At 37.2% G+C, this 288,358-nt stretch overlaps 4 protein-coding genes across 6 annotated transcripts in view; 2 read left to right on the forward strand and 2 right to left on the reverse strand.

The window, feature by feature from the left end:
- Window positions 1-392: 392 nt before the first annotated feature.
- On the reverse strand, window positions 393-178,771 carry tnr (tenascin R (restrictin, janusin)). Of its 2 annotated transcripts, XM_039654779.2 has the most exons (24): window positions 178,438-178,771; window positions 134,854-134,886; window positions 104,675-104,727; window positions 84,418-84,961; window positions 80,840-81,313; window positions 76,484-76,747; window positions 74,770-74,885; window positions 72,437-72,587; window positions 68,699-68,968; window positions 68,324-68,509; window positions 67,460-67,549; window positions 66,971-67,234; window positions 64,779-65,045; window positions 61,174-61,293; window positions 60,951-61,094; window positions 55,382-55,501; window positions 54,343-54,486; window positions 19,792-19,922; window positions 18,224-18,356; window positions 17,416-17,567; window positions 12,554-12,650; window positions 8,787-8,948; window positions 8,476-8,639; window positions 393-5,711 (listed from the first exon to the last, which is right to left on the reverse strand). In XM_039654779.2, the coding sequence occupies exons 4-24, from the start codon at window positions 84,902-84,904 to the stop codon at window positions 5,595-5,597; spliced, it is 4,053 nt and encodes a 1,350-aa protein (XP_039510713.2). In that variant the 5' UTR covers window positions 84,905-84,961; window positions 104,675-104,727; window positions 134,854-134,886; window positions 178,438-178,771; the 3' UTR covers window positions 393-5,594. The 2 variants fall into 2 exon arrangements, with proteins under 2 accessions (XP_039510713.2, XP_039510714.2); XM_039654780.2 differs by lacking the exon at window positions 64,779-65,045.
- A 3,107-nt stretch (window positions 178,772-181,878) lies between these two features.
- LOC148981451 (uncharacterized) lies at window positions 181,879-191,377 on the forward strand. 2 transcript variants are annotated; one of them, XM_089131196.1, is made up of 8 exons: window positions 181,879-182,214; window positions 183,926-183,977; window positions 184,258-184,306; window positions 186,815-186,966; window positions 187,069-188,138; window positions 188,251-188,406; window positions 190,012-190,104; window positions 190,633-191,377. In XM_089131196.1, exons 5-8 carry the CDS (start codon window positions 187,083-187,085, stop codon window positions 190,948-190,950), a joined length of 1,623 nt encoding a protein of 540 aa, XP_088987322.1. In that variant the 5' UTR covers window positions 181,879-182,214; window positions 183,926-183,977; window positions 184,258-184,306; window positions 186,815-186,966; window positions 187,069-187,082; the 3' UTR covers window positions 190,951-191,377. The 2 variants fall into 2 exon arrangements, with proteins under 2 accessions (XP_088987322.1, XP_088987323.1); XM_089131197.1 differs by lacking the exon at window positions 181,879-182,214 and having other exon boundaries at window positions 183,852-183,977.
- Window positions 191,378-245,031: 53,654 nt separating this feature from the next.
- cop1 (COP1 E3 ubiquitin ligase) lies at window positions 245,032-256,942 on the reverse strand. The gene is made up of 20 exons (XM_039654746.2): window positions 256,349-256,942; window positions 255,478-255,537; window positions 255,285-255,382; window positions 255,057-255,121; window positions 254,809-254,928; window positions 253,781-253,849; window positions 253,623-253,682; window positions 252,203-252,294; window positions 252,014-252,071; window positions 251,804-251,918; window positions 251,582-251,717; window positions 250,272-250,415; window positions 250,063-250,171; window positions 248,989-249,070; window positions 248,772-248,888; window positions 248,566-248,683; window positions 248,170-248,294; window positions 247,780-247,940; window positions 245,527-245,571; window positions 245,032-245,315 (listed from the first exon to the last, which is right to left on the reverse strand). The coding sequence occupies exons 1-20, from the start codon at window positions 256,633-256,635 to the stop codon at window positions 245,298-245,300; spliced, it is 2,079 nt and encodes a 692-aa protein (XP_039510680.2). The 5' UTR covers window positions 256,636-256,942; the 3' UTR covers window positions 245,032-245,297.
- An 8,580-nt stretch (window positions 256,943-265,522) lies between these two features.
- pappa2 (pappalysin 2) overlaps window positions 265,523-288,358 on the forward strand; it is a 52,995-nt gene continuing 30,159 nt past the window's right edge. The window contains exons 1-6 of the mRNA XM_039654605.2: window positions 265,523-267,272; window positions 271,148-272,207; window positions 280,684-280,832; window positions 285,721-286,014; window positions 286,732-286,924; window positions 287,426-287,547. Coding sequence (XP_039510539.2) covers window positions 266,432-267,272; window positions 271,148-272,207; window positions 280,684-280,832; window positions 285,721-286,014; window positions 286,732-286,924; window positions 287,426-287,547 — 2,659 coding nt within the window. The 5' untranslated portion in view covers window positions 265,523-266,431. The remainder of the gene's footprint in view (window positions 267,273-271,147; window positions 272,208-280,683; window positions 280,833-285,720; window positions 286,015-286,731; window positions 286,925-287,425; window positions 287,548-288,358) is intronic.

Below are 288,358 nucleotides of genomic sequence, written 5' to 3' on the forward strand. Positions count from 1 at the left end.
AACTTTTTAGATGGAATTGTTGCATTACTTTGTGTGTTTTTGCTCGACCAATGATAATTCCAAAGGAAGTTAAAGCAGAAACAGTTTTGCGTTTCCGAGCAACACAGTCCATGAATCACTGTTTTGAACGAATCGTTTGAGCGAATGATCCAATGACTCAAGAAAAAATACTGAAAAATCCCCACCACAAATGCAAAGACATTTTATCTGACGCGCAAACACAGACGAGAGGAACAATACAAACAGTGTAATGTGAAGTGCGGATGGTAAGCAGAATGAGTATGCTTTTTTTATTTTTGTTTTAATTGGATACACAACCAGCAATGGTGCTTTAAAAAACAAACGAAAAAAAAAAAAAAAAAAAAAAACCCGAAATCACTTCACAATCAAACTCAGATTTTGTATTTTGTATATTTTATTAATGTGTAGAAAATGTATTAAAAAAGGAACTATACAGCACATTTTAAGTTAAACTAGAGCTAATTCGATCTGTTACAGTAATATCCAAGGTTATCTGACAATGTGGTTAGCAAGTTAGGGAGAAATGTCTCAAACATTTTTTTTTTTTTTGCACACATTACCTGCTTCATTAGTGTTCATGCTAAACACATTTTCATTTAGGTACAAAATGTAGGGGATTTTTACAATATCCTAAAATTCAAAATTAAATAAAAGTACATGAGAGTGGTAAAATGACCAGGTTGCCTGTATAACACAGAGTTAGAGTTCCGAGTGTTGTATGAAACATGTTTTTAAGAGTTTTCGATGGTGAATGTTGAGCCATAAGTGGTTCGGTGGATAGGAGGCATGTCAGAATGGAGGGGGACTTGAAGTGTCTCCACCATATGCTGAGTCAATGAATAATGAAGGGAAATCTGCCCCTGTCTCTCTTGAGAAGCGGTCAATCACAAGCTGAAGTCTCTATTCCTCTTTCAAAAATAACTAGAAGGGCTGCTTCGTGGGAACCACAAACAATTAGTTTGCAGCAGAAAACGATTAGAAAACACAAGAAGGTACGCATATTTTCCTGCCATGTTCTCCACAGAACAGTAAATGGAGAAAATGATGCCTTCTGGTGCATGCAAAAAGTCTTTTTCAGTTTTAAATGCAATTAGCTTGAGCTTATTAAGAATTTACTTGTTTTCTATTTCCCATCCCAGCTGTTGCTACACTCTCTAATCTTACCCCTCAAAAAGATAAGAAAAAAATAGAAGCATAGGAAAAGGGTAGAAACTCTTTGAAAACATCAGTGTTGTCTCTCAGAAGAGGCTCATTAGGAGATCTGTGAATATGGGAAACAGGTGTTGTTAGAGAAGCAGAGCGCTGGAAAGAGAATTATCTATGCAGAGCATGCAGATCTATCAAAACAGAAGAATCGCAATTTTAAATAAGACTTAAAAACATGTATTCTAAAGAAATTTTAGTGTTTGGGACCAGGCACTGCAATATTTCAACGCATTCTCATCCTAGGGCGTCATCTAACTGACGCTTTTGACCATGCGTCAACATTCGACACACATTGCATCCTCTAGCGTCAATATGAGACGCTTCCGTTATGGGTATAGGTTTAGGTCTGGGGCTGGGTTAGGATTAGACCACTAGGAGGCGCTTTCTGGCCCATATATATCTGCGTCTCATAGGCTGCATTTACACTGCAGGTCTTGATGCCCAAATCCGATTTTCTGACTATATCCGATTTTTTTGACCTGCTTGCATCATCTTTTAAAAGTGACCCATATCCGATTTTTGCATTTACACGAAACTACCAAATGCAGACGTTCTTACCCGGGAAATGAAGCACGAAATTCAATGGATGCAGATGCGAATAAAATTATACAGTCTTTTTCTTTCCACAATATTTGAAAAGTCATCAAAACGTCTCGTACGGCGGAGAAAAAAAGAGGAGAGGCACTGTAGCCACGAGTACTTAAAACGATGTCTCATATCTCGTGAAATGTCTTCATATACGGATTTATTTCTGTAACAACCCTGCATTTTTATCTGTAATCACTCAAAACACATGAAACCTCCACATTGCTCCACTGTGTATCCTTTCTTCCATTGCTCACTTTTTAATGACGTACGACTCGCATTTGGGAATATCCGATTTGTCTGCTTACATGGCACACGCAAATGCACGTATCAGATTCATATCCGATTTATTACCACATATGAATGAGGCCTGAATCCGATCTGAGAAAATCGGAATCCATGTGTTTTTTTCCTGCCTACACGTTTACCGGTCATTTACGATTTGTGCCACATGAGAGGAAAAAATTGGATTTGGGTCACTTGAACCATGCAGTCGAGGCCATATTGACGCTAAAGGGATGAGACCGGGATGAGACCGGGCTGAATATTTTCTGTGATATTTTCATTTGATGTTATTGGCACCCACAGGTATTCTTTAAAAAAAAAAAAAAAAAAAAGCAAAGAAGTTTGGAACAGCATGAGAGCTTGTCAATTATTTTCAGTTTTTGGTTTTGCAGTTGAAATGTAGAATAAAATGTGTTTCTTTAAAATGTTTTAATTGAATTCCAGCATCTCTGTATTATGCTACAGTTGTTTCAGTACTTTCAAAAAGTGAATAAATAGAAAACAATGCATCACAACTTCAGTGAGTTCATTAGACATTAATTAGACACCCTCTGGTTCAGAAATGAGAGAGAGATGTGCTACTAAAAAAAGAAATATCACTAGCTGCATGAGGTCAGTGTTACATTGTATGAGGAAAGGTTTAAAAAAATATCTCATGGTTGCAATCCTTCACAAACCTTTCAGTCACTCTACAAACTACAGAATGAAACAATATATTTTTGTCAGCTACAAAACTTTAAAGAAGAAAGACTATGTTCTAAGTTGCACTAGGAGTTGCATTGCTTTTATGACCTATTGTGTATATGCCAAGCCTTAAAAGCTCAAGCCTGACTGCTTGTCAGCAGGTGTCTGCCCAACTCCATTTCAGAATGACTCTGAATGAAAGGAACAGAAACATCTATGAAAAGAACCCTTTAGATGGTCTTCTCTCTACAGTGTTAAACATAGACAGCATTTCTCCTGCACTCAACTATGAATTGTTATTAACTTTTTTTTAACACAATTATTCTACAGGAACAAAACATTTGAACCACTATAAAGCAGTGGCTCTCATCTCCAGTCCTCGCGACCCACTGCTCTACATACCCTTATTTAACACGCCTGATTCAGATCCTCAGCTCGTTAGGATAACGAGCTGAGGATCTGAATCAGGTGTATTAAATAAGGGAGACATATGCTGCGTCCCAATTCGCCTACTTATACTACGCCCTAAAAGTATGTACTCTTTTTGTGAAGAAAAAGTACATACTTTTGAGTGTGTAGCAAAAGAGTAGGCAAGCTTTGGGACATACTATCACGTCATCTTTAACCGACGGCTCTGCGTGCATCCTGTCACCATAAACTGCCCTGTCAATCATCTTGTCACAGTTAAAATCCTCCATTCAATCTAATTTGATTTCCTACCGTATCGGAGCACGTTGATCTGCCAGTCGTGGGTCTTTCATGCGGATACTTTCCTCGTAATTGCAATTTGAATATAATGATGCATTTAAAACGTAATGGCTAAATGCATCCTTACAAAAGTTCACAATGCTGCTGCAGATGCAATATAATGTGGATAACATTGAATAAATTAATTTTCGTTAGGTTAGATAGTGTAATCACTCAAACCTCTTTTTCTAAACCTCTCAACGTATCCGCGGGACTCGCACGTCCTCCGTGTCTGTAGTACCTTAACACTTTTCACTGGTGTTTGTAGTTCTAACCGAATCCTCGTCCAACGCGCAATGGGTTGTGGGCAATACCAGCCGTTAGAGTGTGCATCGATCTACACTTCGGATTCTGACCGGAAAAAGTAGACCATCAGGGTATCTTTGAAACACTCATTTCAACATACTACGGTTTGGGACGCACTAATTCTATTTTCGAATACTATTTAGGACGGATAGTATGCGAATTGGGACGCAGCAATACACAATGGGCTCTATGCATGGCGATATTTCCGGTGAAGGTTTAATGCTATGTTTACACGGAAACGATTCTGAAGAGAAAACGCAAAAGTGGCGTTGCGTCATCTTTTTTTATTCTGCGTTTAGACGAGCGTTTTGTGTGGGAAATCCGTGTGCAAATGGAGACGCAAAAGTGTTTGAAATTCAATGTAGTATGCACTTCGGGCGGCTAGGAGTGCATACTACAACAACACCAAGTCCACGCGCCTGTGTACAACTTTCACCGTCAAGCAGACTTTTGCGTTTTTACCGTTTACACGGGAATGCGGCGGTGGAGCGTTTTTAAGATTTCCACTCTGGAGGGTGGTTTCACTTTTTTGGTTTCACCCTCGCCGTGTAAACGAAAGGCACATCCGATAAAATATTTTTACGTTTTCACCCGCGAGCCTTCTCGTGTAAACAGGGCCTGAGGATGCTCGATAACTACCGCCGATCGTAGAATCCAATGCAAAACCGATAATTTATATTGAATTTTATACTCCATGGTTATACTAAAGAAACATAGTCACAAAAACAGATAAAACAGACACCCCTCGTTGTGTTTATGCTTCTTTTTAAAATTATATTAAATAAACATAACTATATATAAAATTGCATCTAAACGTATGTACGTTTCCTTTCAAAGACGGGAGGAGAGTAAATTTTGAAGACTCTGCCATAATCCCGTTTTCCTCGGTGTTCCTCTGCTTTAAACTCCACAGCCGGAAATGAACGATCATCCTTGCGTCAAATGCGGAACATATGCGTGCATATAGCCCATATGCAGAGCAGTGGGTTGCGAGGATTGGAGTTGAGAACCCCTGCTCTAAAGCATGGAGTGTGAGATGGAGCTATGCAAAAATTCTCCATATGTACAAATCAGCGCTCTCAGGCCAGCTTATGTTCTTTTAGACAGATCTAAATAAAACACTGATGTGGGATGATGTGATATTACTACTAAAAAATGTACAATTTAAAATAAATTAAAATATGGGACAAATTATTTGATTTTTGTTTCAGATTAGTCTGAATTGACCTCAGATACTGAATAGTTCTTTGGTTTCTGAGGTTTCAATGATGATATAATTTTGTGATCAACAGTGCCATGGCCAATAAGTTTAAATATGAGATGAAATTAGGCTTCAGGGTGCAGTAAATGCAAAATCTAACACTGTGATGGGTCACATGAACATGAAAATCATTCATTTACTCTTTAAAGGTATTTCTCATCATTTATAAAAATAGAAGCATCTCATTTTTAGGGGCATTCATTTTCCCCCAAAATCTTTTATCTCAAAGGGAGAAATGATCTCTTTTCTTCATTTAGAGGGGTTCTTTCCTTAGGCCTCACACTGTAAACGTGCTGAACAATACCGAAACTTAGTCTTCATTCTCCCACAACTGAACTAATTGCATTACACATAAGAAAGTCACTGAACCTCAAGGTTTACAGTTTACAACCAACATTCGTCAAGGGGGTTTTGTCATTCAAAGATTTAAATAAGTTACATCGCTCCTCGTGTCCTCTTCGCCCCGTTTAAAAATAGAAACAGCTAGTAGGACGGTGGATTAATGGGTGGACCTCCTCCGCTTGCCACTGATGCTGCGGTAGTTGAAAGGTCTCATCTTCATCTCAACAAAAGGGATGGAAAATTCATGGCCTTTCCAGTGATACCAGTTTATACCCTGCGGAAGTCAAACACATAATGTTAATACACAAACAGTCATATTAACTAAAGCCATCTCATTAGAATTTGTACTGTGGATATTTATACATAAAATGTCGTTCTAGTACAGATACACTGTCAAAATTAAACGTAAAATATCAACTTACATTGCATTTTAAACTCTTTAATTTTATGTACTTATAACTTAAGAAGTGTTTAAATATTATGAAATTCAAAGAATATTACAGGATGCACTGATATTAAAATCCAAGGAAGCCAATAACCGTTTTCATGTTATATCCAATAACTCATAAAAAAAAAAAAAAAAAAATTCAACACATCACAGTCTGATAATAGATATTGGTTTTGAGATTTTTTTTAAAGATAAACTTGAGTGTTAGATCTAAATTTAACAATATTGGAAATCAGCATAACATTTTAAAACAGGCTAACAGCTGTAAAATATATCTAATATCCAGTAACCGATATTCAATATTGTGAAACCATACTGAATTCATAGGTTCATTTTATGGAATTTATGGAATTCCATAAAATGAATTATGCAATGAACCAGTTAACCATTTTGCCAGTTTCAAAGATCTGAACAATTTGTTTTGTAGGTAAGTTATACATAAGAATTTTTTTTTAAATATCAGTAAGTTGATAATGTACATTTCAGTATCAATCCAAAAGCACTAAAACATATGTTTACAAATAATGAACAAAAAATGTACAAGCAATTTTTTTCTAGGTAAAAAATATTATGTGCCTACTGTAGAAAAGGTATTTTCAACGTTATTACTACTGAAATACCTCACAAAGTCAAGAACACCTCTCAAAAGAATATGTTTTATATTATAGGCCTTTATTAGTTTTCAGAGTGTTAACCTCTGCTTTTATGAAAAAATTTCCCAGATACCAATGGGAAATATGACCTTATCGGTTATAAGCTACACCAACACGCTAACGCTTGTGAGAAAGCTGAAATGAAAGCAGACAGCAAGACAAAAGGACATTACACAACACAGTTAAGCAAGGACGGATTTACAATATTTTTACACATTGGCCTGTGAATCTCACTTATCAAGCTTTATTCACTTTCAGTTTGCTTTGAAATGCTCTTGCATGTTTCCTGTCTTTAGCGCTTGCCCTTGCAAACGAAACCACAAAGAATGAGTCACAGCTAAAAAAGGCCCTGTAGGTGTAAGATTAAATAGCTGAATTAAGATGTAATCAAAGTACTAAATTTCTGTGAGTGTTTGCATGTGTAGGCAGTTTGTGTCTACTTGTTACTCCATAGGTGGCGGAAACAATGCATGTATTAAGATATAAAGGTGCGATAACATTAGCGAAATGGAAAAAAGGCCCATTGTCTGTTGGCCCATAGTGTAGTGATGTATGAAGCACAGCTCACACATAAGTCACTTTCAAACCAAGCAGCTTTCTGTTGGTCAACACAGCAAATCCAGATATATTTTGTCCTCACTCGAAATTGCCTATGCTGATTTTACGCAGCCGCCATTTTGAAATTGAAAGCGAGAATCAAGTGGGAAGAATGCCTTGGACTACCAACATGAAGCTGCTGCCGCGATTTAAACTATTGGATGTTTTTTAAACTATTGGACATTTTTACGTTATATATATATATATATATATATATATATATATATATATATATATTCATTTTACTGTATACAGTCTAAAGTATGAAAGAAATGTATGTACATTTTTAGAATAACAAATTTCTACATTAAAGGGTTAGTTCACCCAAAAATGAAAATTCTGTCAGTATTTACCCACCCTCATGTTGTTCCAACCCCGTAAGACCTTCGTTCATCTTCGGAACACAAATTAACATATTTAAGATATTAAGATCGCTCCTGCATACAGTCCATAGGCTTCTTGAGGGACTGGCTCTTGCTGTCCTCGAAAAGTCATTAAAGACATCGTTAAAATAGTCCAAGTGACTACAGGGGCTCAATCTTAAGTTTATCAAACGACGAGAACACTTTTGTGCGCAAAAAAACAACAAAAATAACGACCTTATTTCAACTATTCGTTTATTTCTCCCTCTGCGCGAGTCAGGTTACTAGTTTAATAGCGTAAGCTTCTGTTATTGTACGTCACACGCATCACACACACATGACCAGCGTCGGCCAATAGTGAGCCTACGTGTGACGTAGCTCTACGCAATCACACTACGTTAACTGACTTACAGGCTCATGGAGAAGGAAGTGAATGGTTGAAATAAAGTCGTTATTTTTGTTGTTTTTTTGCGCACAAAAGTGTTCTCGTCGTTTGACAAACTTAAGATTGAGCCCCTGTAGTCACTTGGACTATTTTAACGATGTCTTTAATGACTTTTCGGGGACAGCAAGAGCCAGTCCCTCAAGAAGTCTATGGACTGTATGCAGGAGCGATCTTAATATCTTAAATATCTTAATTTGTGTTCCGAAGATGAACGAAGGTCTTACGGGGTTGGAACAACATGAGGGTGAGTAAATACTGACAGAATTTTCATTTTTGGGTGAACTAACCCTTTAAACACAACAATATGCCATTGCATTCGCGACTCTCCTATGATTAAAGGCGACATTTTCGGTTTTCTTCCCATTGGAGCCAATTCAAAATGGCGGCTGCGTGAAATCAGTGCATTGAGTTGATTTCTATATAAATGACTGGATTTTGCCTGAGATGATTCGCAGAACAATGGTAAATGTGACTGCACCTTTAGGCTGATTATGTGGATATACCAGACATTTCAGTCCAGTGCTTAGGACTACCTGGCTATGTCTGGACTCTCCGTATTTTCCGTTAAGGTTGGCCCGATGACAGTTTTTGTACCACCACGCTCCCTTGTAGGACAGTGCACAGTTGGTGACAGCGATGTCATTGTCCTTGTCCTTGGTAGAGAAAGGTCTGCTCTGGTGGTAGCTCAGAGAGTCACCTGGGGTAAAAAGAGACCATAATTATAATTGATTGGCTTAAATATCCAAAACCACCCTAGAGAGATCATCTTTGGGTTGTTTTAATGGATAAAAAAAAAATAATTGAAAGAATTTCAAATGAATGCCCAAATGTCCTCCGGCCACACCTGCAGTGCCATTGTACTCTCCTATCCTCAGTTTGTAGAGACTCTTGGAATCTCCAATGGAAAACCTGTCATAGTTGGCATATACAGACTCCTGGCCGTCTTTCATGTCAATGCGGAGCTCGTAACGACCTTGAGCTGCAATCTTCTGAATGCTGTCCAACCCTGCATGGAGAAATGGACGGAAAAAAAAAAGTTCTGAGGAACACACCTAGAACTCTATCTTCCATCTATCCCATCTCTGTGTTTCAGCCCCTTAACATGTGGAAATGTTGTCTTCAAATATGGTCCACACAGATAAGAGCCCATAATTTAATATAAAAGCAGTGCTTGTTTGGTGGTCCATCTCACTCTCTCTGACTCTTATATGTTCTGAAGATAAGGAGCAAAAGACTGCAGATAAACAGTCTGTTTATTGAAGATAATCACATTTTCTGACTGTGCAGTGGAGAAATGTCCTGTCTGGCTAAAGACACAATCACTTTTTGATAGCGTAGATGTCTCCTGATAATAGAGCTCCATCTATTTTGTGAGTGTCTACAAGGATGTGCTGAACTGTAACTAAGTCCTTAAACTCACCTCAGGATTTAAAGCCATAGAATGAACCTAGGGAGCAGAAGGCTGATAAACTGTAAGGGGAAACGAACTGAATCACTTGGCATGGTCAAAAAGTATCTTTAAGGGCAGCCATCTTGTAATGAGATTAGTAAAAAATGTGGTGGGGGGGGGGAACTTTATTAAATAGCAGCATGAACACCATTTTTTTTTTACTGACCTAATCAGTATAATCTCAGCAAGAGACTGTGTTTTTACTTGATTAAAATCAGCCAGGCATCACATGGCATGATATCTAGAATATTACAGACTCACTTTACGTTTAATCACCACTTTTAACAGCACACTGCACATTTTATTATTTTTGATTACTATTATTTATTTATATTATTATTATACATATTATTTTATTATATTATTTATACCTCACTAACTTTTTATTAGACGTTTACTTAAAACAGGAAAATGTATTTGCCGAAGGTGTAGTCAACATAATAATAATAAAAAAGAAATAATCATTATAATTAATAAAGTTTATTTATTTATTTATGTTTACTGGAAAACAAGACGCTGTATTAGTGAGTAAAAAAAAAAACAGTTGGCTGACTGTTTAATGAGGTAAATACTGTCTGTACACCAATTATCATAGCATTATTTCAAGCAGAAACTGAAAATGCATAACATCATTCCAGTGTCCTGAAAAAAAAAAATGTGTTGCAAAGAAAATAACCTTTTTTCTCAGTTCAAGAAGACTGCAAATGTCTTGGAATAATGGCAAACAGCGCAGTCTATTACTTTTCTGAATTACTTTGTGCCTTCTTCCATAGCACCATATCTCTAAAGTACTGTCCTATCGGCATAGTTGAATTCCAGCCCCATTTCTTAAACACACCATTCAGGAGTAACTAACTGTCATGACCACGTGAGGAAGTACAAGGAGAGTCCAGGGACCATGGAGAAATAACAAGTACCACAGGAAAACATTCTTGACAGGGTTCTGTCACTTCTGTCTGGATTATATTTCTGTTGGTGACAGACCTCTGACATTCCTGGTTCGTCCTGTGTTTATAGTCTGGTTTATTGTGAGCACAAGGCTTCTTGTATTCCTGTGCCATGTGCTCTCTTGTCAATTGTTAGCCTCTCCCATCTCGTTACCTGATAATTGTTTATTCCTCTCCACCTGTTGTTCCTCTCCTTCCTTGTTTGTTCCATATTTAGGCTATGTTTACACGGAAACGATTCCGAAGAGAAAACGCAAAAGTGGCGTTGCGTTATCACTTTTTATTCTGCGTTTAGGTTGGGAAATTCAATGTAGTATGCACTCCAGGCGGCTAGGTGGCGATGTGAAGCACTGCCAGACAACAACAACACAAAGTCCGCGCGCCTGCGTACTACCTTCACTGTCTAGCAGACTTTTGCATTTTTACCCTTTACACGGTTTAAATTTCCACTCTGGAGGGTGGTTTCACTTTTTTGCATTTTTAAGCCCCCAAAACGGCGTCGCCGTGTAAACGAAAGGCACATCCGATAAAATATTTTTACGCTTTTTTTTTCTCGTGTAAACATGGCCTTAGTCTCCCTATGTTTGCAGTCCTGTGCTGGTTCGTAATCTATGTTTCCCTTGTGTTTTCAGTGGTTTCGGTTTGTAGTTCATTTTGTTTGTTTAATAAATATCCTTCCTGCACTTGGATCCTTGCTTTCTGTTTTACCCATTCTGTGACACTTCTTATTTGAATGCATGAATGAAGCAGGGCAGCAAAGTTTATCTGCCAAGTTGTGTGGTTGATGAACATAGTGTTTGTAGTCCAGTGTAGTTGTACATGCAAAAAAAAAAAAAAAAAAAAAAAAAAAAAGGTGTAGTACATGACAAGTCTTTCATCATTACAAAAACAGCTTCACATTAAATAACAGCTGGGCTGAAAAGCAAGAAACTCAACACAATAATACATAAATAGCTATAGCTGATACCACAGACAACCTACAGTTAAAACCATGTTTCCACCAGACCATGCAGAGTGTCTTACTGTTGAAAAACTAACTATATATATATACAGTATATACAGTATATCACGTAAGTGCTCATCAATGACGCACTACACAGAATAGACTGTTTTCAGCTTGGTGTCTGTGGTTATACAGCGGTATACAATTTCTACTGGTCATAGAATATACCGCCTAGCCCTGCTAATTATTACCTTGGTATGAAAGCTTACTTGAAAGCTTACTTACATGATGGCAATGTCTACCCCAGCATAACAGCCACAAAGTGATTCCATTGTGTTAAATGTCTATTGTGTATATAAATGTAGAATGTGAAGACGCCGCCGCTCTTCAATCATACCAAGAAATGCAGCACTGCTGCAAACATTGTTTACTTTCTGCTCATGAGCTGAAATCTTTCAAATGTGCTCCTTCCACACTAAACATAGTTATACATATTATCCAAGCCTAAATGTCTGCACAGGCATTTGTAATGTTTACTTTTTATCTGTAATTGAGACAATGCTCTGAAATTCATGCTGTGCACAAATGCTGAATTTTAATGAATATAATTATAGCTTTCTAATAAGATTTATGCATAAGGGATAAAAAGGAAAATGGGCTCTATTGTTTTCATTCAAATTGGATTTTGATGAAAATAATTACCGGATCATTTAAACAGAATCTGAAAGCTGCAGAGTCACCAGTAACAGACTGAGGGGCCCTGAAGCACAGAGCCGATACAAATACTAGATACTGAATGCACGAGGACAACATGGAGAATTTCAAAGGATGGTGATTTGATGCAGTCTCTCACAGAGCTTTTGTGTAATTTTCATCTTTATTCAGAGCATCACTACACTGTCTCTCATTTGCAAGTGTGCTCCGTATAATGCAAGTAAATAGGAAAGACATACAGTGTCCCTGGAGCAAGTTAGGGTTAAGTACTAAGGTAAAGCTAGATGGTTTCCCAACATACCTTTAATTAATTTAAATGAAGAAACCATCTGATACCTAGTCAAGAGCACTCTTCACTGAGTTACATTTAAAGGGATTAATGCTTAAATAAAACTCATACATTTGCCAGAAAGTGCTGACCAAATTTAGATCTGCCTGAAGAGTTTAATGGGGCCTAAAACGGCCATATTTTTAATGAGTCATTACGTAGCAGCTATTTTTTCCAGACAGCTCTAACCGCTCTGTCTATTATTCAAGTGTATTTCACGTCTTCTCACCGAGCCAGAATTCATCCTCCAGGTTGCCAAAGCCGGTCTTGTAGTCACTCCATTTTCTGGAGAAATCAGTCAAACCGTTCTGACGTCGCTGGAACACCTAAAACACAATAAGCAGAGGTACAGCAGTCGCACAACACTCTATGCCAATTAAATATAATGCGTTTAGGGCAATATGGAGCACATGAATTGCAATTTATCCCAACAGTCACTTTACTTTGGGATGATGACATCTGCAATAGAAGCAGCTGTGTGACCATGCTGAAAAGACCAGAATGTGCAATAAGCAGCATATGTCGTATTTTGAACACTGGTCTCGGGTGTGGGATACAGACAAGACTCAAAATTTACACTTGTATTGCACCAAAGGCAATTATATAGTTATTTGCCAATTGGCCGCTAACTTTATGGTTCTAGTCGAATTGTAAAATCGACAGTCTGGCCTTTGCTGATGCAAGTGGTGCATGTATGTCTAATAAAGAAACACCCAATTTGTTTCCTCAGTAGAGAAATGCATTATCAGGAATATGTTTTCTCCAGACCTCTATGTGCTTTTAAAGAGTGGCAGACTTTGGGTTTAAGTTTTTGTGTGAAAATAATAATAATAATAATAATAATAATAATATGATCTTTATATGATAATAAAACTTAATATAAAATAATACACTACATAACTATATTTTAAAATAATAATAAATAATTTTAAAATAAAAAAGAAACGGCTAATTAATAAGTCATAGTACCAAAAATATATATTTTTAATATAATGAAAAACTTCATGTTTTATATATACACTGAACAAAATTCTAAACGCAGCACTTCTGTTTTTGCCCCAATTTTTCATGAGCTGAACTCAAAGATATAAGACTTTTTCTATTACTTTTTTCTCACTATTTCTCTCAAATATTGTTCACAAATCTGTCTAAGGCTATGTTTGTACAGAAACGATCTGAACAGAAAACGCAAAAGTGGTGTTGCGTTATCCAGAGGTGTAGCAAGCTTTTGAAAAGTGTGGGTGATGGATGTGTCATTTAAATTTGGACATGTTACGTAGACCCCTGTCCCTCTAGGGGGGTTCGGGGGCATGCTCCCCCGCAAGAAAATTTGGTACATTTTAAGGTTAAATGCATCAATCTGGAGCACATTGAGAGCTCAAAATTAAGAACTTCAACTGGATTCGACCCAGGCCTGTGCAAATTGAACAATGAAAAAGCATTGACTTGTAGCTTACCTAAAGAGGGCTCAAACATCTTTATAGTTATGATATAGAGTCTGTCATTATATTCTATATTACGCTATCAAAATTACAATACTTTTGTCCTAATTTCTTCACTTGTAAGAAATAAATCCTTGAGCTTTTATTTAGGAGAAAACACAGAACACCATGCTGATCGTGTGAGCAAAGAGCGTGTTTTTTTTTTTTTTTTTTCAAATCACGCAGCATTACAAACAGAATGCCTAACGCAAGTCTTGTACTGTTTATCCAAAAATACGAAATATAATAATGAAAACACTGGACATGTCAATAAAACATAAACATAACATCTTCCCAAACACATATCAAGCTTATTTAAAAACCTCGAAAGCATAAACACTCATTCAAAGTACCTGGAAAAGGGAGATGTAAACAACCATAAGTTCCCGCCTCCTCAGCACGAGCTGACCAATACATCTAACACATCAAGAGAGGCGGGACTTAAGGCAGAACAGCCAATCATCAGCCGGACACACTCAAAGCCGGTATCATGTTTGAGAGGAGACAGCCACAGCGAGCGCACACACACACACACACACACACACACACTGAACGCCAGAGAAACGGAGGAGCGACTGTAGGAAGGCGTTTGTGTAAAACTGCGGAAAAACGGCAGAAAAACTGCGGGTGTTGAACACTCTCACCGGGAAAAGTGTGGGTGTTAAAACACCCACATCCCCCACGGTTGCGACGCCCCTGGCGTTCTCACTTTTTATTCTGCGTTTAGACAAGCATTATGGGTAGGAAATCCGCTTGCATATGGTGATGAAAAAATGTGTGAAATTTGATGTAGTATGCACTCCAGGCGGCTTGGTGGCGATGTAAAGCACTGCCACACAACAACACCAAGTCTGTGCACCTGCGTACAACCTTCACTGTCTAGCAGACTTTGGCGTTTTTACCCTTTACACAAGAACGCGGCGGTGGAGCCTTTTTAAGATTTCCACTCTGGAGCGTGGTTTCACTTTTTTGCATTTTTAAGCTCCAAAAATGCCGTCACCGTGTAAACGAAAGGCACATCCGATAAAGTATTTGTACGTTTTCTCTAAATCTGTGTTAGTGAGCACTTCTCCTTCCGCCGAAATAATCCATCCACCTCACAGCTGTGGCACATCAAGATGCTGGACAGGTGTGCCTTAGGCTGGCCACAATAAAAGGCTACTCTATAATGTAAAGTTTTATCACACAGCACAATGCCAGAGATGTCTCAAGTTTTGAGGGAGTGACTGGAGGAATGTCCACCAGAGCTGTTGCCCGTGAATTGAAAGTGCATTTCTCTACCATAAGCCGTCTCCAAATTCGTTTCAGAGAATTTGGCAGTACATCTAACCGGCCTCACAACTGCAGACCACGTGTAACCACACCAGCCCAGGACCTCCACATCCAGCATCTTCACCTCTAAGATCGTCTAAGACCAGCCACCCGGACAGCTGCTGCAACAATCGGTTTGCATAACCAAACAATTTCTGCACAAACTGTCAGAAACCGTCTCAGGGAAGCTCATCTGCACGCTCATCGTCCTCATCGGGGTCTCGACCCGACTGCAGTTTGTCGTCATAACCGACTTGGGTGGGCAAATTCTCACATTCGATGGCGTCTGGGACATAGCTGTCAACATTGAACATTGAAAATAAGGGAGTTTTCCCGGAATCCTTCCCCAAAATAAGGGATTTTTTTTTACACGATTCTTACCCACAAACTTTAAAAATAAAGCACTAATCCTTAAAAGTCTAAAGAGTTAATAACTAGCCTAGAAACTAGTATCATTTAAAGAAAAAAAATCTACATTTGGATTAGCGGTGTGTTGCTCTTGCCTTTACGACAACAATTTCAACTGTTATCACATCTTCCAAAACCCACAAAATAGGGAAGTGGGCTGTCTGTTTATTTCAATTACATTTACGCATTTTATGTAGTTTTAAAGAGCCTATATTTAGCCTGGTGGTGGACCGTCACTCAGAAGACGTACACACTCTGTTGTTATTGTAGCCTATCCCATCTTTATATCCTCCTGAGGCCCAGAACGTTTTTTCCCAAAAGTTTTTTCTTCTTCTTTGTGTAATCATTGTTAAGAGCATAAGAAACAAATGAAAAAGATATTTTGAGATATTTTATTCATATGTTATATGAAATTAAATTATATATAGGCAAAACTAATATAAATCGAGCAATATATAAGCAATATAATAATAAGCAATATAAATCGATTATTATAATTATTATTTGTTTAAATTACATTGATATCTGAATTTATGTAAAAACCTTGACTTTCAAACATCAAAATGTAAAATGTAGGCTATTCGAGTACAAAATGACATATAAACATCGTTTCCTATTTTTTATTTATTTTTTTTGCCTGGAAACGCTTTCAACACGCTTGCGTGTCGCGTGAAAAAATAGGCGTCAGTTCTATTTCTAGCATGCACGCGTTTTCTGGAGTGTGCAAGCTCTAATCTGTTAACATGGGAGCCGAAATAAAAACGGACACGCCACACAGCCAGTGTGTCTCCGGCCAGTGCGCGCGGCGCCGCATCCGAGAATAAACGACTTCAAGCCGAATCAGTCCGAGCTCGTACGTCTCACACAATCAGAGTAAAAATACGGGATATTTTACGGGAAAATACTGGTGGCGGTGGGGTTATGGTATGGGCAGGCGTATGTTATGGACAACAAACTCAGGTGCATTTTATTGATGGCATTTTGAATGCACAGAGATACCGTGACGAGATCCTGAGGCCCACGACAATCACCTCATGTTGCAGCATGATAATACATGGCCCCATGTTGCAAGGATCTGTACACAATTCCTGGAAACTGAACACATCCCAGTTTTTGGATGGCCAGCATACTCACTGGACATGTCACGCATTGAGCATGTTTGGAATGCTCTGGATCGGTTCCAGGTCCTGCCAATATCGAGCAACTTCGCACAGCCATTGAAGAGAAGTGGACCAACATTCTACAGGCCACAATCACAAATCAATCATCACACCTGTGCAATAATCATGCTGTCTAATCAGGATCTTGATATGCCAACACCTGTGAGGTGGATGGATTTTCTCGGCAAAGAAGTGCTCACTAACAAAGATTTAGACAGATTTGTGATCAATATTTGAGAGAAATAGGCCTTTTGTGTACATAGAAAAAGTCTTAGATCTTTGAGTTTGGGGCAAAACGGGGGCAAAAACAAAAGTGTTGCGTTTATAATTTTGTTCAGTGTACATGTGTGTGTGTATGGCCAGTAATACATTTTTCCAGGCAAAACATTTGCTCAATTTAACTGCCAGAAAGATATTTTGGACTCTGGATATATATGTACTGGTGTTGACACCAAGTTCTCAACTAGGTTAACCATTAAGATTTGGTTGGTAAGCCTAAAACAGCATGTTTCATCTAGCTACTGTAAGTTTGACTTTGAACAGTACGGCTACACTGGATAGTCCAGTACAAACCAGTCTGAAAAACAAAAAATGCTGGTCTCAGCTGGTCTTTTCAACAGGGGCCAATCCTGTAATATGGCACTGTGGGATTTCGTGTAAATCATACATTGTGCCAAACATATAGACAATACAGACAGGGTTCAGATGTCATAGTCAGATCTCTCACTCACTATCCAGCCGCCTCCGTCGGTGTTCATGTCGCAGTAAACCTGCACACCTTGGCTGAGGTCTCTGTTGACGTAGATGGTGTAGATTCCGCTCAGGTTCTCTCCGTTCAGGAGGTGTTGCGCACAGTTCTGTGGCGTGGGAAACAATCGGTTTCCTGAGGAGGAAAAGGTTTGCGAAACATCAGAGCAAAAGAAAGCGAAGGGTCACTAGGAGGTTAGTGAGTGGTGATTTGCATCACCGCCACGACAATGAAGTGTAAATTTGTTGATTTCAGCTTGAGACGTTACCCAGATAGCAAACTGACATTGAATCAACGTGGAAATATGACATCGAAACAACGTTGATCTGACATTGTTTTGCTCATCGAATTAACGTTGAACTAACGTCAGACACGTCATTCTTTCAAAACTAACGGAAAATCAACTTGAAATCAACGCGTTGTTTCAACGTTATGAAAGCAAACCAATTTTCGATTTTCATTTAGCTTTGAAGAATGCCGCGTCTGACGTTGGTTCAACGTTAATTCGATGAGCAAAATCAACGTTGTTTCAATGTCATGAGAGACGTCGTTTCCACGTTGATTCAATGTCAGTTTGCTGTCTGGGTATGAAATGCTATCTTTGGAAGTCGGGGGATTGTAAAGTCACAGAAACACAACTCAATAAATGAGGGTGAAGCAAGATGTGAACAGATGCACTGAATGTGTCACTACTGATTTGTACTTGATGACGTTGATGGAGCAATCGTGTGCATTTGTACCTAAAGAGGTGAACGAACCCGAAGTTTACAGGAGATGTGGAAGATTTGCACCTGTTGTGAAAGAAGTGGAAACAATGGCGCTGGTTTCTAATCCTCTGGCGGCTTGCAGTCTCACAGTGTATTCGGTGGTCTCTGCCAGCCCCTCGAGACGAATCCATGTGTCTTCGGCATCTAAGATCAGCTCCTAAAACACAATCAAACACAGTCTACTGATCCGCAGGCACGCAGAGGCACTTGTACATTACCTCTGTTCAAACACTGTAGACCAAAAATAAACAAAGAACTGCTAGGTGGCTGAATAGTTTTGTGGAAAACATGCCTAGAGATTACAAAGAACAGAAGCTCTTAGCATTGTGGGAAGGCAAGATGTTCCTCATAAACAAACAGAAGACAGATCACAATCACTTTAAGAACTGTCTGACAAATTGTTGTGATCTGAAGCTGCTTACTGTTGGGTGCTTTTAATACAATGCTTTTCCTCCCAGTGTTTTCTTCCATATGATTGGCAGCTCTAAAGCCCTTTATGGGGGAGGAAGAGGCTTATCAGGCACTGGTGCTGCTGGGGAGAAACCGAGTTTCTATTTTGGTTTTTAGCTCATGACAGTTCACTTCCCCTCTTTTTTTTTTTTTTTAAATTCACTTTTATCAAACTAATGTGCCACTTATTTTTTGTGACTTTTCAGAACTTTTACTCAGAGGATTTACAGAGGACCTGGATGGACATGCCACATTCCTTTGAAACAACATTTGATTCCATATTTATCCTTTTCCTTTTGATCAATGTGTATTGTGAATTATGCAGCACAGCAGTGTTTTAATGAAGTTGCATTAATGTTTGTCAGTATATTGAGCAGGTAAGTGTATTAGGGAATTCTCATTTACTGTATTCTCATTCTGATTCCTTCATTGTATTATTATTTTTTGGCAATTCCCATTTTGTCTGTTATTATGTCAACCTGGCTCTAATGGAAATATACATTTTGTATGTCTAAGATGCACCAGCAGGGTTTAAAACCTCTATGCACCACTGACACCCACTGGACGGATATGAACACTAACAGTTGGCTACTAGGTCAGAGTGTTCTGTTGCAATGATTGTCTGCGCGTCTGTGTATAACAACATAAATCTAAAGATTATAATCCGTCATTGCATTTTCTAGTCAGGCTGTTAAAAAAACATTATAGGACAGTGATCATGCATTAAAAGTAATGCAATTATTTGAAACAGATACTGTATCTACTTTCTCATTTGAGAGAAATTGTTTCAGGGAAGTCTTTAATAGACTTTGAAATGACTTTGTTAAATGATTTAATTAAATTGAGCTTTTCCGAGGCAGATTTAAAAGATGTAACGACCCCCTAGATGGTTGATCTCTGCAGAATTTAGCTTATGTTAGATTGTTAAGTTTTTATAAGATCAAGCTCTACATCAACTATAGTTCAAATCTGAAAAGCACAGAAATGTGAACAGCAAAATATCAAAACCACCAATACAATGTCCACACTAAAATTCATGCATTTTTTTTTTTTTACTATTTTTGTTTTCTAAATTTGTGTTAAAAATTGCATTACTGTATATCTGCATTTGTCACTCAAGCTAAAGTCCACATTATGCTTGCCTTTCGACTGCCGTCTGCTGCTTTGTAGGTCAGCATGTAGTTATCGATGTCCGCGATGGGCGGTCGCCAGGATATGAGGGCGCTTCGATGGTTAATCTCACTAGCTGTCAGGTTCTGGGGTGCATCCATGGCTGTTTAAACAGAGATCAAAGAGCAAAAGCAATTTATAGACAAAACACGTATGTTTAGAGTAAGGTCTCATTGCCAAATTTGACAAGCAACATTACACTGGCATCTACTGGACACTTTGATTGTAAAACCCAGTAACTATTTGGTCAGATAATATTTACTTGTATGGACTATGTTTGAATGCCTCAAATCTATGTTTTTGTTTCTGTTTAAGCTGTTTTTACGTTTTTCTTGGGGTTGACAATGTAATAAATTATGGCATACATTAGTTTCCATTTCCTAATATGCTGATTTGCTACTCAAACCTTTCTTATAATTATCAATGTTTGAAAACTTTTGTGCTACTTAACATTTTTGTGGAAACCATAGTATATGTTTTTTTCAGGATTCTCTGATGAATATGAAGTTCTACTTGAAATAGATATCTTTTGTAATATTATAACTGTCTTTGTTGTCACTTTTGACCAGCGTTGTTGTTATTTTTGTTTCCAAAAATCCTTACCTACCTCAATATATATATATATATATATATATATTTGTCATAATTTCATGCAGCCCCCAATAGTATTTAGTCACATGGCATTGGCAGTGATTGGCTCAAAACAACATTGCTTCAGAAATCATGAGTAAACACAACAGATTTCATTTCACAGAGGTCTAACGCCCTGATGAATGGGAATTCTAATGGTTTTTCTACAGGTATTTTAGACATGCTTGGTTTAAAACAATAAGCTAGACTAACAGCATGTTTAAAATGACCATCCCCCACCTGATATTCAGCTGATTTTTCACTATCAGATGCTTTGTCTATGTATCAGTGTGTATGTTTGGAGCTGTGTCAGCACACCCGCTGGAGGCATGTAAGATGCTCGCTTGCCTGAGGACAAAATAAATCACATGGTTGCGTGTGTAGTATAGGTTTCAGGCACACTGACAGATCCACTTCAGAGGCAAGACAATTAGTGTGTGTTCACCGGCATCCTGTCTCTCAATGTGCTCTCTTATCAGTCAACATGCCACTCTCCCTCCAGCAGAGCACAGGCACACAAGCTGAACACATAATCACACTTTCCATTCATACTAGTAATACTGATGCTTCTTTTTCATCAAAAAGCCTTCTGCTGTCTAAGTGCAAAAAAATAAATAAAAATTAAAGCTGCAAGCAGCATTTAGCGGGGTTCAAGCAGTTTAGGCCTTTAAGGCCTTTAAGCACAAAAGCATCAAAAGACATTAAGTTTTAAGTTTTAATAATGGCAATTTACTATAGGGTATACATTGTTTTTAATATTTTTAACAATTATAGCGCCACCTATAGTCCGATCTCCATGAAACTTTGCATGCTTGTTGAATACGTTATGACACATATGCTCATCAATTTTTGTGAAGTTCTGACTTTTCCTTTAGGATTTTTCAGGCTTTTGGGTGCATTTTGTCATGCCCCCTTTTTTAAATGACCCTGTTATAGCAAAACAAATGACAAAGTTCAACTTTTTTTGATAATTATTGATCTAGAGAGTCCAAAGAATTGTCCCAGACTGGTCTGGTTCCGATCGGGCAAAAAACCAGGGACTAGTTCGCAAAAGTACGTTTTTAACATATTCGTGAATTTTTAACGAACGATTTGATTGACAGCAATGGTTCTTGAGGCAAAGTTGTTCAGCATGAGGAGATCTATCAATTGATATACATATTGTGGGGGTGTGTGCAACACCACGTGATAACAGAGCCATAAAACTCGTTAGCGCCAACTAGTGGCCGATTTTTTTCAAAATTCTTACAGACCTCTAGGGCCATGAGTCGAACATGCCCATCGAGTTTCGTTCCGATGGGCCTCCGTTAACCTTGTCTCACAGGTGCTCAAACTTCATTGGCCGATGGCGGCCATGTTTTTTTACATACGCCAATGTCCTCATAGATATACATGGGGCCTTGGTCCAAGACACTGCATACCAATTTTCAAGTCAATCGGACTAACGGTCATGTGGTCATAGCCCTTTTTATGTTTTTTTCATGTTATAGCGCCACCTAGTGTTCAATCGTCGCTATTTTTTTACTGTCACCTCAAATTGAACTCGTACACATGTGTACCGAGTTTGGTGAAGATATCTCATTTACTTCTTGAGTTATAGCCAATTTAGTAAAATAGGCTCCTCCCACAACGTTTATTTTGCTTCCCCTAGCGACCGGAAATAGAAATTTCAACATTTTTTTGATAATTATTGATCTTCAGACTCCAGAGAACATTTCTGCACTGATTTGGTTCCGATCGGGCAAAAAACCAGGGACTAGTTCGCAAAAGTAGTTTTTCGACAAAATTCAAAATGGCGGAAAAATTTCCATACCGGAAATGAAATCGGAGATATACGTTTTTTTCGTCAGGTGACCAGCTTTCCAATGATATAAGACACTTGAGTGTACGACTTACGGTCTAGGAGTTATGAGCCGTTTCGCGCAATTGGTCGCTATAGCGCCACCTATGGGCCAATCGGGCTCATAATTTGATAACCTCTCCTCGATTTTTGTACTACCATCTGACAAAGTTTCAGAGCTCCAGCACTTACGGTTTGGGCTGCACGATGCGTTTTAGGGGAGAATAATAATAATAATAATAATAATTAAAGCTGCAAGCAGCATTTAGCGGGGTTCAAGCAGTTTAGGCCGTTAAGGCCTTTAAGCACAAAAGCATCAAAAGACATTAAGGTTTAAGTTTCAATAATGGCAATTTACCATAGGGAATACATTGTTTTTAACATTTTTAATAGTTATAGCGCCACCTATGGTCCGATCTCCATGAAACTTTGCATGCTTGTTGAATAAGTTATGACACATGTGCTCATCAATTTTTGTGAAGTTCTGACTTTTCCTTTAGGATTTATAGGCTTTTGGGTACATTTTGTCATGCCCCCTTTTATAAATGACCATGTTATAGCAAAACAATTGACAAAGTTCAACTTTTTTTGATAATTATTGATCTAGAGAGTCCAAAGAATTGTCCCAGACTGGTCTGGTTCCGATCGGGCAAAAAACCAGGGACTAGTTCGCAAAAGTACGTTTTTAACATATTCGTGAATTTTTAACGAACGATTTGATTGACAGCAATGGTTCTTGAGGCAAAGTTGTTCAGCATGAGGAGATCTATCAATTGATATACATATTGTGGGGGTGTGTGCAACACCACGTGATAACAGAGCCATAAAACTCGTTAGCGCCAACTAGTGGCCGATTTTTTTCAAAATTCTTACAGACCTCTAGGGCCATGAGTCGAACATGCCCATCGAGTTTCGTTCCGATGGGCCTCCGTTAACCTTGTCTCACAGGTGCTCAAACTTCATTGGCCGATGGCGGCCATGTTTTTTTACATACGCCAATGTCCTCATAGATATACATGGGGCCTTGGTCCAAGACACTGCATACCAATTTTCAAGTCAATCGGACTAACGGTCATGTGGTCATAGCCCTTTTTATGTTTTTTTCATGTTATAGCGCCACCTAGTGTTCAATCGTCGCTATTTTTTTACTGTCACCTCAAATTGAACTCGTACACATGTGTACCGAGTTTGGTGAAGATATCTCATTTACTTCTTGAGTTATAGCCAATTTAGTAAAAGTAGGCTCCTCCCACAACGTTTATTTTGCTTCCCCTAGCGACCGGAAATAGAAATTTCAACATTTTTTTGATAATTATTGATCTTCAGACTCCAGAGAACATTTCTGCACTGGTTTGGTTCCAATCGGGCAAAAAACCAGGGACTAGTTCGCAAAAGTAGTTTTTCGACAAAATTCAAAATGGCGGAAAAATTTCCATACCGGAAATGAAATCGGAGATATACGTTTTTTTCGTCAGGTGACCAGCTTTCCAATGATATAAGACACTTGAGTGTACGACTTACGGTCTAGGAGTTATGAGCCGTTTCGCGCAATTGGTCGCTATAGCGCCACCTATGGGCCAATCGGGCTCATAATTTGATAACCTCTCCTCGATTTTTGTACTACCATCTGACAAAGTTTCAGAGCTCCAGCCCTTACGGTTTGGGCTGCACGATGCGTTTTAGGGGAGAATAATAATAATAATAATAATAATTAAAGCTGCAAGCAGCATTTAGCGGGGTTCAAGCAGTTTAGGCCTTTAAGGCCTTTAAGCACAAAAGCATCAAAAGACATTAAGTTTTAAGTTTTAATAATGGCAATTTACTATAGGGTATACATTGTTTTTAATATTTTTAACAATTATAGCGCCACCTATAGTCCGATCTCCATGAAACTTTGCATGCTTGTTGAATACGTTATGACACATATGCTCATCAATTTTTGTGAAGTTCTGACTTTTCCTTTAGGATTTTTCAGGCTTTTGGGTGCATTTTGTCATGCCCCCTTTTTTAAATGACCCTGTTATAGCAAAACAAATGACAAAGTTCAACTTTTTTTGATAATTATTGATCTAGAGAGTCCAAAGAATTGTCCCAGACTGGTCTGGTTCCGATCGGGCAAAAAACCAGGGACTAGTTCGCAAAAGTACGTTTTTAACATATTCGTGAATTTTTAACGAACGATTTGATTGACAGCAATGGTTCTTGAGGCAAAGTTGTTCAGCATGAGGAGATCTATCAATTGATATACATATTGTGGGGGTGTGTGCAACACCACGTGATAACAGAGCCATAAAACTCGTTAGCGCCAACTAGTGGCCGATTTTTTTCAAAATTCTTACAGACCTCTAGGGCCATGAGTCGAACATGCCCATCGAGTTTCGTTCCGATGGGCCTCCGTTAACCTTGTCTCACAGGTGCTCAAACTTCATTGGCCGATGGCGGCCATGTTTTTTTACATACGCCAATGTCCTCATAGATATACATGGGGCCTTGGTCCAAGACACTGCATACCAATTTTCAAGTCAATCGGACTAACGGTCATGTGGTCATAGCCCTTTTTATGTTTTTTTCATGTTATAGCGCCACCTAGTGTTCAATCGTCGCTATTTTTTTACTGTGACCTCAAATTGAACTCTTACAGATGTGTACCGAGTTTGGTGAAGATATCTCATTTACTTCTTGAGTTATAGCCAATTTAGTAAAATAGGCTCCTCCCACAACATTTATTTTGCGCCCCCTAGCGACCGCAAAGAGACTTTTTCAACATTTTTTTGATAATTATTGATCTTCAGACTCCAGAGAACATTTCTGCACTGGTTTGGTTCCGATCGGGCAAAAAACCAGGGACTAGTTCGCAAAAGTAGTTTTTCGACAAAATTCAAAATGGCGGAAAAATTTCCATACCGGAAATGAAATCGGAGATATACGTTTTTTTCGTCAGGTGACCAGCTTTCCAATGATATAAGACACTTGAGTGTACGACTTACGGTCTAGGAGTTATGAGCCGTTTCGCGCAATTGGTCGCTATAGCGCCACCTATGGGCCAATCGGGCTCATAATTTGATAACCTCTCCTCGATTTTTGTACTACCATCTGACAAAGTTTCAGAGCTCCAGCACTTACGGTTTGGGCTGCACGATGCGTTTTAGGGGAGAATAATAATAATAATAATAATAATTAAAGCTGCAAGCAGCATTTAGCGGGGTTCAAGCAGTTTAGGCCTTTAAGGCCTTTAAGCACAAAAGCATCAAAAGACATTAAGTTTTAAGTTTTAATAATGGCAATTTACTATAGGGTATACATTGTTTTTAATATTTTTAACAATTATAGCGCCACCTATAGTCCGATCTCCATGAAACTTTGCATGCTTGTTGAATACGTTATGACACATATGCTCATCAATTTTTGTGAAGTTCTGACTTTTCCTTTAGGATTTTTCAGGCTTTTGGGTGCATTTTGTCATGCCCCCTTTTTTAAATGACCCTGTTATAGCAAAACAAATGACAAAGTTCAACTTTTTTTGATAATTATTGATCTAGAGAGTCCAAAGAATTGTCCCAGACTGGTCTGGTTCCGATCGGGCAAAAAACCAGGGACTAGTTCGCAAAAGTACGTTTTTAACATATTCGTGAATTTTTAACGAACGATTTGATTGACAGCAATGGTTCTTGAGGCAAAGTTGTTCAGCATGAGGAGATCTATCAATTGATATACATATTGTGGGGGTGTGTGCAACACCACGTGATAACAGAGCCATAAAACTCGTTAGCGCCAACTAGTGGCCGATTTTTTTCAAAATTCTTACAGACCTCTAGGGCCATGAGTCGAACATGCCCATCGAGTTTCGTTCCGATGGGCCTCCGTTAACCTTGTCTCACAGGTGCTCAAACTTCATTGGCCGATGGCGGCCATGTTTTTTTACATACGCCAATGTCCTCATAGACATACATGGGGCCTTGGTCCAAGACACTGCATACCAATTTTCAAGTCAATCGGACTAACGGTCATGTGGTCATAGCCCTTTTTATGTTTTTTTCATGTTATAGCGCCACCTAGTGTTCAATCGTCGCTATTTTTTTACTGTCACCTCAAATTGAACTCGTACACATGTGTACCGAGTTTGGTGAAGATATCTCATTTACTTCTTGAGTTATAGCCAATTTAGTAAAATAGGCTCCTCCCACAACGTTTATTTTGCTTCCCCTGGCGACCGGAAATAGAAATTTCAACATTTTTTTGATAATTATTGATCTTCAGACTCCAGAGAACATTTCTGCACTGGTTTGGTTCCGATCGGGCAAAAAACCAGGGACTAGTTCGCAAAAGTAGTTTTTCGACAAAATTCAAAATGGCGGAAAAATTTCCATACCGGAAATGAAATCGGAGATATACGTTTTTTTCGTCAGGTGACCAGCTTTCCAATGATATAAGACACTTGAGTGTACGACTTACGGTCTAGGAGTTATGAGCCGTTTCGCGCAATTGGTCGCTATAGCGCCACCTATGGGCCAATCGGGCTCATAATTTGATAACCTCTCCTCGATTTTTGTACTACCATCTGACAAAGTTTCAGAGCTCCAGCACTTACGGTTTGGGCTGCACGATGCGTTTTAGGGGAGAATAATAATAATAATTAAAGCTGCAAGCAGCATTTAGCGGGGTTCAAGCAGTTTAGGCCTTTAAGGCCTTTAAGCACAAAAGCATCAAAAGACATTAAGTTTTAAGTTTCAATAATGGCAATTTACCATAGGGTATACATTGTTGTTAACATTTTTAACAATTATAGCGCCACCTATTGTCCGATCTCCATGAAACTTTGCATGCTTGCTGAATAAGTTATGACACAAGCGCGTACCAATTTTTGTGAAGTTCTGACTTTTCCTTTAGGATTTATAGGCTTTTGGGTGCATTTTGTCATGCCCCCTTTTGTAAATGACCCTGTTATAGCAAAACAAATGACAAATCTCAATTTTTTTTTGATAATTATTGATCTAGAGAGTCCAAAAAATTGTCCTAGACTGGTCTGGTTCCGATCGGGCAAAAAACCAGGGACTAGTTCGCAAAATTAGGTTTTAACATATTTGTGAATATTTAACGAACAATTTGATTGACAGCAATGGTTCTAGAGGCAAAGTTGTTCATCATGAGGAGATCTATCAAATGAAATTGCATTTCGTGGGGATGTGCGCAACACCTCGTGATTACAGAGCCATAAAACTCGTTAGCGCCAACTAATGGCCGATTTCTTTCAAAATTGTTACAGACCTTTAGGGCCATGAGTTGAACATGCCCATCGAGTTTCGTTGCGATCGGCCTTCGATAACCTTGTTTCATAGGTGCTCAAATTTTTTACAGCCAATACTGGCAATTTACCATAGGAAACATATGGTTTTAAAGCTTTTTAACAGTTATAGCGCCACCTATCGTCCGATCTCCATGAAACTTTGCATGCTTCTTCGGCATGTTATGACACACATGCTCATCAATTTCTGTGAAGTTCTGAGTTTTCATTTAGGATTTATAGGCTTTTGGGTGCATTTTCTCACGCCCTTTTTCTAAATGACCATTTAACACCATGCGCAAATTTAAAAAGTTCAAAATTTTTTTGATAATTATTGATCTAGAGAGTCCAAAGAATTGTCCCAGACTGGTCTGGTTCCGATCGGGCAAAAAACCAGGGACTAGTTTGCAAAAGTAGGTTTTTAACATATTCGTGAATATTTAATGAACGATTTGATTGACAGCAATGGTTCTAGAGGCAAAGTTGTTCATCATGAGGAGATCTATCGAATGATATGCATTTCGTGGGGATGTGCGCAACAACACTTGATTACAGAGCCATAAAACTCGTTAGCGCCAACTAGTGGCCGATTTTTTTCAAAATTCTTACAGACCTCTAGGGCCATGAGTCGAACATGCCCATCGAGTTTCATTCCGATCGGCCTCCGTTAACCCTGTCTCATAGGTGCTCAAACTTCATTGGCCGATGGCGGCCATGTTTTTTGAGATACGCCAATGTCCTCAGACACATACATGGGGCCTTGGTCCAAGACACTGCATAACAATTTTCAAGTCAATTGGGGTAAAGGTCATGTGGTCATAACCTTTTTTATGTTTTTTTAATGTTATAGCGCCACCATGTGGCCAATCAACGCCGTTTTTTTACTGTGACCTTAAAATCTCCTCCTACACAAGTGTTTTGAGTTTGGTGAAGATATCTCATTTACTTCTCGAGTTATAGCCATTTTTGTAAAATAGGCTCCTCCCACAACGATCAATTTGCGCCCCCTAGCGACCCTGAATACAAATTTCAACATGTTTTCGATAATTATTGATATTCAGACTCCATAGAACATGTATGCACTGGTTTGGTTCCGATCGGGTAAAAAACCAGGGACTAGTTCGCAAAAGTAGTTTTTCGACAAAATTCAAAATGGCGGAAAAATTTGCATACCGGAAATGAAATCGGAGATATACGTTTTTTTCGTCAGGTGACCAGCTTTCCAACGATATAAGACACTTGAGTGTACGACTTACGGTCTAGGAGTTATGAGCAGTTTCGCGCAATTGGTCGCTATAGCGCCACCTATGGGCCAATCGGGCTCATAATTTGATAACCTCTCCTCGATTTTTGTACTACCATTTGACAAAGTTTCAGAGCTGCAGCACTTACGGTTTGGTCTGCACGATGCGTTTTACGGCAGAATAATAATAATAATTAAAGCTGCAAGCAGCATTTAGCGGGGTTCAAGCAGTTCAGGCCTTTAAGGCCTTTAAGCACAAAAGCATCGAAAGACATTAAGTTTTAAGTTTCAATAATGGCAATTTACCATAGGGTATACATTGTTGTTAACAATTTTAACAATTATAGCGCCACCTATTGTCCGATCTCCATGAAACTTTGCATGCTTGCTGAATAAGTTATGACACAAGTGCGTACCAATTTTTGTGAAGTTCTGACTTTTCCTTTAGGATTTATAGGCTTTTGGGTGCATTTTGTCATGCCCCCTTTTGTAAATGACCCTGTAATAGCAAAACAAATGACAAATCTCAATTTTTTTTTGATAATTATTGATCTAGAGAGTCCAAAAAATTGTCCTAGACTGGTCTGGTTCCGATCGGGCAAAAAACCAGGGACTAGTTCGCAAAATTAGGTTTTAACATATTTGTGAATATTTAACGAACAATTTGATTGACAGCAATGGTTCTAAAGGCAAAGTTGTTCATCATGAGGAGATCTATCAAATGAAATTGCATTTCGTGGGGATGTGCGCAAGACCTCGTGATTACAGAGCCATAAAACTCGTTAGCGCCAACTAATGGCCGATTTCTTTCAAAATTGTTACAGACCTTTAGGGCCATGAGTTGAACATGCCCATCGAGCTTCGTTGCGATCGGCCTTCGATAACCTTGTTTCATAGGTGCTCAAATTTTTTACAGCCAATACTGGCAATTTACCATAGGAAACATATGGTTTTAAAGCTTTTTAACAGTTATAGCGCCACCTATAGTCCGATCTCAATGAAACTTTGCATGCTTCTTCGGCATGTTATGACACATAAGCTCATCAATTTCTGTGAAGTTCTGAGTTTTCATTTAGGATTTATAGGCTTTTGGGTGCATTTTCTCACGCCCCTTTTCTAAATGACCATTTAACACCATGCGCAAATTTAAAAAGTTCAACATTTTTTTGATAATTATTGATCTAGAGAGTCCAAAGAATTATCCTAGACTGGTCTGGTTCCGATCGGGCAAAAAACCAGGGACTAGTTCGCAAAAGTAGGTTTTTAACATATTCGTGAATATTTAATAAACGATTTGATTGACAGCAATGGTTCTAGAGGCAAAGTTGTTCAACATGAGGAGATCTATCGAATGATATGCATTTCGTGGGGATGTGCGCAACAACACGTGATTACAGAGCCATAAAACTCGTTAGCGCCAACTAGTGGCCGATTTTTTTCAAAATTCTTACAGACCTCTAGGGCCATGAGTCGAACATGCCCATCGAGTTTCGTTCCGATCGGCCTCCGTTAACCCTGTCTCATAGGTGCTCAAACTTCATTGGCCGATGGCGACCATGTTTTTTGAGATACGCCAATGTCCTCAGACACATACATGGGGCCTTGGTCCAAGACACTGCATAACAATTTTCAAGTCAATTGGGGTAAAGGTCATGTGGTCATAGCCCTTTTTATGTTTTTTTAATGTTATAGCGCCACCATGTGGCCAATCAACGCCGTTTTTTTACTGTGACCTTAAAATGTCCTCCTACACAAGTGTTTTGAGTTTGGTGAAGATATCTCATTTACTTCTCGAGTTATAGCCATTTTTGTAAAATAGGCTCCTCCCTCAACGATCAATTTGCGCCCCCTAGCGACCCTGAATAAAAATTTCAACATTTTGTTGATAAATATTGATATTCAGACTCCATAGAACATGTATGCACTGGTTTGGTTCCGATCGGGTAAAAAACCAGGGACTAGTTCGTAAAAGTAGTTTTTCGACAAAATTCAAAATGGCGGAAAAATTTGCATACCGGAAATGAAATCGGAGATATACGTTTTTTTCGTCAGGTGACCAGCTTTCCAACGATATGAGACACTTGAGTGTACGACTTACGGTCTAGGAGTTATGAGCAGTTTCGCGCAATTGGTCGCTATAGCGCCACCTATGGGCCAATCGGGGTCATAATTTGATAACCTCTCCTCGATTTTTGTACTACCATCTGACAAAGTTTCAGAGCTGCAGCACTTACGGTTTGGTCTGCACGATGCGTTTTACGGCAGAATAATAATAATAATAAAAATCCTACCAATTACAATAGGGTTTCAGCACTTCGTGCTTGAACCCCTAATAAAAATCAATACAATTACAATAGGGTTTCAGCACTTCGTGCTTGAACCCCTAAAAATCAATACAATTACAATAGGGTTTCAGCACTTCGTGCTTGAACCCCTAATTAAAGCTGCAAGCAGCATTTAGCGGGGTTCAAGCAGTTTAGGCCTTTAAGGCCTTTAAGCACAAAAGCATCAAAAGACATTAAGTTTTAAGTTTCAATAATGGCAATTTACTATAGGGTATACATTGTTTTTAACATTTTTAACAATTATAGCGCCATCTATAGTCCGATCTCCATGAAACTTTGCATGCTTGTTGAATACGTTATGACACATGTGCTCATCAATTTTTGTGAAGTTCTGACTTTTTCTTTAGGATTTATAGGCTTTTGGGTGCATTTTGTCATGCCCCCTTTTTTAAATGACCCTGTTATAGCAAAACAAATGATAAAGTTCAACTTTTTTGGATAATTATTGATCTAGAGAGTCCAAAGAATTGTCCCAGACTGGTCTGGTTCCGATCGGGCAAAAAACCAGGGACTAGTTCGCAAAAGTAGGTTTTTAACATATTCGTGAATATTTAACGAACGATTTGATTGACAGCAATGGTTCTTGAGGCAAAGTTGTTCAGCATGAGGAGATCTATCAACTGATATACATATTGTGGGGGTGTGTGCAACACCACGTGATAACAGAGCCATAAAACTCGTTAGCGCCAACTAGTGGCCGATTTCTTTTAAAATTCTTACAGACCTCTAGGGCCATGAGTCGAACATGCCCATCGAGTTTCGTTCCGATGGGCCTCCGTTAACCTTGTCTCACAGGTGCTCAAACTTCATTGGCCGATGGCGGCCATGTTTTTTTACATACGCCAATGTCCTCATAGATATACATGGGGCCTTGGTCCAAGACACTGCATACCAATTTTCAAGTCAATCGGACTAACGGTCATGTGGTCATAGCCCTTTTTATGTTTTTTTCATGTTATAGCGCCACCTAGTGTTCAATCGTCGCTATTTTTTTACTGTGACCTCAAATTGAACTCGTACACATGTGTACCGAGTTTGGTGAAGATATCTCATTTACTTCTTGAGTTATAGCCAATTTAGTAAAATAGGCTCCTCCCACAACGTTTATTTTGCTTCCCCTAGCGACCGGAAATAGAAATTTCAACATTTTTTTGATAATTATTGATCTTCAGACTCCAGAGAACATTTCTGCACTGGTTTGGTTCCGATCGGGCAAAAAACCAGGGACTAGTTCGCTAAAGTAGTTTTTCGACAAAATTCAAAATGGCGGAAAAATTTCCATACCGGAAATGAAATCGGAGATATACGTTTTTTTCGTCAGGTGACCAGCTTTCCAATGATATAAGACACTTGAGTGTACGACTTACGGTCTAGGAGTTATGAGCCGTTTCGCGCAATTGGTCGCTATAGCGCCACCTATGGGCCAATCGGGCTCATAATTTGATAACCTCTCCTCGATTTTTGTACTACCATCTGACAAAGTTTCAGAGCTCTAGCCCTTACGGTTTGGGCTGCACGATGCGTTTTAGGGGAGAATAATAATAATAATAATTAAAGCTGCAAGCAGCATTTAGCGGGGTTCAAGCAGTTTAGGCCGTTAAGGCCTTTAAGCACAAAAGCATCAAAAGACATTAAGGTTTAAGTTTCAATAATGGCAATTTACCATAGGGAATACATTGTTAAACATTTTTAACAGTTATAGCGCCACCTATAGTCCGATCTCCATGAAACTTTGCATGCTTGTTGAATAAGCTATGACACATGTGCTCATCAATTTTTGTGAAGTTCTGACTTTTCCTTTAGGATTTATAGGCTTTTGGGTGCATTTTGTCATGTCCCTTTTTGTAAATGACCCTGTTATAGCAAAACAAAAGACAAAGTTCAACTTTTTTTTGATAATTATTGATCTAGAGAGTCCAGAGAATTATCCTAGACTGGTCTGGTTCTGATCGAGCAAAAAACCAGGGAGTAGTTTGCAAAAGTAGGTTTTTGACATATTTGTGAATATTTAACGAACGATTTGATTGACAGCAATGGTTCTTGAGGCAAAGTTGTTCATCATGAGGAGATCTATCAAATGATATGCATTTTGTGGGGATATGCGCAACACCACGTGATTACAGAGCCATAAAACTCGTTAGCGCCAACTAGTGGCCGATTTCTTTCAAAATTCTTACAGACCTCTAGGGCCATGAGTCGAACATTCCCAACGAGTTTCGTTCCGATCGGCCTTCGTTAACCTTGTTTCATAGATGCTCAAACTTCATTGGCCGATGGCGGCCATGTTTTTTGAGATACACCAATGTCCTCATACACATACATGGGGCCTTGGACCAAGACACTGCATACCAATTTTCACGTGAATCGGACTGACGGTCAGGTGTTTATCTGTTTTTTTCATTTTATAGCGCCACCTAGTGTTCAATCGTCGCGATTTTTTTACTTTCACCTCAAATTGAACTCTTACACATGTGTACCGAGTTTGGTGAAGATATCTTATTTACTTCTCGAGCTATAGCCATTTTAGTAAAATAGGCTCCTCCCACAACGTTTATTTTGCTTCCCCTAGCGACCGGAACGAGAAATTTCAACATTTTTTTGATAATTATTGATCTTCAGACTCCAGAGAACATTTCTGCACTGGTTTGGTTCCGATCGGGCAAAAATCCAGGGACTAGTTTGCAAAAGTAGTTTTTCGACAAAATTCAAAATGGCGGAAAATCTATCATGGCGGAAATGAAATCGGAGATATACGTTTTTTTCGTCAGGTGACCAGCTTTCCAACGATATAAGACACTTGAGTGTACGACTTACGGTCTAGGAGTTATGAGCAGTTTCGCGCAATTGGTCGCTATAGCGCCACCTATGGGCCAATCGGGCTCATAATTTGATAACCTCTCCTCGATTTTTGTACTACCATCTGACAAAGTTTCAGAGCTCCAGCACTTACGGTTTGGTCTGCACGATGCGTTTTACGGCAGAATAATAATAATAATAATAATAATAAAAATCAATACAATTACAATAGGGTTTCAGCACTTCGTGCTTGAACCCCTAATAAAAATCCTACCAATTACAATAGGGTTTCAGCACTTCGTGCTTGAACCCCTAATAATAATAAAAATCAATACAATTACAATAGGGTTTCAGCACTTCGTGCTTGAACCCCTAAAAATCAATACAATTACAATAGGGTTTCAGCACTTCGTGCTTGAACCCCTAAAAATCAGTACAAAAACAATAGGGTTTCAGCACTTCGTGCTTGAACCCCTAATAATAATAATAATAAAAATCAGTACAAAAACAATAGGGTTTCAGCACTTCGTGCTTGAACCCCTAATAATGGCAATTTACTATAGGGTATACATTGTTTTTAACATTTTTAACAATTATAGCGCCACCTATAGTCCGATCTCCATGAAACTTTGCATGCTTGTTGAATACGTTATGACACATGTGCTCATCAATTTTTGTGAAGTTCTGACTTTTCCTTTAGGATTTATAGGCTTTTGGGTGCATTTTGTCATGCCCCCTTTTTTAAATGACCCTGTTATAGCAAAACAAATGACAAAGTTCAACTTTTTTGGATAATTATTGATCTAGAGAGTCCAAAGAATTGTCCCAGACTGGTCTGGTTCCGATCGGGCAAAAAACCAGGGACTAGTTCGCAAAAGTAGGTTTTTAACATATTCGTGAATATTTAACGAACGATTTGATTGACAGCAATGGTTCTTGAAGCAAAGTTGTTCAGCATGAGGAGATCTATCAACTGATATACATATTGTGGGGGTGTGTGCAACACCACGTGATAACAGAGCCATAAAACTCGTTAGCGCCAACTAGTGGCCGATTTCTTTCAAAATTCTTACAGACCTCTAGGGCCATGAGTCAAACATGCCCAACGAGTTTCGTTCCGATCGGCCTTCGTTAACCTTGTTTCACAGGTGCTCAAACTTCATTGGCCGATGGCGGCCATATTTTTTTACATACGCCAATGTCCTCATAGATATACATGGGGCCTTGGTCCAAGACACTGCATACCAATTTTCAAGTCAATCGGACTAACGGTCATGTGGTCATAGCCCTTTTTATGTTTTTTTCATGTTATAGCGCCACCTAGTGTTCAATCGTCGCTATTTTTTTACTGTGACCTCAAATTGAACTCGTACACATGTGTACCGAGTTTGGTGAAGATATCTCATTTACTTCTTGAGTTATAGCCAATTTAGTAAAATAGGCTCCTCCCACAACGTTTATTTTGCTTCCCCTAGCGACCGGAAATAGAAATTTCAACATTTTTTTGATAATTATTGATCTTCAGACTCCAGAGAACATTTCTGCACTGGTTTGGTTCCGATCGGGCAAAAAACCAGGGACTAGTTCGCAAAAGTAGTTTTTCGACAAAATTCAAAATAGCGGAAAAATTTGCATACCGGAAATGAAATCGAAGATATACGTTTTTTTCGTCAGGTGACCAGCTTTCCAATGATATAAGACACTTGAGTGTACGACTTACGGTCTAGGAGTTATGAGCCGTTTCGCGCAATTGGTCGCTATAGCGCCACCTATGGGCCAATCGGGCTCATAATTTGATAACCTCTCCTCGATTTTTGTACTACCATCTGACAAAGTTTCAGAGCTCTAGCCCTTACGGTTTGGGCTGCACGATGCGTTTTAGGGGAGAATAATAATAATAATTAAAGCTGCAAGCAGCATTTAGCGGGGTTCAAGCAGTTTAGGCCTTTAAGGCCTTTAAGCACAAAAGCATCAAAAGACATTAAGGTTTAAGTTTCAATAATGGCAATTTACCATAGGGAATACATTGTTTTTAACATTTTTAACAGTTATAGCGCCACCTATAGGCCGATCTCCATGAAACTTTGCATGCTTGTTGAATAAGTTATGACACATGTGCTCATCAATTTTTGTGAAGTTCTGACTTTTCCTTTAGGATTTATAGGCTTTTGGGTGCATTTTGTCATGCCCCCTTTTATTAATGACCCTGTTATAGCAAAACAAATGACAAAGTTCAACTTTTTTTGATAATTATTGATCTAGAGTGTCCAAAGAATTGTCCTAGACTGGTCTGGTTCCGATCCGGCAAAAAACCAGGGACTAGTTTGCAAAAGTACGTTTTTAACATATTCGTGAAAATTTAACGAACGATTTGATTGACAGCAATGGTTCTTGAGGCAAAGTTGTTCAGCGTGAGGAGATCTATCAATTGATATACATATTGTGGGGGTGTGTGCAACACCACGTGATAACAGAGCCATAAAACTCGTTAGCGCCAACTAGTGGCCGATTTCTTTCAAAATTCTTACAGACCTCTAGGGCCATGAGTCAAACATGCCCAACGAGTTTCGTTACGATCGGCCTTCGTTAACCTTGTTTCATAGATGCTCAAACTTCATTGGCCGATGGCGGCCATGTTTTTTTAGATACGCCAATGTCCTCATAGATATACATGGGGCCTTGGTCCAAGACACTGCATACCAATTTTCAAGTCAATCGGACTAACGGTCATGTGGTCATAGCCTTTTTTATGTTTTTTTCATATTATAGCACCACCTAGTGTTCAATCGTCGCTATTTTTTTACTGTGACCTCAAATTGAACTCTTACACATGTGTACCGAGTTTGGTGAAGATATCTCATTTACTTCTCGAGTTATAGCCATTTTAGTAAAATAGGCTCCTCCCACAACGTTTATTTTGCTTTCCCTAGCGACCGGAACGAGAAATTTCAACATTTTTTTGATAATTATTGATCTTCAGACTCCAGAGAACATTTCTGCACTGGTTTGGTTCCGATCGGGTAAAAAACCAGGGACTAGTTTGCAAAAGTAGTTTTTCAACAAAATTCAAAATGGCGGAAAAATTTGCATACTGGAAATGAAATCGGAGATATACGTTTTTTTCGTCAGGTGAATAGCTTTCCAATGATATAAGACACTTGAGTGCACGACTTACGGTCTAGGAGTTATGAGCAGTTTCGCGCAATTGGTTGTTATAGCGCCACCTATGGGCCAATCGGGCTCATAATTTGATAACCTCTCCTCGATTTTTGTACTACCATCTGACAAAGTTTCAGAGCTCTAGCCCTTACGGTTTGGGCTGCACGATGCGTTTTAGGGGAGAATAATAATAATAATAAAAATCAGTACAAAAACAATAGGGTTTCAGCACTTCGTGCTTGAACCCCTAATAAAAATCAGTACAAAAACAATAGGGTTTCAGCACTTCGTGCTTGAACCCCTAATAAAAATCAATACAATTACAATAGGGTTTCAGCACTTCGTGCTTGAACCCCTAATAATGGCAATTTACTATAGGGTATACATTGTTTTTAATATTTTTAACAATTATAGCGCCACCTATAGTCCGATCTCCATGAAACTTTGCATGCTTGTTGAATACGTTATGACACATATGCTCATCAATTTTTGTGAAGTTCTGACTTTTCCTTTAGGATTTATAGGCTTTTGGGTGCATTTTGTCATGCCCCCTTTTTTAAATGACCCTGTTATAACAAAACAAATGACAAAGTTCAACTTTTTTTGATAATTATTGATCTAGAGAGTCCAAAGAATTGTCCCAGACTGGTCTGGTTCCGATCGGGCAAAAAACCAGGGACTAGTTCGCAAAAGTACGTTTTTAACATATTCGTGAATATTTAACGAACGATTTGATTGACAGCAATGGTTCTTGAGGCAAAGTTGTTCAGCATGAGGAGATCTATCAATTGATATACATATTGTGGGGGTGTGTGCAACACCACGTGATAACAGAGCCATAAAACTCGTTAGCGCCAACTAGTGGCCGATTTTTTTCAAAATTCTTACAGACCTCTAGGGCCATGAGTCGAACATGCCCATCGAGTTTCGTTCCGATGGGCCTCCGTTAACCTTGTCTCACAGGTGCTCAAACTTCATTGGCCGATGGCGGCCATGTTTTTTTACATACGCCAATGTCCTCATAGATATACATGGGGCCTTGGTCCAAGACACTGCATACCAATTTTCAAGTCAATCGGACTAACGGTCATGTGGTCATAGCCCTTTTTATGTTTTTTTCATGTTATAGCGCCACCTAGTGTTCAATCGTCGCTATTTTTTTACTGTGACCTCAAATTGAACTCGTACACATGTGTACCGAGTTTGGTGAAGATATCTCATTTACTTCTTGAGTTATAGCCAATTTAGTAAAATAGGCTCCTCCCACAACGTTTATTTTGCTTCCCCTAGCGACCGGAAATAGAAATTTCAACATTTTTTTGATAATTATTGATCTTCAGACTCCAGAGAACATTCCTGCACTGGTTTGGTTCCGATCGGGCAAAAAACCAGGGACTAGTTCGCAAAAGTAGTTTTTCGACAAAATTCAAAATGGCGGAAAAATTTCCATACCGGAAATGAAATCGGAGATATACGTTTTTTTCGTCAGGTGACCAGCTTTCTAATGATATAAGACACTTGAGTGTACGACTTACGGTCTAGGAGTTATGAGCCGTTTCGCGCAATTGGTCGCTATAGCGCCACCTATGGGCCAATCGGGCTCATAATTTGATAACCTCTCCTCGATTTTTGTACTACCATCTGACAAAGTTTCAGAGCTCTAGCACTTACGGTTTGGGCTGCACGATGCGTTTTAGGGGAGAATAATAATAATAATAAAAATCAATACAATTACAATAGGGTTTCAGCACTTCGTGCTTGAACCCCTAATTAAAGCTGCAAGCAGCATTTAGCGGGGTTCAAGCAGTTTAGGCCGTTAAGGCCTTTAAGCACAAAAGCATCAAAAGACATTAAGGTTTAAGTTTCAATAATGGCAATTTACCATAGGGAATACATTGTTTGTAACATTTTTAACAGTTATAGCGCCACCTATAGTCCGATCTCCATGAAACTTTGCATGCTTGTTGAATAAGTTATGACACATGTGCTCATCAATTTTTGTGAAGTTCTGACTTTTCCTTTAGGATTTATAGGCTTTTGGGTGCATTTTGTCATACCCCCTTTTATTAATGACCCTGTTATAGCAAAACAAATGACACAGTTCAACTTTTTTTTGATAATTATTGATCTAGAGTGTCCAAAGAATTGTCCTAGACTGGTCTGGTTCCGATCCGGCAAAAAACCAGGGACTAGTTCGCAAAAGTACGTTTTTAACATATTCGTGAATATTTAACGAACGATTTGATTGACAGCAATTGTTCTTGAGGCAAAGTTGTTCAGCGTGAGGAGATCTATCAATTGATATACATATTGTGGGGGTGTGTGCAACACCACGTGATAACAGAGCCATAAAACTCGTTAGCGCCAACTAGTGGCCGATTTCTTTCAAAATTCTTACAGACCTCTAGGGCCATGAGTCAAACATGCCCAACGAGTTTCGTTCTGATCGGCCTTCGTTAACCTTGTTTCATAGATGCACAAACTTCATTGGCCGATGGCGGCCATGTTTTTTTAGATACGCCAATGTCCTCATAGATATACATGGGGCCTTGGTCCAAGACACTGCATACCAATTTTCAAGTCAATCGGACAAACGGTCATGTGGTCATAGCCCTTTTTATGTTTTTTTCATATTATAGCGCCACCTAGTGTTCAATCGTCGCTATTTTTTTACTGTGACCTCAAATTGAACTCGTACACATGTGTACCGAGTTTGGTGAAGATATCTCATTTACTTCTTGAGTTATAGCCAATTTAGTAAAATAGGCTCCTCCCACAACGTTTATTTTGCTTCCCCTAGCGACCGGAAATAGAAATTTCAACATTTTTTTGATAATTATTGATCTTCAGACTCCAGAGAACATTTCTGCACTGGTTTGGTTCCGATCGGGCAAAAAACCAGGGACTAGTTCGCAAAAGTAGTTTTTCAACAAAATTCAAAATGGCGGAAAAATTTCCATACCGGAAATGAAATCGGAGATATACGTTTTTTTCGTCAGGTGACCAGCTTTCCAATGATATAAGACACTTGAGTGTACGACTTACGGTCTAGGAGTTATGAGCCGTTTCGCGCAATTGGTCGCTATAGCGCCACCTATGGGCCAATCGGGCTCATAATTTGATAACCTCTCCTCGATTTTTGTACTACCATCTGACAAAGTTTCAGAGCTCTAGCCCTTACGGTTTGGGCTGCACGATGCGTTTTAGGGGAGAATAATAATAATAATAATAATTAAAGCTGCAAGCAGCATTTTGCGGGGTTCAAGCAGTTTAGGCCTTTAAGGCCTTTAAGCACAAAAGCATCAAAAGACATTAAGTTTTATGTAGCAAGCATTATTTACCATGATAAACCATATTTCAATGTGATTTTTCATGGTTTACCATGTTCTAGTTTGATTTACCATGAATCTAACATGATTTTCCATAGTTCACCTTGATATACCATGTTATAGGATGGTTTACCACAATATAGCAAGTGAAAAGACAATTAATAAGAAAAGTGGCCAGCAGAGGGCAGTAGAAGACCACTTATTGGCACACTTCCATTTTGAAATGCTTTGTTTCTCCACTATTCTGCACTAAAGCAAACCATTTTTTTCATGTTAACTTCATAAAGCATGCTTACACACAAACGCACGCACACGCACACACACACACACAAACACACACACATTTATAGTGTGTACAGTATATGTATAGTTTGACTGCAAAACATTAACAAAAAGAAATTTGTTAAATAAATTAACTATGCAAAATATAGTGTGTACTAGGGGTGGAGCCGAATACGGTATTCGGAAAGGCACAAATAATGTGTTTTTTACGAATACTTATTCCGAACAAATAGTTAAAAAATATTTGTGTTCGGGAACAAGAAATACTGTATGTCAAAAAGCTGCGTTCCTCACGAGACCGCAGTGCGCGAGTTGAGTGAGCGACGTTCAGGAAGAGGTGACTGACACAGGCTGCTCCACACAGCAACAGAGAGGGCTCGGCTGAGCGAAAAAACACTTAACTGCATCACTATTTTTGTTGAATAGATGTTTGTTCCTTAACTAGGTTCCAGAGGCAGTTTATAACTTTCGGGAAGCGGAGTTTGATCGGGAGTATATTCCATTATTGACGTCTGCAGACGAGTGCTCTCCTGTTCGCTCTGTTTACGTAGCTCTGTTAGCTTGGTAACGGTAATTATTTGTTTCTTATATGGCTTGGTTGAATTCTAATGTAGAGTGCGGTCTGTTATTATAACAGGCCGCTGCTTATAAGTATAACACACCGTTGCCATGAAAAACAGAGCGTTGCCATGGATTCTAAACGTAGAGACAGAACGGACTATTTTTCTTTTTTATCGGCAATCGTTTTTTAAATCAATAAACTCCTGTTTATATCTATATTTTGAGTCAAATTATTGATTTACTTGGTAGGTAGCAATGTAATAAGCAGGGTAATGTAGAGCGAGGCGGTTGTTATAGCGAATACAAACCAGCAGGCTTTGCGTAATCCCTAACTTATTCTGCGTCCTTCACCGTGGTGTTGGGGTTCATAATGTTCACAATTGTATTTTATTAGTTGTTGGTTTAACCATGGTTCATGAGGTAATGGCTGACTGTTATTTTCTTCTCAATTACTTTTCTTGTTACATGTTCATTGCTGGATTTATAGAAAAACACCAACCAATATTACATAATGGATATAATTAAATAATTCATAATAGTAATTGAAAAGATTTCCTTTCTAATCTCTTTCAACTCCATTTCGCTTTTTCAATGAGACTCTGCCACTTCACCATGCACGACTCACCTGTTGCCTATAAATTGATTGTGAACCCTTTGGCTCATTCTTTGCACTCTTTCCTGGCATTTTGATGCATAACTGTGTGTGTCTTCATGAATTACGTGAGTCCATCTATTAATTTGATTGTGTTTACATTGTTTATGCCTTTTTATGATTTAATGTCACTGTCAGCCTGTGCGCTGCTAATTGATTAATTTGTTTGCCAGACATGTGCCCTGAGCCATGTTGAAAGATTGTTTGTTTCAATGATTTTTTTACAGCCTGTTTTATTGTGATTAGTACTCATATCTTTGTTCATTTATATCATTGTTCCTTTTGTGTTGATTGATCACTGTCACCAATTGTATTATTTCTTTATCTCCTTATGCAACAACACACAAACAATGCATTGATCCAAAGTCAACAGGCACCTAAGACGAACTCTTATATTGCGCTGCATTACTGTGTTGTTGACTATTACTGACGGTAAGGTTGTACTGTTGACCCTCGCGCAGCCTCTCGAGCAGAAATCTACACAAATGAGCGCAGAACACACTCAGACCCCATTTACACCTGGTATTAAAATGCGATCTGTATCCAGATAAGTTATCCGGATAATAAAAAAACGCATGTTAATGCAAGGTGTAAATGCGTTGTGATCGCGATTGGATCTGCCTGACCACATCTGCAGGTAGTCTGGCTCGCATTGTGTCCGGATCTTTACTAGGTGTAAACGCAATCTGGTTGTTGAAACCACATATGTATATTTTACTCCTCCCAAAAAGGCAAAAAAATAAACGAGTAAGCTTGTTATATAGGCTATATGTCATGTTATAGTGAAGATATGACGGCGCTACTGCGACACGGATCACCCATCACCGCAGCTGAGCGTCTATTCATCGAGCCAACGTGCAAACATCGCAAATAAAAGTGAAAGTAAGTCACAGAGGCTTAACACACAATCATCTTCAAGTAAAGAAACGAAATTATCTTACCAGCGGTGTTGCCACTCTTTTATTGATGTCTTTGATTTGGAAATTAGCTGATGATCAACGAAATGCAGCTCATATCTGTTGCTTTTGGTGTCGTTCAATCCATTAAATCTGCATACGCGGGAGTTTAAGATCGGATTTATATCCGTTTTGCAAAAACACATTTATGTGGCCAGGTGTAAATGGAATCGCTACTTATTATCCGGATAACTTGTCTGGATACAGATCGCATTTTAATACCAGGTGTAAATGGGGTCTCTTATTTTTCCTGAACACCATCACGATTGAAAATGTGACATTGATTTCCTACAACAGTTCAATAAACAGTAAAAAATTAAATCACTTACATTTTAGATGCTATATTGGCTGTTTTTGTTGTGTTTCAGCAGCGAAAATAGTTCCAAACAATAATCACAACAGACCCACGGCACATGTCACAGGAACACTCGACGTGTTTTCATTACTGAATCATTCAGCATTTTGAACGAATCGATTGAGTCAAAGATTCAAAGACACATTCAAAAACATCGGTCTCATTCTTGAATGATCAGCCGTTTGAACGAATCGTTTGAATGAATGAATTGAATGACTCACTCATTAAGACGGTCGCCTGCCACCACCTACTGGCGGTTTAGTGTTAAATGTTTAAAAGTAGTATCATTCTTTCCCAGTTTCTTATGTAAATTTAAATAAATGTCATAACATTATTTTATGCAATTGTGATTTTTCAGTGTAAATGATTTAATTTGATCAGACCCTAGAGTAACAGCCCATAGTGTCTTATTATTCAAAATAATACACCTGAATTTATAGTTTACCCACCTCTTTTTTTACCACTACACCTCTGACCATAGTGTACATTAATTGACCACGTTCTAGCATGATTTATCATTATTTACAGTGATTGGGGCTTGGATGATTGGATTTTAATGTGATTCTAGGAATATAGTATAGCTATTTACCACGTTAATAGCAATTATGTGAAGATTCAGAACAACTGAAGTGATAAACTTTGACAAAAAAAATGATTGTGTTTAATATTTGACTAAATGTGATTGCAAATGTTAAAATAGTTAATTAATAAAGTCATAATATTAATTATAGTTGAGTAGTGAGACAATTACTATTTTGAACAGCAGAGGGCAGTAAAACACCACTTATTGGCTTAATAGACCATCATATTGATATCATTTCACCTTTTTAACTGTTATTTAGGCATATTCTGTCAGATCTGTCTGAAAATGTTCATGATTATTTAATGTCACATGTTCTGACTTGTTTATTGAAGAGATCAACGCTTTCAGGGACACTGAAAGTGTAGTAATAGATGGCTTCAACACACTAAATGTTGAAGCCATCCTATTATAGTCATCCACATGACGTAGTTCAACTTTTTCTTTTAATTATTTATCTAGAGAGTCCAGAGAATTGTACTGCACTGGTTTTAACATTATGATATGATCAGAGATGGAAAACACCATTTACAGTCAATAATGGCAAATTACCATTGGAAATACATGGTTTTAAAGCTTTTTAACAGTTATAGCGCCACCTATGGTCCGATCTCCATGAAACTGTGCATGCTTCTTCAACATGTTATGACACATATGCTCATCAATTTTTGTAAAGTTCTGAGTTTTCCTTTAGGATTTACAGGCTTTTGGGGGCTTTTTGTCACGCCCTTTTGTAAATGACCCTGTTATAGCAAGACAAATTACAAAGTTGAACTTTTTTTGGATAATTATTGATCAAGAGAGTCCAAAGAATTATCCTAGACTAGTCTGGTTCCGATCGGGCAAAAAACCAGGGACTAGTTCGCAAAAGTAGGTTTTTAACATATTCGTGAATATTTAACGAACGAATTGATTGACAGCAATGGTTCTTGAGGCAAAGTTGTTCATCATGAGGAGATCTATCAATTGATATACATTTTGTGGGGGTGTGTGCAACACCACGTGATTACAGAGCAATAAAACTCGTTAGCGCCAACTAGTGACCGATTTCTTTCAAAATTCTTACAGACCTCTAGGGCCATGAGTCGAACATTCCCAACGAGTTTCGTACCGATCGGCCTTCGTTAACCTTGTTTCATAGATGCTCAAACTTCATTGGCCGATGGCGGCCATGTTTTTTGAGATACACCAATGTCCTTATAGACTTACATGAGGCCTTGGACCAAGACACTGCATACCAATTTTCAAGTCAATCGGACTGACGGTCAGGTGTTTATCTGTTTTTTTCATTTTATAGCGCCACCTAGTGTTCAATCGTCGCGATTTTTTTACTGTCACCTCAAATTGAACTCTTACACATGTGTACCGAGTTTGGTGAAGATATCTCATTTACTTCTCGAGCTATAGCCATTTTAGTAAAATAGGCTCCTCCCACAACGTTTATTTTGCTTCCCCTAGCGACCGGAACGAGAAATTTCAACATTTTTTTGATAATTATTGATCTTCACACTCCAGAGAACATTTCTGCACTGGTTTGGTTCCGATCGGGCAAAAATCCAGGGACTAGTTCGCAAAAGTAGTTTTTCAACAAAATTCAAAATAGCGGAAAAATTTGCATACCGGAAATGAAATCGGAGATATACGTTTTTTTCGTCAGGTGACCAGCTTTCCAATGATATAAGACACTTGAGTGTACGACTTACGGTCTAGGAGTTATGAGCAGTTTCGCGCAATTGGTCGCTATAGCGCCACCTATGGGCCAATCGGGCTCATAATTTGATAACCTCTCCTCGATTTTTGTACTACCATCTGACAAAGTTTCAGAGCTGCAGCCCTTACGGTTTGGTCTGCACTATGCGTTTTAGGGGAGAATAATAATAATAATAATAATAATAATAATAAAAATCAATACAAAAACAATAGGGTTTCAGCACTTCGTGCTTGAACCCCTAATAATTAAAGCTGCAAGCAGCATTTAGCGGGGTTCAAGCAGTTTAGGCCTTTAAGGCCTTTAAGCACAAAAGCATCAAAAGACATTAAGTTTTAAATTTCAATAATGGCAATTTACCATAGGGTATACATTGTTGTTAACATTTTTAATAATTATAGCGCCACCTATTGTCCGATCTCCATGAAACTTTGCATGCTTGCTGAATAAGTTATGACACAAGTGCGTACCAATTTTTGTGAAGTTCTGACTTTTCCTGTAGGATTTATAGGCTTTTGGGTGCATTTTGTCATGCCTCCTTTTGTAAATGACCCTGTTATAGCAAAACAAATGACAAATCTCAATTTTTTTTTGATAATTATTGATCTAGAGAGTCCAAAAAATTGTCCTAGACTGGTCTGGTTCCGATCGGGCAAAAAACCAGGGACTAGTTCGCAAAATTAGGTTTTAACATATTTGTGAATATTTAACAAACAATTTGATTGACAGCAATGGTTCTAGAGGCAAAGTTGTTCATCATGAGGAGATCTATCAAATGAAATTGCATTTCGTGGGAATGTGCGCAACACCTCGTGATTACAGAGCCATAAAACTCGTTAGCGCCAACTAATGGCCGATTTCTTTCAAAATTGTTACAGACCTTTAGGGCCATGAGTTGAACATGCCCATCGAGTTTCGTTGCGATCGGCTTTCGATAACCTTGTTTCATTGGTGCTCAAATTTTTTACAGCCAATGTCTGGCAATTTACCTTAGGAAACATATGGTTTTAAAGCTTTTTAACAGTTATAGCGCCACCTATAGTCCGATCTCAATGAAACTTTGCATGCTTCTTCGGCATGTTATGACACATATGCTCATCAATTTCTGTGAAGTTCTGAGTTTTCATTTAGGATTTATAGGCTTTTGGGTGCATTTTCTCACGCCCCTTTTCTAAATGACCATTTAACACCATGCGCAAATTTAAAAAGTTCAACATTTTTTTGATAATTATTGATCTAGAGAGTCCAAAGAATTATCCTAGACTGGTCTGGTTCCGATCGGGCAAAAAACCAGGGACTAGTTCGCAAAAGTAGGTTTTTAACATATTCGTGAATATTTAATGAACGATTTGATTGACAGCAATGGTTCTAGAGGCAAAGTTGTTCATCATGAGGAGATCTATCGAATGATATGCATTTCGTGGGGATGTGTGCAACACCACGCGATTACAGAGCCATAAAACTCGTTAGCGCCAACTAGTGGCCGATTTTTTTCAAAATTCTTACAGACCTCTAGGGCCATGAGTCGAACATGCCCATCGAGTTTCGTTCCGATCGACCTCCGTTAACCCTGTCTCATAGGTGCTCAAACTTCATTGGCCGATGGCGGCCATGTTTTTTGAGATACGCCAATGTCCTCAGACACATACATGGGGCCTTGGTTCAAGACACTGCATAACAATTTTCAAGTCAATTGGGGTAAAGGTCATGTGGTCATAGCCCTTTTTATGTTTTTTTAATGTTATAGCGCCACCATGAGGCCAATCAACGCCGTTTTTTTACTGTGACCTTAAAATGTCCTCCTACACAAGTGTTTTGAGTTTGGTGAAGATATCTCATTTACTTCTCGAGTTATAGCCATTTTTGTAAAATAGGCTCCTCCCACAACGATCAATTTGCGCCCCCTAGCGACCCTGAATACAAATTTCAACATGTTTTCGATAATTATTGATATTCAGACTCCATAGAACATGTATGCACTGGTTTGGTTCCGATCGGGTAAAAAACCAGGGACTAGTTCGTAAAAGTAGTTTTTCGACAAAATTCAAAATGGCGGAAAAATATGCATACCGGAAATGAAATCGGAGATATACGTTTTTTTCGTCAGGTGACCAGCTTTCCAATGATATAAGACACTTGAGTGTACGACTTACGGTCTAGGAGTTATGAGCAGTTTCGCGCAATTGGTCGCTATAGCGCCACCTATGGGCCAATCGGGCTCATAATTTGATAACCTCTCCTCGATTTTTGTACTACCATCTGACAAAGTTTCAGAGCTGCAGCACTTACGGTTTGGTCTGCACGATGCGTTTTATGGCAGAATAATAATAATAATAAAAATCCTACCAATTACAATAGGGTTTCAGCACTTCGTGCTTGAACCCCTAATTAAAGCTGCAAGCAGCATTTAGCGGGGTTCAAGCAGTTTAGGCCTTTAAGGCCTTTAAGCACAAAAGCATCAAAAGACATTAAGTTTTAAGTTTCAATAATGGCAATTTACCATAGGGTATACATTGTTTTTAACATTTTTAACAATTATAGCGCCACCTATAGTCCGATCTACATGAACCTTTGCAAGCTTGTTGAATAAGCTATGACACATGTGCTCATCAATTTTTGTGAAGTTCTGACTTTTCTTTAAGGATTTATAGGCTTTTTGGTACATTTTGTCATGTCCCCTTTTGTAAATGACCCTGTTATAGCAAAACAAAAGACAAAGTTCAACTTTTTTTTGATAATTATTGATCTAGAGAGTCCAAATAATTTTCCTAGACTGGTCTGGTTCCGATCGGGCAAAAAACCAGGGACTAGTTCGCAAAAATAGGTTTTTAACATATTCGTGAATATTTAACGAACGATTTGATTGACAGCAATGGTTCTAGAGGCAAAGTTGTTCATCATGAGGAGATCTATCAAATGATATGCATTTTGTGGGGATATGCGCAACACCACGTGATTACAGAGCCATAAAACTCGTTAGCGCCAACTAGTGGCCGATTTCTTTCAAAATTTTTACAGACCTCTAGGGCCATGAGTCGAACATTCCCAACGAGTTTCGTTTCGATCGGCCTTCGTTAACCTTGTTTCATAGATGCTCAAACTTCATTGGCCGATGGCGGCCATGTTTTTTGAGATACACCAATGTCCTTATAGACTTACATGAAGCCTTGGACCAAGACACTGCATACCAATTTTCAAGTCAATCGGACTGACGGTCAGGTGTTTATCTGTTTTTTTCATTTTATAGCGCCACCTAGTGTTCAATCGTCGCGATTTTTTTACTGTCACCTCAAATTGAACTCTTACACATGTGTCCCGAGTTTGGTGAAGATATCTCATTTACTTCTCGAGCTATAGCCATTTTAGTAAAATAGGCTCCTCCCACAACGTTTATTTTGCTTCCCCTAGCGACCGGAACGAGAAATTTCAACATTTTTTTGATAATTATTGATCTTCAGACTCCAGAGAACATTTCTGCACTGGTTTGGTTCCGATCGGGCAAAAATCCAGGGACTAGTTCGCAAAAGTAGTTTTTCGACAAAATTCAAAATGGCGGAAAATCTATCATGACGGAAATGAAATCGGAGATATACGTTTTTTTCGTCAGGTGACCAGCTTTCCAACGATATAAGACACTTGAGTGTACGACTTACGGTCTAGGAGTTATAAGCAGTTTCGCGCAATTGGTCGCTATAGCGCCACCTATGGGCCAATCGGGCTCATAATTTGATAACCTCTCCTCGATTTTTGTACTACCATCTGACAAAGTTTCAGAGCTGCAGCACTTACGGTTTGGTCTGCACGATGCGTTTTACGGCAGAATAATAATAATAATAATAATAATAATTAAAGCTGCAAGCAGCATTTAGCGGGGTTCAAGCAGCTTAGGCCTTTAAGGCCTTTAAGCACAAAAGCATCAAAAGACATTAAGTTTTAAGTTTCAATAATGGCAATTTACTATAGGGTATACATTGTTTTTAACATTTTTAACAGTTATAGCGCCACCTATAGTCCGATCTCCATGAAACTTTGCATGCTTGTTGAATAAGTTATGACACATGTGCTCATCAATTTTTGTGAAGTTCTGACTTTTCCTTTAGGATTTATAGGCTTTTGGGTGCATTTTGTCATGCCCCCTTTTGTAAATGACCCTGTTATAGCAAAACAAATAACAAAGTTCAACATTTTTTTGATAATTATTGATCTAGAGAGTCCAAAGAATTGTCCTAGACTGGTCTGGTTCTGATCGGGCAAAAAACCAGGGACTAGTTTGCAAAAATAGGTTTTTAACATATTCGTGAATATTTAACGAACAATTTGATTGACAGCAATGGTTCTGGAGGCAAAGTTGTTTGTCATGAGGAGATCTATCAAATGCAATTGCATTTCGTGGGGATGTGAGCAACACCACATGATTACAGAGCCAAAAATCTCGTTAGCGCCAACTAGTGGCCGATTTCTTTCAAAATTCTTACAGACCTCTAGGGCCATGAGTCAAACATGCCCATCGAGTTTCGTTCCGATCAGCCTCCGTTAACCTTGTCTCATAGGTGCTCAAACTTCATTGGCCGATGGCGGCCATGTTTTTCGAGATACTCCAATGTCCTCATACACATACATGGGCCCTTGAACCAAGACACTGCATACCAATTTTCAAGTCAATTGGACGAATGGTCACATGGCTATAGCCCTTTTTATGTTTTTTTCGTGTTATTGCGCCACCTAGTGTTCAATCGTCGCGATTTTTTTACTGTTACCTCAAATTGAACTCCTAAACATGTGTACTGAGTTTGGTGAAGATATCTCATTTACTTCTCGAGTTATAGCCATATTAGTAAAATAGGCTCCTCCCACAACGTTTATTTTGCGCCCCCTAGCGACCCTGAATAAAAATTTCAACATTTTGTTGATAATTATTGATCTTCAGACTCCATAGAACATGTATGCACTTGTTTGGTTCCGATCGGGTAAAAAACCAGGGACTAGTTTGCAAAAGTAGTTTTTCGACAAAATTCAAAATGGCGGAAAAATTTGCATACCGGAAATGAAATCGGAGATATACGTTTTTTTCGTCAGGTGAATAGCTTTCCAATGATATAAGACACTTGAGTGTACGACTTACGGTCTAGGAGTTATGAGCAGTTTCGCGCAATTGGTTGTTATAGCGCCACCTATGGGCCAATCGGGCTCATAATTTGATAACCTCTCCTCGATTTTTGTACTACTGTCTGACAAAGTTTCAGAGCTCTAGCCCTTACGGTTTGGTCTGCACGATGCGTTTTACGGCAGAATAATAATAATAATAATAATAATAAAAATCAATACAATTACAATAGGGTTTCAGCACTTCGTGCTTGAACCCCTAATAAAAATCAATACAATTACAATAGGGTTTCAGCACTTCGTGCTTGAACCCCTAAAAATCAATACAATTACAATAGGGTTTCAGCACTTCGTGCTTGAACCCCTAATAATGTATTATTGTTTTTCAGGGCGTTAAAAAGTACAGCTCTCATTCTCCAATCCTACCATTCTCTGGAACTAAAGACATGAAATGTCAAAACTTGGTTTCACTTTATTTTAAGGTGACGTAGTTACATTATTCTAACTCAAGTACCGAGTAATATTAATTAATCACATGTACGTACTATAGTTTTATTGTTAGGTGTTACTACTATAGTAAGTACTATAGTACTACTACACCACCTTAAAATAAAATGTTACCAAACATTTTAATAAGAAACTATCAGAGAGTTACGGAGGCATGGAAAGTCATATCAGAACATAATACCAATTATTTAAATATATCAAAAGTAATTTTGGTTTTACACACAAACATATGCATGCCGTGAGAGCGAGTATTTTATATATCAAACACCTTGAGCTTTTTTGTTTACTGAACTGTTTTATTTATTTTTTTCTTCCGTTTTTCTTGATGGCTGAATAATTAATAAAATATGACAAATTCAACATGGAATATTTTTTTGGAAAATGTACAAGCTTACTTGCAATGTTACATTTCTGTCAAGATTTTTTGTTAGATAGAATCTAACAAAAATAGAAAGTCAACTGTCTCTACTGTCCCTTTGAGATGATACTATATATCAAAGTGACAGTAAAGACAGTTAACATTCTATGTAATAAAATGTAATAACTGTTTTCATAGGTAATAAGAAACGTTTCTTGAGCACTGAATCAGCATATTAGAATGATTTCTGAAGGATCATATGACACTGAAGACTGGAGTAATGGCTACTGAAAATTACAGGAAATAAATTACATTTGAAAATATACAATAAAATAAAATAAAATATTACTGCAATTTTGGTCAAATAAATGCAGCCTTTCAGTAGTCCATTACTGTCAATCCTCCGAGTTACGGATCGATCTTCAGAAATTAATATGACAATACAGAACTGTGGGCAATTGCTGCTGGGACACAGGCCGGGGTCTGATCAACTCTGGCCAGGTCGCCTGGGCGATGTTGTCTGATGTTGAAAGACCCGAAACACCCAATGACCCCAGGATACATCACTGAGGATGTGTCCCAGTGCGTCTGCGTGATGTATCCTTTACACTGTTTTACTGTAATTTTGGTCAAATAAATGCAGCCTTAATGAGCCTAAGATACTTATTTAAAAAATAAATAAATAAATAAAAATTCTAACCAAACAAAAATTTGAACAGCATTCTATTCTTGATTTCCCATTACTAACAAATTGCACCTATGGCGATTGAAATGCTACTGAAATGGAGGAATGGAGAGATATGCTTGTGTGTATATCTGAGGAACACATTCATATTCCTGTCCTCACCTTAATCTCTTTAACAATGAATTTAGAACTGTAATTTAAATCAAAATGACAGACAGCACTAATCCTGAAATGGGCATGAAATGTGTTAGTTGTTGTCATCTTAATTATCCCCTTAAGCTTCCTCATAAATGCCAAAATGATGCATCTATGACGCTTCACCTCCCTCTGGGTGGGAGCAGGCAGATTCTTAAATACCGCAGGATGGTAATTTCAGCAAAGTTTTTTCAGGCAGTGCAGGCAATGAAACATTGTTACATTTTTATCAGAGCATGGCAGGATCTAAATTCACTGTTATTAGAGCAGAAATGTTTCTGAATTAAATTGTCATTAAGTATTGGAGGCAAATGAACACACACCACAAACCTCATCAAGCGATTTTGTGTCAAGATTCTGCACGTCACTGAGCTGGCACTGGGGTTGCAAAGCCAATGGCCTGTGACACTTTTATGTGCAAATTAATTTCCTCTAAACAATCCAAACTAATGAAGTATTCTGGGAGGGCCGCTTGATTAAAGTTGAGGTCTAATGCATCTGAAAGTGGCTCGGCCCAACCACCCACTTTAATAGATGAGCTGAAAGTTTCAATGCAGAATAAAACAGCTTGAAATGAAATCACGGCTTGTTCTAGTTCAGTCTTCTGTGTGGGAAAGACAGCTCGCCTCTCTCCGCGAACAACCTCACTGTGAGGAAAGACAGGTAGTGATGCTGATCTCCTCTCTGTTCTCACATGGGAATTGGAGCTTTGCTGACTTCAGTATTTTGTTACACAAACTACAAAGATAACCCAAAAATAACGGCCTTGTTTCTGTTTCACATCTCTGCTTAACTAAAAGAGGATGATAGTATAATTAGAGAAGTGTTTAATCTTTCAGCTGTCTATTGGATGTTTAAACATGAGTGCTGTTTTACTTAGTGTCTTCACAGCAGTGATTTGACTGCAGGTAATGCGTGACCATAGGTTAAATATCAGCACTATTGGGATGCTGGTTGTCCAATCAAATTAGAGTACACTGGGACAGTGTATTAAAAGCTGTAGATAATACTGAAATGAAGTCAGCAACTTTAACTTCCATTAAACCAGTGTTTCTCAATCCTGCTCATCTCAGCACAATTTGGATGTCTGATTCAACTCATCAGCTCATTAGTACAGTGCTCCATGACCTCAAGACACTGTAAGGGTACATCAGGTTACAGAGACACCTCAAATGTGGGCCATCAGCAGCAGGATTGAGAAACATGGCACTAAAAATTTCTTAAAATTATCAATGCTACTTAATATTTTTGTGGAAACTGTAATACATTTTTTTTCAGGATTCTTTGATGAATAGCATTTATTTGATATATATATATATATATATATATATATATATATGGTTGATTATGATTTCATGGTTTGATTTATAATTTCACGATTTCATGATTTCATGGTATGGTTTGAGCATAAACAACATCTGCAAAGTTACAACAGTCAAAGTTCAAAGCAAAGGGAGATATTTTCTTTTAAAGAAATTGCTTTTTAAGGACTACAACAAACGGCTGGAAGGGACTACACAAGCTTCCTCCCGGGTTCGTGACATCACAAACCCTACAATTGACATAATTCCCACCCCCAGGAACATGATTTATAGATTTATATATCATGACAGAATATGCTAATCAATGACTAGAAGATAACTACACATAAGATCAAACAACCATTCAACCATCCATGTCTTGAATCTATCCATCTTTGTCAGTCTCTGGTTTGAAATTTTCGGTGCATGTGTGCATGAGGTAATCGGAGATGCTAACACATGAGCTCTAGAACCTCCGTCCTCTGTGCCGAGAGCAGCAGCTCATTTACATTTAAAGGGACTGACACAAGAACGGTGCGTTTTTGCTCACTCTTTAAAAAGGGACAATTTTAACATTGTTAACATAAAAATATCTGTGTGGTCTCAACCTCCTCTTGTCTTTAATTAGAACAATGGGCACAAAGATGTTGCACTTACGTGTGACAAAGTTGGTGATGACAGTGCCACTGGTGAGAGGACCTTTGGTGGCATAAAGGGCCAGTGAGTAGGTGGTGCTGGGAATGAGCTGACTCAGCTGGTGCTCCTGCTTGCTACCCTCCACTAAAAAGGTGTCTGCCGTAACTGGAAAGATAAGTTCCATTAGTGCAGATGCAAGTGAAAAACTTTTTGTTCACAAATATTCTCAAATTTAAATAATTTGAAAAAAGTTCAAATGCATTATAACTGAAATTCAAATATTAACTTAAAATTGAAAAAGCAAACATTACATGTGTGGCGACAACAGTTTTATCATACAAAAATACTCAATATTACAATACCAACCTGACTATATTAAAATGACCATGAACTGCATTGGCTCACCAATATACAATTTTATTAACATTAATAATGACAATTTTGTTTTCTTAATGTACTTTTTGGATGGTTTCATGCTCTCTAAAGACAACAAATCACTGTAAAAATAATCTGTGGTCAGCACAAACCATGTTCATCCTCGATGTAGGTGAGACCATATTTAACATAGTCTTGATTGTATTTTTCATTTGTTTATTTATTTATTTACCTGTCATAAATTTGCTGATGATTTTTTTAAAGGATGACAAGGAACCTGTCCATGTTGGCATCTACCTATTTTGGCGTCTACTAAGTTAAAGATTGATTGTATGATGTCAAAAAACAAAAGATATGGGAAGCTTTTTCTTCGCCCCTTTTAAAAGTTGATAAGCTAATTTATTTAGCCATCCTAACTACCCATAATTATATGGTTAATAGCATTTTATTTTTGCCATTGAGTGAGACCCATTTGCATAAGCGCATTGTTTTGTTTTGATTTTTTTTTTTTTGGCTGTCGCTTGCAGACCTGAAATGGCAAAGCAGTGTATATTTGTCCATGAGAAAATAAGTTACAATTCGTTTAGTGTTTATGGCTACTGCTTTTGGGATGTGATTTAAAGAGTAAATTATGCTGATGAAAGTTTTACAGAGATGTGTTTCTCTTCATAAGGCCTCCACATACCTTGGTTACGGGTGAGGGTGAGCACGTAGTTATCAACACTGGAAACAGGGGCGTTCCAACGCAACAGAGCCCCCTGAGGTGTGACATTCAATGCAGTGAGCTCCATAGGCATGTCCATAGCTGTGTGGAACAGAAGATTACGTGCAGGTTACAGACAGACAGTCTTAGATAAGCTCAGCCAAGGTAATTGGCAGCCGTCGCATCTTCACCTTTTTTTCCCTGTGCAAACGATATTCAGTGGCAATTTAAAATTAGAGCACCTCAGCAGCTTGGAACTAATTTGTTGTGATTATCTGGCTGAAGAAGATCACAATTTCTTTAATTAGCCAACATCGAGGGGGAAATTAGACAGTCAAATGTGTGCAGAGCTCATTCTCAATAGCATTTCCATATAAGTTAGTAATGAGAAATATTGTTCTCCGTAATCCACTATCCATGCTGTGACTTTCACAGATGGCCTTTCTTTTTTTCAGACAGAAAAAATCTCTCTCTCCTATTTGCACAGTGGCGTATGTCCTCTAAGATGAGGTCAGTGGACTGTAATCGCACATTACCATCTTCCCATCCTGTCCCTCACAGTTTTTTGTTCTGCCAGCCTCTCTTGCAATAACCATATCACTTCTACAGCTGTAGAGATGACTGACCCTCCCATTAGATTCTGTTGATTCTGTTCCAAGAAATTGTAGGCCCTCTCACAACCTTCCAGAGAAGCTGATCTCAGTTACCTGACAGCAGTTCAGAGGCAAAATCCCCCATTTCCTCATCGCACCTTCCCCTCACTCTGCTTTACCGTGTCTTGACATGCCCCTGCGCTAACAGACTAGGAGGAGAATATTAGTTTTCCCTTATGTAATGAAAGTGAACTTGATGATCCCCGGTCATTAGGCAGAGCTCTGAACCAGAACATATCCATGAACCAGATCCATCATGTTATATCAACCCCCTTGTCATTTTTAACATTACAGCTGAAATAAGCCAGACTTTTCTCTATATCCAATTATTATTATACAGCTCTATGGAATACTTGATTCTGATTAGTTAATCGCACCATCCAGCGGTATGTCATTCCCTGATAACAACCGCTGCAAACAGATAACAGGCTGTAGTCAACAGCGCTATATGCATGCTGGGAATGGTTTTACTTTGTGGAAGTTATGCGTTTGGTGAGCTAATAAAATATTAAAACTCAGTCGAATCAATATTTTGTGTAGTTATTTAATTATGTCTTCCAGTATCGTGGACTCGCTCTCTCTCATTTCATATAAAAGCAGCTTTTATAATTATTTATGTGGCGAAATGCTGTGTAATAAATGGTATGACTGTATCGTATTCCTTTAATGTCTGTCTAGTTTGAACTTGCCGCACTAGCTCTCTCTGTAGAAGTTTTGCGTTTAAAGACCTAATAAAATGATTTGACTCAGATAAATATTTTGTGTCAAATTATTTACTTATTTCGCAAGTAGCCGTGTAGTAAGCACCCTTCAGGCTGATAAAAGACCCCTCCGCTTCGCATCAGGGTCCTCATCACCCTGTCAGGGTTATTCTGAGTTATAAAATGGTTGGTTGAAATCCTTGATTCTGATTGGTCAATAGCTGTGCTTTATTCATGATAAACCATGGCTATGACCGCTTCACCCAACGGTTCTATTTATCATTCGTAGTCGACGATCGACTTAATGGGGATCGCGTCAGAGAGCCTATGTTTTTCGACTACTTTTGAACAAGCCAATGTAATTGACGTGCGTGATTCGCATCACACACACACACACACACACACACTCTGCCCCCGCATGTGGGCATAAATACGGAAGTGGATGCACGCACTAGTTGCCTTTCGCTTTGGAGCCGTTTATATTGATGTCTCTGAAGGGTGCTGTTGATTTCAACGAGCGAGTGTGTTTCCACAGTGCAGTGTAGTGGTGGTCGCGAGCTTTGAGCTCTCACCTGCTGTTTTAACAGCAAGCTCATTTTTGTGTTTGTGTTGACAACTGGTTGAGGATGAAAAAGTGAGTGCTTCACTGTTTTTCAGTTCACTGAATTCAGTGTTGACGCGGTCATTCCTGTGTGCTCCTGTTGAGCAACACGGGTGCGTTTGCATCTTTTTTAAGATGCTATTCCATCCGTGCGTTTCTGGGTCCGGTAGAGCTCGGTCCCCCTCAGTGAGCCTCCTAAAAAGAGTCTGCGATTCATTGTCACCTGGCCCTGCACAAGGTCAGTGATTTCATCACTCTCTTATGTTGAGCAGAAATGCTCCTGAAACTCAGTGATTTTCACATGTAGTGTTGAGCAGTGCTCCTGTCTTTTGTGCGCCTGTCGCTTGCACCTACTGTGCCAGGTCAGGAGTGGAGCAGGTCTTGATAGTTGCCCCTTTTTGGCCCAACCAGACCTTGCTCCCCTTGACAGCCTTATTGACTCCCCCTGAACACATTTTCAGGGACGGGGTACAATGGCACCCGCGTTCTGACCCCGGGCCGGTCCTACACTGGATGCAGAGATTCAGGTGGCTATCACAGGTAGTTACCATCACTTCTGCGAGCACCCCCTAAGGAAAGAAGGTAGTGTGCTTACGCATTAGAAGTGGAACCTATTTGTTGAGTGAGTCTTCTCTCCGTGAGTAGATCCTGAAAGCTTTCGGTCATTTCATTGCTCTCTTTCCTGCAGGTTGGGTGGAGTAGGCTATTCCTCCACACTCAAAATGATGTTGACGCTGTCTTGGCGCACATTGTCTTGGACCTTATCTCTGGTGCAACTGCAATGCAGAGACCGCCCAAGATGAGGCAGGCCTAGCCCAGGCTTTCTCTGTCTGTTAGCTTCCAAGTGGTTAGACGTGTACAGAACGCAAGCCATCAGACCAGCTCTTATCTGTTAGAATCAGCAGAGAGGGAAGGCTGTTTCCAAGCAAAGTTGGCCAACTGATGGTGGCTGCCTTTAATTCGGTGAAAAATTCCGAGATGCTCATGTCCTCTTAGGTGTTGAGCTCCTCTATAATAAATTTGTGCTCCGCCTGGGCATTGACAGAGTGCTTTGCTGACAGATTTCTAGAGTTGTGGCTGGGTGACACCTAGTTTAAACCGCTGCTTCCGTGGGCTCCTTTCTCCTGAAGCCAGTTTGGCTTGTTGGCTTTCCCCTAATGGACTGGATATTTGCGCCTTCTACTCTAGTTGAGTTCCCTTAAACTGAACCCTTCTGAGTTCCTCCATACCCCCGACATCGGATGTGCGGAACGTCTGCTGTTAGGCCTACCACCCGTAAGCAAGTGTAGAACTTTTGTTAGGTTGGGTCCACATGTTGCGGTCCCTACGGTGATCCCATATGTGTTCTCTTCTATGATACGGCTCCCTGCAGTAAACCTGTGTCTTCCCTCAGCATAATCTGCTCTGCTGTTACTGTCCGGTGAGTCCCCCCTCCCCCCATCTCGGAGCCACCTCAGTGACATTCCATATGTCCCACTGCCAGGTCATCCGCCCAGTTCATATGTGTATTCTCCACGTTACCTCACTCCGGGTTGGATGTGGCTTCCGCAGCGTTCTTTCCTTCCAATGTTCGGGGAATGCTTTCCCAGTGGTCCTGTAGGAACAGCAGTGACTTCTCTGGCCTAAGCCCTGTCCTTCCCTGCCTTAAATTGCAGGGGCATCAGGAGGCTTTTGTCTAGGCATTGGAAGCTGGCAGATTTAGTGGCGTTTTCAAAGGTTATCCCCATTCATATGGGGATATCCCCCCTACATTCGACGTTATCGACAGAAAGGGAAAGTTCTAGTTGCATATGGAACCCATCGTTCCCTGAAAGTGGGCTGCATACTGGTTCCCAACGGGTTGTTATGTAAGCAACAAGATTTGAACAACAACAAGAAGGTACAAGATTCACTTTGCGTCGTGCCTAACAACGCCCTTCAGCCGTTACTTATTCACGATACAGCACAGCATCTCGTACCGTATTGCTTGCAATAACAACCAGCTTGGTGTACTTTATCCCTTACATAATAAGCTGTTTCCAAAGGATGCATTTTTAAAAAGAAGATCCACTTGTCACTTTGTATTGTTACTGCACTGGCGAGATATGTCAACACGGGCAGCTTAAGCTTGTTTGCATGTCATATTTGTATTAGCTTTGAACAAAACTGTCAGACTTTTAGTTGCAATAGGGAGTGTAGCTGTGTTTTGATGTAGGCACTCCTACCTAGTTATTATTAAGCAAGTCAGCAGTCTTTAAGCAAAGGTCAGCATCTGTTTGTTCTATAGTACTACATCCAATGATATGACTAATTAGTTAACTTCCTAGGCTTGAGACAGACTAATTAATTCATTTCAGGGAAATAATGCACAGCTGGGACAAAGGCCTTTCCTGGAGATTCGTCTATTGAGACACAAAGTTACAAAGCAAAACACCGAGAAAAGGTTCACTTGGCTTTCATACATTAACTGTGCATATGTATTAATTTGGGTGAAACATGGAAAGTTGAAATATTTAATTATATAAGATATAGTTTTATTTATATTTTCTTTTTACATTTACATTTATTCATTTAGCTGACACTTTTATCCAAAGCGACTTACAACTGCTATATATGTCAGAGGTTGCACGCCTCTGGAGCAACCAGGGGTTAAGTGTCTTGCTCAGGGACACATTGGTGTTACACAGTGGATTGGAACCTGGGTTTTTAAAGGGATTTCTTAAAAAAAAAAAAAAACGTACTTTTACTTTTGAACAGTAGTGTGTGTGTGTATATATATATATATATATATATATATTATATATATGAAGAGTTCAGATGCAAAAGCCTCTAAATGCCATTTGAAATTTTCTTCTTTAATGATGATTTTTATCAAACTTGTATGTTTAAGTTCAGTAATTTCACTTAAATAACAATTAATAGGTAATTATCATTGTCATATAAGTGAAATTACTGAACTTAAATATACAAGTTTGATAAAAATCATCATTAAAGAAGAAAATTTCAAATGGCATTTAGAGGCTTTTGCATCTGAACTCTTCATATATATATATATATATATATATAAACGCACACACACACTTACATTTTACACTACTTAGAGTAATCCTCATTAGAATTATCAAGACTACAGGGAAAAGATGTATGCACAACATATTGTGCATCTAATGGATATTTTCTGCAAAATAAAGATCTTTACATGTAAGTAAGAACACTTCAATTATGAGTGAATTAGACACAATCCATTCATAGTTCAAGCTTCCTATCACCGCTGTGTGGTGCTATTCAAGTACGATGGCAGGTGAGCATCCCTGCTGATCACTGATTCCATTAGTAAAATTTCATTTCACTTCTGCAAGATGGCTGGCAGCCTCCCAGAGGACGGGCGGAACGTACAGGGTGAAAGATGGCACTCATCACATGGTAAATGATGTGCATCATTCCTCAGTCTGTCATCCATGTTTCTATCAAATCAAAGTTCTGTGACGAACGAGGCTATGAGAGCACATCCTTCACAAAATACCAAAAGACATTTCCTACGGTAAATTACAATATGTCTGGAGAATGTGCAGTGGCATATGATTAGTCTCTGAGTAACTGACTGAAAGCAGACATACCTGTGAACACAGTAGTGGTGATGACCTTGCTCTCTTGACTTCCTCTCACTGCGTTCAGCTTGATCTCGTACTCCATCGCTGGGTGGAGACTGGTTAGGGTGTAGTTGGTGACATCATTGTCAATCACCACATTGTCCATTCTACCTGTGAGGCGATTACAAACAGTAATGCTGGCTTATTTGTCTTTGTTCAACATGCTTTAAATATACTGCAGAGGAATTACCTTTTGGTGATTGGTAAGACATTTTGTAGTAATCAAAGGGTGCGAGTGGTTGAATCCATGATATGGTTACAGATTCCTCGGTGACGTACAGCACAGTTATGTCTCTGGGAGGATCCATTCCTGCATCGTGGGGGACAAGATGACAATAAGTAAGAAGTAAAATATATTTGATTTAGATAGGGGTCAGTTTTTTTTTTTCTGAAAGAAATTAATTCTTTAATTCAGAAATTATGCATTAAATTGATCATCAGTGACAGTAAAGACATTTATAATGTTACAAAAGATTTATAATGCAAATAAATTAAAAAATCCTGAAGAAAAAAATGACCACAGTTTCCACAAAATATTATAGCAGAACAAAATCAGCATATAATGATTTAGCGTTGCCATCACAGGAATATATTGTGTTTAAAAATGCATTAAAATAGAAAATGGTTATTTTAAACTTTAATAATAATAATTCACAATGTTACTTTTTTTTTTACTGTATTTTGGATCAAATAAATGCAGCCTTGTCGAGCATAAGAGACTATTTAAAAATCTCCCCAACCCCAAATTTTTGAACAGTAGTTTAAGTGTACAGATTGTACACACATAAAATCAGCCCTTTATAACGTTACGCTAATTGTAGAAATGCACTATTCACGGTTAGACATGATTACTTTATTCAGGGATGGAAATTTTCCAATAACAGGAAACTACCAAGACAAAATTAGCAGTATTCATTTGGTCATATGATAAGGCGTCTGCACCTATAAGGTGCTGCATGTAAAATAAATATGATATAAATATATTACATTATACAATTGATATATTCTTCTTCTTATTATTATTATTATAGTCTCCATTTATTCTCCATCTATTTGCATGCTTCATTTGTTATTCATTTCATTTCAATAGTCATTGTAATTCTTTTCTCATGTCATTTATTTCCTATTTATGTTTGCCAACAGGCCCTAAAGAGGAGGAGGAGTTTGAGTATGCTGGACAAACGACACTCTTCACAAGGACATTTACATTGTTATAGTCTGCCGCTGTCCAGCAGGGACTCTTTCATGATTTGTTTATCCGTCCCAATAGCTCTAAGCATTGCAAAAAGCAAAGGTTAAACAGCCTCTGAAAAAAACATCAACACAGACCAACAGTGGTTCTGGAGCTTTCTGACAATTGAAAGGGAAATAAACAGATTTACTCCTGCAATTATTGAAGCGGCAGCCCTTAAAACGAGTGGAAAGCCATTCACACCTCCCCATATTCATTAGACTAATGCATTCAATTCATAAAATAGGTGGCAATTCATAAACAGGTTGTCAACCTCATTTAAATGCTTTCAGGGTAAAATATTCCTCAGTAAATAAGTCGTGATTATTCATGTATGCATATCTTAATTTATTTCCCACTCTCAGCAGAGCAGTCAATAAATATATTTTCATACTTTGAATAAAGGGCACAAAGAACGACTTTTTTTCAGCCCATCCCATCTCCATTTAATCCGTTTTTTATTGTTAAAAATATGGTGACCTTCTTCACTTAATGTTAATGTAGAGAATGTTAATGAGTGAAAATACGGTTTCTAAATAAAGCAGGAAAGCATGTTGAAAATCTACTAAACACATTTCTAAGCAAACAGGCTTTAAAACACACTAGACTAGACGACAAAATGTGACAGTTAAAGTGCTCACGTACAAACCATGTTATTATAATAATAATATAATGTGAAGTAAAAGTTGAAACTTTTCCTTTTTTTTTTAAACTAATCAAGCTGCTGTGCAGGTGTTCCTCTGCAGAGCTAATTTCTATGTTTAAAAAATAGCTCCGAGACAATATCTCCTTTGGCAACTGCAAATATCAGTTCACTGACAGAAAAGCTGAATAATTCTTGACACATTCAGAGAGAGGTAATTAGTGGTGGATTACACACTGTTGAATTAATTAAGACACAAAATGGTGAAAAATCTGCTGTGCAGCTGTGAGCAAGTAATGGGGAAATCCAGCAGGTAGAGATGGGATTTTCATCTGCACATGCTCACAAATGACCATCTCTAGTGAAATTAATAAAACCAGAACAAAATGTTAAAACCTTAGTGTCCCCTAATAAAAACAAGCACGGTGAATCTAGTGTGAACATGCAAATGTTAAACTTTTCGTAATCAATTTCCACAAAGTAAAGCCAATGATCTCAAAACAATTAACACAACCATTCAAATAGACTCATCATTTAGTAAAATGCTTCATGATGAAGCACATAATTGTCTCTACCATTGTGAAGTACAATTTTCATTTTACAGATTGTTCATTCTCTTGAAATTTCTGTAAATTTACATATTCATCATCCCTCTAATCTAGACAGAGGAGTTTATTCACATCAAACAACACAATCAAGTGATGAATTTAAGGAGAGAACAATGTGAATGACAAATCCATAAAAGGCACAAATGTAGGCCTCTTTTATTGCTCTTTCTTACGACTTTCTTGCGTTGTGGTTGAACACTTTATATATCTAGGAAGAGAAGAACTCAACAACTGGATTCAGAAATGGAAAATATGGTAATAGGCCACCATCCATAATAGGTTTTCGCTGATGATGACTCTTATATAAATAGCAAAGTCATGATAGTTGACAATTTCATAAATTGAACGTCCTGTATTGTGTGCATTACAAACAATAAAGTTCTATTTGACAGCATACCATCATGTGCTTTTTAGTTGTCTGGAAGCATGGATCAAATAAATTTGAAATGTTTTATGAAAATGGTGCCATGTACCATTTTAATGTGGTGCATGTACCACTTTAGTGTACCATTTTAACAGGGTTAACATTCTTATTTGCATAATTGCAGTGTCAATGTCGTTGGACAAACGCAGCAGCAATCCGTTTACATAAAGTCTATTGCAGATCCTCATTTAAGACTGCACTCTCAAGTTTTTCCTGAACAGACTTTTCCGACTATAAAGGTAAAAACGATACAGCCTCTTCTTCGCTCAAACTGTTGTGGTTTCATTGCCATTTGCCGCCTCAAACATTTATGCAACGTTTCCCTGACTGTCCAAAGCATGTGAATATAAGGTCCACTATTGGATGTCTATTTCTAAGCATCTAACATCTAACATTCAACATTCTAACACTGTATTGTTTCACACAAGTGTGTAACGTTCCTCCAGTAAGAAGCAGGGTTTAGAACGACAAAATCTGGGGTTTAGCACAGTGTGAAAAGCCCTTCTGTTTAGGAAAAATGCACATAACATTAAATAAAAACACTTAAAGGGTTAGTTCACCCAAAAAAAAATAAGTTTTGACAGTAATTACTCACCCTCATGTTGTTCCAACCCCGTTTATCTTCGAAAACACAAATTAAGATATTTTTAATTGAAGATATCTCACTCCTCCATATGGCTGAAGTGACTACAGTGACTACAGTGGCTCAACCAAAAGTTTATCGAGCGATGAGAATACTTTTTGTGCACAACCCCCCCCAAAATAACAAACAACATGAGGGTGAGTAATTACTGACAGGATTTTCATTCTTGGGTATATATAAATAACCCCTTAACTCCCACAGACATATTGTATAAATAATATCCTTGAACATCATTAGTATTAATACCTGTTGTAATTGAGCCTATAACTGGCTTTGAGGTCACATTGCCGTGCATTGTAACCAAGGTAACAGTGTACCGCCTGGAGGGAAGAAGACCAGTGAGGGTGATTCTGGTTTTGGACCCGTCTAGAGCTATTTCAGAATCATCACTGGAGTCCTGGGCACTGTAGTTCAAGATGAATGCGTCAGCAGGCGGTGCCGGCGCACTCCACGCCACAGTCAATGAATCAGATGTGACTTCAGAGAAGAAGAGCTGCGTGATAGGGCGGAACCCTGAAATTGAATGACAACAACGATGTTACGAAATGGTTGCTCCTGTGATTAAAGATCTCTTAAATGATTGGCACATCCTCACAGGAAGGAGGAATGAAGAGTACAAGAACGAAAAACAATGAGGTGCTTGGATGGACTTTGCAGAAGAGATGCAGCCAGACAATAGATATCAAGCAAAGGATGGAATCTGAATGAAGAAAAAAAGTGGAAAATGCTGATGAAATATGACGCAATCTTGATGCTGTAGATATAAATGTGTTGATGCACCAGGCCAAAGCAAGTGAGTGACTGATAACAGCAAAGACAAAATGCGTAAGGAAGATAAAGTATGAAGAGTTATTTCTTTGGAAGATGTGAGAAAAAAAAAAAACAAATCCAATAAAAGATTCTTTAATCCACATTTTATGATAGAAATGTCAGAGCTGTTAATTTAATGCAATAATTTAGTGCATTAATTGCGTAAATAACAATGGAATCAAAAATAAGCAATTAACAACGCCCTGACACTGACCACTGGACCAATTGAAACTTAAAGTACCACTTTCATACCGCTACTACAACCAACACACCTCACCAAACCGCACTACCGAGAGCAGACAGAGCAATTCACGTAGGATGCACTCATGGATTCAAAAACAGATGAACAGAGTGCAGAATGAAACCAGAAAAAGAATGAAAGAGAAAGCACGGTTCTCAAAACTCAATTTCAAAGTTGAGCGTGACATGTCGTCATAATATTGCATTCAAGATGTGATGAAACAGCCAAAGACTCCAACTTACATGTCTACATAGAACAATAATAATAATACTTGTTTATATATATATATATATATATATATATATGAAGAGTTCAGATGCAAAAGCCTCTAAATGCCATTTGAAATTTTCTTCTTTAATGATGATTTTTATCAAACTTGTATATTTAAGTTCAGTGATTTCACTTAAATGGCTATGATAATTACCTATTAATTGTTATTTAAGTGAAATTCCTAAACTTAAATATACACGTTTGATAAAAATCATCATTAAAGAAGACAATTTCAAATGGCATTTAGAGGCTTTTGCATCTGAACTCTTCATATATATATATATATATATATATATATATATATACACACAAACATATAATTAAATAATACAAATCGATTTTGATGGAATACAAAAACATTGTCCAGTGTAAAAAGCTTAACATCAGAGGTGTTGACAAAATTAATAAAATAGATTGCGGTACATTGTGATAGTAATATGAACATATAAATGACTAGTAAATAAATCATTTACTTGTCTGCCACAACAATGTCTTTGAATAATTTTCTCATAACGTTACAATATATTCAATTTGTTGTTTGCGGTGTCTTTTGCTTATTTTAATTGATTGACATCCCTAATTAAAACCAAATAAAGCAACATTTTTATTTAATTCTTTTTTTTATTAGAGCTATCAACAAATCACATTAATCTTATTAGTAGATATCAAGCAAATGATGAAAACTTGATGAATAAAAGTGGAAAATGATAATGAAATATGATAAAATCTTGATGCTGTAGATATTTAATGCGCCAGGCAAGTGAATGATAACAACAGACAAAATTTCATATGAGCAAAATGATTCAAATGTTCAATTGACTGATAACCCCTGAAGTAAAGGACATATGTACGGCTGAATTTTGATGAAGTAAGGTTTGAATTGACAAGAAATGAACCTGCTGTGGAACAAAATCAAAATCATCTTCTTTGCACATTGTTGACGCTGAAGCAAAAGTCTTACTTCCACATCATGCTGTACTCCTCATGCAATTATCAAAGAGATTAACGAGAGACTTCTGCCCAAAACTGATAGGACATGTCATGAGGCAGTGGTGAGGCAATGCTTTAGACACTAAACAGTGATTCCTGTACTCGAGTTCCCAAAATATCAAATTACCTGTGAAGGCATCAATAGTAGCTGCAGTGCTCTGCTGCCTGCCTCTCTGTGCTGCGACTGTAATGGTGTACTCCGTGCCCGGCTCTAGACCCGTCAGTGTGGTGGTGGTGACGTCCTTGGGCACCGTTAGCTCAGTTGTGACTCCAGTGGAGGATGTGTAGGTCACCCTATAGTGATCAATAGGCCCCTGCACTGTGCCCCAGAACAGCTTGATGGTGTCATCTGTAGAGGCTGTGACTGTCAAATCCAGGGGAACATCCAGACCTAAAGGTAAAGAGTATACTGTGGCTGTTTCAAGGTTTGTAATGGGAATACTACACTGTTTGGCTCAGTAAACATTTTTTTATGCCATCACAAACATCATATATCTGTTCTACTGGCAAAAACAGATTTGCACGGTCAGCAGCAGAAATACAAACTCCATACTATTGGAAATAAATTTATTTCGCTGTGATCTGGCAACGGCAGACCCATAATCTTCTCGCTTACCCGTTCTGGCATTCATCGTTGCCGGGGTACTTTGGTTGGCCCCTACAACAGCTGAAATACCTATGCCATACTCTGTGCCAGGCAGTAAATCTGAAGGGGAACGAAAGGGAAAGAGAGAGAGCTAAAAAAAGATCAATACATTTGGCAAATGAGCAATTTATTTTCTTGTCACTACATAAGTATAAAAATAGATTTGTGGGCGCTCAGAATTAACTCATAATGAAAAGAAAAACATCAGGAGCAACAGAATACCTGGATGTGACTTGTACTATCTTTGAGAAACAAACGGATAATTTATTTTCAACACTTATTGTCGGAAATGTTGCTCACTTGAATAAAAAAGCTGTTAAAGAGAGACAAAAAATCAGTGTGGCAGTAAATTTAAAAGAGGATCCACTTTAAAGTTTTCCATAAAGTCCATGCATATCCAAATGTAAACAAAAGTGTACTATAACTGTTTTTGTGTGCAAATGTTTAAGAACACTAAAAAATATCCAAAATTTTAATAATAAAATAGCGAGTTAATAAAATAAATGCCTTATGATTTACTCAAAAAAACAGTGACAATGCAATGGACAAACAATATATATTTAAAATGTTATGATTAATGCAAATGTGGGATGACAAGCTGTTTCATAATAATTTTCTATATGATCTACATGCAGGAGCATTGGCCATGAGACCAACGGCCTTGATGGTTTAATTGAAAATGTTTGATTTTTTATTTTATTTTAAAATCTATTTACATTTAAGAGAAACACTTTTATTATAAATAAAGCCATTACATTTTTTGTTGTCCATATTGTCCATATCCTATATATTCCAGTACTAGGGAAATAAAGGAAAAGGTTTGGTTTGAGCTACCATTGAGAGTAGTTTTGGTGGTGGCGCCATCGTTGCGCGGGACAATGACTTTGTCATACTGATCGCCAGCCAGTGTGCTGTAGACCACACTGTAGCCTTCAACATCTGCCTCACTATTGTCCCATTCCAGCTCCAGGCTAGTGGAAGTTTTTGACAGCACTCTCAGGTTCTTTGGTGCATCGATTTCTGAGAAAAATGATACAATCGATAATGAACTAGAGAGCTAGAAATGGATGTCATGCATTGTTGTCATGTTGCATTTTTGTAATCAAATATAAATGTTTACTTCTGTGAAACAGACCTACTTCACTTAAAGATCTTTATTCTTTAAACGCTGATGAAAGATTATTTACAGTCAGAACTGCTTTCTTTCACCTGTCGTAAACTCTGTGGAAATGGCTCCACTCTCACTGCCATTCCGGACTCCACAAACTGATACTTCATATGTGGATCCAGGCCTCAGTACTTGGAGGGAGTATTGGCTCAAAGTAGGCTGCAGACGAAAGGTGGTCTTTGGCCCGTCCACCCCTACCAGACCGTACCGCAATATAATCTGCTCCACTTTAGCCTTGGGTGGGCTCCACTCCACAAAGGCAACCGTGTCTGAGATGTCTCGAACAATAAGCTGTGTTGGCCCATCGATTACTAAAGAAAAAAATAAAAAAATAAGACACCATCAATGAAATGAGAAAAGAGTGGTCAGGGCTTCTCAATATGCTTCAAGCGTTTTCAACCTAAGAGTCAGTGGACACCAGAGTGCCTGTAAAGCACGGGAAAGGGGTTCTTGGAGAAACATACCGAATCGTCATTTTAAACAGTTTTAATTCAAAAATAACTAATGATCTAAAAACATGAAAGTGAAATAATAATAAAAAACTAGCAAAGGATAAAAGGTTTAAAACTCTATAATATAAAGTCCAATAATACAGAAAAACATTATAAAATTGTGTAAAGTTTTTTTTGGCTTATGAGCCATGGGAGTTTATTTAATGGTTTTAATATACCGGTACTTTCTGTAAAAAAACATGAAAGATGAATGATGGATATAAAAACATCCTTGTTTTGTACTATCAAATAGAAATGAAAATAAAAATGAGCTAATATGCTAATTTTCTTAATGCTTATGTTTTTCACACAAAGAATCCCTGAGCTATTGAACTAACATGGCTTATTGGATGTATTCAAAACGTCCACAAAAATATTTGTATTGCTTTATTTATTTATTTATCACATCATAAGAATATTACCAAAGTAATGGAGCAACATAAAAGTAGTGGCAAAACTTATTTAAAAACGAGGATGCACAGTGTTGTAGGAATGTGCAGAACCTGATAACACTGAATTCGCAAGTTAAGCTTGAAGTGACTTTAAATATACTGAACTAAGACATCTTAAAGGTGTAATTTATGTGGCACAAAAAGTACCAAATGAAATTGCGAAAAGTTTTGCCCTTTCCTCATCTATACTGTAAGTTGCTCATCAAAAATATAGGCTAATCTTGCAAAAAAAAAAAATACTACTTTGTCAGAAAACATGGTAACATTGGAACACATGGCTGTCAATGGAGAAATATGCTTTTTATGGTTTTATTATAGCTAACTAGCCCATGCTAAGCAGCCAAACAGGTAGTCCCGAGCCACTGGTCAAGTAAAAAGGTTCCATGTTTGACCACTCAACAATGTTTGAAAACTGCTAGCCAGAGTGTATACAATGAAGTCATAATATTAAACTGGAAAAGTACTTTAATATTGAGAATTACACACTTCACTTTGAACTTATCCATGTTTTCAAGGACAGTTAATGAGAAGTATTCACCATATACTGACAGCAGGCAAACACACACTCAAGTGACTGAATCAAGTGGCCATGCTGAGCCTCCAACAGGCTCTTTTAATAAGACGCTAACTGGTTGTGTGAATAATTAACCTGCTTCTTTATAAAGGGCAACATGACCATCTGCCTCAGAAACAAGTATTGTGAAGGAAGTTGAACACCTCTGGTACTTTTGACCTCATCTCTAACCTTCGCCCTCATTCTGCTGTGATATTTACCGCCATGATTAATTCGTCTTCCAAACAGATTGAAATGGACAAATACTCTAAATGTTATTAAATGTAGAATAAGTCCAAAACATACAGTATATTGTGCATGAGACCATTGTAACCCTCTACAGTATATTACAATAACAAAATGTGACCGTTAATCAAACACTAGGGTTCAGGAGGAACCCCAAGCAAATGGGGAAATGATGTCAGGTTCATGCATGGGTATATTTACTTTAAGTTCTTTGCACAGCCTATTCATTCCACAAGGGTGATGTCTTGGTTTTATTCAAGGCACACCAGCATAGTCTCATTTTTAAATCTAGTCACACCAGAGACTGTTTATTTTTTTTTCCTTAAAATGTTTTATTTTAGCACTTAAGCATAATTACTGTGAAGCAGCATTGCAAACTCACGAGGAACCATGCATGCGGTAAGCGAAAACTCGTCTTCCTAGGCTTTCTCTGGGGATAGATAAATCTTTGCACACATAAATAATTAAATGGCATCAAATTTGTCTTTCTTTATCCAATAAGGTATCCGCAGTGGACACGTGAAATATTAATGGACTTGCATGCATAATTAATGTCTCTTTAATTATGCTCAATGGTGAAATGAATGCTGTTTTCACAGCAGACATGCAATTTCAATTGCCCATGAAAAGTTCAATTGAATCTAAACCTCCTGTCTGTTAGAGACAGAAGAAGAATTCTTGGGTGAAGTTTACATTAAGTGCATAATTGCTGGCAGACTCACCAATTCATCATGGTGACATTTTCCATTAGCTGAAGCAAAGACACCTCCTTGCAGTTTTGCCTTTCCGGCCCAGTCTAGTCCCTCTCGCACACCTTTTGAAATGTGTTTACACACCTTCCTTTGTGAGTGCACTATATCACTATATGTTTTTCTGCATGTCTTGTCAGAAATATATTTTCAATAGTGTTTCGTTCTGACAACACTGTGAGCAGAGTAGCAGTAAAATGACTGTGTTCATAGTATAGTTTGAAGGTGATGCCTCTGTTCAGCCTCACTGCTGCACTACACCGATTTCAGCACCAAGGACAGGGGGGGGAAACAACAGGACACGGCAGATGGGTGGAGGAAATCACTGCTCAAGCCACTTCCAACTTGTCAACTCCAGCTACAAAAGAAACACTAGTGACTCAGCTGGCTGAGTAACCTGAAGGGAAAAGCACTTCACGTTGTTCTCTCTTTCATCTTCTCTGCGGACAGAATGCAATGGTAAACTGAACTCCCCCGGCATTGAGCATCCAACCGAGGAGCATTTGTTTGCTTTGCAAACTTTTGTCTCCATTAATGATGTAGCATCCTGTTCTAAAATTCCACATGGAGAGCATCTATGCTGTCTATCACAAAACTTGCTTGCTTGACGAGCATAATTAATTTAGACAACTAGGGATGGCCAAAGTATCAGTCGATACTAAATATGCCATTTTATCAATAATAATATAATATAATGTAACATAATATAATATAACACAATACAATACAGTATCTATTCCAAAAAGCATGCCCATTTTAACAAGTGAACAATACGTGTCCAGTGTTGATTCCTCAATGCCATGTTGGAACATGGTGGAACATTTCACAAATGAAGACAGGCCTCATTCTTATATAATTCATTACCATAATAATTAGTTTTATCACTGTGGAGCCATGCAAATGTTCGTCCTTGGGGACAATTATTACTGTATAAAGTCCTCAAGTCACACGATGAAATCTTACACAGAACTTGCTACATTTTTTGCAATATAATGTCATTATAGAGTGAAAAGGGAAAATGTATATATTTGGAGGCACCAACACTAGGTAGGTCATTAAAAATCAAAGATACATTCAAGAAAACCTGAAAGTTATTGGAGAATGAAACAGTGAGCCGTGGGTGTTTCTATAGATTGGCTGGTAGAGCATGGTGCTAACAATGCCAAGGTCATAGATGTGACTCCCTGAGAACACAAAGAACTAAGCATATTACCCGAATACACCGTAAATTGCTTGGAATAAAATTCTGGCGAATGCATAAATGTAGTACAATGAGTGAGAGGCGTACGTGTGGTAACGGTTGCAGTAACAGGCAGGCTCCTGCCTTGATCTTTCAAGGCCACCAGGTTGACAGTATATTCTTCCCCAGGCCTCAGCCCTGTTTGGTGGAACGATGTGATGGTACTAGGTAGTTGTGCTGTCATCCCTCCATCATTGTCCTTTGGCATGCAAAAGACAAACACATACAGAAACATCACAATTCACAATTCTGGCATCAGAGTGCAGGCAGGCATGCAGGAACAAACAGTACACGGCTTGAATCAACAGAGATTGTTTTCACAAGGCAGTCGGCTGTGTAAAAAGAAAACCTGCTGGAATTTCTGTGCAGATACGTTTCACCAGATGTTTGATGCATTGAATCAAGTCTCGTTTTTTTTCCCCCAACTTGCTTAGCAAAAAAATTTGAGAGCTGCACTGCACCCTACAAGACATCAGCTTATGAAATCGGGCAATATCAAAATGCTTAAGGGTTTCAGAAGATGTTCCTGTTCTAAATGTATGTTCTTTGCCATTGACCCTGTGAACGCACACTTGTCTCTGCCCTCGCATCCATTACAATATTGTGGAAAATCAGAATGGCTCTTACGCATTGTTGGATTAAATCCGCAGAGGATATGACTTCCACTTCTAATATGATTTCCCCAGTGGTGTGCTGGAGTTGGCACGGTACTCATAGCAAACCCTCTCACTAATGGAAGATTGAAGTGCACCATGATCAACCCCCACCCCCCCAAAAAAATAAATAAAATAAATAAAAAATAAATAAATAAATATAGCTTCTTTGTATTCACTTCCTATTCTCCTGAAATAGGCTTTTGACTTTCCAAGGTATTTTCTTTTTTCATTCCAAAAATGATGGATTTATGTGACTCATGAACTACCCGGAGCTCACTTTGCCAGGGCATAGGCTATGGCTTTAGCTGAAAGCAAAGGCTATATTCATACTGCAAAGCCTCCTTTGAGTCTTAAAGCTTAGTTCTGATTTATTGCTCAGATCCAATTTCTTTGTGTGGCTGTTCACATCATTTTTTTTAAATGTGGCAAATATCCGAGTGTCTGTCTGTCTGTCTGTTCTATCTATCTATCTATCTATCTATCTATCTATCTATCTATCTATCTATCTATCTATCTATCTATCTATCTATCTATCTATCTATCTATCTATCTATCTATCTATCTATCTATCTATCTATCTATCTATCTATCTATCTATCTATCTATCTATCTATCTATCTATCTATAGATCTATCTATCTATCTATAGATCTATCTATAGATCTATCTATAGATCTATCTATCTATCTATCTATCTATCTATCTATCTATCTATCTATCTATCTATCTATCTATCTATCTATCTATCTATCTATCTATCTATCTATCTATCTATCCATCCATCCATCCATCCATCCATCCATCCATCCATCCATCCATCCATCCATCCATCCATCCATCCATCCATCCATCCATCCATCCATCCATCCATCCATCCATCCATCCATCCATCCACCCACCCACCCACCCATCCACGACAGAAAACTGCACTCTTCAAATGCTCATTAAGATGTGTGACTATTATTTGACTGAGCTTTCAGAAATGTCTGCAGATAGATTTGCCAAACCATCTGCTGGCTGAAGGAAGTTGTTTGTTTGATCCATTTAAGTAAACCATTACACTCAAGCACACCTTTGATATGTCAGATCTTTTTGTCGGAGGGGAGCATGATGTTTACAGATTCAATGGCTCCTCTTAATAGTAACACTACAACTAAACAAAATGCCTCAGGGGCTCTATTGCATATTTGTTATTATACATAGGGAGAGATGTTTCACCTCGATGTGAAATGACAGGTATGTTGCATTGGAAACATGCTGTTTTGCATACGTCGATGTCTCCCACTGCTATTTCATAATGAGACACCAAGCACAAGCTCCACATTTTGTTGGCATCTTCCTGTGAGGGTGCAGTATGTTTTGTCCTTTCTCCAGATGGAACATTTGAAAGGGGATTAGTGAGAACATCTCTGCCTGGATGTATTGTTCTTTCTGCCATGATGCAAAATAATTCTCATTCAAACAGGGACAGATTGACATTTATCAAGCTGAGAGGCACCTGTCAGAAAACGAATAATCTTCGACTTAAAAAGAAGCATTCATTTATCAGCTGTGCACAGATGTTGGTCAAAACCTTACACTACAGTTGATTTGTTTACTGTTGTTGAAATACAATGCTGTGGAAGTCCACAAATACTACAAGACTCTGAAACCTCTGTATTGTTACGCCAAGAGCTACAGCAGGGGCAGAATCAAATGATGTGTGACCTTCAAAGGAAAGGCTTACCTTGGGAATGAAGCTTATTTCCCAACCATCAAACAAGTAGTCTAAGGGTTGCCACTGAACCGCCACGGATGTCTCCATGATGGATCTGAAGAGTAAACCGTCTGGATTCGAGAGATCTAAAAGGTACAGATTGATGCATTATTGGCCTCCGTCCTGTGTGTGTTCAATAAATCAACATTTTCCCAGCCAAGACAGATCTTTACTCTCAGCTTTTAGCTCTGTAAAAAGAGGGGAGGTTAACATTGCAAACATATTCAGGATTTATTTGATTTTTTTTTCCTCAGTTATTTTCAATATGCAGTGTGTTTTCAATCAGTTTACATTTATTTTATAACACATGGAGCCGGGAAACCCAAAGAATAGAATAGAAGAAGGAAATAGCACTGAAGTCATTTCACAGTACACAAAAGTGAACCTTCAGCCTTTTCAGTGTCAATAATCATAAGAGCCTCAAGAGGATTTGAAAATAACTGAATGGAAACAGTAATAAAACACTATCTCTGCTGGGAGCGTTCTGCTTATTCCACGTGTATGATGACATACAAAGGTTCGTAAGTAAGTGATAATGTACAGTCATACAAACTGCATTACCTTTCAAAAGTTTGGTGTCAGTAATATAGTTTTTTTTAAAATAAGAAATAAATACTGCTATTCAGCAAGGATGGATTTAATTGATCGTTTGTGTCAGTAAAAACATTTAAAATGTTACAAAAGAATTGCATTCAAATATATGCTGTTTATCTACTTTCTATTCGTCAAAGAACACTGAAAAAATGTATCCACAACATATCAACTTTGAAAACAATAAGAAATTTTCTTGACCATCAAATCAGAATTTTAGAATAATTTCGGGTGGACCATGTGACAGAAATAAATTGTAAAATAAATGAAACTAGAAAAGTTTAAATTTGAAAAGTTAAACTAGTTATTTTAAATTGTACCTACTGTTCAACTGTTGTATCAAATTTTCTCTTATTCATTCCTTTCTTGTAAAGTTTCCCAGGATAAACATATTTTATATAATTCAGTTGCAGAAAATGTGCAATAATGTTCATCATTAGTCTCATCTTTGTTAGATTACAGAAATTATAGTTCCACTAGTTGAATGCCTCAGATGTATAAGCATGCCTCAGATCATTATGTCGGCCAGATGCCACATGCAAATTGCAGTTTCTTTCAAATTCATTAAGTTCTAAGTATCTTTATTATAATCCCTGAATTACTTGCAAAAATGTATGAAACAGAAGGCCAATCAGTGGTGCTTTGTGATTGTCTGCAGAACGCCCCAAATGGCTTTTCACAAATAATGGAATATTTGTTATGATGTGTTCTATTCTAAGCTAAGGCATTTTGCTCAAGGCTGACAGACAGTGTATACGAAAGGCCCTCTTGCATTTTGCCAATCTGGCACTGCTACTCACCAGGTGGTGGGTGTCTAATCATATCCCGTTGGCAAAGACGGCCAGTTGTTCCACTGAAGAAGTAACATGAGGTATGTGTGTGTGCAAATGAGATTGTGAAAGAGTCTGTAATCTCACATCCAGGTCTATTAAACCTGGGTCATGCTTGGGTAACAATGATGCACTTACAATGAAAATGTCGCACTCAAGATATATGAAAGAACCTCAGACATTTCCATCGAAAAAAAGCCTTATCTGACCAGAAACACTGATGTTTTTGAATAAAAGAGCTCTCAGGAGAGAAGTGCACTCACAGGTGGAGGCTAAAGTGTTCATAGGGGCACTGATGATGTTGTCGATCACTGCGTAAACGTTGATGTTGTATTCCAGACCCGGCTCCAACCCTTTGATGGTGGTGTTGGTAACGTTTCCAGGGACTCTGATCTCTAGTTGGACTCCACCAGGGGTTGTGGGGGCATAAGTGATGAGATAGTCTGTCAGGAACACAGGGCCCTCCCACTGCAGATCAATGGTGTTCTCTGACACTCCCTGAACTTGCAGTTTCATAGGAGGTGACACTGTGTAGAAAAGGGGAGAGGATATCACATGAATATGAATCATTCTCATCAAAAAGCAATCATTCTTAGGAGTCGGAGTTATGGAAATTTCTTTAAAGTGATCTGAGGCAAATCACACAGGAAGCATTTACCACAGCTAGCATTAGCATTGTTATGGTGTGGTGTTGCAAGGCAGCAGATTTGCATGCTTGTTCAAGCCACATCCCGTATTATCTGACATCTATGTCCTGTTATGTTGTAAACTTGAAAAAGTAAGAAAATGTAGCAAAGAGTTTGGAGGATCCCACTTAGGCTACCCCTGAGACTAAGAAGAAACCAGGGTCTCCAGAACACATGAGACTTCCTCCTGATCTGGGCTCATTGGAGTAGCTATAAGTGGCCCCTACGGAATTACTAAGGACTTGAAGAAGCAATTCAGCTTCTTCCACACGAACAGGACAGACTGGTGTTCCTTCTGTTCTCCCTCAAAACAGAGAAAAAAGTCCCAAGGTGCATACTTAGCAAAATTTATCACTCTGGCATCTGTGCTTTTCACCCATATCGAGCTGCCAAGCTCCCCTCTTTATTTTTAAGGAGAAACAAGAATCCAGGGAATGAAGCAGATACAGTCTAAGACAAAAAAGGGAGCAATTGTCGGTCCAACTGGAAGTCTCAGCACCTACAAAATTGTAATCGTAAAATGTAATTATTTGAATGCACGGCATCATAAATTCAAGCAGTTACTTATTTCACAATCCACTCCAAATTAATTTATTCTCAGTTTGGTAGGTGCATTAGCATTGCCAGCCTGCTTGTCTAAGATTATCAATTGTCATGTACTGAAGCATCAATGTGTCAGATAACTTCTCTTTGGCAAAGTGTGTAGTGCAAATTGCTATTACTTTGATCACTTTTGATTGAATTATAGTTGAAAGACATGGTAAAAGTGGGTGTAGTGCTGTGTTAAAGTTTGCAATTTACTTCCTTGAATAGAAAATATCTGAAGAGTTCAGATGCAAAAGCCTCTAAATGCCATTTGAAATTTTCTTCTTTAATGATGATTTTTTTTTTATCAAACTTGTATATTTAAGTTCAGTAATTTCACTTAAATAACAATTAATAGGTAATTATCATTGCCATTTAAGTGAAATCACTGAACTTAAATATACAAGCTTGATAAAAATGATCATTCTAGAAGAAAATTTCAAATGGCACTTAGAGGCTTTTGCATCTGAACTCTTCATCTGTAAATTAAAAAAAAAAAATCATTGTCAAAGGAAGACATTTAAAAACTTATTTAATTTTGAGCTATTTGACATTTTCAAAAAAGGAACTACTCATCACATCCCATTTCCCTGATTACTTCTTTTTTCCTCTTTGCTACCTGTTTGCAAAATACTTTTTGCTTACGGTTTCATCTGCCTAATGAAATGGGAAAATTGGATAGAGTAACTGAAATAAAAAAAAAACAATATCCTAATTCATTCCCTTGATAATATGAAGACCTAAGAGAGCAGAGAATCTCCAGAAGCTGTGTGGAGGGTAATAATTGAGCAGCCACTCGCAGTATTCCACCATCTCTCGTGCACAACACCCCACTATTTTCTCCTAATTGCAATGAAATAAGCAATTTTGCCTCCACTCAGTCTTGCAGAAAATGAGAGGGAGAGAACTGGGTTCTTAATATGATTTGCCCTTCCCTCTCCCACTCGTGAGATGACAGCTATATTCAGCGATGTGGGGTTTCGACAGCCTTTTCCACCAACTAGCTGTGAACCTCAGTAAGTGTGATGGAGAAATTGCTTTGGCCAGGTTAATATGACACATCTTCTGCAGTGAATGTGACTTTTGACAAATGAATGGTGTTACGCTGTGAGTTGTCACCAATTTTACAGCCATGACTGGAAGAGCAGGGGGTCTACCATGTGGTTTAGCATCTGCCTTGTGTGTGCCAGACCGGTAACTAGGGAATGGTTCTTCCCAGAGAGGATTTTTGTATTGATATTCGAAAGACAATATACGCATTTAGACTTCAGTTAAAGGGTTAGTTCACCTGAAAATGATGTCATTAATGACTTAATGACACCAGCGTCATTGAACGCAGATTGACAACAGAACCGGAAGAGAATACAATGCCGAATAAAGTCATAGTTTTTGTTCAAACCCACTGATGTCACATGAACTACTTTGATGATGTCTTTATTTCCTTTCTGGACAAGGACAGTATACCGCAAATACATTTTCAATGGAAGGCCAGAAAGCTCTTGGACTAAATCTAAAATATCTTAAACTGTGTTCTAGGGGTGTAACGGTATTCGAACCGAACCGAAAAAACGCGATACAGAACTCACAATTCGAATCGCAATAAATAGCATCTGAATTTAGGTTAAAAGTCTAGGCTACAACCTTTCATGTCATAGTAATGTGCAGCTCCATATATAGTTTACAGCATTAGCAGATTTTTTTTTAATCCTTGTGAAACGTTTAATTGTAGTTGAATTAATTTAAAGACAAATTTTCCATTAAACCACTGTTTAAAAAACAAACAAAAAAACTATTTTAGCTTTCCAAACCGAACCAAACCGAGACGTCAAAACCGTGGGAAAACCGAACCGTCAGTTTTGTGTATCGTTACACCCTTACTGTGTTCCGAAGATGAGCGGAGGTCTTACAGGCTTTGAACGACAAGAGGGTAAGTTATTATTGGCATAATTTTTGGGTGAACTAACCCTTTAATAAAGTGGCTTGTTTATCTGCAATTGGCTTAAAGGGAAAGAATAGACACGATCAAAATACTTTTTTGTATTTTCTCAAACAAGTTTTTGCTATGGCTTAATTTCTTCTCTGATGGATTTTAAATGCTCAAAGAACACCAAGTGAGTCAGGCATTAAATATTCACTTGCAATAAATAAGACAGAAAGTGTGAATTGTCCAGCGCAAAGTCGTTTCCTTGGGGAATGTTTAACTACTCTGCTGTACTGTGTCAGTACATAAAGCTTTGGTAAGTGTTTGTAATGTTAAAATGATTAATTTTGTTTTCAATTTAACAGAACACCACATGTAATTGCTGCAAATTAAGGTATGAATAACCATATAAATTACAGTAAAAGATCGGATTTATTGTTTCCTTAAAGAATTTATTTATTTTTTAATAGGTAATAGGGTAATAGGGTCTTCTTAACCCTTTATATGTCAGGTCAGAGCTCACTCTTCCACCGGGACTCGTTGAGAAAGTTCGCTTTCTACATGAACTAGTTCAAAGTTCAGTTCACAAACTAGTTCAGTACATAGTTCATACTTCACAATTTTGAACTAAGTTCACGGTTCCAAAAAACGAACTAGATCATAGTTCTTTTTTTTTTTTCCATTTGTTACTTATGTTTTTAAATTATGGCTACAACCCATATACAACCACTACAGCAATTATTTTACCGGTGGGCAAAGTTTGCACATAAATGTACGATTTTACCCATCTTCACCGAACTTGTCTTAAAACTGATCATACGATGCGACGCCTCCTCGATGCGTTGTCAAGCTCATGCTACTTCTTGCCTTGATGCGTGTGGAGGCGGTGCGACACTGGTGTATGGTGTTGCCAGATTGGGAGTTTTTTTCACTACATATTAAGGCCTGTTTACGTGTGTTTTAGCCGAGTTTTCGCCTGTACGGCTCTATAGAAATCTGGCACCCTATTGAAAGAAGTTAAACTGAAAGAGCGTGCGTTCACAGACACCAGAATGAACGCGTTCAAAGTAACGTTCATCAGGCAGTAATACAGTACGTTCAGTTCACGTTCGCTCACTTTTTTGTGCACTTTGATGCACTTTTTTGGGCTTCAAAATCTATGGTACCATTTACTCCCATTACAAAGCATAGAAGAGCCAGAGCTATTTTTTAATATAACTCCGAAAATGTGTTCGGGCTGGAAGAAGAAAGTCATATACACCTAGGATGGCTTGAGGGTGAGTAAATTATGGGATGATTTTCATTTTTGGGTGAGCTAACTTTTTAAGGCAGACTGGGTATACAGACATGTCAAGTAATGAAATATATGTAAATCATTAAATAACAATATATTTTACTGTACTCAACCATACACATTGAATACTGACCTGAAGCGCAGTCATCCCCTGTATATCCCTCTTGACAGGCACAGAAACCATCCTTACACACCCCTTTCTGGCTGCAGTTATTAGCACAGAAGATGAGAGAGCAGTCTTCCCCCAGGAAGCCGGGTCGGCACTGACAGGTTCCGTTCACACAGCTTCCTTGATCTGAGCAGTCATTCAGACATCTGCCCTGCGAGCAGTCCTCGCCAGCATAGGCTTCCTCGCAAACACACTCACCATCAATGCACAACCCCCTGTCAGAGCAATCACCTGGGCATCGTGGCTCCGAGCAGTTCTCACCGCCAAAGTTAGGGTCACATGCACACTCGCCTTCGATGCAAATGCCCTGGCCAGAACAGTCATCTGGGCAGCGTGGTTCAGTGCAGTTCTTGCCAATCCACCCTTCTTCACAAACACACCCACAAATCTCCATGCTGAAGGTGCCATGGCCACACTGAGGGACGAAGTCCAAGCGACCTAAGAGAGAACAAATATGTTGACGTTAAAGAAACAGTTCACCCAAAAGTGAAAGCCATCATTTTACTCACGCTAACATCATTGAGAAATTTGACTAATGGTGACTGTTAAAGTGCCCCAATTATGGTATTTTAAAGGTTCCTAATTTTGTTTTGGAGGTCATCTACAATAGGGTTTACATACATTCGATGTCAAAAAACACCTTAATTTTCTCATAATATAAATTGCATATCAGCATATATCTCAGAGTCTGAAAACGGTTCGATCGAATATTCACTCTCTCTAAACCCCTCCTTTCAACAAGCCTACTCTGCTCTGATTGGTCAGATGGACCAGTCTATTTTGATCGGTGTACCACTTATAGTGTGTATCGGAAACGAAACACCGATTGCCGTATCTGAATTTCAGCTCCAGAGGCTTCTTCAGCGCTCAATACACAGTAATATGAACAGTGACCTTACCGTTGATTTTACGGTATCAATTCCAGAGCAAGTCCTCGTCCTTTTAAGTGCATGCAAAGTGGATTCGCAGTGCTGAAAACAGCATCTTCTTGACATGTCGACAACACAAACCAAACGCTTCCAGGACTCAGCTACGACTAGAGTCTCTGAGGGTGGGTCAAATTAGATGTTGTTTGCAGGCACCCAATGAAGACCATAGGCTGGCATTATGCTATTTTGTTACATAGCTAACAGGAAATGAGACTGGAATTGCTGACGACTTGTTTCAGAATCGATACTTTCTTTTAGGAGATAAATTTAATTGTTGTGCATTTTGATCTTTAAAACTTTACACTCACAAATTATACACTGCATGAAAGGTAATATTCCAAAAAGCATAATAGAGGCACTTTAACACCGTGACTGAATAAGTAAATTTGTGATTTAAATAAATAACTAGTAACCAATAGCATCCTGACTAGATACCTCTCCTTAAAGTGCGCTTTCTTTTTTTTTGGACTTTGTTTAAAGAACTGGACCTGTTTGGTTCATGAATTAATCATTCAGATGGGTTTAGTGACCTGGGTCAACTGATTCCTAAAACTCTATGATTTTAAGTGTATAACGACTCAAATTACATTATCATTATGGGTGCCAAAACAAGTTAGACCATTTTAAAATAATTTTGTTGTGCTTTTTTGGTCCACATTCATCTAACTTTTAATTATCCTGAACACTCCTGTAAACATGTCCTTCAAAAATGAATGCATTTTCCTCAAAAGAAACCAAATTAAAGATGTTTGGAACAACATGAGTTGGGTAAATAATTCAGAAGAATTCAAGAATGCACACTGGGAAAGCTTTAATTTTCATCAGGTTGGAGTAAAATGAAACTGAAGCAGAGAAAATAAATAATAATTTTAAGGCAATATCTCGCAATCTTATTTGTTTCAGCACATGCCTGGTTTGATTCAGCAAGCAGAGGACTTATCAAAGGCTTGAGGGGAAGACCTATCCAGCAGCAGTGCTGTAATTAATCTAGTTCACAATCTAACCTCATTTGTATAGCTTAATATGACGTCCCCTTTACTACTGCAGTGTTTCAGCTGTTTTTAGCTGCCCTGAAGGGGCTCCACAGCCAAGGTTTGCAGGTGTGAATCCACTCGAGTGCCCCTTTGAGACATTAAACAAGCACAACACTACTATCGTCCACAGTTCTGTTGTCCCTATGGGTCATTGCACAATACAGCCTTTACTTCACTTAGCACTGCAGTCACATCATAACCGACAGAAAGACCAGGATGAGCCTTTGTTTTCGTCCACCAGTGAGTCAAAGCCATTGCAACTGATTCAAGATTCAAGAAGTTTTAATAATCGGTTGTTAAAGACACTGTCTGTTAATAATAAATCCATGATCTTTGATTACGTTTTTTTTTTTTAGCTTAGATCAAGTATATTTATCACTGTGTTTACAATATATGAAGAGTTCAGATGCAAAAGCCTCTAAATTCCTTTTGAAATTTTCTTCTTTAATGATGATTTTTATCAAACTTGTATATTTAAGTTCAGTAATTCCACTTAAATGGCAATGAAGATTACCTATTAATTGTCATTTAAGTGAAATGATTGAACTTAAATATACAAGCTTGATAAAAATGACCATTCTAGAAGAAAATTTCAAATGGCACTTAGAGGCTTTTGCATCTGAACTCTTCATATACATGCTACTTACATAATAAGTGTATTTAGCTACAGCAGGACATTAACTTTTAGATTTGTTGATTTGCATGTTATATTTTGGAGCTGTGATTTTCTCTTTTTCTTGTCAAAACTGCTAATTCTCTATATACCAATTTTGCATGCATGTAATCCAAAGGCCTCTGATAAATTAAATTAATACACAACCATTGAAAAATTTGGGGTTGATAAGGGATGTTTTTTAATGTTTTTGAATAAAGTCTTTGAATAAAGTTATTTGATAAAAGTACAGTAAAAACAGTAATATTGTGAAATATCATTCCCATTAAATATATATATATATATATATATATATATATATATATATATATATATATATATATATATATATATAAAATAGAAGGCAGAATTTTTTTTGCAATATATAATATATTTCAGCAATATAGAATTCTATAGAAATGTGGTGGTCTGTTATGAATAGTTAAAAATAACAGCATTTATTGTAATATTATAAATGTTTTTACTCACTTTTGATCAATTTAATATGCCATTGCTGAATAAAAGTATTATTTCTAAAAAAAAAAACTGTCCCCAAACTTTAATGGTAGTATATAACTTTAGTTTACCTTGAAATTTTTTATTAAAGGAGAAAAAAATATGAGTATGAACTGTATTAGCTTCAGAAAAGCATGCATTGTTGATACAATCTATATGAATACAATAAATGGCATAAGCCCCAATTTTATCTGATCTAGTCTTTAACCTAAAAGGAGTTTGAAATCCCTGATTTAAACATTTAAGCTTAAACATTTTGAAGTAATCTTTACTTAGTTCAATCATAAACAACATTTTATCTGTTAGAAAATACCATAACAGAATGCATGCTTGAATGAGCAAATCCAGCCAGGTCACAGATTTTTTTTTTTTTAATACTGCAGTATGTACACCTCAGAATCTTAAACTTACCCATAACAGAGCTTTCTCCGCAGCAGCTGGAGCTACACTGTGCTCGAAGCAGGGACACCTCCCTCTCCAGCATCTCTATGCGGTTAGCCAGCTGTTCCATGGTGGAAGCCGCAGGACAAGCACAGGCCTGCTTTGGGATATTGATGCGATGGGTGAAGGTCACCTGGCTGTCCGAGTCCACTGTCTCTTCTGTGTACTCTGTCGGCATCTTGTCACTACCAGTTGTACCTTTGTTTATCTCTGGGCCTGGTACAGTGTTTAGGTCCACTGAACAAAGTGACTCTAGAGGTACATTGATGTTGTATACATGATTGAAGATCATGGGCTGGGTCTGGTTGCCAGTGGGACCCTCACCTTCTGGAACCTGCCGCCTCACCCTTGTGGTCCTAACTAGTTTGCTGGTGGGGTTAGGAACAGCTAGAATCCCGAAGAACAGTAGAGCCAGGCTCATTATTGAACCTTGTATTGCCATGGTGCACCCCCACATCTCAACTCAGGCACAAGGGCGAGATCATCAACTCCACAAATAGACCTCTGATTGGCACTGTGGACAAGAAGAGACCATTTTTTAGCTCTGGAGAAAAATTAAGACAATAACAGGGCTCAACAATTGCAATATTTTCACTTGCCCTCCTAATACTTTCACTGGCCTCAAAACAAATATGATACATTTTATATTTGTTAAATTTAGCAAAAAAAAAAAAAAAAAAAAAAAATTGTAATCATGGGGTTGGACTTTGTCTCAATGTCTATGGTATTTATAGCCTATGGTGGTTATAATCACGGTCTGATGTCATTTTCAATACAATTGATAATTATAGGGCATTATTTGATTGACAGTTGATTGAGGCAATTATGGTGTGATGAAGGCATTTCTATCTGGCCATCCTGCAGTAAAAGAAAGCTAAAGAGATGCTGTCTCCTTATAAACCCCTGGTGTCATTGTAGAACAATGACAAAATGAGTGTTCCCCGATGCGTCAACGACGCTTTGGGAACGCCTCCAGTGTGAATGCGTCTAAAACATCTATGTCAACAAGTCCAAAGGAAAGAATGAGCGCCACGAGCGGATGACATCATGACCAGGAAGAGATAAAAGCACAAGCCGGCATTAACTTCTGTTGCCTCAACAAGCAATTAATTGATTAAATGTTAATATCATTATACTTGATCTGTAGATAAAGCTCTATGGTTTCGCATAAATTGACTATCTTGCTGTAACTTAATCATGTTCCTTTCTACCGTGTGTCTAATCACAACACTGAAAAGCATTATCATTGTTCTTCACGCGCACAGTAACTGAAATTCAAAACTGTTAGAAGAAAAGGCTCAGTAAACTATTGCATAGATAGATACTGTATAATCCAAATATATCGATATGTATTTCCTTTGTGCTTTGAACTTTTCAATGCGGACTCGAAGAGCTGTGCACTGTGACTCATGTTGCTTCAAGTGCATCATTCAGAATCAGCGCATAAGCGCTGTGTGCAGCACATTGGAGTCTTTCATTATCATATAATACCTTTGCCCAATGAAAGATTATCAATAGCCTTTTTTGTTCTGTTCTGTCCTATCTATCATATGTTGCTGCCTCATTAAACAGCTGTGCTATACATTTGTGCTATATATATTCTTAATTTTATAGTAGACTATAAAATAATTTATCTTTTTGATTTTTATCTCGTTTTTCGATGTATTTTACAACAAAACAAAGAGCAATGTGTAACGTTTTACCAGATTTAGTGCTACACTTATTGTCTCTTATTTGTTCCCCACTAAATATTTTTTTTTTTCACTAAATGTTCTGATTTTATATTGTTTTTCTAGACTAAATTTTACTGAGTTACCCACTAATCTAGTTTATAATATATTTTTTGTCATATTATGATAATATTTTTTTATTTGTTGTTTTTCTTTATAAGGCAGTTGTCTGTATTAAGTAGATTGTGTTTAACACACATCAGTTCAACACACAATTATTGAAAATTCTACTTTTTTTTTTTTTTCTCGTATCGGTTGATACTTTTCTGGTAGGCTATATATCTAAGTTACCCAGGAGCTCAGTTGACATAGGCTTAGCTTGATGAATTGAATCGTTGAACACAGCAAGAGAGAACGCAACGTTAGCCAGCTTGCTAAAGCTCCGGTGGAAAATTATTAGCTAGAGCTACAGAGGCCATAATATTTTTGACTCATGACTGAATTTAAGTTTCTCCAGCTCTCCCCAGGTTGGCAAAAAAATGCATCAGATTTATGCTTTAAAAATGTAATGTTTCCGAGCATGCCCCCGGACCACCCTAGACGGGAAATATCCTTCTGACCTTTTTCACCCTTGACCCGTATTCATGCCTGGTCTCCACCTCTATGTAACCCCTCCACCTTAAAAGCTATATCAACTTCAACAATGTATATTCCTTAGTCAGACTTGGGTAAGATTTTTGGACGAAGTAGACTTAGATGACAGTGCTGAAAGACTTGACAAATGATTTCAGCTACCCACAGCTTGTATTCTCAATAAAGAATCCTGCTGAAGTCTCCTGGTCTTCGCTTGTGAGTTTCCTACACTTTAGAAGAAAAATGTTCACAACAACATCATTCTAAATAATGTAAAATGTGATTTTAAAAAAGTATCGATACTAGAGGTTGGAATATATCAGTACTATTTGGTGAAAAAAATATCGCAATAGTTGTATCAATATTTTTGCACATCCCTAATTTTTTTGTACTGTCCATTTTTTATAGAAGGAACAGTCTCCTTTGCTCCTCAGAGATAACACCCCTGCAACAAAATATTAGGATTTGTTTATAATGTTCAGCCCATGTATATTTATATTTTTGTATATAGAATATTTCCTTCCAGGAATATAACAAGGCATTCTTGTGATTTTAACAAATGTAGACAATGTCAGTTTGGTGACACACAGCATAATTTGGAAGAACAATGTTGAGAAATCCAAATGTTTATGGGAAGTGACTGGCCTTGTCAGCTAATCCAAACCATCTCACACTGGCTCCGTTCCATCATGCCCTTTTTACTGTTGATCCCTGAAATAAAGTCAACACAAAGACACACCTGGTATATATATATATATATATATATATATATATATATATATATATATATATATATATATATATATATTATTTTATATTCATTTGATATTTCTAAAATTTTAGAGAACGCTTTCCCAAAGCTTTCCCAAAGCTTTCTCAGAGAATTTTGTTGATATAGTTCATTGATTCAGTGTGGAATTTTCTTTAAATCTTCCTTAATCCCTTATCAGCAACAGAACTCAGGACAAGAGTAAACTGTAAAATAAATCACAGAGTCAGACTGACACCTGGTCTTTGGGGCTATGGTCAGAATGATAATCTTCACTGACATTTTCTATTTTTCATGCACTGGCAGACATCCTCTTCTCTACCGAAGAAACACTTTTTATCACTGCCCAATCACTTGGATAAAAGTAGAAGACATTTATCCAGTGCTGTATAATTTCTTATGGAAGAATTAATTTGTAGAGGCTTTAAAGAGGACCTATTATGCTTTTTTTACATTTTCAACTTTCTTTAGTGTGTATTTAGTGTTGCTTTTTGAACATGAAAAAGGCCTGAAAAATTAAAACGCATACAGTAAGTCCACTCCAAATGATGTAAGGTAGTATATCAGTAAACACAGTTTCTGAACTGCTTGAAAAGCCTCAATTATAGTCTTGAGTTTTCTTCTCGGCATGTAAGCATCAAAATAGTACTAATTTAATTAATTCATGTCCAAGGCATACACAAAAAGGCAGGAAGGGCCTGGTTGAGTTGTTTTAATAGTATACTTCATGTTTCCACCCCAGAACTAACGCGGTGATGTTTACCGAAAGGAGGGGCCTTAGAGACAGGAACTAAACAAGGGTGCGTTTCCCGAAAGCATCTTTAGCCAACTATGGTCGCAAGTTCCGTTGTTATCAGCATAGTTCAACGAGTCGGTGTTTCCCGAAACCATCGTTCCAACGAACATTCGCAAACAGCATCGCAAAGTTGTGTGGTTTGAACGACAGCTCTCGACTTGTGGTTAGAGGAATCTTTTCTATATTGCATGACATTTGGAGGTAATAAATCCTAATATTTAGCAAAATAAGCAAGCTGACATTCAGCACAACCGGCGTCTTATATTTAGAATACATACAAATGGAATTTACGTCTTTTAGTTTGTCAAAAGATTTGAAGTACCGTGTTTGAAGAGTGCGCATGTGCGGACGTGCATCCTATGTAAGAACGAGCCAAATATTGATTCTGGTAATAAAGGAAAACAACTGAGAACAATTAGAACTAGTCCTTAGATGACATGTCTGTAATTTTTATAAAACAAATCTAGCGTTAATTGGATCTCAAACAGTTTCATTAAAGGTAGTTATTGCTCCATCACGTGCGAAACCAACGTGGTTGAACGATACTTTGCGACAGTGGGTTTCGGGAAACAGCCGTGACTAGCTAGTTGATTTTTCCAAATGATGCATCGTACTATGGTAGTGAATCAGCGAACTACGTCGTTGTACGGGAAACGCACCCCAGAGCGTTAGTGACAGACTGGGAAGGGAGGTGCTGTAACAATGAAAAATATGTGAAATGTTTTTGTAACATACTTTTTTGAAAAAGTAGGAAAATCTATTCTAGTACAAAACAAAAAAAAAATGCATAATATGGCCTCTTTAAACTAACCATCCAAATTTATTTTAATATGAATTAAGAATTAGTCAGAAAAGAATGAATACATTCCTGTAGGGTTGCCCAATCATATATTCCTGTCAGATTTCTATCCGTCGGAGTGTGGGGGTGTGTTAAAGCGGGTTGCTCTCATTTTATTTGTGGCACTGTACCCTGGAGCAGGTGGCTTGTTAATTCCACCTCCAGCCTGCCTCTTACATGACTGAGTGGAAAACTTCACTTCTCATTCGCACAGAAGTGGTCTGACATTACACAACCAATTTCACACCTTCTACATTTGCATAGTAGTAACACAGTCTGCTTCACAAATTCCAGCCAAAACAATGCTGTTTTAAAAAAAAAAATCAAAAAAGCATTTAACTGTCAAAAAAAAAGTCCTTTTCTCTAAACTGTTGAGATTTGAGAAATGTCTTTCCTATGGTCTAGACTCAAGTATTTTCTCTAATGGAGAAGATTAGAAAGGCTAGAGAACCATACAGAAACTACAGACTACTGAAGAGACTGTCACACTCTCTCTCTCTCTCTCTCTCTCTCTCTCTCATGGATTGCTGTGTTTTTTTATCCATGCCGCCTTCAAAGGAAAAGTCAGAACGAGTCATGCAGACAGCTCTGCGTTTATCTTGTTATAATGGGTTGATGGGAAACTTTTCTTTGACTGGAGATCTTGGCAATGCCAAGCAGTCCATTGCCTTTGAAGAGAATGGAGTGCCATCAGACTGAATGACGAAAAGACTCAATTAGTAGAGCTCTCAATTAAATATGACAGTGAAGACCACAGGGCCCGTTGACTGTGCCTTTGTTTTTCTTTCAGTCATTCAATGGTTGTCCACATGGTAGAACTGCAATCAGAACTGACAGTGTGAGTGTCTGTGTGAGAAAGAAGTGAAAGGAGAAAACTGTTTTCAACAATGATAAAAAAAAAAATCAAATGTTTCTTGAGCACCAAATCAGCATATTGATTTCTGAAGGATCATGTGACACACTGAAGACTGGAGTACTGGCTGCCGAAAATTCAGCTTTGCCATCATACATTCCCTTTCGTCCTGGGAACTCCAACGTGTCGTCTTTTTTTTCCTTTTTCCTAAAAGAGCTTCACGGTGTGTTCGCGTCCTTTTCAGGATGTCGTTTTACCTGTGCGTTTCTGGATGAGGTCAACTTCTCCCCGCCAGCTCCCCCTCCAGCGCAGCCTACCAACGCTAGATTGAGGAAGTCTGGTTGCGAGAGGGCGGCCCAACACGCTTAGGCGCCCCCGGCCCTTCCCGTAAAAGGAAGGAAGGGAAGCGACCCTGAGACGGGTGACCTGGAGAAGAACTGGGAAATAGCAGCAGATAGCAGCGACGCTTCCTCAGTTGCGTCGCTCCTGTTGGCCCAGGGAGGCAGAGACCAGCTCATGAGGAGGCAGGGCTTTATGCCTCGTCTCTTTCCCTCCCTTCGCCAAGGGGCAGCCCACGGGCCTTCCCTGCCGTCTGCCCCCCCTGTGGAAGCAGGTCGGTGGTGAACTCCACATCCAGACGCCGCTTTCGGTGGCTACATTGCCGCCGGAGCCGGGTCCGTCTTCCACCTCGCTGCCCCTCCGGGTCTATTGGGTTGGTACCTAAAAGCCTGGCTAGCACTTCCGGGTTCGTCCTGATGGCTCATCCGCACCATTTGGTTCAGCTATGCAATTCAGTTTGCACGTTGGCCACCCAGGTTTAGGGGCATCCACTTCACCCGTGTGTGGTCAGTGGACACCCATCCTGTGGAAAGAGATCGATGTCCTGCTGGCGAAGGACGCAATTGAGCCGGTCCCTCCTGCCGAGATGAGGTCCGGGTTTTATAGCACCTACTTCATTGTACCCAAGAAAGGCAGTGGGTTATGGCCAATCCTGGACCTTCAAGTTTTGAATCGGGCCCTGCACAACTCCCGTTCAAAATGCTCACGCAGAAGCCATTTTCGAATGCATCCGTCCCGAGGATTGGTTTGCAGTGATCCACCTGAAAGGCGCATAGTTTCACGTCTCAATTCTTCCTCGACACAGACCATTTCTACAGTTTGCTTTCGAGGGTTGAGCGTATCAGTACAAAGTCCTACCCTTTGGGCTGGCCCTGTCGCCCCACGTCTTCACGAAAGTCGCGGAGGCGGCCATTGTTCCCATGAGAGGACAAGGCATTCGCATTCTCAGCTATCTCGACAAATGGCTCATTCTGGCTCACTGGCGAGATGTGTTGTGCGATCACAGGGACATGACGCTACGGCACCTCAGCCGGTTGAGGCTTCAGGTCAACTGGGACAAGAGCAAACTCTGCCCCGTCCAGAGGATCTCTTATCTCGGTATTGAGTTGGACTCGGTCGCCCAGACGGCGCGCCTCATGGAGGAACGAGTCCAGTCAGTGCTCACCAGCCTCAGGTCCTTTTGAGGCAGGACTGCGGTTCCACTGAAACAAATTCAGAGGCTCCTGGGGAATATGGCAGCCACAATAATGCCATTTGGTCTGTTACATACAGTATAAGACCGCTTCAGCACTGGCTTCACGATTGAGGCCTGAGGCGGGCATGGCAGAGCGGCACGTTCTGGGTCAAAGTAACCCTGCACTGTCGCCAAACCTTCTCCCCATGGTCGGATCCTGCATTTCTTCTGGCCGGAGTGCCCCTAGTCCAGGTTTCCAGGCATGCTGTGCTTTTCGCAGATATTTTTATTGTTTTGATCAAACAAATACAAACTTGGTGAACATAAGAGCTCTCTTTTAAAAATAATAATAATAATAATAATAATAATAATAATAATATAGACCACATACTTTTGAGTGGTATATGTGAAAGGAGTCATTAGTAACATTACAAATTGTGTCAATTTCTTGAGATGAGGATCTATTTTGACATATTATCATGCTATGATTTGGGCTGCAAATGTGCTCATTGACAAAATTACATTAATGTTTAAACAGCTGCAACCCTTTCATTCCATTTACTGATATAACTTAAAAAGAAAAATGTATATAAATACTGTATAACTATTTCTAAAATAACTCTGAAATTTATCGACAGCCCTACTGTGTACCTTTTCCCTGGAAACCAATAATGTAATATTACACAGCCAAGCAAATAAATTAAAGATTTTTTTTTTTCAAATACTGATCTGCAAATGTTCTGCTTTAAATAAATGCTAGTGATGCTGCAGATCTGTAATGGAGGAATACATGCAGTAGAAATGGATGTTTTATAAACTAAGAAAAAAAAAACCAGTTGCATCATTATGGCCTGAATTGTATGTAGGAAGAGCTGATGTAACATCCTGTATTATAATCCCTATTCCTTGTTAATTAAAAAGCATTCCGTGGCTGTTGTTGCTGTTGATAAAATTTGACTTCCTTTAGAACTATGCGAAGTTAGAGAGTTGTATGATACAAGTCTAAGTATAATGGCAGGTATAATGGTATAATTATAGTATAAGAAAAGACAGGAAATTGACAAAGTCTAAGAAAGATATGAATGCGAAGCAATCTCTTCTCATTGCTGAAAACAGCTTCAACTTCTTTCAGTGAGATGACGCATTCTTGTTTTTCAAAATAAGAACACATGCACCGCAATTGAGATAATGACAACATAATTTAGGTATTTCAAATCTCTTTCTTCTTCTTCTTCATCGAGAGTTACCTCTAACTCAAGATGTTCAAGAAACAGAAAGTAAAGATATTAATATATAGCAAAATTTGAGATGATTTGTATTTTCTTTCAGTTCTCTTCAAAACAAAACTAAATAGGAACATAAAACTATTTTACTCAAAACCGTTAAGTTGTTGACAGTTAAAGACCAAGCAAATATGCACCAGGTGATATAACAAGCTTCAAGTGGTCAGGCTGGGTTTTCAAACATAAACCCTGTTGGTTTCAAAAACCAGCTTGGACAAGTTGTTAAAAGAAAAAAAACAGCTTAAGCTTGATTTTCCAGTAGTGTGCATTCTTGAATCTATGAAATCTTGTGATGAGCTCACTTTCACCTGCAAGACATCCATTCTTCAGAGAACACAAACAGACCACTGATTGAAATGTCAGGGCTGAAAGCATGAATGACTGTATTTCAGGATCTCAGAATTATGGCTTTTCCACATGTTCAGCTGATAAGACTTACATTCAAGCCTGTGATGTAGCATATTTGAATTTTCAAGCAGTATCCTGATGAATGCCCCCATGTCTTCAAAGATTGCTGGTAATTCTCCTGTATCCTGACAATTCTCCTATGGTTTAGTAAATGTTTGTTGTGTTCTTAAGCCATGATTTGTTTAGAGAGAAAAGCAGGGGACTTGAAAGAAAACAGAGCATGCACAGCCGTGTTGTGATAAAGACATGTAGCCCACATGATGTTAGGGCATCAGGGGGTCAACAAAAGCATTAACCTCTCACCAAGATAACAGATGGGAATGTTTGTTGGCTTCGCACTGTATTTGGAAAAGCCTTGTTGATAATGGAAAGATAGCAAGGAACATAAATGTTCACCATCATTTAAAGTGCTACAGTGCCGACCTGATGTAAACGGTCTCTAACAGGTCTTAAAGCGTGAAAACGCCATTATAGATGAAACTGGATAAGATAACTTTAAAACAGCGACAAAGTCTGCCTGACACAGTTTTAGTTGAGAGTGAACACTGCTTGCTGATTTTCTGAGCAAAATAACAGACACAAGGCTTCAATGAGACCCCTTTGCCTTTTTTCTTTCCTTGTTTTTCTGCTTTTCAAAATTCCAAGTCTGTTTTCCAGTTCATATAAAAATGAGAACACATTTTCATGACCTAAACACAAGTGTCTCTGCATCAAATAACTAGTCTGTAGGTTATGATTCATTTCAAGTTTATTCAGTGGCAGATTCTGGCATAAATAGTTCTCAGATCAACATTCACTTAAATGCAATGTGCCATCACTGATGCATTTTATATATATCTGCAATTTTATTTGGTTTATTAAAATGTACATTCTTATACGATTTTGACCTTTTTAACATATTACCAACACTCACTCTGCTATTTCACTGAGCTAATTAATGTCAGATATATTTATATATATATATATTTTTTTAATTATAGCTGAATTTAATTGTATTATTTAACGGTACACTATTTACAGTAACTGTTGGCCTCTAGTGGTTAATAAACAAAATTGCATGAATTTTACAGAATAACAGCATTTTGGTTGTGCTCTGTGGGATTGTGCAGATGAATATGGTTATCTATCCTACTGCTCATAAAAAAAAATAAAAAAAATTCAATACTAGGCCATAGCTGAAGATGTTACTGCAGCTGTACACATTAATAGTCACAGTACTTCCTTGAAAATAAATTTCAGCACAGCACTTCAACAGCCCATGATGAAATGACCATTCATAAAATATAATACTCTGACTCTAATACTCTAACTCTGTTAGAGAGCTACATATGGCAATTTATACAATTTCTTAATCACATGTTGAGTAATAAAAATGGCATCTCTGTATCACTATTTCAAATCCCTCAGTTCTCGCCTTTTCTGAACGGACAATCTAATGTTGATTCTTGTTTTATTACATGCTCTGTTGCTCTGTTCTGATTTTTTTTTTAAACCGGTGATTTTTCTTTAATTTAGCTGCTCTATGTCAACCTCTCTCACTCATTGTGACTACTAACCTATGCCACTCCCACATCATACATGCGTCAAAGTAACCGGAGCAACTTTCTCCATTTTCGGAAACAACGAGACAAGCACAGGCGATTGATGCATGTACGCAATTTTTACGCATAAACCATCCTGCCAGGTCTAAAATATAAACACCTATAATATGCTTACCATAATAAATCTGAGTAAGACAAAATCACGTTTTTCAAGAAGCATTGATGATGCATTGACTCGTTTGAATTGTGTTCATTTTGAGCAAAAGAATGGTGCAACACTGGTGTATTGTGTAAGTTGTAACTTAGTGCCCATTTATGTCAAAACTAGGCTAAGTTGTAAATTACACACAGCTGGTGCAACCGGCCCCAGGTCTTAAAGGAGAACTCCGGCGAACAATGAACCTTTGGTCTAATAAAACATCGGTACCTAGTCAATCGTTCATGATAATCGAATGTAAAGAGTTTTATCTCTAAGAACTGTTTAGCGTATAATGCTAGTAATGGGGGCATTGACTAAGTAAAAAGAAATCGCTACTTTATACCACTAACAAGGCTCAAAATAGCCCCACACTAACACAGAAACATAGTGAGGCTCCATACATGCAAAACGAAGCATTGAGAACTTTGTAAGTGTACAGACCGTTTAATAAGAAGAAACTTTATGAAGACAGTTCACTTCGCGTATACAGACAGGAGCCATCTTAAAAAATAGTCTCAATAAGTCGATCCCCGAACGCGGTTCATACAGTTCAGAAGTTCGCTGAACTTCATACAGCTCAGATCACTCGGGGATCGACTTATCGAGACTATTTTTTAAGATGGCTCCTGTCTGTATACGCGAAGTGAACTGTCTTCATAAAGTATCTTCTTATTAAACGGTCTGTACACTTACAAAGTTCTCAATGCTTCGTTTTGCATGTACGGAGCCTCATTATGTTACTTCGTTAGTGTGCGGCTATTTTGAGCCTTATTAGTGGTATAAACTAGCGATTTCTTTTACTTCAATGCCCCCATTACTAGCATTATACGCTAAACAGTTTTTAGAGATAAAACTCTTTACAATCGATTATCATGAAAATAAATCTCAGAGAACGGTTGACTATGTACCGATGTTTTATTAGACCAAAGGTTCATTGTTCGCCGGAGTTCTCCTTTAAAGGAGCATTTCACCCATTTCAACATTAATCTTTATTGAAAGTGGATGATATCTATAGTTGAAAAGTAAAATAATTATTGAATTTGGTGCCCATTTGTATGTAAGACAACAACTCCCACAATGCACCACATTGCACAGCTCCGCAAGCCAGACCCACTAATCCGGAACAGGGCAAACATCAGAGAAATCACTCTTTTGTTTACAAGGCTAACGTTAACTGCCACCAGAGTTTGAAATTAATTTCAAACAAAATTTCTAGTTAGTTGGCTGTGGCGAGCAGGACGATGGCGAGGGCCGTGAGAGCAGCGCGAGTGATAATGAAAGACACCTGTGAGACACACCGGTCTCACGGAGGAGCGAAGGCATAAAAGGAGGAGCGACGACGGTAGATCGAGAGAGAAACAACCTGATTTTATGTTGTGTTTTGTTTCTGTTGTGTGTGTAGACAGCAGTTGTCAATGAGGGGCTGCTGGCTTATACTTTTGTTTTGTATTTGTTCATTTAACTATTAAAATGTTTAAATGTTCGCTGGTTCCCGCCTCCTTCTTCTCACAACAACAAACCCCGGTAATGTTACATTGGCAAACTCAGAGAATTAGTCCTTGTTTGTGTTTCTTTCTACAGTATATGGTAAATTACTGCATGATACCAGGATGTTCAGTCTGGCGAATTAGGATGGTTCACATCACAACACAAACTTCCGTGTGCTTGTCTGATTCAGACATTTCGTCCAGGAGAAATTGCCATTGTTGAAATTCTCTGCAGCAGACGGACTCTATCTGTGTCTGTATAGCGCACAGCGAAAGCACATGCACCAGCAGTCTGCCTCAGCTCGAGCCAGTCAGGGCTCCTCGACCGTGACAGGCAGCCACCTCCGGTTCCTCCATCAGCCTCAGTTGCTCTTCACTATATTGCGGCTCATAAAGATAGCCACGAACACCGGATTCGGGCAGCAGAATTTCAAAATCCTCTTCTTCCATATCATGTTTAGTTTCTTCCGTCATTGTCATAACTTCCTATTTCCACAGCACTTGTTAGCTTAGCTTCCAAACAAGATGGCTAATCTTGATTTCAGTATCTGAAAGTGAAGTCACTGATCTGTAATAGGCCTGTAGGAATACCTTGGAATAATGAGGAGGTAATGTTTGTAGTCTCTACATTTTTCAATGAAATGCGACTTCCTGCTTATTTTGACGCAAAATGACGATTTTTTACGTCATAATAAGCAGGAAGTAAAACACTTCAATCCTTATTTCTCCCATCTCAGGGGAAAATAAGGGAATAAACCATGACCATTCAATGGGTGAAGTGTCCGTTAAGTCTCCCACTTCCCTCGTTTAAGAGGATTTTCAGCTGGCCGTAGTGAATCTGGCAGCAGGATAGTGGAGTTCTTCCTTTATTTCAAGTTCGTCTAATCTACTAACACTATATGTCACGTCTGAGAGAACATGAAGAGCAGTTCCCCTAAGAGACAGCTATGCCTCATCCATCTCTTTATCCCTCTCTGGAGACTCCTCTTGCTCTTGCTGTCTTCCTCAATCTCTCTTACTTCAACATGTTTTCCTCATATTTCTTCCTGTGGTATCTTCTGCTTGCACTTGCAAGATTGACAAAAAGAGATGTCTATTTTGCCTGTGTAAGGAGCTGTACTTCTACTTTGTAGGGTGAGTGTTACCCTCAGTCAGACACAGTCAAATGTGGATGGTTGGGGGTGCTGCAACCCCTATTTATGCAGGTTAATGTGCAAACACCTCAATGTGCATGCAAGCTGGCCTTGGCCCGGCTCACAAATGCCCCTGCAAGAGAGCTCAGCCCTGCAACATTACCATTCTTTTCTCATTATTCCAACAGTGCCTGCCAAATTGCCTTGTCTTTCAGGATCATTGGACACTGTTCATTTCCAACACCTGCGACCCAGCGGGTTTTACTTCTCAGTCTCCTTCACACTCGCACTTCCAGAGTTCCCAAGGCAACATGGATTTAAGCATGTTGGGACACATGAAAACCGTGTCTTAGAAAAGCACACTGTGAAGGCCATATTACTTTTCACCAAAGGGGCAGACAAAGACATGCTACTATTTATTTTTCTCTGTCTCTAAGAAATAAACATTTGAAATTACTAAACACTCTGATGCATAAATTATTGTGACGTTTCTTTTTTATTTATAAAATATATTCATTTGACAGATTCATTCATTTTTTTATACTTTTAAAAATATAATCATACTTTTTTATATAATAATTTTTTTGTCTATTGCAAAAGATTGTTGAAGAAACTGTTGTGATTTATTAAATAGTCTTTTGTTAATGGCAGTGTTTTTTGTTTATTTTTTTAGCTGTCCTGTTTGTTTGAGCCTGTCAATTTCTTGCATGAGTGAATTGTGAATAGAGAAATGTGTTTGACTTAATTTTATGCTTGAGTTTTCATTTTCATTTCAGAATAAATTGGGAAACTGGCTTGTGTTAGAGTGATCCATAATAGAAAATGAAAATATTCAAAAGGTGTGTACTGTCATGCTGGCACTATTCTGAATATAAAAGGAAAGACTAAGGAGTTTTTCAGCCACTATTATGAGAAACCGGGAGGTAAAAATGCATGTCATCAGACCAAAACCTCCAAATAAAAGTAGAAAGAGACATTTTCAAAGACTTCATTTACATTCAAGAAGCTTCCAGCACAAAAGTGTCAATCCAGTTCCTCAATCCACTCAGGTCTCAGAAAATTTGTCCATAAACTGCTCCCCTGTTGTGCAAAATTTGTCATTTTCAAAAAAAAAAAAAAAAAATGTTGGGACACATGAATAAAATACATATTGCATAGATTATTATAATAAAATGTGTAATTCATAGTGAAAAAATATTATCTAAAAATAAACTTCTAAAATACATTCACAAAATGTACATTAACAATAGTTCTTAAATTAAATTTAAATTGTATTTACATGTTCATTTTCATTTTCATAAAAGGTTCATTAATGCCAAAAGTTGGGTTAGAGCCAAACTCATCATTATGATTTTAGGCAGTCCTTGCACAATAGCACAACACATTATGACTGCAAAACATCTGACAACTATTTTTGTCTGGCCTTCAACAATTGCATCACTAAAAAATACTGATTACAATGAAGTCCTGCTACGTGTAGTTTTGTGCTGAGCGAGTTTGGCAAAATATGAACAAAACGAACAAAACTTTAATAACTTTTCTGATATCATAAGCTTCTTCTACCTCTCGGCCAGAGTGTTTATGGTGATATCATCGCTTGTGCTCTCCCTATAACCCTATAATGTTCCTCTCTCCTCTATGTCGGTGAATCAAATAATGTATCAGGGGCAGAGTTTGACAGAAAGCATAATTACCACTTCCCTTTAGGTGCAAGCCCCTCTGAAAGCTATTCTCTGCCATCCCGCTCTGAAGGATATTTCCACCTTTGTATATTTTTCTCTCACAACCCTCTATTTTTTTTTACTTACCCAAACTGACACTTACTGTTGGGCTTTCATAAAAGACCGAAATGTCTCTGTTCCAACATAGACAATCGAGTATCAGACATAGAGTAAAGTTACCTAGCGTTCAAAAAAAAAAATGAGGATGTGTTACCTTTTATACAATGACAGTACACCCGATCACATCCAGTACTAAGGGGGTAATATTTTCCTTCTTAATTGTGCTTATATCAGATTTAAATATGGCATATCGGTTTTGATTTAAGGCTGGGCCACACTCAAATATTTTTTCTTAATCTTACAAGATTTTCAAAATGTGAGAGACCACAAACATGACGATAAGAAATCAGAGATTTAACCAATTTGTTTCTCTAGTGTGTGGAGTGCTACAATGTGACTAGAAAAACACACCACAACCTAACAGATTCAATTCACAAACAACCAGAGTCCCACCTGTGAACACGGGAAATCTTACAAAATCTCTCGCTTTAAACATGACTATAAAGTAAATAAACATGGCAGACAACCAGCATGAAGAAATGGCACTTATAGTGTATAGTGACTGTTTTTTACAGAACATTTGTGGAGGGGTTGTGAAGAAAAAATGTTTAGATGAAGTCGTGAAGACGGTGTGAACATAGACTTTACATGTTACAGCGGAAACTGGAGGTGAGTCTTCTGTCAGATTGCTTTCTGATTGGGTATAAGAATCGCCCATCAAGCACAGTAGTGAATGAAGAAAAAACTTAATTGGCTCTTTGAGCGCGTAAAAAATAAAAAAATAAAAAAATCATAATCATGATGTTACATATGTTATGAATATGAAAGAAGTTTGACAACTGTCATTAAGTGTCATTCACTCAGTAATGACATTTTTAATGCAAATATGACATTGTTTTGAGATGTCTTTGTTATGACGCCTTGACATAAACCAATACATCATAACCTGTCAGTGTCTTTGTCATGACAACTTGACATTACTAAGACAACACAACCCGTCATAAACATGACATAGCAGATTATCAAACTTAAGAATACACCTTGCTTTATTGGTTAACATTACATTACACTATCGGGTGGTTGGTTTTGACATTGGCTGTCATGAGGCCATTATAACTTTTTAATGACAAATTCAATTAGTACCACCGTAGATGAGGTCAGGAAAAATATTAATGACACAGTTATAATGGCCAAATGACAGCCAATGTCAAAGCCAACCACATGACAGTTTAACTTCATTTTATGTCAAGTTGTCAAAGACACTGACAGGTTATGATGTTATGGTCATAACAAAGATGTCATAACAAAGACATTTTAAACAATGTCATATTTGCATTCAAAATGACATTACTGAGTGAAAGACACTTAAAGACAGTTGTCATAAACATGCATAATTCATATTCAAGACATGGTTTTGCACACGGGTCTGTCATGATCCTGCCTCAAGACTAAATAAAATCAAGGACACGAGGGCAGAATCATGAACATGAAGGTGTCATGTCAGTCTTATGCACACCCCTTCAAGTAATGTGTTACCAAAATGATTTAAATTCAAGTGCAATAGATTAAAAATAGATTTTTGCATACAGAGCACAGCAAATGAAAGCATGAACTTGTGCAATAGTGCTGGAAGATCGGGTTGGTTGTAGATATGGATGTACTGGTATAGATCCTATTAATAAATTATGTGGCCTTCAGAGAAGCACATTTGGGATATACTTCTAAAAATCCAATGGCTCAGTGATGGTCCAAAGATTCAAATCTAATTCAAGATTAATCTTACTATAAAAACACTCTTTGTATGTGTAGCTGTGGTTGTGTAAGCTGCCAGAAGAGATAAGAGTGCAGATATTATATAACATGGAAGAAAAGAAAAAAAAGACAGGACCGTCCAGGATGGTGCACCCAATGCTGACAGATATCTAAAGGCTGATGGATTAGAGGGTAAAATCACACATTCATTTTGGATTATTTGACTGCCACACATTAGCTTGGGCTCCGATTGATAAGGGATCTCTCACTGCTGTCTTTCTCAGGTCGCTAGATTTGGATCCTTCCCTGAACTCGAAACACACATGTAAGAATAACATTACAAAGCTCTTGAGCCTTTGCTGTCAGTTATCTCTGTCTCAGGCATTAATATGAAAACTTATAGATTATATCATGTTTGTATAATCCATGAGAAGACACTGTAAACACTTCAGAATTCCCCCCCCCACAAACGGGTTAAGTTAGGATGCATTAAAAATGCCGTATCACACATGACACTTGCATTTAGGGGAATTCAGCTCCTTTACTCCTTTTTAAAATAGCAAAACGACAGTGACGTGGTGGGCATAATATTCTATGCTAATTTCACCCTCTTGGAACGAGATCTTTTTACATCCCTAGTAGTTACAGTAATTAATATTGATCATTACTTATTGGAGTAAGTACAATGCAACTAAATCCTATTAAAATAAAGATTTACTTACGGCTTACAGTTTACAGTTGGCTTCTTCGTCTTTCAACAGTTTCTTTTCTCTATTACATTGTGCCTAGTTTTCAAAACGATCTGCATTCAAACGCTCTGAACAAACATATAATCATCTGATGTGATCCCAGTCCTCATTAAAAATTATAAATCATCCACTTTTTCCTTATGTGGGTGTCCTTCTGAAATCTGTACGGAGATGCAAATGAGCAGGACTAGTCAAAGCAGCAGACTTAAGCTCATGGAGTATACCAGGAATTGAATAGGTATCCAACACATTATCATTCCAAGACGTCATATAAAATGCTTTTGCCAAAACTTAGACATCCAACGCACATGGCATCCTTTAGCGTCAATATAACACGCACAGAGTATGGGTAGGTTTATGTCTGGGGTAGGGTTAGGGTTAGACCACTAGGAGGCGCCTTCTGCCCCATATATATCTGCGTCTCATATTGACGCTAAAGGGTGCCATGTGCGTTAGATGTCTATGCTTTGGCAAAAGTGTCGTATATGATGCCTTGGTCTGTTCCATGTCTGTCATGTGATTACCTGATTGTCATGTGATCCTGCCATGTGTCTTGTCATTAGTCTGTGTATTTAAGCCACGTGTCAATAGAATGTGTTAAGCGATTGTTTGCCATGTGCCTTTGTCAAGTTTTGTTTACTGTTGGTAAGCGTCATTTTCAAGTTTATGTTTTTGAGTTCATTCCATGCCACACTTTTGTCTTGAGTTCATGCCACGGTTTGTTTTTGTTTGTAATAAACTGCACTTGGATTCTCATCTACACTCACTTCCAGTGGATCCATTACAGTATCATTCCAAAGGAAAGAAAATCTAGCCCATTTTTTCCCCATCTAACCACAGTTGGCAGCTTCAGGACAGCTATTTTTGGAGCTTGCTTTTCACTCATTATCCAACTCAGCTACTATTTTTTTTTAATTACCAGTGATTCAAAACTAGCCAAAATAAACAAACAAACAAAAAATATAAGAAATAATCTAGATCATCAAGATCACTGCTTAGATGTATATATATATATACAGTATATATGTATATATATATATATATACACAGTATATATATATATATATATATATATATATATATATCTTTTTCTGAATCATTAGGTATATTTAAAACACGCCAAAGTATTCAATCCAATATCAGATTCAGAAAGTTCTGTTTATATGAGCCGTTACTTTTTAATCTGATTGACAAGCTAGTCAGAATGAAATGTTTACATGCTTAAATTTGGCTAGGGGCTAGGACCTCAATCAATGGGCTAGGACCTCAATATATTGCAGAAATGCTCACTGAATATAAACAGATCACCAGTGGTGGAAAGAGTACTACTTAAGTAAAAGTATTGCTGAGGACAAGTTGAAGTACTAAAAAATAATATGACTCAAGTAAGAGTAAATAAGTAGTTTGCTTAAAAAGTACTCAAGTACTGTACCTCGCGAGGAGGGAGTTTCTGGGGGGGGGTTTACCCCAAACTTCATTTAGACCCTGGTTCCTGCGTTCAAAACACACGGAATACCACCCAACAGTCCCTAGATCCTAAGGAAAGTTCCTGCGGTGGAAACGCGGCTCAAGTGAGTGACTTCGGACACAGCAACAGAGTCAATGACGATTCCTCTAGGGCTATTCAGACTCCCATCACTACCCACGACGTTCACTATTCAGCACTTCATGCCCACACTAGTGCTGATTGTGACTGCACACATCATTCTACTACACAAAACCCTGTGACAGTACATCACCGAAATGTTGACTTAGAGGGAGGGTCCCAAGGGCTGAGGGTATCATTTAAGAGGTGCGATAGGACTTGATTATATATCTTTGTATTGTGATCAGCGTAATTAAATAAACTTGCTCCCGCCACCCTTCATTTAGGACTCATTATAGATTAAAGATCTCATTCTTAGATGACTTGGAGTGACTGTTTGACAACTGCAGGCCACCGCAGGCTACCATGAGTTGCTATCAGTGTCACCCTAAAGTGAACTCTTATCCACATAGATCTATGAACTGGTATCTCTCTTAATTCTAGCCATGCTAATGGTTCATTAATATGAGAGTCATGGGGCTGTCAAAGACATTGTGCTGCACAGAGCTAAAGGACACTAATCCCCATTGATTAGAGTTCTCAGATCAAAGGCTCCCAGCGCTGTCACTTCACCCCTATTCTCCCCTACCCACTCGCGCCGCAATTAGGAGCCCTCTCAGCGTTTCATTAAGATGGTAAAAATACCAAGTCGCCTCCCCTCAAGGGACCCAGTCACAGAGACAGACACACATACCGAGATCCTCATTTACTATTGTGCGAAACAAGCCGTGGCATCTCCCAGAACATTTCAATCATTTGGAAGCCTCACTCGTGCCTGCAACTCACAAAAGCAAATGCTGAGTCCTCAGTAGCCCTCGACTCTACAGCACATACAATGGTTGATAATGAGCTCAAGGTTCACCAGGGATTCAAAAAAGTACATTTAATTAGAAAACAAGTTTTTCTTGATTTTAGCACATAGACTCTACTCTAAAAGATCTTTAAATACAGGCTTTAAGTAAGGATTGAAAATTCACAGGGCATACTTTGACATGTACGTGAAAACTGTCTTTTTTAAATACACCTTTGATACAGATAAGAAGAGAGAGAGGACATTATGGGAAATTATGTTTCAATTGGCATGTCAAAAGACTCACAGACCATACCTTATTTTTAAATCAGTGAATTATCACGCACGCGCATGCACACACAACTATGTAGTATGTGTACTGAAAAAAAAAAATACAGCTGGAAGAGATATATTACAACTGTTCTCACAAACTGAGTCTTATCTTACCTTAAGTGCCAGTGCTTATGCTCTTCCTGTCTCTCCAGAAGGATAACCTGTGCCTGGAAAAAAAGAGGACGTGCATCAATGAGTTGAGCCATACACATGCATTCATGCACAGTTCCAGCAGGCATTCCTAAATGTACTTAAAACACATCCCTGAAACAATTACATATGGAAACGTTTTATTTTTCTTAAATTGGGTTCCGCAGACCCCCAAGAATTCATTTCAAATCTTAGAACCCCTGAGCTGTGAACAAATAAAAAATGAATAATATATTATTTAATAATATAAAATAAATAATAATAACACATCCTCATGCCAGTACATGGCGGAAAGTGAAATCTTTATGAATGAGTCATTGAATCATTTACTCAGATTTGTTCTAAAACACTGATTAATTCAGGGCTGAAACACCACAACTGAGGAGGGACAAGTCAATAATCATATATAGCCAGATTGTTTAACTTTAATATTAGAAATTCTTGATTTCCCAGAGAAAGTCACAATTAACAAAGCTTACTGGTGATATAAAACATATCATCATCCAACATAATGGCAAATAGGCTTTCCAAATAATGTAAATTAAATTTACATAGTATATTAGTAGCACAATAACCTCTCCACTCCTGCAGCAACCTGCGACTCACAGACCAATAGCAAACAACAACAATCCAATCAATTCCCAATGGACAAAATCAAGTCCCGCCCTCCATTACAGTGTTTTCACTCTTATCTGTCAGATAGATACAGTATTTTACTGTACAGTTAGGACAGTATTCATCCTCTAATAAGTAGCTTGGTTGTGGTGTCCCTCAGGGACCAGTCTTAGGGCCTGTGTTATTTTCTTTATATTTGCTCCCTCTGGCTGTTATTTAAAACAAACAAACAAAAAAAAAAACACAATGTCTCGTTTCATTTTTATACTGACGATACCCAACTTTACCTTCCCTTGCAACACAATAATGAATCTTCTCTTCAACCGCTGTTAGATTGCCTAAATGATCTTAAGTCATGGCTGTCAAACAATATTCTACACTTGAATGAAAACAAATCTGAGTTTATTTTGTTCGGCCCCAAGGAAGACTGTTTTAAGCTTTGATCCTGGCCCTCTCACCTTGTACAACACAAAGTGTACAACACAAAGAGTTACTATAGAGTTACTAGACAAGTGTTTTGTGAAAGATATGTTAAACGATTAAGTGATGCTGGGCCGAACTTTTTTGTGAAATTTCACCATTTTAAATGGAGAATATCTCATCTTTTTAGGATAAGCAATTCATGTAATCTATAATTATGAACAAGTTTACAAGGTCAGTTTTTGACATGTTCCACATAATTATGTCAAATTTTTAATATTTAGTATTTGCAGAAAGGTTATAATGCATTTTAACTTTACAATGAATTAAATAAAAATACATTTAATTTTTTTATTGGGGGGGGGGGGGGATTTATAATAATTTTAATTGCAATTTCATGTCATTTTAAGCCTTTATAGATATAGGTATAACTCCCAACTCATAACATAATCCTCATTACACTTCACTTCATTATGCAGCCAACAGCATTACAATTTAGCTGTCTGTGACAAAATATCTAAGCATTATTCAGGGATTGACATTAAGGTTTTTAACTTAAATTGACTACAATTAATCAGTTCTGTAATGTTAAGTCAATGGTAATTAGTGATGACAAGGAGGCAGTGATAACAGAGACTTAACTATATTTTATCAGAGTACATAGGCCTACATAATATATGTAGAGCAATTGTTTAAACACTTACTTTATATTCTCTGTTAATGCATTAAATGCATGCCCATGAAACAGTGCATGCAGTTTTCTAATGTATTTATTTATTTTGACTTCTCAGGTAATGTCAATGGTATGACCCATTTAAGATGCAGCCAAATTTACAACAGTGGTTGCATTTAAATATATTTTAATTGTTTGATTTTGAATTGGATTGAATTGTTTCAAAATTATTGCCTGGGACAATTCAGGTTGTCGCTGGATATTGGTAGGGAGACGTCTTTAGTGTCACAATCACGTTAGTTTGGACTTGTTATGTCATCATCGTTTGCCTTCGTCACTCATTTGTTGTCACGTACACTAATTATGTCCAGTTGTGCACTCATCAATTAGTATCATTATCACCTGTACAGGTTCACTTCTGTGTCCGCTGTCATCTATTGCGAAAGTGTTGTATGTTGCTCTGTTTCCGTTAGAGGTTCCCATTGGATTTATTACTGTAAATATTACCTTATTTCGTTCATCATCTTCTTCATGTACAACCAGGCATCTACAGTAGCATCCCTATTAAATTCTAAGCCTTTGGTTGTATAAGCAGCCTTTTTACAGTTTGTATCAGAAGTTATTTTCTCATCAGTGTGGCACTTCCTTAGGGAGACATTTTGTTCACCAAAATAAAGCCAATGTATTTCTGTCTTTGCTTGTCAGCAGTGATGTTGAACAAATGTGAAAGATTATAGTATTTAATTTCTTTCTGACCATAGCATGATGTCATTATGGGATGGCTTTAGGGTAGACTGAGGCTTAACACTGTTCTGGAGAGATTTAAATTAAGTGCATGCTTCCTATAAGACAAGACAATATGCTTATCTGGATAGTGATAGGGTGAGTAAACCACAGAGCATATTCCCCCTAAGGACACATACCATGTATGAATTTTAATATTTAGTCCACAAAAGCAAACAATGTTCAGGATTTGTGTAATGTTAAAAAAAATGAAATAGTGAAAAAAAATAACCTCAAAACCACTGAGGCATTTTGGGAAGAGAAAGTATGCAAACTTTTATAATGTAAATCATTTCCCAGAGAGCAGAGGATGCAGGAGGTTGAAATAGTGCTGTGTAGGCACAAAAAAATGGATCCACACAATAAATACATAAGAGTATGCCCAAACCAAATATGCTCTATCCATTCAGTGGTATGCAAAACAATCTATGCCAACCAGCAATGTTCCGGCTCTGAAAGATCCCGGTGCTCACCTTCAGTCACTACAATCAGCCATGTGGCCAGTTTGCTTGCAAGTAGCTTTTCAATTCTTTTTCTCTTGAAAAATACAAAAAAATTCAAGAGAAACCAATAGAATTTTAGTTTCCACTTTTTACCATCCTCACATTTCCTTCACTGTTTAAACAGGACAACCGCTGTAAAAGTTCTCTAGTTTTCCCATAAGATTCATGGGCCTTCAGCATAAACATGACAGAAGTCCTGTGCCTCACATCCAGTCCCTGTGCTGGCAGTTACAGTATGTCAGAGAGGCATCAGCGAGAGGAATCACCATGGCACCAGTTCACTGTAATTTGTTATCTTTTGGAGATCCCATTTCCGATGTGTTGATACAGTAGATAGATTCCCATACCGTAACCATTTATCACCTGTCACTGGAAACTGTTGCCACTTATTTTTTTTTTATCTTTCTGCAGGGGATTTTTTATCTTTTCTATGGAAGGGTTAGAGTCATAAGTACAAACAATATGACTACACTGTGTATATTACATGTCATAAAACCGGAAACTGATATGCCGACTTCTGACAATAGTTCGGCACTACGCTTGCACACGTAGCCTATGGGGGATTTTGTTTCAAGTCTTGAAACGGGTTTGTGTTGCCTGATTTTGATACAGTGGGTAATATTCATCCCCCTCATTCTCTCACTCATTCTATAGTACAACACAGCGAAGCAAGAGGATTTTCCTTTCTCATTAATAGTCAATTCCTTGAAAATGATGTTGCATATCGAATAAGAAAGAATCGGCTTCCGGCTTCTCCATATCCATGGCTACCTGACATTTTCGGATGCCACCTAATCAAAATCCTAAATCACTGTTTAAATTGAAAAAACCTGCACACACTTGCATGCATTTCAGTTGGATTTCAAGACAAGATGTAAGCCAAGACATTGCTGTGATGTCTAAATGTGCACATACTAAATGCACATTTGCAATGAAATTTCAGTTGCTATATTTAGCCTGGTTGAAAAGACCTTTCATCCAACCAAGCTGGACTACATTTTCCTTTTTTTGCTAAGGCCTTAGGATCTTTCCTGAGTGCTTTTATCTTTAAAGTTTTTCTGAACTGTGAGGGTGAGTTGAAATAGCACCCTTTTCTAGGTAAAGTGTCAGCCTTCACCTGGACATCAAAGAAAGCCAAAATGATTTTTAAACTTAAAACCTGAAAAGTAGAAAAAAAAAGAAAAAGTTTTGACCAGAATGCTCTCTGCATTCTGATGAGAGTGCACTATTCAGTGTAACACATAGGAACAGAGTAAGCCTCATGAGTATTCAGGCTTATTCTGTTATTCCATTGCATTCATTGAAGAAGCTTCAATCAAAAGAGTATAAAAGGGCCTGGGAGGATGAAAATAATGTGCAGGGGTTTTGCAGTATCTTATTAAAAGCAATTTTATGCCTCATGGCTAAACCAGCATCGGCTTTATTTATCTAAGGAGGTCAGAAAACCTCTTCATCAGGCGTCACAGAATCTGAACTGTATGCTGTATTATCTCTCAGAACTCAGTAGACACCAAATCAGATATTCATTCCTTTATGCTAATGCATACAATAATGTTTAAAGAGAGTCTATCAGGCACTCAGGATTTGTTACTATGCAGACAATTGATAACCTTGACCAGTTCTACGTAAAATATCCCCCCAACTAATGCGTGACAAATTCTTTATTCTGATTGATCAATCACAGTATTCTGATCAGCTTTCCTAATATTCGCTGTCATCCATGACGGCGCTGTATATCAGACCTCGCTTCCAGGTTAACTTCTATTACTTGTGTTACAAGAACTAATTTTATAAGCCAACTTGCACATCTGTCTTAGTTATCGATTGTAGAAGAACATGACCTGCAAAGTGCTTGTCTTGCTTCTAGGCTAAAACTAATCTATTTTTGTAGTGCACAACCATACTGTACGTATATAGGTTGGTTGTTCTCAATCTGTCTGTGCACTACAAAAATAGATTTGTTTTTTAAATTTAAAAGATTACAATTTATAGTTAGAGAATTTTATAAACTGTCATAAAGGCAATATATGAGATAGTTGGCCCTCAAAGTAAACATTCATGTTTTGTTTCATGAGTGCAAGTTTTAAGATTAGCCAACTTTTGACAGCTAGTATTGGATATTGATATGTAACCAATCTGAGGAGTTCCAAGCTCTTCTAGACAAATGTGAAGTTTTAAGATTAAATTCCAATGTTTGAATCACAGAGCATGTATTTTTTATAGGGTCAATCTGAAGAACGGCTATGGCCTTGCAGCAGAATCAGTTACTTTAACTACAGAAATACTTAGATTAATTAAAACAAGGCACTATGTCACTCACACAGTGCATTCAAATAAATGGATTCAAAGCAATGGAGGTTGCTCAAAAAGTGATGCTTGACCTGAATATTTGACTAAGAGAATATACTAGTAAGATCACTTTCAGAGAAAGGTGAGCAAAAGCCAGAAAGATTTCCATTTGGTAAGCAAGAGAAACCGTGAGAAAATCGAAACCTATAATCTTCAGTGAATCTCTATTGGGCTGTTACTGCATTCGGATGATCTTTAGAGAGGTGAACTATAACTTCAGTTTTACTGTGGGATTAAAAAGGACATTTTTTAACAAAATCAGTTTTCTTTTGGCTACTGCAATAGAAGACAGATTTATTTTACGCTGAAAAAAGCTGGAAATCAGGTGCATTTTGAAAGGTTCTTCTACATGTATTCTGCTCAGGACAGGTTGTTTTAGAAACACCAAGCAACATTTGCTGTAAACATAGCCTGAGGAAATCATTGATGCCCACAGATGCTATCAATGTGAGCAGGAAAGAGGAAAAGTAAGCACAATAATCTTGTTTTCCTTGTAGTGTTCAGATAGTTGCATAAATTGCAAGTACTGCCCTGCCTCAGAACATTGGACATATGGCCTCAGGACTACCGGGGGACTTTGGTGAATGCTAATTAAAAACTATGAAACAATCAATTGAACTCTGTGCTGCTGTAAAGTGCATAGAGAAGCAATGCGATACCATTTTTGTACAGACACAGGAACCTGTCCTCCCTCCATCTTTCCTTTTCTCCATTCTCTTCTGCCCTAATTCTCTTTCTCGTTTCTCCATCACCTTTCCCCTTTTCTTTTACTGTTCTCTTTTCTGTCTTCAAGTCTTCCTCTTTTCAGTCTCCCTCGCTTTTGGTTTCAAAACCGGTTGGTTGTGCAAAGTGTTTTTTTTTTTTTTTACAAAATTGTGTGATGGAGCCTTTGGAAAGCTCGGTGGAGTCTGACTGCACGACAACAGGTTTTGGAGCTGGGCTTTATAAGAGCCTGGAAAATAAGGGTTTTCTTTGCTTGGACTGTGGAACTGATGCCAGAACCTTACTTCAAAGGGCTAATACATGAGAAAAGTGAGCAACTTCTCTTCTAAGAGTAAGGAAAGCTCAATAGAGACATAATGAACTCTCCGCAGTGCTGGGAGTTACTAACTAAAAGTTCATAGCTTTACATTTTTCAGTACTAATTTTAGCTAGTAGCTAGCTAATTTTTTCTGGTAGTACAGTAAGTAAAGTATTCAAATGTACTTTATTGCTATGCTGATTTACAGTCCAACAAGATCAAGGAATGTCCTAACTTGTCCTCCGTTTGATTCAGTGAATAATTTCCCCCAAGATGGTTCTTTCTCCCAAAACTGTTGGAAGATCTGACTGAACTAATGAAATATTATTCTTATATTGTAACATTATGACCACAAGCTGTAATCATTGCCTAACATGGTCATTATGTTTGCTCTAACGAAATACATGATGTTTACTAGCCACATAACTTGTGTTATCTTAGCTATACATTACTGTTACATTTACTTTGACAAACTCATCTCTGAAATTAACAGAATACTTCCTGATTGTAACATTGGAAAAAAAAATCGGTGCACTGAAAAGTACTATACAAATAAATTTCAATTAATTTTAATTCTACTGATTCTGTTTGTTCTAAATGATTCATCTTATTTTTTTTTAGTTCATTTTTTTTAGTTCACAGAACTAAATTAACCTTTATGATTCGCACTTGTAAATCAACATTGCATTCCAAATGTTGCATTTATTTACAATATTGCTTGGTTATGGCTGTAGAGTTTGGTGGCAAATATGTGAGACCCAAGTTAACTAATTCTTGCTTTCTCAGTTCATGCAGTTGCAGTAGCTGTTATTTTGCCTCCAAGAAACCTGATAAGAGAATTACATTCTCTGACAGCAGTCATCACTTGACTTGCACACACACACACACTTACTCAATGGGCTTGAAAAACTGTCACAACTGTCACAAGCTGTCCTCGGACTTAGTACTTATACAAGGTTGTCTCCTTGGAGAAAGACAGAGCGATAGGCATAGCTCAATCGATTTTTTACACAGAATAAAAGTCAAACTTAGACAAAATTCAATCCCCAAAACAACACTGGATCATGGTCATTTGTGTGGCACATTTTGTTTTTCTTCTTAAAGTGAGAGTACATTGACCATTGCCTATACCAAATACTCCATGCAAAAAATGCATGTTGTATAAGGTGATTAATAATGTACTTCATTTGCTGTTGTCCTCTTTGATAAATTATATATAGACATATGTGGGATGAGCAAATATAGCTCAAGCAAGGCTGAGCCAATCACACCAATTACCATCTCATCTTAGATTAGAAATTCATCAGAAGGACATCCTTGTTTGAAGTGTCCATCAAGCACCAGCGTAGTTCATGAATCCAGTTCTCAATATTTCACTCGACAGTCAGCAGGGAGTTGGGCTGGTTTGACAGCCAGAATCCCTGCTGGCCTCGGGAAATTCACACTCTGTTCTGTGATGAGGGATCTATTGGCCCATTTTTGTGCTGGAATGTGGATCATAAGAGGTTGTTCAGCTGGCGAGCTGACCAGTTTAACCGGATAGAGACCAATCTCTTCCTACTCTCCACATGAACTGCCAACCAGTGATAAATATATTGTATTATAATTATGCAACAGTTTGTTCCAACTTCCAATATTCGAATTTGACTGGTTATGCTTAAGTGGAGTTTTATTCTATAGTTACACCAGTAGATGGTGACCAGTGACTGTCTTTATGGGTGAATTACTGAATCATTAATTCAATCCATTTGCTCAGACACATCAACTCATTTCAGAATGAAACAAGTGTCAGAGTCTGAGTGAGTTTTAATCATTAATTCAATCGACTCACTCAAAGACATTGATTCATTCAGAAACAAAAGAAATTGTATTTATGAGAGTTTTGGAAACATTCATTTAATCGATTCTCTCAAACACATTAGGTGTGTTAGACTTAAAGCAGTGCTGTGCAGACTATAATGCCCTATATACTGTAAGGACATAGGGGGTGATTTTGGACACAGCCTAGGTGTGTTTGACTTAAAGTGCACTGCACTGCAGACACCGATCTGTGAATGACATCAAAATAACGTGAGAGCGATTAGAGAGCACGGAAGGCGTTTGCTATCAAATCACTCTTGTGGTACTTTGATATCATACACTGCTATAAGTTGAACACACCTATTGTTTCCATTCACAAACTTAACAAGCAACTGTATCGATGAGTGAGTTTTTAAATCATTGACTCAAGTGACTCGTTCAAACACACAGATTCGTTCTGTTGCTTGGCTTTGACTTTGCCTAATTTCCGTCAATGAGGCAAAATACATGAAATATCAGCCATTTTGTATTTAAAATGTAAATTACTTAATTTTACCTTTTTATTTATTGAATTGATGTATTTTGGTCAGAATTAACACGTGCAATTTTACCCAATATCATAGATTTTTCTGCAGCATATTATAGTTAGTGGTTACATTAGTGAGATATATTCGTTTTGCTGTCCGTTCTCTGACTAGTTTAAAGTGGTCCTTTAACACCAAGAGGTTATCATTACAACAAATTTACGTTGGACTTCAACTAGCAACATAAATCAATGGCTTCTATAAAAAAAAATACATATTGTGCACCAAAACCACAGTTGATTGGATGCATTGCTTTTGATGTCAGCAAGAAAAGATGGAATGAGTTTCCTTGTTAAAGTGGGTAAAAACCTTTATTAACAATTTTGTCTTTGGTTACACTTTATTATTTGCATCCGGTATAGCTATTTACTTGATATTCGTATATCAGAACCAACCTGCAAGCTCTTTTGCCTCAACCCACTAGCAAGAATATCAATAATCTTAGTGAGAGATAATTTTAATATCAGTCCCTAAACAGTCCAAAGATCTGATTATTTTTTGTTTCCACCTACACTATCTTTTAGAAAGCATCAGGAAATGTGCAAGGTCACTTATCTCTGAAAGCAGTAATTTCTTAGGGGCGTTTTTAATTGCCAGACCACCATCTGATACTGAAACACTGGAGAGTAGCTCAGTGAGATAACACTGTCTGTATTCCTACAGGGCTGGGTCACATAAATATGCTCTCCTCTCCCATCAGCTCTTCATTAAAGACTGAATAATGTCCAACTGCTGATGAGACTTTATTTGCATCTCCACATTAATTCTAGTCAGCTCCTTTGTTCCAGCCAGAACAAGAGGGTGCAACAGCTTAGTCGCAGCAACAAAGGCAGACCCTAAAAAAAAACAAGACCCCTGGTTGTGTGTGTGTGTGCATTTCACACAATGAACGCTGGTATCACGGGCTGCTACTTTGGTATATCATCCATCATGCTTGGTTTGGCATGAAAGTTTGAGGAGCACATTAATCTATTTTTAGAAATTTAAATGAGGAAGATACTTTGTCATGCCCAACTAAATCTGTGGGCACAGTTGATGTTTAAAGCAGTGGATTACTCCAGCTGGAAGTCATTTGCAGCTAAGGTCAAAAGTAATCGAAACTCATTTTTACTAGGGGCTGTTTTCCATGTGTGAAATACTGAGGGTTGGCCACTCACCCAAATCCCCATGATAAAAACACCCACCAAACTCACCAAAATATATGATGACCGTGGCATTAAATGCAAATGAAGATCTTCTAGCATCTTCGTGATCTTAAAAATATAATTCAAGAACATTATTACCTGCCATATCAACTCATAAAATGGTTTATATTAGCAGTACGAGTCAAAATCATGATACAAAGCCTTAACAATGGTTGTCTGCTGTTATAATGTTATATAAAATCCCCAGTCACAAACACTTTTCATTATTCTGAATCTTTTTCATTAAGCTGGGGAGCCTGGCAGAAAATGAAAACTTTTCTTCCTAGTTTCCCCTGCAATGATTTTTGATTATTTCACAAGGACATTTTGAGTTTGTCCTGTTCCTTTTCTGCAGGTCTGTTGTTGAAACGTAATGGTGACCATTTTAGCACAATGTCTGACTGATTGAGTCCTTTCCAATGTAATTGCCACCATAATGGCATGGTCATTGGCCCTCTCAGCAACAGTGATTTCCAAGCATCCAAACAGGAAATTCACACTGGACAAAGGAAAGGCAAATAAGCAGAAATTCTCATCTCTATTTACCCCCTGGTGTGTGTGTGTTTTAATCAGCCCGTTCTCATCCTTTAGCATCACATAAAACGCTATATGACAAAACGGCGCTATACTACGCACATGGCACCCTTTATCGTTAATATAACACGCGAACCCAAGATGTCATAAATCCTTTAGCGTGAATATGACACACAGACCCTACCCCACACCTAAACTTAGCCCTCACAGCGCGTGTTATATTAACGATAACGGGTGCCATGTGCGTAGTATAGCGCCGTTTTGTCATATAGCGTTCTATATAACGCTAAAGGATGAGAATGCGTTGGTTTTAATATGTATACATGTGCTTAGAGACGAGACCTTTTTGGAAAATATTCAATATCCCAAGATGCACATTTAATATGATTGTCCTCTAGCTGATCAATAGGGTAGTTATGATAATGGGGGAAAAAAGACTGTTAGGAACATTTCCTAGGAGTTATTCATTTCTTGTAGAGAATGTGTCAATGTCACCATGGTTTAATAGCAAGTTCTGCAACGCAAGAGCCAAAATTCACCATAGAAAATAGATAATCAGATACCCATGCATTTCTGAAATTGGCAGAAGACCATGTATTTGGAAAATTTCACCCTTTCTCCTTGGTTGAGCTGACGTGTTAAACCAAATAAAATGACTCGAGAGATATACAAATTGTCAAATTCACCATAACCGAATGACCAGAAGCAAAGAGATGATGCATATCGCCGCTTACCGCTGATGCTTTATAAACATCCCCACGAAATGCCATCGCATAAAAGCTCTCAAGGATAAGCCCTTTCCCCATCTACACTAACGGCGTTAGCTCAACTCGATTTAAAGTGAACCCGAGTCAGATTTTCCACTGCCGCCTATGCATCATGCTCACTGAGGGCTGGAAAACATAATGCCCATTTAGTTGACAGATCTCAATGAGATTATGAGGGAAAAAAATGGAAGAAGTGTGAGTAGACTCCAGGCTTTTCCCGAACAGGCAGAGACACATACCAGCTTAGGCTTCATAATAAGATCTGAAATCGCTGATGCACATTAAACGCTCAACATCAGTCACAGGTAGGCAGGGCAGTGCTGGGTTTACACTCACCTGTCAATGCCTATCAAGCTCTATCAAGGACATGGATATAAGTCAGTGCCTCGAGGCACCAAACGTGCCGGCGAACGCTAAAAGCAGGTACCTGTTCAATCTGTTATCGTAAGACTACTTGGCAGCCCTGAGACAAATATGTAAGCATGCTCAGCTGTAAAGGTCCATTACTTGTGACATTGGGAAGCCATTCGTAAGATTGAACTGCTGAAAAGTTGCACTCTCTCAATGCATAACAAGCCAACTGAGACTGATGGTGTATTACTGTGGACCTTTTGGTTTCCAGCCAGGTTTGATACCTTTCATGTAACGCCATTATTCAGTTTATGATTACTGAGCCAACTTTAAAGATATTATCCCATTTGCTATATTAAAAGCTGATATGAAAAAAGACAGAAGTGTCGTTAGGCCACAACAAATTAGTCATGTTTATTTAGGAAGCAGCTATTTTCTCTAAAAAAGGGTAGATGCAATTCATACTACGTGTTTTAGAAGTGAGAAAATGGCCTTGCCATCAAGATTGGCTGTTTGTATTTGTAAATAGACACTGGCAGAACAATTTTCTTGGAAAATGCATCAAAACAATTGAAAATGAAGGCCGAGAAAATGCAGTATTTTTTTTTAGATCTTAATGTGTTCATTATTAATGAAGAGGTTAGTGATGAAAGGAATTTAATATTTTTTTTCAGGACGTGCATCAGGGGTCCATTCTTCGTACGTTGCTTAAAACATCCGAGATCAAACGAGACATCCAAGATAATAACATCTTGCTCATCATGATTCGGCTAATTAGGTTCTTCGAACACCTACCGGTTATGATTAGTGAGTTACCTGAGACAATTGCGCATTCATGTGCTGGTTTAAAAGGGGATGTGTATCGATAGTAGAAACATTGATCAGCTGCTAGTGGCTTCTCACCAAAGTGCGCATCCTGTTGTTCACCACAGCAGAGCAAGAGTTATTGCTTGAAGGATATGCTAAATGTGAAAACTTAATTAAAACGCCAAGGAACACCTCAAAGTGTGCAAAAGCCAGGAGAGAGGGCTGGCAAAAAGTAGCAAATTAAGTTTGTAGTGACCATGTTAGATGTTTTTATCACTTATCACAGTATATATTTTTAATCATTTCTAAATAATTGATAACTTTGTTCATTGTAATGTCAGGAAACAAAAGTGAAGAACTAGAATATTCTACATAATGGTAATTTGTACTGCTTATACTAATCTCTTTTAAAAAGGCACTGTTAATAAATGTTAAATATATAGCTAAATATGGCCTAACATCATGTTCATTGTTAATAATCCAGCACTTTATTTCTTCTCTCTGTTGTTAAATATAATAATTTCACACCACACAGTTAAATATTTTTGATATGATTGAAAGATATGATATGATATTTATGATATTCATTATGATATGATACTTTGATATGAGGGGCTTTGAATTTACTTACATTAGTGAAATATAACTAATCCACTGGCAAACTTAAGACATCAACAAAAGGAGGAGTAAACAAAGAAATATGTTATCCCCCATCAAAATACAGTGTTGATTCTGTCCGAGTGGGAATGCTGTGACTTCTGGTGCTGTGTCAGTGAGATTGAGGTCTTTTTGAACTGAAAGCACTTTTCTAATATATATCAGTGTCAGCACTTCTCTGTTGCTGGCAAACACCGCAAAGACAATAATAGATACCTTGTGTTTGCTGTTGTGCTTTGGCACTCAGGTCAATAGTATAGGAGACGGCTTATTCAGAGTGCTTGCGCCCCTCCCACAGCCTTTTGAGCAATGTTTTTCAGCTGCATCTCTGGTAAGATATATGCATGCAGTCATTTTTCATTATGGATGTTTGCGTGCCATGATCTGACGTTAAGTCAATCAATCCAATCCCATTTGAAATGTGTCTATAATGCAAAAAAGTGCTTTGTTTGTGTTTGCAGAGACTTAAAGAGATCGATCACCCAATAATTAAAGTTCTGTCATCATTTACTTATGCCCTTATATTGTATGAATTTATTTATTTATTTGTTCATGCAAAGTCAAAAGAAAAGTCACACTGCTCAGAATTGCAAACTGACAAAAGCAGTGCATACATGCAGTCATTTTAACTAAAGTAATACTTTTATTTAGCAAAGAGGCATTAAATTGATAAAAAAAAATTACACTAAAGATATTATGTAACATAAGATTTGTAGGTAAAACTTTACTTGAAGGGGTATGCATAAGACTGACATGACACCTTCATAACCATGACATTACATATGTATTGAATGTGAAGTAGGATTTATGCATGTTTATGACAAGTGTCATTAAGTGTCTTTCGTGTCTCAATAATGACATTTTGAATGCAAATGTGACATTGTTTAAAATGTCTTTGACATCTTGACAAAAACTATACCATCATAACCTGTCAGTGTCTTTGTCATGACAACTTGACATAAAATGAAGTTAAACTGTCATGTGGTTGGCTTTGACATTGGCTGTCATGAGGCCATTATAACTGTGTCATGAATATTTTACATGACCTCAACTACACTGGTACTAATTGAATTTGTCATTAACATGTTATAAGGGTTTCATGACAGCCAATGTCAAAACCAACCACCTGACATTAAAAATGTCATAACTGAGCGAATGACACTTATTGACAGTTGTCACAAACATGCATAAAACTTCCTTCATATTCATAACATATGTCATGTCATGATTATGAAGGTGTCATGTTGGTCTTGAATACCCCTTCAAGTAAAGTTTTACCGATTTGAATTTAAAATAAATGCGGTTCTTTTGAACTTTCTATTCATCTAAGAATTCTACAAAAAATAAATAAATAAATAAATAACTGCACTGTTTCCACAAAAAACATTTTAACCACAAAAACAGCTTTCAACATTGATAATAATTAGAAATGTTTCTTAAAGAGCTCATTCAAGCCCATTTCTAATCCGTCGAAATCGCAGCACCAATCAGAAATGTTATGACGGGCTTTACACGATGACGACAGCACAGCGACGGTGAAGCAGATTTTGTACATTTACAAAGATGAATGCCGCCGTGGAACAAGGGTTGTGACGGTTATAGTTGAACACCATCAGTGTCTTTAACCACCAAAACCATGTTATACATTTTTTTTTTTTCACAAAAATATATTATCATAAAGAATATTTAAATACTAATAGCAGCTTACGAGGGAAACAGAAATATTTCCCGTAATTCTATCCCAACAGGCCTGCATCATCCTGGCACATAATATCAAATGAGAGACATGGAAAGTGCAACTGATGAAGACGATTAGAATTTGTGGATAGAATATGTGCCTCACCTACTTTTTCTTAACCCAGCATTACTGTCTTAATGCCTTCTTACACTGCTGTAAAGCCCACGACCATCAGCAGAATCTATCATGTGGACAGAATTGCTGACTAGCTATTACTTCTCTGCAGTTGCCATAAAACCCGGCAATTAAATGCTATTGGCCTATTCTGCTCTGTCTTAAACCAGTGAGCTCTGGTCGGACGTAGCCACTGGAAATTGGAAATTAAATACTGTGACAGTTTCTGTGAAATTGCACCTGATGAGGTGGGTCTATTCTTATCCGAGCTTTGGAATAACTTTCTTGTCTTCATGGAAAATCAGCGGTCTAGACGGATTACATTTTTTTTTTTTAAACCACAGAATGAAGATTGCAAATGTTTTTAAATTAGTCTCTATCATGTTATAAGACGAATATTTTAAATAATGATAAAACCGAGTTGGTGCTAGTATTTGTAATGAATGACAGCTTTCACATAGGTCTTTTTAGTGTTCAATTATTGACAATTTAGGCACATTTATTAGTTATTTTTTAAATTCTAAAATTATTTCACAATGTCACTGTTATTACAGTATTTTACAATCAAACAAATGCAGCCTTGAGACATCTTTCAAAAACCTTTAAAAACTCTTACTGACCCCAAACTTTTAAACAGGAGTGTAATCTGAGAGTATAAATTAGCATGCAGAGTTAAATATCCAATATCTGATATTGAATCATTAAAAATAACCAAATTGATACTGTGTGTATGCTTTCTTTGTAATCAAATCAGTTTCAACTCTCAAGCCTATAGCTAAGACCTTTTGAAGGAATGTAATATGTTAGATGGTCTTCTTGCATGTTATACACTAAGGGTTCCTAAGGGTATTTGCCATATTAGAGTTATAAGTTTGTACTGTGTGCTTAGGGTTTAGGTGTTCAGCTTGGCCACATGGCCACAGGCTTTGTAGCCCCCTGACAGTCCATAATTTGGCTTGCATTACTCTGCATGCATAAGATGCGGTTATAAACCAATTCCATATTAGATGCCAAAATCATGAGTAAATATGAACTTTCAAACTTTGTGTTCAAATTTTCAATTAGTGTACCAGACATGACTTCTATTTGAGATGACATAAAAAAGACAAAAAAAAATAAAAAAACATATCTGACTCATACTCTATCTGAGAATGCTGGGGTTGTACTAAGATCTGCCAATCTGCTCAATTCCCAACCATGAACCATATTTTTTTTTATCCATCACTGAATTTTATGATCTTTTTATGATCATCACACCAAACAAGATCCAAGACCTTTCTGTGACATCTAATTTACTGCAACGGTCAACATTGTCACGTCATGCATTCAGAATGCTTTGACTGTTTAGGCACCTGTCGCAGGATGAAAGTCAGATCTCAAATCTTAATTATGAATAACATATGAAGAGTTCAGATGCAAAAGCCTCTAAATGCCATTTGAAATTTTCTTCTTTAATGATGATTTTTATCAAACTTGTATATTTAAGTTCAGTAATTTCACTTAAATAACAATTAATAGGTAATTATCATTGCCATTTAAGTGAAATTACTTTACTTAAATATACAAGTTTGATAAAAAAAATCATAATTAAAGAAGAAAATTTCAAATGGCATTTAGAGGCTTTTGCATCTGAACTCTTCATATATAAAACACTCCTTTGTCTTGATTCCAGTTTATCATTTTTATGCTGCACAGTACTGATGTCCACAAGGACAAATGAATATCCATGAAAGATTGCTGCCAACTCTGCAGCTGTTTTCTCCTCTGTCACAAAAGGAAAAGGTTTGTTCAGTCTGCCGCCACAGTCTACATATCCTAAAATAAATTGCAATCAAGCAGGATGCAGGAGGTACGCAATGCACCAAAGCATTACATGCACCTGACTTTAGTGAAAGGAGCCAAATGGCTTCAAATCTCATTAGTGGAGCGAATGATTTTACTTTCATTCAAATCCAGATCCCACCCACTTATCCATCTTGTGTCTAATGCTTGTCACTGCTGGAAATTGGATAGATTTGAATGTTAAGCAGCCGTTTGGCATTTTAAGTCAGATCTGGTATCCATGTACTGCCATGATGGTAATTGTGGTAGTGGCAGTGTTGTGTGCATAAAAAGAAAAGGCTTCTGTAATGTCCTTATAATTTTTTTTTGCATGGATGTAATTAATTGCAATAATGTCTTTCCCTCTTCCAGTCAATACTCAGTTTGTATGAGAGTGAAATTGTCAGCTCGATCTCATGAAAGTTCGTATCTATAGCGCGAATATCATTTCTCGTGCCATTTATAGGGCAATTTTTTTTTTTTTGCGTGTATATGGTACGCGTTTTTCGTGTGCATATGATGCACACTTTATGGCATATAATACGCACAAACTCCCCACTCCCCTCCCTCCTAAACCTACCCAAGGGGTTTTCAGTGCATAGCATATGCTTTTTTTGGCATAAAAATGCCACGAGAAATGACATTCGTGGTATAGATACGCACTTTCATGAGACTGTGTTGGAAATTGTTGCCGTTCACTATTAAGCTGAGAAAATGTAAGCATCATTTTACATAGTTTTTTGACATTAAACAACAAAGTTCACCCAAATTGTAATTACTCACCTCTCATTTGAAACCTGAATGACTTAATTTCTTCCAATGAAAAAGGATTTACGGAAGCTGCTCTTTTTTATATAATGAAAGTGAATGGCAACAGCAGTCAAGCCAGATTTGTAATCTGTTCCTCACAAAGCTATCATATGGTTTCAGACGATTTGTATAATAGTGCACAAGTCATATGGATTTCTATGTCACTTTTATTGTCCTCTTTGTTGACATCCACAAGAGCAGCATACCATGATGAACATGTTCTACCATGTTCCACAAAAGAGTAATAATAAAAAAATAATAGAGTAAGTAATATAAACTGAATCTCAAAATAATGAGTGTGCTTGTTAGATTTGTTAAACATAGCCAGAATATTCAAAACCCGTATATTGATTCCCCCCTCAATCATTCCGTCTCTCTCTCTCTCTCTCTCTCTCTCTCTCTCTCTTTTTTGTTATTTCAGTCCATTGATGCTCAGTGATTCAGAGTAGTGCCCCTCAGCCTGTCTGTCTGCCATGGTTTAAATCTGATCCAGTATTACACAATGCCATCCTCGCTTTGCACATCACCTCTTTCTCGCCAGGCAATGAGAACTAGAACTGGCAGTGAATACTTATTGCAATGTTAGCCGTAGATTGTCATTGAACTTGTGTAAAGTTTACTACAACCAAAGTGGTACACTCTCAGAAAAAAAGGTACAGAAGCTGTCACTGTGGCTGTACCTTTTCAAAAGCTAAACTTTTGTCCATTTTAGGTGCTAATATGTCCATTTCAGGTGCTAATATGTACATTTTAGGTGCTAATACTGTACATATGTACATTTCAGGTGCTAATATGTACATTTTCGGTGCCAATATGTACATTTCAGGTGCTAATTTGTACATTTTAGGTACTAATATGTACATTTTAGGTGCTAATATGTACCATTAAGGTACCGATATGCAGCCTTTAGGTACAAAAGTGTACCTTTTGAAAGGGTACAGCCCCAGTGACAGCTTTTGTACCTTTTTTTTCTGAGAGTGTAGTAAAGTTTAATTCAGGAAAAATAGAGACATCATTTTGATGTAATAATTTAGTACAATTAATTGTACAGAAAGTAACAATAAAAACAAGCAATGAATACCCCCCCCTCCCCCCATAATAACTAAATGTTTTTCTTTAAAAATTAAACAATAGACAGTCCAAGATAAAAATTCTTAAATTTTGAGGCATCACGCATTACCATTAAGTCTTTCAACTCTATCTACTGGTTTTTAGTCACTTTTCTGCTGTGAGGAGGAAGTTCCTCTGATTGCACCAGATAAAAATAAACACTTAGCCAATACTGGCTGCCATCTGGATGTGCACGTACGCACATTGTTTTCCTGGAAAATCAATGACACCTTGTCGCAGCAGGGGGTGTCCGCTTCAGCCTCTGAGGTTTTGGGGGTAATTAGAAAGCAAGACGTTGCTCTGAACATCTACCTATGGTCTAGTGCCTTGGCCATGTAATAATGTCTTGGTGATTTAAAGGGGAATACATTCATATGGTTCCTTATTTTTAAACTTCGGTAAAGTCTCACTGAAGAATGATTCAGAAAATGTGTACTGACGTAATCTAATAAACTAAAGAAGGAAAAAAAACTGCAATTATGTGTCCATTTGAACATTTTGTTCAGTTGAATCTGTTTATTATTATTATTATCATTCTTGTTTTAGGAACAATTTGTACTTACTGTTTTTTTTTTTTTTTTTTTTTCATATTACACATTAGGTGGTTTCATTAATAGTTTGTGCTCCTGTTCTATAGAGGTTAGCTACATTATTTATTTAAGGACAGGTATAGCCAATGGTCCTTTTCTGAGAATAAATTCATTTTGATTGTTTTTTTTTTTGATAGTCCAGTCATATATTTGCCAACAATAATTTGCCTTTTAAAATCAGCATTCACCTCATACTACTGAGAATTGTGCTACGACCTCTGTGCAAAAAACAAAGGAGTGGCCATCTGCAGATGCAATTTACAGGTGGCGGTAACATCACAATTTTCATCACAGAAATGATATGGCACACGGCTCATTCTCAGATTCCTTTTCACCCTTCCTGCACTTTTTATCAAATTACAGGCTTGTCTTCCAAAGAGCGATTCTAGAACTTCAACTGCTTCCCTCTGGCTTAGCTGGCCCTCTGATTCGGAACAGGAGGATTAGCATGATTGATGTAATGTACCCTGCACCCAAGCTCTGCTTCTTTTTCAGACACAACATGCAGTGCTAGACCAATATATTGTATGAAAGGAACAGCCAATTCTTCTTTAAAATCCTTCCTTTGGTAATGTGGTATATAAATGCATGGTTATGTAATAAGGTAATAATAATAAAAGGAATGTGTAATGAACCCACAGGTATATTTATAGTGGGTGGAAATAGGATTTATGCATCAATGTGATTGTGCTACGTGCTTCATAAATGTACAGGCATATATATATATATATATATATATATATATATTAGTAGCACAAGGAAAAGGGTTATTGGTAGATTTCTATGCAAAGATTGGCTCTTTCCTAACAAAGGCAAACCCATGTTTTCGATATGCTTTCTAAACAAGGTGTAAGAACGGTCTGAAATATAACATTTGCCCATAACTCACTAAATGACATGCTGAAATGTGATTAAGTAGGCTAGTCATATTAGGGTTACCACTTACATGTTCATTAGGTCTACTGCCAGTTGGCAAAGGCTTTTTGCAAAAGTTGGTCGTGGGCGGCATGGCTTTTTTTTCTTTTTCGCTGAAACATTTGTTCGGGAAACGGACTACACTGGTTGTACTGTATGTTTTTGATTCACTAAAAAGAACAAACTCATTTGTGTCAATCATTTGCTAATCAGACTACACTGGACTTGTGTTTTTTTTTTATTGAATAAAAGGAACCGACTCGTTCTGTAATTTGAACAGAGTGTCTTTTGAAGTTCAATTTTTCTGAAAATACATCCTACGTCAAGCACCTTTTTCACAGCTGACCAATGACAAGTGAGTAGCGTGACCAGTCGTTTCCATAACAACTAGAAACAATGGCAAAGGTGACGGACATATTGTGCTCGTGTCGGAGCACGATGAGTTATATGACAAGAGCACAAAACTGTACCATAATATAATAATAATAATAGCTACATTTAATTTATGTAGCGCTTTTCTAGACACTCAAAGACGATTTACAATTGTTGGTTTACATCGATAAAACAAACAAAAAAACAAGGTCTATAGACATGGTTACATACAATATACAACATAAAAGAGGCTGTGTGGGCACACATTGGACACATCCTCGGCTGTTCAGGTAAGTGTATCATCTTCTACGTTAACAAAACTATCTGTTAAGCTAACATTAACATTCGCTCAGCAACAGTTAAGCTGTTGTCATAGGAACAAAAGACGCCCTCGGCTGCTATCTGGAACCAAACGCCACCAGCTTTTTTTCCCAACTAAAAAAGAGCCCATGTCAACTTTTTCTTGACAAAAAAAAAGCCACATGAATGCCCTTAAGCTGTGTTTACGCGATATTACTATAATTTGGAAGAGACGGAAACCAGTAAAGGTTTATATTCGGAGCGCTTTGTGACTCAAATTGACATGTTTTAATGGTACAACTATCAACGTCTAAATTAATTTGCAGCAGTCAGGTGGTACAAGTCAGTGCTCTTTAAGTTGTTTATATTGATTGTAATTTTAATGTAATTGAAGGGAGGATGGGTTCTCTTGTTTTCAAAGCTAACTTGCTATTGCTAGCCTCTCTGAAAATTGCCAACCCAACCTTCATTGCACTGCCTGTTTTGGATTTAGGAACTGTGGTCCATTATAAAAATATTGCAAAGTATCAAAGTATGTTTGATATTTCTTCCACATCGGAAGAACACAAAGGCGAAAACACTTGAAGGAACAGAGCATCATTTGGTTTCAGTGTTTAACAAAAAACATCCGGATGATTCCCAACATTTTTTGTGGTTCATAGTAATTTCAAAGCAAAAACCCTAATTTTCCACTCTCAAAAAATAGCTAGAAAGCTTTTATTCTGTGTATTTTTATTTATTTTTTAATAATCAGGATATCATTTTAGCACAGCAAGAGACATGTTGAATTAATGTGCACGTATGGCAGAAGGAACAAGCAGATGGAGCCTGAATTTCTCTCTCTTTCCATCTCGGAGACTACCAATTAATTTCCAGGTGGGTGGGAATATAACTTGGAGGATATGTGAGGGTTCTTTACTGAAGAGGAATGTGTTAAAAATGTCTTCATTTATCTTCCTAGAGGCTAAAACAAGGTGGAATGGTAGATGTTTTTTTGTACTGTAATGCAGACAGAAAGCAGACCTGCACTCCATTAGCATGGGACCTGATTTACAAATACCTGTAATACACGCGATTAAAAGAAATGCATCAGTCTATGATATCAGACATATCAATGAGGAGGAGGGACACCGCTTTTGGGAAATGTAAATAGTTTCAAGTAAGGTGGGTCAATCCTCTGCCATTTTTTCCTTATCAAATAATTAACCACATCCAAATCTATTGCATTTCTGCATGTCACTATATATTCGAAAGAAACCACATAATAAAATGCAAGGAAATGTATCCCAACTCATGATGCTGTACGACTGCAATTTTGATTTATTAAAATAAAAAGCTAGATTAAGGCAGATTTGAATCCAGAACTCAGTGTCCTCAAATAAAAAATGCTACTTAACATTCAGACTGATTCATTTATCCGTAGTGCTACAAAATCCCGGGACCAACAGCAGATGAATGAATATTTGAGCATTTCATTTGATCAGCAAGAAAAATCATTCTCTAAAATGCCAGAGATTTTTCTTGTAAAATATAGTCACAACTCAATTTGCTTCTTATTTGTACATTTTTTAGACTTGGAAATGAGCAAATTCTGTGCAACAGACTTGGGTGAATTCATCTGATAGGCCTAGACTATTAATACAAATCTTATTTTAAATTGTTAGTGCATGACCTAATTATTATAAAAAACTAAGACATTTTCATTTTGTGATGATACAATCAGCACATCTGTGCACCACTCTCCCTCCAACAGCCCCTATCACTTTATAAACAAACTGATGCTTTCACTGTATCCTTTGACCTCCTTCTGTTTAAATATTTAGGTCTATTTTCGCTCCCTGTTTCTCTGTGAGAATGACAGTGTTGAACAGGTAAGTGTGATGATGGATATCTGTCTTCTCTTTTACAAGGTCACTCCTACACTTTTTTATTCCATAAAAAAATAAGATAATATATATATATATATATATATATACAGTTGTGTTCAAAATGATAGCAGTGTGTTTAAAAAGTGAGTAAAGCTCAAAATCCTAATAATAACTTTTATTTCAATACACAAAAATGCATTGGGAGCACTGCACATTCTATTCAAGATCAAAACATGAAGAAAAAAATATGAAATTAGTTTCTACTTTATAGAAAGTGAAGAAAAGGGAATATTAGGCTGTTCAAAAAAAAAATAGCAGTGTCCTTTATAAAGTCAAACATTTACTGTATAAACTGAAAAATGCTTGAAGATTTAGCTTTCTTGTGAATTATTGAACTAATATTTAGTTGTATGACCACGGTTTATGAGAACTGCTTCACGTCTGTGTTGCATGGAGTCGACCAACTTCTGGCAGGTATTCCAGCCCAGGACGATAGCACTACAGACCACAGTTCCTCTGCATTTCTTGTTTTTTCCTCAAAACACCCCCCCAAAAAAACGTGTTTTTCCTGGCTGTTTTTTATGAAGTGATGAAAATGTCCTGGTTTTCAAAAAACTGCTGGGAAAGATCAGCTCTACAGCAAAATATAGATGGGAAAACAAAGGAGAATGAGGAAGAAAAACAAGATAAAGAGATAGAAAACTAAAGATATAAATCTATTTTTTTTTTTTTTTGTAAGTTTGTGTGAGCTATTTTTGTTCAATTTGAGGGTATTTCTTTTAGCTATTTATAATTTATATATTTATTTTCTAATACAGGAGAGACATTATTTCTATCATTATTTTTGAAACCTGTCTTAATAAAACAAGTTGAGTAACCTGTGAGAAGCCTATCTGAATTTGTGTCTTCTAATATATATATATATATATATATATATGTGTGTGTGTGTGTTTTAGCCTCACAATCAAGGTGACTTTATTAGATTCAAGCAATACAGAAAATAATGTATTAAAAAATCTTAAGAGCATTCTGCTATTTTTGCTGTGTACTTAGATCAGCTCGATACACGCTGAATGCAGTGCTTGTGCAGAGGCACTAATAAGAAATCATTGAGACTCACCTCATTTAAAATGCATAAGGTAATGGATCTCAGATCTAATCCTGGCAATTAGTAATTAACAAAAGAGACTCACAAGCACGCTTGTATCACGGAGTTGTTTAGATAGCACTTTGCCAGACCCATTTGTCGTTAATATCAGCGTACTTCCTTGACAGGCTGAAAAATAACCAATAGTGATTGAGCCAGACAAACTTTATGCAGTATTTTGTGTGGACCTGTCTTTGCTGCTGCCCTGTGGTTATTTGCGGGGGAAAGGCTTTCATTATTGCTTGACCCGTTCGCAATTAAACTGACCCTAGCTGTCCACGCTGCGTGGAGTGGCGGAAGCTCCCATCACTCTCAGGGTGAATAACTTCACTATCCACTGCTGTGCATGCCTGAGCACTAATAAACATGCAAGGTGGAGTATGTTAATTAATGCTGAAAAAAATGCATGCTGTACTGTACTAATATCAGAACAGCCCCAGTACACATTTCTCAAGGGTTTTTGTTACGTTTGGTTATTGTCTTGACTTCAGGTTTTATTGGTATTGGATTTCGTATTGGAAACACAATACGCTAGTTGAACACAATCTTAGCCTCAAGCACAGAGTATGCGGTGACATGCTAATAAATAAAAAAATCAACGCCACTGCCGGTTGCTTTTAGAAGACAAGAGGTTGTAACGTTAAATCAGAGCGCAAAGGCATTGCAATTTCTGCATCTATTATCGAAGTATTTATTAGTAATACACTGGAAATTGAATTAATAAAAATGTGAATATTTGGTTAGTATGTCGATTTACGGTGTGTGCTCCTAAATTTTCTGGTTGTGCCCCTAAAATTTTCAGTTGGGGGCCACTGTGCTTCAAGTGAAAAAACTTTGTCTGGAGCCCTGCAAGGAGTGTCTGTTGAAAGGATACATTTATCCCTTTCAGATGAGGACGAGATTGCAATTCGGCGCTTCTCTATTTCACTGTTGTTATTGACTGCTGGCATCAGAAGGAACACAGTGTGGCCAATCCTTCTTTGCTTTGTCCAACTTATTTGCATAAAGTACACAGTTAGTCTTAAAAAGTATTTAATAGTTTAACACTTTCCAAACCATTCTAAACAAATATCCAAACAAGGTGGGAAAAGATTGAACTGTCATTCATTCATTCATTTGAAAATCAATGTGCGTAAGATGTGTGCAATACAAACAGCTGCTACCGAGAATGCGTATTTCTCTGAATAAGTATGGAATGGATGCGTGTAGTTTACATCAATTTTAAGGTTTCCAAACATAGTTATGAATGGATTTGGATGGATCATTATGGTCTCTCTTTGTTTCACTGAGGTCCTGAGGAATTTGTATGGCAGTCACAGTCACAGGCCAACCTTAGGAGTTAGTCTCTAGATGGGGTGAAGGGCAGAAACTGCATGTGGACCAATGAGAAGTCATATCCTTCCTGGCTTTGGTACCATAGGTCGTCTTCTTGCCCTCTAAGAGGTGTCTGGCTAGCTTTTTCTGATGGCGTTGGACATTTTGTTTGTTTTAGTCCACAAAGACCCAATCTTAAATGTAGGCCGGCCCTAGAATGCGCTGTTCACCACAATATGAAATGCTAACCATTGTTGACCTAGTAACCCACTACCCACCCTATATTTACAAACAGAGATTTTTTTTTTTTTTACTCTCCCTTTGCTTGCTTCAGAAACGGAGACAGTATTTATGTCCGTATACCAAATGGTTACATGAGCAGTTCTCGACTGGGCTCCTCAAATGTGCCGTGGGGAGGCATAAAATATTAGCTTCCAGGTGCTAATTAAAAATTCCAGTGCTGATAGACAACACCACACCAGAGATGCAATCGCCTTGTCTCTCCATGGGGGAGAGGAATAATATGATTATCTTTTCAGAGAATCAATTCAGCTCAGTTTCTTGAGACAGAGGACTCTCAGCAGAATGAGTTGTTTGAGGTGGAGAAACAAAGGGAGTGTGATGCTTTTGAAGGTCCTACTTTCATGTCTTCAGGATCTGGTGCCTAGAGTCTTTGCACACATAAATGCTTCAACCATTTGCCTTTCTTCCTTTAAAAAGAAGGGGGTAATCCATCGACCGGAAGTTGAAGCCTCGCGGGAGCTGACATCTTGTGGCAGAACTTCACTTGCGTTAGCATTCCCATTGACTCCCATTCATTTTGGCGTCACTTTGACGGCGAATAACTTTACATCTGAGGCGTTTGAAGACACTATTTGTCCTTTATTTATTTCTAAAGAAACACGACAATGTATAAAATCCTCCATTACCTTGTAGTTTATGTTATGGCCCCGTAGAAGCAATTTTAATGAAAGTAGGCTAACGATTGCGTCATACCCACGTGACTCTCTGTCGCACAGTAGAGAGATTACCGTATGGAAAGGAGAAGAAACTTGCGCGCAATCGGGGAAACGTGGAGGCAAAATGACAAAATAATTAATCAGAATACCTAGCAAAAGTTTATCCTGCTCCTAGCTCATGGACAGCTCCTACTCACACTCTCCGCCTCTGCGAATTTCGTAAGGGAATGATTCAGATTTCTCATGCCACAATGCTCACGTCACATATACGTCGTCAAGCTCTGTTTGAGTCTGCGCGTCAGGGACGGAAGTCCTAAAAAAATCGCCAAAAACGGGCATCAATCATCTCAATGGAGTTCCAATGAGATCGCTTTGTCCATTTCTTATACTGTCTATGTTTAAAACCAGCTAAGCATAGAAATGGAGCTTCTGAAACCATCACCAACAGCTGAGCGCTATGAGACCGAGTCTTTGACTCATAACTGTACTGAGGTCAAAGTAGTAATATTAAAAGAGCAAGCTCTCATTTTCCTTTGTACACTTTCTCTGTAAACATGTGAAGATGTGTCCTTAAGGAAACCAGGAAAGTGATTCTTCGTTTACAGACAATATATTTAGCTTCTTTTCCCAGTGTACTGTGCACCAATATATATCTAAAATATTAATTGAATTATCATTCCTCTTGAATCAGGCGGTGTCAGTGTAATATATTAATTTAGAACGATTTATTATGTAAATAAAGAAACATTTTTATCAACAGGTTACAACAGGTTTATTCGTGCCCCCTGCTCTGTACATAAATTACAATCGGTTTGAGCTTAAATTAGAGTATCAAATGTGAACATTCTAGTCCAGAATAAAAAAAAAAGAAATGTATAACGTGTATTAGTGGTAAGGATTTTTTAGGTGATGCTTTCTGTTGCTAACATCATTGTGCTGAAATCGAGTCATTTGAGTCAGTGATTCATTCATTCAACCAATTAAAATAAAATGATTTATGTCATACACAGATCGGTCTGCGCAGCGCCGCTTCAAGTTGAACAAGTTGATTCAGAAATGAAACAAGTGACTGTTTTTTTTTTTAAGGAGTGAATCATTAAATTATTGACTCAAATGATTCATTCAAAAATACTGATTCATTCAGCCACTTCAGTTTATCTAATAATCTATTGACTTTTCATGATTTTGGTGATTTTTCTCAGCAATGAGTATTGCCATATTTATTCATGTTTTTATTAGCTCCAATTTTAATATTTTAAGGTTTAATTTAATGGTTTAGTAATTGTATTACAAACTTTTGTCATTTTATTATTTTCCTGTTTTTCTTTTCTTTGCCGAAAAACTGAATCTTTTACAGTAACGACACTGGCATATGCAACTAATTTGAGTTTGAAACTAATTAAACAGCCTAATGAAAATTTGGAATCTTTTTTCCTCTATGATCTAATCCCTGGTCATCTAATCCCAGGTTAGGGGGTTGGGCCCGCATGTTGAGGCAGTTACCGATTGTTTGGCCCTGCATCATTTTTAAAGGTTTGAATCTAATGTCATTCCTCCTCATTACAGTTCAGCCTTCCAATGCCTGTGCTAATTCCTCTGCCATTCCCTTGGAGAAATCTCTCCGTTGCCCTGGCTAGCATAAATCATTTTTATCGCTGGTACTTCGGCCTCGATCTGCACAGACGGGTGATGTTTTAAACCCTATGTGGATGGTAAATCTGCCAACTTTAATTAAAATGGCATCTTTCCCCTTTTGTCCTGGTGACATAATGGCCTCCAAACTTCCTACAAAAGATCTCTGAGGACTGACCCTAAGAAAAAAAAACTAAACAAAGGGACTACCTCATGCATTCTCCAAAATAAATGACACGGTTTAAAAAGTTCAGCTTCAAAAACTTCAACACATAATACCAGAAAATGACAGGGAACAATTGTCGTTTAACAATCAAATTCCACTACACAAAAGAAAAGGCCTGAAACCTAAGGTACTCCACAACTGTCGAAGATAATAAAATGGTTCACTTTCATTTAAAGCTGTCATTTATCATGTTTAAACTGCGAAACAAAAAGGTTAAGTGAGATCCCACGAGATATAAGTTTTAACGTCAAGGCTTTCCGCCACAATGAGCCAAGTCATCCATGGCCTCTTGTCTGTCTTCATTGCTGTTAATGACAGTGTGAAACTCAATCAATGAAAGCAATTCATTTCGTTTTGCATGCTAATCATTCAGCTATGCTAAACACATAAGCCCTTATTGAGAAGCGCATGAATTGTGGCAAGGGTTTCCCGCTCGCTCCAGCTGTAGTGCTGAAATGAAAAACTCATTGGGAAAAGTCAACACTGATTGCACTGTACTGCATTAAAACGCAAATATTTATGCTGTGACATTTTCCACAAATCAATAACGTAATCCACTTTCTGCCAAATGCCTTTGAAAAAGGCCAAGCCGTACTATAATGGTCTGGCCTTTTAACTACAAAAGCCTTTCTGTGGATTAGAACCTCGGGACCCTGAATCCATCCATTTTCATCATGGACTGGGAAGGTCTAGCTGTGTGTGTGTGTGGCCACGTTCACACAGAAGCAGAATACAGTATGTCCTTAGTGCCAAGTACAGTTTGCACACACTTCATTAAAAGTGTTATGCATCACAAGTTTATTAAAAAGATTATTTTGCTAAAAATTGTGAAAACGAATTTTTAAACTGCTTTTTCAAAAGATCTATAAGCAAGAAAGCAATAAAAGGGATCAAAAGTGACAGAAATATTTTGTAACATTACAAATGTCTTTACTATTTCAAATAAATGCTGTTCTGTTGATTTTTTTTTTCTATTAATCAAAGAATTATGAAAAGAATCATGGTTTCTACAAAAATATTGAGCAGCACAACTGTTTTTCACATTGATAAGAATAATAAATGTTACTTTAGCACCAAATCGGAATATTAGAATAATCTCTGAAGGATTGACGCCTGTGTGCTGAAAATTCAGCTTTTCCATTACAAAAATAAATGAAATATATTAGAATAGAACACACTTTTCTTTTTATTTTAAAATGGAATAATATTTAGCAATTTTACTGTTACTGTATTTGACCAAACAAATGCAGCCCTGGTGAGAATAAGCAACTTTACATTAAAAAGATCTTTTGAACAGAAATGTGCTCCATGTAAAACTAGCCTATATGAAATATCCAGCTTCCATTATTTGCTTTTGGGGACAGCCAGTAATTTTCCCATTTCACTCTTCATCTGGGCCCTGCTCTTTACCAGCAGTCATCTATGTCTCTGAGACATTATCAAGACCTGACAAAGTGCCCCAGTCTGGGTCTAATAAAGATCCTTTATGAGCCTGAGTGCATTAGCAGGTCTTAGAAAAAGCTGTGGACTCCATTGATTTCATGCACAGTGTGGTACACTTCCTCTCTATTTGTTACCAGACACAGGCTGCTATTGTTTTCTCTAGCGTGGGCCACTTATGACGCTTGTTTTGCAAGAGGTGTTCCTTTAAGTGTGACTGGCACGGGGATGGTCAGACTATGGGGGTATGTTTCCCCAAATTGCCTTTATGCACATTCTCATATACAGAGGCATCTAACATGTTGTTAAGAAGGAGAGGGGGTGAGCTTTAGTATTGAGCGATGTGTTTGCATTGATTTAGCACCATGGACAGCTACTTAGACACCACAATTTCTCTGTGAAATAAAATCAGCAATTAACTAGATTGAGAGGCTATTCTGTTACACTGTATGCTGCCATTTGCATAAACATTGTTATTGTGGAAGGACTCAACAAAAACACTACTTTGCAGTGAAGGTTTGATAATAATAAATATTCTTCTCACTGGCCTTTCAACACAAGGCAGTGTGATGTTTTTGTTAGACCGCAAGATAAAAACTTCAAATTTCCACCACATTTCTTTCTTTTATATATGCAGTAAGAAAAAAAAACTATTTTAAATGGCAAATAATAAATCAAATTGGATAAATGGATTTAATTTTACATGACTATCATTGAATATCTTTCTCTTCACACTTACCCCCTGATGCTCTGCAAAGTCCCCAGTGGTCTTCTGAAATAAGAAAAAAAAAAAAAATAGCATCAATTATTTTCATTAGCCCATCCAATGTAATGATTTAACCTTTTTCTCAAATTCTCAAGGGTGAAAACTCAACCTTTTAAAAGCAAGTTACGTAATAATTCAGTCGTTTTCATAATTCAGAACAAGCACAGCGAGAATTGTACTGTAACACAAATATCTGAATGGTTAAGATAATGAAGCTCCGCTCTATGTCGTTTGCTTTGAAGAGGCTGTTCCTTTTGTTAAAAGGGTCATAAAAGCATACCCACACGTGGACATTGGTTACGCAAACGTAGGAATGTTAAAAACAGGAATGAATAGAATAGAAAGGTGCAAATCCCTTGTGTGCTTGCAGTCTTAGGAAAGGCTTTCATAGTTAAAGTCTAGTTTGCTGAAGAACACATAATTATGCACTATTTTTGTTCCCTTTATAAATGTTTCTTTTGAGGAAGACATTACCAGAGGTTGTTCTGCACCTAACAAGCAATGTCTTTCATTTCATAACCAGAGTACAAAACATCCTTCATTGAACATTTGCTCAAAAAGGCTGCTCTTTTCAACAGAATATATATTTTGGTAAACACCATGCATTATTGCAAAGTACAGTTCAAGTGAGTGATCATTACAAAATACATGATACAACAACCTGGATACCATTATGTAGAGTTATGTGGACACATTAGATTGTTCGGTGATGGTCTACAACTCAGGAGAACCTTAGCAACTGTCATATGAATATGATGCTGATGATTTATTTATTAAAATCACTCCATGGCATATGTAATCTACTCATTAGTCCAAGATTGTATTTTTTATGTGTTGAATAACTGAAAATATGAATAATTAAGTTATCATACAGACGAATATGCTATTAGATGTTGATTTTATTAATAGTTTGCACAATCCGTTCATGGTGAAGAGTTTTCACAGACTGTGAAAAAAATAACGGTTATTTATTGGCATTAGTGGTTCCATGTGGGCTCTCTAACATCCATGGAACCTTTCCAATGAACAAAAGTTTTTTTGTTTTTTTTTAGATAGTGAAAAAGGTCCTATTTTTCACACTTAGAAAAAGTGGTTCTTAAGAGCTGTTCACTGAAAGGTTCTTCAGGGAACCTTTATTTTTAGGAGTGCAGGTTTCATACAGTACTTAATACTTCATACTTAATTAAATTATTTTTAATTTCTTTTTTTTTCTTTTTTTTTTGGTTTAATTGTGTCTGTATATACATTGTCTTTTTGTATACTTCTAGTTTTATGACTGTTGTATTGCTGTAATTTTTAACTCTTTTTTTTTCTAGTTCAGAGCCTAATAACATCTGGCAAAGGGACTACCAATGAAAACTAGCCTTTGGGCTAATTTGGGTACATTTACATTTAAGAATGTTTATTAATGTACACGGTCCCTTTTCTAAATAAATAAATGGAAAAAAAAAAGTAGTTATCCAAAATATCTGGCAACAAGTCGCTTTCTTTATAAGTGAGTCACTGAGTCATCCATTCCAGCCAATTTGTTCAAACAAGCAGATTCATTCAGGAGCTAAACAAGTGTGTCTTTATAAGTAGCTACGTTTACATGGACACAATCGGAATGAAATCAATATGATTGATGAATCCGATCAGTGTTTACATGAATGATAAATAAAGTAATCGAGTTGATGTGCGCGTTTATACGTCACAAGATTCAAATCGGAATAGATTTTCAAGACATTGCCCTGCTTCACTTTACAGACACTGAGTGAAATGAGATTTTTTTTAATAACGGAACACTCATTTATATGACACTTTATTCAACAGGAAGAACAGCTCGTTCTGTGCGTCATTACGCGATTTCAACATCATTGCACATGTGCAGTCCTTTTAGTTTCAGTTTTCAATCTGATCAAAGTGTTTACATGTTCTCTCGATCGGATTACAAAAGGAGTAAAGCAGCCCTTTCAATCCGATCGAAATTCCAGTCGGATCGAGCTCAATCAGATCGATTAAGGTGTTTACATGAAGCTTTTTTTAGTCCGATTGAGCCGTCAATCCGATTATAAGGGTCCATGTAAATGCAGCTAGTGATTCACTAATGATTCATTAAATGCTGATTCATTCAGGAATAAACAACACCACTGCGTGTTAAATGCGTATTTTATAAAGCTCAGTATTTTATAAATCACCTTGATTTATAAAACAGATAAATGCAGACTGAGACAGGACGTCACATATTCACAGAACTTTAGTGTGAAAGCAGAGGAATCAATGACACTTTTTAAACAAATGGTTGGATGACCCTCAAGCCAGAACAGATCTATAGACAACGCATTAGTCCTCTGTGATGACGGATGTGAGTTTGAATGATTAATGGTGCTTGTGGTTGAAAGAAAGACCTATCGTTGTGACCTTTGAATGTAGGATTTAGGTGCAAATGGAATGACATCAAACTGCAGGACTTGTCCCTCCTGATATTTCTGTGCCATCATCGACCTTGCCAGGAGAATGCAATAGTGTAGGATTGGGGCACAGATGTCATGCACTGAACATGCAGATATATTGTCAGTTAAGCATTTGTCCGGTTATATCTTTTATAACTTTCTACATTTAGAATAGAAAAACTGATATCAAATAAAGAAAGAAATAATTACATATAAAGGGGGTAGTTGTAACGTTTTATATGTATCAGGGTAAGTCAATTAATAGACATACTGTAAAATCCTGACTTCAAAAAAGCTGATAAACATTTTCACAATTATCATGCAATAAAAAAAATCAAATAAAAATTGCCCTGATAATAACGCAAACACGTTTTTCAAACTAAAATAAAAAAGCACTGAGTAAACACAAATTAGTTTTGACTCAAAAAGTTACTAAAATACAGTCCTTGTGTAAGCAGTAAAAGTCCTAATATAACAACCTACAAACCAAGGAATTAATAAAATACGGTACACATTCTAGACTGAATTATCATTTCATTTCATTCTAGACTTTTAACTTCATTTCAAGGCCTTAACTTATATTCAAATGCATGTACAAGTTTTATCATGAACTTAATCTTTGTGATGAACTTTAAAACGATGACCACTTAGTCATCTTAATAGTTCAGATAAGGAGTCCATAGACTCCATACTAGAAGCAAATAGCAAACAGCATTTCTAGAAAACTTTTTCATCTTTTCAGCGAAGCTCTTCGCATCGCTGGATCGCGTCGCCGTCTGAGGAAGCGAAAAGCCAGCCCTAGGACAGCACTATGACACCACCTTTATCTGAAAGAGTTATCACAGAAAGAGATATCCAAGCACCGAGGGCGCGCGCCACGCCCGTACCTCCAGTTCAGTTTCTCGGTTCAGTTTCCAGTATGACGATTAGAACCCGGAAGCCATTCAACCCCTAGATATACATTTAAAACTATGGAAAGCTATCCCAAGGGTATCAGAATGGGTGCTGAGCACAATAAGACAGGGCTATTCACTACAGTTTGATCACCGCCCCCCGCGCCTCAGATTCAGATAAGACCCCATCACAGGCCATTCCAGCCCGTTCTTATCCCAAGGCGTCATATACTGACGCTTTTGCCAATGCATAGACATCCAACGCACATGGCACCCTTTAGCGTCAATATGAGACGCAGATATATATGGGGCAGAAGGCTCCTCTTAGTGGTCTAACCCTAACCCTACCCCAGACCTAAACCTACCAATACTCTGTGCGTGTTATATTGACACTAAAGGGTGCCATGTACGTTCGATGTCTATGCATTGGCAAAAGCGTCGCACTGTATATGATCCCTTGGAATGAGAATGCGTTGGCCATTCTTGAGATTCATCTTCAACAGTCAGGTATATCAATACACTATCCTCCCATTCGGCCTGTCATTGGCACCTTGGACATTCACGAAGTGCATGGACGCGGCCCTCACACCGAAATCTAGCTTACTACAATTAGGCGGAACAATTTGGGTAAATGTGTAATGACGGATCAGACCTGTTTGCCCAATAGTGGAAATATGTATACAATGTTTAACCGATGATGATTTGGGTGGGGTTCTCCCATCCCATACAACGCCACTTCTGTCTTTCACTGTCCTGACAAGAACATCGGTCTCCTCGGCTGTGAGCCTGGTAAATTCGCCATAATAATAACAATCTGCATGCAACATACGCACCTGCTCTTTAAGGGTATGTTGGATGACGTTCTGATTGGTTTAGTTCACGTTACGCCCAAACCACACCAATGAATAATGAGGCTACTTCAGACCAACCCCTTTTAAACTTGCGTCGGGTGCAAGAGTCATTTATCCCGCCGGTAAAACAGCAACAGCGCCCAAGACCCGCCCACAAAGTTACTTGTGCTTCGCGCTTGATACTTGCATTTCAGATCGTTAAAATAGAGCCCATTGTCTTTCATTAGATTTAATGTATCATTACAGCACAGGCATATACCATGTTGTAAGACTCTCGAGAGAAGCTCATTCAAACAAACACAGATGCTTCCATTTGTTAAGCTCATATTTCTCACCCCATACAAATTCTTCTTCTTCTTCTTCTCTCTCTCTCTCTCTCTCTAGTTCAGGTTAGTATTGATCGGGGTACTCTTACCCCATCCATCAAGATCTCTGCCACTGCCCACTACAGCTCAAGGACCCAAAAGCTTGGGGGGTCCAGGTCTGTATGGCCTTTTAATTTGTGAGATACACTCAAGTCGTAATGTAAATGAAAAAATGCTCTCTCTCTGTCAATATTATGTTTTATGTGGACTTCTTAAAAAGGAAAGCAGAAAATGTCAGCTGTTTTTAAGAGCTGTTTAAAGGTCATGTAAGCAGGTGTCTGAAATGGCACTGTTTTCTCTCCAGATAATTATACTTAATTTATTCATTTATTGAATACATTTGTCCTCTAGATCTCCTTCTGACAATCGGCTTGTTGTATAAGCCAAGAACCTATTTATAAAAATAAGATAGGCTTTTTATGTTTCTAAAAGTTTAGTTACTCTCAGCTTCTAAACAATGTTACAGTCATATCAGCAATATCTGCATGGATGAATTCCCAAACCATAATTTGACAGTAACACATTTTAATAAGTAAAACCACTCTTCCGCAAATAATTAATGAGAAAATCCGCATCCTTCATTAATCTTAGTCAATTTGAAAAACAAAGCCTTGGACTTTGATCCATATGAATGTTATGAGTTTTCTGCAGAACCAATCTTTAGAAATTAAATCCCCACTTCACCAAAGTAAGCTTCAGAATTTTTATTTACTTATTTTTTTGGAGAGAGAAGGATGTTGCTTTGTTTTGCTTAAGAAGGGCTGTGATTTATTGCAAAGCTGAAAACTGGGCTAGATAAGAAGAAGAGGATTTTATACAAATGTGTTTGCAGACACACTGACCCACAGTCCCTTGAATCCCTATAGTGTGTGTTGCTGATTAGTGATGGCTGAGTAGAAAGGTGCTTTGATAGTTCTTGCATCAGAAGACCAAACTGAGAATTTGTGCTCTCATTTTTTTTTTTTGAGGAAAAAAAAAAAAACTTTCTGCTCAAAGAGGATTTGGCAAAAATGACAAATTCATTTTTGATAGGATAATCCCAAGGTACTCCATCCAGTGTGAGACATGCATCAATTCTCCTTTGAAAATTGGAGGTGAGGCGTCTGCTACACTCCTCAGACAGCATGAATCCCATGAGTACCTCAAAAAGACCATGTTTCATTCTTTTTTCAGATGAAAGCCTTTACTAGACAAAGAGAAATTAAATAAAAAAATAAAACTTAATTCAAATAATTATTTTTCATGCAAAACATGAAAAAAAAACCCCTGTTGAAATGTCATCTGTTGTCACAGTCAACAAATTGGTCAACAAAACTAATTATGGTAGATTTAGATTTATCCCATTAGGCAAGCTTCTCACTCTAATTGCACTTTTTTTCCATGAAAGGGTTGTGTGCAACAATTTGAGTTGAAAGTGACTTTTAAATAACAATCAGAAGCCAGAAATGCAGTTTGAATGTAAATAGAATTAAAATGAATTCAAATATGTGATGCGATCTGGGAAAACCCGTCGGATGACGCGCCGGTGCGTTTTCAGTAAGGTCTAAATATTGATTGAATGTCAGTTTTTTGTCGAAATTGGGTTTTGACAAACAGCTTGTTGATCATTTCTGAATATATCTTGGGAAAATTCACTAGTTTAGTGCAGAAAAATGGTGATTTATAATGGCCAGCTGAAAAGACTGTGTTTCTCTTTAAGAACATGCACAGCGGTGCAAAAAAAACAATATCTCCTGTTTAGCTCTCCTTCACTTAACACTACAAAGACAGTTCACCTATCAAAATAAACCACATAACAGAATAAAGTCCAGTCCTGGGTGAATTACAACAGCACGCAAGTTTTTATCTATTTATTTTTATCCAGCGTTATCGTGCGGAAATTTTAATCCAGTTTTGAGTTTGAAGCTGCTCGTTTAAAAGACCTTGCTCGCCTCTCAATTGTCCAAACAGTTTTCACAGGTTGAATTTTGAGTTCGTAAGCTTTCGATTGATACCTAATCTATGATGATTACTCAAAATTCCATTCCATTTCTGAAAATCATAGCGATCAGCCGACTTCAGATAACCAGAACTTTTGTTACAGACAAACAATAAAATAAATCAAAACAGATTTGGAAAGGGCTTGAACCCAGCTTTAATAAGGTCTTAAAACCTGTAATATGTCCAATTTCACCATGTGGTGGGTTTTCCCAGATCACATCACATATTTATTTTTCATACTGTAACTAACTTCAAGACAAACTTTGAATGTTGATAAAGTCTTGCCACCCGCTGTATGCCTTCCCCCCCGATCTCTCTGTTGCCACAGGAAATCAAGAGAATCAGGGAAACACACCACACGGTGCTCCTTAGAGCCCCACGTTGGGAGAATCAGACTTGGTTTCCGGAGCTGACGCGGCTGTCACAAACAGCCCCTTGGCAGATTCATATAGTCTGTGTTCTCCAAATGGTGTACCGACAAAAATCTGGACCCACGGGCATGTGGGGTCTTGCGGCTGCTCAGTTTCCTACAAGAGCTGTTGGATAAGGGGAGGTCCCCATCCACACTAAGTCTATGTGGCGGCCATTGCAGCGTTCGCAGTGTCGACATCACTAGGAAAAAAAAAACTAGCTTGTCACCTCCTTCCTTAGAGGTGCCAGAAGGATGAATCCAGCTGAAAGCTTTTCCCTTTGAGCCCTTTGAGTTAAAGTACTTGTCACTCAAAACAGTTTTTCTGACTGCTCTGTCATCAGTTAAACACGTGGGGGACTTACATGCGTTGTCCGTCAGGGCTGCATGTCTCAAGTTTGGGCCAAATGACTCTAATTCATCCTCAAACCAAGACATGGCTATGTTCCTAAGGTGATTGGCACTCCTTTCTGAGCACAGGTCTTTATCGGCTCTGCCATCATCCGACACAGAGAGAAATGTTAATCTCCTCTGCCAGTGAGGGTTTACACTGCACGCTCCGTCCCTTCCAGGCGCTCGGAGCAACTTTTCGTTTCGTTTGGTGGGCGCACCAAGGGTCTCGCTGCCTTGAAACAAAGCTTGTCTATATGGATTGTTGACGCTATAGCAGCTGCTTACGCGTCAAAAGGTCTGCAATGCCTCTTGGGCATCATGGCTCATTCCACTAGATGCATGGCTTCATCGTGGGCATGGTCAAGCGGAATTTCTATTCACGACATATGTGTGGCGGCGGGTTGGGCCTCCCTGTCCACCTTTGTCAGGTTGTGTAACCTAGAATGTCCCGCTCTGCAGGCTAAACTTCTGTCAGTTTAAGTGAGATGTATGTTTCTGTTCAGATATGAACTGATTCTGCTATTCTGCTATATGTTTATACAGACCGGCGGCACCACTCAGTATTCCCTATGAGTATCCCTTTCTGGGACTCATGAGTGGATGCTTGGCGCGCATGGAGTTGATAAAGGGTTCCCGTAGCGTAAGCTAACTTACGCAATACGAGAGAACTTCTCGTAAGAGAATGTATACAAGTTACCTAACGTAACCTCGGTTCCCTCTAGAAGAGGGAACTAGTATTGCGTAACCTGCCGTGCTTGCACCACGAGCGAATTTTGCTTCAGTCGATGAAAACCAGAGAAACAGCCTCTGAGCCCTGCTTATATAATGCCCATAATGGCGGGCTGTACCGCTGTGAAGGTGCAAGCGCCGATCATTGAATATGATGTCACGTCAGGCTCAGTTGTCAATCTTAAAGTATGAAGGGGATGGATAGATGCTGTACATACATAGAGGTGTGTAGTTAATTCACTTCATGTTCAACTACCGAATTAAAAACAATTCAGTACTGCAATTTAAAATGTTGCACTCTTCCTTGGTAAAGCATTCTAGTAGCGAGTGCCTTGGTTGGAATTCAGATTTGGGCTAGGACATTCACTCAGGAAAGGAACAATGGGTCCTGCTACAGTAATGTGATATGGCGATATCACACTGGACTGGACTGTGTATATTTATTTCCCAGGCCTCTTTGTCATTGCTGGATGCTGCTGACCTTGTGTACGAATCTGTATCAGCGAGCACAGTCTTTATTTTCCAAGCTTGAGAGAAAGTGTGCTTACTGCTCACCTTTGTAACCTAGCTCCAAATGAACATGTCCTTTCCTAGACAGAGGTCTTTTTTTAACTCTTTCACACCTTAAAGTGATAGAATCGGCAACGAAAAACACCCCTTGTCTGGGTTATGTGTATATAGTTAAAACACTGTACAAAAATTTGTATTGAAAAAATATGTGTTATTGACAAATATGTATTTGTCAATGTCATCCTTCCCTCACTCGGTTTTGTTCACGAGTGAGGGAAGGATGGAATGGGAGATTGACAGACGGATCGGTGCAGCTTCTGCAGTAATGCGGTCGATGTACCGGTCTGTTGTGGTGAAGAAGGAGCTGAGCCGTAAGGCAAAGCTCTCGATTTACCGGTCAATCTACGTTCCTACTCTCACCTATGGTCATGAGCTTTGGGTCATGACCAAAAGGACAAGATCCCGGATACAGGCGGCCGAAATGTCTGGGCGATCCCTTAGAGATAGGGTGAGAAGCTCAGTCACTCAGGAGGAGCTCAGAGTAGAGCCGCTGCTCCTCCACATCGAGAGGGGTTAGCTGAGGTGGCTCGGGCATCTGTTCCGGATGCCTCCTGGACGCCTGTTCCAGGCACGTCCCACTGGGCGGAGGCCCCGGGGAAGACCTAGGACACGCTGGAACGACTATGTCTCCCGGCTGGCCTGGGAACGCCTCGGTGTCCCCCCCCAGAAGAGCTGGAGGAAGTGTCTAGGGAGAGGGAAGTCTGGGCATCTCTGCTTAGACTGCTGCCCCCGCGACCCGGCCCCGGATGAAGCGGAAGATGATGGATGGATGACAAATATGTACTGTATGGGCACATACTGTGAGGGTGGGAGTGGCTTAGTGGTTCATGTAGGTTGTCTAAAAACCGGAAGGTTGGTGGTTCAATCCCCGATTCCACCTGACCAAGTGTCGAGGTGTCCATGAGGAAGACACCTAACCCCAGCTGCTCCTGACGAGCTGGATGGCGCCTTGCATGGCTGACATCTCCGTTGGTGTATGAATTGGTGTATGAATCGGTAAATGTGAGGCATAATGTAAAGAGCTTTGGTGGCCATTGGGTCTGTGAAAGCGCTATATAAATGCAGTCCATTTACCATGTATGTGAATGATTCACCACACAGGTCTATTGATGAACTATTTGTTAGATCTCATGTCAGCAAGGTCAGTAAGGAATCTTGAGATTATATTTGATGACCAGCTCAGTTTCACAGATCAAAAGCTCAAGCCCATCCAATCCCACTGACTGACAGTACACAATGCAGAGGCGGAAGTAGAGTTAGACCCTCCAGCAAAGCAGACTTCGGATGTGTCCCCTATCTAATGCCAACGCCAATGGTCAACTGAAAGAACATGTGAAAGCTACCTGATATAGCTGTCACCAAATTACCTGCCCTGTTACCTAATTAATATTTCTGAGCCAGGCTGACAAGCTATGGAATGTTTCCTTCAATAATTCCTGAGAGTGTTAACCCACCAGGGTTGTCCACTATTCAGAAATGTATAGAATTAAGAATGACTTTTAAATTACATATCAGTTCCTGAAAATTGAAGGCAGGGTAGGACAGGTTTTTCTAAAAACAAAAAACAAAAAAACTTTTATCCCAAATTTGTTTAAACTTTCTTTATATACCAATATATAATTACAATGGCTGCAATAAAGGGCTGCAATAAACACATGAACACGCGATGCGGTTTGAGTTTACCAGCGTCGAGCGGAGAGGAGCGCAGTGCATGTAGTGACATCTTGTCACTTGTAATAAAATACATAACTTTATCATTATTAATATAAACAACTAACATGGCTGTTAGTACTCACTATCAAGCTAGCAAATCGATACTTAATTTCTTAATCTTAATTTTAATCTGTGTTTCATCAACCAATTGCATGGATTTAATAAACAAGAAGTAAATATAGCAGACAATATAGATAATCATGACACAGAGGTGCCAGCACATAAACTGGAGCTCGTCTTGTGAGTCATAAATTAACCAAAACAGTGTATAAGGTAGTGGGTAGCGTAAGGCGCGAATGTATAATGTAGAGAATAGTTGAGAGAAAATGGAGAGAAAATATAAATCGGGCACATTAAAAAGAAACGAACGAGATAGTCTTTGTGTTTTATTTAACATAAGCTTACTTTGCTCAACAAGTGACACATTATTACATATGCATTCATCAGATAGTTTACTTTTTTTTTCTTGTCTTTTTTTTTACGGTTTTAATTTTAAAACCGTTTTAATTTTTTGACTTGGTACCAGAGGGACCCATGATGAAGCTCCACACGTACTGAGAGTCTAGCTCCGTCTTACAAACTACCTGCAAGGTTATTTATTTGGGTAGCACATATATTCTGAATGCCTTCGGCAGAATTCAAATGAGCCATTTTAATCTAGATTAATTCAATTAAGATTACAGTGAGATTAATCTAGATTAAAAAAAAAAATAAAACAAAAAAAAAAATAAAGAGAAATTTGGGAAAAAGTTTTTTTTTTTTTAACCTACCTGCCCTGCCTTTAATTGGCTAATTTGAATTAAATTTAACTAGATTATTTTTTATGCATTTCTTTTATAGACCAGTATGAAAAAAAAACAAAAAAAAAAACAACAACTTCGAAATAACTTCGAATTTAACTCTCTATGGGCATGGCCAATTCAACTCTCAAACTGAAAGGAAGCCACATATTCAAATCTAAATTATGCACAAACCTGGAGCTCTCCCAGTTTGCCAACAACACTGCAGCCAAGAATACAACTTCTCCAAATGATGATCAGGTGCTGTCTGTGGCTGAGATTAGCAGACAATGCAAAAAGTCAACCTATGAAAATGTATTGGCCCAGATGGAATCCCTGGCAGGGTGTTGAGAGAATACCTTAGTAAGCTGTTTGATGTCCTCACAGATATCTTCAACACCCCGCAAACACTGGCTGTTGTGCTTACATTTTAAAACTACTACAATCATCTTTTTGCCAAAGAAGTCCATGTTAACATCTCTTAATGACGACTCCTGCCTTGAACTCACACTCGTCCTAATCAAGTATTTTAAATGACTGGTCATAACCCATATTAAGGCCTCAGTCCCACCCACACTAGTATGCTTACAGCTAGAACCGTTCCACTGTGAGTAACATCTGACACCCATTATTTCCCAACTGTACAATAAAAACACTTATGCTTGAATGCTCGTTGACATCAGTTCATACCACTGACATTAATTGGCAAAGTCTCTGTATGAAGAACAACCACCGGCCATGAAATTTTACAGAATGCCTGTGAATTGCATAACAATAGACAAAAGAGAGGAATTAAATTATTATTTTGATATTCAGTTAATTTTATTTTTCAATAATTTCTGTCATACAATAAATTACCTAGGAAACGACTTGTAAATCATACTAATATATGTATTTAAATGTAAAAATCCAGAAAGCTTTCTGTAATGGGTAGGTTTCCGTGGCAAGTTTAGGGTTAGGGAATACGTGTGTGTGTGTGTGTGTGTGTGTGTGTGTGTGTGTGAAAATAATGTTAAAAATCAATGTTGCAGTTTGAAAGGACACTAAGAAGCACACGACAGGTTAATTAAACTATATGCTTATGTGCGTGTTTTCAATGCCATTGACATTGTAGATTGCCCCATTGTGCTCTGATATATTAGACTGACAGATAATACTTAATACAACACATTTTAAAAGTTTATTATCAACCTTTAAAATGAGTATTCATTCTGTTTTCAGCAAATGTGCAGAGAGATCAGATAATCATACATTTTCAAACTGACAGCTTAATAGAATATTTTACGGGGGCTGAGATGTCAAATTTAAACAGGGCCTATAGCAAAGATTACTTGTCCTTATAGTGGGAAAGACAATGTGTTCGCTTTCTTAAAAAGTCTCAGAAAAATAGACATGAGCAACCAGATCTGGAACCAGATGTTTTGTGACATGTTTAAGAAGTAGTTTCAAGTTAAAGTTTAGATGTGTTTCAATTTGCTAACAGATGCACTATTTTATGATGTTTTGTAGTAAAATAGTGCTGATAAACAAAGTGTGGAATGTTGGACACTTCATGCACTCAACTGTCGCATCTATAATTGCATAGTGGAGGGTGTGGGGCTATCAGACTTGTGATGCTGAATGACAAAATAACCATTTAAACTCATTCATGGTTGAGTACATATTGCAGAAGGACATACTGTAGTGTATAGTTCTTCATTTGGGACACAAATTCAGATTAATCGTGCTCAGTATTTTTTTTACACATTTATTTAATTATTTAAATGAGCACAATTAATCAGAAGTTGTGTTCTAACCCTAATTGATGGAGTGTGTAGCTTTTCATTTCTTAATGAAATAATACACACAGTTTCTGTAACATATCTCATCTTAATCTTGAGTACCTGAGTAGTATTGCATCTTTCATATCTCCGAAGTGTCTTTAGTTTTATCAAATTTATATAAGACAGATGTTTAGAGATTGGCATTGGGTACTTTCCATAAGATCATCTTTCAATGCAAATCAAACCAGCTATTAGGCTAACTGAAGTAAAACCATGTCAATCTCTAGGTGTGGTGGAAGGTGTGTGATGATGTTGGGGATATTTTAATTCCAAAGGCCAAGGGAACTTTATCAGGATGCATATTATCCTGGATCCATGAAATAACTGGCTTTTAAAAATAAAAATCTGCCTGACTCTATGGGAATTTAACATAGGGGTGCCCTGACTTATGCACCCTGTATTTTAAGGAAAAACATTTATTTATTTATGATACATTGTTCATTCACAAAGAAAATGTGTGTCCTTAAAGAGTTTTCCTCATTTTTCTAATTAAGGCATTAAGATCAATATCCAAAAGATGATTTTTTATTCCTCTTTTTAGGCAACTTTAGCATGGGTGCCAAAACGTATTCATACCACTGTATATAAATGCAGTCCATTTACCATTTTTCTTTTTTGGCCGGGCAGTGTGTATACGTGTATTGAGTCCTTTGAAGCAGAAGTAACATGAAAGAATCAGAATGTGACAGCAGATTACACTCTTGAATAACGAGAGCAGCTATGAGATTTAAACTTGTTAAACCCCACTTTGCTTTTAAACTTGTCCATCTGAGTGTGAATTTCTATAGTTTCACCTCAGTGAGACTGACATGATTATAGGTTCTATTTAATAACAGCAGAAGTTTCTCTTCCGTCCAATTTGAACAAACTGATTCATTCAATGCACTAGAGAAGCCATACAAATCCAATTCTGTATCTCACTGTACTGTACTGTCCTATGCAGTTACATATGCATAAAAGAAGGCCTCCAGAACGATCAGGGGAAATATGAACGGAAAGGAATACTTAACTGCTTTATAATAGAGTGGGCATTAAAGATTAGAGAACATTACATTAATTGAGCTGTTCTCAGAGACCACAAACACAGACTGTGAAAAATGAAAATCTGAAGAAAAGCCAATAATATAGTGCAAACACCAGCAACTGTTGCATTTTTAGTTTATGAATGCCTTGTAATTAATCAGTGTTCAAGTGGGGGAGGATAATATTTATGCAGCCAAAATGTCACAGTTACTTTGAGGCACTGAATTTAATTCAGCTGAGATTCAACCAGGGCGCTCACATGGTATAAATACAAATCTAGCCCTGGGCAACTTCAAAATTATGTTAATAAAATGTGAAATATGGCTGTGATATTTCCTCCCGGTTGTGAAAAGGAGGTATTTCTCTTTGGCAAAGATTGGCTTTATGGGGTTTATGGAGTGAGTTCTAAAACACCATCATAACTTTGTGTTCATTACTTCGTTAATGAACACAAGGTTCTTGAACTGTGTGTGAAGTGAAATGTCAGCATTTCTCAGGGTTCCAGACAAAAAAAAAAAAATCATATTCAGCTAAATGACTCATAAAATGAAACATTTTGTGGCCAAGAAAAGTCTTCTAAATACTATTATCACTCAAAGACCAGATTTCAGAAATGATTTACTTCATTAAGTGTCAAGCTTCTTTCTTTAGCTTCTAACTGTCATTAAAGGTGCATTTTTCGCAGAACTACGCCCCCTCTGGCGACAAGCAAAACTGCAACCAGAGGTGTGAACGCTCATGGACCACATTCACGCTTGCACGAGCTGTTCATAACCAAAGGAGCATCAGCCGCACACATCTTTTGTTACAGTCATAATGTCTTCAGAGGTAAAAGTTATAAATCTGCACGTCATTTGAAATATATGAATATGTTTTCCCCTCACACTTATGCGAGAGGGGAAAAAGGGGCTAGTAGGAAACTTCAGTTTTTGTTTCCATCTATCTACATGTTGAACTGTTTTGTGTGCTTACTGTAACCACTTATGATTGTATTATTATGGAAACATGTTCATGAACAATAGAAGTTATTACTTTGTATAGGATCCCATTGGAGCCCTAGAGCAGACTGGAGATCTCTCCATTTGTTGAAAGCCTTCCCGATGTTGACTCCTGTCTTATTCCAATGCCTGGCACTAGACAAAAGTTTTATTTTCTTTGTCTTACATGGAGTTTACGTTGGGGTTTGGAATGAACTACAAGCCCAGTCTCATTGAATCCATCTTCTACTTTTGTCGAAAGTTGACTAAAGTTTTGTCCCTCGAGTTGTCTTTGCTTATCCAGAGAATGGCGGCGAATACATAACCTGCCAGACATAGCCAGGTGAGCGTAAACGCGCATGATGTCACGCCCAGTCTCAAAGTCCGTCCCGAATCACTCTTATTTATTTTACTGTACAGGATTATAGAGGCAATCGCAGTGATCAGAGAAGGGCTCATTCAGCCCATCAGGCAACTGTTTAAGCATGTATGGGTTAGAAAAACAGGTATTTTTTAATATGAAATGTTGCATAATGCACTTTTAATGAATTAACATTGTATTATAGAATATGAAGATTTAAGATGTTTCTTCTGGTTGTATTTTGTAAGAACCTAATGTAGGCCTACATATTACAATATTGACTTCCAATTTCAGATATGACCTAAAAATGATTTGGGTTCAATTGTAAACTGAGTAACAGTTTTTCATAACAACTTTAAAGAACCGGTTCCATTTGTGTGTTTGGTGCTGCCTTTGGGCTGTTTACACCTGGCACTGCATGCATTTCCTCAGATCGGATAACTATCTGATTTATCAAAACAATGCCATATACACCTTGTCACATATATGTGTTTTTGCAAAACGGATATGAATCCGATCTTCAATTCCCGCTCTTTATGCAAATTTAACGTCATCGAAAGCAACAGATATGAGCTGCATTTTATTGATCATTGGTTCACGCGAATGGAGTGTCTGGCGCATTAAGGGCGTTACGTGCGAATGATTTAGTTAGTGCTATTTGTGCATTCACGCGTTTGACACGAATTCGTGTCTGCCGCCCGAGTTGCAAAATCTGAACTTTGGCGTTAATTCGCACCGCGTTAACCAATCAGGAGCCTGCTGCTTGCTCACATGGTGAAGGATCTGGATGCTTCAATAAATTATCTTGTAATATGACTAAATGCGTGTGGTGTGGTGTGGTTGGTTCTAATGCAAAACAAAGCAAATATCACTTAAAACTTTATTTCAATATACGAGACATGTTAATTTTGTATTGAATGTTATTTATTCCATATCTAGATTATATGAAATATCATTTTGATGTAAAGACAACCAACATACATGTTCGTATCTGGACGTGAGAGAGAAGAAAAAAAAATCACTTTTGGAGGCTGGCTCTATTTATCATCAAAACAAATGACAGATTAGCTGGATGAGGGCGAGAGTGATCCTCGCTCCGATGCGGGACAACAGGTCATCAAACTGGGCGCGGGACAGGCGGAAGTACCGTCATCCAGCGCAGCTCCTGGAGCGAGCAAATGGTGAAACTCGCCAAATGGTTCGCCTCTGAAGAGTCCGGTGGACACAAATACGGCAACGATGATCCCCATGTCGTTGTTCTGCTCTCCAGAGCAAATACAGAGCGGTGACTCTTTCGATGCATGCTCTCGATCAACATAAAAATGATGGGCAACAACGGGTTTTGATTCTGATTCCGTCAGTTTCACTCTTGACGCACGAATTAACACAAAGTGGTCAAGCGTCAAACTAGACGCTGTAAACGCGAATTTGACGCGCTATTCGCGTCCAGTGTGAACGCACAGTAACATTACATGTAGCCTATAACAAGCTCTCACGTTTATTTTTTAGCATTTTTGGGATGAGTAAAATGTACATATGTGGTTTCAACAACCAGATGCATTTGCACTTGTCTAGTTTCACCTGGGATGCGGCCCAGACCACCTCCTAAAGTCGTTTGAGCGATCAGATTCAAAACCGTCTCGAATGCATTTCAGAGGGCATTTACACCTGGTCTTTTCATGATCGGACAGCTATCCGATCACAGAAAACGCATGAAGTGGCCAGGTGTAAACAGCCCCTTTGATGAATCCTTATGTGGATACACTCAAAGATTTTCCTTTTGCAAGCATTTTCATCAGAGTCTGGAGACTTTACTAGCTACTTTACAGCTTATATTCAAATATCTGCTTTTACAATCATGCACTCTCACATACAAGGTGATATTCGAACTGTACACTCGGTAAGTAATATCATTCATCAGGCCAGCACAGTAAATGAGCTTCCCCCCTTCATCCAAACTGCATTTACACACAGCAACAATGGCTTTTTTTTTTCTGAGGAGCTCTATTCAGGACAGGCTATAAATGGCTATGTAAGGACACCTATTTGTTTCATGTCAAAGACTGAAGTACTGTGAATTGAAGAGGTACACAGTACACACTAAGGCATCTTTTCTCAGCCATAACTCTACCTAGAGAGAATTTCTATGCATACATAAGAGAGTGCAGGAATTTATGAGTATTGCTTTGCAACAATTGCCTTTGATGAATTGTGTACCTATACAAATTGCCAGTGTTCTTCATATGCTCTCTGTCTTGATAAATATGCTTTATGTACACATGTTGAGCTATTCTTTTTCCAGCAAATATGCTGGAATTACAAGTAGCTTATTCATAATTGTTTTTCATGAGTTTCACTGAGTACGCTTACAGAACATAGATTTATATGGACAGCTCTAAAACAGTAAAGCGAGTAGAAGCTCTTTTTGAAGGAGAAAATCCTTGTGTGCTATTCCTTCAACCTCCCACACAATTAACAAAGTGATTTTCACAGCTCTCTATACAATTAATCATTCAACACAGTTCCTTGAACACAAACGCACCACCAACCCCCACAGATCCGAGCCACAGAGGATTGGAGCTGAGGCCAGTCTGAGGCCTGTTTCACGCCACACATACAAGCGACATGTAAGCGAAGCAATAGCATACAGCCTTCTATTGGGCTTCACGCTGAAAGCGTTTCTAATGACTACAATAACTAATAATAGATCAATTATAAAATGGTGATCAGGAGCTATTGGGAATTATTACAAATTTGCAATCTCTGGTAAATTAATCTACACAGAATGGAACCCAAAACCTATGCACTGAAATTTCAGTGAGTCATAAAGAGAGTCAGTTTCGGCCCATAATTTTTATTTCAGAGCATCCTTATAAACTAGCCTGTTAAAATGTATTGTACAACACTCGGTTACTTTTACTGTTCATCCTGTTGCTCTATCATAATTAAGCATGAAAATATGCTAAATTTTTTTTTGCTAAACAAATTAAATCAATAAATAGGCCTATGCACTTGTAATTTTTAAATGCATCGGGTAACCAAAAGAATACGAATAAGTGAAAATACAGCTATAGACTCTAAAAAATGATGGGTTGTTTTAACCCAATTTTGGGTAAAATAAGGACAAACCCAAATGTTGGGTTAAAAACGTAAGTAAAAAAAATTAACCCAATGGATGGGTTTGCCCATATTTTACCCAAAATTGGGTTGGATTAGGTATCGGCCATGTTTTGGAAAAAGTGGTATCATTGTATCCCTAGTGGATACTGTAACTTGATAATATTGATGCTTCGACTACACAGTGACGAGAGCCTAGCTTGATGTCACAACGTAAATGGGCTTTTTTATCAGTGTGTTGGAACAGCAGTGACCCAGTTATGAGTTAATAAAAGGTAGGAGAGACTGAGATGAAAGTGACACCCAGCACCTGTGAGTCAGAAGGGCAAAGCCAGAAAAAAATGTGCAAAGGTGTCTCAGAGGAGACGTTTGCATCTCAGCACGATGGCAGGTTCAAACGCAGGTACAGAAGGCCCCAAACGTGCACTTCAGAGCTCTCCAAGCTTAGCGAGAGGAGATGAGGACTCTTTGGCCAAGACCCACATGTCAAGCCGAATATCTGCCAGCCATGTGAGGGTGCTTAAGAAGATAGAAGGATTTGGAAGGAGTTCAGAAGGATTTGATGGTTGTCGCTGAGGTGGCAGCACTGCTTGGCCTGTAACACTGTTGACATCTCCATGACGGTGCAAAAGTTTCAGCTGCTTGGCAAGTGCAGGATGTCAGCGAGAAAGGGGATGTGGTGGAGAGAGAGGTTTTGAGATTCAGCTTCCACTGCCAATAGTGCCAAACACTTTTCCTCAGGGATTTAGTGTTTTATTACCCTTTAAATGGCTACTGACTGCTCTATATTTGAAGCGTGACAAGAGTGTTTGCTTAAAACGTGTGACTGGAGAAGCAATTGTTCTATGCCTGTTGATACCAAAAAGAGTTTTGAATAATTAGTAATGCTGAGATCTTGAGAAATGAAAGGCTGATTATAGAACCCAGCATGAAAAGTGGGGCGTAAACAATGTTGCCTCTTGTTCTGCAGAGTCCTCTTGGTACAGAATTACCGCAACATTATGACCATCGAGAGGAGAGGAGAGGAGAGGAGAGGAAAAAGGAAAGGGCAGATAATATAAAAGGACAGTGCACTGGATAGGAAACCCCAGCTAAACAAAAACCAGCTTAAAACATTTTCTTAAATAGATTTGCTGTTCTTTAGAGCTGATTTTGTTCAGTTCAGTTCAAAACCTCTCTAAAACCAGCAAACAGACCAGCTTGGAGACCAGCAAAGACCAGAAAACCAGCTTAGACTGGTTTAAAATGTCAGCAAAGAGGAACATAACAGGAAGCACAAAAAGAAGCAAAAAATAGAATAAAATAATGAGACAAAGTAAAAGTAAACGGAGAAGGAAAAATGAGAATGAAAGGAAAAAAGATAAGAAAGAGAAAATAAAGTGAGCAGAAAAGAAAAGACAGTCTTTGTGGGAATTTTGGAGTGAGTAGATGCATCGTTTAATTGCATAAACTGACGGTTGAAAGAATCCAATAAACAAATGTAGGTTGAAGTCAATTAAGACAATAAGCCAAGCAGACAGATGACTCCTATAATTTACAATTAAATGAAACTAATTTTCTTTTCACAGAATCACATCAGCTATCCAGCAATAATAAACCAGCAGAGCAGTATTAAAGGAAGCATCACAACATGGCAGTCCACACCCATGCTTATGTATTTATGGCCTTTATCACTCTCAGAATCAAGCCTAATGAGCAGGACTGAACACAGTTTCTCCACGTACAGGTTGGCTGATTCCATCAAGGTAGAACGACAGCTGAAACCATTCAACTGAAAATGGGAACTTTTAGTTGCCCTGGTGAAGAAACACTTGCCCTGCTCTAAATGCCTGGGCTCATGTGAGAAGGTGGGCCGATTTTGCCAGTGGGTACACAGAGTCTAAACACTGTTTCTTAGTCAGCAGGAAGTCGGATAGGGCACTAATTTATAGAAGTTGCCCAGGAGCCCTGGGATCTCGCCAGCAGGACATTTGGCAGTTTATTGAGTGGTTACATGATCTGGTGACTCCGTGGACTAATTCATAGTCCGGTTCTTCCACCGCTGAATTCATAAAGTGGCTCCTCAGGGACTTTTTTTTTTTTTCAAACTCATTATCCATGTCCATATCTTTACTGCGATGCCAGCGTTGTTAAAGGGGTGGACCACACCTAATGGGAAACACAGGGCAGGGTGCAGCAGACCTGAGAACCACTGTCTATTCCCAACACCCTTCAACTAAGCATGACACCTGTTTCCTTGGCAACCACATTGACAGTACAGGGGGCAGTGGGGGTCGTGAAGTTCTGAGACATCTGAGACAGAAGAAATGAGAACTACTTATGCAGGTCCTGACACTACCGGCTAGCTTTGTCTAAAAATAAAGCTCTTCACCTCACCCCAATATTCTCCCTCACTTCCCTGCCTAATTGAAATAGAAATTTATGCAAACCAGTTTTATTTCATTTTAATGCCTAATGCCATTCTCTTGTTACTTTTTGCACACATTCAAAGAAACTACATAAAGAAAACACATTTTATATTAAAGCTTAAATTTAAACCCACTCAACCATTTTACCAATACAATGAGTAAGCTGCTTTCCTACATATTTGCACATTTTTATTTTATCTAACAGAGTTTGTCTTTTCATTTAGGTAAATGAAGGTCACTTAAACTGTCATTTATTTTTACTTTTCAAATGTTTGTGGTTTTATTGTTTTAGACCCTTGTTCCAGAGCCAGAAATTTCATCTTAAAGTATGAAGAACTTAAAAGCCAAGTTCAGCATCAACTTTCTTTCTGAAATCATGATTCTTTAGAAATCATTATAATATGCTGATCTGGTGCTCAAGAAACATTTCTGATTATCATCAATATTGAAATTATCATATTTAGTGAAAGTCTGTGAAAAAAATATTATATGTATATATATATATTTTTTTGTTTGTTTGTTTGTTTTGGGATCTATAGACATGATTTATTTACTGTACACAAAAAAATCTGCATTTTAAAATTTTCTAAAAAAAAAAAAAAACAACAAAAAAAAAAACACATTACTTATGATTTATAAGCCGTTTCTCATGGGGACCAAAAATGAAGTAGGGTTTCATTTTTTTTTTCCAAGAAACCCCCACACACCCACTCCTGATGAAAATCATTATTGTCAGTTTCACATATTTCACATACATTCTTGTGATTTTAAATAGTTTAAAATGGTTAGAATCTAAATATCTGTGAAAGCAAAGGTGCCACTTCCTAAGTATTTATAGTGCAAACTAGTAGCAAACTGCCATTAAACATTGCTTGTCAACACGAATAACACAGCGGCAGAAAAGATATGGTCTACAGAGAATGCCCTTCTTTTCTTTCTTTGAAGAATAATGTATGATGATGTTTTCATGAGTGGTTCTCTGTGTCCCACAAACCCTTTCCTGGGATTATAATGAACATGCACAAACCAAAGCAACACTTGAATGAATAATATATGCATTTTTGGTTTTGATATGTTCACCTCTGCTGAAAACCTCAATGCACTGGCGGGCCAAAATGTGATTAAAAGAGCAAGGATTCTGACATTGCACTTGATAACTGTCATGCTTGTTCAGAACAGAACAGTTGAAAAGCCCAGAGGTGTTTATTGATCCTTCCTGCATTACTCACATAAGTATAAGGGTATTGCTGGATAATTTAGGCTCCAATTTGTCTCCTGGCACCAGCAGCGCACTGCAACTGACAGACATGGCACAATGAACAAGGACTAATTGTTATTATTGTTGTTTAATACCGTGGCGAGCTTAGATTATTTTGAATCAGTGTTCCGAAAAAAAAATAGGTAAATGGAAATTGGAGAACTGTGGCTGCACAGGCTTGTTTAAACTGGATCACGACACAAAAAAAATGCAACTTTAGAAACATGTTTAAGCCCTTTCTAATAAGGAATGTCTATAATGAAGTCTCTCGAATGAGGCTGTAACTTCTTCACAGAACATTTTTATTCTTTATTTGAGCAGTCTGGATACTTTTGAGCAATAAAGTGAAGACAGATATAGTGCTTGAGTCTTTAAACGAGCAGCTGTGACACATGAAAGGACAGGTAGCATTTATTTAAATTACAGGAAGTGGTTCATGTAGTTCGCTGTAATCCAATGCATTTCGCTAGAGATATTTTTTTTTCCTTTTATATCTGCCTTTAAAGCTGAAGTGTGCCATTAATGCCAATCTAAAGGCAGAAATGATTAACTCAAATACGTTTCCCTCGCTGTCTGCCTTTTGTTGGACAAACAGATAATGTCCGGTCATATTAGCAAACTTTTGCCAGCAAAAAAAAAAAGGTAAATTATCTATTGCCAAAACTGTAGCGACGTACACAGCTATCACAAAAGCAGCTTTCTGTTGGTCGGTGCGGCAAAACCGAATTACCAACTTCAATCCTTTTGTCGAATCCGCATAGGGAAACCTTGCCGTTGCGCAAAAATCATAATCGCATTGATTCCTATTGTAATGACTGGATTTTGCTGATGAAATTTGTTGAACAACTGTATGTGACTGCATCTGTAGCCCTGTACCAAACTAATGACATTAGTTGTACAATGTTGTTGTCTTGGGTTGGTATACAAATAGTTTTAGTAACAACAACAAATAGTTGAAATAGTATTAAAAATGTTATATTTTATTTACTTGAAACTTCAACCTTATTATGTAGTGTTACCATATTTATTTTTAAATATTTATAATTATTATTATTATTATTATTAAAGAAAAACATTTCAATTAAAAACAATAAAATTTCAATTAATAAAGGAGTCACCTAGCTGACGCCTTTTGACCATGCTTCAATATCTGACACTTTAGGCGTCCTTTAGCATCAGTTAAGATGACCCAGACGCTTTCCTTTAGCGTCAGTTAGATGACGCCGTAGGCGCCTAAAGCGTCAAATATTGTAGCATGGTCAAAGGTGACGCCTTGGGGTGAGAATGCGTTGAAATTAATTATTTTTTTTACAGTAAAATGTTACAATATTTGTTTTACTAGGATAATAATAATAATAATAATAATAATAATATGTTTTAACTCATGTGTGTGTACTTACTTTATTATTTTTCCCCCTAAAATACCCTAGATTAATAAATGCTGTAAAAATTATGATACCTAATGCAGTAAATTATACTTATTGCTAAAAAAAATAAATGCTGACAAGCTGGACCTTTCTGTAAAGTGTTGCCATAAATATAACTGATAAGAATAGGATAATGTGCAAATTGTTTTGAAAGTTTGGGCAAATGTCGAGGCTGGAGTCTAAACTGCAATGATGCTCTGGATAAAAGTGTAATTTTCTCTCAAAAACATCAACCCTTGGGAAGTCCAACGGAGATGACATTCTGCCCCTTCAAAAGGATTTTAATGATATAAATGTGACCACTTTTTTTATCCCCCACTTCACCGTTTCTTGTGGAACATAATTGATTCTTTAGTCTGAAGGTCTCCCAACCATAAAGGTGTGCACTGTAAATTATAGTCAGATTTGAAAAGCAGTGACCTTTGAAGTGCTTTGTGATAGTCGGCTCTTCGTGATTGTAGCCCATGAGTTGCTTCTTCATTCTAGTGATATAAAAATGGCTAGAGGACATAGGAAGGAGGGCAATCACTAAAGGCTGACAATAAGTGTGTATGTGATCCAACATGTCAGCCTGAATATGTGATTTCACTCAATTTCAAGCATGACAGCCCCTGCACGACTCATGCATTTCCTTAAAATATTCCCAGAAAACATTTATCTAATCCTTTTCAGGGCTTCTTGGCTCTGCAGGCTGGATAGTGTACAGGTCGGCACAAACGTCTGCATGGGCAACAGTCCTGCAGGAGCTGTTTTGGAAGAATAGGTCAACTCTGCACTTGGAAGTATTGTATTGTTACTGCTAATTCGAAGAAAACAAAAACAAATTAAACACCCTTTTTTCAGAGATTGGGTTATCCTTCCCTTCAATAGTTTTTGTTTTAGAGTTTTCAGTTCACTTTCTATCATATAACTCTGCTAGCTTAAATTTGAATTATCAAACTTCAAAGGCTTCTTGCATTTTAAACCGCAGTGTGTCTGTGCACTGAACGGCTGCTATTCTGCTCTGAAATGGTTTGTGCCTTATCTCAAAAGACAGATGTCTTCTCATCTCCACTATGGTGATTTCAACTTTTTGTGGGTCTAAAAATTTGATTCAGTGACCAGCAACAAGCTGGAGGTTGTAAACTGTGGGGTAAAATCTGTTTCTAAACCAGTTTAACTGACGAACAGAGGAATACTACAAAAATCTGCTCCAGATAATTAATTAATTAAAATCAATAGAGCAGGAACAAAACGTTCACATGCTTCCTGTACCGAGGCTGGATTAATAATATGGCTATCTGGGCACATACCCAGAGGTATCATGCAAAATAGTTTGAGATGTAGTACAATGACCATGATATACTGTAATAAGTACACCAATCCAATCAATGAGCATGCACATCTCATATGCAAATAATGGCAAGAGAAAAGAACTACATGAATTAAATGTCTTAAATATGAACATCTTGCCATTACATTTTTTTTTTTACATTGACATGTATTAATTTCGCTGACGCTTTTATCCAAACCGACTTATATTTGATATATATGTCAGAGGTCGCACGCCTCTGGAGCAACTAGGGGTTAACTGTACATTCACACCGCCGCCGACTTGAGCTTCCAAAGCGGCCGGAAGTCATTCATTTTTAATGGAAGCTGGCTTTTCTCAGCTGCAAGGAGCATCAAATCCATCGGCATCGCGTTTTGGGCGTTTTGAGCGTCAATCAGAAAGTTGAAAGAAGCTCAACTTTATGGTAATGAGCTGTGACGCGATTCAGCGGCAAGCAGCGCCAAAACGCCAGCAACCAATCGGAATATAGACGTCCTTCACGCTGGCTGATTCCGGAGAAACATGAATGTAAACTTTCGTTTCTTCTTTGACGCTCAAGTCGGCGGCGGTGTGAACGTACAGTAAGTGTCTTGCTCAGAGACACACTGGTGTCTCACAGTGGATTTGAACCTGGGTCTCTCACACCAAAGGCATGTGTCTTATCAATCACCACCACTTGTACAGTAGTGCCAGTACAATGGAGAGAAAAAGGGGGATACATTTTCAAATAAAAAATAACATCTACTACAATAGATGACAAACTCAAATATTTTAACGGTAGGGTAGGTAATTTTCAGAGGCTAACAATAATAGTGAGCTAGCTTTGAAAGCATAAGATCACACCCTCCCCTTCAGAGCGCCTCCAAAGCCACGGCTCCATCAAAACACATTAATGCGTACAGCAGGGAGCAAAACAAAAGAGAGACTGCCTTAAACTACCTCATGTTTCAATGCACATAATAAAGAACAAACAACTTGCACTGACCTGTACCACCTGACTGATGCAGATTAATTTTGGCTATCATGTGATAGTGTTGCCATTGAAATGCATATTCAAGTCACGCTACAAGTATAACATAGTCTCTTACAAATTACAATAGTTATGGAGTAAACGCAGCATAAGCTTGTTGTTTTGGTTCAAAAATACATTTAGACCACCTTACTTAGTGATTGCTATCAGAATGCGAAAAGCAAACATCTACTAGGTGACAAACTTAAATGTCTTAAAAATCTGCAATCTTAGAGTAAATTGGAGAGGGAAACATTTTCCAAAAATGAACGCACTTCTGGGCGGTTCAGGATCCACCAATAATATACTTGATTTCTTTCCAAACATGCTTAAAATTGAATTTTTGAAAAATTGTTAGTCTCCTAGCATGTTGATGAACAAAAAGTGTGAGAACAAAACTGGATTTGATGCAGCAAAAAAGGATAGAGTTGAATTGATAATGAATAGATGAATAAACAAATAGAACACATGAATAACTTCTTATTTCAACTCAGAGGCAAAGCTGAATGTTCACAGAATACAAAGAAGCTCTGCCTACACTGACTGCTCTGAAGATTGGACAGTGAGAACAGTATAAAGATGACTTTTTTTAACCCAAACTGGTGCTTTTTTTAAGGAAACCTAGGCCTGGTTTCACAGTCAGGGCTTGAATTAAGCCAGAATTAGACCTTAATTTAATTAGGTCATTTATGTAGCTTTTATAAACATCAAGCGTAGTCAAGCTTGCATCAGCTGATCCACGTCTACCAATAGGAATATAATGTATATCACTGTATACATATATAAGATACCTCAGTATTATCAGCAGCTATCGCATTTCTCAGGAGCTAATTACCATCCTCCATCCCCAGCTCTTCATCTCACCCAGTCTGGATTTGGCATTCTGATTCCCCTTAAAACAGAATAAATTCTCGAATTATGTTGTATTGTAAAATTTTGAATTAATGTTATCTGCAATACATTCATGTTGGTTCTGTTTACCATAAGGAGGATTTTATTGCAACTCTACTTGTTCTCATCCATGCTGGACTGCATGGATGTGCAGGGAGTTCTCGTCCAGAACATAACCATACCAATCCAAACTGTATGCTAATTGTCAATCATATTTGGTGATAGTGGTCCAGACAGAAATGCCTTAGTAAAAACACAAACCAATTCCAATGACATTTTAATGTCAGTGCAAGTTACACAGCTGAAACGTGCATTTTAGTCTGGGACTATAAGCCATGTTTGCTAGTGTTCTTAATTTTAAATACAGTATTTATACCAATAAACACATACATCATTCATGCATTTGTATAGAGAATTTTTACATATAGAGTTCAATCGTTTTGTCCCTGATCTGGACACGGAAAAATAAAAGGTCAAAGCATTTTTTCTGTGTGCATTTTGTTTGGTCAGTTCTGTCTCGCTACAGTGCACAAAGTCAATACACATTGAGGTCAAGTGAATATCGAGCGACGAGCGTAACGCATGGAAATGTCATTTTGTTTCTGTCTTTAGGATTTCAGTATATAAATCAGTAGAGCAAAACAAATATGACACCAAAGCAAACAGATGTCCTATGACGATAGCTTCACCTCACAACACAAGATGTCAAAGGCTTGGATGGTTTGTGAAGGATATTGTGATGCCTCTCACAAAATGTCTTTGATATTGCACCAGTACTGAGGGAAGCTTTTGTAGGCTGCATCTGGTACACTGATTCACCTGGCTGCAACCAACAAGTCATTCTTTAGAAACATTCAGCACAGACTGGGTCAGAAACACTTGACAACGCCTTATTACAGGGAAGCTGAAGACCTCAAGCATGTTCCCAAATTAGTTTCTTCTTTTCAACACAAAAGGAGAAATTTTAAATGTTTCATTTCATTCATTTATAATGTTAATGACTGCTGGAAATTTAAAAACAAATATAAATATAGCTGCGAGCAGCGATGAAGGGCCCAAGCCGGTGGCACCGCAACCCCGGTTCCTCAGTTACCTAAAAGCACCAGGGTGGCCATGCCACTGTCTTTGGCCCTTCATCGCGGATCACAGCTATATATATATATATATATACTGTATATATACATATATATATATGAAGCCGGTGGCACCGCCACCCTGGTGCCTTTAGGTTTATTGTGCACGACATGCAAAATGTAACCCTGCTTTGACTGATGCAAGCTCTACAGCACAGTTTATAGTAAGAAAGAATATAGTAAGAAAGAAAAGTAAGCTGTTACTCTGAGATGGTTTGGGAAACAAACATTCATCATGTCGCATTGGTTTTAGTTACTTGTCCTCGAACAGAGCCCTAATCTGTTTATATTTCAGTTACACATTCTACATTGATTAAAAAAGAAAAATCAAATGTGTTTTTAATTCATACAGAAATAAAATATTTATAATTCAGCTGAGAATAAAGTTAGTTCAAATTTTAAGAAAAACAAATATATGATCTGAAATATAGCACATTCATTTTTAAATTCATTCAGGTTCAATTACCAAAAATACAATCTTAATTTAATTTAAAGCAAATAATAAATCTAAAATATATGGGTTATATGCATATTTTGTAAAAAAAGAAAAAAAAAGAAAGAAAGATATATATCCAAAAACACAAGGCCTTAAACTTTAACAAGGGTGCAACTCTTATCACTACAACAAACATAGTCACACACACAAGTCAAGTCACTTACATTTTGTATGCAATATTGACTTTTTAGATGCAATATTGACTTTTTTCTGTTTCAGCAGAGAAAATAGTTAAACAAAGATCACAGCGACCCATCGCGCATCTCAAAGCAATGTGTTTTCTCATTACTGAATGATTCAGCATTTTGAATCCATGACTCGTTCATTAAGACGGTCATCTGGCGACACCTTATGGTGATTTAGGGTTATGTTTAAAAATATCGTTCTTTACAGCGATTTTTAATTGACTCCTGTTAAACCAATCTCGTAACATTATTGTGTAACCGATTTAATTTGATCAGCCTTACCTAGGGTAACAGCCCTATAGTGTCTTATTATTCTAAATTATTGAATTTATTGATCAAATTTACTAATGAAAAATGAAGCATACATTTATTAAGACTAGGCTGCCCTGCAGATATTAGGCTACAATATGCAGATTTAAATATACCATTTATCAAATAATCTGTTTATTTTTAGGTTACACATTACATTGTTTAAAAAATAAAAATCAAATGTGACCCGCTCTGGCGAAATGAGTCGGAAGTTGCAACCTTCCATTTTAAGATATGGGCCGATTATGTGGAAAAACCATGAAATAACAAAAAAAAAAAAAAAAAAAATTTTTTTTTGCTAATTTCAAAGAACAGACATTCAAAAATAATCTCACAGGGTTTCGTAGTCGAGATAATTGAGTAAAGGTATTTAAATAACGATTAAAGTTGTCAAAGCTTTAAATTCGCTGAAATAAACATTGCTCTTCTCAACTCCCCTCGTCACCTCTGAGCATTTCCCGGGTATCCCCTGAAACGTTGAACTCACTGGAGGCTTCTAACCTAAACTGCGTGAGTATATTTATCTGCAAGAAGAATATAGCCTATGTAAGGCTGTAACGATCGCGACACTCAGATCCACGAACCTGTGTCACGGTGTGTGAAGACAGAATCACGACACCGACACGTCCCTTCAACTCCCGAAGTTATCCTTCACGTCCAGACCCAATGCTAGCTACAACATCTTTAAATTACTATTAGTATTATTTGAAGTTAACATTATAAAATACGTAGACTTACACCACAAAACTTAAATTATTACTTTTTTTTTTTAAATTGGGCAATTTCAGCATTATGGAGGAGATCCAATTCCCAGATAATTAAATATTTAAATAAATTGGCCTATGTGAACCACACTGCACAAACCAAAAGTAATACTCACCCGATGAAGAAGGGTTGACTCACTCCAGAACATAAAATCTTTATTTTATTTTCCGTGTTCGCATTTATGAGGAAAAACAATCCGAACGTGACCGTTCTCTGGAAGCAGCACTAAAACTTTCACATAGCTTAAACATGCAAGCACAAAGCCTTTCTTTAAAGTAAATTTCGTTTTAAAATAATTATCTTAATTTAAATCAATGTTTCATCAACCAATTACTAGGATTTAATAATAAGAAATAAATTGCAGACAATAGGCTAGGCCTAATCACGACGCGGAGACGCGCGGCACGTGAACTGAAGCTTGTCTCATGAACCGAAAGTCAGCGTATAAGGTATCCTCACAGACATATATATATTGAAATGTCTACTTTTAAACACAACCATTCAAAATGAAAGAAAACAGACTGCTCTCTGCTTATGTGGGCTAATCCGTATGAAAACTGAATTTCTCTCTGACTCCTCTTTAATCTTTCTGATTTTAGAACATTTTTGTAAAAGTGACTTTTTAATTATTTATTTCAAAAAAATTAAAAATAAGTTGAGTTTCAGCCTCGTTAAATTGCATTTATATATGTTAATCTATTTGGTCAAATAAAGCTATATAAAATAAATAGTTTATCCCTTAAAATGCTATGGATTTTGAAAGATATCAAAAAAAAAAAAAAAAAAAAAAACGGGCAAAAAAACTTTAAAAGCGATTTTCTTAGGTTTTCAATTGGAAAAAAAAGGGCAGACGACCAGAATTCAAATCTGTATATCGTTACAACCATTCAAGGTATGACCAAGGTATCATTTAAAAGCTTACAGTGTCCTCTTTCCATTAATATCAAAATCTCAATTTTTAAATTTGGGTCACTGTGACTAATTTTGCTGGATCAGGTCGGTCACAAATGTGTTTTTTATTGTAGTATTATTTTATACAGAAATACATTATAATTATATATAATATACAAAATATAACCGTGGGCGCGATTAAACAGTGTTACAATAAAACTCAACATTGTGTTTTTTAAAAATAAATTCAAATAATACAAATCCCGAAATTGCGCTAATTTTAAAATTAAACTAAAACTCATGGCTGCACAAGCATTCATAACTGTGCGCGCCAACAGCGAGGAACCAGCAGAACAGAGTGAACGTTCATTCTGTTTAGTTACTTAATAGGAATTTATTTAAAATGCTTGCTCTACTCCACAACATTAATGTCTTGTGCGGATATCTGTATTTTGACTTTCGGTTTTAAGTAAGCGATTTAAAAGTTCCCGAGTCCCAGCGGAGTCACACGTTGATTAACCGGTGGGAATATACACAATAGGCCTACCTGATATTGAACACAAGAGGGCAGTATAGCACTACGTATGACTCAGATTATTTTTTCTTCTTCTGAATTTTAAAACCATTCTGGCTGTTTTTGAACGTAAACATAATTCTTAAATGAAAAAAGGGAAAAACTGGTTTAATTGTAATATTTGTATAATTTAATTTAGAAACAAATGATGTATAATTACATTTTTAGAAGATATGAGGCTTTTAGTGTTTACTGTTTACTTTTTTGACATTACTTTAATCTTTTGCCAAAGTTGCACATGCCTACTGGCTAATAAATGTGATGTATCTGTCGAGCTATCTGTATCTATCTGTTTCAAGCAATTTCAAGCATGCTAAGAGTCCCAAAAGTATCAAAAAAGAATGTTAAAGTTTGATTTGTTGCCACAGCAACAGTATCAAAGATATCAAGAATCCATTCACAGGTCTACATCTGCTGTATTTTTACATTATACAGATGAAGTTTGAAGCAAATCAGTTAAAAATAAGAGGGTGATATCAAAGCATTTTGAAAGTGACACACTTCCTGCTGCCAGTTGGTGGCGCTATAACTTTGACTCACAATAGTTACATCCATGTAATCAGCCTCTTACAGTGAACACACTGCTGAAGTTTCATCAAGATCAGTTAATGTATGCTGAAGTTATAACACACTTCCTGTTTCACGTTTCTCGCCATAATTTTGTTTCCTCGCCACGGCCAAACCGTTCAAGATATCAAAAATCCCCTCGCAAACTTTCATCCTCAATGCCTTGACTTCATGCTGACCGAGTTTCGTGCCGTGTGTTTGAATTCTCTAGGAGGAGTATTGCACATTCCATTGCGAGCGTTTTACAAACAAACCTCAATAGCCGATTTCCTGTTTGGCTGGGGTAAAAAGTAAGAGCGTGAGGTATAGATGAAACGATGAGATCAACATGTGTACCGAGTTTCATATTATTACATGCAAGCGTGTTTGATTTATGGACCAAGTGTTCGGACCCCGTTCCAGGGGGCGCTGTCTAGCCCCCCTGCCACACCCAGGTACCATCTTCAGCCCGGCTCTGATGGCTGTGGGATCTGACCTGTGTGCAAAGTTTCAAGAGTTTTCAAACCCGTTAAGGGCCACAAAAGCCGCTAAGAGTCTCAAAATCATCAAAAAAAAGAATTTTAAAGTTTGATGCGTTGCCACGGCAACAGTATCAAAGATATCAAGAATCCATTCACAGGTCTTCATCTGCTATGTATTTACATTATACAGATTAAGTTTGAAGCACATCGGGTAAAAATAAAAGGGTGAGTTCAAAGCATTTTGAAAGTGACACACTTCCTGCTGCCAGTTGGTGGCGCTATAACTCTGACTCACAATATTCACATCCATGTGATCGTCCTCTTACAGCGAACATACTGCTGAAGTTTCATCAAGATCAGTTAATGTATGCTGAAGTTATAACACACTTCCTGTTTCACGTTTCTCGCCATAATTTCGTTTCCTCGCCATGGCCAAACCGTTCGAGATATCAAAAATCCCCTCGCAAACTTTCATCGTCAATGCCTTGACTTCATGCTGACCGAGTTTCGTGCCGTGAGTTTGAATTCTCTAGGAGTAGTACTTCAAATTCCATTGCGGGTGTTTTATGAACAACCCTAAATAACCGACTTCCTGTTGGGCTGGGGTAAAAAGTAATAGTATGAGGTATATATGAACGATGAGATCTATATGTGCACCGAGTTTCATATTATTACATGCAAGCGTGTTTGATTTATGGACCAAGTTTTCGGACCCCGTTCCAGGGGGCGCTGTCTAGCCCCCCTGCCACGCCCGGGTACCATCTTCAGCCCGGCCCTGATGGCCGCGGGTTCTGACCCGTGTGCTAAGTTTCAAGAGTTTTTGAGCATGTTAAGGGCCCCAAAAGTGCCCGAATAGTCGTATAAATAATAATAATAATAATAATAATAATAATAATAATAATAATAATCCTAAGGAAAACAATAGGGCCTTCGCCCTTTCAGGGCTTGGGCCCTAATAAAAGCAGTCCATATTTTACAAAGCATTATATAAGCTTTATATCACAAACAGATCAAATGTCATTAGAGTTGTTAACTGGATAATTGAGTCACATCAGTTTGATTCCTGAACCTTTCAGGCCAGTTTTGTGTTGAACTGAACCAAATCAACTGATTCATTCAAAAGTGCTGGCTCAAAAGAATGATTCATTCATGACATTTCTGACAGAAAAATCTGATAATTATCTCAACAATGATCATAAAAGTCCCAAAGAGAGCTAGGGTAGATGAAAAAAGTGGATATTCTTTAGTTTTTGGAACAGCATACAGTATAGGGTGAACAAATAATGACGACACTGTTCATTTTTGAGTGAACTATTCACTGAAATGAAAAGGAAAGGGCCCATTCAAGACAGTCTGATTAGAACAAAGACCTGTTGCCAATTCTCTTGCCCGTTCACTCATAACAGCTCTTTCACTGTAACGCATGCACACCCAAAAAGGCCTCGTTGTACTGGGCCTGCGTCGGTGAGTTAATGTAATGTGAAATATGAAGTCAGACCGCACAGACCGTGGCTAGATTTTATAAACGCCAATCAGACTGGAGATGTTTTCTCCAAGGATGTGTGTTCCATAGGCCAGCACACATTAACACCACTTAAAAACATGCACAGGCCATTTCAGCTTCATGTCGGGATTGGGGAGGAGGAGACGTGTCTTGCTTGTTTATGAGGAACAAACCTGACAGAAAAAAAGCTGTGAATAGTAGGATGACACTTGTGATGTGCAAAAAAAAAAAAACTGAATTAATAACCCACTGTTCGCTGGTTGAATTCTTAAACAGATTTAGCTGTTTTTATGTTACTAGAAACTCTGCATACTGTAGTACATTTTATATTAAATTAGTGTAATAATTTTTTCCCCGAATCCAGCTTGGGGGATAGTTCCCCCAAAAATTCTGTTCATGTCAAAAACAGTATGATTCTCTCTCTTCTGTGGAACACAAAATGAGATGTTAAGCAGAGTATTTGCTCCTTTCCATATGAATGTAAGCAAATGGTGACCAAGTAAAATAGCACAATAAATGTATAGTTCTAATGACTTTTTGTCAGGGGTGCAACGGTCCAAATAGCTCACGGTTCGGTTTGCATCACAGTTTTAGGTTCACAGTTTCGTTAAGTGCTATAATCATGGAAAATAAAGAAAATAAAAACAAGTAAACTAACTACAAGCAACAGCACAAATAAATACAAGAGAGCAAAGATACAATTTTCAGGTTTTTCATGTTGGTCTAAGGCTAGAAACAAAACATTCTGAAGAGAAAACGCAAAAGTGCCGTTGCGTTATCACTTTTTATTCCGCGTTTAGACGAGCGTTTTGGGTGGGAAATCCGCGTGCATACGGTGACGCAAAAGTGCGTTAAATTCAATGTAGTATGCACTCCAGGCGGCTTGGTGGCAACGTGGAGAACTGCCACACAACAACACCAAGTCCGCGCGCATGCGTACAACCTTCACTGCCAAGCATACTTTTGTGTTTTTACCGGTTTTTACCCTTTACACGGGAACGCGACGGTGGAGCGTTTTTTAAGATTTCTTCTCTGGAGGGTGGTTTCACTTTTGTGCGCTTTTAAGCCCCCAAAACGCCGTCACCATGTAAACGAAAGGCACATCCGATCAAATATTTTTTACGTTTTCACCCGCGAGAATTCTCGTGTAAACAGGGCCTTAGTTTTCAGGTGCATAAATGTAATTAATTAATCGAATGTAAAATAACATTGCGTATTTAACTATAAATTAAAGATTAATCCTTATTAAAGTTACAATAGTTACAATAGTAATGTAGGCTATTATTGGGGATCCAACATGTGTATCCATCGAGATCTGTTTAACGTGTTATTTTCAACAAACCATATATTCTAGATGCGTCATCAGATTTGAGATCAACAGTGGTGCAAGTGCGTCCTGAACCTTGGGTGGAGAACGGTACGGTTCGATTTTTTACCGAGAACCGTTACACCACAACTCTTTGTTATGCTGCTATAATGCTATCTTTGTGAAATGTTACATTATTTACAGTACATCAACCTCCCCTCCCACTTGCAATGAGTTTTTATTTTTTATTTATTTAAATTTAATTTATTTGTTTAAATATACCCTACTTTTTCAGTAAGAAAAATATTATAAGACTATACCTCATTAAAAATATTGCTGTGTGTATTTTATATCACTAGTGCAGTTTCCATTCTCGGAGCGTATAAACCATGCTCGTGTGAGGCGAGCCGCTTCTTTATTTAAATCTACCCTACTTGGTCAGTAATTTGTTAGAGAGAAAAATATTAGACTACCTTATTAAAAATATTGCTTCAGTTAACAGCCCTGTGAGTTTTATATCACTGGTGCAGTGTCCGTTCTCGGAGCATATAAGCTTTGCCGCTTCCCGCTCTTGCTGTTCTGTAGTTTATTAAACGTTTGTGAATTCTAAACGAGTCGTTTCGCACCTGTCTATCTATATTGCACCAAATACGACACTGCACTCCCTTGTGAAGTAGTATGGATGAACGGTTTTCGAAATAATCAAAATGCAAACGGACAGAGACAAATAGAGATTCCGAAGCTTTGAATATTCGATGTTCATTACTAACGAAGCTTCAAATCTCAAAAAATGGTATTCGGACCAGCCCTAACTACAAACAGCTATTTCTACGACGAACACAATGTTGACCAAAAAAATGTACATCAAATGACAACATGGCACTGCTGCAGCATATTTGAATGTAAATCTCTGAGTCTCCCCCGACTCTGTTCGGCAGGCAGAATCTATTTAAATTTAACATTTGTCAGCAATTGAGTTGGCTTTTGTTTAAAGATCTAGTCTCGTAGACAATCCCAATGCACTTGCACATTCAAATAAGACACGCTGATTTTATTCACATGCTCATTCAGCTGACAAATCAAGACTGTTGGTTAGCCAGAAAAGTCCATGAAAGAGGCAATGAAATGATAGCTGGACCGTTTAGTGAAGATTCGAAGGATCCAAAAATGCTTCAATTCTCTCTTTTAACTACAAAGCAGGAAGGATGGCAATTGGCAAAGAAAACTTTATGTGGGAGTGTTCATCCATCTGCCTGCACAGATGGGGAGAACTAGCGAGTGAAAGACCTACATGAGCCAGCCACACAACTACAGTGGGTCAAAGCAAATATCCACATAACAGATCTGCTGATTCCTACTACAACAGAAGAGATATGTGTGATGTATATCTATTTTTCAACAAACCACCTCTTTTCAATCTTTATCTATTGACAAAGGGACAGGAAAGTTTGTTGCACAGAATATCAATGTGTCTGACTTTATTGCACTTCTCAAACCGCAGTCATCTGATTGGCCTATTGCTTCAGGGAGAACAGGAATCAGGAGCGGATGGTGGATGTGTTTGTGAACTGGACTGTGTCTCTGTGGGAAATCAATGAAATTTGTTTAATTATTGGATGAACTTAATCAGTTCCACTGATGTAATTACTAGTACTGCCTAGAAAGCCATAAAATCATTTGTTTTATGCCATCTTGGACTGAAATAATGAATACAAGCAGTTTTGGAGTGCAAAATAAGACACATATTTATCTAAGGCATTTGTTTCCCTCTCTCTCTAACATGGCAAGCATGCATTTGCATTAGTGCTGTACCCTGTGTCCTTTAGCAATATAGATTTGACACATTGTCAATGATTGCTTGTGACAGCATTCATTGACCATGTCTCTTCCAGAATCCAGTTGAAATGTCGGAATACTAGCAATAATTGAAAATGGCATTGTATCAGAAAGATTAATATATTACATGTAGGTTCACATCAGTATCTCCGAGGGTGTGCTTTTACAGAGCTACAAATTAAATGTGACCACGAGTCGGCACATTTCCATTCCCAACATTTAGTTGAGGAAATTTGTGAACAGATAACATATTAAGTTAATGATACAATTCTAACTAATTGAAGACAGATGGAATCTTCACTGGAGCAAATAATTGTTTTACTCCTTAATCACACGCCAATTAACAGGCACAAGATCCGCAGCAAACCTGATTGGCTGAAATAAATGTGACCTCACCCACGCTGGAAACCTAAAATTACTGTGCTAGACTAAAGAGATAAAATTACAGTTTATTTATTTTGCCAGATTTGGCAGATGACAGTCCCTACAAGACATGATGGCACTCTGTTTACCAGTTTATTTACAACAAGATAAACAAATGGGAAAACATCATTATTTTCTTGAACTTACACAGTATGTATGCCTCAGATCAAATCAAAGTGTGAACTTTTAATCACAGTTTCAGTGCACCAAATGCTACTGGACCAACTGGACTAGTCTTTAAACAAGCTAGTTTTAACTGTTTAAGAGCAATAACATGAGTGTCTGTACAGGCTAGGGTTGCACGATTTGGGAAAAATGTCATATTGCGATTATTGAGGTCAATATTGCGATTGCGATATAATAACCAAATGATTTCATGAGTCAACTTGCATGGTTCTTAAGCAAAATGCACACACAGATTAGTGATAACAACAACTAAATGATTGATATCTATAATGATCAATAAGCCATTGATGTCTGGATAAAAATGAATAAAAACTTTACTGACAGAACGCGTTATTGGCTGCTGGCCCTTTAAGAGCAGCCACTGTAGACACAACTCTTTACGTCCATCATAAGACTGCTCTTATGTTCTGAAGATAATCGACAAAGCGACATTTTGTCATAATTATGTGTGTTTTATTGTTCGTTAAAGCGCGAAAGAGAACTGTATTCTAGCGGGCGGTCTGTATTTGCGCGTGATACTGGCACCCGTGTTAGGGCATCCACAGCCTGTCAGGACATTCACAGCCCGCTCTCTTTAGACGTGTCACGCATGAATGGTTTAAAAGCATTCGCATGAATTAGAGCGGGATCATAACACTAGCCAAAGGCTGACAAAAAATAAGAGATGTTGCGTTAATTGCGTTAACAGCCCTAATTTGGTTATTTCGTATAAAATCGCAGTATTTTGTGTCATATAATCACAATGGCTTGACATCACGATTGCGATATGATTAATCGTGCAGCACTAGTACAGACAAACATTTTAAAAATAACATCTACCAACCAGTTTGGCCATCAAAAGGGGCTGTTAAAACACAACACCGTTTTCAACTAAAAAAGTAATACTTTCTACGTGCTTTGGCCATTCATTTTCCTGGACAACAGCGTTTTTGGGTGACAAAAAAAGCTAACTTTTGAAAACGGTCTGTGTAAACAACAAAAACGTGAATCGTTAAAAATGATGATGTCATGCACATGTGTATTACATGTTCAGTCTATAGTGTTTAATCCAGCCCGTTCTCATCCCAAAGCATCATATACTGACGCTTTTGACATTTCGTCTACATCCAATGCACATGGTACCCTTTAGCGTCAATATGAGACGCAGATATACATGGGCCAGAAGACACCTCCTAGTGGTCTAACCCTAACCCTACCCCAGAACTAAACCTACCCATACCCGAACAAAGCTCTGTGTATGTTATATTGACGCGAAAGGGTGCCATGTGCGTTGGATTTAGACAAAATTTCAAAAGCGTCAGTATATGACGCCCTAGGATGAGAACGCGTTGTTTAATCGCCATCTAATGGCCTGGCAGCAAAACACACCATTTTTGGTAGTTTTCGCAGAATGTTTTGGGAAATGTTTTGACAATGGTGTGGTCTGTACGCAGAAAACTCAAAGAAAAAACTTCTCAGTTTTAAGCATATCATTGTTGAGTAAATGTACCTGAAGAAATCATATATTTTAATCAAATGAATTGCATTATATTCAAATTAATGAATCACAAATATATCACAAAGGGGAGGAAAAGGTTAATTGAATGCACTGAATAAGGGTGCAACTCAAATTAAGGTGCCAAGAGCATTAATCTTTTTCTTCTTTTTTAATGTTTTAATTTGGTTTGCACTGTTTTTGACATGAATTTAATTCCATTAGCCTAATCAGGTTTTATTTAGAAATTATGGTTGAGTTCTTTATTTGGCTGCCTATCTAGGCAAGATAACAAAAGAGATGTTTTCCTGCTCCACCCGATGACCCTCCAGTGCAACAGAGATAATCGACACTGACTTTTGCCTGCAGTAATTTCAATAATGCATTTTTTAATAATCACATGAATTTAATAATCAATAATCACATGAAATGTTAAATTATCAACCCTAATGTACACTTGCGTAATAAAACATACAGTTTCAGCATCATCAACAACATAATTAACAAATTAAACAAATAAACATCTGTCTTCTTTGTCCCTATATAGATGAATATAACTGGCTGTTGACTACCTGCTGTCTTCTCACTACCTGTCCTCTTTTAGCTGCTTCTCCTCGACAAACACATACTCAGTAGATCAGTACACTTGACCATTCCTGATAGGAGTTAAAAAAATACCTGGCTCTTATCTGTGCGTTTGTAAATCACTCCTGATTTATTCATTTCTTCCATTTCCTCCAGAGCTTTACAGAGCAATCAATCCCCCTGTTAGCTGGCCCTGATCGAATGCGAGCTGATAAGTAAAATGTTCTTTGTCACTGAGCACTATATAACAGTGTTTTTAGCCCTATATTGATTGCTGATTTTCTTTGGCCCAGAAAAGCTTTTCAATATGTCAGCAGTTGGAAATTTATCTAATACTGTCAGGCTATACCGGATATAAGTCCAATAAAAACACACACAAAACCTAAAGTGCTGACTTAGTGCATTTTCACTATTAATTTATTTCTTTCTTTTTTTGAATACCAAGCATAAAATGTTCCAACTATGACAGACATCACTGGAATAGATGTCCCGAGAAATCACACCGGTTTCTGTGACAGGCTCTGTAAAATGCACAGCTCACAGTGTTTTAGCCATTCAGAAATGCTCTCTGCAACTAAATCATTTTGCCTTTTCGAGCTTGCTGACATGTCTGTGGTCGGTGGGGTTTTTATGAGTATGCACGTAGTCTAATTCATTAGCTAAGTCCGGCAGAACTAAGCATATTCTCTCACAAGGGAAATGTGTAATTTCTGCAGTTTGGTGTCGCTACACTGCACCTTTAAATAATGTTGATGAATCTGTGTTTTTTTTTTTTACTAACAGGATTTCTTGCAAACTCTGAAACAGTTCAATCGGATTAACTCGTTAATCAGATTAGCCAAATAAACATTAATCCCATTAATTTAGAGCATCATGCAGCAGCTCAGTCATTGTCTGATGTTCTGAAATGATCATCAAGCCACAAGCACATTTTCAAACCAAAGCAAGAGCTCACCGTCTCCCCCTATTGACTGAACTGGAGCTTGGGGATCATCAGCAAGATTAAGGAGGATGGGGACATGTTTGTTAGGCAGAAAAATGTGGCAAAAAAAAAAAGCAGTGGGCAACGGTTCAAGTAATTTTCTTTCCCCAACTCTATTTGTAGCTATATTATTTAAAGCTAGTGTGGCTACAGTATCAGAAGGTGCAACATTTATCAAACAGATTGAACCCATGACAGAACAGACCACAGTCTCATGTTTGAAGGGGTACATGTGAAATGCCTCCTTTATATGGTATACTTTTCTTCAGAAACAACAGTTGTCATCGCCTAGCGTGTCCTTGGCTTATGCTGACAATTGAGGGTTGGTATTTAAATTGAGAACAATAGTGCTCAAAATGGTAATTTCAACAGCAGGAGCGCATTAAAACTGCACACAAACTGCAATAACGTAGCGTTATAATAAATTGATCCCTCAGCTAAGCTGTATTTAAGTCAATGACAAAATAACAAAAAATAGTAGCTAGTCAATTTAAAGCCATTTAACGGCAGTTGAACGGGGAGTGCATAGAGGGCAGCCGCCTCAACCTGCTTTCATTTTGGACAATGATCCTCGGGTGGTCCAATATATGCAACCCGATTTCTTTTTTAAACGTTCACGTTCTTCCGCAAAGTGTATGCAAATGGGGCCCTGGCTTAATTCCCATTTAGCAGCCTAATAGCAAGAGTAGAGGAAACTTCTGCAACAGTCACTGCTGGGCATTGTGCAGAGGCAAAGCCCCTGGACTGAAATATTATGTAAATTATTAATTTCCTCATAGACTAACACAGTTGTGCTATTTGGTTACCCACAAGCGTGCCGCTACATGTTAATTAATCTCACTGAGAGGGAAAAGTATCAGAAAATTTTATTATGCAATTATGATTACCACAAGATACAGTACAACTGTGCAGATGCGTTTATATTAAATTAAAGAGGTGGCTCACATTTTTTTTTTTTACTTTCAAAAACACAAAATTGATTAACTATAATTAATTAAAACCATTAATTATATGGCATAGGCTATCTTTCCCCCTCTCCCCTTCTTTATAGTATTTTATAGTAAAATGGCATGCACGTTTATGGATATTTTCACCATATATTGAAACATCCGTTAGCTTTGTTCTGAAACCGAGACCAATGTTGTATTTTTTGCTTGTTTAATTTCGCTTTCACATGGCAACATTTCAAACCGAACCTAATTTTTTTAATAAAAGTCACATCTAAGCAAACTATCCCCTCATTGGTCAGAATATTCAACACATGGTGGTGATATTTTCAAATTTTAAGATGGACAAACATCAGCTCTGCAGACTAATAATGAGCACAGAAAGAAGGCAGTGATTTGTCATTACATCATCTTAAAGGGATAGTTCACTCAAAAATGAAAATTCTCTAATCAATTACTCACCCTCATAAAACTGACTGACCTTTTTCCTCTGGCTCACAAAAGAAGATATTCTGAAGAATGTTTAACTGCTTTCGTCCATATAATGAGAGACAGTGGGGTTCAAAACAATATTGGACCACATTGGTTGTCATTGTATGAAGGAGAACAAAAAAAAAAAAAACGTTTATCTAAATATCTTATTTTGTGTGGAAGCGCCAATTTTGCCTACATTTTTATTATAATTACGTCTTTACATTTAAGTGCTATTAGTACCTTTGTTCTCGCAATGAGTGTGATATTTCAGCCAAAGCAAACATTTTAAAATGTACTATTTGCTGGTCCACATTATTGATTTACATTTCCATAAATTTGACTGTGTTGGTTGAGAGAGGCTTCTGACGGCTGCATGTTTAATAGATAGCCCTGTGTGCCAGTAGGAGCAGAGCGCGTTATCTGAATTCTCAGACCCAGGGAAAGCTTTGAAATCATGCCTAAGACTAATGAAAGAGGAGCAGGGGGAAGGAAGGAATGATCAGTGGAGAGGTGTGATCTACCTACGGAGAGATTACCATGTACCTCTAGGCTCTCATCTTACACTGTGTGGGGAGGCATGTGGTATCGTTCGTTCACATGGCAGCGCGGTGAAGAAAAGGTCTCGTAGCTGAGGATTTAAGATTTATTCTCCACTATAAATCTGCAAAAAGAATCCTCCACACCAGATTTTTAATATCATTCCGATACCACATCTGCCCATGGACAATATGTTCAACTGACTTTGACAAATCAAACACTTAAGAAAAATGACAATATCCCTCACAGTGCAGCTCTGCAGGGAGGAGGAATGGATGAACAACAGCAAGTGAGAGAATATTTCTCCTAAAAGGTGCCACAAGATGCATTGGAACAAATAAACAGCCGGTTTATCCACAGGATGGATGTGACATCATTATCTGCCCATAACAGCATCGCCAACTATTTGGATGGAAAGTTTTCCCACTGCACAGAATAATTGCTCACTCTGGGGTACAGTGAGGCTGGCATTCAGAAAACATCTATGCAAAAGGCACAGAGCAATCAGATCCTATTCCAATTCTTAAAACAAACTGCATCTACAGTGGATTTAAGGGAAATTGCTGGGATGTCAAACTTTGAAATAATAGAAGAAGAAAAAAAAACATGTTCTACATAATACTCAGTTTTGCATTTGTATTTCTAGACTGTTTATATATGCTGATATAAATATTCAGATATGCAATTTTGTCGGTGGTTCCAATAAACGTACTTTCATATAGTTTTGCATGCATCACTTAGAACATTCTTGTCCAACTATTTTAAATTCATTCTTCATTACTTATCGGTCATTTAGATAATGACAGTGAATACAGTTATTACTGAAAATAAAAAGTTCACCAATCATAATATGCATCAAAAGGGCATATTAAACCAACTTCTTTAAAACCATCCATGCAATGTTTTTACTCACTGTACTTTGCACTTGTGAGTCATTCAAAAACAACAAATGCATACTGATACTTTGAGTACTGTTTTAAAAAATTCAACTCAATGCATTTTCAAATAGAAGAATTATAGCTTTTGGTTACATTAGACACAGTCTTATCACTAGTGTGACTTCAGTAACCTGATATTAGCTCTAAAGCTCAGATTGATAATGTTTTGACATAAGCAGAAAACACAAACCCCAATCAGTCCCCTCAAGTACAGCACAGCCGCAACGAAGAGAGCACTTATTAAACACAAGCCGCTCAACTTACCTAGTTTTGGAACCCGGTGCTGTAATTGCCTCAGATCTTCACCTTATCTGCTCCACCCTGGTCCGTGAGCAGCTTTCTCCCTCTCACAATGTTTCTGGCAAAGCTCTATTGATCGGTCAAGCTGTGTTTTCTATAGTCTATTGTTGCCACCGGTTAGATTCGAGCTCCTTTCTGGCTGCCTGTCGCGGATGCAATGAGGATGGCTGAGCAACGTGTACACCTTGCTCTCGCACTAACTCTGTCTCTCTCCGTCTATCCGCCTTTCACACCCTCCTCTCTCTCTCTCTCTCTCTCTCTCTCTCTCTTGCACACGCGAATGCAGGCTATCTCTGTCTCCCTCCCTCACCCGACGACACCCCCCGCTCTCGGTCTCTTTCCTACTCCTACCCTCCCTATGCCTCTCTACCCCCTGTCTTGCTCTCTCTCTCTCTCCCATTGTATTGATCTGCTAGCTGGCGTTCTCCTCATGCAGCCTCTAGAGGGTGTTCCAATAGCCGACAGTAGCCAGTCCAAAACTAATCCCACTAGCTTCAGTTCGACTTTGCTCTGAAAGAGAAAGCTGTAGAGAGAGCAGAATGGAGAGGGAGAGAGAGCGAGACAAAAGGATGAGATGTGTATTCTCTCACACACAATATAAAAAGAAGCAAAATTTACAGTAAAAGCTGGCAGCTTTAGTTGGCACGGGTTCACTTTAAAAATACAATGAGAACATTTCAGGCATTACAGGATGCATAATTTTGGTGCCTACATGTTAATTATATATATATATATATATATATATATATATATATATATATATATATATATATATAGTGGTATGGATAAGTTGGCACCCATGCTAAAGTTGCCTAAAAAGAGGAATAAAAAATCATCTTTTGGATATTGATCTTAATGCCTTAATTAGAAAAATGAGGAAAACTCCAACCTTTAAGGACACCAATTTTCTTTGTGAATGAATAATGTATCATAAATAAATAAATGTTTTTCCTTAAAACACAGGGTGCATAAGTCAGGGCACCCCTATGTTAAATTCCCATAGAGTCAGGCAGATTTTTATTTTTAAAAGCCAGTTATTTCATGGATCCAGGATTATATGCATCCTGATAAAGTTCCCTTGGCCTTTGGAATTAAAATATCCCCACATCATCACACACCTTCCACCACACCTAGAGATTGGCATGGTTTTACTTCAGTTAGCCTAATAGCTGGTTTGATTTGCATTGAAAGATGATCTTATGGAAAGTACCCCATGCCAATCTCTAGGGAAAAATGAAACAATCTCTCATTTTTCTAATTTAGGCATTAAGATCAATATCCAAAAGATGATTTTTTATTCTTATTTTATTTCTTTTTAGGCAACTTTAGCATGGGTGCCAAAACTTATTCATACCACTATATATACAGTATATATACACAGTATATATATATATATATATATATATATATATATATATATATATATATATATAATATTGATGGGATGTTAATAGGGATGTTAATATAGCAGCCTGTTTACACAAATAAGATCAAATTAGTACTTTTAAATATAGTGGAGTGCCTGTCTAAGAAGATTAGGCGTGCTATAGTAGTAGTTGCAATTGTAATGTGTGATGTACTGCACAATTTATACTGCTTCTGTCTATACTATTCATGCCCCAACAACTGCTTTTGTTGAAGTAAAATGTACTGAATTATTGTGAAATAAATAAATAAATAAATAAAAAAAAAAAAAATTATGCATGTACTGCATGATAAGTTGTTCCAATATGAGTTTTATCCCAACCATCATTTGATTTCTTCTGAATATACAGTTGCAATTGAAATTATTCAATCACGTTGCAAATCAGGTTTACTGGCAAAATTTACAGACTTTCAGCTGTTGAACAAATCATACAAAAGTATTTAACACAACACAATAAATGTGTCAAGTTGTTTCCCCAAATTTAAATGAAAATGCAACTTTTAATGACTTTTGCAGTTTCAAAATTATTCAACCCCCTGAATATAATCCCTCACAACAGCACAAATCTGCCAAAAATGTGTTGTCTCAAGGGCTTCATTAGTTGCACCAGGTGTGCTTGAGCTAGAACACACAAAACATCTGAACTGGTTCGATTTGTTGAGCGTCACATTTGACTGCAGGTTTGAAATATGGTTAAGTCAAAAGAATGGTCCAAAAAGTTAAATGAAAGTCAATGACTGCAACCAGATTTCTGAGAAAGCAGGTTCAAAAAAACCCTTGTGACTGCAAAAGACCTGCAGCAACACTTGGTGGTTTCAGCTTGCACACTAAGGGGAGTACTAAACGCATGCCAGAAGATGTACAGCACTACTGACTCAAAACCACTAGAAAAGTCAGCTCCAATTTGCTCAAAATCATATAAATAAGCCACAGACGTTTTGGGACTCTTCCCAAAAGTTCTGTGGAGCGATGAAACAAAACTTTTTGGCCCTATGGATCAGGGATATGTCTGTTATTCTTACAGTTTTAATTTAACTGTAAGAATAATAATGGTATTATATATATATATATATATATATATATATATATATATATATACACAGTGTTGTGCAAGTTACTTCCAAACTGTAATACATTAGGTATTACTTGTTACTGTTATTTAAAAGTAATTCATTACCTTACAATATTACTGTCCCAGAATTGTAATGCGTTACATTACTCATGTATTACTTTTGAGTTACTTTCACCAAAATAACTAAGTAGAACTTAACTTTTGGGCTGTAACGATATGCAATATGAAACCGAAATCGCGATTCGCCACACGACTCAGATCCACGAACCTACAGAATCGCGACACACCTCTTCCAACTCCAGCGTTATTCTCCTTACCGTCCAGATCCAATGCTGCCTTATCTTTAAATTAGGCTATTAGTATTATTTGAAGTTAACATTATAAAATACGTAGACCTACACCACAAAACTAGTTGAGGATAAATTATTTAAAATTGGGGAAGTCCAGCATTATGGACATCACATTTGCAGTCAAAACTTGAAATAAAAATTCTCAGAAAATACATGTATTGAAACGTATATAGGGTACTTCCTTAAAGGACTCCAGACATTAGACAAATATCAGTCTATGTTTTATTTTTAATATTAGGGAAAAGACACACATTCATGCGTGACAAATAAAATATATTTTTTGTAATTCTGTTAATTACACTGCGCAAATCGGATAAGGAAGGGTTGGCTCTGCAGTCTCCATAGAACTTAAAATATTCATTTTATTTTAGCTTTCGTGTTCGCATTTATGAGGAAAAAACAATGTTACAGACGCGACCGCTCTGAACTGGCACTAAAAGACTGCTTTAAAACTTTCACATACACTCAAAAAAATGAATCATGGCATAGTTTATAATTATGTATTTGCATCCTTTTGATTTTATTTAAATACTAATATTTTCATAATGTATGTGGTCAGATTGCTTAAAATCAATGTAAATATGTTCATTGTGAAAACTATTTGATTTAATCAATTAAAAAGTATGAATATGGTTTAAATATTGCTAGCTGTGGAACGAGCCAGATTATGTTAGTTACATTTTATGAGATTGGTTTGCATATGATTTATGGGAAAATGTAAGAAGCGGAAATGCCGTGCATACTCCAGTCAGTTGGGGGCGGTACTGAGCATAGACATGTCTAATTGCAATGCACATGAAAAATACCCATCAACCAGCGGCAGTTGAAAAAACACCGTTCTCTTCGCCATCTTACATGATCGGAGCTCATTCTTGGATCATCCTGATTGCAAGGCAAGTTACATCTTTAATCATCTTAGAAAAGTTGACTGTTTTTAATATATATATGTGTGTGTTATGACTGCTGTTGAAATCGTATTACACTTTATCAAAGAATTGATTATCAAATTTGCATTCAACGTTAACTTAGTCCACTAACTCTAGGTGAACTAACTTGCACATGGTGCTTATAAAAGCTAACTTTACCTAATGTTATTTCCCCCTTAAGCTACTTTTTCAGCTACACAGTTTAACTAATTTAAAAGTAACAGGGATGTGGTTTGGTTTATTTTTATTTTATATTCATTTACGGATTTTCTGACCTGAGTAAAACTTTAGCCCTCCTGCATCGCTGAGAGGAAAAAATGGTCTTAGGTTGGTCTAAGATTAAAATAGATTTTATTAAACAATGTGTAGCAATGATGAAATTAAACGATTAGTATAAAAACTGCGATTTCAAATATCTATATCGTACATGGATACGTTCCAACGTGGATACGTTTTCTTAGGGACACGAATGACTGTCTGCAAGACAACCTTTACGTCTTAGACAGGGTCAAAGATTAGCAGTCGTCAAGCGTCATTTTTGAGTAAGTATATCAAACGATTTTACTCGTTAGTTCGTGACGGTGTGAATGTGATTATTAAATCACAAAGTATGTGCTAGTTGGTCGTGTGTTCTCCAGCACGCGAATCATGTTTTTACCACGTCGGTGTCTGTTGGTCTGCTCATTTTCTGTGATTTAACGTTTGAATGCAAATGAAGACAGTTATAAACTAACGTTACTAGTGATGGGATTTATGGCTCTTTGAGGGGATCCGGATCTTGGCGATCCGTTCCTTTCAAAGAGACGTTCAAAAGAATGGCTCTTTTGGCTCTTTTTAAATATTTAGTATAATCACTGGGAGGAATGATGAGGTGAGATTTGTAGTCAAATAATTCAAACTCAGATATCACACATCAATATCTGAGTTTGAATTATTCTGAAATATTGATTATTACCTCATGTGTGGGCTATATTTCAAAGGGTTGCACAACATCCCTCTGCTTAGAACGTGACATCACTATTTTGGATTTACCTTTAGTACAAAGTGAGTGTATGTGTAAAGCTGTTGACTTAGCCCTATGTTTTTTATACAATACCACAAGAACATTTTGATAAAAAAACAAAAAATATTTAAAGTTGTAAATATATACTGTAGATACAATAACATTAACATGAACACAAAATGCAATGTAAATAAATACAAGCAGTTCCTTACTTTATGGCTTTTTAAAAAAAAAAAAAAAAAAAACTGGAGTAACCATGTGATGGCGGCGTGCACAAGTTTTGGCTCCGCTCCTACCCAATGACATAGGCACGTAGGGTTATAAAAGATAATGTAAAAGATGCACGCGCGTGCACAACTATCACCCCTGCGCTGGGCGCCCCTTCCCCTGTAACTGAGGAGGTAATTGATGTGCATCTGTGTAAAACACGCATAGGAAAAAAGAACGACAGAAAGAACGGCTCCCCTCCTGCCGCGACTCGGCTCCCATCGTTCATGTTTATGAGCCGTTCAAAAGAATCGGTTCGTTCGCGAACGTCACAACTCTAAACGTTACTGCAATCAGTATATGAGAGTACTGTTAAAATGATTATCTAAATGATTATGTTGGCTTTGTAATTTCATAAGAAAAAGTATGAATTTTGTTTCTAACTAAAGCATTTTTTTTTCTTTTCAGATACATCATGCATCTTTTTTACATCTAAAGGGTGGGGCAACCTCCTAGACCTGTATGTATGCTACAAAGATTGTTTTTTAATACATAGAAAAATCAATTCATACTCTTATTAACAATTAATCTCAGTTTGAATGTAATGATTCCACTTAAAAAGCATAAAATTCCTTTAACATAGTTAAAAACGTATTAAATATACATTAACAGCCTAATATAGCTGTAGTAGTAGCTGTATTTTGACTTGTCTTGATACAGTAAAACCAAGCATAAATTATTTATGTTGATTCTTTAATATTTGTCCGTAACTGTTTTTTTTTTTTTTTCTTTGTTCACAGATATGTGAATGTGGCCATGTAAAGTGTGTGACATTTCATTATCTACACGGTATGAATTGCTAAAACATTTTAGGCTGAAACATTTTCACTATGGTCGCAATTGCCGGTATCCCTGTGTATATGCAGATTGCCCATGTACATTTACAAGTTGGAAGAACCTTTTGAGTCACACATATCAAACACACAGGAAGTTAACAGCAGCAAATGTTCAGTTAACTTCGTTCTGTTGTCAGAAGTGTGACTGTAAGGACATTTTAACTGAGAAGGAATACTTCGCTCATGTAAATCAACATCTTAGGCAGTATGAAAACATAACTTGTATGTTTGAAGGATGTATGTTTGAGACAAACATTTATGGAACATTTCACTCGCATAAAAATCGTAAGCATAATCCCTACACTCTAAACGATTTTAAGGCAGGTATTGTGAAACTCGCTGCTCAGTCAGACGAATCTGGTAGGACTGTAGATGATAGCCCCTCATCTTCTGCTGACATAGATTTTGTACCTCCTTCAGATGCAGATAGTGATCTACTGGTAGATACTTCAGAGGACCTGTCAAAATTAGTAGAACAAAAAATAGCTGCAGTTTTACTGAAGTTGGAAATCATTTTCCATGTTCCATCTACAGCGATTGATGAACTACTTGATGAACTACACTTCCTCTTAAGTACTGTGTCTGTGCCTGTAACTTGTAGCAGTCTTTCAGAATTTTTCGAAAACAAAAACCTTGAAGTTGATTGCTTGATCATTAAGGAACTAGCTGATATTCTGTGTAAATCTAACCCTTTGGTAAAAGCAATAGCGAAAGATGGTCCCCTCTCTACACCTTATAAGAGAAAAGAGTACTTTAAGGATTTGTTAAATATTGTTGAGCCAGTGGAGTTTGTTCTGGACCAAAAAAAGAGCAGGACCTTTCAGTATATCCCATTGTTGCAGTCTTTACAGCAGCTTCTTGATTGTACTGCTGTGTTAAACGGTATTATCAGTAGCCACAGAACACAGGAAATTAATACAGACCAGTTAGAGAATCAGCAGTATCGCTCTATAAGAGACGGTTTGTACTTTAAGGACAACACTTTCCTGTCAGCTGATGATTTGCGAATTTGTTTAACTTTGTACATCGATGATTTTGAACTATGTAATCCCTTGGGTACATCGCGAAAAAAACACAAATTGTGTAGCGTGTACTGGATTTTGAATAACTTGCCACCAGGCTCTCATTCAGCACTATCTTCCATTTATTTAACGGTTTTGTGCAAGAGTGACGATGTGAAGGTATATGGCTATGGAAAAGTTTTAGAGCCACTTTTACAAGACCTTTGTACGTTAGAAGAGCATGGTGTTTTCAGCTCAAAACTTGGGAAGTTTGTCAAAGGAACAGTCCATAGTGTTGTAGCGGACAATTTGGGAGCCCACGGATTGGCTGGTTTTGTAGAAAGCTTCTCTGGGCAGTACATTTGTCGATTTTGTACTGCTCAGAAAGTAGATATTCAAACAAAGGATGTTCAGTCAGGTGCTTTTTTGCTTCGAACAAAAGAAATCCATGAAGCACATTTGAAGTCTGCACAGGAAACTGACACAAATTGCTTTGGTGTGAAGAGAGCGTGTGTCTTAACAGAAAATCTTCAACATTTTCACGTTAACACGGGCTATCCCCCAGATATAGTGCATGACTTATTTGAGGGTATTGTCCCATCTGAACTGGCACTATGTTTCAGTGTGCTCATCTCTAAGAATTATTTCAGTCTTGAATGTCTAAACACACGAATCCTCAAATTTCCGTTTAAGTGGGGTGACAAAAAAAATCGATCTCAAGTCATACCAAACAGCTATTCATGTAAGAAGACAATAGGTGGCAACGCCCATGAGAATTGGAATTTAATACGATTCCTTCCATTTCTAGTAGGTGACTTGATCCCAGAGGGTGAGCTTGCTTGGCAAGTGATATTAGACCTGAAGGAAATTGTAGAATTAGCTGTGGCACCATGTCACACTGATGAAACAATTGCCTATCTTGATATCAAAGTGTCTGAACACAGACAGAGACTACTCGAGCTTAACCCGGAAGTAAAGATTTTACCTAAACACCACTATCTCGAGCATTACCCGCACCTCATTAGGTGTTTTGGGCCTCTTCTAGGTTTGTGGACGATGCGATTTGAAGCTAAACATAGCTTTTTTAAACAAGTAGCTCGACACACAAATAATTTCAGGAATATTGCACGCACACTGGCAACCAAACACCAGCAATTCATCAGTTACCACATATATTCATCCAGACTCAATACATCAAATTTGGAAGTTTCAAATGTCTCTACAGTCCAGGTTGATGTTCTGAATAAGGAAGTTGTGTTGGCTCTCAGGCAGAAGTATCCACATATCAGTCAAGTTCATCTTGCAAAAAGTGTCACCACTAGAGGAATCAACTACAAAAATGGAATGTTAGTTGCATGTGGTTCAACTGCAGGAATGCCAGAATTTGCAGAAATTCTACAAATGTGCATAAGGGGAGATGAGCTGAGTTTCATTGTGCGTTTATTGTGTGCTTGGTATAGAGACCACTTCGGATCTTTTGAGTTGACTTGTTCACCAGGTAAAGAGGTTGCCCTGGTTCAGCTTGAAGAACTGACAGACTACTATCCACTTGTGGCCTATACAGTTTGTTCCAAACGTATGGTAACCCTGAAGAGACGCATCATCATCAAAGGTGAGATTTACACGACTCCAGTATCCTTTTAAGAGAATGTAGTAACTAACATATAAATATTTTTTTTTATTACATATGTTTTTTGTGTTTCTTGCATTCTAGATTGAAAAAGCGTGATGGCAGGACCAGTAAGCTTCAGAGTCCTTTTTGGAAGTGAAGATGATGCAAGAAAACTAACCATTAGATCCGGAATGCCGACTTCAGTGGATGGATTGGCTTTTGAAATTAAGACCTTCTTTGGAGTAACAGAACAGTTTAGGCTTCAATACAAAGACGTAGAGTTTGGAAACGAATTCATGAACCTCTTATCAATTTCTGACATTCAAGATCGCAGCACTTTGAAAGTGGTTTACTTACCTTGTGAGGCTTCCACCTCTGCAATATCCTCAGCTCCACCAACTAAAGATGACTGCTCCACAAACGCAGTTACTCCCTCCAATGTATCTACCAACTCCTCATCACAACCAAATGATTCAGCTTCTGTTGACTCCTGTAGCAGCAATGATATTGTCATATTGTCATCTCCTGACTCCCGGTCTTGCACTTGGCCTGAAACTTTTGTAGTGCCACGCTTTTCATATTGTGCTGAGATGCAGCTCCAGAAGGGAAATGATGAATTCAATGCAAATGGAACTCTCCTATCTCTTGCGCCCAAACTCAGATCTGATATTCTTGAAGGCATTGCAGAAGAAATAATTAAGTACACAGCATATCCAAAGGACAACCAGTTTGAAAAAGTTGCTGAGGCCTTGATACAAACTCATCCATGTTTGCGTGAGAAAGGAACTCGTACTGGGTGTTGTGGATGGAAGCACTATATTAAGATAAAGATGATGAACTTCCGCACCAAGCTTGGCCGAGCTGGACACCCAGAAGTCACAGTCAACTCACTTAAAAACAAACAGAAAGGCCTAGGAAAACCAGCTGCAAACATAAAAAAGGCCCGGAAGGCAGAGGTTAATTTCTGCCCAAACCATCCGAGAGGTGAAACCAATGACAGCTTGGAGGTGGAAAGGGTATCTCTATTGACTGAGGTAAAAAAAAAGAATAATGAGACTGTGATCAAGGAAAAGATGCAACGTACCTTCTCATACCGACGACAAGAAATTCTTCAGGAGCCAATGATTACTGAGGTCCGAAACAGATGGCCAGCACTGTTTGAATTTCAAGAAGTAAGTGTAGTTAAGTGTTGTTTGAAACAGAGATGCAGATTTATACACTAACACATCTTATTTAAGGTGAAATATATTCTGTTGTGTGCTTTTTCATCTTTTTTTATTATAGGTCAACTTAGAGTTCATGCGTATAACAACAGTTCCACTGATATCAAAATTCTTTGGTCAACTGGACAAATACACCGATGACTTGATGAAGGTGTTCCGTCACAAAGGAGGATGTGCAGGACAGAAAATCCGCACCATAATGGCACTGACAGCTAAAGTAAGTGTGTTTTTATGTATTGCTTTTGTTTTCAACTGGTTACTGTCTTGTCTTGACATGAATTCAGAAACCTCTCTAACACACATTCTATATCTTTCTCCCTCTGAGATGTAAAGAACACAATCTTTCTTAAACATTAAATACGTTTATTTGATTTATTTGTGAGGGCATCTCAATCTCTCTTACACACATACTATTTAAATTAAAGAACTTTATTGGCATTATTGCTCAAACACAATATTGTTAAAGCATTATTCATATAACAGGTATTAAAATAAGTTGCTAATTTAAAAAAAAGTATTGTCTGTGTATAGTATTTTATAATAGTGTATTAGTCCACCTAAAATTTTAAAAAGTGTTATTTACACACGTGACATGCAAGTAAAAAAAGTAAACTGTGCATACAGTTTACACTATTACATTTTTTTCTTGCATGTCGTGTACAACACAAATAAAGATCTTTTTAATTAAGATGAGAGGTTTCTGTTGCTCCAATGACAGCTACACAATCACCACTTTGAATTCATAAAGTTCATAAACGAGATAATGAAACTAATCAATATGAATAGGCTTTATGCACAGCACAGCTGCACTACTTCCTGAACTTCAGCCAGCTCCTTTGTTTCCTGTCTTCCATTATTCGACAAACTGATTAATTCAGGTGTGCCTGACCTCAGTAGTCACAGCAACAATAATCAGACACCTGGATTAACCAGTTTGTCCAATAATGGCAGACAGGAAACATGGAGCTGGCTGAAGTTCAGGAAGTAGTGAATGAATGGTTGGTTTAGTCCAAATTTTCTGAAGAGACTGGATCCTTTATATGATAAACAGGTTGAATTTAAGCTTTTTGTCAAATACAAACATTTATCAACTCAAAACAGATATTGATTCAAATCAGATTTTTCGCATTGTGCAAGAACCAGTGAGGTTTGTTATAGTGTGTTAGAGATTCAGTTGTGCTTCTGTTTATGTTTGCTGATTAATGTTAATGTGAATAAAAGTCGAAATTTAGGCTGTTTATCAAATAAAGTGATCTTGTCTCTGTAGAAAATTTGGACTAAACTGCCAACGCGTTCTCATCCTTTAACGTCATATAGAACGTTATATGACAAAACGGCGCTATACTACGCGCATGGCACACGTTATCGTTAATATAACACGCGCTGTGAGGGCTAAGTTTAGGTGTGGGGTAGGGTGTGCGTGTCATATTCACGCTAAAGGATTTATAACGTCTTGGGTTCGCGTGTTATATTAACGATAAAGGGTGCCATATGCGTAGTATAGCGCCGTTTTTGCATATAGCGTTCTATATGACGTTAAAGGATGAGAACGGGCTGAAACTGCTCAATTCATATGGAATAATTGTACGATCTCTTAAGGAATTTGTTTAAGCATCACAGTGGTGATTGCGTATCTGTCAATGGAGAAACAAATTTTTCAGATTTCATCAAAAAACATCTTCATTAGTGACGAACAAGAGTTGAACAAAATTAATGACCAAATTTTAATTTTTGGGTGAACCATTCCTTTATTTAGCCTTACTTATACTGTAAGTTAATAATTAATGACATGTTTTTTGGGATCTTCTTATGCTTGTTTGAGAATGAAGACATAAACACCAGACGTGATTGTATCCTGAGGTGCCTAAGTGTTTACCTCAACGAAGACCTCGAGACACTTGTCAAAGAATATGTGGTAAGTGTGTGCCAGTCTTTTCTCTTCATGTTATATATTTCTTATACACATTTACATTGATAGTTATGTTTATTTTCTCATTGGCATCATACTCTAGCTTATGCCCTTGTGTGTAGAGCATGATTGATCATATAAGACAAATGAGAAGTTTTTTTTAACTAGAAATGACCTGGTTAAAAAGATCCAGTTGGTAGTCTGAAGTATGGAAAATATGAAATCAGAATCATGAAACACATCATTATACAGGCATTGAAACTGCTAAAAACTGTGGCCTATGCAAACGAAATTTCGTTCTGTATACACTTGTGGTATTATGAATGACAATAAAGTCTGTCAAGTCAAGTCAAAGTCAAGTATACTGATCTCAGATTTGGTGTAGATGGGGAAATTAATATTTATGGCAAAAGAGGAACACAGTACAATTATAATTTCTATTACATGACTGAATCAATAGGTAACTGCCTGCTGCAAAACAAAAGGGGAAAACTTGGAACACATTGGGACTTATGTTCTTTGTTTATCCCCCAGGACTCTGAAAGTGCAGATGCTGAGTCTCTCATTGCACAGACAACAATGGGCATCTATGTCATTCGAGCGGAGGGCGCTGGTCCTGAAGAAGAACCTTCAGATGTGGGTGTTGTTCTTGAAGGTGTTGAAGTTCTGCAAAACCTGCCAAGCATCACATTTGGATGTGTGATGCTTTTTGGACTAATTTATGCCCTTAATTTAAACTATCCAAAGGACCTCAAGTGCACATTTGAAGCATTTCAGAAAATCCTGATGGAACTGGATACAACTAAGCTGTCGCCAAAAGTTCAGGGACTGAAAATTAAGATGCTTCAGTGAGTAATTGAAAGAGAGGCTGATATTTACAGTTCCACTTGACTTGTTACACTTTTTCTTCTCGTTTTTTATTTTTATTTTGCTGTTGAACCTTATACTCCTAACATGGGTAAAAAGTGTGGTCGTGTAAAACCACTGAGTGTTATGGCATTTTCTGCTTGCCACAATCCTTATCGTTCCAAATTATTGCACGTCAAAAAACGTGAAAATGTTAGCGTGTTAGAGTAGCAACCAGGTTTTTGTCTATCTCATTTGAACTTTGCAATTATTTAACCACAGTTCTTGAGAAAAAGTACTGTCTGCAGTCTGTTAAAATCATTTGCATTTGTTAGTGCAGTGAGGTGATTGTGGCAAAATAAAGACAGAAATTCGAAAGTAGTGCATTTAACCTTAATTGGCATGTAAACATGAAAGTACTTTTTTTGTTGAGGTTGCACACAACAGTGTATGTGAGCATGGGCTGTTTTGCTAGCTTCCGTTTTTACTGCCATTTGAGCTTGTTATTTAAAATAAAAATGTGAAATTAAGTATTCTGGCCATTCTTTTTTGTTGTATTTTGGGGAGGGGAAATGGTGATGAATAAGTAAATACAAATTTATAAATTTTTAAAACAAATTTGGTTTATTTATACAAATTACTTAAATGTGATGCATTTTAATTAAATTTGGTTTATTACATAATAATACATAAACCAGTTTCTTATTCATTTAAAATAAATTGGATTTATTGAAAAATATGCATAAATCTAATTCTTACTTGTTTCACTTATATAGCACTTACAAATATATATCACATTAAGTTTATTAATATGTTTGCATTAAATTTACGTAATCCAAATGGATGGAAAATTTATATGCAATTGAATTACATAAATCTTATGTATTAGGCCTAAATATTTTTTTGAGTGTAGTCTGTTGCCTTTAAGAAGTAAAAGCAGACAATCCACTGTAATACAACTGTAATACAAGCCTCACTGAACATGTAACGAGTAAAATATTACTGAAAATTGATTAGTAATGCCTTACACTACTGCGTTACAGCAAAAAGTAATATGTTACTGTAATGTATTACTTTTGTAATGCGTTACTCCCAACACTGACAGTGGTATGAATAAGTTTTGGCACCCATGCTAAAGTTGCCTAAAAAGAGGAATAAAAAATCATCTTTTGGATATTGATCTTAATGCCTTAATTAGAAAAATGAGGAAAACTCCAACCTTTAAGGACACCAATTTTCTTTGTGAATGAATAATGTATCATAAATAAATAAATGTTTTTCCTTAAAACACAGGGTGCATAAGTCAGGGCACCCCTATGTTAAATTCCCATAGAGTCAGGCAGATTTTTATTTTTAAAAGCCAGTTATTTCATGGATCCAGGATTATATGCATCCTGATAAAGTTCCCTTGGCCTTTGGAATTAAAATATCCCCACATCATCACACACCTTCCACCACACCTAGAGATTGGCATGGTTTTACTTCAGTTAGCCTAATAGCTGGTTTGATTTGCATTGAAAGATGATCTTATGGAAAGTACCCCATGCCAATCTCTAGGGAAAAATGAAACAATCTCTCATTTTTCTAATTTAGGCATTAAGATCAATATCCAAAAGATGATTTTTTATTCTTATTTTATTTCTTTTTAGGCAACTTTAGCATGGGTGCCAAAACTTATTCATACCACTATATATACAGTATATATACACAGTATATATATATATATATATATATATATATAATATTGATGGGATGTTAATAGGGATGTTAATATAGCAGCCTGTTTACACAAATAAGATCAAATTAGTACTTTTAAATATAGTGGAGTGCCTGTCTAAGAAGATTAGGCGTGCTATAGTAGTAGTTGCAATTGTAATGTGTGATGTACTGCACAATTTATACTGCTTCTGTCTATACTATTCATGCCCCAACAACTGCTTTTGTTGAAGTAAAATGTACTGAATTATTGTGAAATAAATAAATAAATAAAAAAAAAAAAAAATTATGCATGTACTGCATGATAAGTTGTTCCAATATGAGTTTTATCCCAACCATCATTTGATTTCTTCTGAATATACAGTTGCAATTGAAATTATTCAATCACGTTGCAAATCAGGTTTACTGGCAAAATTTACAGACTTTCAGCTGTTGAACAAATCATACAAAAGTATTTAACACAACACAATAAATGTGTCAAGTTGTTTCCCCAAATTTAAATGAAAATGCAACTTTTAATGACTTTTGCAGTTTCAAAATTATTCAACCCCCTGAATATAATCCCTCACAACAGCACAAATCTGCCAAAAATGTGTTGTCTCAAGGGCTTCATTAGTTGCACCAGGTGTGCTTGAGCTAGAACACACAAAACATCTGAACTGGTTCGATTTGTTGAGCGTCACATTTGACTGCAGGTTTGAAATATGGTTAAGTCAAAAGAATGGTCCAAAAAGTTAAATGAAAGTCAATGACTGCAACCAGATTTCTGAGAAAGCAGGTTCAAAAAAACCCTTGTGACTGCAAAAGACCTGCAGCAACACTTGGTGGTTTCAGCTTGCACACTAAGGGGAGTACTAAACGCATGCCAGAAGATGTACAGCACTACTGACTCAAAACCACTAGAAAAGTCAGCTCCAATTTGCTCAAAATCATATAAATAAGCCACAGACGTTTTGGGACTCTTCCCAAAAGTTCTGTGGAGCGATGAAACAAAACTTTTTGGCCCTATGGATCAGGGATATGTCTGTTATTCTTACAGTTTTAATTTAACTGTAAGAATAATAATGGTATTATATATATATATATATATATATATATATATATATATATATATATATATATATATATATATATATATATATATATATATACACAGTGTTGTGCAAGTTACTTCCAAACTGTAATACATTAGGTATTACTTGTTACTGTTATTTAAAAGTAATTCATTACCTTACAATATTACTGTCCCAGAATTGTAATGCGTTACATTACTCATGTATTACTTTTGAGTTACTTTCACCAAAATAACTAAGTAGAACTTAACTTTTGGGCTGTAACGATATGCAATATGAAACCGAAATCGCGATTCGCCACACGACTCAGATCCACGAACCTACAGAATCGCGACACACCTCTTCCAACTCCAGCGTTATTCTCCTTACCGTCCAGATCCAATGCTGCCTTATCTTTAAATTAGGCTATTAGTATTATTTGAAGTTAACATTATAAAATACGTAGACCTACACCACAAAACTAGTTGAGGATAAATTATTTAAAATTGGGGAAGTCCAGCATTATGGACATCACATTTGCAGTCAAAACTTGAAATAAAAATTCTCAGAAAATACATGTATTGAAACGTATATAGGGTACTTCCTTAAAGGACTCCAGACATTAGACAAATATCAGTCTATGTTTTATTTTTAATATTAGGGAAAAGACACACATTCATGCGTGACAAATAAAATATATTTTTTGTAATTCTGTTAATTACACTGCGCAAATCGGATAAGGAAGGGTTGGCTCTGCAGTCTCCATAGAACTTAAAATATTCATTTTATTTTAGCTTTCGTGTTCGCATTTATGAGGAAAAAACAATGTTACAGACGCGACCGCTCTGAACTGGCACTAAAAGACTGCTTTAAAACTTTCACATAGTCTGTTGCCTTTAAGAAGTAAAAGCAGACAATCCACTGTAATACAACTGTAATACAAGCCTCACTGAACATGTAACGAGTAAAATATTACTGAAAATTGATTAGTAATGCCTTACACTACTGCGTTACAGCAAAAAGTAATATGTTACTGTAATGTATTACTTTTGTAATGCGTTACTCCCAACACTGTATATATATAGTATATTATTTTCCAATGGAATTACACATAATTAGGTAATGTTGCATTCAAAGTTATTTTTTTCATTATTTTTCCATTTAATTAGAAAATTTTCACTCTTTTACTCTCACTGTCTCCCTCTTTCTCTCTGGCAAAGCACAATCTGTGCTGTCAGCTGGGCAGCGGGACCCCTGCCTCAGTGAGAAACAGTGAAACTGAGACAGGCATTAATGTTTCAGCAGGCAGTCTGAAGCAAAAGAATACAAACAGAGAAGGTGAAGTCATATCCCCGCTGCGCTGGTCTTTACAAATCAAAATTGGAAAAGAACCTTTATAGCACCTCCTAAGAGTATGTCAGACTATTATTAGTTGATGCGTTTCATCATATCATCATGATGACAGTGTTCAACTTGCCTTTCAGGAAATATTTTTGCACAATCAGCACTAGTGCTCACAGCAAATAGGCTGTCATGTAACAATCTGTCAATAAATCAACATGCCTGTGGCGCGACAAGCAAGGTAAATTTCAGTGAGACTAAACGTCTCATCTCAAATTCTCATACCCACAACACAGAAAAATAAACAATTATGCTTATATAGTCATCATTACTAGTTGGATAATTCCTTCAGTTCATTTGCCGCTGCTTTGTCACAGACTAGTCGCACACTTAAAGGGATACTCCACTTTTTTTACCACTCCCCCTGAGTTAAACAGTTGAGTTTTACCGTTTTCAAATCCATTCAGCCGATTTTCTGATATTTAGAGTAATATCAGTAACCAGACAGTTTCTGGTCTCATTGACTTCCATAGTAGGAAAAAAATATACTATGGAAGTCAATGAGGCCAGAAACTGTCTGGTTACTGATATTCTTCTAAATATCAGAAAATCGGCTGAATGGATTTGAAAACGGTAAAACACAACTGTTTAACTCTGGAGGAGTGGTGAAATGAGCCTATTTCCAAAAAAAGTGGAGTGTCCCTTTAAGCCAAGTTCACACTACAAGATTTTAAGCACGATTTGCAAATCGTTGAGCTCGCAGACATGTCAGGGTGTTATCACTTGCAAATCGCGGGGGATTAGCGGACGATGAATGCTCGCCAATCTGTTAGTATGAAAGAGCCAACAACGCCTCGCAGACGCGTCGCTGAGCCCAGAAAAATATCAAGCACGCTAGATATCCAGAGCTGTCGCACAACTCAACCTCAGTGATGTCATGAGCTACTCAGCCAATCAAAGCAAGGCATGGGTTGAGGTCACCAGGTAAACCTTATTTTTTCTTTTTTTTTTTCTTTTTTGTCCAATGTTTTTTTGGACCCCACTGAAATTAGGAAGAAAAACCATTCAAAAATATTCGTTTGCTTTGATTCGGAGTTGGTTCAACTTGCGAACCCTTTCAGAACCTATTTGTTTTTCCACTGACTAGGAACGGCGTCGTTACAGTACGTCACTGTGTACGTTGCCGTATGTCTTAGAAACGCTTGCAAGTACAACAATACTGTGGGATTATCTCTAACTCGTGTACCAAGAAGGCTTTAAAAACAATTCAAATGTGTAAGTCTTTTAATCTTTTCTTTGTAATCTTTTTCTATTTTCTTTATTGTATTTTATTGATTTATGTACCCCTGTCGTGTGTCTTTTTTCTTTCCATTTATTTGTTCTTTATTGTGACTGTTTTCTTCTTTGCTTATAATGTTTTCAATAAAAATAAATAAAATAAAAAAATAGAAATGCGATTGCAATGGTCAGAAAAGATGTTTAGTACACATAAACCTGCCCCAGTCCCCGACGTAAGCATGACGTGGTAAAAGAACGGTTCTCTGGTTCTAGTCCAGCAAAGAGTTGGTGCCGCTTTGGAACCAGTTTTCCAGGCCGAGAACCGGTTCTTTGGCTATCGAAACACAATGAACCGGTTCACGCGCAGACACCGGCTCTGAACCGGCTCACAAAATGCTTCGGTGGAAAAGGGGTATTAGTGAAACTTAGTCAATCATTGTGAGATATTTTCCCAGACATGATAATTAAGCGTTTGTATTATTGTTTATTCCAGAAAGAGTCACTGAGAAATCATGACCGTACTTATAATTATTATAATTAAATTATTCAATGAATAAGGATCATTCAGCCCTGAACATGAAGTACTGTTCAAAACGAGGGTGTGCCAAGTTTGATCTGCAAAAACAAGCATTACATTGGAGTCCTCTTCAATTCATCTGTTGTGCTTTCTGCTGTATTTTCGTCATTTTTGCTGATCTCAAATGTATTTCATTTCCATCATCTATTCATTAATACAAACACGAATAAAAGAGCAGGACATTATCTGTCTTCAAAATCATCTTTTAATGTATTTGTGAGAGTTTCCTGATTACCTGGCAGTGCTGGCACTATTCATGCCTGCCTTTTATAAAATATGATTAGCTGGTTTTGTCATTTACCTTATTATACTTTTATTATGAATGGGCAGGGCCTTCAACTATTCTGCTGAATACCCAAGTCAGGAAATTGCAGTGATTACAAAAATAAAACCTGTAATTTCAGGCACCACAGCACTGAAATATTTCGGGGGGGGGGGGGGGGGGGGGGGTTTGGGGGCGAAATCACAGCAGCACCCTTCTGTGGGGCAGCTGAGCCATTTTTAGTTACAAGCTAAGAGCAAGTGTACACAAGCTGGCAATAAAAATAAGTAACAAGGATAACTTTCCAAATCTTGCTTGAAAATTTGGTTAATAAAATTGTTCAAATTCTTTTGCAAGCTAAATAACGTTGCCACTTCAGAGATATTAGCTCAAAGAGGTCCGGTCTTGGCAATTTCTTACATTCTTATTCCGGATACTTTCAATTTCCAAATTGTAAACTTAAAATATAAGAATAAATTGTGAACAAAATATAATCTTCAATATAATCTTCTTTAGTTGTCCAGTATACACAATAAAAAGTGTAACTGCTGCTCTTGGTAGTTCACCCAAAAATGAAAATTATATTAACTATACATACTGTTATGCTGCCTACATAATGAATTACACAACCATGCAATAAAAAGATTGTAATTTAGACTGTAACATTGACTTACCTGTCGAAAAGAAAACAGGCAACTTCAAAGTCTTTCTCCTTCATTAGCTCTTTCCACCTGGGAAAAGCTATATGATATTTAGCCTCGCTTTTTGAATTCGTCATGTTTCCTTAACTATAAATACTTTTTTTTTTTTTTTTGCTTTTTCCTTCTCCAGTGGTTTGGCATGTATGATCCTGCATTTTGAAGTACCGCGCAGTGCAGCCTTTCAAACTTGCCGGGGCAAGTGACAAGCACCTCTCACTGATCTCTGTCCGTTCCAGCTGATTTCAGTCACGTGACAGTGGCTCTGAATGAAAATGCGTTGTGGAAACGTATTTAGGTGGGCTAGTGCTTTTTGTCAAGGGGGTAATCCATCAGCCGGTGTGGTGAAGAGATGAGTCCCACAGGCCACTGAAGAGATGGGTCCCAGCTTAGCACCCCAACTTGTAGCTAGTGTGAACTGTTTTGGCATTATGTGTAGCTTGAATGCTAAATCCTGCTGCAATGTGAAAGATAAGATTAAAACAGTTTGTTGCCATCAAGTAATATTTATTTGTAGAGCACTTTTCATAGTGGTGCCGCGAAATTTAAAAATACTGCATTTATTGTGTCACGAAATTTAGTTTTAAAAGTTTTTCAGCCGAGAACTTTAAACATATAAGTTAAAAGACATTAATGACTCATTATATTGTAGTTCAAATGTCTTCTATAATAAAGTTATTTTCTCTGATTTGGAACCAGGCACTAAAGCGAATACCCATAAAACTAGCTTTGAACCAATCAGATTGCTTGGGTTCTAAGCTGGGACCCATCTCTTCAGTGGGACTCATCTCTTCACCACACCGGAAGTTGAAGCCTCGCAAGAGTTGCCATTGTAGCGGAACTTCACCTGCTGTTAGCATCCCATTGACTCCCATTCATTTTGGCATCACTTTGACCGTGAACAACTTTACATCTGAGGCATCCAAAGACAATTTGTCCATTATTTATTTCTAAAGAACCACGACAATGTATAAAATGGTCCATTACTTTGTATCTTACGTTAAGGCCCCGTTGAGGCTAAAGATTGCGTCATAACCACGGGACTTTTTGTCGCACAATAGAGGAGGAGAAACGCGCAGGCAATATTTTACTGTCTATGAGACAATCGGGGGGACATGAAGGCACAAAGTCAAGGTAGAAGCCTATAAATAGAGAGTCCATAAAAGCAACGGGAATAAAATAAAATAAATAATAAAATAAGAAATTCTTGGCTTACGAGGACAAGTCAGATCATTGGCAGAGGTCATTTTACACTAATGAGGACATATTTATGAATAAAGACATTGATCTTAGCTAATAAAATACTTTAACTACAGTGTACCTTTAAACATCCCCCCAATAACCTTTTTCTGAATGCTGGAGTATAGTAATTAGAGGTCGACCGATTAATTGGGCGATTGTTTGCATTTTTTTACATAATCGGCATTGGCCAATATCCAAATACATCAAGCCGATTATTAGGCAGGCACATCTGTGGGCAGCCAAGTGTTGTCGTGGAACACGTGTTTTTTGCTTTGCTAGCAGGTAGCTACAGATAGACCCGGTGCTAATAAGGCACTGGAACCTTGACGACCGTTATCTACCACAACGAATATCAATGCGAATTTCTGTGCTTCAGTCCAGTGTTACTGTTACGGTAGTGCTTCTCTTGAATGCTCAGAAAACGGACGTTAGAATAACAGACACATCGCTTTTCTGTAAGTGACACTAGTTAGCAGTGAATTTCTTTGTTAGTTAGTAGCTGGATTGAATATGGTTAAAATGCTGGCCAAACAGTGACAAAGTATGACTAAATTTCTGTAGACTAAAAGGTCCAACAGCGGGATGCCATTGTCTGAAGAACAAATATATATTTTTAACGGTTCAAAGACACTCGTCAATTTTATTTGTATTTAATTCAATAGACTATTATAATCTTATCAGAAGTTAACGGTTAATACTCGATAACGAGTGGAGGTTGTCGGACGGGAAAAATGAACAAAATGAGCATCCCTAATCACAAGCAGATTTTTATATAACAGCCATTAATATTTAAATGCTAAACACTTAGCAAATCCACATATGCTCTATAAATATACTTTTAGTTTGGTCAGAATGGGAAAATTAAGTAGTAACTGCACAGTATCAACAATATCTGTGTTTATACTATTAATTCATGAGAAATGATACACAGTGTGGATGAAACCAATCTGGAGAATGTGCCAAAATATTAAGAGTGTAATTGGATGCTAAAAAGTACAAATACATCTGTGATCAGAATTTAGATAGTGACCCACCAGTTGAGAACTACTGCAGCTGTTCTTGTTGGTGTTGTTATTTTGCTTTCAAATACATTTAGAAACAAGGGAAAATCATTATTTATTTATTCATCCAGTCTCACTGTTTCTATCTGAAAGCAGTGTTGCCCCGAAGCTTAGTCTACATGCCATTTGTACGATTTACAGTGGCACAGTAGGCGCTTGCACAGTCACCATAGAGATATATCTGGTATCATAGCAATTCTGTAGCAGCCATCTTTGATCTACCACTCCAAATTGCCATGGTAGAGTGGCCTGATCTTTTCATTCTAATTCTATGCACTTCTCAATGAAACTACAGTGTTTGCTCAAGCACTTACGGAATAAATTGCAAACCATATGAAGTGAAACGAAAACATTTTACGTAAAACATCCCTTGCATTCCTGAAAACCTTTTTTTAATCTAATTATAATTAGCAGTTTTTTTTATTGACAGAATATGAATAACCTAGGAGAATGGCAGATGTTCAGATGCTACAAGTAAACGGCTTCCATTTGCAAAGCTGTTGAAATAAATGTACAGTAGGTGCTTTTCTTTAGGATAAAGATCCCTTGGGCTGCTCAAAGCACATCAAGGGTTAGCAAGAGCACTGTGTAAACACAATTAATCATGAATAACATTAAGGACACAGTCATTTCCACACACGAAACATGTTACGATTCACACTGCAAAGATGCTTGAAAATTGGAAACTTCAACTTCACTATTTTGTGAATTAATATTAATGACTTTAAGAAGAAACAAATAGCTACAATGCCTCAAGAGGGCAAATGCTACAGCAACTATCTAAAAAGGTTTAGTTTTTTTCTGACAAAGTAAACCAGTATCCTTAATGGTTTTCATAAACAAGTGCTCTTAAAAGCTATCCTCATGTGAGTCTTTTAATCTTGTAAGCTGCATATTGGCTACATGTCATATGCGCAGGGGAAAACAGCGAATCGATTTAGTCACAAAACCGCATGTATTTTAGTGGCACAACATTTCTGTAGACATTTTGCAATCTCCCTCCATTTTGCAAAGCCTATACTATATACTATAGAAATAACGGTCCACTCCAACAGGTTAAGACAATTTTCCTGAGTCATGAGACAGAGAGGCTCGTCGGAAAAATGTGTCTCTACCTACATTTTTGCGAACAATTCACTGCAGTTTCCATAAACAAATCAACCTGAGGAGGGAACGGAGACATCTCGGAGGAGTTTCCAACCAATTGGGATAACGCTAGGGATACCAATTGCCTTTTTTTGGCATACAGGACTTGCATTTCGTGCCCCGCCTGCCAGAGCAGGTATTAAGCAGAAGCTTTAAGAGTTTTTCGGGAACTCTTACGTCTCTGAGGAAATTCCAACGAATTGAGATCCCTAATAAAACGCTGTGTTTTTGGACCCTTCCAGCGCCCAGCTTAGCTTCCCGCTTAAATAAAATATTGCAATGGATGATAGTGTTGATGATTTACCTTGGATACGAGCGAGAGTGAGTCTGCAGTGTATTTGTGCGTTGCGGGTGAAATCAAACTAATAAAATACACGATATCTACGTGTTCTGTTTTCTATCATGCGCCGTGCATGTTTGTGATGACGTAATATGCACGCAAACGCACCAGGGTTCGATAGAATCAAGTTGAGTGTGAAACCAGACCAACACTGCGGGGGGCGGCGGGAACCAGTGTTGCCCGACGTACAATAATTATCGTATTTGTGCAATAATTCTGACCTCTGTACGATGTTTGATCAATAATGAAAAAAATCCCATAATGTTTGATAATTTCTGAATTTTGTGACACTTAAATCGGAGGTCATTGTAATCTTAGTGCTGCTTGTATACTCATTGATCTAGCTGTGGATCTACGCCATCATCACAGGGAGAAAGTGAAGGTGAGAAAGCACGGCAGAGAGGGAGAGAGCAAGAGAACTTGTGCCTCATGAAAGCTACACCCCCCCATAGCTGTCAACCCTCCCGTTTTTTCCGGGTTTCTCACGTATTTTTGCTCTTTTCCCGCTGTCTTCCCGTTTTAGTATTTTCCCGTAAAATATCCCGTATTTTTACTCTGATTGTGTGAGACGTACGAGCTCGGACAGATTCGGCTTGAAGTCGTTTATCCTGGGATGCGGCGCCGCGCGCGCTGGCCGGAGACACACTGGCTGCGTGGCGTGTCCGTTTTTATTTCGGCTCCCATGTGTTAACAGATTAGAGCTTGCGCACTTGCCTGCGTGACACGCGCGTCTCCAGAAAACGCGTGCATGCTAGAAATCGAAATGAAACCTATTTTTCACGGACACGCAAGCCACGTTTCCAGGCAAAAAGATAAATATATAAAAAATAAGAAACGATGTTTATATGTCATTTTGTACTCGAATAGCCTACATTTTACATTTTGATGTTTGAAATTCAAGGTTTTTACCTAAATTCAGATGTCAATGTAATTTAAACAAATAATAATTATAATAATCGATATTCAAATATTACCATTAGTTTTGCCTATATATAATTTAATGTCATATAGTATATGAATAAAATACCTTTTCTTTTTTTCATTTGTTTCTTATGCTCTTAACAATGTGATTACATGAAGAAGAAAAAAAAAACTTTTGAAAAAAGGAGGATATAAAGATAGGATAGGCTACAATAACAACAGTGTCTTCTGAGAGATGGACCACCAGGCTAAATATAGGCTCTTTAAAGCTACACAAAATGTAATTGAAATAAACAGACAGCCCACCCGGATTGTGGAAGATGTGATGCTAACAGTTGAAATTGTTGTAAAGGCAAGAGCAACACACCGCTAATCCAAATGTAGATTTTTTTTTTTTCTTTAAATGACACACTAGTTTCTAGTTATAAACCCTTTAGACTTTTAAGGATTAGTGCTTTATTTTTAGTTTGTGGGTAAGGATCGTGTAAAAAAAAAAAAATCCCTTATTTTGGGGATGGATTCCGGGAAAACTCCCTTATTTTCAATGTTCAATGTTGACAGCTATGCACCCCCCGTCAACAACCCAGACAACTAAATGTAATCATACAGTACGAGATTTTCTGCAAAATGCGTCAACTCTAACTGCACTAAGTCTGCAGAATGGCTCTATCTTTCGGCAACTGACATTGACTCATCCAGACTGCAAATTGGGCCAAAAAAATCTGGGCAAAAGTTTTGTTGAGTATGCCAAAAAAAAAAAAAAAACAGGGCCACAGTGTTCACATCTTTTGTTGAAATCAACCTATGAATGGCCAGCCTGTAGTTGTCTTTGCAAGTTTTCTTTCAAAATGTTGGAGATAGTCAGCTAACAAACTGAGCTTCTCAAAAACAATCCAGTAAGCTTTAAACATCCTGCAGGCTCACACAGCAGAACATGAAACACATCAAGATCTTGATGTGTTTAAATAAAACATTTTAACCTTTAAGCTTGCAGTCCCGTCTGACTAAATACTCAATCTAATCTGTGAATCCTGCGGCAATTCTTGGGATATGCAGGATCTGAACATCCCCGTTTCAGAGAAGAGTTTAAAATTAGCCAATGTCATGCTGACTGAAGGTACAGGCAGACCGTGATCAATACACTTTTCTCATTGTTTCACATGTGGTCCTGCCAATGCCAATAATCCAATTACAGGCTGCAGTCACAAATACACTTTGACAAAGGAAAATAGCCAGAGAGAAACTGAGTGGGAGAGAGTGTCACACTAACTTAACTCGCATTATGGACTTTGACAGAGTCCAATTAATTAACACCTCGGTTTCATCACAGGTCTGTTAATATAGAATCGATATGTCCTTCCGAGCTTAAACTCAAAATGTCTTTAAAGTTTCAACAATGGCTGCATGACCATTTCTTTAAAGGAAGCATGCAAAATGCATATGCATCTTTAGAGTCCCAGGGAAATCCATGTCTTGACAGCAAGGATTCAAATCCTTTGTGAGTCAACAGTTTAAAAAAAATCTGTGATTCAGTGTTTTGTAAGAGATTGCTGAATACTGCAATTATGTCAAAGTAACCTGAACAAAGAAGATGCTATTCAGCAGCGACAAATGAGTACAAGATCTTTAAAAACAAGAATAAAATCTCAATTACTCACACTGCCCATGCCAGTTTGGGACATATCTCTCAAGATGGTCTATAAACTATAGAGTAAGTGATCAATTAGTTACTGAGCAGTGATGTTAAAGGCAGACGAGACAAAAAAAAAAAAAAAACACTTTTAACGCTTAAACATTTAAGATGTATTACAAGATGCATACATTTTCTTTCACCACTACTTGTGAAGTGATATTTTGATGTACACCTGTTCCCTATGCTGTTTGCGGTGTTCTTCAGACTACATGCACTATTAATGATTACTGAGATGGCACATTCAGATGGGACTTTATGCTAGAAATATTACAATACACAACACAAAGTGTATAATTGGCCTAAAACTCCCATATTCAGGAACTTGCTGTGTTCTTCTTGTTGCAGTCAATCAACCTGACCTACAACTCAAAACCAACTCATTGCCCACTATAATTAACCACGTATGGGTATGCAAATGCATTTCCCACAATGTGCAAGTGGATTGTTAATGTGGTAACACACGTGCTGATTCCCTTGCTTTTGCTCTTGTTCTTCAGAATGAAGGTAAATGATGTCATACTTTTTTCACAAGATTTGGGAAAGTGTACATAAGATTGTAAGCGCAAGTTAAGCTTAAGTTTATCAAGGTGTAAACTGTGATTCAAGCGTAAGAAAAAAAATATTTGCATACTCTAAAGGTTTCAGGAATATTAAGACATTTACTAAAAAAAAATTGTTAGAATAAGCCTATATCATTTGTATACATGATCATATACTCTGACATATAAACAGCATAGAAACTATAAAAGTTGCATCAAGCAACTGTTGGTATTTTCATAATTACCATGAATATAATTGGTACATTAAATTTATCACCACACTTTAATTGTATTATCAGAAAACTGAACATTTAGCATTGCCAGGCTTTTATTTGTGCTTAATAAAACAACATCACTGCACGATTGTGTTTATGGCTGCCACAAGATGTTTTCTCGACTCTTCGCTGTTTTCGACACTCTTGACGCTTCGATTCTTTTCCAAAACATTCATGGGAAAGCCTCAGTACTTCATGAGGCTTCATTGGCCCATCCCTAGTATGCATTGTGTACCGAGCAGTAAGTTAGTGTGCCAATAACACAGCCTAAGCCTTAGCTTAATTTAAGAAAGAAATTACAAATTGCTGGTGCAACCCTACCCAGTTGTACAGTCATACTCTTGGAAATGTTCCTTCCTGCAGAGTTCAGCTCCAACTCTGCTCTACACACCTGCCGGCAAATTTCAAGTCCTCTCAACAGGCTTTGATTAGCTGTCTCAGGTGCATTTGCTTAGAGCTGGAATTAAAGTCTGCAGGATGGTCGATCTCCAGTAGTAGGATTTGGCATGGCTGGTATTTGGACACTCATTAAAGCATTACCTTTAACACAATGTTCTTCAAAGAACATGCAAAGGCATTCTTTGCCAATTAATATAAAGGTGCTTGTAAAGCTTACAGAAATACACTTCATTTTAAGTAATAAATTAAAATATATATAACAGTTATTTAAATAAATGTAATGATATTTGGCAATATTGTGTTTTTACTAAATATCTGTTTTAATCATACTGCATTGGAGGCACATTTTAAATAATGAGAAATTAGTACACTGGTGGTGTGTAGTCATTTCCTTATTGAAGATATTTTCTTGTTTTGTATAATCTTTCTAAATCAATCTGAATATGACTATTTTTTTTAGTCATTAGGTCTTATTATGGCAAAAGAAACATTATGTGCTTGAATTCAGCATTATTTACACCTTTTTACACGTCTGATCAGCAGGCAGGTTTTTCTTTGTCCATTATATATTTTCTAAGTATGATTGCAGGGGACTATTTGGTTCACCCCACCCCAACACTGTAGTCAACAGCATTACTGAGAAAAAAACAAAACAAAAACAAAAAATGCTGAGTAGGTGAGTTCTGCACAAAGAGCCGATCAGGTAAATGAGCTACAGGCTGGCAGTGTGGGTTGTCACTACTCAACAGATGGAACGTTTGATTGAGAGGCTGCAATTATTCAGAGAGAAAGGAAATATGCACAGCCCATGTAATATTATAAGCCGTTCCATAAAACCACCCATACTGCTGTACAAAAGTGTCCTCAAGCTGACGAAATCACACTGTTGTTGTTGTTATACGTTTTGCTAAATAATATAATAATAAATAAAACTTGCATGCAAATTAATTAATGTAATGTGGAACTACTTTACTTTACTTTATGGTTCTATTTAACTCGTATTGCTTCTACTAATGTACTGCCCATAGCAAATGCGCCGGGCCGGCAAATGCCCATATGTTGTGACCAGTGTTGGGAGTAACGCATTACAAAAGTAATACATTACAGTAACATATTACTTTTTGCTGTAACGCAGTAGTGTAAGGCATTACTAATCAATTTTCAGTAATATTTTACTCGTTACATGTTCAGTGAGGCTTGTATTACAGTTGTATTACAGTGTAATGTCTGCTTTTACTTCTTAAAGGCAACAGACTATGTGAACGTTTTAAAGCAGTCTTTTAGTGCCAGTTCAAAGCGGTCACGTCTGTAACATTGTTTTTTCCTCATAAATGCGAACACGAAAACTAAAATAAAATGAATAGTTTAAGTTCTATGGAGAGACTGCAGAGCCAACCCTTCCTCATCCGATTTGCGCAGTGTAATTAACAGAATTACAAAAAATATATTTTGCCTCCTATTTTTTGTCACGCATGAATGTGTGTCTTTTCCCTAATATTAAAAATAAAACATAGACTGATATTTGTCTAATGTCTGGAGTCCTTTAAGGAAATAGCCTATATACGTTTCAATACATGTATTTTCTGAAAATTTTTATTTCAAGTTTTGACTGCAAATGTCATGTCCATAATGCTGGACTTCCCCAATTTTAAATAATTCATCCTCAACTAGTTTTGTGGTGTAGGTCTACGTATTTTATAATGTTAACTTCAAATAATACTAATAGCCTAATTTAAAGATAAGGCAGCATTGGATCTGGACGGTAAGGAGAATAACGCTGGAGTTGGAAGAGGTGTGTCACGATTCTGTAGGTTCGTGGATGTGGCGAATCGCGATTTCGGTTTCATATTGCATATCGTTACAGCCCAAAAGTTAAGTTCTACTTAGTTATTTTGGTGAAAGTAACTCAAAAGTAATACATGAGTAATGTAACGCATTACAATTCTGAGACAGTAATATTGTAAGGTAATGAATTACTTTTAAATAACAGTAACAAGTAATACCTAATGTATTACAGTTTGGAAGTAACTTGCACAACACTGGTTGTGACGTCATGTGTGAGACATAGCTGCTTGTTTGTGTGAAGTGTGTATTGTGCATGAAAAACTATTTGTTTAATTCATATTTTGTTATATTGTATTTGTCCTATTGTTTGCAATTTGCTCCTTTTTTTCTTATAATTAATAAAAGAAATGAAATAAAATAACAAAACTCCATTGTGATGTGTTTGTGTAAAATAAAATTTCTCATGACGTGAAATAAAAATTCTGTCATATCGCACATCCTTATGAGGAAGGAATACACATTTACTTTTACATACCTATACAAATATGGTGCATTGTGCATTAACTTATTACCCGGAGGTGCATGGTGATGCTCCAGAGTGGTGTCTTCAAAAATATGTTAAGAAATATAATAATAAATGCATCTCTACCACAGTGAAGCATGGAGGATGTCACAGTCATCGTCTGCACCAGTCTGTCTTTGTCATCACTACACTTCCCAGGATCCCAATTCTTCACTGAAAAGTCATTTAATGCTTTGGAGAACAGGAAAATATTGCAGAATGGCTTGCTTATATATGTATATATATATTGGTCTGTTCAGAGTCCAGATCTGAACCCTATAGTGAATATTGGGTCTCACATTAAATTCAAACGAACTGCAAGACATCTTTCAACTCGTGAACTCTTTAAAGCCTTTGACTTTGAATGTAACGGACTCGTCTTCCTGTAAAAGCTGTCTGCAAGTTGAGGAAGTTCCATGCTAAATTACTTTATCCAAAGTATTTGTGCAATTCTTGATAATTTCCTGACCAGTGATTTGTGATAAAAATGGTTAAAATCATTAAAAGACTACTAAATATTTTCTGTCTTGTAGATTCAACTGATCACAAATCAGTAGTTGAGTAGTTTAAAAAGACAAGATTTGAATATGTCTAAAACACTGCTCTGCCTGTCATATTGAAATGACTTTATGATGGACATAATGAACATTATGACTGAAATATGCCCAAATGACTCAGAATCAATTTGGGAATTCTGCATTGATACACAGCCCTTTATATATATATATATATATATATATATATATATATATATATATATATACACTCTAAAAAATGCTGGGTTGTTTTAACCCAATTTTGGGTAAAATATGGACAAACCCAGCCATTGGGTAAAAATGTAACCCAATGGCTGGGTTTGTCCATATTTTACCCAAAATTGGGTTAAAACAACCCAGCATTTTTTGGAGTGTATATATATATATATATATATATATATATATATATATATATATATATATATATATATATATATATATATATATATATATTACGTCCTAACAAGCCATTTAGTGCAAGTAATTGATTTTATATCCAACTGGTCATTCAGTAACAGTAAATATACTGCACGTTGTGGTTATTTTAAAATGCTTGGTGGTTAAATAAACATTACTGTAACTTGAAGCCTGGTAATTGCAGCCAATTACATTAGGAGAATGTGATCCTTTGTGATGCAATATTAAGCAAACCAATTGCTCAAGAGCTTGAGGCCATGAGGACCACTAATATTGAAAATTGAGTTGTCAAAAGACCTTTGAAGTAAGTTTGTTCTAGCTAACATGCCCAAAGGCTTATTTGAACATTCTTCAAACATTCCCCAGCGTCAGTACAAAAACCTGATCACAACTTTCTGTTGGCCTCTGGGTTACATGGGGAAAAGATCCGTTCTTTATTTTGATTAAGACTTTCATAACAGAATTCCCTAAAGAAGCGAGTTTGTTTTGCCGTTCTGTTCTAAAGAACAATACTGTGTGTACCTCTTTGTAGATGGTATGTTTTGAAGTCATGTCATTTGACAGCTTTGTTGAAAACAAAACCCACTTGCAGTAACTTACAGTACAAAAACTCAACATGTAGGACATTCATGACCTTCCACGATTATAAACCATAAAAGGTCTTAAAGGCGAATTACCAGCACTGGCTAACAAATAATATTTTAGCAGTGTTTTAGCAGTTAGCTTAAAAATCAAAAGTGAACAAAACATGCTTTTTGGTCAACTACGGGGTTCTGTATGATGGCACTAGAGAGCAAAACATTGTGCATTATAGCAAAATGAAAAAGGTTCCACATCAACAGCATGGATAATCATGAAATGACATTTCTTGGAGAGACAATCAAATACTTATCACACCTCAAAACATTATATCACAACAAAACACTGCATTTAAAGTTGCCAACAACAAAAGTTCTCTGTTCTACAGGGAACTGAATGTGATAAATGATTTTGTTAATGTTGTATTTGCTTTGCTTTGCTTATGCCGATGGATCAAGTTTAAAGACATGACTCTGAATATAGTGAAAACAAAGCATGGGATTCTGGCTTAATATAAATGCTTAAGCTTCCCTTTTCATACATCAGTTAACTACACTAAAAGCTAATGAAGATCATGAAAAGCTTTGTTTTATTTAAGTTAATGTTTCCTGTGGAGGTGCACATATAATTTTTACATCAAAAACTGTCATAATTTAGACATTAAGGAATTTTCCTATCCTGGATTGAGCCCTCTGTTTTGAACACTCTATTTTAAGGGGTGTATCTGCTGTGAGACCACTGCTGTGATTGGCTAACATCTTTGCATATGAAATGGTTAGCTCTCGAAAACTTTAGCTATTTTTTTTTTACTGTAACAGCTCTCAAGGTTAACTAATCATGAAAAGTGTAGATTATTATCATTAATGCCATAAATGTAAATAGAATGCTATATTCAGATCGTGCCATCGTGTTGCAGTGATCAGCACTGTAGCCAATCACAGACATGTTGAGTGTGTGAATGCAGCGATCTCGTGATTGTAACTCGATTTCTAATGCTTTCATCATAACTTACAATCCAAACACAATGTAAGGAGAGATGAGGACCCCAATACTTCGCTCCACTTTATTTTTATTCTCAGATAACAACCAGCTGGATGCACATTATCCCTTACGTATGATGACCTGTCAAAAGCCGTAAAATTCAATTTCTCACTTCACGACCTCTTCCAAAATTCCAAAGCATAATAAAGGCCCTTGTAGAGCGGGTTTTTATTGTCATCAGATTACAAACAGTCATTTTTCTGTAGAAAACACATTTAAAGATTCAATTAAGGCGTGAAGATACTTGTGAATACCAATGAAAGTGTCACCTTGAAAGGTTCTATCAGAGCTGTATTTGGAACCCCTAAAAGGTTCTATACAGAACCCTTTTTAAGGGTTCAATAATAAGAACCCTTTAGGGTTCTTTGTAACCGGGAAAAAAATGTTCTACATGAAACCTTTTGGGTTCATTCATTTTCATTTGTTTTGTCCTTTCCGGATTAAATATCTCATATTACTGACAAACATCAAGACCCTAAAATGTATTTATGTGTGGTAGCCAGTATGATTAGTTATTGATTATCAATAATTCATCACTGAATATATGAATGCATGTGAATGATCACAAAGATCAAGATATGGGGGTTAGAAAATGTTAATATTTATATAATTGTATGTAGTTAATCAATATCACACGAAAAGTGCCATTTCAGTTTTTCTCCTCCAAAAATCATCATGATTAAGTTACTACAACATTTTAATAAGCAATAATTTAATTACAACTACAAAATGTTGCAGAATAATGTAATATATGAATGAATAATAGCCTATAAAGAACATTTGTGCCAAAAGGGTTCTTTCTTGAGATTATTGTCACGGGCTAAGTCTTGTGTTTTCCTTGTCTTGTGTGGACTTAAGTTATTTCCTGTTTCTGTGCCATGTTTTGTAGTCCTTTGTAGTCTTTCTTGTTTAATAAGTTTTCCCAGGTGTTTCTGATTTACCACGCCCCCTTGTTCCCTCGTTTAGCTTGTTTGTCTGTGTATTTAAACCCCTGTGTTTCAGTTGTTGGGTGTCGGTCGATGTTTCACTGTAGCGTTGTTTTGAGTTCTTGTTTCGGAGTTGTGTTCTGAGTTCCTGTTTCGAAGTTTCTTTGTCTTCCGTGGATTTCCCTTTTTGTTTGTTTATTATTATTATTAAACAAGAAAGACTACAAAGGACTACAAAACATGGCACAGAAACAGGAAATAACTTAAGTCCACACAAGACAAGGAAAACACAAGACTTAAGGCCATTGCACACCGAGCACGAAATATTCGTATGCGTATTTTCGTGTTCGTCAGCTTAAAAATTCGTCACGCATAGAAACCTTGCACACCGAGTCCGTTGCGTATTTCTTAAACCTTTGCGGGAAAAAACGCAAAAATACCAAATGTATTCGTCAAGCAGTGAGGATGATTTTTGCCCTCTCTCTTATTGAAAAGGGAAGAAAGAGAAAATATTGCGTCCATCCAATCCTGAAATTGCGCCGAGAGGAAGGAGAGTTCCTTATCAAGGAGTTGCGAATTTATCCTGAGCGATTCAAAATTACCTCAGAATGTCAGTGGGACAGTTTGATGCTTTGCTAGCGATTCTGGAGCCACATATTAAAAACAAGACCACCAATTTCCGTGAACCAATCGATTCTGAACGGAGACTGGCAGTGTGTCTGAAATGGACCAGGTATGGACACACACACGGACAAACACACACCCGCGTGCGGCCCGTTGGAAGCGCTGGGCAGACAGAACAGCTAGGCTGTTATTGTGTATATTGTGCCCAAATAATACATTAGTTATCGAATAGGCTGCTCAATCACACCTTATTCGATCCTAAATTTCAATCTGATTGAAAGGGGAGGTTTATTAATTTCATAATCCAATATAGAGAAGAGAACATAAACACTTGATCGAATTGAAAACTGAAACTGAAAGCACGGCGCATATGTGCAATGATTTGAGGACGAGCTCCCCCCGGCCCTGAATTGTCAAAAGACCTCTCAAAATGCTGGCTCTGGATGCGAAAAACGCAGAAAATCGAACCCGATCCGATTAATTTTATGACGGATGAAAGTTTCGGAGGCGGTGTGCAAGCGTGACTGACATAACGTGAGGTCGAATTTTTTTTTTAACGTGCGAAAATTTCGGATGCGAATTTCGGACTCGGTGTGCAATGGCCTTTAGCCCGTGACAATTATAGAACCTTTTTTTAGCATGAAAGGTTCTTTGGAGTTGAGTAAAGAACCCTATGCTTCACAGAACCTATAAGAGTCTAAGAGTATATATATTATGTTTTGGATGCCATGTCACAACATGCTTGTGACTAGGTCTACCAGCCAAATCAGCTCCAAATCAGAACACAAGTCTAAAAAACATGCAATGGAAATTCATTCTGGTCTTTTTGTCAAGGAAGCCAGTGGGTAGAAATTACCACCTGCTGTTAAAATACTTGCCATCTCTTGCCAGACTGCTGGCTGAACTAATTAAACTGTCACAAATTTCACTTTACCCGAAATCATTTTATCGTTATTTTATTATAAACCCACCAGAAACCAGAACATAAATGAGTCCTTTTGAATTGAATGGCACCACTGATTAATGTTCCATGCCACGGACACCATAGTCCAGCTGGCTGTGTTGCAGAAAACCTCACTTAAACTCCCCATGATGCCCGGCAGCATTAAGTTCATTATCTCTTCAGCCCTTTATAACTGGCACAGTCCCAGCAGACATCTGAGAACCTTCCTCCTGCCTCTCTGCATGCTCACTAAATAGCCAGCCATTTTATAGTCACGCTGACTGGATGCCCCAAAAGAGGTAGATCGATACTAGTCACCTTTGTCCCACTAAATGTCCTTCGATCAATACAAACCATTTCATTACAAATGTTTCTGGGCTTGAAGAGATCCGCGGCACAGGGGAAGTGGTTACGCTTAAATGTGTTGCCGCTCTATTGAATTAATCTCAATGTCATTCAGCATCGTGCTATAGAAATATATGTATTGTATGATTGAGTCTTGCAGACATTTGTGGTACACTAAAAGAGACATTGATGGTATGCTATTTTGGTAACACTTTGCAATAAGGTTCATTAGTTAAATAGTTAACATTAACTAAGAATGAACAATACTACTTCAGCATTTGTTACTGTTAATTTCAACATTTACTAATACTTTATTAAAACATTGTTAACATTAGTTAATGCACTATATGAACTAATATGAACAAACAATGAACAACTGGATTTGTATTAACTAACGTTAACAAAGATTAACAAAACAGTATCAAATGTATTGCTCATGGTTAGTTCATGTTAGTTAATGCATTAACTAATGTTTCATAAATGAACCTTATTGTAAAGTTGTTACGTCGTCTAGTGAGATTCCCAGTACTCAGTCTCGAGCGCCATCCACTGAATACTAATGCACACACTTAGTATGCATCATTGGGCTCTGATCAGTTTCCACCTGTCAGCAATTTGCCCTGAGTTCAAGCATATATCTTGTTATCTCGGCGTCCCTTGCAAAGTATTGTCTCATTCCCGTGTTACTTGTCTGAGCGTTTTCTGGAGATTTACCCTGTTACTCTGATATATTGAACCCTGCATCTACCTCTCTGAATGTGTGCAGCCTGCCTTGTGAACTTTGCCTGTGACTCGACTCTGATACTCGCCTCCTGCCCTGAACTTCTGCCTGTCTCCAACCTGCATGCTTGCTGTCAGCCCCGAACTCACGCCTGGTTTCATCTCTTCATCAGCCTGCTGCCTTTACTGCTGTTTTGAGTTCATTCATTACTACTTTTAAGTTGTTAATAAATTGTTGCGCATGGATCTGTCTCCACCTCCTGAGTCTCAACAAAAGTGTTAACACTATTTTAAAATCTTTCATATTTTTCGAATTTACAGTAAAAGGTGCAAACACGTTTATCTTAACACCTTTCATATTAAAAAAAATATCATTGTGTTAATATACAGCGCTGTGAAAAAGTAAGTACACCCTATAGACCCTTTTACAGTTGGTAAACATGGTGATGTTTTTTTTGTGGGCGGAGCTTAGGGGGAGGCAGAAAGATCCATCTGGCCACTTCACTAACACGAGTTAGCAAGGATTGTTAGCTTGTTTTTTAACAATGACTGGAGAAAATCCGATATTATCTTAATGTGTAAGGTCACTCAGTGTCCAGGACCACGATTGTTATTTCCAAAAGTTATTTTTAATGGACAGAACCAGATTGGCTGACCTGTAGCCGCCTACACGCTCACTCAATGCATGGATGATCTGACAGGATTAAAGTACGTTACCTCGGGTGAGTGGCCTGACTTCTACACCTACCTTATAGAGAAACCTAACTGAAAGAGAAACTGAGGCATATAAATCTTTAGATGCCTATATGGTCCTGTACAAGACTTGTGTGTATGATCCGCAGTTCTGCCGAGCCAGCGCCGAGACCACGACAATGTAAAGAGTGACATTACAGTGCGATTTTAATGATGTGAATATTTTCTAGAAATAAAAGTTCCAGACACACCATATTCATTTTTCATCAATTCTTGCACCAAACAACACAACAAGATGACATTTAATAATAGTAACAATTATTTAAGCTCCTTATTATGTAGCCGAATCTGTGCTGTTTTGCATTGACCGCCTCCAGTTTTCACTTTGTTTTGCCTCCAGCTAGCGCCGTGACGTAACTGTGACGTCGGCGCAAAAGGGGTCTATACACCCCACTAACCCTAACATGATAAAACACAACTATCTATTTTTTTAAAAAATTTTTTTTTTATGTACAGTATGTATATATTTTTGGGAAGGCTGCTAGTCCTTCACGTCCATAAAAAATAAAAAAATAAAAATGCAATATTGCAAAACTGAATTTTCAGCAGCCATTACTCCAGTAGTCAAAAGACATATTGTGGAAACCAAAGTTTAAAAGAACATATATTAGAAATAGACATTAGAAATGGCATAAATGTCTTTACGGTCAATTTTGATCAATTTAAATCTTAATGACCCCAAAGGTTTGAACTGTATGCATATATACACACAGTAAATTTAACATACAGTGCTGTCAAAAAAGCTGTTTTCCAGTGGGAAACAAAAGGAAACATTACTTCAACGAAATGCATGATGATCACTAGCTGTCTAGTTAGTTGAATTTTGATCGGGATTTGAACCCGTGCACAAAAAAACACCTGAAAAAAAAAATAATAACACCAGACAAACACATCTTGTATTTTCATATACATACATAAATTGAAAAAAAAAATCACTTTTGGTGATGTTCACTCTAAAAAATGCTGGGTTGTTTTAACCCAATTTTGGGTCAAATATGGAAAAATCATTGGGTTAAAAATGCAATTTAAAATGTAACCCAATGGCTGGGTTTGTCCATATTTGACCCAAAATTGGGTTAAAACAACCCAGCATTTTCCACCGAGTGTTTTATCTCACCTAAAGAACCAAGTGAGCCAACAACATCACTGTTCACTTAGAAAACACAAGTTAATGACCCTCTACTCTACTTTCATATCAATGAGAAAAAAGTCAGGTAATTTGAGAGCAGTTGGACGTCATTGTCATATGGGAAAAAAAGGGTTAACTAATTAGAAATTGTTTGGGCATTAGAATAAGGCATACATATTCACAGTGTGGCTACAGTGGTGCTCTCAGCCTCCTGTGGGGAATTCTATTGAGGATATTCATATTAACAGACAAATGGATGGAATGGTTCAGGCTCTCAGATAGTTATTTGTGGTCGTCAGAATCGCACAGCCCACAAACACATACAAAGATGGAAGCAATCAAACGCTGTCATGAAAATGTAATGTTTCTGTGGTTCACTAAACCATGTAGCTACCTCAGGCAGCATTGTCAGCATGTAATACTGAGGTTTCTATAGTTACAGTAAGGCAAGGGTCTATGGATATGTAGTGATGAATCAAGATGGTCAACAGGTCAAGCAGTTTATGCACATGGACATTCTTAATCAAAGCTTCTTTCAGCCCACCCGAGCTGGGAGCCTTCTCACTGTTAGCTCTGTGGAGATATACATTTAGATTTAAGCCTTTTAGACTTTGAATAATAAATGGTTTTAAATATTCCCCCTGGATCTTAACAGTGCAGCATTGCTCATCCACTCTAATGGCTTGTAAGAGGATGCAATAGTTGCTTGGGGAAATGTTTAACTCAGTGATGTCCTGATATCGTCTGTTTATTCTGATGCATTTGGGATCATTTGCATATAGATCATATTTTTCTTTTATTTGTGTTTTGACAGTACTTTATACAGAGGTGTCACTTCCCATTATTTGCACACATTTTCTCTTCAACCATTCCTCTTTGTTTTATGTCTCTTTTGTTTGATGGCGTAATGGGGTTTCAATGCTTCAAATGATTGTTTTACTTGTCAAATGAGCAGGAACACAGAATATTTAACACTTCTCTTCTCTTCTCACTTCTCTTATTATTATATAATAATTTAAATTAATTATATGCTGTGATATATAAATTGGATATAGTTCAAATTTAGTCCCGTAGTCTGCAAAAACAGGATTTTCAATGGAGACATACGATTTAGAATGCAATTTAGTTGTGAATGGGTTTAATCTGTCCCTGAAACAGGCTCTGAATAATTACGCATTAACAGCTGATGTGAAATTACAAATGGAATGACAAATTTGCTTAAACGTGTTATACATCTACTTATGTAAGCTTCATTCGTTAAACATTTTCAGAGTTTTGCCTTTGTATACCTGATTTGGATTAGCAGGCTATTTTAATGTACATCATTAGCCATTCCACTACGAATCTAAGAATTAAGTATGTTTTGTGTGTCTTATCCCCGCTACATATTGTACAATTTTGGCCTGTCCCAGATGAAAGATTGTGGCAATTTCTGTGCTCCTCCTAAGCATTCTTAAACTTTGAGAGAGGTTCAAAGACAGCCGTTGTCCTGGCAGTGTCAGAAATTTTGCATGATCATCTCACAGTGTGTTTGCTGCTACAAACTACGTCTATTGACTCTTGTTCAGTTGCCCTTTTTTCCCCAGCCATGACCGCTTCCATATTCTCTTTTTTCACCGCACATAAGAACCACAATTGCTAAAAAAATAAAAAATAATAAATAATTGTTTACCACTAGTGCATGCTGATAGCGTTTAATTCTATATTCATATGCGCCGTAGCCATGATTCAATAGGTGTTCTCATCGTACAGTCAACATATATGTCATCCCCAAGTTTGTCATACAGTGTGATTTGAGATCTTATATATAAGATTGCCAAAATTGCACGTCTGTAGTGGGAATAAAGAAAAAGTTGTTCAGCAAGACTACAAACAGAATGTACTCTGAATCAGCATCAGAGCTTCTGGAACAGACAGTGAGGAAAATTCATCAGTTATTGCTCTATCACTGTCATTTAAGCTATAGTTAAAAATTCTTTGAATTCATTTTGAATTACATTTTATTGGAGCAGAAACAATTTCACATCAAACCCCAGCTGGGATAATAAACTATGTGTAATATGTCTTGAATCCTTGATGTAAGGAGAATGGATAAGAATTCAAAATTACACCTTTTAATTAGACCTTGAAGGCATGTCATAAGACTGAACTTAGAAACCCATTGTATTCTCTGTCTGGGCAGACGTGGTCTTTTCTTACCACAGGCTGACAGCTAATTCCACTTAAGCTCTATTAACCAGACATCTCTGCAAGAATAACCAGATCGGAGACTAGATCTGTTCAGATTATTATGCACAACATAACAAAAAGCTAATTTCATATTTTTATTATTCTAACAATTCATTGGAATAACAATTAAATGTAGTAGTCATTAATTCATTTATTCATTCATGGAAATCCACAGGTAGGCATTATAAGATAAATTTGTACAGATGATCTAGTGATGCACCGATGTGAAAATTGTGGCTGATACCAATAACTATAATAGCAAATGAATTGCACAATTTTCTAATAGATTTATTTGAGGAGTAACAGTGTTTCACTTCAGTTGCACCCCTGAAAATGACAGCAATCTAACAGAAGCAGAGCAGATAAACTTGGTGTTCTAAGACGAGGACAACATTAATCACAGTCTATAATAGATAAAGGCCCAAAGTGAGAGGGATGGTGGGATGGGTTGTGTAAAGGCAGAAAAAGAAAGGCCACGTGATCACTCACCTCATTTGAATCACATGGATGGTAATTAATGTGGCCGCTGGGATGCTGTGATGGTGTCAGTGTGCTGTTCTAGCTTTTTGCCCTTGAGGAACATTGCCACCATGACACACCCTGCTGGGAGAAAGCAGTGCCATGATTGCGGTGAACCATAAATAAGGTCATCATTCATTCTCTACAGGGTGGGTGTTAAGTGCAGGGCTATCCTGACCCTCTTTGTTAAAAGGTTTTTTGGAGGAAAAATTTGGGAACAAATGTGTTACTAAAGCTATATACATACATGTAATGTTAAATAAACAACACAAAAGAGAAAATGAACAGTTCAGCAAAGAGTGGTCATGCAGGTTTACTGAAATGTTCCAGCCCGTTCTCATCCTTTAACGTCATATAGAACGCTATATGACAAAACGGCGCTATACTACGCACATGGCACCCTTTATCGTTAATATAACACGCGAACCCAAGACGTTATAAATCCTTTAGCGTGAATATGACACGCACACCCTACCCCACACCTAAACTTAGCCCTCACAGCGCGTGTTATATTAACGATAACGGGTGCCATGTGCGTAGTATAGCGCCGTTTTGTCATATAGCGTTCTATATGACGTTAAAGGATGAGAATGCGTTGAATGTTCAGTGTCCAGAGGAACTCCAGTCTTGAGTAGAATGAGGCTTGAGGCTTTTTTCCCTCCATTATATTACTTTACCACTCTCACCACACTCAGTCATCTATCATCTAGCCCCCAGTGATCAAAGTGGATGAGGCAGTGGGTTTTTTTTCTCCAGCTGGTTTGATGGATCTAGTGCCACTAGGTTCATCAGCAAATGAAAGGCTTACCAATTCCCAACACACCTGGTCAGCGAACATGCAGGCCCATGACTTTGATTTGTACCAAAGGCTTTTTCCTTTTTTTATCCACTTTGGAATCTTAGGATGTTCTTAATGGTATTGAAAACAAAACCTGTATGACTTGGATAAAAAAAAAAGAGCTTTTCAAAGCGAAATTCGAGCTTCTATGATAAATTATTCCGTAAATGAGCAAAACCTCCTACATTTCTCATGTTATCATTGACAAATTATATTTTAAATATGTAGCTTTTATTTAATAAAAAAAAAAAATTTTTTTTTTTGCATTTCTCATTTGTTTACATTGGTTGTGGTTGTATTAACAATGAGCAATATTTGTACACCATTTATCCACCTTTCTTAATGTTAAAAAAATATGTTTAAGAGTATCACGATTTCGATTTTAAATCAAATTTAAAAAAAAAAATGGAATCGTCGATGCTGCCACGTCACCATGTCAAACAAAAAAAAAAAACAACAAAAAAAAAATAACAAAAAAAAAACACGTGTTGAAGTGCTGCAAGTCCATGGTCAACCTCCTCTAACTTAGCTACAGTTACCTCCTCTAACTTAAATACAATAAAATACAAATACAAATGAAACAAAGACTTCTTTAAGATTTTCAGATATGTCTAACAGAATTCAGGAACAGGAATACCAATTCTAATCTAATATTTCACAATAAATTAAATACAGATTAATTATTTATTTTTTTGTAAACATTAATGACAGACAGCATATATATATATATATATATATATATATATATATATATATATATATATATATATATATATATATATATATATGAAGAGTTCAGATGCAAAAGCCTCTAAATGCCATTTGAAATTTTCTTCTAAAATGACCATTTTTATCGAATTTGTATATTTAAGTTCAGTAATTTCACTTAAATGACAATTAATAGGTAATCTTCATTGCCATTTAAGTGAAATTACTGAACTTAAATATACAAGCTAGATAAAAATGATCATTTTAGAAGAAAATTTCAAATGGCACTTAGAGGCTTTTGCATCTGAACTCTTCATATATATATATATATATATATATATATATATATATATATACTGATACATCCAGTTTCTTTCACAGTGGTTTATGTTTACTTAACCTGACTGTCTATATGTGAATACTCTCTAAGATGGGTATTTTGAAATAATTTTGTGTGCTGACCATTTAAGCACAATAAGCTGAGAAAAAGCATTCAGTTTGGTATTCAAATGTTGTTTGAGAGGCAGCTTTATGTTTTGCTGGGTATGAGCGCACAGAAAACCACCTCTCAGAGAGCACACAAGTAATACTGAATGCTTTAAAATCATTGAATGTGTAAACACATGGACACATCGTGCATATGATGAACTTCAGAAATGATGCAGCACTGGCCCGATGACAATTCTGTCCCGAAACACAAGCAAGTCTTGTATCGCAGCACGCAGCTTGCTTGTATAGACAATGTGGTGATGTGAAGCCATGTGAAAAATTTTAAAGAGAGAGAAGACATGGTAGCGCTGAATCCCTCTCACTGTTTGTGAAATTATGTCTCACAGAGTGTTTTCGAATGACTGATTTGATACTGTGTGGATTAATTTGCTCATTCAACCAACAAGCTAAGCCTAACTGATTAAATATTTGCGGAAATGTCCCACCTTATAAGTGCGAAACCTGTCAAAATCACTAAAATTATGCCCAATACCAGCAATGTTGAGCCAAAATTTAAACCCTGTTGTGAAGATTATGTACTATGTACGAAATATTTTGTATAATGGCTCAATAAATCATTTCCAATAAAGAATTAAAATGAGAAATCCACTGTAGTGTAACTTTAACATTATTTGTACACCGGATCATTAGGTCTACGCCACATTTAATAGACTTCAGCAGTTTTGGAGCTAATGGTCTTTGGAAACAACTTGACCTATGTCAAGACAAAGTGCATGGGCAGTTGTACTTTTCAGTTTCTGGTCAGAACAGAAAAGCTATCCATAAACATTTCTAAGGTCATTCTACTAGTCTGACCTACCACAATGTACAACAATAAGGGCATGTTGGGGAACAGACTTTTTTTCTTAACTCTTCAAAATGAAAGGCCAGGCACTCGCAAGGCCAGTGGTTGTTCTACGTAAATAGGGGCAGAGGGTTAGGGAGTGCTTTCGTGATATGTGCTTTGACAACTGAAAATCTAATTATGTGTGTATACAGCAGGATAGTGAAAGTAGGCCTGCCTGAAGGCATGGCTGAGTACTTGTCAATGTGCCGTCCTTGACTGGGGCCCTCAAGGTCAGGCAATAATGGCTTCATTACTCTGTGAGGCAGAGAGCTCATGAAAAATGAGTCTAATCATGAAACAATGATCTTCTCTTAAAAGTGAGATCTCTTCTGTAGAATCTTATTTAGTAATACTTTCATCAGATTTTAAGTAGGCTAAACTGTTAGGTACAACACAAATGAAGACCATCCTGATCTGATGTGAAAAGGATCCAGGAATGTACTGCCAAATGCATTTTCTTCAGAATTACAAGAACTCAATTAGTGTAAGAAATCAATATGATCAAATGCACTAACAACTGCAAGAGATTCTATAGACCATCAGATATATGTCAGTATGTTAAATATGTATTATAATTTCTGTATGATTGGAAGCATTCCAGTGCTCCCCCAAACAGCATCTATAAGTTGTGTAAAAAACATCTCAGACATTCATGATCTATAGCACACAATTAACTAAAAATGTAATATTCACTCAATTTAACCTTTGTTAAGCTTAAAAGTGAAGAGCAGTATGTGTTGTGAAAGTGATGAGCTAACCGGTGAGATACCGCAAAGGGTTAGTTGGTTGAAAAAAGTAACCAATAAGCTGACTGATAAATTCCTTATTCAGTTGAACAATGGATTCTGTAACCAAGTCATAAACTGCTACATTCCTTTACAGCTGGGGTACTGAAACCTTTTGGGGCCAGGGACCCCTTATTGGATGGTTTCCCAACCACTCACCCATAATTATAACAGTGATTAAACCCAAAGTTAATAGGGTGGGTGGGTGTAATGAACCCAATATGCTTGTTTTATTGGCACAAATGGCCTCCATCTGTAAATATGGATTTTTTTTTAATAATACTGCAACACTAGGTCAAACTTAGTTGTTTGAAAAAAAAGAAAAAAAAATCAGTCACAATTTATTACACAAAAGAATCATGTAAAATACCAGTGAATAAAACAATGTAACATTTAAAAAATGTATTTTAGTCACCCTTATACTGTCATTTAAAATAAACATACATTTTAGTGGCATTCATTACAAACAATATTTATTATAAAGCCTAAACTAACTTATTTAAAGCAAAACTGAAACTGGCATTGGGCTCCTCTCTCATTTGGCACAAATCAAAATGTTTCCATATCCGCATGTATTTGGATGCTAAACTATTATTTATTATGCAAGTAAGGCTTTGTACTTTTCCACATAAAATGGCATCCAAAAATGTGTTTGAATAACACCAATGTGACGGTAAGGCAGTGGTGACGCTGACCAACAAATTGAGCCGAATAACTTTTTCTATTTTTGGCTGACTGCATTTTTAGTTTGATGATGAATAAGCTGTGATATGAAGTTAGCAACACTAGAACTGATTTGTTATATGTGGGTGAGAGACGCTGGTGCGATCGCTTGGATTTTTTGTACTTATTTTTCAACTTATATATGGACACTCATGAAAAGAGCACGACATCTTTCAAAACTATATTATTGTGTACATTCAAAATAATAACAAAATGTTTTGCTTTTATAAAATAAAGAAAACAAACAGGGTGAACTTTCTTCCATCTCAGTCTCTGTCAACTGTATTCTCGAGGGCATATACTTGTATACAGGTCAAACTCGAAAAATATGAATATCATGCAAAAGTTCATTTATTTCAGTAATTCAACTTAAAATGTGAAACTAATAGACTCATTACATGCCAGCCCATTCTCACCCCCAAGGCGTCACTTAACTGACGCCTTGGGAAGCATTTGGACATGCTTCAATATCTGACGCTTTAGGCGCCCTTTAGCGTCAGTAAGATGACGCCCTAGGATCGCGTGTACCCTACCTCCACCCCACACCTAAACCTAACCGCGTCCTCTAACAGACGCTTTCCTTTAGCGTCAGTTAGAGGACGCCGTAGGATCGCGTCATGTAAGTGACGCTAAAGGGCGCCTAAAACGTCAAATATTGAAGCATGGTCAAAGGTGACGCCTTGGGGTGAGAATGCGTTGTACATGCAAAGTTAGATATTTCAAGCCTTTATTTGTAGTAATTTTGATGATTATGGCTTAATAGCTACAACTTCCGGGAAATTTAGATTTGCTCTGCAAGTTAACCTGGCAAAGAGCTCATTCAAGCCCATTTCTAATCCGTCCATGTATTTCGAAATCGCGGCACCAATCAGAAACGTTGGGGCAGGCTTTACACGATGACGACAGCACAGCGACAGTGAAGCAAATTTTGTACATTTACTCAGAGATTTCCTGTTGCATTCTACATGGTGTCACTTCTTCTTAGTCTTTCCATCTTTGTCTGACTGTGGTTTAAACATAAAAGGCAGAACAGTTTTTGACATAGCGTGTGTCTGCATGAGGTAATCGGAGCTGCTAACTCACACACTTTTGAAGCTCCACCCACTGTGTCGGGAGCAGCAGCTCATTTGCATTTAAAAGGCCAGACAAAATGGAGCGTTTTTGCTCACCCTCAAAAAGTGACAACTTAAAATATCTATTTTTTTTTTTTTTTTTTAGCTAAAACTTCACATACACACTCTGCGGACATCAGAGATTTATTTTACATCTTGTGTAAAGGGCATTATACCACTAGCCTGGTTCTACCAGACTCTCGTACATACATTTTATTTGTACAGAGAGTCTGGCCTCCCTCAATTGAGAAAAGTTTCCTTCCTTGTAGGCGGGTTCACTATTAAAGTTCAAATCTATTGGATCTGCCCAGAGTCACTCACGATCTGCCATAGCCAATCGCTAATGTGTGGTCGTGAGTGACGTATGTCATGCGCCGAAACGGCTGGAACAACCATAGACAGTAAAAGAAACAACAAGTCCGAACTCCGAATGATCAGAGGATTAAATTTACAATAGGATTTCAGTCAACGAGAGCTGCAGGTTTTGTTAATCTAGGAACAATTATTAATTCGAAATGTATATTTGACATGAAGGACAGTGATTATTCAGTCAATGCTGTAAGTTACAGTGAATGATCAGTCTGTCTGCAGATGTGTAATAAACAACAATTTTTCATATTACGTATTTTTGTTTCTTAATTACCTTAATTATGGTCTTCAAAGTATGTGTTTGTACATTTTTATATGGCATTTAGTTGTTTTTTTTTTATTAAAACAAATTAACCATTGACATCTAAAACTGAAAATCAAATATAGTCTCCTAAGTATGGGTTTTCAAATTTTTATTTATGACAATTTTTTTTTTTTAAATCACAACCAATTTGTATGATTTACAACATGTAAAACTGACACACCAACCTCCTGCACGAGTGCACAAAGGGGCTCAAAATGTTCTATTCATCACAAGAATCAGTAAATTTACTGTTGGGAATCTGAGCGACTGACATGACTCCTGAGCGGATGTTCAACAATAGTTTAGCAGCCAGGACTCGGGGCTTCCGAACACCGCGAACACCAGGCTAAAGTCCAAAATGTCACGGTCATTGTGCACGAGCTGCCCAGCACAAACTTCCAACCTTTCTGCCTCCTTCACTTGGTCCTCCGTTGTGCAACAAGAGGTGAGACGACAACAATCCGGCTTTAAATTCTGTATATTCGGCAGTTTCTTTTCCAACAACGGACCGAATAGTTTTTCTCACGTCTTTCTCCGCTGCCATTACTCTTACTGCACTCAAACTGACGCACTACATCAACGTCATCGTTCTCAGCCACTCCCTCTATTCGCTGATTGGTCCTACAAAAAATTGATTTCTGGAAACCTAAGGATATGGAGCGGTCCCAGACGCAGTACTGAAGGAAAATGAAATTGAGCGGAAGTGCGTAGGCGGGCGCAGCCAGGCTATTATACCACCCCTTTAAATGGAAAATACATTCACTTCTTGCTGTTGATTTTAAATAAACGTAGAGCAAGTAGCTAATCACTGTCTGGTCTAAAACAGACAAACGTCGCTCTGCATACGTAATCCCCTTCATCGCTCCGATTGGTTTTATGTCTATCCAATTGCACCCAGAGGCATTTGAGCTACGGCCATTGGTGATGCCCCTTTGGAAATAATTTGTCTATGAAGCTTTGCCAGACTATAACTCTGTTACAACTGAGAATGGCTCTGGTTTTACCTTACAGCTTATGAAACCCCCAAATTTAAAATAAATAAATAAAGACTTGAAATATCTCACTTTGCATGTAATGAGTCTATATAATATATTACATGCAAAGTGGACCCCACGGACCCCACTTTAAGAACCCCTGCATTACAGAATTGTTGTACCTTTTAGCTTTGAATTTAATAGCTGCTGTCACTTGTCAGCAATTTGGAGGGAAATAATATGTACAAAATTATACCTTTTTTTTTCAATGGCTTAAAAAACCCACAGAAAATACATGTTGTGCTTACATTACTTGGGTCTTAAGATGTGTATTTGCACAAAGCTATTATACCTGCCTTTCTGAATGCGGTCAGATTCCTGTAGCTAAAGAATGTGTCTGGATTGCAGAAATGTCAGAAAATAAGGAAATCAAATCCCTATTATATCATACATAAATGGCACTTATGTTATGGAATAAAGTGTTGAAATATTTATAATTGCTCAAATAAATAAATGATCTATATAAAAAATATATACAAATCTCAAAAACAAGGCAATGATATAAATACATAAAATACCTTGAAAGGCATTCATCTTTCAGGTTGTCATGGCTGGCTAATTCTTCAGTTATTGGTTTCTGCTGTAAATGTTGTACAATTGGTCAAGGGCTTTCTGTGCACTCTGGCTTCTGTGCACATTGAGCTTCAGACAGACATGTAACCCCTGTTCATAACAGATTCAGTGGCTTTGTCTTGCTGTTGCTGCCTATCATTTTGATAGACAGAGTGAGTGCCATTGACAACTTATTTCAAGAGATTTCTTTTGGGACCGAAGCAATAGATGCCATAATCCCATCACAGGGCAGGTAACTAGAGGAAGTGGCGCTATAAAAGCCGATTGTTAAGGAGATCTTGTAAGGAAAGTCTTCTGCCTTACTGAACCCCTTGGGGAAAAAAGGTCCTCGTACCTTCCAACAGTGCTGCTTACCTGTGACCCCGAGAATACGTCACAGCTAGTGTGCTATAGATAGAGCTGACATCAATTGCCAGCCAGTTGGGATTAAATTACTATGGTCTCCTTCTTTTTTTTTTTTTTTTTTAAATTAATGATAGAAATTGTGTTTGTGTGAGTGTGTCGAGGGGACAATGGGCAATGGACAATAAAAGTAATGGATTCTCAGTCTCTGTTAACAAAAAATAAATACCAAATAAAAAATAATGAAATGGATGTAAACAAAACCCGACCCTGCCCTATGATACATTATTTGTTATAAAGCTAACACAAAAACTGTTAATTTAACATAAAAGCAAGCTGCTACTGCGTGTATGGTTTGGCATGACTGAATGTTCATGACAGTTCATCAGACTAGGCTGGGTATCGATTCAGATGTTCAAATTCGATTCGCAAGCTCTCATTTCGATTTGATTTCTATTCTCGATTTGATATTCGATTTTGATTCCTGATTTGATTCTCGATTCAACCGTAATGAATATAGATGTAATACAAATCCTATATTTATAAAAAAGAACAGTGGACATAAGTTTACAAGTGGTTAACTAATACAAATAAATTAAGAGCCACAAACCTGACAAAACTCTTTTTATTTTAGGTACACTATACACTAAATGCATACAATGAATAGACAGTATGTTAATGCAAGATGCAAATTTGATGCTGAAAATTGGACAAGTCAGAACAGTCGCAAGCCTTGATCAAACAGGATCAGGTTATTTTAAGTTTAAGATGGATAGAAAAATAAATATCAGTTATCCTTTTTTATTACATTGATCCTACCAAATGTTTGTTTTTACAATGGGGTATTTTTTTTTTTTTTTTTTTTTTGTAAATGTTAGTTACAATGCAATGCTGGCCCGATTATGCAAGTGAATATTCCGTCATGTCCCGACTCAAAACACAAGTGTATCGACGCCTGCAGTGGTTGACGCACCTTGTGTAGAGAGAGACGACGAAGCACCTGAATATGGACATTTAAAAAAAAAATAAAAAATACGATTTTTTTTTTGCCCAGCCCTAATCTCACACATCTCTGTTATTATCAATGAAGTTGGCTGCACAATTAATATTTCATAATATCCACACTTTTTTTTTTGTTATAATAAGAGGATTTGCCAGTATACAGAATCGTGCGAATAATTGATTTATTGACTATATCGCGACAGGCCTAACTACAATATGTATGACATATTTTGATATAGTCAACTGCCAAAACAAACTGGACTCAAATGAAAAGATTACAATATTAAATACAACTAATTATGAGTGATTGTAAAGGCTGAAAATTAAACCCAGTCTATCTTAAATAAGATCATGCATCAAAGCACACATAATTACTGAATAGTTTTAACCCTTAATTAGTTTAGCAGGAATATTGAGTGATTAAAAGAAGCCTAAATTACAATGGTAATGTAGGACAAACATTATAATGATCTTGATCTAAAATAAGTTAAACCCATTTGAACGGTTTTTACGGAACGATGAGATAATGTTAATTAAACAGTTTAGTTACACAATTTTTTTTTCATAGTGTTCAAATTGCCACAGACCTCACAGTAAAGACAAAATCTTGCATGTACAATGTACAATGTAAGAAACAGTCTTAGCATTCAACCAAGATAAAATAGATATGATTTAAATTATGAAACAATTGCACCATTTTCTCTCAAGCAGACAAAAGGTGCATGTCCTGAATAAGTGTCATCATTTACTCAGATTATTTTTGATTAAGGAAGTTTATATTCATCCCTACCTTACAAGCTGGCAGAAATTTTCATCCATTTCAAGCAACCAATTAATAGGAACCGGATTGCCGGGAAAGAAGACTATCATTCATTCAAGGCGCATTCATTTGGATAAGCCGATTGACATTAATCAGTGTTTATTGTTACAAAGATAAACATTAATTTATCAATTTATCCTAAAGATTCACTGTAAATAACAGTAATATTTTTAATTGGTTTAAACCTTCAAGAGGACACAGGCAATTTCAAACTGTCAGTCCGATAAAGCCATCCTCTGTGAACTTACTGGCAGTGTGTGGTATGACTAAGAGAATCTAAGCATGCACATATAGGCGCTCTTTTCTCTCCTCCCTCTCATCAAATCCAATTACTCTTCCTACCCAGCGGGCTCAGGGACAGCAGTCTGAGAGACGTTCAAGAGCATGTGGTTGGATCTTCACTGTTTGCACATGCTGTCAGTGTACCTCTGTTTCCTAGTGTTTTACTGCAGCAAACAAAAACAGAGACGAGAGACTAAATGCCACATGTCCTGGTACCAGCTGTCTCAGGGTGTTTTCAACCCTCTCGGAGTGGTTCAGCGTGTACATGTGAACGTACTGAATGATCTCAGGCTGCATTTAGACTTGGCATATACACCAGATCCATGATCTAATCAAGCAGATCAGATCATAAGTCAATCAGGACACAGAGCGTTTACACCTTTTCACATCAAGTTGCTTCTGTATCTGGATAACAGATCGAATCTCATTTTCAACAACAAAAAAAAAAAAATGTCGGTGCGATGCAATGTCGACCTGAAGTGGTGGGTTTTCTTTTTAAAACAGTTTTCAGTCGGTGGACATTCTACACATCTAACAAAATTAGGAGGATGAAGAGGCTGCAAGTACTAATGATGTGGATAGATGCCATACTAGAAACGGTACAGAGAAACTTATGGGTTCGAGAACGTTGCCAGGTGTTGTGGGAAAAATGGCCGTACTTTACAGAAAATAATTGGATCTGCAACTTCCGGGTGCGAAGTAGGGATAGGCAACGATTAATCGCGATTAATCGCATCCAAAATAAAAGTTTGTGTTTATATAATATGTGTGTACTGTGTATAATTAATATGCATGTATAAATACCCACACATGCATGTATATATTTAAGAAAAATGTGTTATTAATATATCAAATATTTATATACAATATTAATTGTGAATAAATATATATATAAAATATATATGCACATATTTCTTAAATATATACAGTACATGCATGTGTGGGTATTTATATATACAAATTAATTATACACGCTACACAAACATATATTATGTAAACACAAACTTTTATTTTGGATGCGATTAATCGTTGCCCATCCCTAGTGCGAAGGCAAACATTTTAGTATATTTGCGATGTTCTTTGCACTCGACTGTATCGCAAAACCACACACCTATGTGCAGCAATTCCTGGAGAGAGGAGTGGCAGTGGGCATGACAGTGACAGTGGGCGGTGTTTGTGTGACGTCCACCTGTGTAAGCAGACACGATTGCTGGATTGTGTTTATATTACACTGAGATCCGATTTCCCCCCTTAGTTGAGAGGAACAAAAGTGAATGTTACTTACTTGTTCAGAAGAAATTTTATCTCTATCCCTATCTCACGACCAATTCGTATGAATTCGACGAATGGTTAAAAAGTGGCTAATTCGTTCTAATTCGTACGACCTCACTTGTATGAATTCGTACGATTTGTCTAAACCCACGTGATGGGTAGGTTTAGGGGTGGGGTAAGGGGTAGGTCATTCGTACGAATTCATACGAATTGGCCAATTCGTAAAATATGTACGATTTAGCAAAATCTACTAATTCGTACGAGTGAAGTCGTATGAACTGTTACGAATTAGCCACCTCGTAAAATTCGTACGAATTCCCGTGAGATCAGGCTGGTACGAGGCGCAGAGATTGACAGCAGCACTCGCCTCAAAACACATCCACGCTGTTTCATGCCGATTTACAACCCACGTAAAGATGATGATTCCGTGAATAACTGCAATTGCAGATTTCGAACAGAGATGGCGACAGAGAAGAAAAGTTGCAGACTGCAGCTTTAAGTTTAATAACAAAGATAAAATAATGAAAAAAGTTTTTTTTTTTTTTTTTTTTTTTTTATCTTTGCACACTACAGCCTACATGGTATTCTTTAATTTTATTGTTACCAATTTTTTTGTTGCCTTTAAAGTTTTTAGCTTTTAAATAGAGACATAAGTGTGGCTGTATGGCCCAGTCACTTGCAAAATAGTAAAAACAACACGAAAAGAATCGTGATAAAAAAAAATCATTAATCTTGATTTTTTTGTAATATGAAAAATTGTAATTTGATATTTTTGACCATATCGGCCACCAAACTTAAAGAGGGTATAACAGAAGATCAGCATTACAATGACACATAAAAGTAAAAAACAAAACATGAGCACCTGTGACAAAATGCATTGAAGCGGGAAGTCAGAAATTAAGGATTCTTTAGAAGGAAGGACAATAGCAGCCTATGGAGGAGTGAGACAGCTCAAATATCTAAATTTGTGTTCCGAAGATGATCGAAAGTTTTACAGGGTTGGAACAACATGAGGGTGAGTAATTAGTGACAGAATTTTCATTTTTGGGGATAACACTTTAAATGAACTGGGTTTGGTTCTTTTAAAACTAACTATATGTAAAAAAATACCCTAAAAGTCTGAAACAGCAACACAGTCTTGGAATATCAGGGAGTAATTTCAAAGCACTGCTGAAATTTTAATACACACGGTTGTATTCGGTTAGAGCGAGGTCATCTTACCCATGAAGCAGGTGCAAAGAAAAATTCATGATTGAAATAAGAATACATGCAATAGTCCTGCACGAACTTTCATTTCAGAAATGTGGGTCCTTTGGTGCTATGTATAAAGGCATATGGGTAGCAATATTCAATTTGAAATGTAATATACAAAATAACAATGCAATATGTAAAATGGTATTGCATTCTGTATATAAATTTATATTTTACATTATCATTCTAGCAACGTTTGGTGCAAATGAAAATGAAATAACATAATTTACATTTGCCATTTCATACACTAGTTTTAATATGCATATTGAAATGCGTTACAAGTTGCAAAATTAAAATGAAAATGCATTACAGAAATGATTAGATATGTATAACATGTTCAAGCAAAAACTGTGGCAAAATGATCATTCAAATGTTATTTTTTCTTAATTGCATTTACACTCACAGTCATGACACTTGTGATTACGTTTTCATGAAATGTCCCACAACGAATGTAGCAAAATTCAATGTGCACATTGAAAATGCATTCCGACCACCAGTTGCCCTTGGACACCCGTAGAGGATTTCACAAAATCCTGTGAGATACACTGTACTCTGAGAGTCAACCGTATGCATTCGGAAGACAATGTATGTCAGAACATTCTTCTCACAAACATTTCTATTAACAGATACATTTTTTTATGAATTCATATTTTTAATGCTTCCTTAATATTTATTCATAATAATACTATTTACTGAAGACAAAGAAATCTAGTGGCCCTTAACCCCCTAAAGACCTAGAACATTTAATGACAATATTGTTCCTCAATAGCAACTTATGGTACAGTACATAATTCACACAAAAATGAAAATTCTGTCATCATTTAAAAATTATTTCGGTGACCAAACAGTTACCAAACAACATTATTTTCTTTTTTTGTGTTCTACAGAAGAAAGAAACTCGTGCAGGTTTGAAACAACTTGAGGTTGAGTAAATGATGACGTTTTTTTTGGGTGTAGAACTGTACACATATAGGCAATATATAGTCTATATTGCATACAATTAATATGAAACATTTAAGAGGTAAAAAAAAAAAAAACTTTTTTTCATGCCTATGGTGCAGTTTGCTGAGTCATGATGAGTCAGCAAATATATTTGTCAATGTTGCGAAATCTGACCCATTTATCTTACATTAAAAATGTAGGCCTATGTAAGATCACAAATTGCATGAAGCCATGTGGGGAGGATATGTCATCTTTTTAAGTAGATGGGCTTATAGCATTTGGAGGAGCAAAATAAAAAGCAGATTCTCTGTTTACCCAATTCAGACAAGATAGCTTGAGGAAGAAGTTGTGCCAATTTTTGCATCATTTAACGAAGCAAAAAAGTTTAAAGATGGCAATGAGAGCTTTCTGCTCCTCTCCATTCTTTTTGAGCTAAGAACTCGGTCAGACCGGAGGGAATTAAAGTGCAAGCTGTTGCCAGAGAGAAATCGGGAACACTGCCCAAGACATCGGGAGGACCATTTGCAAAAAAATATGGTGACAATCTGAGTTCCGTGTATTCATAAATTGAATCCCATAAAAGCTGATGTTATGCATTTTGACATCCGGAAATTATTACTAATAATGAAGGAAAACTTTACAGTTGTTACATTTAATTATGCTGTCTTTATTTCAAGAACAATAATATTTAAATACTTAGCCAAAGTATAAGAAGTTTGTACAATAAGAAATAAGCAAACAGTTCAGTCGAAAGTACAAAAGCAGCACTAATTATAGTACAGGATTTCATTCAAATAAAAAGCTAAGAAACTTTGCCCTTGGCCAAATCAAATTCAAACCGAAATCGGGAACAAGTAATAGATTAATAAGAAAAAATAAATGATATACCTTATGTCTAAATGCGTTCTACATAAGAGCCAGCAGGCAATTCCTGAAAGACTGGCCGAGATAAAGCTGTTTTCGAGTGCTACATGTGTACATGAGCAAGCACTGAATGGCCGCTTGATGGCCTGGAGCTCACATCTTTGAAAAAACAATGTAATTTACATGAAAAAGTAAATTATATAATTAGTACTCAATTCAGTCTTGTAGAAACGAAAAAGTAAATATCAATGTTATAAAATTAAGTAAAATTAATTAACTTTTTTGATACTAGTGCTCCCATCATGCACTGGGCCTTGAATAATTAATGAGGTTGAGTACAGTATATACTTTTTTCCAGCTGTATTTCAAAAGTTTTAGGCTTTTGTTGTTAGGATTAGGAACTTGCCATTTTGTGACATTTGGAGTAAATTATACTCAAAATGACATTTAAACAAAAACGATCCATTACTGTCATTGTGTATCGTCTTACCCAGGGTATTTTTGACATGTCGATATGGTGCTTCACAGTCACACCATAATATCTATTGTATTAAATACTGAGATGTTTATAAATAAATCATACACTCAACTAAATGATTATTAGGAATGCCCATACCCATTTCACCTTCAGAACTGCCTTAATTCTACATGGCATTGATTCAACAAGGATAGGATAGCATATTGATAGGATAGCATCTTGCAGTTGATGGAGATTTGTGGGATGCACATCCAGGGCATGAAGCTCCCGTTCCACCACATCCCAAAGACGCTCCTTTGGGTTGAGATCTGGGGGCCATTTTAGTACAGTGAAGTCACTGTCATGTTCAAGAAACCAATTTGAAATGATTCAAGCTTTGTGACATGGTGCATTATCCTGCTGGAAGTAACCATCAGAGGATGGGTACATAATGGCCATAAAGGGATGGACATGGTCAGAAACAATGCTCAGGTAGGCCGTGACATTTAAACGATGCCCAATTGGCGCTAAGGGGCCTAAAGTGTGCCAAGAAAACATTCCCCACACCATTACACCACCACCACCAGCCTGCACAGTGGTAACAAGGCATGATCCATGCTCTCATTCTGTTTACGCCAAATTCTGACTCTACCATCTGAATGTCTCAGCAGAAATCAAGACTTATCAGACCAGGCAACATTTTTCCAGTCTTCAATTGTCCAATTTTGGTGAGCTCTTGCAAAGTTTAGCCTAATAATTTATAATTCATCAAGTTGCATATTTGAGGTCTGAATAACTAAATTCTCGCCTGAAAAAAAACAATTATGGTGGTTTGCTTGTCCGCCATGACACTTGCTGTGAGATATGCTGCAAGCGGAGTGATACAAATGGTGAAAGGTTCCCGTGGTGATACTGGTAGAATATTGCATGGCTGGAAAAGGCTCTCAGATTAGAGAACTAGAACAAACCTTTATATACAATCATTTAGTATTATTCAATAAAATGTGAGTTTAATACCTTTTATATGTGATTTCTTGGATATATAGGCTAAATCGATTTCATTAATCAGCTTAAAGGTACAACATGCCCGATTTTTCGCCACCAGGGGTCGCTAACCTCTTACAATATGCAGAATTATAGATCTTGTCGTCAAACTGATGGATCTTGTATGGATGAGTGAATACATTGATGTTTTTAACATGACTGTAGTATGAAGCAGGGCACGATTGCAAGATGTATACCAGCACCACACGCAACGCGAGTCCCGCAGATATAAAGGAACAAGGACATTTCATTCTACCAAACTACACGCAAGTGCTGAATTAACACTCACACAGGTCAGTTTATTAGAGGAATTAAACTTGAGGTAACCCAGAGCTGTTTCACTTGCTCTAACAGTTAGCCTACACTAGGCCTATCACACTAAATGGCATTTGTGGGTGGAATGTTGTTTGTTCGTTGGCTGTATGAGACTAAGCTACATTAACATATAAGAGAATAACATACAGGTCATGTTCTAACTTTTCATCACGTTGAACTACATAATGTTGATTAGTTTTATGTACATTTGCTCACCTGTCTAATAAAGTAACATGCAACACTCACGTCTCTGTCAAGTCGAAGTTAGTTGTGGACGTGGAGATCTCGGCATCTCGAAAGATTTTGATCTTTAAATCCTCTTTTTGCCTCAAAGTCTGCGCTTACCATGGTCTATATGTTTGAACAAAACGACAACAGCGTGAGCGTCCTTCTAGGCATAACGGGCATAACCGGCTTAACCCACTTGTGAACGTCTGTCGCCATGGTTACTATTGCAGTACGAGGTCAAACCTGGCGGAAACCAAGGGTAACGCAGAAATGACGCCATTGACTGGCAACTCCTCACCCCTGCTCACACGCCCCGCTTCCTTGGTTAAAATCTCAATTTCCTCACGATTTACAAATAGTTGGAAACATTTTGGGAATGGATACTGTAAGTAATCAACAAAACAAAATATATAACATTGGCCTAGTGGTTTTTGGATATCCTGCATATTGTACCTTTAAGACTTTTACCATATTTTGAGAATGCCAGGGTACGGAATTCTTGCAAGGTCTAATGGTCTATGCACAGACTTGCAAAGACAAATCCAAATGCAGCTGCGTAGAATGGCATCCTGGTGCTTCCGACTTTGTGGCAACAGTTTGGGGAGGACCATTTTCTGTTCCAGCATGACAATATCCCACTGCATCAAGAGCCATAAAGAAATGATTTACTGAGTCTGTTGTGGAAGAGCTAGACTTGCACAAAGCCCAGACCTGAACTCCACTGAACACCTTCGGGATAAATTGGAACACCAACTGCTAGCAAGACCCAATTGCTTGTGTCTGAATAGAAGCAAATCCCTGCAACCATGTTCCAATAGAGTCTAAATCAACCAAGAAAAGTGCATGCAGTTATATCAGCAAAAAGAAGATAAACCCTATTATCGTTTCAAACCTTAAATGCTGCACAAGCACATACAGTTGTAGTGTGTCCACAAACTTTCAGCCATAGTATGCCTTTCATAAATATGCAAATTATATGTAAATGTAATCAATCAAACACATTTCATGTTTGCACATTTGACATGTAAATATGATGTTAGATGCAAATTGGATTGCAAACCCTAAAGCATAGGAAAGTTAGCCTACTGAGCTACAGGATTGCACAGCCAAGCAATAATGGAAAAAACAGCTTATGGACAGGGGGACTAATTGAGCTCACTCAAAGAATAGAGGATTTTCTCAGGATAACTTCAGAATATGCAAGATTTAAGTCCAATCTGTTTACACCTAATGTTAAAAAGTTTGGGGTCGGTACAATTTAATGTTTTTGTAGGAAGTCACTTATGCTCACCAAAGCTGCATTTATTTGATAAAAAAAAACAGCAGAAACAGTAAAATTGTGACTGTTTTATCTCATAATAAAATTTGTTAAAATGTAATTTAAATTTTCAGCAGCCATTACGCCCATTTCACACTCCATTTGCAGTGCGTAAGCGTTGCATATTTTTTTCCGTACCCATGTTAACAGGTTAGAGCTTTCACACTGTGGATGCAGTCCGTTGATCCATTCCAGTTGCAATACAGCAGTGCAGAGATTGTTTCCGCACCGAGTCTATTTTTGCTATGCTGCAAAAGCTGAATTAAAGTGACAGTCCACGGTTCGTGGTCAAAATGAACACAGATTGACCTCAAAATGTAGTAATTTCACCATAAATGCATTTAAAGCTGCTGTAGGTAACTTTTGTTAAAAATATTTTTTTTTACATATTTGTTAAAACTGTCATTATGTCCTGACAGTAGAATATGAGACAGATAATCTGTGAAAAAAAAAATAAAAAAAATCAAGCTCCTGTGGCTCCTACCAGTGGTCCTATTGCCATTTTTTACGTCACGATAAGCAGGAAGTAAAACACTTAAATCCGTATTTCTCCCTTCTCAGGGGAAAATAAGGGAATAAACCATGACCATTCAAAAATATGACCGGGTTTCTAAAGATACAAAGCTTAATGCAAATGGGTGAAGTGACCCTTTAATTCAATAAAATGTAATAGTCTAACACCATAAATGTATTTAATTAAATATTACTTTTTTTCAGTCATCTTTTAAGACCAGGGATAAGCAAGGAAAACTATTTACCTCTGCAAGGGCATAATGAACGACACTCGCCTCATTCGTGGATGTGGTAAAACAAGTTCTTTGTGACATGTAAGATTGATTGTATTAAAATTGAAATGCAAAAGAAAGGCATTCGAGTCGGCTGTTTTTGTCCATTTTAAAATGTTTGCGATTTTAATACAAGTACATGGTTAAATATTTGACCACTTGCTTGAGCAACTTATAGAAGTATTGCATGGAATTATAGGCATATGTTGTTTAAATTGTGTATAAACATGCATACGTCCATCCAAGTTTGTATATGTGTACAAAGAGAATCGCAATGCTGACAAAACTTTTTTTTTTTTTATGAAAGTTGCTGCATAACTTCTGGATTTGAAATAAAAATAGTGAGCAGGCCTATGTGTATGTGGTACAGCCTCAGATCAGTTACGCACTGCAAACGCAGCATGTGAAAGCACTATAGCAAGTGCTGCTCCTGTACCGTATACGCACTGCAAACGGAGCATGTGTGAAATGGGCGTTACTCTTCATTGTCACGTTGCCTCAGGAATCCATATGCTCAAAAAAACACTTGGTGAAAACATATTTTTGTGGAAACTATCTATTTTTTTCATGATTCTTTGATGATTAGAAAGTTAAACAGAAAAGCATTATTTGTTGTTGTTTTTTTTGTAACAAAGTGAAAGTTACTACACTGTTACTACACTACACTGACAATTTCTTTAAAAAAAAAAACAAAGTTTTTACCGGATATGAAAAAAAAAGTAGTGAAAATTCAGCAACCTGCATTTGTCCATACTAAACATTATTTTGAACAGCTTTGACAATCCACCTTAAAACAACAGAGTATTGACTTTAACTATTCTGATATTGTTTAATACAGTACTAACGCCGTATATTGTTTTGTCTACGTTCTGCTTGTCAGAGATAAAGGAGGGAAGCATTTTAGTATTGTCTGGATTCTTTGTATTCTTATTCCGATGCTCTCAGGCAGAATGTGGTGTCGTGGTAATGGAATGAGATTCAATCTTTCTTCCAATCAGACTGACGGGCATTTTTATGTTTGTAATTTATGAACTGTTGTACAGAGCTTCATGGAACACCGCTTCTAAATTAGACCATTGTTTAGCATTCATAACAGCTAGCATGAACCTTTAATGGTTTTAGTCTTGAGAGAGGAAGAAAGCTTCTTTGAGCTACACTTTGACCGGCAAGGCTGAATTCCTGATTTGATGGACCTGTCCTGCATGTTACACCAAGTTTTTTTTTTTTTTTTTTTTTTTTTTTTCTAAATCACTTATATAAAACAAGGATTAGTGTTTGGTAACTCTTAACATATTGATTAGCATTGGGAAAAGGTTGAAACGGATAAAACTTTTCCTTTATTACTAATCTATATTTTGGAAAAGAACAAGCCAGGTGCATATCGATCGTCAGATAGAAATGCTGACAACAGAAGTTCCAAGTGTTGTTAGGAAGTTCAATGTTATCCAATAATGAGCATTACAGTAATGTTCTGTTCTAAGCTCTGTTTAATGACATGGTGTCATTTTGACAACATGAAAGTGCTTTTTAAAGTCACTATGAACTCAAAATGAGCAATTCTTATTGTTTTATGGAATATTGCAGTATTTTATAATAAATGATTATTCTGTGCAAACCATTATTTAAAAAAAAAAAAATTTATATGTTTTCTGGTGCGAGGGTGGGACAAACTGTCAAGTCACTTTAGATTGCTGCGTAACGCGTACAACAAACAGATCTGCTAATGTATGCTTCTGTCGATGGATGTACACATGCTGGCTCCCAAGAAATGCATTACAAGAGTGATAATCAAAAAACGTGAACAAACCGGTCACTCATTGTAAACTTTGTTCAATGCGAGTGCTGTATGCTTGACATGTGATTCACACACTCATCACCCGGGTGTTGTTAGCGCGAGCACAGGCGAGACCTGAACAGCACACATTGCTATCTGTGTTTAAACTAAACTTGCCAATTTAAACATTCATGCACATGTTACCATGTCACTGGAAATAGAGCCATCAGTGTCCCAAAGTATAGTGAGGTTTTACCAGTGCCCTAATTTGTGTAGGCTACATGATATGATACAGCTAGAGAGCTGTTTGAGACGCACCCTTGATGTTCCCCCAGGAACAGTGCTGCCTGCTACTGGGTCAGTGTGCATTTATTTTATTTTGCTTATTTGATAATAATAGTTAATGGGTTAGTTCACCCAAAAATGAAAATTAGCCCACGACTTACACACCCTCATGCAATCCTAGGTGTATATGACTTTCTACTTTCATACGAATATAATCAAAGTTATATTAAAAAAAAAAAAAAAAATGTCCTGGCTCTTCGCATTTTTATAATAGCAGTGAATGGTTGTTTCTGTTTTTAAGTCCATCAAAGTGCACCCATCCATGATAAAAGTGCTCTACACAACACAGGGGGGTGTTTATAAAGTCCTTCTGAAGTGAAACAATGCGTTCATGTAAGAAAAATATTTTCTTTAAAACTTTAAAAGACTAAGCTAATTAGCTTCCATCAGGCGACCAAACGCATCGTTTTACAGTGGAATGCGGAAGCACAGAGGATACAACAAAAGCACAACAAAACACCAGTCACGAATTAGAAGTTTAAAACAATTCAAAAAGAAATCAACTTGATTTAAAAATACCCATCTAGGTTTCTGCAGTAATTGGTGCGAGTTGCCTGAATATGTGCAATACATGATGCAGACTGATTTTCATTTATTCTGTCTAAATAGTTCCACTCTTTAAATTGAATAAGCTTATTCATTTTGAATAGCTCAGCATTTGTAATGATCTTACCAAGGAGTTTTGCAAGAAAGAAAAGACCAAAAAAAAAAAAAAAGAAGGGTAAATACTTTGTAAGGGTACTGAATGTCTAACCAGCCATTTAAAGGTCAAGTCTAATAAGATATCGATCAGTTTAGAGTATGTAGAGTTTTTTTTCCCCAGTTACAGTATGTTCATTGCCTGTAGTTCAGCTACAAGATCAGTGATGATTAAAAAAAAAGATAAATAAAATAAAATAAAAACAAAATCGTTAAATAAAATCGTAAGAATGCCCACGTGGTGGATTTTCTTGCTTGAGAAGTCATTTCATTTGGATAAATATCATAGAGAAGAAAATACTAAAGCAGCTTCCATTTCATTCCAACTTTAACAAATAAACAAACTGGCCAAACTCAACAGATTTCTCCATGCATCAGGAAGATTCCAAATCTTCTTTCTTTGGGTTCCGATAATGATGTGGTCTAACTAGGAGTACTGGAGACTCACTAAACCTCCACAGTCCACATCAAAGCAACCTAAAGAGAGCCTCAAGACATGGGTCCTCGCGGAGAGAGTCCACAAAATAAAATAAAAACTTGTATTGTAAGAGAATAACACACGACTGAGGGAGAGTTTAAAAAGCACCCATGTACCAGTATCATGACCAAATAGGTTATGTAATATTAATTAGAGCCCGACCGATAAAGGATTCTGAAGGCCGATACCGATACAAATATTTGTTGGTTTGAAAATCCGATATTCCGATATATCGGCCGATATTTTTTTTTTTTTTTTTTTTTAAGGGACCCACAACAAAACATTAACAGATTTCCCTAACATTAGTTATTTGTAGTTATGTATGAGTTTTAATTCAAATAATATGATAATGCATTTTAAAAAGAAATTTGTTTCTTTTATTGTCGCAACAGAACAGAGGAGGAACCAAAGCTCATTAATTAATTAACAAAGCTCATTAAATTCCACTGGATGATAGTGGCGTTAGCTAGCTTTGTGGTTAGCTAGAATGTGTTGCGCGTTATAAACGAGTGTTGCCAACAGGCCAGGGACGGTGTAGAGTGCCCTCTGGTGGACAAACTTATACAACTCCAACACTCCAACATGACATGGTTGAAGCGCGTTTCATTCATTTTTATTTTATTTTTGAAATATTCATCTGCCATTATAACTGCCGATACCGATAGTTTGTAAAATGCCTAATATCGGCCGATAATATCAGCCTGCCGATATATCGGTCTGGCTCTAATATTGATGCACTTTACTATGACTGATGTACTGCAATATTTTTGTCCAAGGTGTTTTTTTTTTTTTTTTAAATCATCACTGATCTTGGAGCTGAGCTACAGGCAATGAACATACAGTACTGTAACTGGGGGAAAAACTGTACATACTCTAAACTGATTGATATCTTATTAGACTTGACCTAAATGGCTTTTTAGACATTAAGTAACCTTACAAAGTATTTACTCCCCACCCTTAATTTTTTTTGTCTTGTTTTTTGTTCCTCGTAAAATTCCTTGGTAAGGTTGTTAATGCCTCAGAGTAAAGGAAAAAGGTAATGGGCTATATGCACGCATAAGTTCCGCATTTGACGTAAGGATGCTCGTCCATTTCCGGTTGTGTAGATTAAAGCGGAGTAAAACCGGAGAAAACGGGATTATGGCAGAGTCTTCAATATTTACTGTCCTCCCGTCTTTGAAACGAAACGTACATACGTTTAGATGTAATTTTATATATAGTTATGTTTATTTAATATAATTTTAAAAAGAAGCATAAACACAACGAGGGGTGTCTGTTTTATCTGTTTTTGTGACTAACGTTTCATTAGTATAACCACCATGGAGTATAAAATTCAATATAAATTCTCGGTATTGCATTGGACTCTATGATCGGCGGAAGTTATCGAGCATCCTTAATCCTTCACCGGAAATAACGCCGTGCATAGAGCCCATTGTGATTTCTCAAATTGCATTAATCTGACATTATATGTAAAATTGAGACTTTTAAGCTGACTTTATAACTCAAGATGTGGCGGTCTTAAAATGTGACTTTAATCATCAAACAGGGCCTTTAAATGTCACAATGTGACCTTTCCTCTCAAAAGTATACATTATATCTTAAACTGTTACTTTGTATGTCCAAAATGTATTTAAATGGACTATTGATTAGGCTAATAATAGCTTTATATTGCAAATGTGAAAAGATTTCACCGAAGTAAAAAACAAAAAATAAAAACCATTCATAGATTGTCAGTCTGTAGACGGATATTATGTGGAGGACTCGGGACGTTTTTGCCGAGAAAATAAAAAGGATGTGAAGTTTACAGAGCCTCTTTTCGGTTCTAAATTAGCAACATAGCTAACCTTGGCTTAAAGATTGAGTCCAATACGCACAGCACAACACACAGCACAACACGAACTACGTAATACAAACTCAAATAAATAGTTTTCTGTATAGCAGACATACACAAAACAATGCTAATCTGTAAGGATTCAATGAGGTCAACAACAATTCAGGCTTTTGAAATTAATGCTTCAGGATAATGCCACAATTCGAATGTCAAAGTCTGTACACTATAGCTGATTAATTCGATTTCACATTGCCATATAGTCAGCAGTATCAGGGCTTAGCTATAAATGAACCATAAGAGTTAATTACCTCATCTGTCGACGACATGATGTCAGAGCTGGTGCAAACATCCACATCGCTTTGATCAGATGCTTTCTTAACTGCTGTTTTCTCACCGCGGTCAGTTTTGTTGTGCGTTCATTTTGTTGTTTGAGAAAACAAACATGTTTATCTCAATGTCGCTCTCAGCAGCGTGGGCGGCGTCTGCGCCTGGGCGTATATCGCTATTGCCAACTTCTTTTTGTACAAGTTTAAGATAACCTGACCATCTCTCACAATTTGACTTGTGATATGATTTATAATGTGGTTTCATATCTCACAATCAGACTTATCTTGGTTTAAGGCTTCTCGAAATTACATGTTTGTTTGTTTTTTTAAGTCTGGGTTAGAAACGGGCTTCTATACCAATTGTGAACACAATTAAATGGTCCCTTTAACATCTCAAAACACATTTATAAATATTAATTTTCGAACAATTAATTCTCATTAATAAAACAAGTTTCTACTTGATCATCATTAGTATTGATTAAAGTCAGTAGTATTGGTTCATTTCAGATTGAGGAAATCACAGCACATTAATCAGAGCAAATTTGCTTCAACTGCCAATTAGATATAAGAGAGTGCCAGCACAGGGTAATTTTCAAGTAATACCTGGACTCAAGTCTGGGCTGTGGGCCACAACTGGTTACTAATTTCCTTTTTTGTCTTTTGCAGAATTAATTTGCATATTTTGTAATTTAAGGTGGTATTTCTATAAAATGGAATACCATACTCAAATTAAGTTCAAGTTCAGGCCAAATTAACAATTAAATTAAAAAAAAAGGACTGGGGATTGAGTTCACTTACATGAGGGCATCAAGAACTAAATGTAAGTTTTGATATTTTTTTTAACCACCTTTTAATATTTTGATATTGTCATGCGATTTATGTAATTTCATCCTGACAGGATGAATGTGTTAAACTCTGGATCTGTCGTTTCTTAAAGGAATCTTATATAATCCTTAGAGGATGGGAAGTCATAGAACATAAGAAAACCAAATAAAAAATGATATACTCCCAAAAAATATTTACTTTGAAACATTTTACTTAGAGAGAAAAAAAAAAAAACCTGACTATTCTGAGGTTAGAATAAACTGCACAAAAAATGTCTATACATACTTAATTCATTGTGATGAAAGAAAACAAACTAGTATGATTTAATCTTTACATTTTTTTTTTTTTTTAGTTTAAGACATTAAGACATGACTGGGATATAAAATGTTCTGCATAGCAAGAACAACCAAAACCCATAACAGCAAATGCAATAATCTTCTAATCTTGTCACTGCTTGACTTCTACACAGCCAGGAAACTACTTTAAAATATAATACAGTGGAGAGAGTAGACAGCAAACTTACCCTGATGCAACTCTGTCTGCAATAGAAAGTGTTTAAAACTCATATTGTCTAATATTACAGTCTAAATACAATTCTAACGCATAAATGCAAAGATAAACACAGAACGTAACCAAAGGGGAGAAAATCATTTATTCATTCAAATGAAAGTTAAAATGAGTAAATAAACAAACAGAATTACTGAGATGCAACAGAGGACTTACGAATAAAGCTTGAAACCTAAAGGCTATTATGGGTCCAATGTTCACACAATTTCTATAAATTATTAAAATAAATAACACTTGTACAAGAAGAAGAAAAAGCAGCAATGTTATGGGTGGTGTTAAATAATCCCAATGAAGTATACATAGTGTCATTAAGCCTCAATGAGTTATAATTTAGTCCATGTTTGATCAGTTGTGACCATGTGGAAGAGCCCTCCGCATCAGTGAATAAACACTTGGAAAAAACTGAGAAGAACCTCATGCAAAGGTGGTCTGATGAGTATATGACTTCCTGGGACTTTACGATAATGAAATCATTTCAAAATGTGGTAAACACCAAATTAAGAGTATATTCTAAATACCTAAAAAAAAAAATACCATTGATATAGACATCCACATAACCAACAGAAAAGCTAAAGAAAAGTCCTGTAATTTAATTTGGGGAGACCATCAGAATATGCCAACACATATCTTATGGATAAACAGACGCAGTTTATCAAAAAACGAAAACAAGTAAATGGATACAACAGGCTCAAAATAATCAAAGACAGCTAATTTCTAAAACAAGACGTATTTCATTGTGTTATGGTCTTGTGCTTTGGCCTCAAAAACGCCTCATAGCTCTTGTTCTGGCTAGAATCACCTCTAGTAAAGGTTTTAAACCAGTTTCGCTTGAGAAGGTTTCTTCCCCTCCACATTTAGCGATGTTCAGTTATTCAACAATAACTTGTTAATACATTTATTCAACAATTTATTCAAAAAGGCATTCACACTCATCTCCCTGTCAGCACAAACAGCTCGACATTTCACATACAGCGATAGTTTGACGATGCAGAATGATCAAGTCTTTTACAAATATAATGCTGATAAAAACCATTTCTGCTGGTTGTTTCCTTGGAAATGTTTGCTTCAGTTTTGTCCAGCTTTAGCATCCTTCCATCAACCCGCCAGTGAAGCAACAGTTCTTTAGTAGGCTCCGACGACTGATTTGAGTGGACCTTCAGACTAGCTCAAGTACCTTCAGAAATGGGGAGGGGAGGGGGGGGGGGGGGGCATTTATATGGCACAATTCATGCTTAGTATCAATTTAGAGTTTTGAGAAATGGATGCAATATTCCAAAACTGAGTGAATGTAACTACAGATCCTCCTGCTTTTAGTAATAGAGCACTCAGCAGTGAATATATCGACCTGTGTGGAGCTATTCAGTTTGTTTTGCAGTACAACTCACCTTGATTGTTCCTTGACTGTTGGCTGCAATCAGCACATTTGACTCCTGAGAATCAAAACAGAGAAAGTACATTGGTAGAATGTGACAAACATTATTTGACTGAATCTCGAGTGGGAAGGTGGTCTGACAATGTTTTTGGCTGTCAGGGATATGCATAAACCATCCAGGTCAGTCTCAGTTTGCACTTCATTATTGTTATACGTTCAAAAAAAGGCCTTGACATTTTACTTCTACATAATTTATATTCGGATGAGAAAGGCAATTAATTAAGACCAAGACACTAAGCAGAAATTCAGTCAGGTCAGCACATTGGTTTTGCACACAATTATTGTGGGTTTTTTTTTTTTTTTCTCTGGGAAAATGTCAAGTATAAAAGGTACGTAATACACAAGGGATCTGGAAGTAGACGTAAATGTTTACATGGGGGTTTCAGCTGAAAAATCAGGCATAGCATGAATCCACATTTTGTATTTTCTAAGATTTCTGAGCTGATGAGGCTTTATCAAAATTATGGTCATGTTAATTCTTTGGGATACCACAATTACTGTGCATTTTCCATTTTAATGGCATAGTAGCATTCACATAAGAAAATATAATGAATTATAAGTGAAAATAGAAATGGCTAATTTTTGTATCTAGTGAGTTGTGCGAGCACACCAAATAAACTGGTAATGTCAGCGAATATGCCTTGGCAACTAAAACAAGTTTAAGATGAAGTACTAGAATTGCTAAAACTAAAACAAAAATAAAGCTGTATCGAAACGTTTAAAAAAAAAAACATTTTTTTAAATAATTACAAAAGCACAAAAAAAAAAATCCTAAAACTTGACCTAAAATGAAAATAAACACTGAAAATATAAAAGCTAATTCATAATAGTAATACACACTATAAGGCTACATAAATAATACCATCATAACTAGGGTTGGGTATCGTTTGAATTTGAACGATTCTGACTCCGATTCCGATTCCTTGTTTCGATTCCGGTTCCTAACGATTCTCGATTGCGATTCTTTTAAGAGGCAGGGTCAAAAAAGTTTAGCTAACCTTGCTAACCAACGGCCTTTCTGAAGGAAATACTCCTTCTGTAAAAATACTCCTTTTGTCACAAATTTTGCATTTTGCCGAGATTTCGTTATTTTTAGAAAAGTGAAGCCACACTTTGGATCGCCGACGTAAGGTACTCATGTTCGACTCGCGTGGTTATGCCAACACTTCCGGTAGACGCTTCTTCGTTGGTGTTGTTCAGCGGTTTCTTCTTCCGCTCGGCGGACTGTGAATATCGAAACTAGGAATCGAAATTTTAACTTTTGAACGATTCCGGGAAAAACGAAAAGTTAGTCTCGGTTCCAATCGATACTCGATACCCAACCCTAATCATAACACCGGATCGCAGACTTTGGTTTCACTTAACTTTAACAGCCCAAAAATGTGCTTTTTATGCAAATTTTACAGACACATCATACAAAGTTAACAAATACACACACACACTATCTATCACTGTTCCATAATAGCAGTCTCATGTTCTATAATAATAATAATAAATTATTATTATTATTATTATTATCAACATTATATCGCTATAATAATAATGATATATTATTATTATTATTATCAACATTATATTGCTATAATACATCATTCAGTTTGGCCGTGTTTGGAAAACTAAAAACTAAAGCATCCTAAAGAGATATATTTTAAACATTAGTATATTATGTTATAATATATTAAAAATTGGAAGAAAAAAAAAAGAAAAAAAAATCACATCATATTGTTTATAATATTATTGTGACCCTGTGAAATTACCCCACATATTCTAAAAGAAAGCCAAGACAATTAAATCATTAATCACAAAATGTCGTAATCGTGACATCCCTGTTTGGTCCTCCTCCTAAAGGAGGAGAGTAAACATTATAAATCTTCTTGGTTAATAAATACAGCACTTCACATGGTAAATTAGCCATGGGCTAAAAGATGACTTTATAGGAATGCCTTTTACAGCCAACCACACTATTTAGACAGCGAAGCAGAGGAGTGTGGGTTTAATTAGCATGGATTTCTGAAAGCGGATGCACACCAACCTTCTTCCTACCCACTGCGCTATTCTAGCCTGCCATTACTTGTCCTTGATGTACCAACAAGTTCAGTTCTACAGTCTCCATATGCCCCCATGGCCCTACCAGGTCATGTTCTACTGTCGGTTCTAGAAGAGTGATTTATCATCTAAATGTAAGTGAGATAAGACCGAATCATACCCCATCAGGTAGAGCTCGCCAGCACACTGCACTGACAAATTCATTGGTGTCGTCCTCTTTCTTGTCCTTGTCCAACACACTCTTCACAGTGTCAAACTTGAAAGTCAGCAGCGTCTTAGAGAGCCCCTTGTAGTACAAGTACAGTGAGTTGTTTTCACTTCCTGTGGGTGGGGTATGAAGTGAGAACATTATTGAGGGTTTTTACACCACATAAATATGTATTACAATGTAAAAGTTTGATTTGTTCTCCTTTTTCTTTAATAATAAACTGATTTGAATGATCAGAGGAAGTTTAAATCAAACAGCATCATCATCACAGCTTTGATTATAAACCAAACCTGTTTTGTGCCAAAAGTAAACCTTTAACCAATTTTTCATAGTGCCACTCACCACATGCTACATAATCTCCATTAGATGCCAGACCCACAAAGTTCTTCTCGTTGATGTGGCCTTTGAAGGAGCGCAAACAATGAGGCTTGTTCACATTCCAGAGTTTCAGCTGGCTGTCCGTTGAGCTGGGGATGTCAAAATGTAACTTTAATGTTAAAGCAACTCAAAAATTGTTTGTAATTAGTGGTGCAACAGCACGGTTTGGATCATGGTTCTAGTTGATTTAAAGATTAAGAAATGTATAACCAATATTTGTGTAACATTGTAAACCGCTACTGTTGCAAAAGCTGATATTTTGTTTAAGTATTGTGATACCAATATACAGTAGGTAGGTACCATGACATGCATTTTCCACTGATAAAAGAAAAAGTACAAGAGTTTTCAGTGTAAACATACGCAGACACAATTTCTTCTCCGTTGACAAACTTGGCGTAGGACACTGCTTTCCTGTGGCCTTTGAAAACCATGATGGGCTGCTTAGTGTTTCTCAGGTCATAGTAGTGCACACAGTGGTCTGGAAAGGAATACGAATGAGCTGAAAAGTTTTACGATTATTGCAGGAAGTAAAACTTTTAATAGATCGATTCAAATGAATTATGTACCTGCACAACCAAAGGCAAGGTGATATCGAGAGGATGGACTAAACTTGACACAGCATACATTGGCCTTCGCTTCAATGCTGGCTACTGAATTGTCCAGGTTGGTGGACCACAACTTGACTGGGATGAAGAGTGTATTCATAAGTATTTATAGAAGAATATCTCTGTAAGAATCCCAAATCAAATAACAATATCGGAACAGTTCAGTTGTAAAAAATACCTTTTGCGTCATCAGATCCCGATGCTAAGAGCTTGGGATCCATGAGGTTGAAATCGACACTCCAACACCGCTTTTCATGCTCCTGTGAAAATCAAAATCTAACTTAGATTAAGTCTAAAGGAATTGCAAATTACACACGTCATGTGTTATATTGCAAATTAAATTCAAAATTAACCCACAGCTCAATGTAAATATATTTAAGGATGCAACAGCTAATCCAACTGATGATAAAAATAGTTTGTGCTTCTGTTTAATCACACAATGCATAGCCTACAGTACATTCATATGTATAGTCATTATTTTATATCCTTTAATTTGCACATTGTTAAGAATACGTTTATGTATACATGTGTTCATATTATATACAGATTTTTTTTTTTTACCTCATTAATTGAAGAAAATAATAAAATTAATCATTAATCAAAACTAACACAAAAACGTTTGGGGTCAGTGCTTTTTTTTTTCTTGAAATAAATTAATACTTTTATTGAGCAAGGACAAATTAAATTGAATAAAGATCACAATAAATGCATGTATACAAAAAACCTGCATGTTTTTTTTTTCTACCATGGTTTCCACAAAAAAAAAAAAAAAAAATATATATATATATATATATATATATATATATATATATATATATATATATAAAAAGCACAACTGTTTTAATTTTGATGATAATAAAAAAATGTTTGTTGAGCACCAAATCAGTATATTAAAATCATTTCTGAAGTTCTGAATATTTTGTTAAAAATGCTTTGCTATCATAGGAATTATTATATTCAAATAGAAAGTGTTATTTTAATATTTTACAATATTACTGTTTAGTTCTGTATATTTAAAATCAAACAAATGCATCCTTGGTGAGCATAAGAGACTTCTTTTGAAAACGTTATAAAAATAATAACTGTATATTAATAGCACTATTATTTTTGCAATACATTTATGTTTCTTACAACTAAATATGACATGTAGATCTGTAATAGTTTGAGAGTTAATAAGGAAAATGTAGCAAATTGCTCTCCTACTGAAAGGGGTATAAGAATAATGAATGTGCAGCCCAACACATAAGGGTACCTGGTAGACCTTTGACCTCTGACCTGTGAACCCATCCCAAAGAATGACAGTCCCCTCATAGTCACTGCTAGCCAACAGATTTTTGTGATAGCTACTCCAGCTGATACAGCTGGAAAGAGATAAGACAGAAGAAAATGTGACACACTATGCCACTGCATAATCCACCAAGAACATTCAGGCCAACCCCTGATTTCAGATACTATTTATACCTAATTTTGGAGTTACATGTCATCTCGTTGACAGGATAATGAATGTCCACAGCATCCTGGATCACAGTGCCGTATTCAAACACTTTAATTTTCTTAGTGACACCGGCAATGGCAAAGTAATCACAGTCGCGGTCAAACTCAATGCTGCAAAAGAGGGGAAAAGAGAGGAGACAGAACAAGTGTTAACACAGCGAGTTCTCCTGACTGTGGCATGCTCATTATCTGCTCTACTTCCACTGAAACAAGGAAACTGAAAGAGACCAGAGCTGTAATGCATCCAAACAGCCACTCAGCCGCTTAGGAGATACAGGGATGTCTGAAAAATGTGTGTGTGTGTGTGTGTGTGTGTGTGTGATGAAAGCCAAACAAGGTTTTATTACTGAACATTACATTAAATACGAAAATTACAGTTGGTTTGAGCCAATTGATTATATTTAAAAGCCCAATTCTATGGTTGGGAATTGAGAACTGAACCAAATGATTCATAATGACGTTTCGTTAACAGTTCCTGAATGTCTGCTATCTTTCACTGATGCGGAAGAAACAATTCTGAAACACTCAGATAGTGTTTCCTGCACTGTTAAAGCAGAACAAGAAAGTACCCTATGAAATATACACAAATTGTTTAAAAGTTTAGGGTCTTGAAAGTCTCTTATGCTCATTAATTATTTGAATATATAGAACACATTCAGAAATCATTCCACTATGCCGCTTAACATTAACATGTGCAAGTAACACTTTCTATTATCAATGATCAAAACAGTTGTGCAGCTCATTATTTTTGTGGAAACAGTGATACATTTTTTTCTGGATTTTTTGATGAAAAGAACTGATCAAAAGTGCAGTATTTAGTCAAAATATCAAGCATACAGCGAGATTTGTAATCCAATTTATTTATTTATTTTTTATGAATGTTTTTTGCGAAGCAATTTATAAATAAGCCGAAAAAATCAGCCTATTAACATCTAATTCACCATTAAACCACAAGCTAACATTTCAACAATAAATAAGCTAAGAACTGTCAAGGTGTTATGTTGTACTTGAGGTTTAGACAACTGTAATTAATGACTGATTAATGAGAAGTATTAGGATGGAAATCAAAGGAAAAAAAATGGATATACATTAAAGCACACCTTGAAAAAGGCCACAATTCCAACTTTTGGAAAATAGTCTTCAAAATGCTCAATCAGATGTTATTCAGTAATACAATACTACCCTCTGCTGGTTACATCAGAAAAGGAACCGAACAAAGATTAAAGTCCAACAACATGTGGTCTTAACCCACTTCAATTAAGTCTTTGCAACCTTACCTGGACACAATACTGGAGCCATTATAGAGGTCACTAGCATAGGAGAGGGTGGCCAGAGGCCTCACAGAGTTGTAACGGGTAAATTTTGAAAGACACTCCATGAAATCATCCAGCTGGTTAACAGTCCTGCTGTCATCTATTACCAAGAAAAGAGATTGTATAATAACAGTATATATATATATATTTTTTTTAAATAAATAACATTGGTTTGAATCAACCAACCCGTTATGCGAGACATCCTATTGGAGAAATAACACTGCTCTAGATCCTCAAAGTGTGCCGTCAGTCTCTTCCGCCGTGATGCCAGAGTGCTGTTGTACCATGTTTGTCTTTTACCCTAAAAGTAATAACAATAAACAGTGAATGTCAGCATTACTCCAAGGGATATTAACCAGCTATAACAGCAACCGGGAAGAAAAAAAAACAAGTTACCTGCGAGCTTGCACCAAAAGGGGGCTGAATGTATTCTGGGGGGTCTATTATGCTACTGCTGTAGACAGAAACAAGATTAGAATTTTTTTTTTTTTTTATGCAAAAATACAGCGTAAATGTCAATACTTAGGTTAGCATCTCATGTGTGAGAAGTATAGAACATAGTAGCAGTATAAAACGCAGTCTTACCTGGGTGCAGGTGAGGGAGCTTCAAACTGAGGTACAGTACTATCTAAATTGGGGTCCATGTCACTCACTGGTGAGTACATACCGCTCATTTCCTTAAAAAAAAAAAGAAAAAAGAAATCATACGCATCAGATGTACACTACTGTTCAAAAGTTGAAGGTCAGTGACACTTCCATTCAGCAAAGACACAAACTGATTATAAGTGACAGTATACAATTATAATATTATATTACAAAATATTTAATATTTAAAATAAATGCTGTTGCTTTGGACTTTCTATTCATCAAAGTGATGTTAAAAACATATCGCAATTTCCACAAAATTATTCAGCAGTACAACTTTTTTTCAACATTGATAACAAATGTTTCCTGAACAGCAAGTCAGGATATTAGAAGAATGATTTCTGAAGATCATGCGACACTGAAGACTGGAGTAATGACTGCTGAAAATTCAGCTTTGCCGCCATAGCAATAAATTACACTTTAAAATATATATTCAAATAGAAAAAAGTTATGGTATTTCACTGTATTCTTCTTTTTACTGTATTTTTGATCAAATAGAAAATATATAAGACTTCCTTCAAAAATCAAAAAATTCCCAGCTCTAAACTTTCGAACAGGGGTATATAATCATATACATGTTTATATTACTTTTCACACCCATAGATCGTTTTCTTTGTTCTGAAAAAGAGACTAGCATTTTTTTCTTGGTTCGGTTCGCTTTCACGGGGCAACATTTCAAAGCGCAACAAAATGTGTTTATGCAAAACACATGCGAGTAAAATTGTCCCCTTATTGGTGAGTTCACCTGTTCCAACAAGTAAAAAGTTCGCTTTGCGGCTTATTGTGGATCTATCTGTAACACGCAAACACTTATATGAATATAGCCTTGATTCCCTCTCTAACTGATAACCTATACACATTGAATAATTATATTGAAATATATATACACTATATATATATATACATATATAAAATTTAGAATGCATTTAGAGCGGGAATAAGGGCTTCTTGCAATGCATGGAGAAGAGCAATTACATAGATGAAGACTTTGGTTTTTTACCACAAAAACAAAATCAGATACTGCTGCATTGATATAACATTTCCCGTTATGAATTACGATACTGCTTGGTGATATTGCTTTCTCCCCTCAACCAAACCGCCCCAGAGTTCATTTTCAATCAGACGCACCTCGTTCAGGCGGTCTCGGATCAATTGTTTTGGTACAGATTGAAGCACAATAACCGTGTTCATGAATGCCTAAATGAACCAAACTAAGGGAGAAAAACGCACCAGAAACAAATGCTCCAAACGACCCAGGTGTGAAAATGTCCTTAGAAAAATACAAAACATCTATATGCTAGACCATTAAAAAAAAAAAGTTCCCATCTCTGACAATTCTGGGTCACCATGCTAAACTGACCTCAACTCGTTTGATATCCTCTTCCAAAAAGTTCAGTTCTTTTTGTAACTGCTCCAGTTGCTGTTGAAGTAAAGACAGGGAGACTTTATGAGTTAATGACCTCATAGCTGTCAAATCTACATTATTCAACATTTTAAAAATAGATGTGGAGGCTAAACCTCTCTTTTATTTCTTCTGGCTTCTTTCAGGAATTCCATTAAGATCTGGCGCTGAGCAGCTTGTGATTCCTGTGAATAGAGATCAGCAAAAGATGAGGAAGAAGATGGGGGGGGGTGCCTTTATAAAACAAATTATTATGGCCTATGATGATAATCAGCAACGCTTCCAGGCTCTTCACACAAGCAGCTTTAAGCGACATATCTTTTAAGCACTATAATAATGCTGATTGTTAATGCTGATTAAGTTTTAATAAAAAGTTTATATAAATAGATCACATTTAACCTTTGACATCAATCAGACTTATTAACTGCAGATTTTGACCATGTATATTCCTTCACAAGAACTCATGTGCCATGCTGCAGTGTGGTAAAATACCGGTTTGTGGTTTATTTGGCCTTATATTTGTATTCTCACCAGTTACACTTTGGAATTTAAAGTGTAACAGTGGTTTGTCACATTAGGGGGTGAGTGAATATGATTTCTGTCAAATTTGGGTTTATTTTTATCCACCAAAAACTACAGAATAGCCATCTCCAACAATCATAGGTGTTTCAACACCATAGACCACAATTTACAGTCAGTTGCAGCTGAATGTTACGGAAGCGTATTGCATTCACTTGAAGAAACAAAATCTACTCTGTTTTTCTGAATTATTATCTCAGAATTACGAGATACTTTTTCATGGAAAAAGAGTTTTTGCTCTGTTTTTCTGAATTAACGAGTTAATTATCTCAGAATTACAAGATAATTGTTCATGGAAAAGTCTTTGCTGTTTTTATGAATTAAAGAGTTCATTATATCTCAGAATTATGAGATATATTTTTCTCGAAAAATATTTTTCTCTGTTTTTATGAAATCATGTCGTTAATTCAGAAAAACTGTGTCGATTTTTTTTTTCTTCAAGTGAATGCAATAGGCTTCCATAGAATGTGAATGAAACGCTAATACTCCGGCTATTCCCAGAGTGTCTGAAGAACCCAGAAGTGTAGCATCAAGCAACAGTAATATTATCTGTAAGTATACCAACCGCCTCCAGTTGTTTCTTTTTTTGCAACAGGTACTCTAATATATAGTTGACATTGGCTAAATCCATATTCTCTTGATCTGCACCAAGGACATCCTGAAAAACCTGCCATTTGGTTCCATTCTGTAAACAGCATAAGAAACAAACGATAAGACATCGTTTTTTGTGCTATAAATTATCTGCAAAAGTTAATAAAATGTGTTTAAGAAGTTTCCACTCATTATAGAAATGGTGAGCTTTGGTGCACGTACAGGATGATCTCGTTTCAGACGCTTCTCTTCAGATCTCTGTTTTTGTTTCAGGATCAGTTCATTCACTGTAAAACAATTAGAGAATCACTGAAAAAAATATCAACCTTATTTGCTTAGAAATATATATATATATATATATATAATACTTTATGTGGTAAGTAAAAATAACGTTTGAGGACATTAAGTATGCAAAAAAAAAAACTGACATGCATTAGCATACACACATACCTAAGAAGTTGGGGTAAAGTTGATCCACATTGTCAATGATATAATTGCATTTTGGGCATCTGTTGCTGTCCTCCAAACTCTGTCGTATACATTTATAACTGAATAGAAATGAAGACATGATTTTTTGATCAAAATCTATAAATAGTCTGGAAGATATAATAAATGATTGGTTTAGAGAACAAGTGTTTCTCACCAGAAACTGTGTCCACACTTTGTCATGTGAGCTTCCTCTATCATCTCAAAACATATAGGGCTGTTGAGAAATAACAAACAAAAAATCATGACATGCGAGGCTTGCTTCCCTTTTCTAAAACATCACAAAAAAAAGCTGAGACTTGACTGTTATTTTGAGTAATACAGTAGAGTTTAAAAGTCTTGAGACCACTATTTAAAATGATTTTCAATAAACAAATTATATTATCAGCATAATTTTGACTGAAAGGGTAAGTTAAAGCATAAACATAATTTGAACACACACACAAGTTAATCATTAAACTTTCTGGGATTGTTAACAAAAAAAAAAAGAAAAACTTTGACAACAAATTGTCAGTTTCTAATATTATGGCCTGGTTTCACAGACAGGGCTTAGATTAAGCCAGGATTAAGCCTTAGTTCAATCAGTGCCTCTAAGTAGCTCTGAATTATTACTAAAATATTAAATATTGAGACAAAACAATGGCAATGACATATTTTAAGATATGCCAATACAATTTTCTTTCAGTTAAAACAGCTCAAACATGCACTTTAGTCTGAGACTAGGCTTAGCTTAAACCTTGTCTGTGAACCCGGGAGTGTGTAATATCTGATTTTGTACACAACACACAAAAAAGGGAAATCATACAGGTCCAAAACAACATGACGGTACGTTCCTTCATGGGGGAAATTTCCCCTTTCACACCATGTTGACAATTATCAATAGCTTCATCCATAGAATGAAATGATTAAGTGCAGAGTAAATCACAGGATTTGCCAGACACTTGCAATTAAGCCCGCGTGTGAGAAATTGTTCAAAACAAACAAAGTGATGACGTTACTGCTGGATTTAGACCTCTGCAGGGACTTACCATACAAAATCGTTACTCTTGTCCTCATAGGGATTGATCAGACCGTTGTACAGGGGTCTTTTCCTGCTTGACGAAGCCAGTCGAGAACTCTGTCCCTCGGCTACCGATCCCAGAGTCCGCGAGGACACTCCGTTGCCAGAGCTGTTCCCGTTCTGAGCGCCGCTGCCCCCGCTGTTCGCTCCACCGGCTCCGCTGCCACTGCTGCAGCTCATTCCCCCAGAGCTCGTCCCGGGGACGGACCCCGCTGCACCGCCGGACTGCTGCTGCTGCTGCCGAGTGCTTGACATGATTGAAGCCGCTCGTGCACGTCGGAAGGCCAGAGCTGAAGCTAAAGCTGCGGGGCTTCACCGCATCCGGGCGGCTGTGGGAGGTACGCTAACAAGCTAAAGCGTCACAGATGAGAGAAAATAGCCAGAAACTTTCAGCAAGCGCACTGCTTGCACTGAACGGTGCTTATTTGAGCACAGATGAGACGGTTCTTCAGCCTGCAAGTTTTTATTGGGTCAACTCGATGTAAATGTGGATATGCAGCTCCGCAGATATTTGTTGACAACTCTGAGAGCTTTAGAAATTTCAATCCACTGTGTCTGCAGGATGTTCACGCGAGAACTTCCCCAAATGAAACTTGCGTGTGATTTGGAGTTTAGCGGCACATACTGGCTTGGAGAAAAACTGCAGGTATCAATCAAAACAATCTACCCAAACCTCAAAAATGGTTCCTAACAGTCAAATCAAATAATTCAAGAACAGTCATCACATCTTTCTTATGCAGAAACGTATGTAGCCTACTATTAATGTTCAAGGTAGGCCTATGTAGGTAATTTATATTGTGTCCTCCTAGTGCAAAACGTCAAAGCGTTTTTATGTTGAGCTGACCACTGGCCTAATTTTACTAAAAAAAATTAGGATTATCAACTAAACTGTTTATGTATAGCCTATCAATACACCACTCTGTATAAAACATATAGGGCCTAGGCAAACCATTGTTACATTGGCTGTGTTTTGGTTTTCATTAAAACAAGAAGAAAGAAACCATGAGATTAATCATCAGTTGTTTTTATTTTTATTTTTTATTTTATAGGTGTAACAAACCTATAGAAGATTAAATTTTTGAGAAGATTAAATCTACAAACAGAGATTAAATCTTCTCAAAGACACCACATGTTAAAACTCAAAAGCTTTTGACATTTTATATGAGACCATTATGAGAACTGAACTGAGCTGGACGATGATATCACTGTTTTCTCTATAGTGGCTGTATATTATATTCCAGTGCTTTCACTGTAAAGCTGCTTTGAAACAATCGGTATTGTTATAGATAGATAGATAGATGGATAGATTGATAGATAGATAGATAGATAGATAGATAGATAGATAGATAGATAGATGGATGGATGGATGGATGGATGGATGGATGGATGGATGGATGGATGGATGGATGGATGGATGGATGGATGGATGGATGGATGGATGGACGGACGGACGGACGGACGGACGGACGGACGGACGGACGGACGGATAGACGGATAGACGGATAGACAGATAGACAGATAGACAGATAGATAGATAGATAGATAGAAAGCAGTGAAGTGAAATGTTCAGCTGAATGCCATTTGCATTCCTCATCAACTTCCTTTTTACCTCTTTACTTGCTTAGCTTTATTTGTTTGTGTAAGTTGTGCAGTGAAGGTTTCAGATGAAGTCCTTTTTTACCTCTTTACCTGAGCAGTGTAGCCAGGATATTGCACTGCCAAAAAACTTCATCTACTTCTAAAACAAAGTGGTCAACATCAGTAGCCCACAGTCAAATACACAACACACTCAGATCCAGACTTTTTTGAGACCATGCCAGAGTAGAAGCTGCTAAGCTTTCTACCACCCACCATCTGACCACCTGCCCTCTTGATCCAAAATATCTTCTCTGATCTTGTACCATACATTCTCTCTGTCATCGGTACATCTTTGACCAGAGGCTCGGTTCAGACATCATAAAGGGATATTTCAAAATACAAATGATGTCATCATGTAGGCTACTCACGCTCATGTTATTCCAAACTCACATGGCTTTTATTAATCTTTCACCTGCTTTGATGATGACCAGCTACTGAATCTTTCAAGATTCAATAAGGACATAAAAACACTGACAGTATCATAAAAGTATAGCCCATATTATTTGTGTACTATATTACACAAAGTCTCCTGAAGCTATTACAGCCTTGTATGAAAAACAGACCAAAACGTCAGTTTATCCTTGCCATGTTAAGCCTACACTACACAAAAATGATTGTTTGGGTCAAATAACAAACCCGACTGCATGTTGGTTTACATTTTTACATACATTTTTAAACTCAACAGTTGAGTTTGTCCATATTTGACCCAAACATAACAATCCAGCATTTTTAGAGTTATACTTTACTGTCAACTTTATTCAATAAAAATGTTGAGATCTGCCTTAACTCACCGTAGTACAAAACCATTCAAAAGTTTGTATTTAAAAGAAATTAATACTTTATTCATCAATCACACATTATATTGATCAAAAGTGGCATAATGTTACATAATGTTACAAAATATTTGTTTGTTTGTTTTTTTTTAAATAAATTGAATACTGTTTTCAACATTGATAAATGTATAAAGTAATTTAATGTTGTACAAGTACACTTAATATCTTAAACTATTATTGATCTGCCAGCATTGACACCATTATATAAGAACTGAACTGAGCTGGACTATGACATCATTGTTTTCTCTTGAGCGGCTGTATGGATTACATTCCTGCTTTCACTGTAAAGGGTCAGTGTCTCATCCAATCATTTGATGATAGGCTAATTTTTATGAAAAAATAAATAAATATTACCAAAATAAGACGGGTGACTCAAAATACCCATTATAACAAACAAATAAAAATATTTGGAAATTGCCATTTAGGCTCAGTGGTCAACCGTTCACTATTATTTTATTGAAAACAATAAAACACAAAAAAGTCAAAGTCATTATATAATTTTTTTCATTATACTTTTTCCCCCTTCTTGTTAACAGAAGTTATCTTGCCCTTTTAATTGCCTCATCATGTCAATCATCCGTCTCATTCACGTGGGTCGCGGCTATGATTACAGTTTTGATTGCAGTATTCATTTTTTTTGCCTGTGAACTAAAAAACGAAAAATCAAGCCAAAATCTCTTTTTCCGGTTTTTTTTTTTTTGTTTTTGTTTTTTTTAAAGAAACAAAAAAACTAATAAATGTGGCATTTTCTAATTTCTGCTTATTTCATTTTCAATTGGAAATCAAATGATCGGATGATACACGTACCATAAAGCTGCTTTAAAGGCACAGTATGCAGGATTTTTGCAGTAAAATATCCAAAAACCACTAGGCCAACGTTATATATTTTGTTTAGTTGATTACTTACAATATCCCAATTGTTTCAAACTATTTGTAAATCATGAGAAAATTGTGATTTTATCCAAGGAAACGGGTCGTGTGAGCAGGAGTGAGGAGTCGCCAGTCAATGGCGTCATTTCCGCGCCATCCCCGGTTTCCACCAGGTTTGACCTATATACTGCAATAGTAACCATGACTAATTCCGCTCAATGTGGAGTAAGTTATTGAAAGAAGTTAGCGACCCCTGGTGATGAAAAATCCAGCATTTTGTACCTTTAAAACAATATGTAAAAAACGCTAAATAAATAAAGGTGACTTGAAAAGTATTTGACTGATCTGGTTATCAAATTAAAGTCACTGACTCAATGTTTAGTTGCAGTTTTGTTAACAACGTACTGTGGAAGATCATCATTGAATTAGACTACTAAATCAGTTTGACGAAACCATTTTAGTCTGTACTTGGCGTATCTCACGCAAAACTTTAGAAGTCTTTGAATAAAGTGCAAGTTATACTTTTTATAGTGCATTCATGTTGATTTTTTTTGTCCTTTTATGATGCATGAGAGCTTTTGTCTCAATTCAGCTGTATTTGGATTGTACTCTAACAGAGCTCAGAAAGTGGCAGAGAATTGGTAGAGAAGTAAACAATAATAAGAATTCAATACATTTATTAGCGCCTTTCTGGACACTCAAAGCGCTTCAGATAGAGGGGGGAACCACCACCTCAATCACCACCAATGTGCAGCATCCACTTGGCAGCCATATTGCGCCAGAACGCCCACCACACACCAGCTTACTGATGGAGAGGAGACAGAGTGATGAAGCCAATTGGTATATACAGTATATGGGGATGATTAGGAGGTCATGATGGACAGAGGCCACTGGGCAAATTTGGTCAGGATGCCGGGGTTACACCCCTACTCTTTCGAAAGTCATCCTGGGATTTTTTGTGACCACAGAGAGTCAGGACCTCGGTTTAACGTCTCATCCGAAGGACAGTGCTTTTTGACAGTATAGTGTCCCCATCACTATACTGGTGTATTAGGACCCACACAGACCACAGGGTGAGCGCTGGCCTCACTAACACCTCTTCCAGCAGCAACCTGACTTTCTCAGAAGGTCTCCCATCCAAGTACTAACCAGGCTCAGCCCTGCTTAGCCAACCCGATCTCACGACCAAGTCGTACGAATTGGTCGTGAGATAGTGTTGGCTTAGCTTTAGTGGGCAACCAGTCTTGGGTACAGGGTGATATGGCTGCACAAATGAACAAATGAATATCTAGTGATATTCAGCGACTTTTTAAGCATGTTTTAGCTACATTCCATTGAAAATAGTTTGCATCAGTGCTTACATTTAAAAACTTTTTTTTTCCTCTCAAAGTAAGCTAATGTTAACCAGTCAATCACTACAGAGCTTGAGGATATTAGTGAGATAGTATCAGTCTACATAGGTTATTGTAAACAATTTGCATTAAGTTCACACAGAGACTGGGTGGCAGTGTAACAGCCCTGATTGATCAGCTTTAATTCCTACAGACACTCATGACTGAAGTTTTCATTTTACACAGCAGGGGGAGTTATTATTGTATCTTTAGAAACATTACAGATTCAAATAACACACTGTGTATATATTTGACCAGTATTATTTTCCAATGCTCAATTACACAAATTAAAATCAGCTTGACACTTGCCACATAATTGGATTTAAATGCTTAATTCTAACTTGTGGGGTTTGAGTATAAAACATTCAAATCGTTTTTAATGATTGTTATTCTAAGTAATTGATTTGTTATATATATATTTAAAACAGATTTTTTTTGTTAAATTGTTATTCATAATGGATTTTCACTGTCCATGATAAACTGTAAAAAATAAAAACAGAAAATATACTAGTAATTTTCTGCTAGGACATTATACAGTAATTTCATTACAATTTCTGTTAACCCTAAACACAATGTGTCTGTAATTCAAAATGCAGGAAATGAACCACCTGTAAAATAAAATAGTTTTTTTTTTTTTAAAATATGGGAAATTCAAAGCCCTTTAGCACTTAACTTTTGTTAGTTGTAATTGGAAATTAAGCTCTAATAGCTGGCATTGTTTGTGACAATGCCAGCAGAGCTTAATATAAATTTCCACTGTCTGATTGGCTTATCCATTTGGAATTTTCTGTTAACTGTGTTAACTGGGTTAACAGAAGTGTTTAAAGCCAACTTAAATTCCAAATGGATAAGCCATCATGGTAGGGGATCGGACAAAATGTCTGGATGAGTTGTGTCTGCTCACATTGGCCAGCGCTGTGTCTCAATTACAAATGGACTAACTGTGGTTGCCATTTCAAACATTTATAGTAACATTCATCTCTAGTGCTTCTGTTATGTCTCTAAAGGGAGAAATAAACCCCTTTTAACTGATAGTAATATATTTCAGATATATTGGAGATACTTAACTGATCTGCCACTGTTGAGTACAATGTCTTTTGCGAGGAAAGTGGTAAATTGCACCACACACACACAAACACGGCTAATATCATGCTGAATTCATGTCTTTGTTCTTAAAGGAAAATAATTATGAATTATGTTGTTAGTATCTGGCTAAAAGAATAGCCTGTATTTTTTTAAGACTTGTCATGTGAGTGTCTTTCTTACTGTAATTATAAGTGTATCATTTAATTTTTGAGACACAACAATTATTTGCTTGGAGTGAAGATCCAGTGATGCCAAAAACAATAACAAAAAACATTAGGCACTTTAATTGGATCAGATGTCTGCCTTCGATATAAATGGGCAAAGCAGGAAAATGAGTAACAATTCCCAGCTGTCTGCTTCCCGCCTGCCAACACACACATATGCAAACACACTGTCATATGGATACAAGCATATAAAACCGATATGATGCACTTATATTATGCCATCAAAAGCCTTTTATGAGGCGATACTAAAGACAATACCACTTTATTTAAAGAATCACTTCAAAACATATATATTTCAAAACGTCAACATTGTTGAAACACATATAAGTTTAAATATTAATATGAACTTTTTATTTATTTTAACAGCATCAAGAAAAGTGGTTGAAAATCATGATAGAGTCCTGGCTTGTTGAAGTTGAACAGCGACAACTCCCTCTGTAACACAGAGTCGAATCCACTGAGACATGTTTTTGATGTATATCTAGAACATAAGGAAGGGAAATAAAGAAAAAAGAACACGCCGTCAGATGCTCTCTCAGAATAATCCAGTCTCAAAGCCAAGCCAGCCATGACTAACTAGGAAATGACGTTATAGTTCACACAGTGCACACCTGCTTCCCTCACTGTATCTTTTCAAATATCTATTAGGTGGAATTATTTGCTCCCTGTGGAAGTTAGTTGTGTCTCCCAAGTGATAGAATAACAGTTTTGTCACTGGTTGAAAATGTAGTAAATATCTGCAACAGATTTACTTTTGATGTTCTACCTCTGCTGATAAGTGAATGGAGGTTGCCTTTGGACTTCTTGTTATTTGTCCAGCATCAGGTTGGATTTTCCCATTGCGTTTCTGGTCATTTAGATTTGGATTGGGGTAGGGCAGCCTCAAATGAAGGATAATCTCTTAGAGGTCCTTTACAGTGGGGGGTGAGGCCCGGGAGCGACCATTCACTTTTTTTTTTTCTTTTTTTTTTTTACCCAGTTGCAGCTGTGTCTCAAAGCACTTTGATACAAAAAAGCTGAATGTTTTGCAGGCAGATCTTTGGGCTGGTTGCGGAATTCTTACCTCCCACTGTTAGGGCCCTTTCTACCCCTGAAGGGGCCCCTGTCGTAACTGGCAGTTACCCCGAGTCGGGGCCTTTTGCAAATTGAGCCTGACAAAAACTGCTACGTTTCGGAAATTACACAGCGGCATGTCTAACTTTTTGACCATTGCGATGAGATGTTGTGCGTGTTTGCTGAGTTGTTGTGCTGTCACAAATCTACTCATTTGCAAGTCACATCACTCCATACTGTATGTGCACCTGCAGTGCTGAGTGCCATTCAGGGCTATTATTTACTGTACAAAACAGTAAAGACACTCTGACCACATATTCCAAATGTGGCAGGTGAACACTGACAACGTGTTTGAACTCTCAGCTGAAAGTGTGAATTCCTGGATATTTTTGGAAAGAAATATTGCACACTAGCATTAATGTGAGATCAAAGTGCTTATACAGGGACTTCATGATTCTGAAAAAGAACTAGCTTTTCTCTATCATTTTAGATTCTTTAGATTAGAGGAAATAGGACATTACACAAGCTGTAGAATTGCCTTTGAAAGGCTCAGAAATGAATGTGCAGTTTATTCACAAACATGATCAAAAATATAATTTAAATCATTCATAAATTCTGGGTCTTTCGGTAAAAATGTTACACATGACAAGATAAGTTGTTATAACGATAATATGGAGCCACTGTGGCTTTCCCTAGCTGCACGTCTTCATATGATAGCCCAATGACTGAACTCAATTATAGAAGTAGTTTACTTGCATTATGAATTAATTTGATGATAAACTCAGACTGAGTGACAAGAACAAAAGATTCTCTTAGATTTTATCAGTGTGTGAACTCTCGTATGCCCCGCAAAAGCACTGGAAAGAGGCAAACTTGCACACCCAGGGAAAATTGAGGCACACAGCATGCATGTTGCAACCGACATTTTAATAATCAGAAATAGTTACATTTACTGCAGTCATATTATAGTATGCAGTCGCCTCTCTCCAACCGTTTCACAACTGAATACGTAAAAAAAAAAAAAAATCAGGTAAATGTGTTTGGTGGTAACAGACGGGATCTCAGGTAAATACACAGAGATAAATTATAATAACAGATCATTCTATAGAAGCTGAATTGTGTTCAGGGGCCTTCATGTGATTTGTGTAAAAGGGAGAATTCCTTCCTTAATGCTTTATATATACAGGAAAATTTTAGTTATGAACAGCTAATCACTGGTTTATTCATGTTTAATGTAAGGAGATTTTAATACATGATCCACATATAAATGATAAAATAAGTTAAGAAACTCTCTAAAAATAATGAATTACAATTTTAGTATCAAAATTAATCTTATAGCTATTTTTTATAAAAAAAATAATAATAATAGAAAATCGCAAAATTTGTATGTTTTAACAGTTTTTTCTATATATATATATAAAATTGTAAAATTGAGCATTTTTTAAGAAGCAGAAACAGGATCAGCAGTAATATTAATGTACAGTCTTTGGACAAATGACTGGTCAGGAAATTAGCATAATAAATCCATTTAAATAAAAAAATAATAATAAATTCTATTGAAGAGAGAGAGAGAGAGAGAGAGAGAGAGAGAGAGAGAGAGAGAGAGAGAGAGAGAGAGAGAGAGAGAGAGAGAGAGTGCAGAACGCATATCCACCTGACTATTCGCTTTTTTTTACCTTCTGCATCTTTTAACCTTTCCAGTTAACTTCTCCATAAGAAAGTGTTCTGGAATTGGTCATAGGTCCATCCCTGTTTTTTTCAGTGTTTACACATCCCTCACTTGTCTTTTCCTATTTCCTACATGTGCAGCGTTTCAGCACTGCTTCACATGCCAGGCAGATGTGCTGTCTCTTGCATTACTGTACAGAAGTAGGTGTAGCAGCTAGATGTCAATGGCACTGGGGGAGAAAGTGAGAGTAGCGTGCATGCGGGGCTGGGTTGGACCTGGATGAAATTTTCTTTCCTAATGGTGGGGTAAGGGGCTGGGTTTGTGATGTCAGGCTGCAGGAAACAGATAAAACGTTTAGCGCGTTAGTTTGATCTGATGTGGAGATGTGGAGAGCGCATGCAGCGGGACTCAGCTTGGGAATATAAACACACACGGAGCGCAAGAGGAGTCTGCGCACCATCTCAAGGTGATCCAAAGAGCCGTTTTCACTTGGAACAGCATGACAAAAAGACCATCTCCTTTCAGTACCTTCACATTATTGGATTTTGATCCATATTTGTGAGAAAGAAAAGAAAAATTAAGCTGACTTTCACAGCTCCATGATATCTGAAACACCCCACTGTTAGATAAACCTCGACTTTTTTATTTTTATTTGAACATTCTGGCGGTTTATTCGGGTGAAGAAGTGTGACCGCGAGCATTTGGACGCGACCAATTGCGCGCCGGTGAAAGGTGGCAACCTCACATAACCTTTTCCCAGCGTGACATCTCTTCAAACAACCTTACACTTTGCAGACATCAAGCTATGTAAGTCTCTGCAATCAAACGCGACCACAATGAGGATACATTATTCCGCGCGTAAATGAACTAAGTGAATGACAAATAGACCTTTGCGCGGTCAGAGCGCGCCACAGAGACAGGTTTGAGGAGATCCACTAGACACGAGATGCTATTTGTTTGGAGCTAAGTACTAAAAAGGGAGGGAGAAAATACTTAAAGTAGACAGTTTGCTGTCAGTTAGACTACTCGTTATTAGCGACTTAGAGTCACTGAGGACCAGACTATCTACTAATGCACTGACAATTTCGACTTCCCTTGTTAAATTTCTTTTCAAACAATAAAAAAAAGATTTTCACACCCATTTTAACTTAAACACAGTACATGCTATCGTTGATGAGAAAAAAAACGCACCCCAAACAATTAAAGCGAATTAAATACTAGGCAATCTCCCTACCCAAGTGCAATTCAAAACAATCAAACAGATGCCCACGCTATCTCATCAATAAAATGACGTTTTTTAGACTACTGGCTATTATTCTCGCAGTATTTTACACATGGCTGCTGAACAGCGCTCAGTCAGATCATATCCAGAAGTATAAGCGGACACTGGCACAGAGAGCGGACCGAGCGCTGGCTGGAGAGCAGTGCGGCTCTATCAGCCGCAAGCGGCCGCCGCGCTCCACGGCGCAACAGTTCCCCCTTGTGGGTGTAGTCGAAAAGTACGCTAGCCTGATAGATTTGCACTTAAGGAAAACTAAAACGACGAGGTCGTGTTCAGGTGAGTGCGGCTCTAGTGACACGAATGCGGTTGAATTAACTAACTGGGATAGTAATGAGAATGGAAAATATTATGAACTACAAGAAGAGACTTTCATATCGAAGAAAGAAGGCAAACAATCGGAGGAGGCCACTGCGCCTGGATTTACTAAGTCACACAGACCCCTTAAATCCATATCAAAAAGACACCCTATACAGACAGAACTGGGTGGTGATTTGATAGACAGCTTGTCCTCACCAAGTAGGGTTGCACGGAGCCTTCCAGACTTCAACAAAGAAAAAGATGCCCCAAATGATACGCAGGACACCAATATCCACCATATCGACTACACTAAAGATAGTGATGAGTACTCTGGGGAGCAAGAAGGGCTGCAGAGCTCTACTGGGGAGCTATGGAGGGCCAATGTACAAGATGTGCCTGCAAAGTGGATGACAGCTGTATATTTCAGAGGTCAGGCGGAGCAACTAAAGGTGAACCCTGCATTTGGCATAGAACTTCCCCGTTCCCGCTTCACTTTAGAGCTTTGGGTCAAGCCGGAGGGGGGCCAGAATAATCCTGCCATCATCGCAGGTGGGTGTGGATTCATACACCATTCTCATTATCTCAAATCACTCTTCATGTTGAAAGCAGGGATGCAGCTTTTCTTCTTTGTGTGTGTGTGTGTGTGTGTGTGTGGGAAGGGGGGGCTGGGGTTTTCTCAAATTTGTTTTTCTAGTAATTGGAATTGTCATAGGCTATTACTGAAAGCAGTAGTTATTACTTACTGCACTAGGATACATAATTCACAATTAGCAACTGTCTAATCAGAATAAATTCTGCTGTAAGGCATACAGCCATGCAGACCAAATCGATTATGGGAAGTCAGATTTATTCCTCGAACTCCCCTCAGTTCATCAAGTGCACCAAATGGTGCGCGGTAGAATCTGTGTTGTGTCACAGCTTTGACACGTTGTTGTTTCATTTAAGAGGCCTTTGTTTGAGGATATCAGCTGACAAGCAGATGAAAGGAGAATGGGGAAATGAGGTGCAAACGATGGGTAGTTCTATAGGGCGGAGTGTGTGAGGGACAAGTGGCCACCACCTGCTCAGTGTGTCCTGTCTGCTTAATCACTTGTTTAGTGCATATGGCAAATTGCCAAGATTTGATTCTTAAGCAGCAGCATGTTCTGGACACATTACTAACACTGACAGCTACCCTCCATCCAGCTCAATAGTTTGGTATATTTAAAACATTTAATTTGCTGCAGAAAGTAGGTGGTTTTTCAAAGCTGATTGCCTGGTATAATGCTTTGTAATTTAGGTATATAATTTATTTATCTTTCATATGGGGCTGCTGAATGCTTGAATCTGATTGGTTGATCAACATAATGTGTGCAATTATTTTCAGGAAAATGCACAGCTAAAGTAGTTCCAGCCAGGTCTTGACCGCATCACATGTCCATATCACTTCGCCAAATCATTTCAGTTATTTCAAAGGTCCTTACAGCCAGCAAAAGAACCAAAACCAATAAATATAGCAAACAATAGGATAAACAAATTATTTCCATGTTTTTTTTTTGCCACAAAATTAAATATTTAAAATATAAATATTATAAATATTTTCATTGTTTATATAAATATATAAATATTTAAATTATTTATAAATAGAATAAATTCATTGTTTATATATATATATATATATATATATATATATATTGTTTTAAGGGAAGGTTTGGGTTAGGGGTAGGTATACCAAACCTTCCTTTAAAACAATGAAAATATTTATTTATTTAATGGCGAAATATTGATGTGTGCATGGTAGGGCAATCTGGTGGGTAGGATGAAAATTGTCAGGACAATGACGTATTACCTATTACCTTTCTATCAATGGCTCAATCCTCCAGTATACTGTAGTAGCTCTTAAATAGCATTTTGAAATTAGCAACAGAGTCATGGGATGAGATGTGTAAGAAATTTGGGTAACACTCTACAATACGGGTGCACTAATAAGCATTAATTCATGCTTAACTAATGCACAGATAATACTGAATTAATGTGTAACTAATGATTATTTAAGCTATTCATTAATGATTACCACATTAGGAGCTAATTAAGAGTCTGTAAGGTTAAAGTATTAGTTCATACATTAATTGTTATTAATTAAATATGTAATTGTGGATTAATTCCATAATAACTCATTTTTTTAAACTAATAGTGTCAATTAATATGTTAATTACCAGAATGAGCCAAAGCCTTGTATTTCAAATTCCAGATAATATGACAGGCACACTAATATGCATTAATACATGATTAATTACTTCATTGTTACTGCAGATTCATGTGCAAATTACTACAATTACTAAATGACTAGTTAATAATGATGTGCCCCAACAAGTAAAGTCATAACATAATGATACCTTAGGAAATCATTAGCTAATGATTAATTAAATCAGACAACCGGAAGTTGAAGTGCATAGCTTTGACTAATTGTGGCAATTAACACATTAATTTATACTATTAGTTCATAAAATATGTTATTAAGGAAATAACACACAATGACACAATTAATAGCAATTCATGTATTACTTAGTATATTAATCATATAGACTCTTTATTAGTTGCTGATGCAGTAATCATTAATTAATGGTTAAGTTCTTCATTAGTTATACATTAACTCATGATTATCTGTGCATTAGTTAAGCATGAATTAATGTATATTAGTGCACCTGTATTGTAAAGTGTTACCGAAATTTGTCCTACACACAACAATGATTTAAGGACAAAAATCTGACAAATGTCTTGAAATAAATAATTTAAACAATGTTGTTAGGTGTCGTCACCATAGTATAAGAGGAATAATTGACTCTGGTCTGTTGATTTATTAGAAAAAAATAATTATTATATAATATTATCTAATAATTCATTGGGTCGGGGCAATTATTCCTAACTTGACAATATAATAGGGAAAATATATTATTGCTTTATTTATATATATATATTTTTGTGATTGCAAACCTATCACTAAAATTTATGAAAACTTATTATTATTTAATTTCTTCGCCTTCTCCTTGTTATAAGTCTTAGCTGTTAGCTGTTAACTGTTAGATGATAGATGGTATTGACAGGCAACTGAGTTGACGTTCGATGCACATATTATGATTACCAAAAAAGAAAAGGAAGGTGCTTTTATAATCCGGTATATGGGCATGTTCTTATGGCTGCTGAGGAGGGTCAATGTGGAAATAATTATATCTGGAAGTGCTTCTGAGACAAGTTCCCAGTAAGAAGAACAAAGCCCAGAGTTCTCTGGTTGTAACCTGCACAAGGCTTTTCCTCTACCTTGGATGCCAAAAAACATGCTTTTAGGCAAAAAGGGGTGCAAATATTATTCATCTGTTTCTAACACTGATGAGTCATCTATCAGTCCTCAAAGAGAGCATTAGATATTTCATTTTAAAATTATCTACCACTTGGATTAAATCAGTATTCCCCAATGACGTCAAATCTCACAAACCTCTTAAATAAATGAGGGTTTCTACCATCTTGCTATTGTTAAGACAGCATTATTTTACTTTGACATACATTCGTCATCACTAAAATCATGTGAACATTCACTCCAGCTCCCTCTGAGGTCAATAGATTTCATTTTACAATCAGTGGACGAATCTATTGTTATAAAGCCAGTGAAAAAAATCACTCACTTCTGCCAAATGAGCGTTCAAAGGCTTTACTGGAAATGGTCGTTTCAACGCTAACTTTTCTTTCGCTAATAAGTGATGCTATTCAAAAACATTCACTTTTTCTATGTCGCTCATAAACACTTATCATATCGAAGCCATAACTCATACAAAGTTAAAAAAAAAAAAAAAAGGATTTCTTTAGCACGCTTTGTCTCAAGCCAAACTCAGCACTCCGGGCCAGTCTGAGGTACTACTACAGTACTTTATTTAGTGGGAGACAGACACTATAAAAACAGTAAGATAAGAACCTGGGCTTTAAAAGTGTAGTAGCATCCAAGTGGATAGTACAAATTCACGACTTCAGGGCTGATACACACTGAAATTAGGAGATGTTGTCCCACACAGGAGCTTTACAAACACACATCGGCAGGCTTTTCCAATGAATGAAATTTCAGTGTGGTCCACGTCCCTCAGGATATTTTGTTTAAAGCTGCCCATCTCTCGTTCCCCTGTTTGCAGGGAATAATACACCCGAGTGTGTATGTGCTCGCATGTGCGTGTGTTGTTGGGAGGGTGAAGGGTTTCCCTGACCTCTTTCTGTCCTTCGATGGTTACATCTGTCTGCCAGATGTGACTGCTCCTTATGAAAGGCAGCTGGGAATATCAGTGGATTTGTTGAATGGAAATGACTTAAACTCTTAAACTTTTCAGATAATTAAATGACGATTACTCTGTGCTCGATGAAGCTAACGTACATTTCTGCTCATTGACTTTTTTTTCTTCCAGGCGTGTTTGACAACTGCTCATATCCGTTGAGCGAAAAAGGCTGGTCTGTCGGTATTCGAGCGTCAGATCCTACAGGAAGAAAAGATGGCAGGTTTTTCTTCTCCCTCCGCACGGATCGCGCGCTCAAATCCACCACTATTGTCGGACACCGCCGCTACCAGCCCAACAGCTGGACTCATGTGGTGGCCAGTTATGACGGCCACAAGATGGCGCTGTTCGTAGACAACTCTAAGGTCAGCGAGAGCAGCGAACAGTCAGGTGACCTGTACAGCCCCTACATCAAGGCCTGTCGGTTGTTTCTGCTCGGCGGGGACCAGTCTGATCACGAGCACAGTTTCCGCGGGCATTTGGGAGGCGTCACGCTATGGGGTAATGCGCACTCTCACCAAGCACTTAAAGGTCACCAACCCCATGCAGAGAGACAATCTCCCCTCCTGTCCCAGTGGGCAGATTTCTCAGAGGCCGAGAATCACTTGGCGCCCTACAAAGACCGTCACAACCCGGTCATCGTGGCTCTTCCCATCCCAGAAAGGCAGCTTGTGTCTCCATTTCTGCCGCCTCCATGCGGCGTGACTGTGTGCGACAACGCCGAAGTCGCCCTCAGTTATAACCAGCGTTGGCAGCTGCGCACCGAGAAGCGCATACGTTACCGCATCGTGAACATCTGTAAGGATGACGGCACTGACCCAACAGTCTCTCTGCAGCAGATCCAGCTCCAACACCAAGCCTTGGAAGATGCCTTCCGACCTTATAATATCACACTGGAACTCAGCATTCACAGCGTCTACAACTCTTCTCTCCAACGGCGCTTCGTCCTCAGCAACTGCCACATTGCAAATGTGGGAAACCGCCAATGTGATCCTGAGTGCGACCATCCTCTCACGGGCCACGATGGGGGTGACTGCTTGCGCATGGGGCCTTGCTACAACTGGAAGCGGAGAGATGGAGTCTGCAACCCAGAGTGCAACAGCATTCACTATGATTACGATGATGGTGATTGCTGTGACCCTGAGGTCACAGATGTCGCCAAGACGTGCTTTGATCCAGAGTCTCCTCAGAGGTAAGCTTGTGCTTCAATATGGTTCCACTTTGGCAACTTGAACCCAGGCATAATTTTAGTGGTATGTGCAAGATGGGTTATGTTTTGGTCCTAATTCAAGGATTGTAAAATCTTTCTAGCATAAAACCCCCAGGATGATATTTGACTAAATGATTGAAGTCGATTCAGGTACCATAGTCAACTATACTATATCATTACATCAACTATGTACATTTATATATCCTTTCCTTATATTCCTACCAAACTGCTTGAATTTAAGTTTTAGGCCTTAGAGGCCAAGACAAAATGATTAAAAGCATTCCCTATCCCTCGCTGAGGTTTTTTTTAGTTATGTGCTTGTTACATGTTCTCATTGCAGCATCAGAAAAAAGGAAACCAAAGTGTCTTATTGTGAAATAGTGTTCACTTTTTTTCTTTTTTAAGATTGTCAGAGCATTCTGTATTACTCAACATGCAAAGCATACAAATCAGCCTTCTGGAATAGCTTTAAAAAGCATGCAAAACTTGGATGTAGAACTGAGCCAAAGTATACGCTTAATGTGGCTAAACAACAAAACCAGAGGTCTCGGCTCTATTCATTGTGAAAGGCAGGACAGTTTTGCTCCCGTACAGACTGTTTGATGGCTTGTCATAGAGTCTTTCATTATTTCTAATTCGACAGATATAAAAGTCTAACTACAGCATAATCTTAAAAATGTGATCTATTAAGATCTTCTATCTATTCTATGCTAGCAGAAAATACCTTTTTTATTAGTGTTAAGATTTTGAGCGTACCATTTAGGGGATTAGATTATTCAATTTGATATCATATACGTATAATGAAAGATGTATGGTAATAAATGCATCATTTTAACTTTCTACCTTTTATAAGTGCAGACTGCACTGTATTGTTTTGTATTGTATATATAAATGATCACATAGATAGATGTTTAATCATTCAGTCTGAATCTTGTAGTTGGATAAAGTTGCATCAAAATTCCACATGCAGTCTGGGAAGTGTTGTTCCAAGATCAGTGTGCATAGACCTTGTGTCTCAGCCTCCAGCTGTTGTCATTTTATGGTTGCTTGAAAACAAGTTTTCTTCAAGGTATGCCTTTCTGTTCCTGAAGGGTTCCTATAGAGATAAATAGGGCCCCAATGATAGCATTGGATGGTGGTCTGAGTAGAGCTGGGCGATTTTTTTATTTTTATAAAACTCTATTTACAATTTGATTCGATTTACTTTTTATCTCAGAATTGCGTGATATAAAGTCGCTATTGTGTGCTATAAAGTCAAAGTTGATATAAAGTCTCAATTGCGAGTTATAAAGTCAGAATTGCAAGATATAAACTCGCAATTGCAAGATTTTATAACTCAGAATTGCATGTTTATATGTCGCAATTCTGATTTTATAACGCGCAATTGGGGGATTTGTAGAGTCACAATTGTGTGTTATAAAGTCAGAATTAAACTAGCAAATGCTAAATTTTATTTCTCACAATTGCAAGTTTATATCGCGCAATTCTGAGAAATATGTAAACTCGCAATTGTGAAGTAAAAAGTCGCAATTATATTTTAAAATGTTTTATTCTGTGGCGGAAACAAGCTTGAATAATAAGCAACATACCATTTTACAGTTTGGAGTCAGTAAGGTGTTTTTTTATTTTATTTTTAAAGAAATGAATACATTTATTCAGAAAGGACAAGACTGAAGTAATGGTTGATTACTGCAGTCTTCAGATTGGCCATTACAGGAATTATAGCATTTCTAATTGTAATAATATTTCACAATATTACTATTTTCGCTGTATTTTTGATGAAATAAAGGGTGGGCATAAGATTTTTATTTTAAATATATATTTGTAAAAAAAAAAAAAATCTTACCGACCCCAATATTTTGAACTGTATTGATTTTTTGGTAATATTCATTGTTTTACAATTTCACAATTTCACAGTGAAATAGATAGTTTTTCCTTTCTCACAGATCAGGATAGTCACTAGTGAAGGGCTTGGGGCATTAGCATGATGTAATTTTCCTTCGTTCCTGTGCCAGCCGAGCAACTGCTATTAAGATTAATCGGAATGCTAAAAGATAGATTTCTTCAGGGAATTTAAGACCTCCTTAATACTATCTAAGCCAACATTTTGTAAGAGTGGTGACCTGGAGTAGCATGCTGTCCTTGGCACTCCATATTCAAAAAGCAAAGGTTCATTCACTGGACTTATTTTCCTCTAAATATGATGTGTCAATAAGTAGAAATGCTAATAGCCAATGGGACCGGATTAGCCATGGACTCATAGACTAAGCCCTTAGATAGGTCTTTCCTTACCATGCTGGAAGCGCGTATCGCTAAGGCAGCGGTCCAGAGTTTGCAGAGAATTAATGCAGGGATGACATTTTGATGGCAATTGTATAGCATGCTTTTTATGTGGAGGTCTGGGATTTTAATGCTTTGCTGTGTGAGTTATAGCCCAGGTATCTGCTGCTGGGCAGTAAAGCTCGAGTACCTGCCAATGGCTGTCACTACTCAAATTTGTTGTTGAAGCAGAGAGAAACAGCACAGGGGAACCACCAGGTGCTTTTTGGCAAGCTCCAGAAATGGAACAAGAAGAAAGCAAAAACATTTTAGTTCAGACATTTAAGCCAATAGAACTGAACTATCTGATATCTCTTCTCTTAATTACTTCTCTTCTCTTAAAGTAATTATTTGATAGATGTTTAGCGATTTATGATGTATTTAGTTCTTTATTCATTGTGCTGCAAGATATGTGGATTGTTGGTTTTGAAACTACCTGTTTCAATATAACTTTTTTTTCTTTTTCTCTGTTATTCAAAAAGGATTGTGTTCACCTTTAAGGTGAAGTGTGTAGTTTTTTTTTCTCTCCTTAAAGGGTAACTAAACCCCTGGTCAGAGCCTGACTCCACCCACTGGCAATATTTGAAAAATGCTGAAAAAGTGGGCAGACCCCAGCGGAGACAGAGGGGACGAAATAGATGCTAAAACACTCTATCCTGATCGTTTTCAATACTCGCAATTACAACTCCTGACTCGCTACAGTTGTTTTGACGAAACAAGCTGGTTTTTATACTGCCAAGGGCGTAGCTCGTACCAAGAGCGTGGTGAGCTGAAACCGGCATACGTCACGAAGTGCGGAACATCCAATAGGAAAATTCAACTGCAGTAACCACCGTTCAACCTGAAGAGGGCAGCACTAAGACGTTTTTACACCATATATTGTAGAAATAAAACACTTTATACACAAATGTCAAAAAAGTTACTCGAATCAATGACTGGTATTAAAAAGGTCCATTCTTACAGATCATTAACTAAAAAAAGTTGTTTTTTGGGTTTAGTTACTCTTTAAAATACCTTATTCTATCCAAGTTTCGTGCACAGAAAACCAACTTCTCTGAAGTGTTAAACTCTGGAACAGTGAGAAAGGATACACAACTGCTTTTAAAACTTTTACTTTGAGTGGACTTTTACTGACACGTTGGAGGACGGGGCAAGGCGAAAGGGGCAGTATTTTATAATTTTTTTCTGTTCTGCTAATAGCACAGACATTAGTGGAGACTGGGGTTTGTTGGCACAAGTCTCTGGTGAAATGAACATTAACCAAATATTTTAAGTAAGTCATTTTTAGTGTCAACATATTTCATATAATTATACAGTATAAAATGATTATAAAAGTACAAATTATGTAGGACCATTCATAAAAGTTTGGGGTCAGTGAGATTTAAAAGTAAGTAAATAAAAAAAGATTATTCAACAAGTATTTTTATTAAATTCATTAAATAGCCACAATAAAGATTTTTATAATGTTACAAAAATGTACCTTTTAATTAAATGCTGTTCTTTTGGTTTCCACAGAAATATTAAGCAGCACAACTTTTCAATATTGATTGAGAAATTACTTTTTCTCCAAATCTTCATATTAGAAGGATTTCTGAAGGATCACATGACACTGAAGACTGGAGTAATGATGCTGAAAATACAGCTTTACCATCACAAGAATAAAGTTTATTTTAAAATAGTTTACTTTATTGTAATTATATTTGACAATATTACCGATTTACTCTATTTTTGATCAAATAAATGCAGCCTTGATGAGCAAAAGAGACTTGTTTCAAAAACTTTTGAAAGGTATATGTTCAGAATTATTCTTTATTTAATATTAATGCTTTATATATATTGATATTTCTGTATGCAATCTATGTCCACATTTATTTATGTATGTTTATTATAGAAAATTTTGTATACACAATATATAACATTCAATCATTTAAAATGTAGTATTGACCAGAAAAAAGTGGACAGTTGTCCTCAACTCACTGTAGGCTTTCACCTTGTAATGTCTCGACATAATCAATGAGTGAAGGTAAAGAGGGAAAATACTGTTTATATTCAATATTCATTTTTGTGGCAGAACCCAAATAAACCCTGATCCAGTCAATCCGTGGAGCCAACCAACTCTAGTCTCCCTGACAAATATGATTGCTCTGATTAGAGGACTGTGCTGACATTTTCATTTGCAGTTGTTTTTGTCATATTGTGTTTGTTCCCTGAATAAGCATTTTTGTGGCATCAGTTGCTTTCGTGGTTAGTATTAGATTCCCCTGTGCAAAAGTTTAGGGAAAAACGGACAACATGTTTTCTTTTTTTTTTCTTTTTCTTTTTTTTTTTTTAGGTAATTGATTCGATTCATCTGTATAGAAATATGTTCTTGCTTAAACATTTTGAAAGGCTGGACTGGTAAATACCATCAGCACCCACAGCTTACATAGTTAACCACTAATGTCTGGGCATGGAGGAAGTATTTGTTTATGTGAGGCTTGAGTCTGAGTGTTATTTGAAGACAATAAAAAAATACTGATTATTGAAGCCAGTAGAAATAATATTTGCTTTAGACTCTCACACTGTAAAATATGAAAAGTGATGTTTTGACTTGATTTTAAATGTTTGGTAATTGGTAAAAACAGTATTTGTTGATAAATTATACACTTAACTTGACTCATTGTAACTTTTTGTGGTGAATTCTATGTGCATTTTGTTTCCTCTTCTACCCAATTTGTATACTCGTATACTAGGGTGACCAAATTTTGATTACCAAAAACCAGGACACTCGGCCCAGCAAACAGATGGGCCTAATCAAATGATACTCGAAGTTTACTCAAAGATACCTTATTAATTTCAATACATTTAAAGTAGGTTATGCCTCCTCTGAATGGAGAGAAAATTGTTATATTGTTATTTGAAAACAGGACTTGTCCTGGGAAAACAGGACAGTTTTGGTCACCCCTCTCATCATAATTCTTTACCAACTTCCTCCTACTGTTGCTTCTTATTTACTGTAGATTTTTTTAAACCCCACATTGATTGGGTTTGTTTTTCATATCCAATCTTAAGGACTAACTGACCTCACTGCCGTATACTGCAGTTCAATGATTTCAGATCTGTCATTGTAATGACTTAAGCATCAGCTAGAGGGCTAGAGACATAAGACAGTCGTTGTCATTTTGGGAAGGGAGGACAAAGAACTGGGAATCCTGCCCATGCTCATGTCTATCACTCCTCTACTTTCTTTCTCACCTCTTCCACGTGATGTGAATGTTTCACTATGCGTGTCGGAATGTTTGAACCCAGACCATACTCTTATATAAAAATATATAATTTTTATAAAATCACATTATCAAAGATTCTGCCATATAAGCAGTATAAAAACCATAAAATATGATTTATTTTTTTGCCATAAGATGCCATTGTTTTCGACACTCTTGATGATGAGAAAGCTTCAAAGATTTGGAAACACCTTAATTTTTCCATCCCTATACTCAATATTGTATGGCTTTTTGCAAATGTTTCAATAAAGTTTAGCTTTTTGAAATTGTTTACTCATTTTTAGCCTGGTTTTTAACATTAACTATCTGTAATGTCATCATTTGTGTGTGGAAAACGTGCCAATTAAACAAAACTAAAGTAGACAATCGGATTTCTTTTCACCCACTGCACACACATACACACATTTGACTTTACAACACACACCTTTATTTATTCTCATTCTCTCTTGCTTTCTCGATATGTCATGTGTGTGCACAGATAGATTAATAATCAATTTTAAAAATATATAAAAAATAAAAAAAGACATTGCTTAGTGCCTTCTCATGGTACGCACAGTGCATACAGCTTCAAGCGCCAATGATGTTGAATATTTAGTCTAAGCATTCAAATGTAAGTCAGGAAAGTTAAATCACAGAATTGTAACTGCAAAAAAATAGTTTTTCTTCATCTTCTCCCAATCAGTATGTTTGTGCTTTCTAATGAACAAACAAGATAACGTTTCTTGAGAAGATAAATTGCTAATAAAACCAATAACGTAATATTAAAACATAACACAACTTTTCAGAGAATGTAGTTTAAATTACATTTATTTTTCTTACCTCTTTGGCAACTATTTTATTTCAGTATAAAATAAATCTTAAGTTTTTGATTAAAAAAGAAAAACAAAATACTGATTAAGAACATGATTTTTTGCAAAGTGATTGACTAAGAATAAAAAAAAGAACAAATCACCTGTCATAATGTGCAACCTTCACTTTTGCTAAACCTGTTTTATTTCCAATATTTTGCATCTGATTGACTTTTCTATCAACAATGATTCACTGTGCAAAAAAAAAAAATGTGCATGGTCCAAAACATATTTGTAGCACTTATTTTCCAGATCACATCTGGAAAAGATCATTCACCTTTAAATGTAAATATAAATGGTTAAATCATTGTAATTATTTTGCTGAATTAGCCATATAGTCAACTGGAGCACTCACAAAGATTGGCTCTGCCTTTGCTTGTTTAATAAAAAACAACGTCAGAAGTACGATGCTTGGTTTATTCTCGCATGGAACAGGTCCAAGAAACAGTAGGTGGTTCAGCTAATAGGCTCGACCCTTTAGAATGATCCAAAGGACATTAAGAAACCGGACCTCTTCAAACCAACGGGCCAATGATATGAGGTGCAAAGGCTTAAGCAGCTATGAAAGCAAAAGAGAAAAATTACATGTGACATATTCCAAAGTAAAAATAAGTTAACATCACACATCAAAGCGCCTCTTTGGCGATTCATCACAGCTGGAAGTAGAATGAAAAAGAGGGTAGTTCGTTTCATTTCATGCTCCATAACCCGTTCGAACAATTAGAATCTCTAATCATTGTGACAAAGTGATTTTTTAACAACTGTTGTTTTTAAAACTGCTAATAAAAGTCAAGAGGCATTTTTTTTTAAAAACATACTTCTAATGGCCTGTACCATATAAGTAAAGGTGTAAATATTTTAAATTGTCAGTCCCTTTTAAATCTCGATTTGACAGTCTCAATCTTTCAAAGAAAAAATGAATAACTTAGATTTTTTTAATAACTTTAAATAATAATCAATGTTTCAAAAAGAATTTAATTCTGCTGTAAAGCAGCTCTAAAAAAGACTGTCAGTGTCATTATTCAGCAGAAGTCATTCTGACGAAAAAGAATTATACTTCAAGTTCATTTTTATGAAGTATACTTAAGTATATTTTATTATATAGTATGGATACTAATGTAAAGAAGTAGGCTAAACTTGTGTACTATTTTAATGATTGAGACTAAATTGGCCCATTTTTAGTATATAAAATTATATGTTTAAGTGTACTGTAAGTGTAACAGTAGTAAACTTTAAGTGCACAACTAGTTTATAATTACGTTTCTCATTTGTACTGCAAGTGAACTTATGGGTATACTAGTAGTTTACTTTTTTAATACTTGTAGACAATGTTTAGTTTATGAAAGTACACTTTGAAGTATTTTTAGAAGTTTTTATTAGCTTCATGTATGCTTTTTTAACACTTGAATGTTGGTAAGTTTCATAAAGAAAGGAAATATTTTAAACAAAACAGCAAAGAAAATCTCATTTGTGTCAAAGACTACGCCTTGATCAGATTTTATCTGTTTTATATCAATATTTTAATCAATATTTTCAAACAATGTAGGTTTCATAAGACTGGATATGAAAAACTATGTAAAAAAATACATTTAATAGGCTTCTCTATCAAAAGAAGTTAACACAAGTACAAGCCAAGTATATTTTGAATACTTAATTATACTTTTAAGTATCTCGATCTAAAGATTGGGTACAAGTTCAGGACCAATATATTTGGATTTTTTTAGTTATTGAAATTAACAATTGAGATTATGTTTGGTTCTCATCCAATCAATCAATAATATTACTGAATATTAAGTGCCCGTATAAGCAAGCCAATGGCGATAGTTGCAAGGATCCCTACATCAGGAGAGTGAAATGAGGAAAAAAAAAAAAAAAAAAACTTCAGGAAAACCAGACTCAGTTGTGGTCCGGTTCTCCTTTGGCCAATGCCTTTCATGCTGTTGTTCATTCATGTTTCTAACACTTCTCTTAAAAATAACTTATTTCTATGCAAAGTGGTTTGACTGTGTGTCGATATCTCTGTTACAGGGCTTATCTGAGCATAAAGGAACTGAAGGAGCTGCTTCATCTGAGCAGTTCAGACATGCTCAACGTGTTCTTTGCTAATAATTCAGCACGTGAGGAGCTTGCTGGAGTCGCCACCTGGCCATGGGCAAAAGAAGCCCTTACTCATCAAGGTAAGATATACACTCAAATTTAACGGAAGAGGTCATGAACATGACAAAATAAAGAACCAGTTTTATTAGAAATAAGAAAAGAAAAAAAGAAAAAAAAAACAAGATTTAATGATGAAAAGATGACTAAACATAGACAAGATTCAGCTCGACTAGAATGAACTACACCATTCTACAGTTGATGTAGTTGATTGTACATCTAGACCAGGGGTTCTCAACTCTGGCATTCGAGGTCCACTTTCCTGCACAACCGTAATCCAACACACCTGAACAAGCTTACTAGGATTACTAGAATGTTACAGGCCTGTGAATTTTGACCAAGGTTAGAACCAAACTCTACAGGAAACTCTACAGAGTTGAGAATCCCTGATCTAGATTAGACTAGACAAAAATATAACCAACGACATGACATGAAGACTATGAAAACAAAATTATATGACTGTAGACTGAAATACTGGACTTGAGTCCAGAAATCGCCTAATCGGTTGGCTGGTCAGCATTGCTCAGTTAGACCCTGCCGGTAGAGACACTATCTAGTTTTAAAAGCATATTTTTCTATTGATGGCCTTAAAGGCAGAAAAACTTTTTCCAGGAACCAGGAACACAACAGATCTACCTACTCGCCTCCATACCCAACTGGGTTCATTCTACCATGGACAATGTCAAGTTCAGATCTCAGATGTTTCCTATCGCTACATTCCCCAAAGCACATGTGTTTTTTTTTGTACCCAATGCCATTCATCTTCTTGTTCATGACTTTCTTTTTTCTTGAAGAGACAAGAAACAAATTCTTGTCTCTTCCTCCTTGTTGTCTGTATTTGCTTTTACGAGATTAATGGGCCGTAATCTCAAGCATAAAAGAAAACACTTGCAGCACGCATAGATTTCCCTGTAGATTGCCCCTTAATCATTAAGGCTGTCCACCGGGAGAGAAGAAAAGGAACTCGACAACAACCCAACAAAAACAAAAGAAGGGTATTACCCTGTTGCCATCTCCATCCAGCTGCCAGTTGATTTTATAGTACCTGTCGTTGTTGTGTTTTAGAGCTCATTAAAATGGTCTCGGAGAAGTCCAGCTCCTTTTAAAAAAGGAGATTTCTCTCAAGCAGGAAGGTTTCTTATATAAGTCCCCCTCCCATTGGTTCAGGATCCATGATCAGACATTTTGATCTTGGCTTTTTGGGTTATAGCTTTTGTTAATGAGATGATTTTGGCCTATGTGTAAAATGTGAACTTTTAAACCGACATTAGCATGAGTAATTAGCACCAGCCTGTTTTAATGAGCTTGAATATGGCTACAGTCTTTTTCTAAAGTATCATAGCACTATACATTAGTGTTTAATTTGTAAATATTTATTTATCAAACAAACATTTTCACAGCATTTATTAATTCAGAGTAATGCTCCTTTGTTAATATTATTGTTCATTTTTAATTATTTTGCATTAATTCATAAAGTGATTTTAATTCATAGAACTTAAACGTAAAAATAAAAATGTATAAGAACCTGAAAAAATTACAATTAACCAAGATTAATTAATGCTGTAAAAGTATTGTTTGTTGGTATTTCATGTTGCATTAACTTAAGTCACATAACCTTATAGAAAAGTTGTGATTTTATATTTCTCATATTAATACAATTAATTTGACTTTATATTTTATTTATTTATTTTATATACCTTGACTATTTATTTGAATCCCTCAAATGTTATATTGGTATTCTATACTTATTCCATGATTATCTTGCTTACTTGACTGGATACTTATTTTGTCAAAAACTTGTGGCCGCCTAAATTGTATAATTGCACTGTTATTTCTTATTTGGTATACAGCCACGTAATAAACAGAATAGTCCAGACAGCCTGTTGTAATTACAAAATAAACCTTTTCAGGAAGGGGTCCTTGGGGTCTTGATCACCCTGTCATGTTTTAAACAGAACCAAGAAGAATTGTATCCCAATAACCATGGCTAGTCAAGTTAAGAAGGAAAAAATGAATTATGAAATGTTCATAAAAACGATTGACCAGAGTGGTGAGTTTTAAAATTAAATAGTTTTGTTTTTCATTCATCTTGGATGAATAAAACAGATTCCAGAGGTGGTCTGAGACATGAAAGGTACATTCATGAATGACTGACCACACTACTTTTAATCACTCACAGATATGGCTTCAATCTTATTATTCATATAATCCTCCTCTTCTTTTGATTTACTGTCTTTGGTGCAAGTCAATCTTTGTCCACAAATGTTTCGGTGGACTCGCATGGAGGTTAAATGCGAGATTAGTTTCTCATAAATTAGGGGGCTCGGGTTTATGGCATGGGTTTGGGAGGGAGCCTGCCCTGGTTTAATTCCACATAAATCATGAGCTTATTTGCGAGAGTACCTTGATGTCTATTGAGGAACAAGGTCAAACTACTGCTCTGAATGCTTTAGGTGAAATCAGACCATAGCATAAACTGCTGATCTTGTGGTATAACTGCAAATGATCTGTGTCTGTCAGACGTGTCTAGCCAAGCTCTAAACGTTTGGCTAAACTCCCATAAAACATGGATATTTCCTAAATAAAAAGGTCGTTCTCTCTGATCTTGTATAACCGCTGTACGTAAATGGCCTGTCTGAGGTGGAGCACAAATCTAGAAAAGAAAGCTTTTCTCAGGGCCACTAAACCAAGTTCTGTTTTTAATTAGTTAATTGCATTAAAACCTAATAAAATGTATACACTATGGGCTGGTTTCCCAAACCAATATTTAGCCTAGTCCTAGACTAAAATGGCCATTTAAATCAGATTAACAGAAATGTGCTTTCTCTGTCATGGTTTTAAAAAGACTTAGTCTAGTCCAGAATTTAATAGGCAAATTTCCTGGAGGAAGACTAGAGCAACTTCAGGACTAAATTGAGGCTTACATTAAACCTACTAGGAGGCAGGTTTAACTTCAGATTTGGAGGACACATGGATTACTTGGACTATGTCAATGATGATCAGCGCCTTCCACCAGCCAGGCAAGTTCTTGGAGACAGAAGTGACCCATTGCAACGCTTTGATGAAATATGTTTTCAAGATTGTTTCCGCATGCATAAAGTAAATGCAGTGGAGATAATTTCATTCTTAGAACCCAGGCTTTCATCTGTGACCCAAAGAGGACAGCCTATTCCAGTTTGTCCCCAGGTGCTCATAACTTTAAGGTTCTTGGCATGTTGCACCTTTCATCGAGAAACTGGAGATTTATGTGGTGTCAGTGAACCAACAGTATGTAAAGTCATTCACAGAGTGTGCAGGGCCATTTGTGAATTAAAAGCACATTACACAAACATCCATGATGGTAGAACCCAGGCTAAATACAAGGTACTACTCCATGAATATGGAAATTCCCCAGGACTCATAGGTTGCATAGATGGACCCATATTCCCATTAAGCGTCCCTCTACTCCAGGTGCTGAGGAACCGAAAGAACTGGTTTTCCAGTTCCTGTGGAAAGGTGCAACTAATGATTCCCTAATTTCTCAACTCATCAATTTGAAAGAAGAGATCGTAATGGAATTCTGCTTGGTGACAGTGGGTATGCTCAGAAGGATTTCTTGTTTACACCCAATGCATTCTCACCTAGTGCGTCATCTAACTGCGTCAACATCCGACGCACGTGGCACCCTTTAGCGTCAAAATGAGACGCTTCCGTTATTAGGTCTGGGGTATAGGGTTAAACCACTAGGAGCCACCTTCTGGCCCATATATATCTGCGTCTTATATTGACGCTAAAGGGTGCCATGTGCGTCGGATGATGACGCATTGGGGAAAATCTGATTCTCCAGTATTCCTGTCAGTAACTCATCCAACACATCACAGTCTTTATTTGCAGTTCCTCCGCCAGTTTTAAACCTCTCTCGTCGAGCTTTATCAACAGTTTTTTGAGGTTTATTTTGATATTTTTCCACAACACCTTAAATAACTATTATAAATACAGCAGTGATTTAAAAAAAAGCCATAACTAATGATTCTTACCTGATGTTGTTATTGTTGGTATTGTTCTTAGATGTGTATTAATTTGCATTAAATTCTTTACAAATAGATATCCAGGCATTCCTTTTCTTTGATTCAACAGCTGATGTGTGCAGTTCATCTTCGATAACAGGATGTCTCGAGACTATTTGCTTTAAAGGACTTTTAAGAAAAGTTATTTGATCGCACTCTCTTTTCAAATTCCATTGCCATTTGCTTCTCAGTTGCACACAATTTTAACCTTTTCTTGGTTCATTCCATGTTTTAGGCAACCTCAATCTAGCAAATCGAGTGTATTTTAGTTGAGGACTCCATAGACCAGGTGTTAGTAATCTGTACTTAATCTTGTACCTAATCAAAGCCATTTTTAAAGACATGATTAACTATTCTAAGGCCTACTCCTGTCTTAATTTAATCTTGGTCCAGGAAACCACCCCTATAAATGCTATATAACAAAAATAATGCAAATGTTTCTCACAATGTCATTTCATGATTGCTCTTAAACAGCTGAACAACTGCATGGATTTTAAGCAGTTATAAATGTCACATTGTTTTAAGATATATATTACATTATTTGTATATAAAGAACTGATGCCAATGTGGTACCATTCAGCAGGGGTGGGATCTTAACCCCTGCATTGTAATGTTCTGAAAGTGGTTAGAACGTCAAACTGTTCTTTCTGGCAATCCTAGCTGTGGTGGTCCTATAAACAGGTTGGATTTTTGAAATGTGGAATGTTTTATGCAGCAGTATTTCAGAACAAATCAGTTTGATATACTCAGACTTCTGGCTTTGAGATTAAAGTTAAACTTTAGAATCGACACATCAGTGTTCTTTCAGGTTAAAGTTTATATTGTTTCATCAACTGGAGAGATGTCCATTTGTGTCATTTTTCAGGTGGAATGATCCTTAACCCCTCCTACTTTGGCACCAAAGGACACAACAACACCATGATCCATGAGATGGGTCATATTTTCGGACTGTACCATGTGTTTAAGGGTGTGAGTGAACGCGAGTCATGTGATGACCCCTGTCAAGAGACCACCGCATCCATGGAGACTGGAGATTTGTGTGCCGATACAGCACCAACGCCAAAATCAAGAGCTTGTCACGACCCTGATCCAGTCAATGACACTTGTGGCCTTACCCAGTACAAAAACACACCGTACAACAACTACATGAGTTACACAGGTAGTCACAATCAGTTTTCTGTTTGCCCAAAAAAATGAAAATAAGTTTCACTTTAAAAATTAAGTGTAAGTTATACATGTATGTAGTGTATATACACGTTCAAAAGTTATCAGCGATAAAAAAAGAAAAAAAAAAGTTCCAACAGGGCTGCATTTATTTGATCAAAAATACAGCCAAAACAATAATATTGTGAAATGTCATTATAATTTAATATATATACTTTTTCTATTTAATTATAATTTGTAATGTAACTTATTATGGTGATGGCAAAAGCTGAATTTTCAGAATCATTACTTCAGTATCACATTATTCTTTGGAAATAATTCTAATATGCTGATTTGCAGCTCAAGAAACATTTCTTGGTATCAGTTGAAAATGGTTGTGCTGATTAATACATTTTTTTAAATTTTTTTTTAGGATTCAATGATTAATAGAAAGTTTGGAGACAAGAAGTACAAAATATGTTTTAACACTATAAATGTCTTTCCTGTAACTTAAAAAAAAATAATGTATCTTTGCTGAATAAAAGGAGCAATTTCTTAAAATAAAAAGTGATCCCAAACATTTGAACAGCAGTGTATACATGAGGAACTCAGTATTAATAACATAATTTGATTTTATTAAATTAAGGATCAAATTACTGTGAATAAAACAATGGAAATTTTCAAATGTGAAAGATTTCAACTTTTTATTTGTATTTATTTATGTTTTTTACAGATGATGACTGTACAAACCATTTTACACCCAATCAAGTAGCTCGGATGCACTGCTATATTGATTTGGTCTACAAAGCCTGGGTCCAAGGGAGAAAGCCCACCCCTGTTCCTCTTGCACCAGTGGTTATTGGTCAAGAATCAGATTCCGTCTCAATTCATTGGCCGTATCCAATCAGTGGGCCACTTGCCCACAGGTAAAGTAACACGTGTACATATAGCAAACAAGGAGGAAATAAACATTTCTCAATACAAATGTTTATGCATTCATGTTACATTATTTTTTGGAATGTCAAAGCTTTTTTCTTTACTAACAGCCAGCAATGCAGTTTAACCAGATGTTAAATATGCTGCAGTTCCGCAGCTATATTCAACTTCAACTTTCAAATGAAGTGAAAACACATGGAAATAGATGGATGTACACTTGCCTTTGTAGTGTTTTGTTTGTGATTGCATTGCTATTCAAATGTGTTTTGGAGGCTTTTTAAACTTTTTCCCCCCACCATCAGACAGCTCACTATCAATAAAAGTGCATAAAGTGATGCAATATATATGGCACTACAAAGCAGGGAAAAATAAATATTTTGAGCACCCCATTTAAAAAATATATATATATATATATATATATATATATATATATACATCACTGACTTTATATTTCATCCACTGTTTAAAAGCTATTCTCTGTGGCTATGTAGGGAGGGTGGCATAAACTGCCATCTCTGTGATGAGAACGGAGCGCTCCATCAGTACGCCCATGAGGCCACTTCTCCTCATGCCTGTGATTCCACTGGATACTGGACACCAGAGGAAGCAGTGGGTTAGTACTCTGTCTTTCTTTATTGTAATACTAGATACTTTAGTGCTTTAGTGCTTGTGCAAAATACAAGCATGCTAAATGATACAAACAGTAGAAAAAAAAAAGTCCCATCACTGATCGACTGCATATCAGCAGCACCCTTGAAATGCTGTTCAGGCAATCAAATTAGAAGACTGGAACTAACTGCTGTATTATAGCATTATATCAGGATCCAAAAAAGTTCTTCCACACGCATATGTCATGAATTGTAAGATGGTGAGCGCATGACTGAATGCTGTCTCTGACATAAATGCTGTTGGATGTGTGCTTGATCCTCAACACAACACTGAATATGTCACGAATAATCGTCAATGTTAAAAGCAATACCTGCACTTTGATTAATGAGGATAGAGAGAATTTAGCCCTGGCTTCTTTCTCCGAGCTTGTGCATTCGCATTCAGGTGGATCGTTCAGTCTCATGCAGGCCAGGTGCGTGCGAGTCTGGAAAAATTTAGGGAATAAATCATTAAATCATAATTGCCAGGATAAAGAACACTCGTTTTGCCATCAATGAATAAAAAAAAAAAAAAAGAGCCTTGGCACAGCATCAAGTTTTGGTAATATTGGGTGGCGTCCAGAAGCGGCCCGTCATAAAAAGCGATGTGTATCCTGTGCAGCTTTTCAACTTTATTCCTCACCTAACAGATGTTACTGATTATTCTAATCAGAAATCTCTGGTCTGCCCACTCACTGACGTGTCACGGATAAGATTGTGCTTTGAAAAGTCCACCCAAAATGTGGAAATCCTCCCCCTATGCAGTCGTTTTCATAA

Source organism: Pimephales promelas, chromosome 5 (assembly GCF_988280905.1).
Source record: "Pimephales promelas chromosome 5, fPimPro1.hap1.1, whole genome shotgun sequence".
NCBI lineage: Eukaryota > Metazoa > Chordata > Actinopteri > Cypriniformes > Leuciscidae > Pimephales > Pimephales promelas.

What these genes read in the sequence shown, in the direction of transcription:
- tnr (XM_039654779.2), bottom strand. Translation starts at nt 84,904, where the DNA reads ATGTGGGGGTGCACCATGGCAATACAAGGTTCAATAATGAGCCTGGCT. An exon ending in AAATAAGCTTCATTCCCAAG is followed by an intron (nt 72,588 to 74,769) that starts GTAAGCCTTTCC and finishes TGCATGCCAAAG; the next exon opens with GACAATGATGGAGGGATGAC. An exon ending in TATAGGCTCAATTACAACAG is followed by an intron (nt 61,294 to 64,778) that starts GTATTAATACTA and finishes CCCACGATGCAG; the next exon opens with GAATGGATCCTCCCAGAGAC.
- LOC148981451 (XM_089131196.1), top strand. Translation starts at nt 187,083, where the DNA reads ATGGCAGGACCAGTAAGCTTCAGAGTCCTTTTTGGAAGTGAAGATGAT. An exon ending in CACTGTTTGAATTTCAAGAA is followed by an intron (nt 188,139 to 188,250) that starts GTAAGTGTAGTT and finishes TTTTTATTATAG; the next exon opens with GTCAACTTAGAGTTCATGCG. An exon ending in TAATGGCACTGACAGCTAAA is followed by an intron (nt 188,407 to 190,011) that starts GTAAGTGTGTTT and finishes TGCTTGTTTGAG; the next exon opens with AATGAAGACATAAACACCAG.
- cop1 (XM_039654746.2), bottom strand. Translation starts at nt 256,635, where the DNA reads ATGTCAAGCACTCGGCAGCAGCAGCAGCAGTCCGGCGGTGCAGCGGGG. An exon ending in GGCTCCAGTATTGTGTCCAG is followed by an intron (nt 250,416 to 251,581) that starts GTAAGGTTGCAA and finishes CCTCTTTTGCAG; the next exon opens with CATTGAGTTTGACCGCGACT. An exon ending in GGCGAGCTCTACCTGATGGG is followed by an intron (nt 245,572 to 247,779) that starts GTATGATTCGGT and finishes TTTGATTCTCAG; the next exon opens with GAGTCAAATGTGCTGATTGC.